This window comes from Molothrus ater, chromosome 1 (genome assembly GCF_012460135.2).
Source record: "Molothrus ater isolate BHLD 08-10-18 breed brown headed cowbird chromosome 1, BPBGC_Mater_1.1, whole genome shotgun sequence".
In the NCBI taxonomy this organism is placed as follows: Eukaryota; Metazoa; Chordata; class Aves; order Passeriformes; family Icteridae; genus Molothrus; species Molothrus ater.
In genome coordinates, this window is record NC_050478.2 from 130,955,989 (window position 1) to 131,244,346 (window position 288,358).

At 40.4% G+C, this 288,358-nt stretch overlaps 2 protein-coding genes across 2 annotated transcripts; both read right to left on the minus strand.

Annotated features, from left to right (window-relative positions):
- Positions 1-44,305: 44,305 nt before the first annotated feature.
- Positions 44,306-190,290, minus strand: CPQ (carboxypeptidase Q). Its single transcript, XM_036406488.1, has 8 exons — positions 190,232-190,290; positions 171,774-172,230; positions 159,865-160,072; positions 137,168-137,375; positions 97,142-97,253; positions 83,261-83,352; positions 72,076-72,277; positions 44,306-44,800 (listed from the first exon to the last, which is right to left on the minus strand). Exons 2-8 carry the CDS (start codon positions 172,198-172,200, stop codon positions 44,640-44,642), a joined length of 1,410 nt encoding a protein of 469 aa, XP_036262381.1. The 5' UTR covers positions 172,201-172,230; positions 190,232-190,290; the 3' UTR covers positions 44,306-44,639.
- Positions 190,291-200,482: 10,192 nt separating this feature from the next.
- Positions 200,483-261,457, minus strand: SDC2 (syndecan 2). Its single transcript, XM_036406311.2, has 5 exons — positions 261,139-261,457; positions 212,573-212,684; positions 204,853-204,986; positions 203,943-204,078; positions 200,483-202,719 (listed from the first exon to the last, which is right to left on the minus strand). Exons 1-5 carry the CDS (start codon positions 261,196-261,198, stop codon positions 202,556-202,558), a joined length of 606 nt encoding a protein of 201 aa, XP_036262204.1. The 5' UTR covers positions 261,199-261,457; the 3' UTR covers positions 200,483-202,555.
- Between the last annotated feature and the right edge of the window lie 26,901 nt (positions 261,458-288,358).

Sequence of the window (288,358 nt, forward strand, 5' to 3'; positions counted from 1 at the left end):
AAATAATTGCTCACAGTAGTTTCACTGTCTGAAGGCTTTGTTGCTTAGGCTTGCCTTTTTTTAAAATGAGGAGATCCTTGTCCAAAACAAAAAAAGTCCAAAGGTACAATTTCAATCTATTTTGGGTTCCTCCTTGCCTCCCCTGTCCTAGTTTTACCTTGCTGAAACTCTTCCTTTGGTTGGAGCAGTACAAGATTTTGGCTCAGAGAGCAAGTGGGAGCAGCTCCCAGTGTGGCTGCTGCTGATTCACCCTCCTGAATCATCGAGCAGTGGTGCTGCTCCTCTGGCTGTGGGAGCGATGCTGATGTGAGCATGGCTGCCTTCCCTTCAGTCTCCCTGCAGCGTGCATTGCTGGGGCAGGCACACCCTGGGTGACACGGGCTGCTCGGGGCCTGGGAAACGGCTGCACTTCCCAGCAGCCTGGCTCCAGAAGGGCACTCGCATCCTCCACCACCAGCATCCTCCCACCAGCTCGCCTGTGAAATAGCTGGGAAGTTACCAAACACATCCAAGAAAGCCAGACAGTGAGGAGTCAAGCTTCCCACCCTGTGCTGTCTTTATGTTGCTTGAGGTCAATTATTATAAACTATCAATTTTTCAGGAATGCTATTAATTTAACTGCTGTGTAAACTGAGTTTCTGTTTCTCAGCAATTATAATGCACAAGATCTCAAGCAGTAGTAATGCCTGAATTTTTGTCTCCTTTTTCTTTTTTCCCCCTCCCTTTCTTTCTAGAGTTAACAATTTCCAGCTGTGTATTCTTTGGATGTGTTTCCACACCAGCTTTTTCCATAATATAGAGCGGGCCCATTTCCAAATTCCAGATGTGCTATTTATTTACTCTGAAGCATCTGGGCCCCGACATGGTCTTGTCACTGCAACGTGGCAAACTTGGGAAAAATCAGAATGGCAGCCAGTTAACAAGCTGTACTACACTGGCAAGTGATGAGAACAGTTCAAAGGAGAGCGGAAGAGGGGGGCTGGTGGAGTGGAAATGAAAAAGGAGCAAATTTCATGTTTGGCTACACTGTGCTTTCTAAGGTTACAAATGACTAGTGGCACTCAAATTGGAAACTGGGGATTTTGCTCTTTTGTAAACAGAGCCCTGAAGACACTAAAGCTCAACAGAAGCCACCTAGGGTGGCAGTGAGATGTTAAACACCCTCTCCCCAGCCCCTGTGAAGAGCTTCAAGCTCAGGCATGATGCTGCAGGTCCTATGCAAGCTCATGCATCCTCTTAAAGATCTTTGAATAGACCACAGACTCTGGAATAAACTGAGAGAGGTATTTAACATTTCCCTCTGAATTTCCCTGCTCAGGAAGGGGCCAACAGAGAGATTTTCTGCACCTGAGAGAAATATAACCAATGCTATCCTTCTCTAACAATAAAATTCTGATTTTGTTCTAAATTTGGGCTAAGAGGGGAAATGTAAGCTTGCTTTGAAATGAAAACTGCAAGACTGCAGTGAAATAGATATACAGAGAGCTGAACCTGCAGCACCTTGGTTAGGACTGAGGTCTTTGGCTTCCCTTTGGCACAGTCTTCAAGAACTTATTTGGGGTTACTGAGCTTTCAGCCATTATGCATCCCAGGAGATACTGTTGCTGAAGCAAGTGTCAGCACTTTTTTTAAGAAATAAAGTGAAAGTTGCATTTGAAAGACTGAAGATTTCAAAGGCTGTTGAGGGCAGCAAGGGAGAACCACAAAGCATTGTGTTACCTAGTTTGAGTTTAATCATGCAAATGTTTGATCACCCAGACACAGAAAGATTTCTCTGCCTCTGTAGCTTGGCTGTCCTGTGTTCTGCCTATTGTTTACATTTCAGAACTAGTAGGTTATATATGATCCCCCTTTAAAACTGAGGCAGGAGACCAGGTAGAAAAGATGAAAAAAGTATTTAAAGAGTCTTGTATGGAAACAGAAGGGATAGATGCAGGAAAAAGGGTTGACAGCACTGTTTTCTCTAAGCTAACAGTGTTCATTCCTGCATGTTAGAAGAAGGCAACGTGTGACCCCTGTCACATGGCAAGACAAAATACCTCCCAGATCTGCTCTTCTCTCCATGGTCTATCACACTCTTTCAAGAGCATGTAAGTGAAGGAAGAGTATCTATACATCCTTCTTGCAACATAGAAATCAACCTCCCTCAGGGCATTCCCTTCCCTGTGTTTACCATTTGTTTAGGAAATAGGATTAAAAAAAAAAAATCAAATCCCAGGAACCAGAAGTAGTTCCATTAAGAGCTGCTAGAAAGTAGCTAAAAACTTAATAGGAAATGTTTTCATAATTTTATTCGGTGAGATTCTTCATCTTCAGATCTACCTTTTACAAAATTCTAGGGTAGCAATTTTGGTGCAAGTACATATGACAAAATTGCTGTCACTGAAAAGGTACAAATAGAAGAGAAGGCATAAGGCAAAGAAAGAAGACAAGGAATTGGGCCACTACTGGTTGTACATGTCCAAATGCAACATTAAGACACAGAAAATGTTGTCTGATTCCCCATGTTTGGGGATTTGAGCTTTGTTTTACTTTAAAAAATTCATTTGTCTGAATCAAAAACCTTTTAGCAAGTGCCTAACTCATAAGACAGAGAGGTAGAAATTCAGATACTTCTGCTAAGCAGAGCTGAAGGCTGGGCAGAGCAGTTCTCATTCCCTGGGAGCTTGCTCAGTATCAGGCAAGTCCTCTCTACTGAGCTGGGAACCAGTGTGCTGAGATTGTTGGCAAGGTGCAAAGAGAGGAAATGGTAGAGGCAGTAGAGGTGACAATCCATTTTTAGATTTTTCAAGAAAAAAAGGCATTTTCCTAGCCATGAGTAGCAGAGGGCATGGAGGGTTATGGTGTGTGGTTCCAGTCTCAGGTTCAGTCCGATTTTCTCCAAGCGTTGCTTTTTTCCATTATAAATACAAAGTTAAAAGTTTGCAACCAATATAACTGGCGGACTCAAGCATAAGTATCTGTCTTTATGGCACCTATGAGAAGGTGCCATATTCAGGCAATGACTCCTGCAGCGCTCCAACACCACCTGCCCATGTGCCACCTCCTGTAGGTCTCTGCTGCCCCCATCATGCAAATGTGGGGTCACTAACCCAAGTTGTGCCCCGTGGTGCCAGCCAGCCAGTGGCAGCGACTGCTGGTGCTCCCAACACCTCTCAGAACTGTTTACTCAGCAGCAAGATTAAAGCTCCCTGTCACCTCACTCCACTATGACTCTGATTTCCTGAGAACATAACATTACTGCAAAAATTAAACATGGTCTTTCCCTGAAAGCTTTGGGATGCTTTGCAGAACAGCTTATCAAGCTGCCTGCTCAATTCCCATGGGAAATGCAAGTACCACTTGTGGGATTGCTGTGCATGGCCTTTAACTGTTACAGGACATCAGCTGTTTGGGTGTCCTTTCACTCTGATGTATTGCTGCACACAGCACATCGAATTGTAAATAACAAGATACAATTATTGGTCTTTAAGTCTTGAGAACTGAGCAAGGCTCTGCAAAACTCATTTTGTTTTTGCCATTGGAAGGGCAATTCTGCATCCATGACCAGAGAATCACTAAACTGATTTTATTTAAAAGAAGAAAGATTCTCATGAGACCAGAGCTGACCTGAAGGTTTTGTAACCTAAACAATTAAGCACAACCACTACTGTTCACTACCAAGATGAGATTTATTATTGATGCAGATTGGGCAAATATTTTATGTTGTGAGTCGTCTCTATTTTGGACTGTCCACTGTCTTTCTGATACATCTGGTACACCGAAAATTCTGAAGTCTGCTTTCAAAACAAGGGATTTGATACAAAAGAGAAGTACAGTGTTTCTGGGGCAGTTTTCTCTGCAGGTATCTCATACCACCTCTGGGTTTATTAATTTTCATGCTCTTTAGAAAATAACCCAAACAATTTCTGTTCCCCTTTTGAAAGTGAAATGATAGGCCATTACCAAACACCCAAATACACAGTAAATGTTAATCTAATTTAGAGCTGCACATATATACTCTGCAGATTAGTAGTCCTACCATCATTCAAGGTTGTCACTACTGCAGCCAAAAGAGTAATGTCTCATTAAACCATGAGCATTTTGGCCATGGGATGGATTCAGCTCAGTGATGTAATACTGCAGGCACAGGCCATCATGAGATGCCCAGCAGTGGAAAATCTGCATGCAGAGGTGTTGGGTTTGAGCTGTTACCATGGTGGGTTGAAGGTGTCCATAATTCCTGTTCCTCCTGTTTCCCGAATGCCCCTTGCTCTCCAGGGAGCCTGTGTAATTGCTGTTCTTGTAGGACAACCAGTGCCAGTGAAAGAGGATGTCTTTAAAAGCTCCACCATGTTCCTGCCAACCCCAGGCTTCAAGGAAAAACCATTGCCTTTTCACACACCCTCTAGGATGTTAGGGCTGCCTGGTCTCTTAGGGAAAAATGTCCTCAGGGAGCCACCAACTGAGATGTGTGTTTCCAGCAAGGCAGGATGATCCAGAAGACCAGAGACTGCTCGCAGGGCTCCTTTTAGCTTGTTTGGTGTCTAAACACAAACCTATTTGAGGAAACCTGCCATTTCTTCTTGGGCAAGCAGAAGACCAATGCCTCTGTTGCAACAGTCTTAATTTTCCTTTCACTAGCCGTCCTGCAGCTGCCCCATACTCAGAAGCACCACTTCCCTTTCCTAAAGTAATGATATTTGTGCTGTTGAATTTTGTCTTTTTAAATTATGCCTGTTGGCCTTATGTCTACATCCTCTCTCCTCCTTCCAGAAACTGTAAAATCTGCATGCAGATTTTAGGCCATGTACATTTCCCATAAATCAGTGATCTTGTTATTTAAAAAAAAGATTGGGCAAGTTTCATTCTAGATTTTTAGAATGAATAAACTCATTAATTCTGATAAATTAGGATATTTTTCCTAAGCAAAAGTAGCTGCCACAATATACGTCATCTTCCTCTAAGTACTTTTCCTTTATTTTTTTTTCCAGAGTCTGTAGATATTAGAAACCAGACAGCTTGTTTTGACATATTATTGGGAGCCACATTTACCCTGGAGTAATTCAGCTTAAGCAGGGGGAATTACAGGATACTGAAACTGGTCCCAGCATGTTAGACAGTTAAAACATTTCTGGTGTTGCTGGGTTGTTATTTCTAGATGCCAGTGTATCTGCGTGGAATGGGCAATCCCAGGAGTGTGGCTGGCCTGAATGCCTTCAGGGTTTTTCCTGCTGCTCTGAGCTCATTAGTGGAAAAGGGAATTGAGGAAAAGTTTGTCAATCCCTTGACAAGAAAAAGCAGAGCAATAAGCCAGTCTAATTTACACTAATAAAAGTCTTGGTGTTCACAACCACTGATTACAGCTTCAGCTGGAGTGGAAAGATAATAAGAGGGTTCCTAGAATCTCTGCTGTGAATGAAGGCAAGTCACAAGACTGAGGTGTGCTCATGAAAGGCACAGGGTGACCTAAGGCATACAGAATTCATACTGAGGGTCTTTGGTTTTGCTGCAGCCTCCACATTCAGGGAAAGAAGTCTTAGAGCTGAAGCAGAGTTGCATATGTTTTGCATGAAAAGCACTAAAGATTTTCAATTCATGAGTTGTTAAAAACACTTTCAATATTTATTAGCTCTGGACATTGATGGCTTAAAATTGATCCCATTTGGTGGTCCCAAGTCTAAATAATGATGTTACTATGCCAGTCCTGCCTCTGTTATGTGAGTTGGATATTTTTTCCTGAATAAGATATAAAGTACTGGATTCCCAAGCAAGAGAAAAGTGTTTTTAATGTATTTGTAATTCAGACAAAACCAATTCCTCTTTCACAGTTAAAGGATCTTATATCATGTCTGTTGAAGATGAGAGTTTAATGTAAGTTGTAAGTTATGTCTGACAATTTCTCAGAAGAAAAACCAAAGCTATTTAGAAAACTGACATTCTCTTGGTGGAGATGTAAAGTGAAAAATGGCAAATAGAATATCTCTTTTTTCTTCAGAAAATTAAGAATTAATTCAAATCAGGGGAAAAACATTTTGACTATAGGGTTTCCTTTTTTTTTTTCTGAGCTGGAAGTACTTAATGTTGTAAATGTTTAAAATTCAGCGATTGTTTTCAAAAATTTATGAAGAAAATCTAAATGTTTTCACCTGAATTAACATCTTCTAGTGGAAAAAAATTAATAGATAATTTTAATAAGGAAACTTTCTATGCAAGAAATTTCAGACAGCTATAGGTGGAAGCCACAGCAGCTGCAAATAAGGGACATCTGGACTAATTTGTGAAACAGAACTTGGGCTGGGCTTGCATGGAGCACTCTCCTCCAGCTTTCCATCCTCTTTAACTCTCGTGTTCAGCAGCTCCGGTTTTGGCCATGCCAACCAACAGGCCCTCTCCTGGCCCTTGCCCAGCCATGCCTCAGGGGACAGTGCCAAGCACACTGACAGAACCCCCCTGCCATGGGCTGGAGGGGTAGAGCTCACTCACACTGTGAGCAGTGGCCCTTGGCCATGGGACTGCCAGGTGCATCCAGACAGCTCAACTCAGAAGGACAGGACAGCCTATGGAGCCCAGGGACTGCAGGGAGAGAAGAGACTATCAGACAAAACTGATTTTTTATATTGAAATTATACAAAACCAACCTGCAGGTTTCCTAGATTGACACCATTTAAGTGAGCTTATTGCCATCAGAATGTTTGAGGGCAAACCTCTAACACATTTCTTTCCTGCTGGAGATCCTCTGGAACACGGACAAACAGAGAGGAGCCAGGCTGTGCATTTGCCTTGCTGGATGTGGGGTGTGGGCAGGTTTATGGTGGTGTGTGCTCTGCCTGGGCCCAGCATGCAACTCTGGAGGGCTTTTTAGGACTTCTCTGACCAGTGCAGATGAGGATGGTAATGACAGCAAAAGTGAAAGCTGAGCCATAAGCCTTAGATATTGGCAAATATATTCCAAATAGAGGATAAATGTATTCTCCTCCCTTTGTCAGCAGCTGTGTCCCTTATTTAGGTGGGATTTTGCTTTATTGTAGTGCAGGAGTCATTAAAACAGCTGCTGGCCTGTGCAAAGAGCTGGGCCAAGGACAGGAGAGGGATGAGAGGCCAAAGGAATATGCAGCTGCTGGGGAAGCATGGGGTGGTGCGTGTGGTCGAGGAGACACACAGACATGGTCAGTCCCATGTGCCATTGCAAAGCCCTTTGCTCCTGCTGCAAAGGAAGGGGTCAAGGCAGTGGGCAAGGCATGAGGAGAGGGTCCCTCCTGGGGCTGTCCCTCTCCATGAGGAGAGGGTCCCTCCTGGGGCTGTCCCTCTCCCTCTTTCACACCATCCCCTTTAGCCCACCCCACCTCCCACTCGAGCAGGTAAAACCCAGCCCATCCGAGATTCTCACTCCATGTCCTGAGCAGCCACCCCCATTTCAGGGTGGGCCAGCAGGGTGTGTTTGCACATCCCTGGCAGCTCTGCACACTGCAGAGCAGTCTGCCACAGCTGCTGGGTGAGGAGCAGCGCACGGTTCTCTGCTCTCATTGATAGGGCTCTATCTGCAGGATGTTTCCTGGGGGGTTGAGAACCTCAGTCTGAAACATGAGGAGGCTATTTGTGGGGATGAACTTGAGAACAAAAAAACAGAAGCTGGTTCAATATTACACCAATTATGAAGGCACATTTGTGCCTTCAAAGATATAAAAGGAATTTTTAAGCTATAATTTATCCTAAGGAGAAGTATCAGTATATTGCTGCTCTTTGTCTTACTACATTTTCCTCATTAAACTACAAGTGTGCACAGGAAATAGGCCTTTTTTATAAGAGATAATAATGTTTGGTTGTTTAGAAAGTCAAGTAACTGCTTTTGGATTAAATCTCAAGCAGTTACCAGGGAAGATCTTCCTAAAGCATTGTTGCTAACTGTCCTGGTAAGAATGGAAGCTCCAGAGAAGCCCTGCCTTGGCCTATTCTGGCAACAATTTAAATTTAAAGTATCACTCTGGCTTGTAAGTTCTAATAATGGCAAATTATTTATGGCAGATCTACTTATAAAATATAAATATATATAAAATATATAATTTATATATATAAATATATATATAAATAAATCTAATAAATAAATATATAAATGAATTGTTTATTAGATAGACAAAAGATAACAGGTGAAATATCTTAATCAGAATTATATATCATATGTATAAAACTAAAGAATTATTAGTAGATTGCAGCATAACATAAACCAATGCACTGTATCAAGTGCTATACTAGAGCTAGCAAAAGAAATAGCTCTGATTAAGGCTTGAATGGAACTTACCACCAAAATGATGGTAATGTACACAAATTCCTTCACTTAACCCCTGGAAAATAACCATGAAGTAGCATCCTTACTCATGGGAGAAATTCCACACGTTTCCTGGAAAATGCATAGAAGATTTCTGCTTTGTGAAAGTTTGGTGTGGCTGTTATTGTTGGAAAGTGAGTAGATGTCAGTCAGAAATCCAGCTTATCTTGCCAGATCTCCCTTCAACAGTAAGGTGTTTACTGGCAGTTGGGAGATGCCATACCAGTGTTAACCCCGTGGCACCAAAATAATTCACCACAAGACAGCTTGTCCTGTTTGAGTTGTCTGACCAGTTAGCAAACAACAGATAAGCTCTTGGTGGGGGCTGAGGTGCCCTGCTACACTGACCTTGGTGCCAAAACAGATGAGTTGCTGGACACAAGCATGTCAAGTGAATGCAGGAGATGTGTGGAATTTTCTGCCAAAGGTATCTCTTACAGGCATTACCTCCCAAAGCTCACCCTTGGGGAGAGACCCACCATTGGCAGAAGCTCAAACAACTCAGGACTGATGTTCAATTCTACCTGTAAATGAAGGAAGTGGAAGCACATATATGAAGTGTCAATGTGCTGAGGATTGGCTGTGATGCCTGGCACAGTGGGAAGGATATTGTTTATTTTCACAGAATCACAGAATGTGCTGAGTTGGAAGGGACTCACAAGGATCATCAAGTCCAACTCCTGACCTTGCACAGGACCATTCCCAAGAGTCACACCATGTGCCTGAGAGCACTGTCCAAGCACTTCTTGAACTCTGTCGGGCTTGCTGCTGTGGCCACTTCCCTGGGGAGCCTGCTCCAGTGCCCAACCACCCTCTGGGTGAAGAATTTTTTCCTAGCTAAACCTCCCCAGACTTTCAGGCCATTCTATTGGGTTCTGTCACTGAGCACCACAGAGAAGAGATCAGTGTCTGCCCCTCCTCTTCCCCTCATGAGGACTTTGTAGACAGCAGTGAGGTCTCCCTCAGTCTCCTCTTCTCCAGGCTGAACAGACCAAGTGACCTCAGCCCTTGAGCTTCCCTCAAGGCCCTTCACCATCCTCATGGCCTTCCACTGGGCACTCTCTAACAGCTCTATGTCTTTCTTACATTGTGGTGCCCAAAACTGCCCCCAGCACTCCAGGTCAGGCAGAGCAGAGCAGGACAATCCCCTCCCTTGCCTGGCTGGCATTGCTCCAGTCTCCATGGCTCACACAAAAGTTCCTCTTCAACCACTACGAGGTTCTTGCTTAGAGTTCATTATCTGTAGAGAGTAACAAGAAAGAACAGACCGGCTAAGAAAAAGAATCAATCTTTCATTCAGGAGAAGCAGAGGAATAGAGCAAGCTATGTGTACAGGCATGTTTGTGATTCCTTAAATGTAATCATATTTGCTAAAACAAAAGGCAAACACTGTCATCTTTTCAGAAGAGTGTTCATATATCACCTGGCAACTGGACACTGATTTCTCCCCACACCTTGGAACTCATCACTAGCTGGCTTTTAGCTTTATCAACAGTTTTACCTGTTGCTAGGCAGAATTAATCCACTGCTGCTGAACCATGAACTTATATCAAGAATTGATTTGCCCTCCAACCTGAGTCCTGTAAATGATCTAATAACCTTCCTTTCCCCTGTCTCAAATTAAATAACAAGGAAAGTGTGTCTTTCTGTTTAAATTTTCATATTGTTCTGTATTGACTTAACACAGATAAGGCTCTCAGGTAAGTTTGGGGAAATCAGCTGAGCAAAGATGTGCAAATTGTTTTTCTGGGAGTAGATAAGTGGTGAAAGATTGAAGCCATAAAGTACCTGTACCACTGATTATTGCCCCTATCACTGCAGAATAAAAATCTAACCAAATAGCACAGGGGAGCATGTCAGACAGTATCTAACCACCTAGAAGGCACCAGCCTTTTAACCTGAGGAGCAGGGTGAAGTTTGCTGTGCAGCTATTAGTAATCCCACCAGCACAAGTGACACTGAAGGTAAAAGCTGGAGTTGTGAGCATGGTGTGAGGCTGTCACATCCCACATGGGAGAATATATCTACTCCTATCACTGCTAGATAACAGAGCCAGGCTGCCAGACCTTCAGCTAGTCCTTGCAGGCAGCTCTGAGAGGCAGGCAGGATGAAGTAGGCTGCTTGACACAGCAGTGCAGGCAGCGTATAACAATCCATCCACGCTGCTATTCAGGGCTGACAGAGTGCCATAGAGTGGTCAGACACAACAAGGGAGTGCCCTCTCCTGTGTGGCAGCTCCAGGATGGAATCTCAAAGGCATCACTTCCCTGGGATGTTCCTGGTGCAGGAGGAGGGCACCTCTCTGTGGGCTTCCCTCGCCTCTGAAGCTTCGCTCTGCTCGTGGGCAGGGAAAAGGAAGCAGAGTGCAGAGCAGGCTTCACACCAGCCTGAGGAAGTGCCACCTTGCTCCTGGGGCCTGACACTGTCTCCCCAAGTACTCCCTGAATTTTTATGGGTAGAGATGGACCCCACCATTACAGACAGCAACTGGAAGCCACTAACAGGTCTCACCAGGGTTTCAGCTTGGCTGACAGACTCCAGAGTGCCTAGCTGTTAAAAGGACAACCAGCAGACCACAAATTAGGGGCTATTTAGTCACTGTGAGTACATTTGTCCAAGTCCTGTCTATATTGCAGATCCTACTTCAATCTTACCATTATGTGGCAGAGTCACACAGAAAGCTACCTCTGTTAACCAGCTTAGAGATGGAATTTACAACCAAGGAATCCTGGCTCCCTGTCAGCTTTACCCATGACATTAGATAAAGTTGTTTCTCATAAGTAGGACAGACAAAAATCATGTCTATTCAGCTCCTTTCCAGTCTCAGAACCCTCAGATTCAGCTCTTAATCAAAAGACACATCACTTTTCTGAAACCTTGTTACAGCCTTCTGTACAGGTTGCTGTGGTGTTCACATCCCTTGTGAGGAGCACATTATTCCTCCTCCTGCTCAGCCACTGCATCCATCTGCTTTGTAAGCTGCTTTTCAACCTGGTCAGAACTCACCAATTCCTTTTAACAGATGCCAAGAACAACTTCTGGAGCTGAGAAGGATAACAAAAGATTTCCATTTCCCAGCACATGCAACTACCCTGTAATCACTGATCTGGGACATGAACATGGTTCCTGGAAACACCTCGGAGGTTTTGCAGCAAAGAGGTGAACTTGGGCAGGAGGATTATTCCAGCAGGGACACCCCTCCTTTGCAGGGACCCCTTGAGCACCTGCAGCCACTGAACATCACTCAGCTCTCTTGATGCATCCTTTCAAACTGTTCTCTGTCTCAGATAAATGTCAGTAAACACATATAATTTTTAAAAAATAAAGTAGGATCACAAAAAAGGGGCTTTTTTTTTTTTGCTGTGAACAATACACATTTGTTTTCATTACTTAGAGAAATATGTTACCATTTATCTATATTGCTGCAGTATTCTGTGTCATCACACAAATAAAGCAGAAATAAATAGGTAGTTAACTCAAGAGAAAGATCAAGATTTTATTTATGCAGCATTCTACACACAAGAAATAGCTTGCAATAATACAGAATTTGCTAATACACATCAGGAAAATTAAAGGAAGATTAGGTGTTTGGTAAGTATCAACATTTGGTAAGCCTAGATGTATTAGGCTATATTTCTGACACATAATCCTACTAAATGAAATTGATTTACATCACTAGATAAATCTGAACTCCATAAAGTTGCTATTTTTAACTTCTGTAATAAATTTTATTACCTTTTAGGATTTGGTTACTTCTCTACATTTTATTATGGATATTTGCTTTGCTGCAAATAGCATTTGGTGGCAAGGCTTATTACTAGGATTCTGTTTGCAAATGAATTCCAGTATTAGTGAAGCCCTGGGGGAAGTAAGGCATTTGGAACATTTGAGAAATAGGATATTTGGATCATTGAGAGAGGAGGACTTCTATCAGCTCCTTCTTTCAGTTTAGTGTATGATCAGTTAGTATGATGCTGAGGGATAGGGATGCTCTTTGTGTAACCAAAAGGCAGAGTATGGAGTTTACTTTCTAGATATAAAGACTGCAAAGTGCTTGCTTGGTCATTCAGCAGCCATGTATCATTGGACAATTTATGGTCACCAGTCTGCTTTAAATTAGAAATGGGTCCATCCTAGAAGTCCTTTTGGCTAGAAATTCCAGTTTGAATTTTGGAATTTCCAGGGCTTGTGTTTATCAGTACAGATGTTATTGTAGCAAGTTGTCTGAGATTAATGTCAGCAGACTGAGAAGTCACAGAAGTGTCCCTTCATGTGCCTCACAAATTTGTTCTGAACTCCTCTTTTCACCCATACCCCAAAAGCCAAGCGTCACTCAAGGGCCTCATAGTGAAGAGAAGTGCAAGTGATGAAGCACAAAGTTGTTTTTCTTGGCTGGTGGCATTGAGGTCTACAGAAGATGTACAGAACCAACACAGACACATAGCTGTACTAACCAGATGTTAGGAAGATTTGCAAGAAACTTAAGCCTGAAGTAAAGATGTCAGAGATGCTCAGATCATGTTTGGTGTCAGGGCCTGCTTCATTCTAAAGGGTACACATCTCATACAGACAGAAACTCAAAAGATTTTGCACCTGCCCAATAAGCTCAGCTGCAATGATGTATTTAACATCACCAGAGTCTCTATATTTACTGCAAGGGAGACCCTGAGGGTAATCTGAATTTTTAAACTAAAATTTTTTGTAAAGTTTTTCTGGTTAGATAATCATTTACACGTTGATTTGGCAGAAATCTTCACCAAGTAGAGTTGATCAATTTTGGTGCAGAAACAAGGCATGGAATTTTAAGTCACATCCAATTATCTTACAGGACAGTTAGAGATACTGACTTCCAGGCAGTGAGTTAAATATGTTCTTTTGCTATTCCCAGTTGAATAAAATAAAGCAGCAATATTTTAGAAACCAAAGCTATGCTTTAACAATATTTTGTATTTCTGGTACTGGTATCTGGTTGGATACCAGGACAGTACAGGTTTCCCTTGGACAGCCACATTTAGCCTTCACAAAATATATTACAAAAGTATTTAGAGTCAACAACCCATTATAATATAGGATGTTTCCCTTAAAACGTAAACCAGTGCTTTGTCTACATACATTGAATTCAATTTAATAGCTCCTTTTAAATATGTTTTTCACTTAAATCCCAGACTAGGAGTCGGTACAAATCTTAAATGATTTAATAACACTGCTGATCCACCTTCTCATTGACATATTTTGTTTACTTTAGTTCATTTGAATCAGAGAAAAACTGCTCTCTTCAAAACACAAAGAAAGACATTTTCAAATTTAGTGTCTATTTTTTAAAATCCTGTAACATCTATTACTGCATACACACAAGTCAAGATGTTTATAGTGGAGTGGCTCCCATGAATTTCTCCAGGTTTTCCATCCTCAGGACTCAAGTCTGCACTGAATTTTTTCCTTGTCAGTGAAATATGATGCTCTTCAGCCACTGTGCTCCTGGTACTATTTGAATTACTTCAGAATCTCCAATGCAATTAGCCCACAGGAATCAAAATGAAAAGACAAACAAAACGAGTTTTGCCTCCCCTGCTTTCTTGTAAGCAAACCTAGGATTAAATTAACTACAAATTTAAATTAATTTTAGAATTAAATTTCATTAATTACCTATTCTTGTAAAATGTTGTTTGCTTAGAGAAGATGCTTAGATATCAGTCGTAAGTGCCCTTTCTCCCTAAAGACAGCAGAAGAGAAGTTGTTTCCCAGTCAGACAAGGCTCATGGAAAAGGGGGCACTTTTTCGTGATATCTCATGCTGTAAAATTTAACTCTGCTCCAAAATTCACTACCCTTAAATTCCTCATTCAAGATGGAGATCTTGATACTAAAGTGTGCTGAGTTGACTTCTGCAAGTGTTTCTAAAATAAACTCTGAGCAGTGAGCTGAAGCTTTCTAGAGGTCAGGTGATTTTCTTCTCCACCACCACTGACTTTAACAAGATGTAGAACTTGGCCAAGACAGCTCACATGTACTGCAAGCTCTGCTGTTTCCATTAACCACAGCCCAATATCTTTGCAGAAAGGGCTGTGCTCTGATTTGTTTGACTTCCTGACCTGGGCCCACTGAAGAATCAGATGTCAGAGCTTAAAACCTGTTAATATATCTTGGTTTCAGAGCTTAAAAGCTGATAATCTGTAACTCAGGGTCTGAAAACACACTTATTAGCAGGAAAGAGAGGTCTGTAAAGATGACAAGATGAATGATGAAAGGAATTCTATCTATATGGGTCAGATGCTTTCACAAGCTCTCAAACTGCAAAGTTCTCACCTTGCTGAGGTGGGGCAGTGAGGGCTCTGCTTTCTTACCCCCTCAGAGTAAGACTCACACTTCAGACTGGTGCACAGCATTAAAAGGTGACTTTCTGCAGGAGCCTGTTGTCCCACCCCACAGCTGAACACCACTGTCTACTGCCCTACAGGGTGTCCTAGGTGAGCAAGCTCTTTCCAACTTGTTTCCACTGTTTCTGCAATTACAGTGGTTGAAGTTCTGGCAGACAGAGATACATTTTTCCCTTTTGCAGCAACATTGTGTAACTCAAGTTTCACGGAGACTGCTTTAAGGGTAGGACCCACACAGAAGAAAACCTCACAAATAGTGGGCAGCACGGAGAGAACATTCCCTCTGAGGCTGGAAGGGGCTGCTACAAAGCAGCCCTCGGTGTTACTCTTGGTAGATCATTTGATGAACCCTCCCACTTCTATTATGATGCTCAAGAGCCTGAATACAAAGTGGTTCTAGGCTTTCTTAGTGGTTATGCAGTTGTGTTAGGAAATTATTTTGCACAATGACATGCAAAAAATGACCTTAATTTTTTCATCATATGTCCACACTACAAAATGGATTTTGGCAGAAGGGATGTCTTTGGGATCCCAAAATGTCCTCTTCAGAATGGCTGCATCACAGGAACCTACACTCAGTGCTCAGGGGGCCCAGTTCCCAGGGTGGGTTGCTCACCCACATCTGGGGTGCCAGGGTATGGGAGAGGGCAGGATTGCACAGGGCTGGGGCACCCACACCTCTCTGAGCAGGGCAGGGGATCCTACTCCCCAACATGAGGAGGGGATGTGAGTGACCCCCACAGCCTGGGAGGGGGCTGTGTGTGGGGGGGTGCGTGTTTGCATCAGTTAGAGAAGGTAATTTAGAAATTTGTAGCAGCATGTTGCCACTTGTGGCTGGACTGTGGTTATCTGTTGTGGCTGATATTGATCCTGAATGTACTGTTCAAGATTGCTTGTTCATTACACATCATTAAAGAATCAATGCACCACTCCAACCCTGATTTGGCTTAAACTGTGTGAATTGATTGGGCTTTGCTACTATGTTTAGTCAGTGAGAGCAATAACAAGCTGAATTTTGTCAAATCCTCCTCAATTTGTCTGGATAACCTGACTGGTGAATCCTGAGAAGTTTCTCATGCCTCCATGGGACCATGAGGGAGAGCACCACCTTTTTCCTCCAGCCTCAATCCTCCCTGCATGTGCCATTGCAGCAGCACACCCTGAAGGCAGCGCTGCAGGTCTCAGTGCATAAACACTGTGATCCTCTGCACAGCCAAAATGTGGGCACTTCAGGCTGGGAGCACTTGGCTGATTGCTGTGACAGCAATTGCCCAAACACTGTTCTGCCAGAGTCACCTGGGATGACACCTTGTCCACTTCCTTAGCCTCCCTTGATTTTGTCTTTTTGGTTCCATTGTCCATTCTCTCCTGTCCAGTGGAGCAGGGCAGAGTGCCTGTCTGTGCCCCAGCAGAGCTGTGGCTGTGCCAGCAGCACTGTGTGTGCCCCAATAGCACTGTGTGTGCCCCAGCAGCTCTGTGTGTGTGTGTGTGTGTGTGTGTGTGTGTGTGTGTGTGCCCCAGCAGCACTCCCTGTACCCCAGCAGCACTCCCTGTGCCCCCACCATCAGTGCTGCAGACAGTTCATTTGTGGCAGGGGGTAGGAATATCATTCCCACTGAGTGGTGCCTGCAGGAGGGATGCAGAGGAGTTCTCACTACAGCATCAGCATCCTGCACTGATGATAAGTACCTGCAGTTGTTCTGCCCAGAAAAAGGGACTTTTTTTCCTATGTGCATTTATGCTTGGCAGCAACCATCTCACGGAGAAATGGGAAGCAGTTTAACTTTGATGGCTGATTTCAAGTTTTCCCACTCTACCCCATGAAAAGACAGTTGGCAGCATATGTTCTCAGAGACCACATTAGCACTGAATTCATTCAAATCTCTCCACATGGGCAGGAAAAGGGCTGGAGCTATTCTTACATTATTCATGACCAGCTTTGGCAACTCACTTGGTGTCAGCATTCACAGCTTCTGCTCTGTGGTACCTCCATTGTCCCACATCTCCCATGTTCAGGCTCAGCATTTCCAGCAGTAATAAAAGCATTTCAGGCTTCCAGTGCCATTATGAAAAGACAGGATGAAAAGCTTTAAGGCAGCCTGGACTCCAAAAGACAAAGAAAGCATCTCCTCCATCTTTTTCGTTTGCTGGTGATCCTGCACCTCTTTTCCAGAATGCAGCTCATCCTTTTGGCAGGATAGGATATACTCAAACTTTTTCTTCACTTTTTAAACTTTCTGTTGTGCCATTAAGCAGTAGCCTTTTAACTTCTCTTGGGCAGAGTCATGCAAGGAAAGAACTCAGGATAGGGGAGGGAATGGCAACCTGAGAGCCAGCAGCAGTGAGTGAAGGTGTGTGAATACCTATTTCAAAAGTCTTCCACTGTCCTCAGTTTGTCAGTAACTCATTGTTATCCCACATCATCCTTATTTACCCCCATCATGTATAATTCATGGATGTTACTCTTTCTGCTGACACATGTATGACAACTGAAAACTCCTCAGCTATGGAGGCATAATTCTACATCAATCCACCACCAGATAAATATGGAAATTATTTTAAAAATTATTTATTTAGGAATGTCTTCCTTCGGCTTTCTGATACCAGCTGTATCCCTTTGAGAATAATGTGCAGATTGACTTTTGCAGGCACATTTGTAGGCTGTCTGGAGGCTTTGGTTTCAGGTGAGATGTCCCTCTCTAGGAAAAAGGTGTTTCCTTCTCTCCTCCCCACCTTCCCTCTGCTGGCTCTGCTGCTATGTTCATCTTCAGAGAGGCTTTGTGAGGGCAATATTCTCACTTCTCTTTTAATATCTCCTGGTCTTGAGTGATGGAGAAATACCCATACAAAATTGTATGGTTAACATTGTCAATAGCCACAAAGTAGCTATAAAAGGCAGGTTCCCAGCATGGTGTGAGACTCCAACATAATTTTTTAGATTATTTTGAAAACATTTCCTTTTGTATCACAGAGTTTTTCTCCAAAGCACATGACTGAACTGAACTTCAGTGGCTTTTTCAGATCCCTGTTCACAAGTTTTCCTTGTACCACACTTGAGATGAAATAAAACAGCTGAAGCTCCTTTAAAGTTGCAAAATGTGCCGTCTGAGATTGTTGCCCTGGGGTTTAGAGTGGAAATAAGAAAAATGGAAAATATAATTTTCCCTAAATCCCCACAGTCCTTTGAGCATTTGACTCTAATCCTCCTTACTCATAAGAAGTTTATTATTTGCTTAATGTTCCTCTTGCGCCCCTGAAAATAACAGAATTAAGAGGAACAGGATGATTAGGAGTTGCCTATGGAAATAATAAAGTGCACTGACAGCTCATTCCCACCAGCACAGAGCTCAGGCCAGCTGCACAGGGAGCCCTGGGACAGGGATGCTGTAAATCCTGGAGCCCATATCCAGCCTTGCATCAAAGTTTGTAGTGCAGTGGTAGGGACAACTGTTGGAGACCTTGGCTCCAAATCAGACCTAATTCATACTCAACCTTCCTCATTGTGGCCAGGAGACTGCCAGGAGATCACCACTGCTCATTTTTGAGGAGGACCAAGAACACAAGGCCAGTGATCCCCAAACAGAGGCTTTAGGACCATTGTCTGTGAGGATCATTTTATTTCACTCACTGACTACTCTCCTCCAGTTTGTTCAATGGGTGTCTTAGCTCTTCATTGCAGTGAAGCTAGTGGTCTGTGAAGGCAGCTGAAAACACAAATTGCTTTCTTCTCTGTGGCCACCAATCCACCAGCAAGTGGAATCCAATTTTACATGTAGTGAATATACCAGGGGGAAAAGCAAGAGCTAATAGTCTTTCATTCCTAACTGCTGTAATGCTGTTCTCTTTTTCCATATCCACTCAGAGAGAAAATTCAATTAAAACATCCTTTCCAATTTAGAAAATGATTAACATGTTAATGATTTCTCAGTTTTACAGAAGGGCAACAAGGAGAGAGAAGAGCTTAGCAAATCCATCCATACTATGGCGATGAAGAGTGGGCACTGGGTTGTTTTGGAAAATCCCAGCCCTACACCAGAGCTGCTTCCAACAGAACAGTCTCTTCCACCACCAAAAGCACACCAAGCAGTGCTGGGATGGCAGGGAGGTCAGGAGGCAGATCCAGGTGAGGACAGACAAACATGGGGTAATTCTTACCAGCAGAGGGATAAAAAGAGCAAGCACAGTTATGTTAAACCCACAGTAATTCAGGGAACATTCTTTCACATTCAGGAGGACAGAGACTTAATGCTTCAAATCCAGAGTCTTTGTCCATGTTAGGGCTGGGCCACACTTTCTGGGAGTGTTTTTGTGACACTTTACAGGCACAGCAGGACTCCAGCCCATTGCTGGGAGTGATAGTCCAGTGTGGACAGAGTGGGAGACTCTTGTTTCAGAGTACACCAGCTGCATAAAAACAAGTAGGAACAAAAGCACAATCCCAAAGACAGGTTAGTGCACAGCTCCACAAAGTGCTCTGGGAGTGCCTGGTGGCTCCTCCATGGTGGCACCCTGTGAACCTGCAGAGTAAACAGGTGGCAGTGACAGGTGTCATCTCCTCCTGCACAATGGCTTTGCTCCTGCCACCTGTGGCACAAAAGGGCAGCAGTGACCTTGGGCACACCTCCATGGACAGGTACCCTGGTGGTCCCTCCAAAATATCAGGGTTTTTCACATGCTCAAAATACACAATGGCTAAGTAGATCATCAACTATCTCCTGATTTGGAAGATAAAGGGTTTTTAAAACTTACTTATTTACTCCTTGTTAAGTTTCCCCTTCAACATCAGTAGTGGCAGCTGTCTTTCAAAGGGTGAGCTGTCTTTTCAAAACCCTCTCCCTCACTAAATGCCCTTGCTTGCACAGAAAAATATTACAGATTTGGACATAGTGGGAGCTGGGTGTTTCCTTGCCAAATCTCAAATCTAATGTGCCATTTATGCCTTCTACAGGGAAATTTAGGAGAGTAAAGCTGGCAACAACAGCTGCTGATGATCTTCCCATACTTTGGAAGTGGGAGCAAATTGAGTGAGGGTCTGCCTGGTGAAATGCAAGAAAAAGAAAATAAGGAAGGAAAGAAAAAAGAGAGGAAGAGACAAAAGAAAAAAGGAAAAGAAAGAAAATTAAAAGAGAAGCTCCTGTAAAAAAAGTCAATGTGGAAAGCAAAGGCATTAGGACTCCTGCAGTGGCTAAGGATTGAGGATGTGCCTACATGATGCTGCTGATGATCATGGCAGCAGGCCACATATTCTTGAGCATTGTTTTTGCAAGAGCTGTGGGCAGAAAATCTGAGGGTCTTGGCTGAACTTGCCTGGGATTTCATTTTGTCTGGTCTTTCCCTAGATTTATACAAGACCATATTTGTGCAAACCTTGGCACTTCACACTGCAGACTGCTAGTGAAAATGGGTCAGTTTGGGGAGCATCAAATGTAAATTAAATGGATAATTTTCTCTTGCTCGGGACTTTCTATGAAAATGACCCACATATTTCTGATTGCAGTTTGCATAAACTGATGGCAGCTGACGGATTAGCCTAAAGCCAGATTCAGCAAACTAAGCAAGACTGTAACACTAAACCCTAACTGCTCTGTTAGGAGATGCTATAATCCAGGAGCTTTTCAAAAACCCCGAGCTCTCCTCCTTCACCCCACACCCCCTCCCAATCTGTAAGCTTTGTAAAATTGTCTAATTAGAGTATATTTTACAAGGACCTTTGGCAGCAGCATTGACTTGCAAGCTCGATTAATGTGACAGAGCATGACAATGGCTTCTCTCTGAAGTTTGCTGGACCCCACAGCTAGATCAGGGCTGCACACTTTATCTTAGGCAGATGCAGCTTCAGCACCAGCAAAACAGTTCAAAGAAGGGGGAGGTGACTCTGAAGCCACGGCTGTCTGAGTGTATTAATGGCTTGGCTGCCCCAGCACCCAAGCCTTCCTTCCATGGCTCCAAAGGCTCTGCTTGGCCTGGTTAAGGTTTTCCTGAAAGGCCTGACAAGTTTCAGATGGAGCTTTTTCTTTCGGTTGGACAAATTGCTCAGGAAACAAAGATGATTTTTTCAACCTGCTGGCCTGCCGGGGTGCTGCTGAGGCTGCCTCCCACGTGCTGGAAGCACACAGAGAGATACAACCCTTCCCCTGATGGGTGCACCCAGTGCTGCTCTGCAGATATGTTTGTTTTAGAGAGAAAATTAATTTTGAGCACAAGAGACTCAGAACTTGGAGATGCTTGGAGAATTTGGGAAAGGAGGCCAGTATTTGGAGTACTGCCTTGTAGAGAGCAAAACACTCAGATGTTGGGAAGACAGACAGCCCTGGCATACCAAGTCTTCCCTGGCTGTCCAAGATAACTTCCCTGCCCTTCAGAAACTTCCTGTGACTGGGAGATTTCTCCTCAAAAGGGCAGACACAGGAAGGAACAGCTGAAGAGGTCAATTTAACACCGTTTAATTGGAAACATGGAAAAGAGAGGTGGGCCTCCTCCCCAGCAGCAGAACACCCTCTTTCCCCTTTCTGTACTGAAGGTGCTTTTCAGTTAGGTAGTCCTTTGGCTGGCAAAATTTTGGAACAAGAAATGGCCATGCATGCCTGCCCCTGGCATTAATTCTGAACAACACATCTGCAGAGCATGGAGTAAAGTAGGAAAATAACTTCTGAATGTGTTGGGAGTTCCCCTGTATCCTTCCTTCAAGCCAGAATAGCTCCACTGTGGGATTTTGAAGACGCCTCAGTTACCCCAGAGAAGCAATGGCAGCCTGGCCATGTTCTCCAGGTGTTTGCTGAAACACCCAGGTGAAAACACACACCCAGGTGTGCTCTGAGGGGCTGGTCTGACTCAGGACCAGGTCCCTCTGGTGCTGTTCAAATGAGCTGAGGTACATAGATGGAAGAAGTGCTGGGCCAAGGCTCAGGGGTGGCCCAACCATGGAGCAGTAAAACAACAAGCAGGGCTGCTGCATTTAAAGATGGAGGTTGCTTCTTCTGGTTTAAATTGCAAATGAAAATGTAGATGTTAGGTTCCTTAGGAAGATGCTTATTCTTCAAATGCCAGTGAACTGGCTGTAGTTCTAGTGAGCTTTCTGAATAAGTAATGAGAATAGAATGAAAGGGAAGAGGTGTAGTTTAAAAAGAAGAATTTTCTGCCAGTAAAATGCATGTGACAAATGCAAGTAAAACACAACCGAAGGGGAAATCTCTCACTATGAAAAATTTTATATCAAAAGCAAATACAGATCATTTCACTGGAAGAGGAGAACAAATGTATTAGTCATAGTAGTGCTTTGTGAAATAACAGGTTTTATTGTTTATTCCAGGTAAAATCTTGAATCTGGAGTGAGAATTGACCTGGGCTCAGGCAGCTGTATTAAGAATTGCCCCTTCAGCTTAAAAAAGAAATACTCACATCAGGTTTCCTCTTCTGTCCCAACATAACCTGCTCTTTCCCTGGAAGGCCATGCTGGCTGACAGACTTCAGGATCGCTGGCACAACTCACTCAGGTTTTCCTGCCTGCAGCCAGTTCAGGGGCACATGAGGGTCTGGCATTTGTGTCAAGAGAGATAAAAGCTAGTTTGAATGATGTGAAATTGCAGGTGCTGCTCAGTCCTGCAACTCATAAGCTGAGCTGAATAATTTGACTGCCTTTCTCTGAGAACGGAGAGAAAAAGGGAACAAGAGGTAATTGTGGTGTCATCTACCACAGCAATGTCACACAGGACTTCACCCTAATTTAAATCAGCCTGATGTGAGGGACAGTGCTGTCTTGGATTCACTGAAGTGGGTGAATGTGGGAAACCTCTGCGAGATTTCTGTAGCACTCTGCTTCACACGGATGCTCTCCTTAGAACAAGACAAACCTTCCCCTTTCTCTGACGTATCATTCAGTACAATAACACTCCAAACAAAACCAGCAAAGCTCCCCTCCCAAAACAAATGCCTCTCCTCTCATAGAATGGTATTTCCAAAGGGCAAAATCTTTAAATAACAAAGACAGGCATCCTTCCCTTCCACCTCTTTCAGCAGCCAGCAAAGCAAAGGCAAAGTGAGCAAAGGGAGCTGCTGGCCCCCTGCTGCCCCGAGTGCTGCAGGAGCAGGAGATGCAGGGGTTCAGTGCTGGGTGGTACAGCCAGCAAGGCCACACACTGAACTCTGCAGATAAAGATTGAACAGCTGGGGGTTCAGGCAGCATCATCCACCTTGCACAGTAAAGGAGGCAGGGATCCAGGAAGAGGCAGCCTGTAGTTGTAATGTACATAAGATGCTGCAGATGTGGAAAGAGAGAAGCTGTGGGTCCCAGTACCATCTTCTGCCTTTCCTTGATTCAGATGTTTGTCTTTTGCCCTTAAAGTGCTCTGAATGTGACCTGATAATAAAAACATTCTCTCTGGCGTACCTTTGTCACTGCTAAAATAGAGCACAGCACTGCTAAAAGCCCCAGTTTCATCACTGCCACTTCACATTGATGTGCCACATTTTTCTTTCTGAGCTGTGGGACCACTCTGTCTTTCCAGAGCTTGTGCTGATTTCCAGACCTTATTCTATTGCATGGATCTCTGAGCTAATCCTGTCCTTACCTGCTCAACATGGAAAGTCTGGCCAGAGCTTTTGAGTGCCTTACTCCTTCATGAGCAAATGTTGCACTGAATGGCTTAAGCCATTTGCAAACTCCAGCTGTGGATGGGGTATGCTGGCACTAGGGCAAGCAAAGAGCAAAACTAACTAGGGATGGGGAAACCTTCAATCTACCCTTTTCCTTTCCTGCTAGCACTTCTGCCAATATCAGAAAGGAAATGGGCCAAAGCTTGATGATTTTTAATGTGAATGAGGCACTTTGATATTGCTGGAGAGGGAGATGATCAGACAAGCTCTGCTATTCTTAATTCTGGCAAACAACAAAGCTGTATGTTGTCGACCTCTGCCTCAGGCAAGGCCAGCTTAGATCGAGCAGGAAACTAAATGTTGATGTTTCAGAGATTTCTTAGCTCTGAGGTACTCTGACACACAGAGATATTTGTGCCACAGAATGAGGTTCAATGTGCTGCTGGCTATTTTCTCACACTGTGTGAACTCCCACAAGGGGTTCCTGTGAGTGCCTGCCTGAAAGCAGGCAGGGGGTGGCTGATGCCATAACTGTCCTGGAATGGTTGCATTGCTTTTTTATTGGATTAGTGTTAAAAGCCCAAATGTGAGCTTTCTGTGGGATGCTTCACTGAAATTAGATGTTTGAAGACATGTAAATGTATATATGCCAGGGCAGAAGCTAACTCAATCTGTCATTTTTGAGCAGGCAACAGTATCACTTTGTCACCTCTGCGTTGTGTGGAGTCACCATGGGAGCCCTGAGCTGGAGTTTGGGGTTGCCAGTGAGCACAGGTCTATTTAAAGTCACTTAGGACAGCAGCTGAACAAAGGAATAATATGAGTCTGACAAAAATCATGTGTGAAAATGTATTTATTCTGTCAGATTTCATGAGTGGTAGCTATTGCTCCATTCAAGCTGAATGATAGCATTCAGCTTTCACACTTACTCATCCTGACAGCTAACAAGATAAACATGTCAGCATGTGATTTGCCAAATATTTTCTTGTGGAACTCAAGCAGGAGTTGCCAACAGTGCTGGCTTTCGAGTGGAGGGACCAAGACATTTGAGTATACACACACATGCACCATGCACAGCCAGCAAAACCCAAGCCAGCCTGTGAGGGACAATTCTACCACAGCACCAATGCCCACTGTAGCTATGCCCAGCACAAAGCTCTCTCCTGACCCTATAGCAAATCTCCACAGTCCTTGTTTTGTGGCACAGGATAATGGCTGGGGTAAGATCAGATATTGATGCAAGTTCAACATTGCAGGGAGCTGGGCACTGTCCATCAGGCCTTGGCAGCAGTGGATGCAAAGGGCAGCACTGCCAACCCCCAAATGGGCTTTACCTTTCACTGCAGCGTAATTCTTCCTGGAGATTGAGCTTGTGACCTTTATCATAGTGAGTTTTATTTACAGATTGGAAAATGGCAGTGTGTCCTTTAAGATGAAAGGAATCAAAACACAAGGGAAAAAAAAAAAAGATTTTGCAGAGGCAAAAGATCTGACTGGAGAACTATTTAGAGAAGTCTTTATAAACAGACCCATTAGGCTGATATCTCACATTTTAGCCACAGCTTTTTGATGCCTTAAACTGGATAATGAAGGGATTTTTAGGCTTTGGACTCTCTGGTGTATCTGTTGTTTAATAACATCACATCTATTTATTTATTCATGCATTTCCAGCTAACTCCATTAGAAGTTTTCTCTGCCTTCTCTGTTTTATTTTCTTTCTCTGGCCTGTTACTCCTTACCATTTAAGGAGTAATCATTAACATTTTTTGTCTTGAAGATGCCCCAAAGCGTTTTGCAGCCTCCCGGCCTCACCCAGAGGTCTCTTCCCATCTAGGAAAGAGGATTAATTGCTATGTTGCTAATTATGGCCCCTTATATATGCTAATTATGTGGTCAGTAGGCATCATGTCACACCACAGAAATGAATCCAGGCTCAGCCAGAGGCAGGTGGCTGTCACAGAAAGGTCCCTGCCAGCCAACAATTATGCATTATACCAAAGAAGAACTAGGAGGATAAATTATTATTTACATAATCCTCAACTGTTCTCAAAGGTGCAAATCCCTTATAATCACTTCTGGTTGTAAATGACCAACCCACCTTTCAGGCAGCCCAACACAGCCACCATTTGTATTGTTCACAGAACAGTGAAGGTCCCTGGCATCCCACAGACATGAAATAAATGTAGTGTGGTTTTCTACCAGCAGTAAAGGCTTGAGCCTTATAGCTCTGCTTTGAGGTGTCTCCAGTGGAGAAAGGAGGGGCTGCACAGGAGAGGATGGAGCAGAAGTGAACACAGATCTGCTGGCCACCTGGCTGAGCTCCCCACCTGCATCTATCTCCAGTGCCTCACTCTTATTTCCCCATCAATATGTCAAGAAAACACGAGATATCTGGGTGCTAAAATAGGCAATGAAATAAAAATTTAATGTCAGTAAGGATTTCCTAGTTCCCAGTATTTTTGGCTTAGCTTGCTTCCAAAATTCTTCATCAGCATTTCAGTGCAAGATGCCTTTCAAAGGAGCTCACCCTCCGCAGAACTTTTAACAGTCCTAAGAAAACAGAGGGCTCTTGTTTCTCACTTGTACAGCTTCTCTCCAACCATGATGTGTCTCACCCATCCTTTCAAGAGTTCACCACCCTACCCCAAAGCCACATCCCACACCCTGGCCCAGCTTTGCTGTGGCTGTGCTTGAAGGGTGTCTCTGCAGTGCCCCAGGGGCCAAACCAAACCCATTGTCTTCACCATGCTCCTGAGGGTGTTGTGACAGACTCTGCCCTTTTGGCCTCCCCTTTGCCTGCTGCCTGCAGGAAAAGAGCCCCCTCCACCCTGACACAGGAGCCCCGGGGGATGCTTGCTCCAGAGGAGCAATATGTGAGCTGCCTCAGTGGAGTTACACCAGCTCTGCCAGGGCGCCCACCTAGTCTTGATTGTGATTCAACAGAAGACAGAATGCAGGCACATCCCAACAGCAGCCAGGTTTGCAGATGGACCATCCTTCTGGCATCTCTGACTCCTTTTGAGGTAAACTGGCCTTCCCATTCTTCTGATTAACTCACATGCTCATAAACTCCAGTGGTGACATACAACAAACAAAAAGAGCTGTCTCATCTCAAAACAAATTAATTACCTAATTAATTAGCACTAATTAAACTGGTCTTCAGTGCATGCTCAGAACAGGTGATCTCATCTCCAAATTCCATATTTGCTCTTCTCTGGTGGACAGAATGACCTCTGTGAGTGGCAGTATGTTTTGGACAATTGGCATGTCCTTGCTCTACAGGTCTCCTCTTCCAGACCTCTGGTGATTCAGCACTGGTGAAGCCCACATGCTGAGGAGAGAGAGGCATCTCCCATCTCCTCTTGGCCTGCTGCCAGCTGGAGAGGGTGAGAGCTGAAACCTCAGCAGTGTCTTTGGTCAGTCAATGGAAACTGAAGGCTTGAGTTTTGACATCATTTTGTACAGTGCAGACATTTGGGCAAACCTGCAGGAACATGAGTGCAAGTTCAGGCAGTGATGTGAGAGGGTGTGGATGGAGGCTGTCACCTGAGGCAGCTCTAAAATTGCCTTTAAGGTCCAGGTGGAGGCGAGTGCTGCTGAGCCCTGCTTGCACTCCATGGGCCAAGAGAGACTTGGAAAGGAGAGCACTGAGAAGGGTTTTTTTAGGGAGATTGGGGGTTTGGTGGTGCCCAGAAGGGGCAGTGTGGACACTGCATGGATCAGCTGGATATGGTCCAGCTCAGTCCTCTAGGCACAATCCCTGCTCATAAATTTCCTCCTTAGTTTTCTAGAACTTGGGTACAGGGCATGCACTTCCCAGAGCAGCTGTAGCTGCAGGCTTTGCCTCTGCTGGTGGCAGTGGTGGTGAGACAAGCCCTTGTGAGGCAAAGAGGTTGTGCCCAGCACCTTTGCACAGGATGGGAAGGTAGCCTGTGTCCCTTTCCTGTTTCACCTTTAGGGTAAATCAACACTCTGGCTTTTGATTTGATCCAATGGTATTTCTAAAGGAATCTGGACAGCCTTTCAAGTGGGTTGTTTTCCTGAGTTAAACTGCAAAGTGTTATAAACCCTCGTACCAGAAATATACCAGATATACCAGAAATGTGCAAGCTGTGATGGAGATCTATGGAAATACCATGCTGTGCACAAAGGGCACAGACTCCTGTAAAAATCCAGGAATTAGCTTGTGCCAGCATGGGCTTGGTACGACCTGAGGGTGCAGGTGTTGAGTCCCAGGACAGCTCAGTTGGGTGCATTCTCTGCCCCAGTGCCTGCCCAGGGAGGCAGTCCAAGGGAGAGAGGAGGAGAGGCTGGGCAGAGGGTTTGGGCAGTGGTTTGGGATATGTTTCACCCAGTTAAAATAGAAAGTGAATTGGATACTGAGGAAAGTTAACAGGAATAGCTTGAATTTTGTTACTGCTCAGGCACTGGAGAACCACGAGCTCCAGCTGCTCTGAGCTCAGATCCACCCCTCAGCTGAACATACCTGGTAATTACAGGCTGCAAACAAGCAGCACACAATGACAAACAGGGAAAAGTATAGCCTATCAGGAGTAACTCAAATCACCACTATAAATATGATTGAAATGTAGTTTAAAATTCTGAGATTTGCTGTAATTCTAAATGTACTGGTAATGTACTATATTATATTTTTAATTTTACTGTAACATAATTTAATACTAGGCCATTTTTCAATATTTCAAGACACTGTCCAAAGGGTGAGCTGAATAAAGGAAAAAAGTATAATGGAAAAATTCAAAGAAATGTAACATCTTAAAAGAAAATCCCACACACCAATATATATATATATATTAAAAAACAGTCTGAAAAGGAATTTGTGAGTTGTCTCCTGAATACATTAGCATAGATAATAGAGTTTTACCTTTCAACTTTCTATTCTGCTTCCTCATTGTTTGAAAAGTTAGTGAGGGGAATAAAAGAGAGTGGAATCTCAAAGACCAAAGATTTATGCTGTCATATTCAGTGTCAGAAGAAAGATGAGGTGAAAAAAGGAAAGAATAAACCCCATTTAAATGTCAAATGTGGAAATACATCAATGTTTGGTTTGGGGCATTCCTCTTCCCTTCCAAACATTAGAAGAAAATGAATTTTATTCACAAATCCTTCTTTGGGGAAAAAAAGGAAAATGATTCATGCAGAAAACTTCCACTAGGTCCAGTTGTAACATCTTTGCTATTTGAACTGGTATGTAATCAAACTGCATTCTTACATCCATTTATGGATATTTATGTTACACAGAGTATGCAGCTTTGAACTTATCCATTTACATATAAGAATATGAGCTGATATCAGGTTAATTAATTTTACATCATGCAGGGATATTTCACTAACAGGCCATTTCAAAAAAGGGAGTATCTTGACAGATGAAACTAGAACTGGACCTTGCTGAAATTACAAAGTGAAAAGGATTCATATGGGTGGAAAGTAACACAGCCTAGGAAGAGAAGATGATGAACCTCTAGAATGCATGAAAATAGAGCTATTTTGCAGAAAGTCATTCCACAGCAATTTCTCTTTATAGGCATGTACTGTGCAAGTCAGGAAGTACACAGTGTGAAGCTTGCACTGCAATTTATTTTCACTCATTTTCAAAACAGTGTTTATATCAATGCCATTTTAGATTCCTAGTCAGTATTTCTTGTGTGTTAATTAAAAAAAAAATTACAACTTCCAACAACAAACAGCTAGTGGATATTTAACTATAGTTTCTGCTCCAAAGCACAAGGCCTGATGTTAAGGCTAGGGTAAGGTCCCACTGAAGTCAATGAAATGTTTGTCCAAGTGACAAAGCCAGGCTGGCTCTGGAGGTCAGGTACATAAAATCTGCTCACTTACAGGTTTGGACACTTGCATTTGCACCTCCTGTTGGATCAGGGCTTGCCTGATAGAGCAAGCGCACAAAACACAGCCCCAGGGTGATAATTTGTTTTCTTGCTTTCACAATTTAGTACTGCTAGTTCTGGGTTTCCTGCATGGCATTTACATTCACATATATCCACAGACTTGCTGTTCCAGGGAAGAGAGTGACTCACAGGTTTCTACCTGAATTACAGGTTATTACAGTAATTAGGACCTGCAGTTTTACTCTAATTTTAAGTACAGCTGTGGGAAGGAGATGAAGGGATGAAAGTTCATTGTTTCAAATTGCTTTAACTTTCAGTGTATTTTGGTAGGAGTGTTATGAAGACATGACTGGGTTAATTCTGCCAATATTTTTAATACCTCCCCAATGGAATTAATATGTTAGAGCTGTGGAAAACAAACAAACAACCAAACAGACAATGTTGTCAAAAGTTGGAGAGGGTAAGTGGGGACAAAAACCTTTACCAGGTCAGTTGCTTGGCATTCCTGACTGTGGAGTAAGCCATAGCCAGTCAACCAAAAATATTCACTCTGTACACCAGATTCCAGCTAATTTCCAACATTTGACATTATTAACGCACGCAGGGTCCATTTACTAAATTATAATTCGTACTGTTTGTTCCTCCTTTGAAGAATCTGGCATTCACTTGGCAGTTGCTGCCTAGATATGGGTGCATGTATTTTGATAATCTCCAACAGGAACTGCCTGTATTTCCAACTGCTACACAGGCCAAGCAAATTTCTGCAGTATGTTCAGTTCTGCAGTACATTCAGTTCAGTTCTGCAGTTCTATTTCTTGAATGAATTAAAGCCTCAAAATTGTTCTCAAGTGTGTAGGCCATCCAAAAACTGAGACACATTTTGAAAAGACCTGGATTCTCGGAGATTGCATTAAGTAAAGCTTCTTTGCTTAGGACTTGTGTTGATAGCTGTCAATGCAATAATTCTTAGATGATGCAGGGAGATATGGGCCTCTCTTGGTGAAGAGCAGCTGGAGGGGTCTGCTCTGTTCTTTATCTGAAGTGCTGTAAAAGAAACTGAAAGAAATCAAAATACTGCAATTTTTGCAGCATCTATCACCCAGTACAAGAAGAATAAAAAAATCAAGGAATTCTTTTATTAAACACTGTGATCAGCTGTCATTTGCAGCCTGTTTTTTTTTTCACTGGCAGTGACTGATTGTCCTTTGAGCTGATGCTTTTATGTCCCTTGATAACTTTGATATGAGAAAAGCCAAACAGAAGGTAGAAGGGAAGTTCTCTTCTTCTTATTTGTATGTGAAAAACCATCCAACCATGGTGCTGGTCCAGCTGAACAGGACTGCTGCTGAAGGCTCTGCCATGCTCTGTAGCTGGTTCTGCTCACATGGGAAGCAACAAAGATAGAAAAGCTCTTAAAGCACAGCTCTATTTACCTGAAAACAGGAATCTGTAGCTGGGAGGACTAAATGAACAAGGTGAATAAACTCAGTTCCATCTCCCTGTTTAGACTCCTTTTCACAGCACTTGTCCCCACCAGTTTGCTTCCTCCAAGCACCCTCTGTCTGCTTGGTGCACTGCCTTTTACACTTGGAAAAAGGTCTGCTAGTTCAATCAAAACATCTGCTACATACTTTCAGCTACTTTTGTCCTAAACATTAAAAGAAGCATAACCTTATTTTTTATTTGCTAAAAAACACTGGGCCTTGACTTTAATTTAAAGGCAATTAGTAATTTCTCAGATTATGTGATCTGATATTTTTAGACTTCACAACTGCTCTTAAGCAACTGTAAGTCAGGAATGTGCCTCCAGACATATCCTTTATACATCTAATGACTTTTCTCATAGGATCAAAAACATTCTATTCTTTGTAATATTAATTTACAAGCAAAAACTGTGTTTTCCATTTAATATGTTTGATATAAAACCCCCACATATTACAACATCACCTTAAAATACACAGTGCTTTAATATACACTTTGTTAGCATTGGCTTAACAGAGCTAAATAGCTTTCCCTCTCTGTGGTTCTCAGTAATTGCCCCTTCTCCCAGCCTGGTATGAGCTGTGGAATACTTTCACACCCATATCTTTTTATTCCAGTGGCAAATAAGCTTTATTTCTTTTAATATCATAAGAGTTGTCCTTGAAGATCATTTGTAACTGCTTTCCTTTTAAAAAAACAAAACAGTAAACAAAGATTAACCTATGTGTTTCTACAGTATGTGTTTCTACTCACTTCCATCTCTCTGTGTACAAAATTGCAGAGGGTTGAGTCCTTGACCAGTGCTGGAGAAGAAAGGATGCCAAGGAATAATTTCCAGATTATGAAAGAGTAGATTGGAGTGGTCTCTCACGAGTGCACTTTACACTATTGCTTTACCAGCTGATCTGTCACAGTGTTGACACAGGTTATCTCAGGACTAGGGGAAGGACCCTCTGCTGTCACTGCAGCCCTCGTGCAGAGCCAGAGCAGCCACAGCAGGAGCAGCAGCAGCAGCAGCAGCAGTTTTCCTCCTGGAAGACAAGTTCCCTGGCCAGAAGCACAAAAAACCTTATTGAGCAGTCCTTGTGCCTTGGGGCAGTCTGCCCTCAGTGCAAATAACATTTGCACACTTTCTGTGGGCTCTTGGAGAGTTTCCACTTCCAGCAATCAAGTAGGAGAGGGGAAGTGCCAAACCCCTGCTTCACCATAGCTGTACCATCCAACAGGTCACTTGGATGCTGTTGAAGTCCTGCATGCCTGGACAACACACTTGGAAATGATCGCCTCTGAGAAATAATGTTGGAACAACTCTTCTTGCTTCGCAAACATGCCCAGGCCATGGGCATGTGCCACCAGTGGTCCTTTCTCAGTGCTACCAGGGACAGTTTTGAAACCCTTTTTGCTGTAGTATTGTTATTTCACCCTTATCAGATAAGGTTTGCTGATCAAACATGAGCACACCTGCCCATGAATGGGCAGCCAGTGCTCCAGACCATGAGCACAGCAGCAGCAGGGAACCTTAGGGGGCTTATCAGGAATAGAAAATCTCACACAAACTTAAAATTTGCAGTGCAAATAAGTGCAAAATCTTGGGCCAATCTAATTCACTTAGGTTTCAATTTCAGAGAAGTTAGTATACTTTTATACCAATTTCTGTGAATGTAGCTTTGAGTGTTTCACTGTTGGGGCAAGATCCTGTGTTCAGAAGATCTAATAGAGAGTGCATTTGAATTTTGTTGTAAGTGGAGCCAGACTACCTGTGTGCATTCAGGATCTATGTCTGAATTTATTACATTTCCAGGTTTATGCACTCTATAAAATACATTGTAGGGTCTTCTCTATAAAACATGAAGCTGTATTGAATGTAACTGACTTTGTGCATTAACATCTATTTCTTTACCTCTTTACCAGCTTTCCTAATCTCCTATGCCTTTACATGAAACCAGGGATCCACGTAGCAACAACCTACAGCCACTGAGGGACTTTATGGTTGTTCTACCATACCTTCTTCATGAAGCCAGAAGAAACAGCACACTTGTCTATAGGGAAGTCTCAAGGGACAGACTCTTCTCTGCTTTTAAAATTTTTTTCATATTTAATTTCTTATCCCAAGACACGGTCAGGATTAAAGGGATGCTTGCAGGCTGTCAGCATCCAAATCCAAAGGAATCAAGATGCTGGAGAAAAACCTACAAAACCCTCTGGAAAAGGAAACTTCAGGAGCTTTGCCAAGTGCTAGTGAAACCACCACCAGAACAAAGCACCACAAAGCTGCATAAATATGTCATGGTTTACATCAAACATTCAGAAGGCTTTACTGTAGGATGGGAATGGAGAGGAGTCTCTTGATATAAACAGCTTCAACCTTAGAGGCTGTCTGTGTTTAAAGGTAAATAAATAGCTGTTTGAAAGAGGAAAGAAAAGTATTTTGAAGTCTTAAAATACAGTTGTGTCTTCTTTGTTGTTGTTGTTGTGTTAAATCCTTGTTTGGTTTGAGGTCTTGTTGAGCTTTGGTAATCAGGTCTAGGAAACAGGGACAGGTTAGAAAGAAAGACTTTTAACAATACAATGAAAACAATCTGCAATGCATTCACAGGAGTGCTTGTCTTTGTGCCAGGCACAGCCCTTTAATTTCACATATTACAAAGGAAAGATAGTAGTGGGCTTTTCTCAAGACCAAATGAAGCAATCTTTCCCTCTGCAGCCAGTTAGGGAGAAAATGCAGCTTTTTGTGAAGAGCTGCCAATAATATAGTTACTTTGAGGGAATGATTTTGAATTTCTTGTGAAAACTCTTGGTTTTGAAGAAATTAGTGTGTTATAACATATTGATTTTCTTCACAGAAGTTTTGATCTTTTTCCCCAGACACAAAGTGATCACGATGTGAGTGCTTGAAATCTTTCAGGGATGCGAGTTTGCATTAGAGTACTTCTGATTTAATATCTTTCCATTGGCTTCCAGGAAACTGAAGTGTTGATTTAGAAGTTCTTTTTATTAACTGCCATTAAGAGACTTTCAGAGGACTTGATACATCGGAGCTCTCTGAGATTTTTTCTGTTTATTAAGGAAACCATTATTTAAAATGCAGACTGGCTGGCCATTTAAATTGACCTGAATTTATGGATGGTCACAACATTAAGGGGAAATTTGTTATAAGACATATCTTCAGGCAAATTCAGTGGTGAGAAAACATGCACCTCCCTTTTATCTCATGGAACTACACCTTCCTTTGTCAGGAAATGTCTCACTCTTCCTGTGCAAAACCTTTGCTTCAACTATGTACAAAAATGTACAATCATTTTCTTCTAAAGATTAAAGTGTAAAAAACAATTTTTGGTGAGATTCTATTTCTGTTGTTTACATTCATGCATTAGATAGCAACCTACAGCATTAGACAGCAGTGTTACACACATAAAGCCCTTTGTGGGGAAGGAAGGCAGGTTTTGCTGTTTCAGAACATCCTTTATAAAGGAAGGAACATGAATGCCCTTTGGCTTTTGGAAAGCTTCTCTGAATGTGATGTTGTGACATACCAAAGGCCAATAGCACAGCACAGTCACTGACAAGCCTTGCCTTCACTCTCCACACCACAGTTTTCCTTTTGCCTGCTATTCCCAGGCTGCTGCTGAGGCTCCACAGAGGCATCCACCTCAAAAGGCTGGAGAAGCAGCAAAACAGTTGAGTGTGCTTTCTTTGTTTCTTCAGTTAGGAATCCTCATATGTAATACAAACAATCAACATCTGTGGTTGCATGAACATAGTTTTCTCCTAGAAGACATATTCAAGGGAAGTTTTTTGGGCATGAAATTTGTGAAAACACATTGAATGCCAGTTTTATCACACTAGTAAGCTACAAGCTCCAAAGGAGTTTGTAGAGAAGATTCATTGCAAAGAAAACTTGCTCAGGGGACATCATCAGATGACAATTAATTTAAAACTTTAAATTAAGCCTTGATGAGACACAGCATTGACTTCATGAAACAATCCCTAGCAAAAGGAAAAAGTTGAAAAGCCCTGCTACAGCCATGATACATACTGAAGTTTCCAACCACAGCTTCACCCAAAAATTCTCTTGTATCAGGGACTGTTGATCCAAATTTCTCTTGAACCAAAATTCTAATATAAGTGCACTGAGATCAGCCAGTTTCACCTTCTTGGGTGATGAAAGATAATGAATAAGTTACACATTTTTTCCATCCAGCTGGCTCAGGTTTGCTCAAAGCTGCTTTCAACTTCCTGCCATGGGTATAGCCCACCTCTTGGTCCTGCAACAACATCTGAGACAACTGCAGAGTTTCCTGGATTATGATTTTCATATTTTTATTTGGATGTACTGACTACATTTTTATCTTCAGCTTCTCATTTGTTTTTTTCCAGTTACCATAATATTTAAGTGATTCAGGTACTTGGCACTACTTTACCTTCCCTTGGACATAATAAGAATTTCTCACCCTCCCATTTGCACTTCTTGCTATTTTAGCCTATGCATCCCATTTCCCTAGAGATGTTTAGTTTTCTTCCATTCTAAATACAAGAATTTATTTTTTGTTCCTGGAACAGCAGCATCTCAGACATACTGTATACAATTCTGTATACAGTTTCTACTTGTTTCTACTTTTTAAATCACTATTTTTGCTAACATTAGTGGCTGCAAAAAGAGGGAGTCCTCCCTGCTCTGATTTATTTCAGCTGTGTGGATTGTGAATATGTATATTACTAGGGACAGAAACTGAAACTGACTTTTAGAAAAAGGTATTTGGAAAAAAAATTTGGGGCAATAGGTATTTTAAAGAGAGTTTTGGTTTCAAAGTCGTTTCACTTAACGCCCAAAGAAGAACTGTTTTATATGACTAAGTTCTGTTGCAATTTCCTTTTCCAAAGAGATGCCGTTTAAACCATGTATCAAATCTAGAGCCAGAGTTGACAGATGAGAAAGTGAATAATTGATATATTGTGCAGTTTGAAGACCAAGTTATCAGTAAACTGTCTTCTTTAAGCCACTGGCATTACTTCAAATTTAATCCCTAATTTATACCCTGAGAAGTCTTCAGTGTTATTAATTGTATCCACTAAGCAAAATTGAGAGGACAGCACATGAATTTGTAATAAACTGAACATGGAGGGGAATCCTCAGACATTTCACTAGCTTCCAACTGTTTCATGAGGGATAACTCCTTACTACTTGTACTATAGGCTCAGTAAGCATCAGCTACAGAAGCAGAATCTCTGTGATTTGTGTAGATTTCTGTCCAGGATAATGAAGAGGGGTGGGACGTTTCCTGTTGAATTTTGTCTGAGTTGACAACAGTAGGGCATATTTCCTGTAACCATAAGAAAGTGAATTTGAATTAAGAATAAATTAGACACTTTATTAAAATTACTTTGCACTTATATTAACTCTTGCTCTTTGAGAAAAAAACTCAGCAAACTCAACACTTCCACAAGTTTGGAATATATTCCCTGTTTTCAGGCTCATGATATTACCATACAGGACAGTTTTTGTACTAATTTTTTCTAGTTTTTCCCCTTAATATTATTTTCTAGAAGTCTCTTCACAGAACTTTGAAGGGAAAGAACTGTAATTTCATGTACAGAGAGTTGTTTTTTAATAAACAGAAAATACCTCGAAACTCCAAGGTTTCATTGGTCTTGAGGTCAAAAATCCACCACATTTTGACGCCTTTTCTACTCCAAATTCAGCCACAGTGAAGATGGACCTCAACTATATTCATATTTCAGCCAAGCTGTAGTGTTATTCATCAGAAAAGTTAATTCACCTATGGAGCATAAATTAGAAAATGCCCAAATCTCAACTGTTTTCAGCTTGAGTGAATTGAAAAGACATCTCATTAGAACAAAACAGTGGCCCACACTTCTGGCTGCATCCAGGCTAGGAAATAGATGGTTTTTGGGGGTTTTCAGTGTGTAAAAAATTAAGTCTACACAGAAGGCATACCTTTAGGGTGTGCCAAGACCACCCAGCAAGCTGGTTACCACAGCAGAATTAGAACTTGGGAGTTCCTGGTTTATTGTCTAAAGTTAAAACCACTAAACTGAGCTTATTTAAAGGGGGAAAAAAAGTGGCCAGAAAGTAAACTTTTATAACATGGTAGTAAAGTTAGAGCTTGTTAGAATATTTGGATTAATAGCAATAGGATTTTTGTCAAAATCAGGATAACTTTGGGAAAAAGAAAATGTCTAATATAATTGCTTTCTCTGTTAAACTCTACGGAAAACCCCAACACTATATGCTCACATTTGCAAATATTTTTAAGAAATTCCTACTGAGTTGACCAATGCTTATCTGGAACTTCAATCTTTGTTTCTTGGTATTTTAAGCCAGTGTAAATCAAAGGACACCTGGGAACTCTTCCTATAGTTATTTTAAACTAAGCTGATGGGTTTTATTCCATAGAGGAATCTAAAAGTGTAAGTCACAAAACCCCAGGTATTAATTTTACTTTTGTAAGTTTATTACAATAAGGTAACAGCAGTCTTACAAAGGTTCAGTTTGTCACCAGAATGTTTCTGCAAATACCATAAGCCACTTACACTTCTGTTTTAAAGGATCACTCACTACTGTGTGAATAAACACTATGCAATAAACAATGTTGCTACATCTGTGATTTCCCTGAAGTTTGCCTAATTCTGATGTCTCATATAATCTTATGCCTCAAACTGATTTAGTAGCATTGTAGCAGCCACTCTAACTGTTGCAGAATCACAGAGCAATAATATTCTCCCCTTCCACCACTTCACAGATGAGGGAGGGAGGAATTAAATTTTTGTTGACACCTAATAGAGCACACACAGCAAATGTTTACTCAGCTCTTCTGCTTTGAAGATATTGTCAAGCACTCTGCTGACAGCCATTACTGTTCCTGCTTGTTTAGACACAGCTCTGAAAGGCAGAGATATGGAACATGAAAAGTATTAGACTTCAGTGATTCCACAGTGTGATGACAATGATGTGTATTACAAATCCATTTCAAATCCAAATCTAAAAGATATACAAGTACTGCAGCTTGGGAGGCAAAAAAGAGCTTGAGACCACAAGCTTTTCCTGAACTTTGAGAATTTGGAGAGAAAAAAAATGTACTCACCTCCAGATGGTCCCCAAGTATGAAAGCTGCTCATTCTAGTTCTATGGGAGCATGGATGCAAAGGTCCTCTGCATCCAGGGGATGAACAGAAAGATTCTCTATGACAATCCCACAGTCCTGGTATAGAAAAAGGTCAATCAAATCAAACACCTGGACTCTCATCAGCAATCTTCAGTTCTCCTTCCTCTAAGTGAAGCCTGGAGTGCTCAGACATCCCACAGAGCCACACGGGCTCAGGGGCTGGCTGAGCTGCCAACAGCTGGTTCACTCTTTGCTTGTCACACATGAAGATGTTGTGTCAAGAACAGCTGTGTCACACACTGCTTGCAGAACATTCCCAATAAATGCTTCTGGTCCTCACCCCATAAATTCAAACTTACATAGTTCTGGGAATATTGCACACCCAGTGTTATTAAACACACAAGGGATGGACATGCCCCTAACCAGAGGGTCTCTGGAGGGGCAGCCTCTACTGATGCCAGCAAGCACTCCTGGAATTTTGTTCAACAGGGAAGGCTGTGCACATCCTCTCTAATTCCTCCTATGAGTTCTAGCAAACACACTATGTGGAACACCTGAAATGAGATTTTACTGTATTGAAAGTAAAAGTTTATACTTCTTTCTATCACATCTGTTTCCTTCTAACAACTTGGAAATTAATCCTCTCTTCAAAAGTTAGTTCCTGTTGACAAATGTTGATCTTAGTTACATTTTTTGTAACTTAATAGGCTCTGGTTTAATACCTGTGGTACTTATACAGAGCCTACTGAATGACTTCATTTATTATCTTCTCATACCTATAAAGACATACTGTTTATGAAAGAAAAGAGTTCCAACAACTGCACATGCTGAAACATAAGTTCAGCTGTTTAACAAACTAAAGGCAGTTTTGCATTAACCCCCCCCATACTTCTATTGTTTTAGAAAGATCTAACAAGACCAATATTTTAAGTAATTTTATCAACTCCTTGTAGTTACCCTTAGCAAGACTATTGCTACATAGCCAGTGGCAGTCCTGCTTGTAGGGACAGCAATACCAAAGCTGAGCTGAATTCCCAATAGAGCTGCACCCTGTTTACATTGAGAAAAAGGAATATAGGAATTCACAGCTAGTGTGTGTTTGCATCTCAGCATTTCATGTTAAGTGTTCAGGCTACAATAAAAAGGCCTAAAATAGCTTCTACACAGGACTCAGCATTGGGAATCACTGCTGAAGACAATCAAGCATTTTCTTGTGGGTATTTATAGCTTTCTCTACTTCTACAATGAACAATTTTGAGGGGTAAAGCATTAACATTTAACTTTACGTGGTTAAATGTCTCACGACTCCCTTTCTAGCAATTTCTCTTGTTAAATTCACCTTCCTGATGAGCTAAAGCTCAATAATAGCCATAGAATTATCAGCATGACACTTTAATAAAAGCTATGAATATTTTGTTATCTGCTTTTGAACAACCTCTGCAATGAGATTAGTCTCTGCAATGAGATTTTTTAGATTTTGAACAATCTCTGCAATGAGATTTGTAGTCTCTGCAATGTGTCTCGTATTAAAATTTGTGAAACCTTTCTGTCCCAGTGACAGAAATTTAAAGCAAAATAAAAAAAATGGTGAAGTGTAAAAGAACTGTGAAATTTGCTTTTAAGTACCAGTAATTATATGAATTCTCTGCAGCTGTATTACTGACATAATATCTCTGGAAGAAGCAAAATATATAGACAATTTAGAATAAGCAAAATATTGCACAATCACACTCACAAAGCTGAAGCTGACATATTCCAGAGATTATATCTTGAGTCACAAAGAACCTCAGTGAAATCAGTTTTGAAGACTTTCCCGAGAGTTCAGTCCACATACATTGCCCATGATCAGTTGAAAGTGTCATTTTTGCACAAAATTTTACACTTCAGCTACAAAGTTTTCTCAGTAATATAAAAAGAAAGTAGCAACTCATTTATGGGCAGCACAGATTGGCTGAAGCAGAAACTAAACTATACTTAGCTTTAGGACTGACTGGTTGCGTGGCTGTTGGGAAATCATTTAACCTATTCCCTTTTCCCAAACTGCCCCAGTGTGTGGCCCCTGATTCTGTGAAATACTTATGTGTGTGATAGTTCAATGTAGTGAAATGATATATATATATAGATGGCATTTTGTGTGACCATTTTGCACACATAATTGTGCCACATCATTGCTGGATGCAAAGTACCATTAATTTAAAACTGATATGCCTGTTGTCCAAAGAAAGTCTATTTCAAAACAGCAGTATCTGAAGGAGGAAAATTTCTTTTTGTTTTTCATGTCAAATAGTAAATGCGAATAATGCAAGTATTGTGAATGCAAACTAATTACTAAAAGACACATTCTACAGGTGAATTCTCATGGAGCTGGAAGGTGTTTACTTCTTATTCCTCTCCTCCAACTGAACCTCACCTCTGCTGTGAACTTAGATTTTACTTGCAGCATGTCTTTAAACAATGTTGTTTAATGAGGCTACACCAAACACCAGCACCAAACACCAGTACCAGCATTTAGCAGTGGAACTGAGGGAGGTTTAGGTAGTGTTCCCCAACTCACACAGCAAAGCAGAGTAAAACATTGGTACTTGAAGCCACAGTTCCTGAGTCAATATAATCTTGCTCTTTTTGAGGCTTTTGTGGTCCCTCTTCCAGACCTTCCCTCTTTAGTTTTCATAAGCCTGATTTTCACACAGTTATGGACACAACCATGACTAGTGATAAAAAATTCACTGCATTAGTTACAAAGCTTTGTCTGCCAGCAGCAGAGGTCAGTGATACTGGCAAATGTTGTCCCTGATGGAGCTCTCTACCATGTGCTTATATGCTTATGTGCAATTGTGTCATCTCAATTGCATCTCACAGTTCCTGAGCCCTAAGACACAAAATACACAGATTTTTTCAGTCAGTTAGTCATCCCTATTATCTATGGCACAGTACAAGTGCTGAGAAATAAAGGGAAAGATAAAAAACCCTCCAGAAGACATAAACTTAACATAAACTACAGGAGGCTGACCTGTCCTGCAGTGAAATCAAACTGCAAGCTGGACACAGAGTTGGATGTGAGGCCATCATCAAGGCCCCTCCTCCAGGTGCAAACACGATTATCAAGAAGAGAGGCATCTGAAACCTCAATCAGGTGCTAGCACAATGTACTTATTAAACACTTGTAACTACAAATCACAGCCCCATAGCTGGCCATGCCTTTGTGCAAAACAGCTGGAGTTTCCAGAAATAGTGACCAGGAAAAAGTCCACAGTGTGTGTGTGTGGACAGTGCTTCCGTGTGTTTGCAGTAGACAGAAGACTACAAAAGGTGTAATTTCCTTTCTATTATACATATCTATCACATTATATCTATTTCTTTTTGTTATATATGATCAGTGTCTCCTAACATTTAGCAGAAAAAAAGAGAAAAACTTTTCTCTCTCAAAAAGTCTTGAGTTTTTCCATTCAAGAGCTGCAATGCATCATTAACTTCTATGCAGAAAACATTGTTCACTCCAACCAGCAATTAGTGGCAACATTTCTATCCTCTGCAGTGATGAGATTTTTATGCTAATCATTACACAGCAGTAAATTAATCATCTGGGCACATTTAGATGGTATGTATATTTCATGAGACAGATATAGATATCAAGATCAGTTTGATATTTACTTATGGTAAATGGAAGTGTCTCAAATCGCTATGGGGGAAGCATACTAACTAAATACACAGCCAAGGATGTTTGTAATGGAGCAGCAGAATCAGCACTGCTTCAACCCTCTCTTTGTTTTAAATTATTTTAAGGGAGCTAAAAGTCTTGTGAGATCACAGAGAATAGAATCATTCAAAGAGACAGTGAAATGTCACTATTGTCTTGGCACAATGAAGGACAAAAGCAAACCTACCCTACAATTCTTCTTTTATTACTGGCAAAATTAGTTACATTACATTATGCAGTATTGAAAACAGATTTTTCATCAGCATTTTTACTGTAGTCTAGTCAGGTAAATGAATTATGTATTGGCCTCATCCCTCTGTAACTATGTCTGAAAGCTTCAAGTTTGTAGCTGGAAGGATGACTAGCCAGGGGCCTCCCTTTTCAGCAGATGCAAGAGATTTTTAATACCTTGAGGAAAATTATTATTTGAAATTTAAATTTTTGACATATTTTTAAATACTAGTGCTGTTTTTTCAGCTCTCACCTCACAGATCTTTGCAGGCAAAACCCCAAATGTTTATTGGAGGGAAATGTCCCAATAAATGTCCCAAGGGGACCCATGGTCCCATTGACCTAGAACATTATGAAATTACTTATGATAAGCACAGATTTATGGCAGGTGACCCTCACAATAATAATAATATAAATAATGTCCTAAGCTACTACTTTCTCAATTAAAAGTTGAGAAAGATTCTCAAAGATTAATGGTATGTGAGTGGAGGGAAAAGTTATGTTGGCTTACCTGGATCACCTCAGAAATGCTCTTGAATTGAAAATTGACCAAGTGATCCATGTTTAATGGCCACTAATTGGAATAACATAATTGCTACACTGAGCAGTGGTAAAGATAAGCTATTGCACAGATGGTACAAAATCCCACTGGAAAGAAAAGAAATTTATTAGCATCTCCTTGTTTATGGAAAGTTTGGAGGGAGGTGCATCTGAACAGGCAGATTGCCAGGAGAATACTATGGACAAATAGATCTGAGAACTAAAAAACATCAGGGGAAAAAAAAGGAAAATCAGAGACAATGTCTTATTTTAATGAAATCTGGTTTCACAAGTTAAAAAAAAAATCTTTGTTTTTCAATCTCAGAAATCAAATACTTTCTTTTTATTATTTCTATAATAAAAGAAAGGCAGTTTTGATTTTTGACCATTTTTTTCCAAAACCAATGCTTCTCTCTAGAGCTGTGTATCTGAAGGTTACATTTTTTTCAAGGGCATCATGGTCTTAATTTTTACAGTCTATCGTACATAGTTGTGCTGCTTTTGGCCTGGGAATGGTTAATTTTTTCACTTAGGAGCTGACAAGCACATCTTGACATGTGCTGTGGTGCCATGTGCACACTTGTAGTGTTATTCTCCTCTGCAGAGGAGTATTCTTGACTCCGGAGATTTTCCGTTTGACTTGAGGCAATGGAGAAAAACACAAATAAACACCATTTCCAAGAGAGCACAGGTTAAAATTTGCAACAATATAGGTAACTTCACAAAACATCCTTCTGAATTCCTGATGTACAAAGCCTCATACCCTGAGGGAAAACAATATGGAACAACTATTCAGGAAACAGTCAGTCACGTTGTGTGAAGGACGAAAAGCTGGATTTGGAGACAGCTGAGGATCTGTCAGTGGTGAGCACCTCCAAGTATGCTCTTGTCAAGCAAAAAGAAACACAGGCATCATGCCTTGAAAGCAGAGGAAATCTTTGCTAACTCTATTTCAATATTATTTCTTTAGAAAGATAGAGTGGCATATCTCCAGGCAGCTTTTATGCTCTTGAAATGATTTGGAAGGAATATTGAATAGTTAATAAATTTGATGGAAAACAGCTATTATCACAGTAAACAGATACCATGATTATGAATTCTGTAAAAATGAATTGCTCACGATTCAGCTATTGCTCAACAGCCGAACTGATTAACAGCACTAGGACTGCCTGCTATTTGGTATAATGCTCCATGTTTGTAACAGTAGTTGTTTGGTGCTGACTACATTGCAGCAGTTATCCACACACTAAGTTTGCTTGTTGTGAAATTTAAAATCACAAACGAGGATCACGTCACAAGGAAATGAGTAGAAATCATACGCCTTAAAATATTCCCCCAGACCAGTTATACCTTCTCTACAGATATGCCTGAAACTCATCTGAATATTCATAGTCTCAGTAAGCAAGAAAAAACCCCAACCCCCAAACCAACAAAGTATATAAGAATCAAATTCCCAGGTTAATCCCCCCATCAAAGTAAATTGGTACCAGCATCCTCTAGCCCAGCTTCAGCATGGGAGACCATCCCTGCAAGCAAGGGGCAGCTAGGAATGGCTTCAGGATTCTGAGTCAAAATCTGCTCTTACATTTTGTTTGGATATCAGCTGGCAAGTACTGAAGGTCACAAATCACAGCAGTGTGTTGTTTTTGAAACATGGCATTTCACAGAAAAACTGCCACACAAAATTCTCTGCCTGTCACAATGGTGAGTCTTCCATGAGAAAGAAAAAGACACACGTGGCTTTCCATGAGGAGGTGCCCAAAAAACCACAGGAGAGCTGGGAATCCTCTGTTGGCTTTCTATCTCTGTGTCCTGGTTTATCTAAGTCTTTGGTGAACCTCTCATAAGACCTAAAAATGGACCTGAGTGAGGCTAATATACTATTTAAGCATTTTGATTATAATTTGACCATTCTACCATATATTACCAAAAAGACAAGATTGATTTGTCCTATAACCAGAAAACTTCTAGAAACTACAGTATTACCTTAAAACAGTGAAAAGAAAGAGCTGTTTGGTTAATAGTACATAATTCCAATGCATAGAATGAAAGACAGAAACAAAAGCAATAAACATGTACTCAAAATCAATACACTAGTCTGATGCAAAAAATTTATTTGGTATAATTTTCCTGCTGCACAAGATCACTGTGCATACAAATGGTTATATCATAGTCAAAGAGGTATCATATCTTCATCTGAAATATAAGAAGTACTTAAAGAAATACATTTAAGTGAAAATCACAAGTGGAAGAGATCAAAACAGCAAAAAAGCAGGAATGCAAAAAAAAGAATGTGTTTTGAGGAAAACAGATATAATAATAAAGCAGAAAACCAAGGGTAGCAAAATTTACTACAGCTGCAGTCCACATGCATTAGTGGACTTACAATCTTTACTGAAGAACAAAAATCTTCTTTCTTGCTGTTTTATTACCTTGGCAACATATCCTCCATGTCAGCAATTACATAGGAGACAACAGTCCAAACAGCAGCACAGAGATTCATCTGGTTTGGATCCTGAACTGTCATCGTGTCCCCTTGAGAATGATGAAACCAGAAGTATTTATTGATGTCATTGTGCAAGCTGGCACCTACAGAGAAAAATGGGCAAAGTTCCATTATAGGAATACAAATATTTAAAGAGGAATATAAACTTGAATCTGTTCCTTGGCTGTTAATGATTAAAGCCACATGCAACTGTATAAAACTCATAATACATTTGAAATAAAATAACTGTACAGAGCTGTGCCATGTGCAGTTTGTAGGTTTTAGGTTAATTGACTTGTGTGAGCATGAGGCAGCAAAAATTCACACTGGGGAAAAGCCAAGCTTCCCCTGGGAGTCTCGTTTCCTCAGCAACAGTATGCATCCATTTTCTTCTGAAACTAACAGAGTTCAAGCAGGAAAATCCCGACAGAAACTCCACAGCAGAACTTCCCCTCTTCTCCACTGATGAGTTACAACTGATTTATGAATCCTTTCCTTGCTGTTACTTGTGTTGGGGAACACTTTGGAATTAGCTTCTGCTTTTGAGCCCCAATACATCACAAGGATGTGCTGTTTCAGAACAAGTCTCCAGATAATCTGGGGTATCCCAGGTAGCCCAAGACTATGTTCCTCTCACAGTCAGGAGTCCTCATCAGCTGGGGCAGAGGAAGTTGAGTGAAATCACAATTCTTCCCATTCAGGAACAACTGATTCCCTCTGGGAGCACCTGGGCAGAGAAAGGACTACTTTTCTCCAAGCCAGGTGGGTTCAGGGAGCACAAAGAGTGCTTGCAAGGCATCACTCAAGGCAGACCAAAGCCAAGACGAGCTGGAGAAGCTATCACCTGACTAGGAGCTGCAGCAGAGATGCTGGCAGAGGATTATTACCCTGGCTATTCTCTGCTCCAGTACCCACTGACCCTCTCTAACCCCCCATTCCCTTGAATTTCCTTCTTTCCCAGTTCATTACCTCTGCCTCTCCTCCAATTTTGTCAGCCTCCTTCAGCTTTGTTGCAATGTCAACAACCATTCCACCATTAATAGAATTTCACATCAAATTTTAAGTAAATTTGGTATTTTCCCCCACCACACTCAGTCACTGCTTGCAATTCCTTTGCACTGATTCCTTTGTCCTGCTCCCTGACCAGGGCTAGGAGGTGCACAGATCCCAGGGAAGGACTCAGCACAAGACCCACTCCTTTCTTGGTCTACAAACCCAGAGAACTGTGTGAATTCACAAGTAAGAGCTATGGGCTCCAGGTAGAAACACAGACTGAGGATACTCCTTCCATACCAAGTAAGAAGGAAAAAAACCCAGGACTGTTTGACTATAAAGATGAAGTACATAAATTATTGATATATTTATTTACATGCAGTGGAAATCAGTATCAGATGAGGAACTCTTTGATAAACTCATGTGTGCTTGCAAGACTTACTGTTATGATTTTTCTTGGCTTTCCTGAGATGCCTGAAGCCTTTGAAGAGAATGAAAGCAAAATTTCCCACAGCATAACTGTACATTCCTGTAATACATATTTTTTGATCACCAAACAATCATTCAAAGAGCCCAGCTCTCCCTGTGGGTAACAGGCAGGTTTCTCTTGCTGTAATGGGGACTGACTTGGATGGCTCAGTTCACTGCTGTTTTAGAGAGAAGGAAAGTTAATGCATTTTAATTCCACCTAAGGTGAAGATCCCTTCACAAGAAGGATGATAAGCAGAAAGACCAAATGCTACAGCATAAGGTTATACAGTATTGTGATTGATTTTATTTTAAGAAGCTCTTCTTCATTTTAACTGACCTCTTTGTTCCTGACTTGAAGTATTGCAATCCAACACAAGTCACTGGGTAGGTTACAGGTGCTGAATTATGTTCTAATAATTTTAGCATTAAATTTATGTCAAGTCACAGTCACTTTTAAAATTTTCTTCTGAATCCTTTTAAATATATGCAATCATAAAAGGATTGAACAACGGTAAATTCTTTAACCAATGGACTTCTGCACTGCAGACACATTACAAGTTAAGCTGTTGAGGCAACCCCATTACTGTTTTTGAACACTTCTGTAAGACTCAAGGCAAAAATTGCCCAGATTTTTTCATAGAAATTTCACTAATCAGAGTAACTATGGATTTACAGAATAGCACTTTATTCCTGTGAGTGGAACAAAAACAAAAACCCTTTGCTTTGTCATGTTTAACTCTCTGAAACACTGGAAAAGATTTTTTTTTCTCTGAATTGATTTTATAAATCAGAAAATTACTGACTTTGACATCAAGCAATTACTGTGCAAGAAAATCAAAAGGTTCTCAAATTGGCCATGCAGTCTCTGTCATGTTGTGGGTTAGCATTGAAACCAGTGACCCGCTAACATCTTGAGAGACTAAGGAAAAACCCTAAGAAAATCGTTTTATCCTCTGTAATTGGAAACTAAAGTGAAAATCCATGTTCATGGCTTTGAGTACAAGAAGAGTTTACACCCGAGGGCTTCACACAAACCTCTGGACATGAAGCACTCTGGGGCACAGATATGACTGAAAGCAATTTTCATTGCAAGCAAGTCTCCTGCTTCAAACTTGAGACTCCTCCATGCTGATGGCAGCTGCCTGCAGACATTTCTGCTGCCAGAGGTCACCAGGCTCAGTGAGACACTGACAAGTGCCCTTTCACCAGTAAATGCATCCATGAGACCAGCCCCTGCAGATGACCATGAAGAGGGAAATTCTGCAGGGTCCTGTAGACTGCAGTCATGTTGGGTTACCTCAATAAAGTCCATAGGGACCTTCAGCCTCTTTTCTAAAAATCTAACAGAGGAAGCAATGCTGTGAGCACAAATTTTGTTGTTGTTGTTGTTGTTTTGTTGTTGTTGTTATGTAACATTTGTCTCAGGAACAACAGTCAATAACAAATGGGGGCTTATTTTTACCAAGTTAGGAGTAAAGTAGCAGAGAGGAAGAGCCATGGCTCACAGACCTATAAATTATTCACCTATGTCCATGCTAGCCACCTAGAAAGGATGCAAACAGCCTTGAAAGAGCCCATAAGTTTTACTTAAGTACTTAAAACCCCTCAGTTGGGTGGTGTTATGAAGGTGTATACCACATATCTAATTCTGATTTCCAGGTGGAACCAATACTTGAACAGAAAACCAAGAGATGGGCTAGGTGCTAAGCTGTCACATTTCATGCACTTTGCTCTTTTTCCTGCATTTGCAGAGCAGCCATAAAGAAAAAAAGGTGATGTCTGCCAAAGAACCCTCTTTAATTGTCCTTTTCCAGTCTGTTCACTTTTACAGCGATGCAAGTCACATGAGGAACACTGCTGACCAAAAATGAGATCAGTGAGAAAGTGCTTCTAGCTGGATATAATAGGTGCTGTGGCAAGAAAAGAGGGAATGTTGAAAACTGCTGTCAAAAATGCCATATGTATTACCTGAGTGCATCAAAAGTACTGGAAATTAAAAACTGAAGAAAAAAAAAATTTACAGCTTCAATAAAATAATACAAAGACAATTCATAGCACCATTAGAAGGTGACAGAAAACCCTCTTTAGCACAGTTTAGTTACCTAATTTAATGCATGTTACTGCATCAGCAGCTATCTAGTGTCACTGGTGATCCCCCAGGGCCAAACACTAGCACAAGTTGCCCAGAGAGGCTGTAGAGCTTCCATCCATTGAGATATTCAGAGCCTGACAGAATATGGTCCTCAGCAACCTGGTGCAGCTGACCCTGCTTAAGCAGGAGAGTTGGACTAGGTGAGCTCAAGGGGTGCCTGCCAAACTCAGCCATCCTGTGCCACTCTAATCCATGGTGCCTTGGGTCTTTCAGATATCTCTTAGAATTCACACAACATTAAAAAAAATTTCTTCAATTCAAGCTCACTCCTGTCTTGAACTCATTTTACAATTCTCTGCATAACCAGCTATGTCATACTTGTTTTGATGCACTGCATAAGGCAGGTAAAAGCAGCTACTTTGGTAATTCATACTGACCATGTATTTTTAGTAATCAGCTATGATTACTAAATGAACTTGATGAAAATATACACACATTGAGGAATTCTGAAAAACACTCTATCCCTTTCTAGCTTCTGATCTTAGCATGAAATGCCCAATGCAAGCACTCATTACCTTGAGTGATAAGGATATTATTTCCTTGCAATGTGTTCATATCAAACACCAATTCTTCACACATTAATAAACTGACAAAGGTCTTACTGCCAGCCTAAGAAGATGAGATGCTGCTATTGATGTAAAAGGATGCGTGAACCACAAAATGAATGATGGGCATGTCAATGATGACCACTGCTTCTTGTCACACTCTATAAGGCACTACTGCCTTCATAAGCACTGCTGTCACAAGTCAAAACTAGAATGAAACTCTATTGCCAGATATTTGAGCATTCAAATTACTGTCATTTGTGAAAAAAAAAAAAAGGACTGGAAAAGCAGATAATGATTATCAGAATGATTACAATGGCAGTTTTCATAAAACTGTGTTCCATAAAACACAGGATATCTTCAAGGGAGAAAGCATGCAAAGTATGCAGTAACTTCAGAGTAATTTAACATCTTAAAACATTTTGCATACCTCCTAACAGCAAAGTTAGAAATGCCTTAACAAGGCATAATTTGATCAATGTTTCCAAAAGTTTACAAACAGAAAGGGGTTATAACATGGGCTTTGCTTGCATCTTCCAAGTACCTGTTTGAGCTTCACCTTCGTGTCAAGACAAACCCACATGTTCTCAAAGGTATTGATTGCTTCTAGTAAGATGTCAAGATATCAGATGCCTGATCTGAAACCTTATTTTTATTTCTGCAGTGATTTCCCTGGCTATAAAAGACAGATTCTTTTTATTCCATCTATTAAATACTGATTTTGTTTCCTGCTTTTTCTTTAAGAAACAGGGAAAATGCTTTTACTTAATTTTCAAGTTTATTCTAATCTCAGACCTTTTTCGTGCCAATGACACTATTCAGGAATGTACTAAAAGTCTATAATGCCTTAAAAATAAGGCAAATCCATGATGAAATACACATCTTTTTCTTTTACATCAAGTACTCAAAAATAATGAGATAAGAGGCAAAGGGACATATCACAATCTCCTATGCAGTTAAAAACTGGTATGTACCAGGAAAGAATAAACACAGAAGTTAAGGGCATTCTATTCCTCACACACAGTAATAGAATCAATAGCCTCCCTTCTCATAGCTGGAGCATTTCTGTCTCACACATTTTGAAAGGTCAAAACTTCAGGGCAGAAGTAAGAAGACACATGGCTTTTCCTTCAAAGGAGATGTGCCAAAGACCTACAAAAGGAAAAACTGATGAAAGAAAGAAACAGGAACACAATTTCTTATTTTATTTTTGTTTTGTGCCTTTCTAAAGCCCAACAGGTCACAAATCTCAAGTGGCTAAGGAGTAAATCTGCTGCAATGGTAGCTGTGGCTGGAATGCTCCATAGGTACCTCAACATCTCTTTTGCAGCAAGCCCTGCAGAGTGCTTGACTGCTTGTTTTAGGTGTTGGACAGATGTTTTGTGTGCTGTCCCTGCCTAACCTCAGTCTGCAGAACCACTACTGTAATGAAAACCCAATTACTGTGGGCATCTCTTGCATGTATTTTGGTGGTCATATGAACCTCTTCCTTTGTGGGATAACCTGTAGCTGACAGCTGGCTTTAATGCCATTTATTTCATTATCCATTTTCCAAGTAAGCAGAGGCAATGGAGAATGCTAATGCTGTTTAGTGGGGCACTGACAGCATTAGTTTTCTTGCCACTTAGTCTCAAATGATGAAATTACAGGCTAAGTTGCTCAAGTTTCATGGCGACTGACACTGAAATAGTTTCCAGTACAGAGCTTATAAATGACATCAGAAGCCCTGCTGGTTCACCTCCTGAGTCACTCTCTCAAAAGTCTTTAAAATTCATGATTCAAACAACAAGACAGAGGGAAAGCTTTCAGGAGGTTGTTTCAGTGACTAATTAAATGAGACTATAGCATAAGGGAGACAATATGAAGTTTGCATTACTTCTTGTTTTGCTTAATGCATTTCAGAATGAGTCCTGTGGATACACTAAACGGACTAAATTACAGCTCAGGATTATCACAGTTACTTTTGCAATGCATTAACCTTTCACTTATTGCATCAGAAGACCAGTGACAGCAGGGGATCCAACCTAAACTTGCATGAAATGCTGTGAAATGAGGTGCCAGGGAAGGAAGCAGTTCTACTTCATAGAGCACAGGCTGACTAGAGTCTAAAATAATATCCTAAACAGCCCTTGACTGGGAAAAACTCCACAAAACCCCAGATAAACCTTCAACAGTAAAAAGCACTGGAAGTTCTTCCTCCATTCATCCAACCTCTGTCTTAAATTGTCAAGGTTCTTTTTTTAATAAAAAAGAGAAAAGGGTAAGTCTCCCTAGCTGGTGCTGCCTGAACATGACTCACTTGCAGGTTCACTCTCTGGGATGGATAGATCCTCCACAGGCCCACTCATCACTCATTTCTGAACCTGTTTACAGTTCTGCCCACAGCTCCCTGTGCCTGAGCATTTCCTGTGGGCTCAGAACAGTTGAGCTGTAGGAGCAGCACCCTCCATTTTTTCATTCAGGTTCCTACCACTGGTGGCTTAATAAAGTTTAATCGCACCTAACTCAGCTGCTTTTCCCCAAGCTGAATAATCCTCCTCTTGCAGAAACTATTCAGTATCTCTTCAGGCTTCTGGTGATTCTTCTTCTCCCTTTCCTAAGGGAAAGGGAGTTTCAGCCAATGTGTTTCACTGTTCCTGAGATGAGAAGCCCAGTACTGCCTGCAAACATCAGCACGTGAATGGACTTGTGATGTGACTACAGCATGATCTCCTCTCTGCTTTTTCTCCCTTCCTTCCTTCCTCAGCTGCACGAAACAGTGTTTTTTACCTTCCCTGGATATTGACTTGACAATTTCACACAATTATCCACAGTGATTGCCCAGATCATTCTTCTTGAAGATAACATGCATCCTGTTGCTCTGTATCCATAGTTCCTATACTGCATCACTCCGCATTTATTGACACAAAAATGTCACTTCTTGTTGTATTCTTTATATATTTTCTTTTATAAGATTACTGTCACATTCTCACAGTCAGCTTTAGTTGTGATATCAAATATTTGAAGCAAACTTTGCCAACTTGCTATCCTTGCTCTTCACTCCCTTTGCAGCTAACATGGAGTTTTGTGAACATCCAAAGTGACAAAAAAAAGGTGACTGGGCAGCCTAATAAACACTTTCTCCCTTAAGAAGACTGACAATTTATTTCTACCTTTTTAAAATCAGGGATTTACCACAAAGGAGGAAAGTACCTCTCACCTCACAGTACCTTCTTCCTCTATAGTCTTTGATCCAGGGGCTTTTGAAGACTCAGCTATACTTCAGTGACCAGATCCAGCTACAGAAATGGTTACAAACTCTTCTGAAAATGCCTTGCTAGACTGGTGAGGCATGACTTCCTTCTTCCAAGGCAACATGGACTCTTGAATTACTTTTGTATTTTGTGTTCTGGCTCTGTGACCACCCTAGCTAACTAAAACACAGATCCCTGTTTAGGGGATTCCCTACTTACAGCATATAAATTTAGAAGGATTCTGTACCTGTATTATATGCCTGTTTATGTTTGTAGATATTGTGTATATTTTAATATAATTTACTGAATTTGTGATTTCTTTAAAATTATGTATATAGCTACATATGTTCTGCAGAGACTACTTAAAAAGTTAAAAGTTGTAAAAGTGATTGTTGGATTTATAAATCCCTTATCTTTTCCTTTCTCTTTTAGACACTGTAAGTGGAATGAAAGTCATTGCAAAATCAGCAGTTTCTCTAATTTAGAATTCTTTTTCATGTGTTTGTTTATGTCTCAGCTCAGTAAAGCAGTTAAATATTGAGCATGGGATTTATTTTAATGCCATTAAGCTTTAAATGTCACACAAAAGGGTCAAGTGAATACTGGGACCCATTTGAACCATCTTTTCCTGACCAAATGCATTTCTGTGTTTCTGTACTCTCTGTATAACTGCACCATGTAGCTGACATTATAAGGTTGCTTAGAAACCCAAACTATTGAAGTGCTTTCTTCAATGTTCTCTGCTAGCCAAAGAGCTTCCTGCTAATACCCAGGGCTAGACCCTTGCTCCACCCTGCTCCAACAACTTCCAAAATCACTCCAGAAATGTTGTGGAAAGAGACACCCCCTAGACTGTTTAGAAGTCACATGTGGGGAGAGAGAAATATGAAAATGACCCATTTGTTAAGATTCTGAGTAGCATTTCTATTTGCAGTAATTGTCTGCATTAATTTGCATTTTCAATCCATTCAAGAAGCTTCCTTGTATTTTACAAGAAATAGAGCTATTTCCTAAGCCAAACTCACAAACCAGTTTAAAGCAAGCCTTTAGGCCTGCTTTTCTAGAGGATGCTGAAGACAGAGAGGAAACACACAGGTTCTCATTTGCTGTAGCCTTCCCTCCTCGAAACGATCACAGCTGGATGTTTAATCACAAAGTTCCTGCAGGAGCCCTCCCACCAAGTAGTCCACTACTGGAAATGCCAATGGTCATAGGACCCAACTAAGCAGAGCTCCCTTCTGCCCAGATGGTGGTGAAAGAGTCAGTTAATGAGCATTCTGGTGCTTAACTAGTTATGAAAAAAAATCCCAAACCACCAAACCAGTCACCCAATTAAAGTAAAACACATCCTAAACACACTTCAAGTCTGTTGTATTTTATATCACAGAAATCAAAACTGCATTTATTCAACCACACCCACAAGATGAGCATGGTTTTACTGTCTCTATTTTTGCATCCCACTGAGACTATCAAACTCCTCAAGTTCATGGTGGATTTTAGATGTAGGACCATTATACAAAGCTGAAAGAATATACTATGCCTACAACAATAAAATATTATTTAAAATATCTGTGTTTACTTGAGTAATTCATACCTGAGTTTTGAACCAGTAAGTTATTTCATAACACGTTAGATGCTCCAGATATTGTTGATGAATTATCTTTTGCATTTGATCTCCAAAACAGTGTATATTTAACTAGTTCATTAGTAACAGAAATGTTGAGAAGTTCTTGAAACAAAGTTCAAAGTTTATTGCAAGGTTCAGGACTATTCAAATGTGGGAATTTTCAGTCTTTAGGGTTGGGGTTCTGAGAGCCACAAAGCCTACAGGTGCAGGGACACTTTCTGGGGTTGCAAAAGGCATGTGAAATGGAGCATAGCACTGCACCAATACTGCTCCCTTCACACTTTTCTCAGCTGGCCCACCCATAGTGCAGAGCACCTCAGCTGCAAGCCACCACTGGGACTAGGGTTCAGAGAACCCCAAAACCTTTCTGCTCTAGTCTAAAATCTTGTTATCCAATGGGTGATGAACACAAAGTAGCAGGAATGAATATTTATTCAATTTTTTAAGCAACAGATTGCATATCTATGCCAGCAAAACTACAAAAGAAAACACACTTAAAAAAAAAGAAATATAAAAATAATTAAGGTACAGTGAAGACACCTGCTGCAACATTGTTCTTCCCAATCTCAGAATCTCTCCATTTTAATGTTCCATGAAATTACATGGGGCTTCATTAGGGAAAGAAAGGGGAAATTAAAGAATTTCTGTCCTTTAAAGTAAGGAAGTAGAGAAATTCCTCACACCTAATCTGACTTGGCAGTGTATCACCACTTGTACGTGGGCTCTGGCTAATCCACAGAGCAGAACTAATCCTAGAAGAAGACAAAGCAAATAAAGCAATGACCCTAACTAGCACAACTCTTCCAGCCTGTAAATTTGAGTTGCTGTGATAGCTATTGTGCCACAGACCAAACACACTTGTCATAATGCTAATATATTAAGAGAAAAAAAAAAGCACATAAGCTCAGGAAGAACACTAAGAGAAGCTGACAATTATTTCAAGTTGAAAGTTTCACCTGTTTGCTTTCACTGAAAGATCATCAGTCACTTCAGTAAGTGCAAATAGCATTTGCACAGGCTTATTGCATTCTATGCTTTACTATGCTGTTTTCTTATGAAGTTGGGCTTTACTTTGGTTTTGTTCAAATTAAACCTATAAGGTTGAATGCCTCATTTAAAACATGGAAAGCAAGGACTGACTGGTCAAAGTGTTTGGAAACAGAACAAGGCATTAGTGAGTCCAGCTGCCATGAGGGACAAGCTGCTGAGTACAGCTTTGAAAATCCTCCTCCAGAATCAATATGATTATTTCCATCACAATCATAATTTTGTAGAAAACAAGGACCATTGTATATTTTTCTCCATTTGTTAATAAAAACCTGCAAAAAGGCCTATTTAATATTATATACTTTTACAGAAATTTTTACTCCAAAAGACACCATGTTTTACATATAATCAACAAATGCAGATAATTTGATAACAGTAACCAAACTCTACATGCTAAAAAGAAAATACACCTCTATTAGTTTAAATGCTACCCACCATCCTTCTGATATATTGTGTCCATACTAAAACTAAAAGCAATATTACAGCTGTATAAATGGAAGTAATTTCAATTTGGATTTAGTTAAAGAAATCAAGCACAAGCACACTCTTCTAAACTTGTTTATGTTGCCACATTCAGATACCACCTACAGACTAATGCAAAGGGGCAAAAAGACCCAGTGATGATGATGGTTAGCAGCCCAAAGCAAGATTATTATCAAATTATTAGAATTATTTTAATTGAGAGAAGCTAGAATTCAATACATTCATTTAAAAACCCCCTTAATCTCTGCATTGCTATGCTTGCCTTCCACAGGAGAAAGACATGCTCCCCAAATGCAAGTTTTCATCACCAGAATACCATTAGACCATTAGTTCCTTTCAAATACATAAACTGAAGGCTCTTTTTACAGAGCAGATACATAAAAATAAATATTAACATCTATATACATATATATCTACCAAGCTACACATAATTAAAAACCTTTCAGGAGCCAAATGCACACTTGCAAAACAGAATGGCATGCTATAGATTCAAAGGACTGCAACAAATACTCAGTAAAACTGGGATTATAAGCCTTACCTAAAAATAAGCTGAATGAAAATTTTTTACACTCTGGCCAATATTTATTTTACATTGACATCCTCCCTTTACTTTTACATCCTCACTTTAAAACTAACAGGCATCTGATAGTAAAAAAAAAAAAAAAAAAGATGATTTTTCTTGCTTTAAGGCCCATCATTGCAAAATAATTGTGCATGCTTATTGGCTGAATAGTTTCCATTTCCCACTCCTAAAAGAGAAAGACAAAAAGAAGAAAAACTGGTAGGTCTCATTATTCCTGGGTAGTCTAACCTTAGCCTTAGCTATTATCAGATTCGTCAGAAAAGGCGAAGAAAAAGCACAACCTTTTTGGAAATGCAGCCACTGAAGTTAGAAAGCATTGAGTGAAGAAGAGAATATTTCCCCTGTCACATATTCATTTCAGGGTCAAAAAGCACACAAGTGAGATTTTAAAAAAGTAACTCATTCCAGGTAAGTACAGTCAAGCTGTTTCCAGGCTGACAGCCTGCCATTACATCCCACCACTGCCAGCAGGGCTCACTGCTGTGGCTCCAAAGGTGGCTCTAGGTTTGGAAAAATAGGGTGTAGTAGAGAAGACAACAATAACCACTTAATAATTAGATTCTTGTGCTGTGTATCGAGAGCCCAAGGCTTTTGTGGAATTAGATGAGGCACGCAGAGTGTCTTTACCACTGTCTATTTTAGTAAATGGAGTGGCCAAACATTCACTCCTTGAAACAGTAGAAGAGCAAGCACACTTTTCCCTATCTCAACGAATTTAAAACACAATGCAAATCAAAAGAAAAAGTAAATCATCTGAAAAAAAGCAGAAAAAGGAAAGGAATAATGCTATTCCTGATGGGGACATGTATTCAACACTTACAATTTTTTTTTTTTCTGCAAAAACGATGCTGTACACCTAAAACTGGGGGGAAGATGTTTTTGCTCAGGTAAATGTAATGAGGGCTGGAGCCAAGGGCCAAACCACAACTCACAGAGCTCAGGGAGGTGAAACCAAAATTGATCTAGCTGGGGAGGATTTACACAAGGCATGGGCAAAGCAGTGGTCCTACCCATTCCCACAGATGCAGGAGAGCTGGCTCAGCAGGCAGGAGCTCTTATACCTGTTAAATTATGACAGTGTTTCTTAGCTCTCTCTTAGCTCAGGCTCAGAAACCACAGGCAGAACCTTCCCTCTTGCTCTCTAATTAGAAACCTGAAGTCACTGCTTGGGCTAAGGGATAATGAAATTGTCATTGGGTTGAGTATACTGAGTGAAAAAGTTTTTAAACAGAGATAATGCTCTCAAAAGCAGAGGACTATGTCTCAAAAACATTATACCCTTAACAAATTTCCTGGCAGCTGTTTGTCTGACCGAAAGAGAGAAGCTGCATGGAAAAGATACAGAAAGCAAATGACATTTTTAACTGTGTGATGATCCCTTCTTCCCCTCAAGCATCCTGAAGTAAAAGACATAAATGCTGAGCACTTGGAGGCTTCAACAGCATCCAATACTTGTGCTTTTAATGATGACTGCACAAGAACATCTGCCCTAAAATCTAGCCGGCAGTGTTGGTGGACAAGAAAAGTACCCACAGTAATTAGGAACTCTAGGAAGAAGCAGGCAGACTAATTAAGTTTTCTCAATGCTTCCCATTTAGCATATCTTAGGGATTTAAAATTAAAGATGTGTATAATTTGGGCTGTTTTCAAGACTGAGATGTTTAAAACTCGTTGATTAGTTTTAGCTGCACAATGAAATCTGTCTCTTAGCTGAAGTCAGAAGGGCTAAAATTGTTCAGGCCAAGAAAACAAGCTGCTGCAGTAGGATGTTGAAGCCCTGAGAGGATCAGCCTGTGATCCTCACACTGCAACTCAGCAAGAGACTGAGAGCTGCCCTGTCCAACCCCATCTCTTTCACGTTTTTGGTGGTTCCAAGCTCAAGAGAAATGGTAGCTGGAGCACTAATACCAATTTCAAGGCTGGCAGTGGCAATTCTGTGCAAATATCTTAGGAACCTCCCAGTCCTTCTGCATGGCGAAAAAAACCCACCTCAAAAACAAATCAAGGTTTTGCCACAACAAGGGATTTTGGCTGTTAGTGATCATCTATTTCTGCAACCTTTGAAATTGACAGCAAAATGAGGGTCCAGCACTGACTGTGCGAGTGCACAGAGCACCCACAAGACTGCGCCTCTTTCTCCAGTGGCTGCTATGGATGCAAGGACCTGGTCAGGCTGCAAGATGCACCAACCAATGCCTGAGTGCAATAAAAATCACCATCACAACTGCCCAGCCTTCAGCAGTATTCTGTTGTAGCACACACAACAGCCCTTAATTCTGCTCTGCAATATAAATGAAAACACAACTGGTTAACAACTTTTATTATTTTTTAAAGTATGTTTCAAACCCATATAGCTTATTTCAGAGTCTCTGTAATTTGGAAATGAAGGGCTGCTGCTGCAATGTATTATCTGCCCATAGATTCAGTTAGCACTTTTAAAGCACAGAACAGAAATAATGCACAAGGAGTCAGTAACAGTAACTGATATCATTAACACTTCCTGCTTGTCTCTGGCTTAAATCTGAAAACCAACTAAAAGATGCTTTTGTTTAAGAGTAGTTATCCTAGAAAGCTGAAAGTCCAAGACCTTCCACAGCTCTATGCCTGTCACTTCACTTTCCCTCTTATCCTTTTCCTTTCCCATCTGCCATACACTACTACCCTTTCTGCTTGAGCCAAGCAGGAAGCTGCAGGTGCCTCTCTGCAGCATGAGAACATTGGATTTACATTATACAAAGGCTCAAATGAAAGACTTCATCATAACTAATTAATCTAACATTTTAACTAACTCACAGAACATTCCTGTATCTAAAAGGGTACTGACTGTAACATCTATTGTCAGCCTGGCTACCCAGATTACTCAACAGTGCTTAGTCTCTCAGCAGACTAGCACTACACAGAACAGAAAACCAGATGAACTGGGCAAAACCTCAAAGATTCAGTCAGCCTATTTCCCTCTCTCTGGTAGAAGCCAATGTTTACAGAAAAACTGGGAGGAAGGGGTCTCGTCCTTCAGCACACCTGTCCAGCCATCAACAGATTAAGGACTTTCTGATAGGAGCTTGCCTTCATATCTCTGTGGTGGACAGCCTTTGCCAGACCTTTCTCCCATGCAGTATTCCATCCTTGTTAAACATGTGTTTGATCTTGCTCTTCAAAACATCTTGTGATGCTGATATCTCCATTCAGCTATATCCTGTCCAGGGAAGTGTGTCTTAAAGCTGGTTACTGCTGATACTCTGATCCTCTGGTTACATTACAAAAGGTGAATAGTTACTCTCTATCATATAACAGTGCTGCTTACATATATCTCTCATATAGTTTTCTTTTTTTTTTTTCCCCAGAGATTATAATCATTTAGTTGGTGGATTTTACCTTAAATTAAATGGTCAATCTGATAAAACCTGGAACTAGCCTGGTTCCTGTCTGCATCAAAGTCCAGACAGCAGCTTGTACAAGATAAAGATGGGTTTCCTTTGATTAAACTAATAATTTGTAACCCGTATTATCTTGTTGCAGTGATACATGATGCAAAAACTGCAGCTTCCTGGAATCCATAGGAGAGGCAGACCATGAAAAGCAGAAGTAGGAAACACTGGGCTTTCCATTTTGTAGCAAATGACACAATTCTCCTTTTCTCTTTCCCAACTCAAATGAAAAAAAGGCACACAAAACTTTTCTCATAAAGTAAAATAAACAAGCAAAAACAAATACTCAAATCGTGTATTTTCTTGACTCAATACTTACATGAAATCAAATCTTAAAAAATTAATATTTATCATCACTCTATATTTTATCTAAATGCTTATTCTTAGTGAAATATTCACAATTCTGTTATTCTCTATTCTAATTTCATCAAAATAGATCTTGTTTATATAAATGAACACATCTCAGTATCTTTTTTCTGGAACAAAAAAGCTAATCTACTGAGAAAAACTACTTCTGAAATGCATTCTATCTATGAAGAAGCCCCAAAACACACACCTAGGATCAATGCCTTTAATGTCAGGCACCAAAGCACTGTGATCTCCAGATGTTACCAGAACACAGGATGGTCCAGAACCTTGGTGTACATAACAGCTCCCTTTGAACTAACTTTCTGATCCTATAAAATATGTATAAAAGTTCAAAGTTATGTTAATCACTAAGGACACCAGAAGTGAAAAAGGAAATTATGTATACTGCAAGGTATGAAAAATATACTCAGAGAGTAAAAAACTGAAGGATCTTTAGATTGGGACATCATATGGATCTGAGACTATTTTCTATTTTCATTATAGACCAATGCAATGGAGTAGAGTCTTCCTACACTATGAGATGGCACTAATCAGGGACATATGGCAAGGGCACTGAGAGCATGATGAGAATTTGTTAAGTGATGTTCACCAATGAGATACTTGAAAAGACAACGCAGGATAATGATCAAGAGGTGCAAGCATTAACTGCTTCGCCAAGGAAGGAAAAAATCAACTTCACATAAAAACCTGCTGCAAGTGGAAAGAAGTAACCATGTCTTTAGGTTCACAATGAAAAGAAATGAGAGTTAAAGCTCTAAAATTGTAGCAGGAATAGGGTAGATAGGAGAAAAACCTTAAGCACTTAGAATAGCACTGGGACAGGCCATCTGGTCTATAATGTTTCCATTATAGTAAGTCTTTAAGTTCAGTTTAAACAAATGTGAAAGAAATGACAGGGACATTGGCAAGAACATGCTGGAATCAAGAATATTTAGAGATTCTCTAGAAACCTCCTTGTCAGTTCTGTGGTCCTTTGAAATCTCATCTGTTTGTGTGGCTTTCTGAAATAGCTGCTGAACAGATTAGAGATCCTCTTTTTCTGGCAATTGGCTTGACCCATGGCTCCAGCCAAGTTTGGCCTGTGAGGCAGAAGGAAATTCAGGATCACTATTCCAAGTGAATCCTGCAAATAGCAAGTAGACACCAAATTTCTGGAGTAACCTTGTTCTATTTCATGAATAAGAGCTTTACATCAGAAAAATGTCCCACTCCTAAATACTTCACGTGAACTGCAATCCATATGTGCGTGAAAAACAGTGCTAGAAGTTATTCCTCGAGGAATTACGCATTTAAGGAATGTAAGGCAAAAAAAATCTTGAAAATCACTTCTGTGACTTCATCAGTGATAGCTTTGTTTTTTGTTTCTTCACATGTCTCTGATCAGAGATGGACAATTGAGCACTGTCCTTTCTCAGCCATCAACTCCCATCAACTCCTGTCGTGCTTTGGTTGTTGTTGCTATGGACTTGGATTTGGGGGGAAACAGGCAGGCAATCAAGACAACCCTTGTTTAGGTAAAACCACCTTGCTTTAGAATTCTTTATAATAACCTTTGTCCTCAGAGAATTTACGTTTTTCTGTCTCCTATCTCTAATTAACAACTCTAAGTTGTTTTCAGTATCTTTCATGAGGTGAGGTGCTTGTGCATATCCCCAAAGTAATTTGGGATAGCTTCAAAATGCCAATGCTCTAAACTCCCATGTCTTACTTGTAGGACTGGAGTATCTACCCATTGAGAAATCAAGCTGCTCAACTTCTTTCTCCTCCACAATGCCACATTAATGGTGTTCAACTGCTTCCAATTTTAAATCCATAATCATTTTCTAACACACGGATTGTCCCAACTGACAACAAGTGGATAACCAAGTCCACTGACAACAAACTTGTGCTCCTAGTAGGAGATGAGGTTGTACATTTTTAGGAGTCTGGAGAGCAGAGTCTGAAAATCCCTAGCTTTCTTTACTTCAGCTTTCTTTAAAAACAACAGCAACAACTACAAAAATTCTTCCATCTCAGAAGGTCACTGCTTGTGTTTAACATAATTGATAGAACTAAACAGTAAAAGGAAAAGTGCCTATCTTCCTTGCTTGATTTCCAAGGCCCCACATGGCAATTGAGACAGAGCTCTGTCATGGGCACTGAAAACAGCTGAGAGCTGTGAACAGTCTGGCCCTGATGTTTAAGTAAATCTTAATTAGGTTTTCTGCCTCTTTGGATGGGGAATTCCAATAAACTGCTTCTCCTGTTGAGATGCATGCTTTGTCCTTGCAGAGAGATTTGTTTATGTTTATGCCACTAAAATACATATATAGGAAGGTTATGCTTCCATCTAGGCTGCTCTTTTCTTGACACTCTACAACATTTGCTCAGGTGAAGCTCTTATGCTAAATAGCTGCAAGGTCTGATGAACCCAGCAGAAGATGAACCAGCTTAATCAGGAAGGTAATGATGACTCTTTCCTCTTTATTGCACCTTACAGACAGAAGGTAACTCACAAGCAGCGCTTGGGTAGCTGTTACCATTAGGGAAACTGAGGAATTATAAATTGTTCAGTGATTATGGCAGATGATGTCAGAGACAGAACAGTAACTCTGTATCTTCTCTCCTATGCAGCCCATGATCCTTTCTTGAAGATTTGCCAATACAAAATACAAATGCATATTCAGTTTCTTTCACACTTTAGTATTTTTCTGTGGTCTGAATTGACCATGGACTGAAATTGTTACATTAAAACACATATAATATCACTGGAAAGGGATTTATGGGAAAAATAAATTGGTATTCAATAAATTCTGCTCCTCAGAAATTCAATTACACTGTAGGCCCAGCCTGTAGAATGAGTTTTGAAGACAAACACTTAGAAAGGTTCCAATTCTGTGGTTTATAAATGTTAACAATGTCCTGGAAAGGCTGCCACTGGAATAATTTTGAACCTGCTCTTTTGAAGAAGATGCCTTTATAAATTATTTTTGAGCTTTGTACTCATTCAGTTTGGACTACTATCAAAAGCATTCTTCAAAGACCTCAGACATTTACACCTATAATGTCACCTGCAAATGAAAGTGTGTTGTGTTTGCTGCTTCAGGAAGGAACAAGTTTTCTGATTAATATCTAAGACTGTCACTAAAAAGTATTCAGATCCTGGATCAAAATCATACTTGGTTCAAATCTCCAGTGTGCTCTGCACAGTCAGCTGAGATGTTTCTACAGCCTCCTTTCTATGTAAAACTTATGGAACTTTGGTGAGAAAACTGCTGTTGAAGTGCTATATTATTTGCTATATTAGCTATAATAAGCAATGAAAGAATATCAAGAAAGTAATTTCTGTAGCTTAAAATTAAAAACTTTCAGATCTCCACATGGCAGCAGAATTGGAAAGACAGGGGAAGAGGTACTGCTCATGGTATAGGAAAATGAAGTTAGGGATTACTTAGCCAAATAGGGCAAATAAAAATCAATGTTGCTGGATGCATTGCTTGGGGGAGCTGGCCAATGCCACTGGGAAGTTGCTACCTATCATCTAGGAAAAGTTGTGGCTATTAGGGAAAGACCCCAATGATTGAAAAAAGGCAAATGTTATGCCTGTAGTAAAATCGAAAGCAGCAGGATCCAGAAGCTTGTCTAGAGGCAGCCACGAAGCTGAATGGAGGGATGGAGCACCTCTCCTACAAGGAAAGGCTGAAAGATTTGGATTGTTCAGCCTGGAAAAGAGGAATCGTTGGGGTGACATAATTGCGGCCTTCCAGTACCTGAAGGTAGCCTACAAGAAAGATGGAGTGGTACTTTCTACTAGAGCATGTAGTGACAGGAAAAGGGGGAACAGATTCAAACTGAAATAGAGTAAGTTTAGATTAGATGTTAGGAAGAAATTCTTTTTGCTCTGAGGGTTGTGAGGCACTGGCACAGGCTGCCCAGAGAAGTTGTGGATGCCCCATCCCTTGAAGTGTTCAAGGGCTCTGAGCACCCTGACCTAGTGAGAAGTGTCCCTGACCACGACACAAGGGTTGAAACTTAATGATCTTTAAGATCCCCTTCCACACAAACTATTCTATAATCCTGTGATGATTCTATGAACTATAAACTAGAAAAACTCAGTCCCCAGGAAAACTATGGACTGGAGGAGTGGAATAAAAGTGGGTGGAAAACAGCCTGGATGGCTGGGCCCAAAGGGTTGCCATCAACAGTTTGAGGTGGCTGGTTATGAGCAGTGTGATGTGCAAGGGTCCCTGCCAGGTCAGCACCTTTGCATCCTCAGCAATGATCCACATGACAGGGGTGGCCTGTGTCTTCCTAAAATCTGTGAAAGGAGCAGCTCTGTATGCTGGAAGGCAGAGTTGCTGCTCAGAGAGCTCAAAATCCAGAAGTGGCCTGACATGCACTTCAGAAAACTCATCAAAGACAAAACCAAACCTGTATTAACCCATGGCCACAGAACCGGTGAGAGGTGCACCAGCAGTTCTGCAGAACAGGAGCTGCTGTGCAAGAGGCACCATCAAAATCTTGTGGCAATGAGGTAAAGTAGGGGCCTCTTTGGAAATAGGGCAACCAACAGGTCCAAGGAAGTGACATTTTCTAAATATTACACTATTTGTGACTCCAGAGCAAGAAAGGTGTGAACAAACTGGCCAGAGGAGACATAATCACCCTGGCTGGCTGATCAGCTTGTTCTCATAATTCTTTATCAATCCAGTATAGCAATTACATCAGCTGTGTTCTGCTCTAGTTTTAAACTTGACTCCAAACCAACGGAAACTCTAAATAGTTGAGGATGAAGCAAGCCCTGAAGAATCCTATTAGAAACACTCATCATATGACTTCATATAGGAAAGTACTTGGAGAGCTGCAAGCCAGACCTTAATACATTCAACCTCTGTCCCTCCCAACAAGAGTAGTATACATGTGGTCTTCCTGGAATGCTACTGAATGCTTTATTTTTATTCAGCTTTTAATACTGATGGCATAATAATTTGTTTTCCAGGAATGAAATCTATGAATCCACAGATAATTCTACTGTTGTTACTAACAACCATTCTAAGTCATTATATGTTTGGTGAGAAATCTCACAACATTTCCATACCATCAATGTGTCTTATTTTTCATACAGTAAAATTTCTAAAGGTAAAAAAATAAATGAATTGTGGAGAGGATCTTATTTTACTTCCTCACTTTTTTCCATTGGCAAACATCTCCAAATTCCTTACAGAACTCTGACTAAACTATTTTTTTATTATTATGTTTTCTTTCTGTTTGCTTAATTATTTGCATAAGCTTCACCGAAGCCAAGGACATTTCTAGGAATAAGGCTTGACTAACTTGTACTTCCGAAATGCCTATTTAACATGTTAACGCCGAGCTCTGTGTGCTAATGTAGAACACTTGTTTTTTAGGATCAACAAATGGCAAATACTTCCATCTGAAAAAGAATATTCCCACCCACAGAAACAGAATTCAGCTTTCCTAAGCAGCAAACAATAGAGAATTAAGATGTCTCTCAGAGGCACAGCCAGAATAAAAACAACCACACCCCATATCCGAATGAGATCCTCGGTTGGATATTTTCAGTGTTTCTTTTCCGAGACAAAGTATATTCTGATACTAAAAAGGTGAGCTGGAGAAGCAAATTTATTGATGTTTTTTGAGATGTTTAGGAATTGCATATGCTTCTGGGAAGCACCTATTTATTAAAAGGGTCACTTATGCCAATCCATCTCATGTAGGTTTTTGAAGAGTAAGCATCTAAAAGGAAAGAAGCAGTGATCTAAAAGGAAAGAAGAAGTAAACTTAGTGATATTCAAAGGAAGAAGAGTGACAAAATAAGAGAAAGAAGTCCACCAGCCAAAAAGTGCAAGAACCATTACAATTTATGATTTTACTTTTAACACCCCAATTTAAACTTTCATTACTAGATTAATGAGCTTATATAATATTAGTACCGGGTTGAAAGCACTGGGACAGTTTTACTTCTAGGATCCTAAAAGCCAATCAGAATGTCAGTGTTTCAAACTAATTTATTGTAATATTAGTACAAGATTATTTTAAAGCTGTCTTGTCTAAGTTTATTAAAAAACTAATTTTAAGAGCCATGGAATACCAGCTACTTCACTCATGTACTGTAATTCTTTACTTGTGACCACCAAGAAAACTTTGCCAAATAAAATGCATCACAGATACTGAAAAGAATACCTACAAATAAAATAAGAAATTCAGCAATCTGTTTAGAAGTTTAGCAATGTATGATAGCATTTTGCAAATATTTTTGGTTTCACAGTTCAAATTTCCTCTGGGATCAGCAAGTTAATGATAGTTCTATTTTTGTAACTCTAATTAGGATTATCTAAATCTTGTACAAATGAAACACAAGAGTTTATGATATTAAAAAAGCTACTCTGAAATGGGTGAGGCTTAAATAAGAAAGAAGCATTTCATTATGAAAATGCTTGTAATATTTACTGGCAGATTCACAGGTATTTTAAGGTCAGCAAAAGCCATTACCATCACACCTTCTGAGTAACACATGGCAGAGAATTTCATCTTCTATCTACTGCATCAAGCCCATCCCTTCTGCTTGAATTACCCTGTACTTTTTGAAGGACACCTAAGTCTTTTTTTACACATCAAAATGACAGAGAATTCACCAAGTTTGCAATGTTCTTCTCGAGCTCACGAACGTTATTGGAAGAAGGGGTTTGCTTTCATCCACTTTGACTTTGTTTAGACTCAAATAGCCTGAATTGCTAATGGGAAATATAATACAAAAGCCCTCTTAAAACTACCAGGAAAATTTGCATTCAGGCAACATGGCTAATTGCCCAACTCCATCCCTCTCTCCAAAAGTATTATCCCAGATGCATTTTTGCATGGTTTGTGTCTAGTCTATGTGAAACAAAAATACCCTTGCAAATCTGATGCTTCCTGTTAATGATTAGAAGTAGACAATACTCCATTGTGCCAAAACAAGACTAAACCAAGCAGAGCAAAGGCAGAAGGAATTGTATGTAAAGTATTGTAAAATTTGTCTGGTAGTCTAAGAGCACAACTTATAAGAAAATGTCATAAGTTACAGACTATTCCTTTCATTAAATGATTATTCTCAAAGACTTTATTAAAAACAGAGAAGGTCATATGAAAGGCTAATATAACTGAGATACTATATTAAACTATGTGCCTTTTAAGGAATTGACCTTCATAAAAAGTTGCAACATATTAAATTTATTTAATTACTCCAGAGTAATTTTTAATTTCAAAAGCCCATTTTATTGGAACAATGATAAATTAGAGAATAGATGAATTATTTTACAGATTAATACACACAGTTCTTTCTGCAATCAAGATTTTAAATGGGTCTAATAGCCCTAGCACTAACAGTAGGTTCTTTAAGTGCCAAGCAATTATAATTGCTCTCTTAGCATACTGGTTTAATTTAATACCACCCAAGTTGCAAATGATTTGGCTTTTGCAATGGAACACATTCACCATGATGATAAATATGAATTTATGAATGATAAAATAAGATATTTAAAAGGAAAAGAGAGCCCTGGAAAAAGCAATACCATATTGCTAATTGTGAGACAACAGTTCTGGTATATCTCAGACTTACTGAGATCAAGACTGAGGCAAGACATGCATGTACACCATAAGTCCTTTAGCCCTCATTTGCACATGCAAACAGTAGTTTGTGTTGGCACTGTGCTCAACAGATGTCAAAGCAGTGGGAACTCAGCAAATATAAAAATGTAGTACCTATGGAGTACCTAAAATTAACTAGGTACTTTTAACAGTGCCCCTAAAGTTTAGTTCTGTGAGTAGTGTTCAGGAGTTTTGTCCAGCTTTTTGCTTTTTGCAAGTGAGGAGACATTTGCCTTGAGTTTGTCACTTTGTCAAATACCTGGAGCCCTACATGTGATTTCCTGTGCTAAAATCTCAAATTGCAAGTGACAGAAATGCTACCTAGACAAGTGAAGAAGTTTAATGCCTCCTGTTCAGGGATTTTTTCCCCCCCTTCTCTCATCTTGTAGGAAGGTTTTGTCAAGTGCAACGCCCCTTACTCCTGCAGCATCAAATCCAAGGCTTTTCAGCATTGGGTTATGAAGCCCTAGACTGTACATCTGATATTTCTTCTGGGTTTACTCTTTTGGAAATAAAGAGAAGCTTAAAACTGGATCCAAAGACCCTGCCCAAGCCTGTGGGCAGTACAAACCAGGTATTCTGACAGGTAGCATTTCAAGCATCACAGTGGAGAATCACTTCCAAACAGTGACACAGCCAAGAATGAACAGAGGTTATTCACTTATAATTTGGGAAAGAGAGTTTGCTCACTTCTTCATGTCCAGCTGGCAAGCTCAAGTCCAAGAGTTTTCCTGCTATGCTGCTTTCTCAGACATGTCCTTGGCTGACAGTGAGCAGAGGAGCAGGCTTGGCACCAGCACGGCAGCAGGCTTGCAGCTGAGTCTGGTGCTACAGGGATGATGGGGACAGGGGTAAGAGAGGGCAGCATGCTCCAGAAAAGGGGTAGATTTAACCTCTTGCATAATACAAAAGGAAATAATCCGAGTCAAAATCCGGTGTCTCAGGCCAAAATACAGCATATTTTAGATGAAGGTAATAAAAAAGCACTATGAACATGTAAAAATGAGAGAAATTATATATTATAGCCTTTGTTTGCCACATCTGAATGACTAATCGATTTGGTTAGCAATGAATTTTTGATTTCTGAAGAAACATTAAAATTAAATGGACTCCTGGTTTATTAATTTCTGGAAGAACAATTCTTCCTTTTATGCAGTGTAACGAAAAATCAAGTCACTGTGGAGACAGAGAAACACAAACAAACATCAAGGTTCAAAGAGAGAGTGTAAAAGGAGTTTCACCTTTAGGCCACTGGTTGATTTTTAAAAGAGGAATTGAAACATGCCTTTGGGGAGTTGTTTGATGTCCTGGGTCAGCTTGATCTCAAATACAGCTTAGTTCCTAACAGACAAGTGTTCCCATTGTAAGCACTGCAGCAACAGATAAACACCCTGACAAGCAGAAAGGAGCATCCTTGAACCAGTTTTCCTGGAAATAATGTGTCACAACAGCCACTTCTTTGCAAAAATACAAAAACACCTGTTTTCATCTCCCCAAACACCTAAAGCTGAACTAATGTTTACTGGATTCCATAATACAAATAAAACCACTTCATCCCCCCTTCTCAGATTCTTGCAGGGAAGGCTGATCCAGACCCAGGACTGTTACCTTAGGAACTGCTCTAAATTACATTCAAAGCATTTTGGTCATCATCAAGTATCTGTGACCATCAGATACTTCACTTTTCCAACAAGAATATCCCAGCACTGATTTAGCAGGGCTTGCTTAATAATTTTTTAACCCTTTCAGAGACTGAGGAAATCTGTTATGAAAAAGTATGCTAACAAACCAAATAAATAAAGCCAATCAACATATCTTCCCACTTATATCTGCAAATTCTAGCCAAACTTAATTGGTATTCAGTGTTGCAAAGGAACAGCTTTATGTGCCATTATCTGGATACATCTCTAATAAAAAAAAATTGAATTGAACCCTTTAAAAGAAAGATGAGGAAGATAATTGCATAATTTTTAAATAAGCAGTCTTAGAATCAATGGTCACATCAAACTCTAAAACCACATCTTAAAATACAACACCACAAACCCCCCGCCCCCCTTCCTCTGATTTATGCTTAATGAAAAGGCAAAACAAATGTTATACAAATATTTTCAGTAGCTGAAAACTGGCTATCAGTGCAAAACCACAACTACAGACATTCCTCACTGCTGGGCTGAACTGCTCTCAAAACAATCCAATGTAAAGGCCACTGACAAATATTTCTGACATTCTGCAGTCACAAAGAATTAGAGTGCTGTGTTTGGTGCAGATCACATTGCTTGTGCTTTAGAGGTATTATTTAGGCTTCAGTCTATGGTTTGCTAAGGACTCTGAACTCATGGCCTCTCTCATCCTAAAATCTCAGAATAATCACTGCTGTTTAGTAGCATTTCATTGCATGTCCATCAAAAATAAACATGCTCAAAATAGCAGATATTAAGAAGCTACAGTCTCTTTGCCTATCTCAGCTATGAACAGTTCTGAAAAACACATTTAGTGTTGCCCTCTGAGGATCTTTCAGACCAAAAGATGTAGGAGGAGAAAAATATTAAGAGCATCTAATAAGGTGAATCCTAGAATCTAGTTCACACTGAAAAGGGGAAAACGCAGAAGAAATTGTCAGAAACCATTCTTACTGTTCAAGAAGTACACCATATTTTCTCTCCCTGTTGCAGAAACAAAGCCACCAAGTATATTTTCAAGAAAATATTTAAATAAAATTGATGAAGTGTCAACACTTGACTGCTTGTTTAAATTGAACATAATTATAAAAGCTGTTACAGAGTGTTCAATTTGTTTCAATGTTATTATATATCATAAAAGCTCATTCAAGCAGGGAGAATAGTGTGGACAAAGCATGAAGATTAGAAGATGTCTTAGACTTCTCCCTGGAACAGCATGAAATATAATCTAAAGCAGCGAAAATTCTTTTACTGGAGCTAATTTCTTTTCACTGGAGCTTTATGAAGAAAAGAATCAGTGTTCCTTTATGCTGCAAGAACACTTTGCTATTTGCTTAACAGGAAGTTAAATGAACCAAAGCTACAGACAGAAAAAAAAAATCCACCATCAATTAATGTGACAAATTCTTAATAGGTAAACAAATCAGATTTATTTAAAAACTGAGGTCTTGGTTCTGGTGTATTTGTGTTTTCCCAAGGTTGAGCTTAGATTCCCAAATATTTTTCATAGTTTATGCTTTCTGAGGAGTACAGATGTCCACAGGAGAGGGCTTTTTCCTGCATTGCTCCTGCTGAGTAGCCCAAAGACTAATCAAGAGGACCATGGCAAGCTGTAGCTGCTTAAGCTCCAGGTGCACCACAGCTGATGAGAAGTGGTGTGCAAGAGCTCAATACCCACTGCCATCACAAGCACCACTCATATTATCAACTGAAAATAAAGCATTTGAATGTTAAATTTTTCTCTCCTCTTCCATAATCTGTCACATTCAGATGGGAAGCACAAGGCAAGTCCCCAAGGACCCCCTGGAATGATCCCAGCACCTTACCTAGAAAATACTTCTGATACCCTTGCATTTTCTAAACATAGGCTGAGTAGTGAGTCTTATATTGCACCTAAAACACAGATATGTTGGTCTGAAATTCTGGACCAGACATCTTTACACGGGCACGTTCAGGCTGTGGAGGATGATGCTTGGCCACAGCCTCTCAGTAGTGCTTACAGTCTCTCCAATCAACTCAGCACACCATTGTCACAGCTGCATGTCGTGGTACTGAACTAATTCCACTTCACCCAGAGAGTAGGACAGAAGCTGAATTCCTAACTGTTTAATAATATCCATCCATACTTCTTGCCCAGTATAGATATTTTGGTTTCAAAGTTAGACATCCATACATCTATCGAAAGCAGTCAACTTTATGGTATCTCTGTGCACCCTGAGTGTGAAGCAAGGGGTTCTGACCATAAATAAAATAATATATTCTGTGATTCACTCTCTTCCACAAGGTAAAAAACAGCAGTTAATTAAATATTAAAAGATTCTAAGTATATAGTAGCAAGTAGTAAAACTAGCATGAGAAATGTGCCTGCCTATTTCAGCCATAAAACACAGGAGAAAACCTTAAAATTTAAAACTGATCATAACTTTTTTAATACCACTGTTATGAAACTTTCCTTTCTACTATTATTCAAATGGAAATTCAGTCAGGCTGGCCTCTGGTTGGGATTCTTGTGCTCTGAAAGCCTCTGTGCTAGTGTGGGGGTCTCCTGCATGGAGGTGCTGCCAGTAGTGGATCTCTCTCACAGCTCACAAGATTCTTTGCCAAGAAGCTGCTCCTCATTTGGAGACAGATAAAATCCTCAAAATACACCCCTAAAATACCTCAAACTTTTCAGAATTCTACCCCTTTATCACACCCTAATGACTCGTAGCTTTTTAAATGTTACATCTTAAAAATATTGTTTCTCCAGCATATAAAACAGAGAGAAAAAGCCCTGAATTTCAAAGTAAAACTAATAATAATTTAAAAAATATTTTTTCTCTATTGGAGAGTTCCCTTCTGCCTTGGTTTACTATTTATAAACCACCAGTCTGGGATTAATTATTATAAATCCTTAAAGCCGAAAAGAAGATTTTAGGCATTTTATTCTACGTATAATCTATACCATTATTAAACTGCAGCTCAAATGCACTTTATGTCCTATTTCTGTTGGTCACCTTTTAACATTTATGCATTTTACCTATGGTAAATTTTACTCCCAGGGAGAAAGAATTTCTTAGTACTGTGAAAGGACAGGACCACCCATCTGGCGTGGCAGGGCTGAGTGGGAGCAGCGTCCCCTGCCAGGCTCCAGGGACACTCACCAGGCACCCCGTCCCTCATCCAGTAAGCGATGTCTGTTCCATCTGCAGGGTCGAATACATCCGTAACATTGATGGGCTGCAGCAGAGTCATGATCTCTTTCACAACGTCCCGGGCTTCAGCACTGCCAGAAAAACCCAGTCCAGATGGCTGGAAGGTGCCCTCATCAGACTCCATAACGATATCAAAGTTGGAGATATTTTCCTAAACACGTAGGAAAAGAAGGTATTATGCTGTGGTTGTTATTTTAGCTGGCATCATAAACTGGATTCTAGGTGTCATTGTGAGCATACCACAACAAATTTGTTTTCAGAAGCAGAGAAATGCTTCCTGTGAAAATGTGTATGCAAGCATAAATGAAGGGACCTATCTTTCTGTATGGAAATGGCTGAGACAGTTCAAATTATATTCTGAGGCACCAATATTCTGTAGGACCCACAACATGATTGGTCTGCTGTTCCCAAGTACTTTCTTTCAGACTTCTGAAATGCCACCTAGAAAGGTAAACCATCACCAACATATTGCAGTTTGCATTTGCAGCTCTCCCTTTCTTCTCAGAGTTGAGACTCTGAAATTCTGTTGCAGTGGAGAGGGTATAAAGTCCTTTGGCTTTAAAACTGGAGGCATCCAAAGCCTTCATAGACTGTGAGGAACAGTCTATTTAAAAGCCAGCTGCTGCCTGTTCAGAAACACATTATTTTCAATATAGCATATAGTCAATTCTGATATCGATTGGAGGATTGAAATGCCAAGGTTTTCACCCAGACCTGAAGGAATAATATCTATTTTAAGGAAAAATTGTGCTTCCAAGGTAAATACTCAGAAGAAACATGAAAGGTAAGATTTTGTGTACAAGTAGCATAATAACATTTGCTTTTAGTGTGTACTTGGAAGAATCTTTTAAGCTAAAAGAACAAATATTAGCAATTTATTTACTTACCATATTTGCTTAGATTGCTCAGTTACAAAGATCTAATTGGAATTAAATACATAATGATTTTACACAAATCAAGATCTCATTTAAAAATGGCATCTGGAGAGGCACATAACTTTTTAAAAGAGTTTATGGTCATGTCAGGCAGAAAAAAAGCTATACTTCATACCTCCTTGAATGTGACTAAGAGAACCTGCTGCAGGTTTTTTACCCAGATTTTATGGCTGCCATGGGTTATTTATTACAAGAAAATCATTACAAGGGATATGTGATAGCAGCAACTGACAGATCCATGTCACTTCCAGCATATATAAGCCTACAATTCAGTAAATAATTCTTTTACATATTTCTGTATTAAACCAAGATACGTACTACAGGTAGCTGTGAATAATTCACGTAAGTTTTCAGATGTTCTTTACAGAATTTGCAAAGAACTGTTTAACACTTTCCCAAAACATTTTTTCTTTTGAGTGAAACAATTCTAACAGAGCAGAGCTATTTACTTTTAACTTAGAAATATATCCAGTAGTTAAAAAATTTAATATAAAATCTTTGCATGATAAAGAAATTAGAGATGTTGTAATAGCTTAAGATAACCAATTTATCCATCCATTTAACTACTGGAAATCAAAGTGCAAATAACACATCTTGTCACCTCATTGGCAATCACCATTTTTAGACAGTGAAAAACATCTTCAGTTTGTGAAAGATTAAATGTAAATAATTAGGCTACATATGGTGTCTAGGCCTATCATCACAAGCTGTCCTGAGGTTATGAGCTTCAACATGAATCATGATTCACAGACTGTCTGAGTATAGTGGGAGAGAAGCAGGCCAAGAAAAGTACACTGCAGGCTAAATGGGACCAGTGATGCTCCAATGCCACAGATATAATAAAAAGAATGTCTCAAAATGTAAATCTTTATCATAGGTCCAAAGAGGAAGACTTAATAAAGACATTTTAGTGTGCCTCTGAATGGCCAATGAAATCTAACTTAAGTACAACGAGCCCTACATAAATATGATGCTGTGGAACTCAACTCTTTGGTTGAGTTTCCAAAGCAGGACTTCTGTCTGTTTTTAGAGCAGCTGAAATGAGGAAAGCAATAAGGCCAGGGGAAGGGCAGTGAAGTAAGGAGAAGAGTGAGCATGGGAACAACATGGACACCTAAAAGAAGCCTCTCTTATCACTCAAAACAACAGAATCCCTAAGTTCAAGAACTTCATAAACTGCTACCATTGCAGAATTGCTGTGCTCTTCAGTTGTGTTTCCTCACATAAATGTTTGCATGTGTTTCTAATATGAAACTGAGTAAACAAACCACCCACAATACATTACACCATATTGTTGTTCTGTAAGAAAGCTATTCAGTTCTGAGAATGTGCTGGAGAGACATGAAAACTGGACACCCTAGGGAGAGAAATGGACTTCACTGGGGAACAAAAAAGAAACAGGTCACAGCTACTTGAAATATCACGTGTCCTTGAGAAGGCTTGCTCCATATTTGCTCCACTAGAAGATAGGATTACTTATAAAACTACTCACCATCAAATTTGAAAGTTGCAGTCTTTAAAAAAGTTATATTGGTTTCCCTGTTCCCATTTTTGTACATCTACATTGGCATTTCTACTTACACAGAGAGAAACACATGCTGGAAAACATGCTTAAAATATATTGCTTAAAAATAGTGAAGATGCTTTGTCATCATTTGCCATCTATGATGCAGGAATAACTGCCACTAACAAAGTAAGGTGAGACCATACCTTCCCCTTCACTAATTCAAAGGAACAAAGAAACCAGAAAGATTTTAAAAAATAATTGCAGGCTCAGCTGCTTACTTCAGTCATTCTCCTAGTGAATGTACCATATACATAAGTATTTTAAACTCAGCAGGTATTTTTTACAGAAAGTAATTTCATCTGCTGCATCTTGACATTGTGCCACTTCTCTTGGTATGTACCAGAAAATTAAAACTTCTCTGTGTAACCTGCTGCCTAATTCTCTGAATATCAAAAGAGACTTTTATCCTTTGCCTTCTTATGACTCTGTTGCAGAGGAGGTCATCTGTCTTTATTATGTCATCTTTAGCTCTTCAATTGAATTTTTAAATGAAACATTACAATAAATACTCCATGGGAAAATTGGCTTTCTATAGCTTGCTATTCTCATTGAATACACAATTAGGCACAATCCTTACCAATACTTCTCCTATTTTAAGTTTTTTATTTTAATTCATTTTATTTCTGTTTTCTCTATAAACAATTTATTTTTTGTTTTTTCTAAGCAGAACTAAAAATAAAAGTACTTGTCATCTCTAAGGCAAAAACCTGATAACATGAAATCACAGAATCACAGAATGGACAAAGGTTGGAAGGGAGCACAGTGGATGGTCTGCTCCAACCTCCCTGCTCAAGCAGGGTCATCCCAGAGCACATGGCACAGCATTGTGTCCAGATGGTTCTCGAATATCTCCAGTGAAGGAGACTCCACAGCCTCTTGGTAATCTGTTCCACTACACCTGCACAAGTAAAGAAGTTCCTCCCCACACTCAGGTAGAGTTTCCTGTGCATCACTTTCTGTCCATTGCCTCTTGTCCTATTGCTTGGCACCACTGAGAAGAGATTGGCTCCATCTTCTTGACACCCTCCCTTGAGAGACTGATAGACATTTATGAGATCCTCTCTCAGCTGTCTTCTCACCTTATCTTTTTCACCCTCTCTGTGCTCCAGGAGCTCCACATCTCTCTTGTACTGTGGATCCCAGAACTGGATGCTGTGTTCCAGCTGTAGCCTCACAGGGTCTGCATAGAAGGGCAGGATCACTTCCCTCAACCTGCTGCCAGTGCTCATCCTAGAGCACCCCAGGATACCTTTGGCCTTCTTAGAGCACACTGCTAGCTCATGGACAGCTTGTTGTCTATCAGGTGACTCAGGTCCCTCTCCATGAAGCTGTTTTCCAGCAGGTTGGTTCCCAGCCTGTACTGGTACATGGGGTTATTCCTCCCCAGGTGCAGAACCTCTGTTGAGTTTCAGATGGTTTTTTCTGCCCATCTCTCCAGCCTGCCGAGGTCATTCTGAAGGGCTGCTCAGCCCTCTGGGGTATGGGCCGCTCCTCCCAGCTTTGTGCTGTTGGGGAACTTGCTGAGGAGGCCTCTGCCCCTTCACCCAAGCTATTGGTGAAAAGCTAAACAATACTGGGACCAGTACTGAACCTTGGGGGACACCACCAGTGACAGGCCTCCAACCAGACCCTGTGCCACTGATTACTGTCCCACCCTCTGGGGTCAGTCATTTAGCCTGTAATTACAGTAAACTCCTCCATTAAGAAAACAAACCCTTGTAATATACACAACTGGTACTTCTGTTGGTAGGAAACATCTTTCTTCTAGGCTAGCCACTGGCAATCCCAAGCAGGTATACCTTACAGTAGTTACTTATTCAGTCAAAATCCCAATTGTTAATTCTTACCAGATGTTAAACTAGACTGCAACATCTCATGACTAATCCATTGAGTCAGGGATGGCAATCCCTCTTACTCAGCTTAAGCAGGAACATACCTGAAAGTTTAATGCAGGGAACAGCTATCCTAAAAGCCTTCAGTACTTTGGGGGTGTTTAAAATAGAGTATTACTTGTCCAACAGCTCATTTACTGGTTTTCTTTTTTGTTCCACTGAGAAGAATCACCACTTTACAGGAAAAATACCAAAGTCTGTAAGGACAAAGCACTTGACTAATGGTTCATTTGTTCCAGTGATAAAAGACATCAGTTAATCTGACATTGTGTCTTCAGCTTTCTGTTATTGATTTACACTTAACTTTAAGAAACAACAACACTTGTATTCCAGTATTTGTCCCAGAGCAGTCAGGAAACAAGTACAGCATGGTAACCATGTTGTAGAACTCACAGGGAAGTGGTGGTCATCCCACTTGCAGTACTAAAAAAAGGTTTAAATCAGCATCCAGATTTTTTAGACTGGCTACTTAGACTACAGGAATGACAAGAAAAAACACTGGAAGCACCTAAGTACATGTGACAGCTAGAAAATAAAAAAAAAAGCAAAATAAATAACATCCTCTAAGTATTCAATAATATATAAACATGATGTAGTGTAATTTTGAGTTGCTGTTTAGTATGAAGATAATTCAATGAAGCAAAACAGAATAAATTGAAACTAGAGAAAAAACACCACAGCAGCTGTTAGGAAGCAGAGATGCACCAGCATCAAGGCATAATAAACACCAGCCACAAGTGTGATCGTATCATTTACACTCTTTTTGAATAAAGACAGGGAAAATTTGGAACACTGTGAGTTATTCATGTTTGTAAATTATCCCATCATTATATGGGAGAAAGCTGATGTAAAGCTGAAGATTTAGAAGCACAATTTTTCCTAGATTACAAGGTACGAAAAAGACTCATCCTTTTGTTACAAGATAAAATATTCTTCTGCCACATTTTATGGGAAAGCAGTACGTAAAAAAGTCTACAGGTTTAGGGGTTTGTTCTGTAGGACAGTTACAAGTTCTGACCTCTAAGAAGCCAATGACAAAAGTCCCAGTAACTTCATCAGCCCTTGAACAATTTGGTCGTGTACTTATTAGCACTTCACTCAGTAAAAACACGCTACTGCCATGTCTTGCCTTGTACAATAACACAACTGTTTCCTCTATAATGATTTGCCAGCACTCACAGAGATGACCATTCAGTATAGTAAGTTATTGTAAGTTCCCTGGGATGACAGACTAGAGAAAGCAGAGAGCTCTGAACATGGCAGCAGGCTAAGTAAGGTATACCTGAAATCTTGTCTTGGGAGATTTTTTTCCTTCGACAAATGGGCATATCAAAGATAAGTTCTCTTCTTGGAAAACGTTCCATAACTTTAGGCCTTTTAGTGCTCAAATGCAAAGGTATCAAAACAATGTCTATGGCTCTGAATGACCATCCCACCATTGTCCTTTTTTGACAGGATTTATGTTTTTACTAGAAAACAGGCAGCAATGCCAAAATTAAAATTGTGGTTTACATCTTTCAAACAAAGATGATGTTTACTCCTTCAGGAAGCTAACAAATATTTCTGCAACTTTCAACAAAAGATAAGTGAAAACAAATTTGCAGCACCTTAGAAATTATCACAGCACATATTTAATTTTCTACATCCTTCACAGCTGCAGGGAGTTTTGATAGAAGGAAGCCAACTTTCTTACAATTGAACATCGCAATGGACCAAGGACCTGTGGATGGGTGAATCTGCCTGAAGCATGCACTGGAAGCAGCAATCCTCAGAAGATTCTCTATCAGAATCTCTACCAGATTCAACTGGCAGCTCTGCTGAGAGAAAGACAAGAAAGATGCACAGAGGATAAAGACTGCAAGAAGCACACAGAAGATTTGCTTGAGAGAACGAGAAGAAAGGCACAGAAAAGTTTTTCTGTCACTAGACATGTGATCGAATTATCTACATGGAATGAAGACTAGATATCCAGGAGACAAGCTGTCATGACTGATTTGGGGTCTTCCATCCTTCAGGCAGTGTAAGGAATAAACTTGGGTTTGTGATTTAGCAAAATCTGTATTTCTCTGCAGCTTTCACAAGAAAGCTTATTCCGAAATACGAGGGAATTAGGAATTCCCATGCACCTAGAACTGGTGTAAAAGATAATTCTGTTACTATGCTATCTATACTCTGCTTAATACAATCAGCAGTGCTACTGCCTGTTGTGATACTGCAGAACACAATGTGATTACTTTCTTTCTGTAGTTTTGCAGATGGACATCTCAGTCTTTCTGCATTTCTTTCTCCTTGCAATGAAAGGAATCAACAGGACATCAGTGACCTAAAAAAGCAGCGTAATTTTATGTAATTTTTGATTATAGAGAGTATTGCTTGAGGAAAGTCAAAAGGCTAATGGTCAACACATTTTCCTGGCATAAAAGAATCCCCAATAAAGTCCTTTATGTGTTTGGTTCAAACCAGACACAAATTCATGTCTTACAGTTTCACCAGAATACTTGGTACCTCAGGATATAAAGTATTCTGAAAACTATGGTTTTAAGGAGACAATATTTTCTGGAGAAGAATCATTTCACTTGAAAGTGACAAGATTTTTTTTTTTTGATATTTGCTTCTTAGAGAAAGCAACTCATTAGCAAATCACAGTAGAAATCTTATGTGATCATCAACAAAGTGTACGTAAACTAGCATGAAATAAATGCCAGCATTTCAGAAAGTCCTGTTTTCATGCAGACACAGTTCCAGCAAAATATTAGATCTTGGTAATAAATACAAAAAAGAAACCATAGTAAACACTGGTGATTGATTTTTTTAAATATAGTTAAACCTTTACTAAAAAGTTAAAATACTGTATGGTATTTGCACCAGAAATTGAGGTAAGTACTGTAAATATCATTAATATAAGAATACCAACATGCAGAGATATTGAGAATGCCTTCTGTAATGGGGTTGAATTGAATTAATAACATATTAATGCCTCCAGTGATCACAACCAAGTTACAAAAGTAAATCTGAATGTGGCCTAGGATCTCTTAGTCTTCTCATTACGAAATACATTTGCTTTCCCAAAAGATTGTATGCAATACTTCTATTCCAAAATAAATATTATCAGTCATTCATAGTCCCTTAATTCAGCTGGGTAAATAACTGTAACCTTGTTTCATGGTACACAGACCTTTCACAGAATCTAGTCCAAAGCAATGAAAAGGATGACAGACACTTCATTACATATATTTCTTTCTCCTTTCACAAAGACAGCATAAGAGTAAACACACAAAAAACAACACACTTAACCCTGGCTGAGGGCACTCAGGTATCATTGGTAAAGGTTGTAGCAGAATCTGTACTGAAGAGTTGCATCATGAGAATGCAACTCTTCTAGAGTTTTTCAATTTGACTTGTATGAGAAAGTGGTGTTGCAATGTTTCATGATTCTGAAGCTATTTACTGTATTGTCTGTACAGAAGAGCCCTACTCAGCAACTGGGTCACACAACACTAAGCACTGGAAGAAGACTTCAGATGCAGTGTCAAACTCCAAGCCCTGCAGTCTGATTTGAACTTAGATACTTTAATTTCACTGCTCTTTATCAAGATAACGATCTTTAACGTTAAGGAAAATCAACTCTTTTTCTAGTCTGGGATTAAATCTAATTATTGGCTGAGAGCTAAAAGCAGTGAGCACTTCAACAGGTATCTCCTTTGGAAGCAAAGGTGCTGGTAATTCCCCCAAGAGGCTTCTAACTCATGGTCAAGACTGAGCAGGTGCTCTGTGACGTCCTGGTGGGTGGCAGGTACCCTTGCACTAATAGAAGCACTAAAACTGCTGGAATATACAGGGCTTTCAACTCTTGGAAATGGCTTAGAAAAATCATGCAAAGAAAACAATGGACGAGGACCATGTGATGCTCTCCAGAAAAATATTTGACAAACCAAAAGCATGGTTGTGTGGGTAATGGATGTGTCTGAGCTTCACCTGACTGCAGTTGGACAAATATGCTTTTCCTAAGCACATATTTACTGGATGCTATCAGAAACTGGAGACAGCACTACACTAGTCTAAAGCACTAGAGGTTTTGATCAACAAATATGGCTCTTACATTCTCATAAAGCTCTGTACAGCTAATCTACCCCATCACTAGCTTTAATAATCAGAAATTATAATACTGGGATCTAGAGAAAAACTTGAGTGTTATAAATAAGGCTATTGCGTGGGGATATGTGTTAATTATTGGCACCATAGTAAAACCACTATGATGCTATCTCAGTTATTCCTGCAGTAACTTATCGACTTTCTAGCAGTGACAACCTACAATGATGGATGAGGAAGAAGGACCTGAACTTAAATTGAAAGATATAATAAATAAGTGACAAAAAAAGAGCATCTGTACTTGTCCAGTACTATATTGTCTTCATTTCTCCTCCCTTGCCACATTTCCACTGGCATGAGGAGGTAATTTACTATGCCAAGGAAATCCATGTCTGTCTGTGCTGAATTACTGCATTCATATTTCTACTTGTTTGTATCGAACTAAACTCGTAAGTCCAGCTATGTAGATGAGTCATACAGGCTGTCTTTCATTTTACAAGGCATCTTTAAATACCACTCTTATTTAACTTGTACTCATTACCATCAGCAAGCAATGTGTGTGCCATACTATCTTAATTGCCAGAAATTTGAGCAAGTAAATCATTAAAAGGTTATTTTTCATGCTGAATTTAATGTACAGTATTAATCAACTTTATTTCATTATTATGAGTAATGTAACATCCTATAGTCAAATCGATTTATAATTATGCCAGATCACATGGCAGGGGGGAAACAAGAACAACAAACAACAGACGGATGTCATTTCTGCTTAAATTCTCCATGTAAATTACAAACTGTTAAGTCAGACAGGGCTTTCTTTGCAGAGCACAACATCCAGATGGAATCTCACCAGCAGAGCAAGAACTGAGACACATCTTTGTCTCAACATTCTAAAAGCAAAGTAACCAAATATCTTGCAAGCAACACCCAGCCTGCTTTATATTTCCCTGTTTGATCCTTAGGTCTGCTTTTTGGTATTATTTCTGAATAGAAATCTTTGAGACAACAGTGAAACAAAGCCATCTTGGCAAAAGATGAGACACACATGAGACAATTTCATGCACTGCTGACATCATCACCATAGGATGGACCTTATTGTCCAACATGGACAGCTACAGAGGTAAACCTTCAGATACATTTCTGATAAGTGGTGTGTACAGACCATCCTTCCAGCTCCTCCAGAATGCAGCTCTGTACATAAGAAGCATCTCTTTCATGTGCTACTTATTCCACAATATTTTATTCGAGTTTAATCCTGCTGAATATCAGAGTACCAGTGGTAAATCCAGAATCCTTAACATATACTGCACTGCAACCTGTCACCTCCCTGAAGCTGAGAAAGCAAGCTCTTGGGTATCTCTTCCAAAATAAATGACAGAGCTGAGTTATCCCTGTAATTTGGAGATACAAGGAGGTACAACATTATATATGGGTAGTTAAATACCTGGTTAAATAGTTATATCTGGTATATAATAGTTAAATATCTGGTTAAATATCTGGTAGTTAAATATCTAGTTAAACTTCTTGGCAATATGAAACTAGTTAGTGGGAAATATTTGATTGTTCATCAATTAGTCAGAAAACTCTAACTGCTCTAAACCTATCTCTGACAACTCTATTGCAGATGCAAGTTGATCTAATTTGGTTCATCATAATGAATTTGATTCAAAGTGAGGTTTCCATTTATTTGTTCTGATTTAGCATTTTTAGCATTAAAAAATGCTCTTAAGAATTGCTTGCAAGTCAGCTTTCATGCTGTTGTAGAAAAGGTAACTTCCTAGGCACATTTGCATTCACCTTGACTCTGCCTTGGATGTATTAGCCATTGTTGAGGGTTATACTACTTAATTAGGGAGAAGAATAAAGGATTACTTTAGAATAGTTATACAGGTATAAACTATTCTGTATATTCTATTAAGCAGGTATAATCATTCAAGCATAATTTTTCTGTGGACAAAACATCCAAACACACACATATTCCAAAGACTCATCACCAAAATAGTTTTGGCAACTGCTCTTTATCTCATGATGTATTTTGAAATGGAGCTGTTGGCAGGAGAGATAGATGTTATATTTTTATCCTCATAGCCATAAGTCATAGAGCTTGTGTGTTCTTTGCATCACCAGAAATCAACTTTTTAGGATGTTCCAGCTCCCACAAAACTTACAATTGGTAAGTACATTATAGACTACGCACTATCAAGATAAGGTAGAAAATACTTTTCTTTGTATTATTTTATGTTTTACATTGTAAAATATTATGGGAAAATGCAATGAAGCAGAAATACATAAGGCAAACAAAATTTATTTATATTGCAAACATATGTGCACCATTCATCATTCATTCTCAGAAGGTTAGGTATGTTTGAAAGCTGTGGCAGATATCATCATGAAATATCTGTTTCAGAACACTTTTCTGACAAAGTATCTTAGGTCAAGTGGAACATGTACATGTGTGGTTGCATGGCTTACTGTTAAATGTGAAATTAGGTTTACATTTCTGATTAAAACCAGAAAATATACTTTCAGGCAGAACTGGAATCACTGGTTTTGGTGAGATATTAAGCTGAACATCTTGACAAAAATATTAGTCAAGTCATAAGACTGGGGAGAAAAGCACTGTCAAGAAAATGGTGAAAAGACATATTTACCTTGTGTAACTGATAGTATTGCTTGGCACCGACTCCTCCTTGCTCTTCTCCTGTCCATAGCACCAAGCGCAGTGTCCTTTTTGGACGAAGTCCTAAAACACAGGTTTTAATATTGTTTTTAGTATTAAATACAGATATATTTTGAGCATTTTTTGCATTGGTCTCAGCCTCCATTGGATGAAAAGCCCGTATTTCCACAAACCAAACACCACCTATATCAAGTGTGGGTTTTTCTATGAAAGACTGGGGTGTGGGGAGAGAGCTCACATGAGGAAGAAGTGGGCAGTTGAGGTACTGCTGCCAGCTGCAGTAGCACAAAAGCACATTTCAGGGACATACTGAAAGTGTCTGAAAACCACACCAGAAAGTAACTACCTTGATAGATTTCTGAAACATGCTGCTGTCATTGGGGTGGTCTGCAATAAGTAATACATATCCGCTTGTAGCAGATCCAAATCAAATTTTCATGAAAACTACCATTGCTTTGTCATGGTTCATTTATTACAATTACAATTGAAAATGAGCTGCTGGATTTTTATGAGAAATTTTTATCAATTTCAAGAACTGAGGGGCTATGTAATATCATTTTGCTTTTTATCAATCAGAGAAATGAAAAGCAGTAATCTGTACTTTGGAATCTGAAAGAGTCAGCTGCTAAATGTATTCACGACTTTCTGAAACAAGGCGAACATGAAGCCATTTTCTATTTTGCTGTGGTAGCTCAATCAGAAAGATAAGTTCTCAGATATACTTTGAAGCCATGGTAGAACTGATCAGATAGAAGTTGTTTTCCTCTATTTATTTGGTTGTTTCTATTCATAAATTAATACATTGAGAGAAACTTGAGCGCATGGAAGAGCAAACAGATAAAGAAAACATTGTTCTCTGTGCAGTGGAATGCTAATTATGTTAGAGAAAAAAAATAAAGAAAAAACATGAGAAGATTATCACAAGTGATAAAGTACCACACACACTATCGTGCTGAAGAGAAATAATATCAGTATCACTGTCAAAACTTATTTCATTTCCTAACTGAAATGGATGAAGACTGCCAATAGACTTGACCTCCATTAATTTTTTTCTTTTGACACAATGAATATGATCTGCGCATTTCTTCTCGAAACTACATGCTAGCAATTCTCCAAACTGAAGGCAGAATATAGAAGGAATACCCCAAATCTGAACAAAAGAGCTTGCATTTTCCAATTTTTTATAAAGAAGTGCAAACAAGTTTAAAGGTGTATTTTCTGAATGTTGATCTGCTGACTGTAAACAGAAAGGCTGTCAAACTTCATTACTTTAAAGACAACTTTCTGCAGACCTCCCAGTAGATTCCCTGCTCTCCTAAATCACAATAGTAAAGGATTAGCTTCCTTTGCTTTTCAAATTAGTCACATGGGTTATGAGGCAATCTTAATATGATAAAATAGCTCCCAATTTGAAGTCAGAAAGATTTAAGCCCAAAATAACCCCAAATATGTCAGCAGCTTGGTTAGAAGAGGTGGCTGTGAAAAAGAAGTGCTGGTATAAAAGACAGAGGCCAGTGCTGTAGTATGGTTCCAGCAGCACTGCAGTTCAAGTGGAAAAAGGAGGTTTATTTGTCATATCACAAAATGCAAAGTGAAGTCCAATCTCCAGCCCACCACACCAAGCCTGTGAGTGTAGATTTGGTAGGAAATGCTCAAGACAGGGAAGCAGCATCTTCTGGCTCCTCCCAGGCAAAAATCAAGCTGCTTTAGTCTGCCACTGCTGCCCTAAGGGGGACTTGGGCCCGTGATCAGGGCATCCTCATGGTTGGCTCAGATGGGCTGTAACCTGAGCTCCTCCTCTCCAGGGGCTGGAGATGATCTCAACTCACTTGTGGAAAAGACGTTTGAGATTCTTATGGCTCCCCCCACCCCATCCCCAGCCCATCATTGCATCTGAAGCTGGGGAAATAAAAAAGCCCTGCTGAGTCCCAGTCTGGGATGTGGTGTATCAGCTCTTCCCATCTCACAGATTCCTGTCAGCAAATTCATTTGTGTGTTCTACTGAAATTAAATGGGCAACTTGAAAAAAATAAAAATACATAAGCTATGGAGGAGTTATTTTAAATACAAACAAAGTCTACAGAGGAAAATTTAATTTCCTTATTATCTTAATCTGAAAACGATAACTATTTATCTACCTGTTATTAAAAACAGAGCTAATCTGACCAAAGAACAGCAAACAAATTCAGTATCCAGAAGTAAAATTGCTGAGAATATTCTCAATGCATGTTTTTATTAGGAAAAAAAAAGAAGTACTGTATTCAATTTACAAAAGTTTTTCAAAGTAAGTTTAACTATTTTGGTTTGCTTCTTAAAAACTACTGGTTCCTCAGCAAGGTATCATCTTCACAAAATCAGAAGTCTTTCAGATTGCAGCCCAAATATATATTGAAAAGACAGGATAAAATAGCAATTGGGCTAGGAAACTGTTTTATGATGGGTGCAACATATTGAGGAGTGGGTAGGCAATTTTAAATGAAGGAAAACTGTTACACAAATAAAATTGTGCCTCTTTCCTTGTTATCTGAATAAATGACTTATTACATAGTATTAAAAATAAAGAGACTATCAGAAGAAAAAACATACAGACAAATTTCCAAATCTCCACAGTGTTTTAGAAAAACATATTATTTCTTTTTCTCCCTTCTACCTTGCCCTTAACTGAAATAAAATCATAGTTTACCACAAAAGAACATTTTGGTGATCAGCCTCTATATTCTTGTGGTTTATCTCAAGCATAAAAGATACTATGGGCATGTGGAATCATGAATGAAATAAAAACATCAATATGGTCAATCTGTGACTAAGGATACATCTGCAGCAAGCACAGCAGGACACCTGCTCTATTACACTCCCTCTGTGCTGGAGTGGCTGCTATCCTTTCCTTCTCCTTGGGTACCACAAACACTTCTGTCATACCAATGTGCAGCGCTTACTGACTCTATATTCTGTTTCTTTTAAATCATCATAGATTGCCCACATTCATAGATAACAGCAGCAAGACCTGAATTTTATGTCCTACGTGTCTTGCTCATGCTTGACAGAATTGAGACATTCCCACATAGCAAAACTGAAATGTAACATTTTGTACATGTAGAGACAAATCATAATGGCCTGTCACATGTAAAGGAAAAAAATAAACCCACTTTATTCTCAATATAGCCTACAAGTCAGGAAGGAAAACTTGAATCATCTTTCTAAAATCAAAATAGAGATCAGTACTATGAATGCAAAATTTCCTTCAGTAACTGTTCTCCTACTTTATAACCATAAATCCTCACTGATGGGGAGGATCACAAAGATAAAATATTTTCTAAGAAGACAGCATGTAGATTGCTAACAGGCTTCTTCAATGTCATTTTAAGACTGACCAGCTTACAAAATCATAAAAAGCATTCCACCTTTGTTATAACAGATATTTTCCCTGCAAATCAAGGCACTGGGATAACACACAAGCAAATCAAATAACTGTTCAGCTTTTATGGGGCACAAAAGCAAAATGCAAATGATCTGAGCAGATTAAGAGGTGTCAAGGTTTAACCTCAACTGGCAGCCAAGCCCCTCACAGCTGCTTGCTCATTCCCTCACCAATGGGATAAGGGAGAAAATCAGCAGGATAAAAGCTAAAAAAGTCATGTGTTGAGATAAAGACAATTTAATAAGGAAAGCAAAAGCTGTACACAGAAGCAAAGCAAAACAAGGAAGTAATGCATTCCTAAGACCCTGCATAAATGGCCTAGAAAAGCCTTGATCTGAGCATAAAGTAGAATAAATTGCACTGTCAATCAAGGGAGGTGATTCTGCCCTCTACTTCCCCTGGTGAGACCCCACCTGGAGTGCTGCATCCAGCCCTGAAGTCCTCAGCACAGGGAAGACATGGACATGTTTAAGTGGGTTCAGGGGAGGGTCACAAAGATGATCAGATGGATGGAACTTCTCTCCTATGAGTAAAGGTTGAGACTAGAGAGGGCTCCATGGAGACCTTGAGGAGCCTTCCAGTAACTGAAAGGAATCAACAAGAAATAGGGACAGACTTTTTAGCAGGGCCCATGACAATAAGGACAAGGAGCAAAGGTTTTAAACTAAAGGAGGGTAGATTCAGATTAGATCTAAGGAAATGCTTTTTACAGTGAGGGCAGTGAAACACGGTCACAGGTTGCCCAGAGAGATTGTAGATGTCCCATCCCTGGAAAAATTCAAGGTCAGATGCAACAGGCTCTGAGCAACCTGATCAAGTTGAAGCAGTTCCTGTTCATTATAGGGGTTTTGGACTAAATGACCTTTAATGATGTTTATCAACCCAAACTATTCTCTATGTTCTCTTACTCCCTAAGTCACTAATGTACTTACTTTAGGAGCCACTAGGGAGGTATATACAGATATATAATCCTTAAACATTGTCCTCTGCTGTGCTGAACATACATGGGCTATGGCCTTTTCTGCATTGTTACCCTGTGGCTTTTAATTTCTTTAAAAGGTATTTATACAAAAATATTTATACAAAAAACATCAAGATACATAATGATGTTGCTGACATTCTTTACACTCCCTACCTTTTTCAAGTTTGGAGATGATTAGACATAGGGATTAGACATTTACTGGGTGTCATTAGACGGGATATTTCTATCATGCATGCACTTCTCATAAAATGCAGAAAAGTGCCTGTGTATTCATTTATTTAAGAAGAAATTGGTTTTTTTAATTGAGTGACAAATAATGATTTCACAGAGAAAATCAAAGAATCATAGAATGGTTTGGGTTGGAAGGGACATTAGAGATCATTTAGTTCTAACGTCCCTGCCATGGGCAGGGACATTTCACTAGGTCAGGTTGCTCAGAGCTCCATCCAGCCTGGCCTTAAACACTTGCAGAGACAGGGCATTTGCAACTTCTCTGTGCAACCTGTGCCAGTGCCTCACCGCCCTCACCATTTCACCCAAGGAATTTGGATTCCTTCCAAACATCTAATCTAAACCTCCTCTCTAAGTTTGAAGCCATTGCACCTTGCCCTGTCACTACATGCTCTTCTAAATAGACTCTCCTCATCTTTCTTGTGCGCTTCCTTCAGGTACTGGAAGGCCACAATCAAGTCATCCCTAAGCCTTCTCTTCTCCAGGCTGAAAAATTGCAATTCCCTCAGCCTTTCCTCATAGGAGAGCTGCTCTGTCCTGGTAATCATCTTCATGGCCCTCCTCTGCACTCACGCCCGCAGGTCCACATCCTTCTTATCCTGGGGTCCTCAGAGCTGGATGCAGCACAGGTGGCGTCTCACAAGGGGAGACCAGAGAGGCAGAATCCCCTCTCTCACCCTGCTGGCCACGTTGTTTTGGATGCAGCCCAGGACATATTTGGCTTTCTAGGCTATAAGTGCACATTGCCAGGTCATGTCCACCCTCTCACCAATCAGTACCCTCATGTTCTTCTTCGTAGAGCTTCAAAGTTAAAAGCTTCCAAAAACAAGGCAAAGAACAGCTGAAAAAAACCCTTTTAGTACTATTTAAACCTTGATTATAACATATTTCTAATTCCCTAGTGAGGCTCAAATTAGACATGGGAAACAGCTTTCAGCTTCGGAAACTGTCTTTCTTTTCTTCTTAAACCAGTCTAATGCAGTGCAATCTCCTTGATTCTTGTCTGTTGATAGCTTCCTTTTGTGGCACTGAGGACAAAGCACTGCAAAAAATAGCACTGGGAAGCAAGAAAACCTCTGAGTGTCGAAAGTCTGGAGTAAGGAGAGATGAGGTCTGGAGCAGAAGAGATGAAGCATTGCAGGAAGAAGACAGAAAATGGTCAGGTCTGTGGCTGGGGAGGGAAAATCAAAGCGGAGTGATGAGCCAAGCTGGATGCTGCAGCTCAGCCTCACCTGGGGCTGTCAGCTTGCTCAGAAACATGTTTTGGGGCTTGAGAGGACACGACTGCCACTGGCACAGACTGTGAGCAGCTGTTTGGACAGGCCTTTCAAAGAGGGCACAGGGGCAAGGCAGTGCCCAAGGTGAGCCAGCCTAGGGAAAGAGTGGATTTGCAGAGCACCGGCAGCCTTAACAGCAGTGCAGCAAGACACTGAGATTACACAAGCAATTTTCTTTTTCTGTTTTTAGGGAGGCTGATGATCTTATGACAGAGGGGAAGATTAACAGAAGAGTGGAGAAGGGAAATGGGAGAGGTTTTAGATAGATTTATTTTTAAAAAGCAATGCAATATCCAAGAGGAAATGTCAAGGAAGGAGCTGGGTATCCAAGACTGGAGGGGAAATATGTGAATAGTTTGCAAGTCTAGTGACTAAAAATAACATGGATTAAGCCCTTTGACTGGGGGGGCGAGGGAGAGAAGAGGGAAGCTAAGCCCAGAGCCTGGTGCTTATGGGCTGCAAGTCAGGCAACAACAGTGCCAGAGAAAGAGTAACTCTGTGGACACCTTCCTGCCACCTGGCAGCACAGCTGAGGGTCACTTCAGATGGGAAGTACTGCCAAATGTGCTTGTCTGCACATGGGGTTTTAAACTAAGAACTGTTTTGTGTAGTGTCATGAACCCATTACAAATCATGTGTACCAAAAAAAAAGAGGGGAAAGAAAAAACGGAGAAGAAAAGGAAACACAAACTTGCCTGTGTAAAAAAGCCAAGTGCAGAGACAGCAGAGAACTCCCACCTCATGCCTTGCTCTGGTCCTGTAAACGTGTTCTCCGAGTCCCACAAAAGGAATAAGACACTGTCCACATTTAAAATACACTTTATTCCTCTTCAGGAACACGTTCTTCCTTAAGGGTATATGTGATCCCACAAAACTGTGGAGCAGAAAATGCAATGTGGGGCCCACTCCCACACTCTATGGGATTACAAATATCAGGCATGGTTTGATCTTAATGAGAGGTGGTCTGAATTCTGCCTCTGCTGTCCCACTCTTTGGATTAGAAAACAAATCTGTTAGGCTATTCTGAGAGCTGATGAGTCAGAAAATGAAACAGGCACACTTCTGTCTCCATACTGAAAATTTATACCTTAAAAAAAATGACAGTAAGGACAAGATGCCCCTTACTTCATTTGGGAAGGATTTCAGCACTTCACCATGTCAACCATGTTAGAGACTTGAAAAACAAAACCAATAACACACAACAGCTAGCACTGTCAGGTTTTAAAAGATTTTTCAGATAATCAACCTACAATTTTTTCTTTAATTTTCTGGGTAAATTAAATCTTGCAGAGAAGCAGCAGTCCACAAGACAAAGAGCAAAATTGCTATGGAGGGCTGTATATCTAAATTTACCATCAGATTAGCAACTGTTTTATGTTTGTAGTCACCACTGTACTATGTCAACACTGGTATGAAAATTGAAGATTTAAGTACTTGCTAAATATGCACTCAACCAAATGTTAAAATGAAGGAATAAATGTATTTGTAGTGTAACAGCATATGCAGATATTTCATACCAAGAAGATTTAATAGAATTGAAAACGTGAAGGTCAGAATAAAACACTCAGCCTTGGGAAAGTGAAAAGAATGTAAGAACAAGAAGTTAATATCAGGCATATTTGATTAAAGAGAAAACTCCAGAAACTGTAAAAGCAGTCATTTAGGAACTGTAAAAGTAGTCATTTAATTATGTTTCACAGCATATCTCATAGACAGCAAATTACACCACTACAAGAAATTCAGAAAAATGTTTAACAAAATATTTTGCAAGCATGTTAAAATTGCATTTATTTGACTTCAATTAAGCTAACAGAAAAGGAATTACTCTGGTGATCATGTTTTTAATAAAACATATCTTTAGTCCTCATATATTAGCCAGTGAATTTGGACTGGAGAAATGTAGCTCCATACAAAGACTACAGTGAACTGTACAAAAATCTGTCTAATGGTTTTCCAGTTATATTAGTCATGGGTGTAATTCAGATGAGAGTTACAATTTCAATTTTAAATAAGTTTTAAGGGGGGAAAACTGTCTAATCAACTCCTTATGAGTAATAATAACTCAATTAGTACCTTAAAATTCTTACATGCATTGTTTTAAAAACATTTCTGTAGTTTTCTGTGTCTTTTTACTATAAAGCAGTAATTTGGTCATGCCAGATCCATGTCTACATCTACAGGAAAGCTGATTTATGAAGCCTCAGTTAGCTTAATGCTGGCAAATAGACAAAGAAGAGAAATGGCCCCTATCATCTATCACCATCCATTTCCCCCTTTTTCATGTTTCATCATCGTCTAGGAATGCAGGAAAGCTGTGTAAAAGGTGTGATGACTGGGATTAGACTTTGTCAACAATCATTCTTCCTTCATCAAGCTACTCTAGCAGCTATCTAGCTCTATCACCATCCTACCCTGGCTGTGAAACAGGAAAATGTTCCCTGTTCATCCACTTGACTGCTGGTATTCACTGGCTCTGGCAGCTCCCCATAGCAAGTGTTTTTTTACATGGAAGAACAGGACTCTCAGAAGCACAGTCCAAGCAGAGATTTCCTGGTCTGAGGCAGTAGGCAGACATGACTGAACATGAGCTCAGTGCACAGCACAACAGCACGAGCAGGGAACTGTCCACTCTGCATCACAACCCACCACTGTGGTGGTCTTTGGAGTGCAGCCTTTCCTGGAGTCTGCACTGACTGCTTCAGTGGAAGCAGGGGTTCAGATAGCATTCACTGGCAACTCCTTACACTGGCTGCAGTTCAAGCAATTGAAGAGAAAAAGGAAAAGTTTGTCATTTGACAAATTCACAGCTCAGCCATTGACTGCTGAAGATGTACCCAGATTGAGCAGTAGCTCATGGACAGGTATGCACCTCTGGGGTTGGCAGGGCACCAAGAGTTGGCTAGCAATGAAGCAAGAGAGACACAAACACAGCCAGGAAAAGGTAGAAAACACATTTCTTGAACAAGGAAAGAGAGCCTGTGGGTAAATGTTGCTGAAAGAAACCTGGGATGTGAACAAAGAACCTGTTGACTGTTTGATTCCTCCTGTGCTAGCAGAGATGGGACTCTGAAAACAAACTAGACTGTAGTGTCAAGTAACACACCCCATCAATTTCTATTCTCAACAGGAAAAAAATTGATTCCAGATGTTTTAATTAAAAAAAGACATAACAATTATAATTTCTGAAGTTTTTCAGAAGAAAGCACTGAAATTCATCTACCAAAATCAACTGGATTTCTGGTTCCCTACTGCTGTTAGGAGACTTAAAATACTATGTTTGGAAATATGACACTGCCATACAACAACATTCTGAAGATCTTTCTCTATTATTGTTATTATTCAGTTCCTTCAAGCTTCCTTTAGGGATGAAAAGCCGACATTTTCAGCCCTAGAATGTGAGGTGCCTTTGGCAGGGCTGGAGGAGAGCAGAACACCTGCAGCCTCAGCTGGGAAATGCCCCTCAGCTAAGCAGTGTGGGAGCACAGCTGGATTAGGAGCAAAGAGGCAGCACTAACTAAAGCTCTGAATCCACTGGACACATACGAGCTGCTTCTTGCTCAAATACCCCTGTACACAAGTGACTCCTGAGCAAGAAGAGCTGTAGGCTTGAAATGGTGGGAAAGGAGGACAAATATCTCCTCCACAGAAACTGACAACCAACATCCAAAGCAGGATCAAGTCCTGCAAACTGTCCAACCAACAACAAAATATGGCAGCAAAATAAATTTTGTGTGATTTTATGGTGATGTTCTATGTGTAGCTGCTTTTTTAGTCTTTTATCTCACCTTGTGTGAGAGAGGGACGTGAGAAGCTGTATTTCAAACAACACCAGAGCACTAACTGGACCAACATGAAAATGATGAGGCAAATGGCATTGGCCAGCTCCAGAGATTCTCTTCCTTGCACAGAAACTAACAAACTAACAAAAGTTTAGAATTATAAATGGGACCTGAAAACAAGTTGGGTTTGAGATTTCTAGGCTGTAATTAGCAGCACAGCTGTTGTTCTGTAAATTTAGGAAAATGCAATTTACTTGAGTGCTGTCTCTCCTACAGCTTCCAAAGGCCCTCTTCACACTGCATTACAGCTCATCCAACACCCCATGGATTCCCTCAGCTTAATGATGTGAACCTGTTGGCCTTTCCTCTCTAAAACACCTCCAGTGTCTTCCCATCATCTCTTAATTACCCCAAATAACGCTCTCAATATTGTCATGGAGATATTTGCAATTTATCACACAGACTTTGCAGACAGATTAAAAGGAAAGAGACTGGTGATTACCACAATGCTACATGTATTCTGGTAACCAGGTGTTTGCCATCTTTAAGAAAAATAAAAGTGCCTTCTTCCTGCCTCTTCTCAGATGGGCAAGTGCATAAATGCACTTGCCCATCTCTCCTCAGTCATCTATTTGAAGAGTACATCATAACTTCCTTTTCTAAATATTTCTAAGCCTCCATCAAAATTAGTTAAAATAGATCAAAAGATTAAAGCCTGCAGAGAGCTGGGCAGGGCAGCTGCTGCCAGACATCAAAGAAGACAAACTGCACATTGCACAAGTTTACTGCCATGGACACTCTGCCTGCAAGTGTAGAAGGGTAATTTCTTACGCATCAGAAATCCTCAGCTAATCACAACAGCCTTGGCTTCCCTGAAGGAAAGGGAGTTTAGCAATTCAGACCAGATCACAAACTGCCTCAGTGACTCTAAAAACGTCTTTATTCCCAGTGAAAGGAATAAGGAGTAATAACCAACTGAAATGTTCGTGTTTCTTCACATGAACAACTTCTGTGGAAACATTTCCAGTTCTTCCTTTTTTAAGCAGATCAGCCATGAAGCAGCTTGCCACAGATCATGCCTATCCATGGCATATGTAAGCTTCAAGAATTCAATTCACGCTTTTCTTTCCTTTGTGCTTCATTACACTTCATTATTAATGGTGAGAAAAGACCCCTTTGAGCACCAATAGTCAGTATGACCATTACTTAGTGATTTTTTCTGAGATTAGCTACCAGCAAAGCAAGCAGCCATGAGAGTTTAGTTGATACAGAGAACTTGATATGGATGCACTAGGAAAAATGCTTCTTTTTACTCTGGTCAGGAGATGTCTACAGCCAGCATGGCACCAACAGGTGCACAAGCTGGTACTGAACTTTAACTATACCCTGCTGAGGGGGATGTTTTGAGAGTGAAATTGCAGCTGCACAGAAAACATAGCAAGATTCACCTTGTTGAAATGTAGACATCTAGAAGTTGAAATTTGCTCTGAATTTTCTGCCTGTGCTTCCTCCCTGAAGATGGATGAGAGGGAATGGAGGGAATGACACCACCAGCAGGTACCCCCTTCCCAACATCCCACTGTGGAAGTTGAGCAGAGAGATATTACAGCTATTAGAAGTAAAGTATTCAGACAGACTGAAACTTTCCACTTGTTAGCTCTTTTACTTTCCAGAGCTAACTGAATGGTTATAACTTTAAACAGTGTTCAAAAACTACAGCAGATCACAATTGGCCCTATGCTTTTAAGGTACTACTCTTCTGAAATGTATACATGGGATTTTATATCAATAAAATACTTTCATTCCACTCTCTGCTAATATAATGCAAAACAGTTTCAGTTCAGTCTGACTTTCATGTAGTTGCCTTTTCCTCAAAAAGAAACAACATTCATGTGAAGCCAAAATGGAAATGGAAAAAAAAAATGCTACCAAATATTTGAAGACTATGTAAAACTACTCCAGATTGCACTGGACTGGAACATGTCCTTGTAGGGAGTGTGTAACTATTATGGTGTCTGAAAAGCTAGAAAACCCAAAAGTAAAACAAAACTAAAAGAAAAAAATATACCAATATAGCACAAAAATTGCCACCTCAATTAAAAATAAAAAAAAGCTAACACTGAAGATTCAGGAAATATGAGGAAGTATAAAGGTCAATACATTAAGTAACTGATTTACTTAAAAATAAAAGCAAGAACTATTAAAAGATTTACTTGAGGTAAGAAAACAAACTGTATTGCTTAAAATAAAATCTTACTATCCAATACCATAATTTTAATGATTTTTTCAAGTAATTTCATGTATTTGGTCTTAAGCCAATAGCTATTAAATGGTTTTGGGAGGAGGCTATGTTGAAAGTATGGAAGTGCATTTAAACTATAATATTCTTCAAGTGTTACATGAAATTTTCAGAATCTAAATTAAGAGGCATAATTTGTGTCTTGTCCATAAGTCATGTCCAAGGGTCACAGTGATATATCGTGATGAAATGTTATTAGACCATCACTGAAAACCCTGCTTTAATAGTGCAATAGTATTTTGCTTTCATTAACCCAAAGGACCATGGCAGAAGTACTGGTGTTATTTCTTGCTGCACAATATACATTAATATTCTAGAAATCGTATTTCGGAATGTTCATTTCAGCTTGAGGATCGTATCACCACAGCTGTAATATCAGTTATACTCTGGTAAATGCTGACACAGTTTTATGGCTACACAATGCACCATGGCTTTAAGACTCCCAGGACACAGTAAAAAATTTCTACACATGCACAGAGTCAACTGAGTTGACTTATCTTCATTTCAAATGTATTTGGTGAACTAGTGTGAGACTAAATTTATCAGCGTCCAAACAATTATCAAGCAAAGTCTCCACAGTGCAAAACACAATGCTCATTCAAAACACAATCTATGGAATTTATTTTAAATAAAAGTCATTAATTTGTTTCTCACACAATCTTCACTTTTTTTTATTTTGCTGTCCTCCTTTTTTTTTTCTTTTTTTGGTCAGATTTTAAATACAAAAGATATTAAATCTGCATTAACCAATCTACTATGGAGGCCAGTTTGTGAAAGGCCCCTTGGTTACCTACAGCTATGAAGACCAGAAGCTCTCTCCAGCCTTGTGTTCCTGCAGAACACGGGCACAACAAGAAGGGCAGAACACAACAGCTGCCCAGAACAGAGGGCATCAGCAAAGGCTCCAGCATTTCCCAGCTGAGAGAACAGCATTTCACCACAGGTTGCACAGCAAACACACAGGCTGCTACCAGAGGAAATCAAATATTTAAACAGAAGAAAGTGATGCATTTCAGTCATGCGTGAAGGGAAACCCAGTGAATAAAAATTATACAATGCCACCATGAACTTGCCCTTAAGAAACACACAACAGTTTAATTTGAATGGAATAGAGTACCCAACACAGCAGAATAACTTTCTTGTCCTTGAAGGTGGAAGAAATACAGCCAATTTTTCCAAGCATCATTGAAAAAATAATTAAAAAACACTGAAAGAAGAAGTACACTTGGATTCTTTGTAGAAGAATCCTATTTAGTTTGCTTTTAAAAGACCAAAAAAATTTAAACGGGCACACTTTGTTTTGGTTACAGATTGATAATCCAGTCATTCCAAAGCTGGGAAATTGAGAGATCAGAGGTTCAAACAATGCAAAATAAAGGAATAGGAACTCACAGGGATGTCTGATGTTCACAACTGCAGTATGCAAGCAGCTAATCACATGACAGAGCTTGTCCACAAAGAGCTCTTCAAGAAAGACTGAGACTGTTGAAGTGCATTAACTCCTTCCACTGGGAAGCAGGGAAAGATAGTTTATTGTTTAAAAGCTGCCAGGGCAGGAGCAGCAGCTGAATTTAGTTTCTAATGAATACGTTGGGCATTCCTCTTGACCACAGGTTACATTTGTGGAAAAAGGGAATAAGGAAGAAAAATGGATTCCATCTGATGAAGGAGGAAAAGTTGTTGGATATCAACTCAACAATCTAAAAAGTCTGTTTTGAACTAGTTTTTTTATACTAGTTTTAGTATAGTGACAAAATTAATATTTGTGCTCAGAGACATAGATAAAATAGAAAATCCAGTTTAGACATCATACAAAATGTCCTGGAAATGTAATGCATTAAAAATATTTTAAAATTAAAGATTTACCCAGATCCTTAATGAGTGATAGTGCTTCCCATGATATAAATGCTCCACCACCATCATCCATAGCTCCCTGCCCAACGTCCCAGCTGTCCAGATGTCCACTGACCAATACAACCTGTAAAAGTAGTTATGAGAAGACATGAAAACACTGAACCAGAAAATTCTGCTTAGCATTTAAGCATTTTAATGATCTTGTCACAAAGTTGGCATTTTCGTTTAGAACAGGAGGAAAGAAATATTTCAAATAAAATTAAACATTATTCTCTAGTTGCTGAATATTAATCTGGGATTCTACTACTTTAAACCACTATCTAAGGAAAAAACTAGATAAGCTGTGAGAAATGTTTAAATGAAAGGTTTTATCTCGTACATTACGAAAGTGCATACTTTCCAGTGATGCAGGACTACTACACTGCTGAATGGTGAAATTTTATTTCATATTCCATCTGTTTAAGCCCTTAGGCATGAAATTTGATTAATCCTATTTTTGGGTGCATAAGGAAAAAATATGAACTTAGACTGAAGCATTCCCAGAGGTTTTTGTTTTATTATATATCTATGGTACTTGTCACAGAGGACCTCTAATTTATTAACAGATCCCCTATGTGCTACAACAATGACAAGATATTTTATAGTTCATTAGTCATGAGGGTATTTTAAAACATGGTAGCCAAGTCCCAGACGGGTTTTCTGCAAAGAATGTTTTGCGACTACAGTAGAGAATAGTAGTATGGGCATCTCCAGAAACATCTACTTGCAGATCTGCACCCTTCAAATGTTGACAAGTAGCATCAGACAAATACCACAAGTGTGACAGTTCCCCAGCTGGGCCTTGAGCTGAAGGGCTGATGGATCTATGATTACAATGCAAAGTCAAGGAGGGACTAAAACTCTGAGCCAAGCAGGCAGTGTGGTAAAATGGTACAACAGCACAAAACCAAGAGCAGGATATGTTCCTGCTATAACAACTCAGCAATAAGGGAAAACTGGAGCATCCATCTGTGTTCTGTGTTCAGAACTGGCCATACACAAAGGGATGCTTCCCACTGTCTGGTTAGCTGTTGTTGAGCAAGTCTCAGAGTTGTGGGATCCAAAAAAATGTAAAAAATATTAATTCTTTCTTCCACCTTCTTCTCCCTAAGGGATGAGGATCTCCTGGCATATTATCTCATCTACCATTCATCACTGGACAACTAGTCTAGCACTGTAAATGAGAACATAATGCATTTTCCTGTTGTAACTCCTGGAGGGCAAGAGTCTATGCTGTATGCAGTAACATTGCAAGGAAGTAACTTGGAGCCCAAACGTGAAAATCTCTACTTCCTTCTTCATGTGAGATAAATCTATGTATGTTTTCACTGGTTATTAAAATTAATGAACTATCATGGCAAGGTAAAAAGTATCAGGTACTCATCATACATCAGTGTTTTTTCATCTAACCAAGCACAAACTCAGGTAACATAACTGAAATACACATAGTATTAAACAAAAGTCATGAAAAGGTCATAATCATACCCATTGAACTACCATGGGTCCAACCAGAATGCACCGATCCCCTTTAAATTTAGAAAATAGACTGTGAGATCTTTATAAATGTGTGTGTTACAAGAAACAGAACAGTCATGCCTTAGAAGCAGAAAAAGCTTTTGATTAAAGTCTGAAGAACAGCTTACTCTTTCCTTCTCGTGTGTCAACTCCCTTTTCTGGTTATCCAGCCTTAACATGTGTTTGCTTTCCAGCACAGACTCATTTTCTTGGTAGAAAATAGACATGCTGCAATCTTTATTCCAAAATGTCCCTACCTTCAAAAGTGCTTAAACTTGGATGGATGGCCCCTCTGTAAAAGCCTCAGAATTTCTCAGGGGTATTCCTGTGATTTTGTGATTTAATGCCATGACCCTCAAAGGGCCAACACAAAAGATTGCAAACAGCACATTTTCCAGGGACACTGCCCTGGAATAGAAATAACTAATAGCAACATAGCTTGAAACCAGACCATCTGAGAAAAGCAATACCAGCTTTGGAGGTAGAAATCTTCCTGAAATGAGAGCAGAGAAGAGAAATTCTCACTGTGACTGTTCTTTTTGCTTTCTTCTAAGGGAGGACTGTGCACATCTTCACACTTGCTGGTAGTGAGGGCAATGCATGAAGGAATTCTGCTCTATGTTCTGTTCATTCCTGAGCATGCAGCCCCACTGCAACCTGCCTATGCAGGGGAGAGCTCAAACACCACCACACTTTGCAGCCAACTGATGCAGATTCAATGCAGTGCACTCAATAAGGAATCCACAAATAATAATTTTTTTTTTAAAGAACAGAAAAGGCTCTGAGTGAAAACACAATTGTCTGTGGTATAAAGGACGTCTATCCACAGCTTCAAAACCACCATGTGGTTTCTTTGTTCTTAAAGCAAAAATTGGTTTTAAGAAAATAACTATTTTGTCTCCTGGGAAACAGAGCCTCAAGATTAGGTGAATTATTTAGAACAAGTTTGTAAACTCAATGAGAAACAGCCAAGATTACAATAGGATGCCTTTTCTTTAGCAGTGAAAGAACACATCACTAACGCTGTTCCCGGGAGCAATCTCAACAGTGTCTGAGAGGGAATTACTCCTTATTTCTGTGGAACAACACATTTGGCAACAGCAGGAAATTCTGAATCAGAAGAAGGTGGTGTAATCTCATTTGGGGTTACAGACTCCAATTGTAAAGCTTCCTCACCAACTCCAGAACATTACACCAAAACAGATCAAGGTTCAAGTGGATTGAGAAAGTCAGTTAATTTTATGGATGAACTTCAACTTAAATTTACTGAAGCTGTTGCCAAGAGCAATTACATAAATACAACCATTGTACCTCTATGTGAAAGTTTCTTCAAAATGGTTGTTTTTTTCAAACTATGATGTTTTTGTAGCAGCTGCTGAAATGAAAGTTTCACTGATCATGCTGATAGCCAGAGACATTCTTAAAATAAGACACAGTTATAAAATAACAAAACCTGCTGTGTTTATCTTGGTCTTTAAGTAGATGGAATGTGTCTCAGCAATGAATGGAAATATTTCTGAAATTCAGTCTAAACCACTATATTCTTTAAAGTAATACTATAAAATAATAGCATTATAATACTCTGTATGTGTGGGCTAATAACAAAGGCAGTTAAAGCTATCAAGGACATTTGATTATTGCATTTTCCACATTGCTTTCAAAGCTGTTAAGTGATTCTCAGCTCCAAATCTACACAGACACTAATAATTTATATAAAACAACCCTGTAGAAATGCCAGAAGAACACAAGCATGGCAAAGCAAGCCTTGTAGGTATCTGTAAGTATAAGTATTTGTTTTAAATAGAAATTTGTTGTGCAGAAAAACCACAAGCAACTGTACAGGACAGTACAAATACAGCAATACATATTTGCCAAATTGATTAAAAATAAATTTGGAGCAAGACAGCTTGCATGCAACATGACAATTTAAGATTAATCTTTCTTAGTTTATTTCCTTCTGCATCAGCATGATGATTTCTACAGGCTCTTTTAGTAGGTCATGTGCAGCATTTCAATCAAGCCTATTGAAATATTTTGAAAAAAAAAAATATTCTAAACACAAGAAAATTAAGAAGAGGAACCACACATTCACATACATGTGCATATGTCATCCTTTTCTAAGCAGGATGGTTTATGCCACTAAAAAATAATCTCCCATCCTATATGTAGTCACACAGGCCAATTGCATTTGTCATGCAACAACTTCATAAAATGCAGGTGAACCACCTTCTGCTTGATTAAAAAGAATTTTAAGAAATGTCTATCCCAGTTCTAGTTAAAGCAAAGGCTTCTTTCTATGCAACCATAGAGATCATAAATATAAAACATTAGGAAAGAATTACAAGCAGCATTTTCAATCACTTAATTTAATCTAGAATAACATTTGTATTAAGTTTTGAAAACCACCATGCAGAGGTATTTCATGTCCCTGAGAGAGATGTGTATCAGGTAATGCAAGAGTAATGGAAGAGTAATGATTCTTCATCTTTGCCCTTCATGGATGAAGAAGACTTCCATGGGTTCACAGAATAGGATCTTTATTGAATGAATCTGCCCATCAAAACATTTCTTGTAGAAAAGCATAGCAATAACTTTCAATATTCAAAACACTGAAAAGTACTTTTCTTTACATCTTCCTTCAGCAGACACTGAAGATAAGGAGCACCTTAACTTGCAAGAGGACAGCAAACTTAAACAAGCATCACATGTACAAAGAATCACATAACCACAGAATCATGGAATCACAGAACCAGTAAGTTTGGAAAAGACCTTTGAGATCATCAAGTCCAACCTATGACCAAATTCCACCATGTCAACTAGACTATGGCACTAAATGCCACATCCAGTCTTTTCTTAGGCACCTCCAGGGACAGTGACTCCACCACCTCCCTGGAGAAGCCCATTTCAATGTCCAATCACTCCTTCTGTGAAGAAATTCTTCCTAACGTCCAACTTAAATATCCCCCTGTGCAGCTTAAGACTGTGCTATCTTGTTGTTGCTGGTTGCCTGGAAGAAGAGACGAAACCTTACCTGCCTACACCCTCCTTTTAGGCAGTTGCAGAGAATAAAGTCTCCCTTGAGCCTCCCTTTCTTCAGGCTAAACAATCCCAGGTTGCTCAGCCACTTGTCATGGGACTTGTGCTCTAGCCCCTTCACCAGCCTTGTTGCTCTTCTCTGGACATGCTCCAGCACCTCAACATCCTTCCTAAATTGACGGGTCCAGAACTGAACACAGCACTCAAGGTGGGGCCTCACCAGTGCCCAGTACAGGGGAAGAACGACTTCCCTGGTCCTGCTGGCCACACTATTCCTGACACAGGCCAGGATGCCCTTGGCTGCCTTGGCCACCTGGGCACACACTGGCTCATGTTCAGCCTGTCAATCAGCACCCCCAGGTCCCTTCCTGCCTGGCCCCTGTCCAGGCACTCCATCCCCAGCCAGTAGTTCTGCATGGGGTATGACCAAGAGCTAAACAGGATATTAGAACCAGATCAAGCAGCTTTAGTCACAATCCAAACCCCATGCATCTCTATGCCAAAACACCAAGCTTAAACAGTGAAGTCCTCTAGACTGTAACTCGGGTTCTTTTCAACTCTTCATGTACATTTTCAGTTAAATAATGCTAGAAGTTAGTTGTTTCCTCAGGCAACAAAGGTTTACAGTGTTCCCATCCAGTTCACAATTACCTGGAAACCTATTCAAATTTTTGTGGTTTGCTTTCTCCAGTTTGCTTCCAAGTAGGTCCATCTGAAATTCTAAGTACCAAAACAAGGTCTTACATTATTTAACTGGATATTTTCCGTGCATGAACCCTCTGCCAGTGCAGGGGTATTTCTGCAATACTTACCTTAAACGTATAAGCAGCATATAAAGTTGATTTGTGTTTCGACCAAAATCAGAGGAAAACAGAAGTTAGATAAGAATTAGCACCCCAAATTTAATCCAATTTAAAAATTGCCTATAATTTCTCTCTTTCCCCACATATTCATTACTCATTTTTATTCTCACAAACATTCTCTCACTTAACAATTTCCTATTCTCTCTAGTCCAAATAAAATTTATGGCACTAAATAAACCATGACTAAAAAACTCTTAATCCCAGCTTCTCTAGACAGAAGAACCCAGCACCAAATTCAGGCCTGTGCTCCTAAGCATAAGGGAATACATTTTTAGTAATTTACACATTTGGATAGCATTACAGCTATGAACAGCCAGATGGCTTCAGTTTATAAGGACTGTGTTAACAGCATGAGAATAAAGGAAAAAAGAAAGGCAGCATATCATGTACCTAAGTAGTAGGCATATAAAACAGCTGGCAGGACTAAATTTAAGCCCATCATGCTTAACTTGCTTTCAAAACTATGACTAGATAAAGTCTTCATATACACAGATTTACAAATATAAAGTAGTAAATATGGCATGGCAATTTTAGGATGTATTAGTATTATCCACAGTAGTAGCTTCCAAATATATTTGGGAAAATGGCAACACCAAGCAATAGCATTTCTGCTCCTTACCCACATAGCAAAGCTGGCACCAGTATTCACAGCATCCTTCCTTAAAGCACTTCTTAATCTGTAGACTATATTTCCTTTCCCCCTTCTTATGGGGGCTTTTTTTGCCCTGACTCATTCTCTTCCTACTCCATCTCAAACCTTTCTCTCTTCAAGTCACACAGCAAAACAAATGCAACTCTTCCTACTTGATATTTTGTGTCCAGGCAGAACTTCATTCCTGTATGCAAACCAACATTCCTCAAGTTTTAAAATATTTATAATAGTTATTTAATTTGTATCATGCAGCAAGATTCTGTAAAGCAGTCTCTTGGCTTTTCCACCAAAGGCCTTCGAAACCTAAACAATCTGAATTTGTAATCCTGTGTGCAGCAGCACCACACTGACTGCAGCAAACACATCGCACATCATCTTCCATTCTGGAATCCAACCCAGCTCTTCCAAGAGCAGGATAAATACTTGACCAAAACTTCTCAAGCACTGCATTATAAAGATAACCATTTAAACAGTTCTTGCTGGGACACTGTGTTTTGTATACACTATCATAATTCAAGCTCAGCATTTCAACATTTGAGGAAGACAGGATGACAAAGCTGAGTGCCCATCAGCAACACAGAGTACTGAGTAATGTAACATAGTACATATGGCATGGGATTAGAGCTAAACTAACATGCAAGGTAAGTTATACACAGAATGCACAGATTTTAATATAAACTCTCCTGTATTTTAAGATGTGTGGGGCATTGCTACCAGAAGAAAAATACTTTGTCCAGTAATGCTTAAACACAAGCCTACTCTACTGATGTGTAATTTTATCAACTTCAACAGCTAAATTCAAGCATGGAGGTGTATCAGAGATATTCAGTTGTAAAAAAACTTATTTGATTAAAACTCTTTATGACAGTCTACTCTGGCCATTCCCCAAATATTTGTTTTAGGCTACAAAGATTTGTGTGTGTTTGTACTTGCTTTTAAGAAAACACTAACTGCCCCCAGTTAAACTGCAGTTAGATTAAATCATGCCCTACATGTAAATCAGGAACATCATCACATTTAGTGGATTTCATTTTGTATATATAAGGATATTTCTTCAAATTAGTTTTAGCTTTGGTGTCCAAATAATATGACTTCACTGTACAGCTCCTTTTATTAGATTTTACACACATTAGGAATGGTTTTTAAATAATCAGTCTAGCTGTCTCAACTAATTTACAGCCCTAAAGATATAGTGAAGTTCAGAAGGAAAAAAAAAAAGATTAAAACAACAACTGTCTTTTCTACTTAATATGCAGTGTATTAAGTCTTAACTTCCAGGCTTCTGATTAAATGACAGATCTGCACATGAAACAGAAGTGACTCAGTCACACAAGAATCCAACCCTATTATTGCTAAAAATCTGATTAACCTTCAAAGAGCCCCTGTGTCACAACATACAGTAAACTCTATAAAGCTGAATCTCTACTTTGTAGAAGTGATTGAAACTAAAGTGTTCTTGGAAAGTACTGCAATCAAACCTCCCTGTTTAAAGTGAATCTCAAAACCACTGAGTAGTTAATAACTAGTAGTAGTAAATGAGCTGGTATCATTTATAGCATGTATGACAGTGAAGGAGAGAATTAGTCTGAAAAGAAATTATTACTGATAAGGGAACTGTAGTAAAGGTAACAAGACATAGAAACTATATGAGCATTCAAAAGATAACCAAGTATTGAAATGACTACCATTTTCAGATTAAATGTTGGATTTTAAGACTTAGAATTTCCACATATAAGTCCTCCAGCATTTTTTATTTCCTATTCCTGAGCTGTGACATTTCAGAAATTGTACCACTCTTCATAATACTCTATTTTGAAAATAAGGATATAAAATTACATATTTCAACCCACTTCTAGAGGTTTTAAGAGGAAAAATTGTAGCAGTAACTACTTCTAAACAAAATCAGGTATCACTGAAATTTCATTTACCCTCGCATAAAGAAGATGTTGTATCTGCTTTTTGATAGTTCAAAGATCAGCAAAGAATCTCTGCAATACCCCTGCAGGAAAGCTAAAATGGCATCTGAGTTGATGTGAAGAGAGAAGCTCTCTTTTTTCTACACTTATCAAAGGAAGACTTCCCATACAATATATAGTAGATAATTTGTATAATCTAGAGTATATATTTATATATTTTTCACTTCGGGGATATAAAGGATTCGACATTATTACAGATCTAGCAATGTCCCCAAATGTTCTATCTCTGAAATTCCTTTTTTCAGATATCAAAACAAATCTCAGCTAAAATAAACACTAACATCCAATACTACTTCTTTTGCTGAAGCATTTACAAAGCCTACTTGTACACAGTGATACTAGGCATTACTAGCAAGCTTCCCTTTTTAAAACTGGTAAAAACAGTAGATTTTTCTCCAAAACAAATTACAAATATTCTTTCCTCTCAAGAACACTAGAGGACCCCTAATAAGTCAGAACCTTGCCTCACTAGCGCTGCTGTAGAGCATTGTGATGACCTAAAATGCCCTGAAAGCCATCCTGAGTAGCTACCCCTCAATTGTCCTCAATAAAATAGACTTTACAGATCCCCCAAGAAGAACGCTGATGGAAGCAAGTCAAAACAACCCTTACATGGCTGTAGGAACAGCAGAGCACTGTAAGAGAGGAGGCTTAAAAACTAACACTTATGTCCCTGTGCAGACAGCAGGCATTGTAAAAACTTGAGGTTGGAAGGGACTTCTGATTGTGCATTGATTTCCATATCCTGCTCACAGCAGAATCAACTGGTATCTGATCAGTTAGAGTTTTGTCCAGTCAAGTTCTGAAACTTCTCACATTAAAAATGCTATAACTTCTCTGGAAAAACTGTTTCAGTGTTTACCCTTAGGAAAATATTTTTTCTAATACCCATTATAACACAAGCCTTTTTAAAAAATGTGCCCTGCTGGGCTATCACTGCAGCATTCAAAAGTCAAACTGGATTTTGAACACAGTCAGCTGACAAGCATGCCTTGTGAGCCACACCTCCAGATGCTTTTATTATTCATCACCACAAACTGAACACAACAAAATTTTTGCATCTTATTACCCTGTGGTCCCTCTCCATTACACATACTAAAAAGAGTGCTAATAATGTAATCCATTCTCCCAGAATTGTCCCACTTCTACAATGACCTATCAGAGCTAGTGATGACACTTGTCCTTGTTTCTTTCTAGTGGATAGTGGCTCCAGGCCTTTCTCCTGTGATAGCTAAGACTTCTTTCTCTCACAGTTCACAGGCCGGTGTTCACAGCCTGTGACAGAGGCTTTTCTGATCTTTCCCTCTTACTCCACAAATCCTCACAAAGGTTAGGCTCTTGCCATTTCCTCCATGCCCAAAGGATTTCATTGTCTAGTATGTTCAAACACTCAATTAGTCTTTCATTTGATTACTATAACCCTTTTTTATTTTTATGGCTTATCCGACATTCCTGGCACCTGCACAAGTTTTCTTAGAATTTTGCTGAGATTATCTTCTTATTAGTTACAGGGTTTTTTTCTAAGATTCTCATTATTCATTACTGATTTTTTTCATCTGCATGTCATATTTTCTCTTTCCAATACATGTTGCTTCTAAACTGTACAATAAATGTCTCAATGCAGCACTAACTTCAGGCATTCCCGGAACTGCAGGAACCCACCATGAAATAAATCCAAAGGGAGATGGTCTGTTAGACCTGGTAATTACAAACAAGGAAGAACTGATTGGGAATGCAGTGAAGGTCTGCAGTAAATATAAGATGGTGGGGCTCAGTATCCTGAGAAGAAGGAGTAAGGCAGGATGGCAGGATGTGAGCTCTGGTCTAGGGGAAAGTAGCGTTTAGCCTGTTCAAGGACCTGTTTGTAAGAATCCTATGGGAAACAGAGCTGGAGAGAAAAAAGAGTCCAGGAGAGCTGGCTGTGTTTCAAGGATCATGCTGGGGACCAGCTGGAAAGCAGCTTGGCAGAGGAAGGAGCTCAGGGTCCTGGTGGACAGCTAATTGATCATGAGCCAGCAGTGTGCCTGTGCCATAAACAGGCCAATGGAACCCAAGCTGCATCAGGCAGAGTGCTGCTGGCAGGTTAAGGAGGGTGATCCTTCCCCACCACTCAGCACTGGAGAGACACATCTTGACACATTTTTAAGACACATCTGTGTGCTGTGTCCGGATTGGAGCTTCCCAGAACAAGAATGACATGACTACACTGGACCACAGACGTGATGGACGTGTCACTGAAACTGCACGAAAAACAAAAACTCTCCAACAACATCTTTTCAGTGTTAGAGAATTAAGGCATTACTTTACTCTGGCCAGGATGTTGTTCTGACCAGGATGTGCAATAGAAATAACTTCATCCACATATGCCTGGGTTGTGCAGTGAAAATCATTCCATCACACATGGTTCTTTACTAGATTTTTCACACATACAAACCCAAAGCAATTCTTTAGTTCAATGTTCATTGGTCCCAAATGACACAATTCTTAATATTTGGGTTCCTATTGATCCCTTCACCTTTGATGATAATTTGGTTCTCATTCTTTGACTCTTTTATTAATTTTTCCCAGACCAAGTGTCTCCAACACACCAGGGGATGATGTTTAAGGGTAATCTTTGTTAATGGTCACTTGTTTCTTGTGCATCTTCTGGCAACTCCCAGTCCATTGAGGTGTTAAGCTCACCAGGCCTCACTCAGGGAAGAGAGTCTTTTGAAAAGAAACTTCAATACCCTTCTCCCTGTGCAAAGAAGAACAAAGCCCTGACTAAAGTTAGTTTAAAAAAATTTTAAAATTGGATAATTTCCAACAAAGGCAACAAAGAGCTGGGATTGGAGAAGAAAAGGCTTCAGGATCTCATTAAGGTGTATAAATTCTTGGTGGAAGATGTAAACAAGGGAGGGAGACTCTTGTCAGTAGTGCCCACTTACAGAACAGGAGGCACCATGCAGAAACTGAAATAGAAGAAATTCCAATTAAAAATAAAAAAAAAAGCTTTTTTGCTACAAGGGCTGAAGAACATTGAAACTTCTTTCCAGAGAGTCTCTGGGGTCTCTGTCCTTGAAGATATTCAAGACCCAAGCCCTACACAACCAAGCTCTAGTTGACATGGCTTTGAGTACAGGGTCAGGCTATGTGATCTCCTGAGGTCACCTTTTGTAATTATGACACTGATTCCAGAAAGACTAATTCACATTTTCTTCTGGATCTATATATAATCCCCATTTCTTTTGCTCAGAAAATTTCATTAGAGATACAAAAAGCAGAACACAACTTGGAAATCAGTTCTACCAAAGCCCAGTATGTCCTTCAAGATCCAGATGGATAAAGTAAAACTGTAATCTTCAATATAGTATTTCACTAGCACAAGATAAAAGACTTCTTTTCTACTTAGGGTAGTCAAAATCATGGTAAAAATTAAAGTTGCTATGAAATCCATTTTATTAAATAATTTGCAATTCATTTCTAAAAGTTTTATGAACTGATGAATGAGTCCACAGAAACAGAACATTACTTGGCTTGCAACATGAAATATCTTACACTGACCATAAAAATAGTTACTTTTATATTGTATGAAACATGTCTTCAAAGTATCGACATAACTTTCAAATTACAAGTCTTCTTTCACCAGTGGTAGTCCTTTCAGTTTCTTTTTGTTGCTGATCATTAAAACAGCACTTCTACTGAGGCTTAATTGTGGACTTAAAAAATAATTCTTTCTCATTTCTACATTCATATTAGTTCATTATATTGTATTGATCTCTTTGTCAGTAAAATGGGACTAAGCAACTGTTTATTATGTAGCAATAGAGTGAATATTAACATTTATTCTTCCATTTATGACAGCTTCCATGGAAAATACTAACAAATAGAGACTTGAAACCCCTGTCTTATCTAGAAATTATTGGAACTCTATGTCTTCACACAAGCAAGAGTTCAGTCCACAATTTCTAGTACCTACCAAAGTCACATTCACAAAGACACAGCTAAGTACTTGCAAGTAACACTGGCAGATTTCCCTACTCAATTCCATTCATGTATCTCAAAAAACCAGAGTTTTGATACAAAGCAATAGCACACCCTACATGTTTATCTGTCCCTAATTTCTTTGTTTATATACTCTTGTGAAACTTAAAGTATGTTTGACACAAGTTTTCACCAAGATAGAGAAGAGGCTGATTTTCAAACTCAAACAATGTCTGCAAAAGACCAGATGAGACAACTGTTGTCAGGATGATTTCCAGGGTGGAATTTTTGCTCTAAGTTAAAAGAGCTTTGCTTTATTGGAAGCAGTAACCCAGAGGCTCTGGAATGCATTTAGAGTGCAGGGGACTTTGGTAAACCTGGTGCAAAGTACAGATGTGGCAAAGCAGGAAAAAAAAAAGACAATATGCACTCCAAGATGTTTGGCCTACTCCAAGGCTGAAAGACAGTTCAAGTGCATGAGTTGCCTGGGCTCTGTATGTCTGCTGCCTGTTACCATCTTTTAAAGCATGCACAGATGCATCCAGAGAAGGGCAACAGAGCTGCTGAAGGGTCTGGAGCACAAGTCTTATGAGGAGCAGCTGGGAGAACCAGGGTAGTCCAGCCTGGAGAAAAGGCAGCTCAAGGGGAAACATTATGGCTCTCTACAACTACCTGAAAGGAGGCTGTAGCCAGGTGGAGGTTGGCCTCCTCTCCCAAGCACTAGTAATAGGACAAGAAAAACAGCCTCACCTCGTGTCAGGGGAGATTCAGATTGGACAGTAAGAAAATTTCATTCACCAAAAGGGTTGTCAAGTACTGAAACAGGCTGCCCAGGGAACTGGTGGAATCAGCATCCATGGAGGTATTTAAAGGAATGTAGATGTGATGCCTAGGGACATGGTTCAGTGGTGGACTTGGCAGTACCAGGTTAACAGTTGGACTCCAAGATCTCAAAAGTTTTTCCAACCTAAATGATTCTATGACTTGATAATTCTATGCCAGACACAAACCAATGCTTTCCCAACACAGAATAGAAAGCAGATGGATAACTCAGAGCCTTGCAGAAATGTGAAAAACAAGTCAACTGCATTAAGAGAAAGGGAGGAGATACAAAGGTTCCTTGTCCTGCTCTTTTCCAAATCACAGTGTGATTACCACAGATGGGGGACCATAAAATGGAAGTTATCTCACTTGGAATTCGTTCAGCATATGTGAAACATTTGAGTATTCCTTAGAAGGAATATGTGGAGTGATTACAGCATTTCCCCAAAAAGTGGGAAAGCTGTCCTCAAGGTCACACTCTGGAATCAAACTGAGCTGTGCTTTGTACATGGAATCCACCTCCCTCCTATCGGGTGCCTAAGGAATGGCTACAGGTTGGTATCATCTCTGCATTTTCAGAGGCACAAATTTCTTCATGTTCTCCATAGCATGAGAAACCTTTTGAGCTTGTGATTTTTTTCCCCATGTCCAGCTACAGAGAGGAAATGAAAGAAAGAACATCTGAAACGCCAGCTAGATCCAGGTTATACAGATAGGTTTGTGTGATGTGGGTTTCTGTCTACTTGGACTTAACATCAAATTTATGTCCCTAGGCCACATAAAATCTCTCAGTACTAACTAATACTCCTGTCACTTCACCTTAGACTTAAATCCCTGACCTTCACATGAAAGGTTGTGTCTCATTGCCAATGTCACCTCCCTCTAATTTCTCTTCCTATGGCTGCAAGCTGAAATAACTTATTTACCTAACTATCCCTGGACTCCCTAATTTTACATATGACAGGGGAATGTGTGCTTACAGAAAATATGACATCTACATAGCACTGGCTAACCAGATGGCAAGCACCACAAACTACTATTAGACATTAGTCTCTCCTCTAAGATAAATATTGAAAAGACCCTACATTCAGTCAGCCTCCACAACCCTGACATTGAATGCAACAAAATAGATTTTTAATGAAACTTTGTGTCATACTAAAATTATTACTGCTGTTCTATTTGTACTTCATATCTCCTTGTGTTGGAATGAATTTAATTTTCCCTTCAGGCACTGTTCTTAGACACTTCTATTCTAATTTTATTAGGTTTTGTGTCTCTAACTTTCAAAATTAAACACAATGGTTATCACAGTAGTACACAAAACTGATTATATGTCCTGAATTAATAAGCTTGAAAGGCATGTTTAGTTAAGATTTTATCAGGGCTGTACCTGCTTAAATATTTTAATAGGTGAATGTTAAAAGAAACTTATTCTATCCTTTACATAAACTTCTGGCAAGATTGCACAGAGAGAAATAGAGACACAAAGAACAAGTTTCTCCTAATGCATCCACTCCAGTTCTTGTTATCAGACATAACTGCATGAAAAATTAGTATTTTTAATTATTTGAGTGCATTCAGCAATGTTCATTCCCATATATTAGTGTTAATAACACAGCAATTTCAGAATAACTGAGAGGAATCTGTAGCTATTTTTGAACTTTTCTCCTCCCACTGATGTCTTACACACTTTACTATTCCCTTTCCAAGCCATTCTTGGAAGCTTCATACCTGTTGAAACAAAAACATATGCTTGAATGTTGGCCAACATTTCTTATGTCCATCATGTTCTTCTCAAGAGACTGAAGTCTTCAGGCAGACATTTTTTAACCATGTAAAACAGGGACAGACCAAAGGGAATGTGAGTCACCAGTTTGTTCAAAGGGGAGGACATTTGAATTATGGCTTTTAAAAATTGTTGATTCCAAGGTAAGGTCAGAACAGCAATGAAACTTAAGCATTTATTTAACTGATCTTCTAGAATAAGTAAAAGCGTTCACCTGGATTTTGCATTCTACAAATGAAACAAAATGCAAATTAACTAGTTCTATTACTAGGAATGAAAAAAGACAAAATGACTCTGCTAGGAGGTGATACTCCTGCCATAGTGAAATATGTGTCAAACATCCTCTTGAAAAAAGCTACTCCAAAAAACAAGTCCTCTGCAATGCCCATATCCCCAAAACACATGAGTTGCATGATCATTTTCTGAAACTACCTACATTCATAAAACTCAGACTGTAGTTGCAGATCTTGCTCAAGTAATTCACTTTTACTCTTCCCAGCTGCAGGACATTCAATACAAATCTATCTAATTACATCATTGTAATTGTAGCAGAGCCACACATAAGGAAGATAGACAGAGAACTGAAATATTTCCATGACTTTGCCTACAGACTTTGTAACCAACCTTACCCTTCCTATTCTACAACTGATTCAGTTATTCTACATGGTCCAATAAACATGCTTTTTAAAAAAAGCTAACTAATATTTAATTTCTTTATAAACATACAAGGAAAGAAGTTAGTAGAGACAGTAAAGAAGTCAAATGAGGTAAAGAGAAAGCTGCAGATAAAAAGATTCCAGGATTCTGTAGAAAGGGTTGACTCCAATTCAGGTATATCAAGAGAACATGACTTGTTGCCAGTATCATCAAAACAGCATAGGTTTGAGGTGAAGAGGTTGATAGAAACTGCTCCCTGGGAACAGATATTGGCTGGTGTTGTTGCAACATATTCTTTGTTCTGTGCATATCACCAGTGAAAGTATAAATGAGTACACACATGAACATCTACAAAAAAGGTGTGCTAGATCACCACTGAGCAACAGCAGATTCTTGTACTAAGGACAAAATATCCTCAAATTGTCTCAAGGAAACACTGAGAAATAAAACAGGATGGAAAACCAGGCTATAAATATGTTACAGAAAAACTTTTAAGTGTTTATGAGAGACCTGAGTTTCCTCTGGAAAGAACAACAAAGCACAATAAAAGCTCAAGGTACACTGAACAACAACTGTACTGGCAAAAGTTGGGTATTAAACACATTAGACTTTTCATGTAATGACAAAAGTTGCACTAGAGAATCCCAAAGAGTTTCCATCACCAGGTTATCTTGGCAACACCACACACCATCCTTACCATAGCTGTCCTTACAGCATCTGGAGACTTTCATTTGCTAGCCTCCAGACTATCTTGATCATCAGTTGCACCTGTAGGTACACACTGATTTCCAAAAGCCCAAGTACCTGGTTGTAACTAAAATTTCCCTCCCATCTTCCCCATTCCAAATTTTTAAACTTCAGGGAGGAATCTGGAACCCAGCACAGCTGACAGGTGTGAAGAGTCGTCTTCTTCGGTGGATTACTTTGGCTACCAAGCAAATCAAAAGAGAGAGCATTTATCTCCTAAAGATACTCCTTTCCTCTCCCACTACCCATCTCAGGCTGAATCAGAGTAACTTTGTCTGAAAGACAGGAAAATGAATAATCAAATAAAGGACAGAAGGGAGAGGGTAACTTAAATTGGCAACCAGAGAGAGTAGAAATGCAGAACTTGTATCACATTGCTGGAAAAATATTCCATCATTCAATTTCAGCCTTTTCTCCTGCCTCTCCAATATTCAGCTTGAATCTCCTTTCAGTTTATTCAACCAAAGAGCCTATTTATTGACAACTTGACCACCATGAAAGATACAGAGAAGAAAACCAGAAAACACTTCATAAAGCACTGTTCATATTTAGAACTTCATAACAGGCCATACATCTTCAGGTATGGCATATGTGCATTCTAACCAGAAAATGTAACATTTCAATTGTCCTCAAATGTCCTACAAGTTATTAAATTTTTAGTTTTCAGAATCTTAGATCATGAAAGACTCAAATCAACAACAACTTATATATAAAATGAGATGCACATGTTTTTCAATATGATAAAGTGCATGCAGATACAAAATACAATAGAGTGTTACAAGATGAAAGTTCATTTCACATGACATTTGTAGCAAATTTCTTTTCTGAAGTAACATTTTGGAACCTGGAGTTATACAAAAACCAGAGAACCACATTTTTCCTATACTTGAGCGGAAATATTGATTGTGGTATTATCTAGGCTGGTAATAGTAAATGTGACAAAGTAAAATGAAGAACTCAGTCTCAATGATTCTGCATTTTGTTTTTGCAGTGGTTGCCTTCCCCCTAAATCCAGGACACTATAAACAACTTTTCATAAAAACACAATTTACTAGATGTTAAATCATATTTCTTGACTCCAGACTACTATTATAAACCTTAAAGGCATTTCCTTCATGGCAAACATAGCAAGAAAACCGTTTTTCCAAAGGTCTCAATAGAAGGGACATTACTAAGTGTATTACTATCACATCAGGAGTATTTAACAGTGACCATGTTGAAATTCTAGTGAACATATGCCTGTATTTTGTTTAGAGATGGAAGCAGAAGACCTTTTCAACACAAATGTTTTTAATCCAGGAAACATATGATGGAAGAGACATTTAAAGAAATTAATATGTGAGCCAATTCTCCCTTCCATGTACTCTGCAGGGTCTGGATTATATTCTGAGGGATGGGGGGAGTGGTTATGTGTGGTTTTGCTGGGGTTTTTTTGTTTGGTTGGGGGGGTTGTTTGTTTTGTTTGCTTTGGTTTGGTTTTAGGTTGTTTTTTTCAAAACCTACACACAAGGACTATTTAATTTCACTTAGTTTCTCAGAATTAATCCCAAAACCTCAACAACTTCCATGGTGTTTCTTGACATGTCCAGCACTCCTATATTTTCCCTTATATAGGATGCTATGACAGCGTAAAATCGCTTGCTGATTAAATAGCACTCTTTGCATGTTACACTAGTTTGGTGCAGTATGCAGTTTGACCTTTTCCCAAAAAGCTCTTCCCTCTCAAAATGCAGATGCTTACCACAACAGACTGCAAGTTTTGCCAGAGAAACATCAGTCTCTACAGAGAATAATTTTAAGCAACTTTCTGTAGGTAGGAAGTCAATAAACAAAGAACATGTTCTGACATTTGGGGTTTTTTTCTGCAAGGGTCACATTCTATTAATGGGGTAGCAATTTTTTTTTTTAATTGTTGTTCATATATACTTACTTTTAAAAAGTTACTATTTTCAGTGTCAGGGGCTTTGGCAGTGCATCCATTATAAATGAAAGTACTAGTTAGCTTTATTAGTTGGAACATGTTAAACACAGGCACAAAGAAACCATTGTGTATGCCTGGTGCAAGTTCTTCCTCTCCCAGTGCTTGTTGTAAGTATACATCTAACACTGAGCACTAGCCACACACCTAAATTGTGTGATGGATGGCATGTTAAATAACATGCCCTGCAGGGAAAAAAAAAAAAAAAAAGGCAAATTTTGACAGCTTTTTAAAAATAAACAAATAAAAGCATAAAGGCAGCAGAGGACAATGCTAACAGATTGCAAGAATAAAATCTGAGCAAAAGATGTAAATCTCAAGCATTTTTCTTTTGAGTAGCATGGCTGAAGGTGGGAGCCCCTTAAATTTTATGAAAGGAAAAGTATAACACAACTAATGTACATTCATATCAACAGTGCAGGAAAGCAGAGAAGGAGACAGTTTTTCTACTCATGGCTTTTACAGAAGGAAGATACAAGGAAACTCTGACCCTGTGTGAAAGCCTTTGAAGCTGTGTATAAGCCTTCTCTACAGCAGCCAAGAAACAATTTGTTGGATTTTGTCTAAACACTTACAGCTAATGCACTTTAAATATAGTTTTGATTAGTCTGGCTGCATCCTTCTGAAACAAGCAATGTTTACAGTATATATTATTTCTTTTGGTTTATAGAATGTGTTCCATGCATTAACTTCCCATGCAAATAGCCAGCAATTAGGACCAATGTCTAGCAAATGTCCTCAAATTTTCAGTACCCTCATGATGTAACACTTCTTAGACAGCTGAAAGTCAATTAATCTCTCTTTTCCATGAGAGGCTTAGATGTGAATATAACCAGATCTGCCTTGATCCCCAAGTTGGACAAAGTGTCTTTAAAAGAATTTTCTTGTAGCTTTCACATAATTCAGCAAAATGCACCATTTTGGATAAGTCACTGTTAACATCACCCTAAAGACAGAATACCTTGTCCTGTTAGATTTTACTACACCATAAAGCACCTGAAGGAGCCCTAAAAGCAGGTCCCTAAAATACAGATTGGGAAAAGATGGATTATTTCAGAAGGTGGAAGTCATCATCTCCAGAGAACTGCTGTAAATAGTCCAGGCTAGTTTCAATTTCCATCAAAACAGAAGTGATCAAAGGATTGGATGAGCAAGAGAAAAACATACTAAACTACACATTTTGAATACCAAAGCAGCATCAAAGATGTACAAGGCTGCAAATGCAAGGCCAAGAAGTTCAGCCAGTTCCAAAGTGTCTTACAAAGACAACTGTAATGACTCTGCTCCCAACAGCTGTGTAACTTCTGCCACTGCCACCTTTGGCTCATTCACTATCTGCTACATAAATGGGCAATTATCAAATGAAAATCATCACTCTTTCACATGCTGTATATGCAGATATTTTAGAACTAGTTTGTTTCTCTTTCATGCTTTTCTCCCAAAATTTCCAGGCCATGGAAACAATCATACACTAAATAAATGAAAACATCTCTTACTAACTCTGACATGCTTCTGTCATGTTCACTAACTGGAGATAAACCAAAACCACTGGCTGTAAGAAAAAGAGAAAAATCAGCTTTGAGAACAAGCAACAGTTCCCAACATCAAGCCTGATTTATTAATGATAGCCCACAATTCTGTTTGGACTGGGCATGTCTCAAGGCCTCTCCAGTAACAAGACAGCTGAGCAAAGGTAATTTCTTCATACATTGGAATTTGTTCTGCCTTTAAAGTAGAATTTAATTTAATAAGCTAGTGGAACTAACAAAAACAGACTAAAATCTAGAGGTAGAAGAGATGGAATATGACAGCAAACTTTTCTCTTTGTCAGTATTTTGCAGCATTTGAAACATTTAAACATAAACCAAACTAACTCAGGGAGTTAAGTGATCAGCCATTCTGTATACAGCTAAATGTCATGTTCAGGAATCTTTTCATGATATTCCATCTAATATTCCCTGCTTAGGTTATCCCTAGCAGTTATTCTTATGTGCAGTCACTTTTCTTCCTCTCCCACCAACCCACTTACAGAAACAATTATTCTATAACCATTTTTTCCTGTCATTCCCTATCCTGTACTTACATTTTGTGTTCTTTCCATTGAATTCCTTTAAAGGGATAAATACTATTCCTTTGCAGGACTGAAAATTGGAAGCTAAAGATGGGCTTCCAGATGAAGTCCCATCTAAGATACAAAAATGGCAACAAATCCTTGCAATTTCATTATGTGGTGGTGTGTTAGCTCAAGTCAATTCAACGTCAGAAAACTTCTGTATTAGTCTGAGAAAAGAAGTGATAGAAAAGCACTACCTGTTCTTGAAAATATTAGTAATAGAAATGGCCAAAAAATTACTACATTTGGAGAATTTAAATCTATATGCAACCATCAAGAACAAAGTATCTGAAGAGGAGAGTTTGTGAGCACATGAGAAAGCCAGCTGGCAGACACCTCTAGGACCCAGAGCAGCCTGCAAGGAATGCTGGCTTTGAGAATAGACTTCCAATTCACAAGAGCTGAATAGTTAGAGATTGTCAAATATATCATCTGACATTTCTCATTTCTCTCTCTCTGTCAGGATTTAAACAACTTGGGTCTTCTGTCTCTTACTATCCTGTGAAGTCATTCTTGTTTTAATTCCCAGTGCACATACCATGATTCACACCTCCCTCCATCCTATTCATTACCTCCCCTTTGTAACCTCCTTTTTTCTGACTATCCTAATTCCACAGTTAAACATGACAGAGTAAAGGATTTCTCTTTCTACTGCCCAACCATGTCACTCCCCATGCCTCAAAATCCTCTTAGTGAGTTTAATCCCTCAGCTTCCCCCACTTTGTCAAACAGCTTTCTGTACTTGCTCTGAACTTCTGGAAGTTTTATTTTAAAATCTCTTTTAAAAACTTCTAAACTTTTTACAAGGCAGTATTTTAATTGCTCCCAATGTGTCATCCACTTCTTGAATCCCTAGTTTCAGTGGTAAAATCTTTGGTAGGGTAACTACCCTATTATTGTATTTAAGTGTTCTGAGAAGCTGGAATATTATGGACACAACTACAGCTATCTGCATACAGCAAAATTAGGAGGGCAGTCATATTCTCTGTTCTAGATGAGAACAAAGCTCAGTCTCCTTTTCTTATTATTGGACTGTAAATTTGGCAAGTATCAAATATTCCCACAGGGAGTAACTTCATAACTGTATCTGGATTTCAAGATTGAGAAAACACACCCTAGACTTTTCAGTGCCCGTGAAATTCTACCCTGCTACCAGCACAAACGGTACCTTTTCAGCAACATGGACTAAAGTCAAAGCAATAAACCCATTTAATGCATTTCTCTAGAACATCTAATCAGCTTCAGACTACCAGTCCTCATCGCAAGGTGCTCAGTGACCTGTACCTAAAAACTGACAAGGATGACAAAATGCTGCAGGCAGCGCTGTGTCACAGCTGCAGCTCCTGTGGCAGAGGAAGGAACAGAACAGTCAAGGTCACAGGTGGTGTCACCACCAACATTCAGTGTGGCGAAACACACTGTATTGGTTAAAATGCAACTAACTTCTGACTCCTTAAATAAGATTAAATTTGCACAAGTCAACAGGATCACTTTCAGAAAAAATGCTTCCTCCAAAAAAAATGAGTCCAAGTGCCTGATCCAGCAAATGCAAAGAGGTTTTGGTCATCGCATTTGATTTTGAAGTAGCAATGAGTATAAATCTCTTCTGTTATTTGCTGCTGTAACTAACACACTATAAACATTTATCATAATGAACAGGCATATAAAGTGGCAGTGTCACCTATAAACTCTGTTCAAAGCATTTTGTGTTCCAATAAAAATTTGCATAAGCTAAAAAAAATTCACTGCCAAGTGAATCTCCAAAAGACACAGTTTTGAATGAGAGAGAGAACACAGTAATTTCACATAGATACATTTATATCTAGTGTGGAGAGTCAGAGCTGGCATCCATCACATCTTTAACTTGCAGATTCTTCTGATCCTCTCCTTCAGGCCTGCTGTTAGATAAATATCAAATTTTCAAGTGTTCTCTCAAGAACATTTTACCCCATTTAACATAGCTATGTTAAGCGTTTAAGCCTACTCTGAATCCTGCAGGACTCAAAGTATTAATATTTTCCAGCTATAAACACTGTAATTTAGCTAAATGCTGTTCCTTAATATTGCTTAGGTCTGTTTCCATTTCATCACATGTACAACTGATCTGATATTAATGCTAAAATTATAAAGACATCTATCTGCTTTATCTCCTGAAATCTCTTTAGCAAAGATTATACAGTGGCAGTTCCTCATAAATTTCACTTGCCATTATATAGCCTATTTAACTAGTTCAATTGAATGTTTCTTAAGTTCATAATAAAAGAATTAATGACTTGTAGCTCAACAAGCTACAAATGAGAATTCTGAGCTAGTAGCATTCACTGTATCAATCTAATTTTAACAACTTTAATGATGTTGAACAATAGTTCATTCCTATTATCTTCCCTTAAGTCTCCTTACGGAGCTTTACAAACACAACCTGCTAAAAAATTGTTGGAGATGAGGTGAAGTTTCCTCAGTGTTTATTTGTAAGGATTTTTGCTAATAATTCTGAAGTAAAGTTATATTCCTTCACAGTTCCTTTCAAATGCTGAGAAAACTGAAAAACAGGATAAGGGTTTTTTTCCCCTAAAATGATTGTGCTTTGCCCACTTTATATCATGGCATCTACATTTCTGTCACTTTGTTTTAATTCTTTATAAACAATTTGTAGAAGCAGAGCAGTTCCCATGATCAGATTTTTAGATATAAGTATGATCTTTTGCCCCCTGCTTAAGCCCTTTATTATACAAACTGTAATCTTCTCACCCAATTTTTAAAGCATGATTATTGTTCATTATAAGACTTAACAGAAAAAAGCCAGTATGGTTCAGATGATAAAGTTTCTGCATGGAGGGCACAGTCAAAGTTAAACCAGATTCTTCTGCTTGTTTTTTGCTTATAAAAATATCGCACTTAATTAAGGGGCTTTTAAAAAATTTCTGACTGAGCAGATTATTGGCAAAAACAAATCAGGCACCAGTCAAAACAAATAATCCCTTTGATTTACTCCTCTGTCGACTCTAACTGGTTGAGTGTAACTCATTCTTGAAAGAATTTTGCTGCCCAGATCCCACACTGTGAGTGGCTTTCAGCCCTGTTAACAAAGTGAAGTGGTCTCTGGTTTTCACTGGGAGGCTCAGTGATGTGGAGAACGCTGGCAGGGCTACAAAGGCTCAGCAGAATGGAGGCAGTCTAAACAGATACGGCTGTTTGGTTTCTGTGCCGGAACTGCTGAACACAGAAGTAAACTGTGTGAACTGTGAACCCTGTTTGCTCGCTCCAAGTACTACCAAAAGCACAGCTCATGATAAAGTCTGCTTTCTACTGACAAAAACATGCTCAAAAACCCCTTTAAAAAACAAGCCTGTATAAGTGTTAAGTATTCTGTACATACAAAAGAGCTTAGCTGAGATGGCTGAAAGCCTAGAGGAAACCTGATGAGCACAAAGGACACAAACCAAGTTAGGAAAATCAAACACAGAATGCCTCATGTTCTTCCTGGAAAATATGGCAGAACTGATATTCTAGCCTAGGAACACTTAGTAAGAATCCTGAAACACTTGACCTACACCCTTGTCAGAGAAACTTTACACTTTAGATCAGGAAGGAAAAATAAATAAGGATCAAATTATGCTTTAAAACCAGTGGGATGTTCCAGGTGCAGGACTGCCATGTTGCTTCCTCAGCATCTACCTCAGTTTTTTCACCTTCATGGAAATACTCTCAATACCATGGACTTCTAGGAAACAGAACTGGGGCAGACTGGGTATAACTACAGTGGTGCCACTGGGTCTTGAGCAGCTCCACTTGACTTCACTCTCCCCACTGCTCAGCTTCACAGGGTGCAGGTTCCACTTCACTAAGTTGACCCTACAGACTTGCTGTCACAGCACAACAGGGTAGGCAGGAGCATACTACAACCATTCCAATACTAAATCCTCATTGAAAAAGAAAGAAGGGGATGTTTTTCTCCAGCACAATCACTTGTGGCATCTTAATAAATATAGTACTCCACAATGCTTGAATTCTGTGTGGTATCTGTATGTGTCCCCCTTCTAACCCACAGTAAAATGATTTATTCCAATAAAAAAGGGGGCATTAGCTAGTCAAGTACTGAAAGCACTGTTCCAAATATTTAATTTCTCTGTAAAAACCTTTTTTTGTTGTTGCATGATTTTTTACTTATTTAGATACAGCTAAAGTGATTCACTACAGGATACTAAATCAATCATTCATTAATCATTCAATCTAGTCTAGGAATTGCTGGAGAAAATGCACTAAATAAAAGTCACAAACTCTTTTATCCTTGAGCAATTTTCCTTGGATAGACAGCGATCCATTTACAGTATGTAGAAATTAGCTAGTGAAAGGATTATTACAATTTCTTTTATCTTCAGAAGAGTTATGGTTTCTGAGTGCAGCATCACTGGGAAGCTCTTTCACATACACTTTCAAACAAGACAATAAATCAAATTTACCAAATCTACTATCAGTTACAGGATTTTCATTCTTGTAAGACACAGCAAAAAGCTGAAAACAGCGTCACATGTTTCAAAAGACATGTCTATACAGTTAAGTACTGAGATTATGTTCAATTAATGCAGAATTATGCTGAAAAGTACACTGCATGGGTGACCACTGAGACAGCAAATGGAGCAAAAATATGGCTAAGAAAGAGCAAGTGAACCTGCTGGATTTGGTCATTGCCCTTTATCCTTCACACAGCTTCTTGAATAAATAGCTGTATAAGCATTAATCAAAATGGAGATCCTAGGTATAATTTCAGATATTATATATAGTTTTAAAAAAATCTCTACAAAGAAACTCAGTTGGATTACAATTCCAAGGAAAAGTGAGTTGCTCTTACGTTATTGTTTTGTAAGTATGTGTTCTGGTCCATTCCCAGCTTTGACAACATTCAGTAAATATCTTCGTGATTAGATTGCCAAGAACAATGTAACTCCATACCCAAGTATGTCAGATATATATTATTTGTGCACTGTCACACCCAGAAACAAAGCATCTTACACAGCATAAATTTCTTCCAAAGTTTTCGAAGTCTTCTAGGAATAAGCAGGTTTTAGTGGATAAAAATATTCATATTGCAGTGCAGAACATTTATTTCCAGCCAAAGATTTTTCCCAAAGTATGCAAGTCAGGCTGTACAACAAAACTTTCAGCAAAAAAGGAGGATTCATCATATGCTACTTTTTTAAAAAATAAATTTAGAAGACATTTTCCTTGGTATCTAAGATCCCCCTCATGATTGTGCCAACACATTCCCATGAATGTAAAAATAGAAATCTCTGAGTCCTCCTTTTCCTGAGACTAAGTAAAGAAATAACTTCATTCACTCATATGACTGATTGGTTGGGACAAGAATGATACCAGCAGAAGGGAAAGTTAAAATCCTAATAAATGGATATAAGGTCAGATTTTTTTTTTCTTGGGAGAATCCACTTCATCAACTATATTCATTTCTTCTGGTAGTTGTCTCCTATTGGCAGACAATCTGACTGTAGAGATTTTGACCAGTAAATTTAAAAATGGACAGTGAAGTCATGTAGAGCACTAAAGTAGTAATATCAGATCTTGACTCTGTTCAGCAGAAAACTACTGAAGTCAGCAGTACACTGAGATGGGAGCTTAGCACACAGGCTGCTCCTATTTGGTATTTGCTGAATCTTTGAAAAGCTGTTTAACTTCCAGCAAAAGAAAGAGAGAAAGAAAAAAAAATATACAGATCAGCATGAGTCATGGATCTGGCCTACTTTATCTTTGAGCAAACTAAGCTTAAGCCAGTGTTTACTAGCATCATGAATATTTGGGCATCTGCAAGGACTATGAAATCCAAGAGAATCCCCAGGCAAAGAAATTACTTCATCCAAGAACACAACTTGCATTCTTGGACTGGGAACTTGGGTTTCTCTTTCTTGACAGGTCCTGTGTGTGAACCGAGGGCTGCTCTGGGCTGTTTCCCACCATGGACATACACTTCTCTACATGAGGAAGATCAAATGCCAGACTTCACCCCAGTGCAGTTGTGATGGGTTGACACAGTAGTCATATGCTGTTTGTCCTAAATCTATTTCAAGCAGACAAAACTATGCATGGGAATGTCTTCTAAAAAGTTTTGTTTATTTTTTTTCTGGAGAAACAGTGTTTACAGTTGGACATGGTGCTGTACCTCTAGAGCAGAGAAAGTGAGGCCAAAGAGGGTTGCCTTCCTCTGGAACAAAAGGTCAGTGAATGCCTTATTTCCTGAGCAATTTATTTCTACAGGCTTGGACCAACTTTTAGAAACAACATCTCCTACAACAGCTTTGTCAGAAGGTGGCCCTGACAAAGGGCAAGAAAAGAATACCTACTGACTGTAAAGTTTTCATTCTGTGTTTTTAGGTAGTATAGGCCCATAAAATTCAAGAGCAGTAAAGAATGATCATTACCTTAAATATAACAAAAAAAAATTTACCAATATAAGGTACATATCTTCAGCAGAAGACAGAAGTACCAGCTTTGTGGGTTTCTCAGCATGTCTTTTTGTCCCACTAGAACTCTCCTCTGTCAAGTTCACTTTCATCTATCTGTTCTTCATTTGTGAACTGATCTCATCTAAGCACCAGACCAATGCAATCTTGGTCCTATTACAGCTGAAATCCATGGTAAGGAAAAAGAAAATGTAGACTTGTCTCATTGTCATGTTATTGGTGCCTGAGTTTATGTTTTCTTAACAGCTCATCCCACAATTCTCTGAGGTTGCTGAAAAGTAGGAAGAGAGAACTGAACAACAGGAGTTTCATCACCACTCATGGGGACTGCTGGAGGAAGGACTAGAAGCATTTTGACAGAGAAGTGGGGAAGCCATGAATGTTCTCTTTTTTAACCATTAACTTTGAAACACAGGCATCTTATCTTCTGACCTGGACACTGACCATGCCAACTCTAGAAGGCTAAATTCCACCAGACAAACTTACAGCAGCCTTTGAGTAGTACCTCCGTGGTTTTCTTTGTGAATTAGAGCTTCAGACAGAATAGTATTTAGCACATTCAGTTTCTCTGGAGTTACTTTAATGCATAAATACCCAAAAGCAGAAACTTTTTTCTTAATACTTCTTTCTCCCGTTTCCTTTCAAGGCATAAATTGGAAGTGGGTAGGAGAAGCAATCCTTTGTAGGTTACCTTGAACTCAGAGAGCAGTTACTTAACATTTGTAATCAAAATAAATGTGCCTCACTCGAAATGCTAGCAGTGTATGGGTTACATCAAGTGGTCAACTGAAGGCAAAAAATCTCTTCAGCAACACCCAGTGAAAGCTCTCAACCTCCAGCTGCCTTTCCCCAGGACCCAGCCTTGCAAAGTTAGCACTTCCCCCAGGCCAAACCAGCTGGGGGAGTTGGGGAAGACACATTCACCACACATGCAGGCACTCAGCAGAGGAACAGCAAAGCAGGCACACAATTAAAGCATCACAAAAATAAATAAGAATGACAGCAAGAAACACAATGGGTATTTCAGCACACCTCTTCATTCAAAAATCTGCTCCTGGCCCACAAAATGACCCCATTCATGGCTGAGCTGAGCCAAAGCACCACAAGGGTCACAGTCTGGTGACCTGCACAACACTTCCTTCCCCTTCCCAAAACTGCAGCTGACCACCAGCTGACTCGTTTGGTCGACCACCAATAAGGTTTCCATCATTTGGTACTCTGCAGGGCACAGTGTGAGAATCTGGCTGTAGCACACAGCTAAACAATTCCTGCATTTTATTTCAAACAAATGGGAGAAGGACAACAGACAGTCCACACCACTTCAAAAAGGGACTGCAGTAAACCAGATGGTGAGGATTACATCTTGGGGATGGCTGCTGGTTTATGATGACAGGATGTGAGGCAAAGAGAGGTAGAAATCTGGCACCCCACCAACACAATGCAGTGCAATATCTGCTGTGTAGGAAGTGTTTCAGCAGTAAAGGTTGCAACTCCAGGTCCAAGACTGAAGCAGGAGATATATCATGATATCTTGAATTCACATTTGCTTCGGATTTGTAAATTTGTGATAGTTGAATTACCTACAAAGTGGTTTCATTATTCACAATTAAATATTTTGTGTCATTTATTATGCATGTGAAAAAAGTGATGTAGAATTATTTCATTCTTTTGTTCACAGTTTGAGTCAATTTTGCTATTTATGCTACCATTTCTCCCTTTTTTCTATTCAAAAAGCATTAAAACAAGGAGTGAAAAGATCCTTTTTCCAAGGTTCAAAGAAAATTGTGATAAACATTTTTATATATCACATTTTAAAATATTGATCTTCTGTATGGATAAACACATTCAATCAATTCCAATTTCAACTGCAGAACAAAATCATTAAGCATGCATGTTTGTTAAACCTGTGGCAGAAATAATTTTATTTTCTTCTAGACGCAAAGGTTTAATTAAACTTGAGACACTGGAGAGAAAATGAAGAGAGCTCTGAAAAATGGCAGTTCTTCACTGGACTGTCTATAGAACTTTAGATAAATGGAGGTTTCTTAATTACTAATTCAGTAGGTCAGTTTTAGAGCAATTGCACATTATGCTAATTGTTTCAGAAAAATAACTTCTGTGAATTATCATCCAACAAAGTTTCTATCTGCACTTGGTTCATCAATGAAAAAGGAGACAAAGATGTCTTTTATTCTACACCACAAGAGATGGATGGTTTGAGTTACATGATAGAAAAGACACAACATTATCAGAGTCAGTACAGTCATATCCCAAGTCAGTGCTGCATCCATAAAGCAACATGCTGTATTTATTGGACACAGTGCAGATAATCCTTTGATCTCTGGTTCTGCTTGTTTCAACAGCCCAGTTTTAAATTGGTATTAGCAATTATGATTCACATTACAATCAAATATGTGGTTTCAGATAAGGGAAGAGAAAAAAAATCAGTTCTCTGCTTCAAAGATTCAACAATAGATTATAAGGTGCTCAAAGAAGCAAAATGAAGTTATTGAAACCATGCTAGTATCTTTTTGTACCACCCTGAGAGAAGAAATCCTTATCTATTCCTAAAAAATATACATTTAAATGCAAATGCAATTATAGACAAAGAAGATCTGTTCAAACCACTAAAACTGTTTTTATAGCAATTTATACAGTTTCTATGCCACTAGATTTTAACAGCTAAAATTACTGCAAGTTAGCTGCTCGTTCTTCAACATTTTAGTGGCTTTCAGAGATCATCTTAATTAAATGCCTTAAGAGATCTCAGTTAAGCAGGGGAAGGTTTGGTTGGAATTTTCTTTTTGTTTCACCTTTAAACGTATACAGCCTTTCCCAATTAAAGAAAAGCTTCTTATTAGAAACCAAAGATGAGTGGTCTCTGTCCTTTTCAACACAAACTTAGACTCCTTTACCCTTTACCAACATTGAATTTAATAGCAAATGATTATTGACAGACATGCAAATTCTGTATTTTCCTAACTATGTATTACTGTCTGGATCTAAAATAACTAAGATTTTTGCTTTGTGATGTTGCAGAATCCTATGCTGAAAGGTCACTAAAAGATTTTTAAATGGGCTACACAGATCATTAAAAAACAAAGCCATCTCTTTCATGCAGAGACTTTTGACACAAACAGCAGCAATTACAGCATACCCGACCAGATGCTCTCTTAGGAACTTAGGCACTCCTGAAAGATTGTCTAGATGCCTCCACTTGTCCCTGTACAAACATGTTCTTCAAGTGTCACTCTTCAATTCTCCACATTGTGAATGCATCTAAAATATGCTTTCTTACAGGGCAGGGCAGACCTTCCAAGGAAAAGCTGGATATAAGCTCATTGTACAATTTGTGCCATGCCTGCTAAGCTGTAAGTACTTTAGAACTGCTTTCAGTGAATAGGGCCAAGGTATGAGGCACCTTGCCAGGGGCACATTGTACATTACATTTCTGCTTCCTAAAGATAAACAGATCCCATTTCATTCTGATGAGTATGAGTGATTCCTATGAATTTGCCAGAACTATTCTGAATTGCTGTTTTCTTCTTCAGAGTACTTAGTACTTTCATGTTTCTGACCCTGGCAACACCTGTAATCACATTCCCTCACCATGGTCCAGTCACTACCAGATTCAGAAGGTCACAATGAAGTGTGACTGTGAACTTAGCTCAAATTGTTCTTAATTCACTGAAAACCCTGTTAGAGATTAAAGAAAATTGAAGTAATTTGAGTCCTAACCATTGCTGACTTGGAGCATTCTGAAAGCATTCTCAAGCATTCTGAAAGGCTTGCTGGGGATTTTGAAGGAGCAACAAGGGCTGTTATGTTGATCCCTAGCAGGACATTGTGTGCATAACAAAGTCCAGAGACAAAAGAATAGAAAGTTTTTGTATTTTCATACAATCTGGAATATTATCTTTACTAATTTTGTTGAAATTTAACCAGTCTATCAAAGACATCTTATTTATATTTCTTTATACTTAGCTGTATCTCTTTCCTGAAACTAATAATTTAAATTAGTCTAGGCAATTTTAACTTAAACTGCCAAATTAATCAATGAAAAAGTAAATGTATTGTACTTAGTGGACAAGGGTGCAATCCAATTATTTTGTTGAACTTATTTGAAGGCTGGAAAGTCTAATCAGTGAGAAAGAACATCAGACTTGGGCTTGCTATAAATAGGGTTATTAACTGTAGCCTATTTATATGCACAGCTGCAGTCTTCCAGGAGGACCCGCAGAACCACTTGCAGAACGTGTTAAGAGACGGTCAAACAAAGTATCATCTGAATGTTAATTCCAGCTAAGTGAACAGATCCCTGGAGCACTTGAACATATAAACTAAGGTCAGTGGACTTCAGGCAGAAGTGGAGAATATAAACCCATGACTTCAGGTTCACAATGCCAAGAAACAAAGTCATACAAGCAGAAGAGACCACGAGCTGTATTATCTGCTTGTAAGATAAGACAGAAAGAAACATTCTTGACAACAGTTAAAGATACTGTTTCTCCTTTCCTTCACAAAGAATAATGTGACCTCAGGTCCTCTTCCTGATTATTTGAAAGGTGAAAGAAGAGGATGGAGGACATCACATTTCAGACCTGAGTAATTTTCTCTTGGCAAGAAGCTGGATGATTGAGATTTCACATTTGGAATGGTAGAATATGCTCTACTCTTCTGAGCAGCATGCCACAGAGGGCAGTGCCCTAAAACTATCTTATGTATATATATACACACATCTTACAGCAACAAATTCCTTTAAATTATATTTCATTAAATAACTTCTCACACAAGCAGCATATTAAACTTGGCACACAAAGAGGATGAGAAAAATCTTTGTCCAGCTGACACCACTGAAAGTAAAAACGAAGCACAATGATCATTAGGCCAGGTACACGATTAAAAAAATAAAGCCCAGAATTACGGAAGTAGTGTGACAACATTAATATAATTCCTCATATTAAAATATTTAAAATACACAGATAATTCCATCTCTATTTCCTTATATGCACTCTAGGGGAAAAAAAAGCCCACTGATGTGGTGCAATTTCTAATGCAATATAGTTTTCAGACTATTTCATCTTACATCATGATATTATTCCATTCACCCTCTACATGATAATAGCTGATTGAATGAGTTGGGACACAGGTGTTTTTTCTGAATAATTTATACCAGAAAACTGTAAACTGTTTTTGAGACTAATATTTCACAATGATGGTTGTAAATTCAAACACTGGGAAAGAATTCAGATATCAAGGAATTATGTAACTAACAGAAGAATACGCATTTCAGTATATTTTTGTTCAAATCTGTAAATTAGTCTATGGGATAAATGACAAATGTGAAAAGCCAATGCAGACTGTGAGGAACATGCTTTTCAGTACGTATAAAGAAGCAAATCTATAAAACCTGTAGTACAGAATATATTTTCAGTTAAAGACCCTGTAACATCCTTTTATCCTTTGCGACTTCAGTAAAAAATAATGGGATCTCAGTTCTAACCACATAAATCAGTTTACATTTGTGACAAATACTATTGAAAAGAGGCAAGAGGATTTTTGTCCAAAGTTCCATTTACCTGTTACAATGAATTAGAATTATATTTGTGCACAATGAAATTCTAGATAACTTACATATTATATCATGACATATTGGTATAAGTACTGACAATAATTGAGAAACTTTATGAACAAAATTTATTCTTTGATTTAAGATCTATGCCTGCCAGACACAAGATCTTTAACATTTTAATAACAAGTATTTTGGACAGACTTTACTGGTATTATGTGTTTTACAGGGTATTTTGCTTTGCCAAACCATAGCAAATATGTTTGTACCATTTTCAACAAAGCCAGAGTAGCCAAGTTCAAGACCTTCAAGGTCTTGGAAGCCTGGGGGCCTTCTTCTAGACCAAAGTATAAACTACATGACAATAGAAAAAGAATTGTAAAGAATTTTAAAAAGCTTTTAAAAAGAAAAAGAACAAATGATAGTAATATTTTTATAACGTACTTCGTTAGTAAACCAAGGTTTTGAGAACAATTCCATCCAATGTGGTCCATTAAAGACCACACCAACTGTATAAGCTTATTGTTTACACTACCCCTCCCCACTCCCAGATCTCACGAAGCAGCAATGGGAGGTCTAAAACCCTACAAGTCTAACCACAATTCAGGAGCTGGTTCCATGTTTCACCAGCTCTCTCTGTCCACCAAAACTATGACTTCTGCTACATACTCCAGTACATCCTTGAGTAACCATCTCAGTTGCTGCAATCACACGGTTCTCAGAGTAACAACTCTGCTGTCAGTATCTCAATGTGATTAGCAGACCAAGTTCTTTCTCCCTTGCACCTCAGTCCCAACCTGACCATTTTTCATTTCACTTCTTTTAGTATTTCTCTGTCCATTCCATCAACAATGTTAGCTCTGTCCACTAGGTAAAAATCTCACAGTCAGATCTTCCACCTTGGTCCTGCATGTGGGAATCTCTGAATCTGTGTTGAAAAGCCCTCAATATCCAGCCCACATACTTTTAGACAAGCAGTTTTCCATTAAACTTGCATGGAAAATATGTACTTTTTTAACATGACATTCATGAAAAGACAAGGTCTTGGTAGTCCTCCTCTGTTGTACAAGGTTAAGCATATAGTCTGCAGCTAACAAATACAAACATACAAGTACAGGTATTTGAAAACCCCTGTAGAGAACAATTGTTTTGAGACTAACCCTTGACACTTGGCACTAGTTTTTCTGGCACCTACTTATCCATAATGAAAAGAAAAATATTGTTTCTTTTCTCCTTTCTCCTCAGTATTGTGGTGTTTCTTACTTCACACCTCAGGCAAGTTTTACATCTGCCAAACGCAGGACTACCCTTTAGACATTCTTTCATATCAGAATGCAAGAAAGACAGTGTAATTTTAGAAGATATTTGCAACGTGGAGGAAAAGAGCTTTCACAACCATTTGTAAATCCTGTGTGTATTTGTAAATTATTACTGAAATAAAATCCCACAGTAATTCTTTAAACTGCTGTGTGGGAGTAGACAAAAAAGAATGGTTGGAAAGAAAAAATATTATAGCGTATCTGTTTATACTCACACCATCAAAAGGACTACAAGACTGCATGCTCTCATTAATTTGCTGGCCAACAGAACAAGCACTTTAAATGTTACTTTTTAATTTCTAGTGACAGAATTTAGTTGGTTACAGTTTAGGATGTAAAGGATTTAAAACACAACCAAACACTCTGAAGAGTAGTGCCCAGAGCAAAGGTCCAGCAAGTAGCTTTGGGCAGAAACCAGTCTAGATTCAAATAAAGGAAGGAGCTTGGGTGGGCAGCCAGCTGTCATGTACAGGTGATATCTATGGCCACGCTCAGGTGGAAGGCAGGAAGCTCACTGGCTAGACTTACATCAGGAGAATAAAAATAAAACATATATAGAAGGGTGACAGTGCCATTCAATTCTTCCAAACTCCACTTGACTCCAGTGAAGAAGGCTACCTACACGTCCTCATCCCTTGTCACTGTCACCCTGGTGCTGCAGTGACCCAGGACACTGCAGCTGTATGCCAGTGAGTTGAGACTCTAAGAAGGTGCTGCTCCTTGTGGAGCAGGCACTGGTGGTCACTAAAGCTAATACATTTTTCTTCATATTGAAATGGTTTATATGCAGTGAGAGCAACTGTGCCTCAGCTGGAAAGAGGAAAACCCTTTCCAAGAGTCGCTGGTTTGCCCAGACCCAGTGGAGAACATCCCTTAGTCCTCTTCTGGTATCACCAAGCTGGGACACAGAGCAGCTTTGGGTGCCTTCAGGATCAGCAGAGACTGCATCCCCCCCACTCTCACCTGCCCACATATGGACATGGTCTGGTTATTTGGAAAAGACATGAAGTTCATAAAGGTCACAATACACTGGTGACCCTTCAAGAATTCCTTCCAGAAAAATTGTATCAGGAAAATAATTTTTGAAATTTTTTGAGTTGTTTTGAATCTTTCTTCCACACATAAACATTTACTTCCACCAATATTTCAGACACCCAGCTCTAAGTAGTACAATGTTTTTCAACTGATGCCACTAAACAACAGCAACCCTATATATACAAATGAAATTTAAGTTGTAGCTACTGCATACCAGATACTGAAGTTTCTAAAAACATGATTACATTAGGGTGCAATGGCCATTTAATCAGGAGGGGAACTACTGCCACGTTTTCCCTAGCAGAATTAAATGCTTTCAGTCAGCTCTTGGGTTTTAAATAGGCGATTCAGGTTTTAGAATATTTGCCATGCTTTACACCACAAAATCCAGCATACCCTTTAGTTTTAAAATCTGATAGGCCTTCTGGTAGTTAAAATAACTAAGTAAACAAACAAAGAAAGAAGTAAAATAATCACGTTACAAATAAAAAATTCCTCCCTATCAGTCTCATATTAATTTGACCATTTTCATCATGACAAGACCTCTGTTTTAGAACAAATGGGAGCAATATTGCCACTCCCACTGCCACAGGATAAAAGACAGCCTCCAATTAATAGTACAGAAAGCTAGTTACTAATAAAACAAACACACCCAGAGGTACTACTTATTTCAGCAAATATCAAAAAAAGTACTTCAAAGAAAATACATTTCCTAATATTGCCAATGTTCTTTCTTCACCCTTTCTCTTGTTTCTTTTTTACCATTTCTTTTTCTACTTCTCTTGCCCATCAGTTCACTGTCATGAAGTAATGGGCTGGCACTCAAAACTTTCAAAACCAAATCTCCATAATAATCTTCTAATTCTTTCAAATTCACTTAAATTGTAGCAGCAACAGGGATCAGCTTACAGTCACAGGAGAAAGGTTCACAGAATTGTATTTAGAAACCATTCAACATTTTGGAATGAATAGCAAAACAATCCACATGGAGAAAATGTGATAATGGAGCCATAACATGATGGCATCAGGCTCTTAAAATATTTCTCCTCAAAGCTCTATTGTATGCATGATTTACTTTGAGCATAGGGATATCTGGAAGCCACATCAAAGACCTAATGGATAGACATTTTGTTAACATATGTAGAACTGATGCCAGGCCATAAAACAACACTGCACTGAGTATTACACATCTTCAGAAAAGTCTGGTTGTTTTTGTTGACTTTTTTTTCTTGAGGTTGGGGTGGATTTTTGGTCTACAAATTATTTCTTCCGTTATGTGCATGAATGCCTAACAGGCTCAGAAGCCTGTTACAATTTTTATGTTCTCTTGTTCCCTGGATCTTTGCCCAGTATCACAAAATCTGAGACAGGGCTGATCTTTGAAACTGGGAAAGGAAGAAGAATGAAAAAATAAGCAAGCATCTATATCCTTTGCAGAACAGGTTCTGTTACATCAATCACGGACTGGTAAAGAACCTCACAATCCATGCTACTACGCTAGCATATCTGTTTCTCAGGTCATCCCTAGGACTGCTACTTTCAAAGTGCTGATCAAACTTGGCTTTAAGCTACAGTGCATTCTTCAATGGTCTTTAATGTTCTTGGTGTTCAAAATGGAGACAATTTTCAAATTGTACAAACTGCAGATATGACATTCCATAAAGCCAGGAGGCCAAAAAACTTTGTAGAGTAAATTCCTGGAACAGCTCTCCGGGATTCTGAAAAGGCCACTTATAAGCTCCTCTGTTTCTGAAATATTTATCCTGGATCACAGAATAATGAGCAGCAAATTTATGTACTTTGTAGGGCACTTAGGAAACAGTTTTTCCATCACTTAGTAACTGTAAGATAAGTAAAACAGCACTGCACACGAAGAAACACAGAGTACGAAAAGACACTGAAAGTCAAGATTGCAGAAGAGTTATAACTTTATCCATTTTGATACCTTTTCAGTTAATCACATATTTTGTGGTTCCATGTTTGGCACATTAGGTACATTGAAGCCAGATTAACAACAAACAGCTGCTATTTATAGCATTTCCCCAGAGATGGGAATGGTTGCTGCTGTGCTTTAAGACCAATCATGTTACATCTGTATTAAAATGAGAAGACAAACATGTTTTACTGCCAACTCTGCCAGAATTTCAAATGAAAACCACATTAGTTAACTTGTGAATTTCTCAGTCAGTCAGTCAGTCTCCAGTGTCAGCTTACATAGTTTAAATAAAACATCTCACCAGCACACAACACAACACAAAAGGATGCTAGCAGCATGGGCCTAGGTGCAAAAGAATTCTCAAATACTCCTCCAAAATAAAAGTCAGGAATGGACTGCAAATGTCTCTAACCTGCAATAGCCTGGACCTCAGCAGGTTCTACTACCACACCTTTGTCATTTCACAAACTCTTTGGCTCAGTTGTCAGCAGTCATACCAGCTTAAATATGTTAAGTGCCTACAACCCACAGGTTTCTTACTCTCACTGCTGTCCTAAGCACCGTGAGAACGGGATCTCAAGCTCAGAAAGGTTGCCAGGACATCAAGTCATAACATGCTTGGTCCCACTGTTTCCTATTTGTTTATATGAAGAAAAGGTGAATCTTGAATTCATTATCTTATAGGCACAGGCTCACCTCCTTTAGGCACCTACAGGTTAATCAGGCCTCAGCAGGCACTAAACAAGGACCTCAACTCCCCTGAGGATGGTGGATGTCTCTGCTCTGACCATGCATGATCCCACCCGCTCTGACACAGGAAGAGTCTTGTCTGGGGTGAATAGTCCTCTCCTAACTTAGAGGGAATAATACAATTATGAACAGAACAGAGACATTGGTGAGACACTGAACTTTATTGACAGAATTACAAAATCCATTTCCTTTTTCTGCTCAGAGGCTTTCTACACCACCTGAAAACTTAGTCCTGCAAAGTTGCAGCTTGCAGTAGATTTCACCGTACATTTTTGCTAGCTGGAACAATTGCTTACGGCCTACTGACCAGCCAAACAGAAAGCATAAAGCAGGAAGGAAACCTGAAGTATCAGTGGGTTAATTTTTCAAAAGTATTTGCACATTGGGTACAAAGATGCCTCGAAAGGACACAGGGCATGTGCGCTCATGTCACATCATCACCCCTGAAGATGAATGTACCCCTGAGAGCTTGATGCTTCACAAAGCAGTAGTCACACTTCTTTTACTGCTTTAGGCTACTTGGAAATGCAAATGTGTTGAAGTTAAGCATAAGTACCTAAACTAAGGTTTGCAACTCAAACAATTCTGAGTATCCATTTTGATGATTTCAACATTTCTTGTGGCAGGAATGACTTTCAGAAAGCTAAGTCCAAAATACAGGAAAATTTTAGGAAATATATCAAAAATATGTCAACTACTATTTTTCTGGTTTCCTTGACATTTTTCTAGTTTTACCCCCCAATCCCCAATTGCTATTTGCAAGAATCCACATAAAGCACTTGGAGAAATGATTTTAAAAGGAGGAACAGAACTGGATATGCTGCAAAAGTGGTCAGATTAAACAAAAAAAAAACCAAACAAAACACACACACACAAAAAAACCCCAAAAAACCCCAAAAGCAAAACAAAAAAGAACTCCCCAAAAAACTCTAAAGAGGTATGGAAAAAAAGAATTTTCTCCTTTAATGTATTTTAATAATAATAAATATTGTTTGTAGCATAAATTTGTCAAACACATTATTTCAGTTCATAGTGATTATTTTTAATAAATATGCTAAAATCTCATGGAAGGAGTCAATTAATTATTTATAAATCAAGCAGTATATTTAATTCTGGTCAATATATAGATGAACACAAGTATACCTAAATGTGTAGTTATAACTTGAGCTGAATCACTTTTCACTAGACTTCACACACTTTCTTCAGTGTCCTATAGCAACCCTCATTTTCAACTACATTTCAGGGGTTTAAGTCATATTTGCTGCAATACCTGTGACCAGCTATGCTTCAGAGGTTTTTACCTAATTTTAAACTGTTTTGCTTAATACCTTTGTAATTGCAATACCACCCACTGTTAATTTCTCACCCAGAGTTAGAGATCCAGATTTGGGTTTGTTTCAATTCAAAACTTAAACTGAAATTCTGGCCCGTGGAAATGACACCTTTCGGTTCCCCCGGATTCAAACTGCATTTTGAAACACTTTGGCATAGAGGGCATTGTAAGACTTTGGATCTGCCATGTATTTTATTGCCTAAATAGCGAGATGGTTCCCATTTTTACCAGAGTAACGCAATGGAATGAGCATGGTGAAGGACCCATTAAGGCTCTAACAGGGACTGAGTACTAAAAACCCTAAACATTCACTAGTTTTATTTTTCTGTTTCTTGGTTACATTTTCAAAGTGTGTCCATTACTACTCCCATTATCATCAGCAGGGGGCTTGTAAATAAGCCTTTACCCAGTGTTTAAGAAAAATGAGCTTGTCAGTAGACGTAGTGGAGAGATCCCAATCCACTTCAATACTTAAAGAAACAGAGCAGGACAGCAAAGAGAAAATCATGTCCAGGCAAGCACCTTAACATATCTTTGAAGTCTACATTTGAACAATTCATAACCTGAATTGAAACGCCAAATTTTGAAATATACCAAACATAATTCAGGAAAGATAGCCAATTCACTGGTTAGAAACATTGTTTAAAATGCAGATGACAAAAAATTAAATTAAATGAACCGTAATTAGAAAGTTGGAACATTTAACTTGTAAATATGTGTTTCATGAAGCTAGACTAACAGGTGATGTTATGTAAACCAATCAACCATCAGGGTAGTTACTCTTTCCCTTCCCAGTGACCAAGCTGCTGAAATTGAAGACTCATGCTAACATTGAGAATCTCTGACACCAAAAGCCAGAGCTACTGAACTGTCATCTCAGAGAAGATAAAATCTCTTAAAAATATAAAATCTCTTGCCTGGTTTAAAGGTCAGTGATAGTCATTTTTCTTCTCCATTGAAGCCATAAAAGTACAGTGCTTAACAAAGCATTGTGGCTCAGTAGGTACTCTAACAGCAATTTCTAGTGCTGCTGTAATTGAGGTTTCATCAACATTTTCACAATAAAACATACTGCCAGAAAAGTAATTCCCTGTTGTAAGCTGACACAGAAGACCTTGTACCAGGCACAAATCCTTCAGCACCAAGAGATTGGTTTGTATGATTTTTAGCTAAGAAGTTGGAAGAAAAGAGAGAAGCAAGAAAGTCTTACAAATGGAAGACAACAATGTAGAATTATGAAATGTTCAAACAGAAGTTGTAGTGCAGACAGTTTATTCCAACCATATATACCTCCTAAACATAGCCAGGAAACCTGTTACTTGTAAAAGACTGAAAAGTTAAAAAGTCTAAAATATAGAAGAGCGTGTGAATAAAAGTTACTTGTTTTAGGGATTTCTCCAAAAGGGCCGGTTTGGTTTTTGATTGTTTCTTCCATATTTTTAAAGAAAAAATGAGGGAGTTTTGTATATTTTCACCCACCTGCTCTGGGTACTTGCTTCCAACTATCTCTGCCACAGTGTTAAAGGAGAGAGAGTCTGGATAAGTCTTAGCTCCCATCCTCAGGTGCACAACAATCCTGGTGCCGCGGAGAGACATTCGTGACATCATTTCAGCATCTTCCACAGTGATGCAAGCAGTGGGAATCTGGGGTACATCAGGCTGGTAACTCTGCCCCCCAGTATGTGGACTATTAAAAAAAAAGCAACAAAACACAATGTTAACAACTTTGCTCTGCAATTTTTTTAGCATTACTGTAGAATTATTAAAAAGAATGACCATCATGACCATCCCTGCCATACTCTCAAAAGAGATATAGCTACAATTCTTAATAAAACTTTTGACAAAATACATCAAATGTTTTTACACTAATCAGAATATCTGTTACTATTAAATATGTCTAGAATCTATTCATTGTCAGCTCTGTTTAGGTCATTGCCATGCTTTGATATCACACTCCATTCACTGCTTTACCAGAAAGAAAAGCAATGAAAAGTATAAATAAACAGGTTACCATAAGTGCATTTTTTTTTCCTGTGGCAAGTAACGAAATTAAAATTCACTATTAAATTTTGATGCTATTTTCCATATAACAGAACTGCAGAACAGATGAGGTTGGCAGGAACTTCTGGAGATCATCTGGACCAACCTCCCCACTTCAGCGGGCCACCCAAAACCAGTTGCCCAGAACCACACACAATGTGTGAAAATCTTCACCTGTGAGCCTTCTCACAGCAGCAGATACACTTTTTTATACACTTAAACAAACAATAAAAATTTTAAATTGCGTTACTTTTAAGTCTTCTAAAATGGAATAAAAACCCCTATATAATTCCTGGAAGAGATATATTAAGGAGGAAAGGAGAAACCTACTTTGTGAGGTTATAGATTAAGTAAAATGGGAGAGATTATTCAATTATATTTACTGAGAAGAATAATCCCTTCTCAACAATAACAAGTCATATTGCAATCAATAACATAATCTGTAGAGTAGGTATGTATAAACATTTATTTCACATGGAAATAATAAAAACGAGTTACAGAGGTCTTACAGGAGCTTCCTCAGAGTATAGACAGATCAGTCTATTAAGTGACAACAGTTCAGGAAATTATTGCTCCTGGTTGTTTACAGCTGAACCTCAATCAAAGGCCAGTGTCTCTTCCCATCAGCTTTGCAGGTCAGGTGACCCACAGCTCACCTTTGAAATAACATTTAGCCTGAAACTCTGCATTTCCTGCTCCATATGATACTCCCTGAGTGGGATAAACCCATGTAGACTTGTAAGTTCAGACCTTTTCTTCCTTTTTTTTCTTTCTCTTTGTCGGATTAAAAAAAAGGGCACCCCTCATTCCCCACTTTTAAACTGCGATAACTTGCTGCATATGTTTAATATTTCTTTGAGTGTTTGGGGATAAATCCAGCATGTTAACCAAAAGACTTTCCAAACAATGTAAAATAAACAGACTGCAAAAAAAGAAAAAGAGAGATGATGGTTTCATGTACTAATATTAAAAAAGCCCAAACCCTACATTCAACAACTGAGCAGAAACTGTTTGTTTCTGGTAATTTTAAATGAATGTTTTTGCCTGTGTCTTCTGGCAGGTTTATGTCTTAGTACTAACATGGTGTATAAGCTGAATTGCAGTAATTCAAGTTTTATCACTGATTTCAAGGTCCTTGTTATTTCTCAGATGCTCAACAAAAGAAACTGTATTTGTTTAAACTGTATTTGTTTCTCCAATTTAAGCAGCAAGCACATTTATTGCAGATGCTCCATCCTGATGTTCTACCACAATTGTAGATAAGGCTGCTGACAACACACACAGTTGTCAGTGCTTACACACCTCAAGTAAAGGAACATTTGCAGGTACAAAATTTACCCAGCTAGCCCAAAAATAAACCTTGAAGTTACCCAGAAGTGCCATTTGTATGCTCAAACTACCACTCTGCCAAGATTACAAAGTAAACCCTATTACCCAAATTAAACCATATTGGCATGGGCTGGCAGAGCCAGCAACAGCTCAGATGACACCAGGATCTGATAGGAATGGATGACTGCCCAAATTATTTCTACAAAAAGGGAAATGGACCCTAAGCATGACTGGTACAAAGACACAAAGCAATACCACAGTACTGTAGATTCCTAATGCTGCAAGATTAATTCACATAGAAAACATTTGTGGCAGACACTAAGCATCCTGGGATGCACCTGATTAAAGTTTACATGCATGCAAAACATGCCATGTTTTAAGGATATCATCTACAGAATAAATTGCTTAATAAAATGCCAAAGAGTACATCAAAAAACATGTAAACAGTGCAAATTAAGTACCCTTTATGTAGAGATAATCAAGAACTGGAAAGGCTACTGACCATATGGCAAGACCTGAGCAAGAACTGACAAAATAGAAATTACTAGCAGACTCTGTGTAACAGATGGAGAGAAGCATTTCTCAGTTTGGCTCAAAACAGGGCAAACAGGACATAGTTTGGGGAAATCAGGAGAAAGAATTTTTTTTGGTGGGGGGAGAGGAAGCAGAGGGGATGACAAGAAAGGGATTTTTTTCATTGATTCTGAACAAACATTATTTTGGGACTATTATGTCAAAAGAAGAAGGGTCTTATTTAAAAAAAAATTAATTAAACTCTCTTGCATTTACCATTCCTTGCACCTTGAAAAGGAAATGAAAGGAAAGCATCACATAACAGCAGCTGTAGAGATCACAAAGAGCCCTGACTGAATCAGCATTCAAATTAAAAGCATTGGTACCTAGAGGCAAGCAAGGTGCACCTCTGGAATTTCCCACTAACACCTGGCAGTGATGTTAGCATCTGCTTCAAACACACACTCTCTGAAAAATGCTGTTATCCCACAAACCCTAAATTAATTCTGCAAAACTTGAAGGGTAGTTAGGTTATTTAATATATGATACCCCAGTTCAATACCATAATATGGTGTTCAGAAGAGATGGTAAGTAGTTCTCTCATTATTTTTATTTACTTAACAAAAGTATCCGTTTTGATTTTAGATCTACTGAATCACCTCACATCCATATTTAATGGAAAGCATATTAATGTTACTACAAATTCACAGTCATTTGGTCCTGACATTCTTGATCAACAGCTGACAAAATTCAGATAAAAAAGTGGTCGAGTTTTGCTTTTGATAAACCCCTAAATTTCACATCTTGGAAAGTATTTAAGAGAAGTGTCATGGTATGAACAAAAGCAGAGAAAAGGCTCAAAAAAAACCCCCACATTTTCTCTGTGGTACATGTCAAATGGCTAGTAAGAAACAGATGTGGCTTGTGTCTTACACAAAAGTGTAAAGGGAGACTAAAAAATTCAAAAAGCAGCTAGATAGTTTCTTTTCTGAGTAAAACAATCAAATGTGGAGAAACTAAAAAATGTGGATTAAAAGATGTGCTGCTGGTGTCAGGTCAGTTCTAACTCTTCTTACTGTGGTAGCTGACCTAGCGTGCTCCATTACCTTGTTCCTGCACTTCCAACCCTTATCTCTAAGATAAGCTAAAATGCCCAGGGAAAAGTAAACTGTGTAAGAACCAGTGCTTCAAGCTAAACTGGATGCTCTGATAGAAAACAGATCTCAAGTTGAAGCCTTGGAAAATGATAGCAATCCCCTAAGAGAAGAAGTAAGCATGACATTACAAGAACTCTAACATGGCTAAAAGGAAAACAGAAAAAACCAACCAATTAAAACTTGATTATGCAAAAGCTTAGAAAGATTTATTTCAGCCAAAATGTGTATGCACATACCCCCAGTGCACTATTCTTCACATCAACCTAGACAAGCAATCTTGAGTTGGGAAATGCAATATCAATGTTGTCTAAGAATTGCCAGTGTTGTCTAAGTTTGCTCATTCAAACACATTGCAAGACTCTAATTACATATGTGACCACCTATTTTCTACAGGACCCATGTAAAATTCTCTGTATGAACCACATGTAAACTAAAAATTCATATCAGATCAGCTAGTTTGTTAATATTGACTTAAATCATAACATACATTCCTGAGTAGAGCTATGACTACTTTAATCACTAGCTACACCCACGGCAAGATCAGAGCCTTAACTCGGAAACAGGCTCACGTCTTCCACACACTTTGCTGTTGTTTTTTCACTTGTATATTCTACACAGCACAGAAAATTCCCTCATCACATACAAAGCTTTGCACTTTAAAGGGGGTGATGCAAGATACTGCAGCAAAACAGGAGGAAAACTACTCAATTTGCTCTCACAGTTATCTATGGAGAGTAGCTATTCATGAGTGCCTCACTCCTGCAACTTCCTCTGCATCACAAGCAGCATGGCACAGCCTGAACTCCACACAAGTAAACCCCCTTTTCCAGCACCACAAACTCCTTACAAAAGAAAAGTTGCCCTTGTGTACACTCCAACTGTGCATGTTCTTCCAAGATTCTCACCAATCTCTGGATAGAGAGGCCAACTGTAGTTGCAATTAGTCAAAACGTCAAAAGTATTGTTAATTTTCTCAGAAGAATTAGGTCTATAAGAATAAAATCAAGACTATTCCCCATTTACAACCACTTGGCAAAACATAAAAGAAATAAATTCAGCCTAATTTTGTGTTTCTGTCATCATTTGTCCCAAGACTCACATGCTTTGTTTGCTTCTTAGATTGTCTTGGTGGCATTTGATTTGTTGGTTCACAGTAAGTTGAAAAGATATCAAGATTGTCAAATTCAAAACCAAAAAGGAATATGCACAGAAAATGTTACGAAACTGCAGAGAAAAATACTGTACAAATATGGAATTAAATAGTATAAATAAATAATGCAGTGTAATGGAGCCTTACCAAGGAAAGTTACTTTGAAGAAGAACACAGCATTATTCTGTTACCACATGGACTCCAATTAAATTAACATTTTGAAAACTGCATTTAGTGGCTGCTGGGCACTCAATAAAATTAGGCTTTATCAAACAAGCATAATAGCTTTGCCACTATAACATATGTCTTAGGTTACAGAATATAACTTACACATACATGTTTGTATTTCCCTCTAATATTCAGTAACACAAGCCCCAAGAGAATTCTTCAATAAGTACAGAATCTTTTAAAAATAGCATGGATTAGATATGGTTTGCCAAACAAGAAGCAGAAAGCAACTCTGAATAGTAAAATGATCAAATGAAGTTCAATGCATTCTACCCTGGGACTATCCAACTGCTGGGAATGAAAAACAGCTTTCCAAGAATCTGTCGAAAATGAAAGCTCTTCAACTGAAAAAGAAACTTGCTGGATCTTACAGACATGAAGATGACTCTCCAGCAGCTGACATCTTGAGGGAACTATTTAAGTCATACACCTGTTTGGCCTCCTTCTGCTCAGTACAAATCACCAAGCTCTGTCCTTCTGTGTTTACATCCCTGTGAGAAAGCAGCTGCCTGCTGTGTGCTACAATAGGTACATTAGGAGCAGGCTCCTGGAGTGAACACCACTGGCAACCCAAACTGCCAGCAGCTGCAAGGATTCTGGCTTCATAGGCTATGTTTGTATTTTTTTTTTGTTGAATTCCTAGCTTCTCAGCCTTGAGCACAAGTCTTATTTATATCTTTAATGACCTCCTCAACCACGAAGGACCAATGTGCACAGAGAACAAATTCAAAAAAACCTCACTGAGAACAGATGTTATACTTTACACCTACAGGAAGGATATAAGTAAATCCAAACAAACAAACAAACAAAAAAGAAATCAAAACTCAAAACAACAACCCCCCTCATTTTCTTTATTTGGAAAGCAGCAAATCAGACAAAGAAGCATCACAAGACTAGCAATACAAAAGCAAACTAAGAGCAAGAATACTGACCTGCTTTCCATACCGTCTCTATTTAATGACGTTTTTCATTGTTATAAATACCTCTTATATCAAAATTATCAAGCACAAATAGGTGTGAAGAGGCATTAGAGCTTTCAGGGGACCGTATCAGTCCTTCCAAGTCTCTGATTCATTAGAGATAGGAAGTAGCAGAGAGGGTCAACACAGGCATATCCATACACACCAGAAACACGAGTCAGTCCTGGCCCTGAGCTGAATACACCATGGGGCAGCACAGGAAGCTCCCTCCTCCTTTCAAAGGATGGGCATGGGAAAGGGTAACATGCAGCCAACACTCAGCTGAATAAAAGGGTGGGGATAGAGGATATTTGTCTTACCACCATAAAACTTCTCCTTTTAATCAGCTGACCTCTGAGGTAAACAGAGGGGAGCAAGGTCTGAAAGGAGGCAGAAGAAAGTCTCAGATTCACAGAACAGGATATGGATGGTGCTTTTCTTCTTTCTTCCTTCTCTGAGCAGCCCACCATTCATGTTCTTTGGACACTGCCCTCCATAAAAACCAAACCAATCTTAAACTCATATGCATTTAGGAACATCTCCCTTTGACAAGCTGTGGCAATGCAAACAAAGCCTCAGGGAGATACACTTTTAAAGTGTAAAAAATAAGACAACTATCAACAGGAATACAAAGGTAGTCAAGAAAAAAACATAAGATAGAAATGGCAGTGACAGAGGGTAAATGTTTCTCAAGGCAGCAGGAGACAAAACATCTTAGTACAAAAGGCAACTATGTGGATGGACTAAAGAGGAGAACTTTTAAAAATAAAAAACTCAACAGTAGAATAACATAGTTATTATTATCTCAGATAGCATGGAATTAAATCCCAAAAGTAAAATAGAAGAAAATAGTTACCTTTTCTGTTTGTGAGTAAAAGCTTTTCCACTGAAACACTTTCATTAACCTCAACAGAAGGGGGTGGGACAACAGGGGAGAAGACTTTAAAACCTAACTGGATATGAAAAGAAAGTGAAGGGACAGACTGGATTCAATTTTAGGGAATGAGTAAAAAAAAGCCACTGCAAGACACTTGTCCTGGTGAGCCATAATATTTTCTGAAGAAAAGTGAAACTCTGAAAAATCTTCACTACATAAATGCTTTTTTCACTCCCACACTTCTAATTGCTATAGAATACTAAACACCTTTTTGATGTTCTATTAAACAATCCAATACTTTTACCATTCAAATAAAAAAGAGAATAAAAAATATGTTTTAATAATAAGAAATAGTAAAAATAACACACAGAGGGTACCCCTCATTTTTTCTCTCAACTGAGAAATTTTAGTAGTGTCACTTGAAAGGGATTGCTTTAACTACACCTGATCATTACATTTGCCTGTTATCTAGTTCACACATTATACAGTTCCATTTATGCAATGTAAAATGCACTAGAAATGCCTAAGTCATAAGTAAACGTTATCTAATAGTGTATTACACTTATTTGATAAACTCGTTCTCCAATAAATGGTATATTTTTATTTCCAAAATTCAGGCAAGTCTTGCCTGTCACTTCAAGCTTACAGACACCCTGAATTTTTCATCTTTGAGCCTGAACACTGTAAGCAGAAAAGTTCTTTTTAGAAACAGAGTGTATTTTTAAAATTCACTAAAGTATTTTAACTCCAGTGAACTACAACTAAATATTAAGCAGCCCCACAAAATGTCATGCCTAACATGAGTGTTCTTTACCCAGCTGTACTTTTTAATCATGGCAGATTCTTCCAAAAGCTTCATAATCTACGTCAGATGATATAAAAGTTGTCCCAATAGGTATGTGTTTCCTCTTAACAGATGCTTTCCTGGCAATCAGCTGTGTCTGGGAAATGAGGAGTGTCAGGCTTAAAAAAAAAAAAATCCAGTACAAACAACGGTTGAGAGAATGAATAAGTTTTGGGGATCTTGGCGTGCTACAGGTTTCTTTGGGAGCATGCAGGAAGAACACCTGGCACACAGCAGTTTTCAAAAGGAAATTAATGTAGGGGTTTTCTGAGAAAGTAGCTCAGACTGAGAATTGAAGTAAGTTTCCTTCCTCAGAAGGAAAAGAGAAATTGCTGACAAAATGCAACACTTTCTCACTGTTTTTTTTTTTTGCTATGAAGTTTTTTGTGCTCTGCAACATACACCATATAGTCATTTTGTTTTGCATGATGTTTGATAGTTTTTCCTTTTCCCATTTAATCCTAGAGATAGCAATTCCTTCATCATCTTCTGAATGGAAAAGAATTCCACTTTTGCAATTTATGTGTTTCTTTAATATCTAATAAAGAGTGCCTATGAGAGTCTGTGCTGGAAGAGAGACTATCTGGAACAATATAATTTTCTCTTGTTTTCATTAGTTGAGCAGCATTTCCATGTTGCTCAGGAAAATGTTGTAAAAAAGGTAGCAGGCTGGAGGCTGGTACAATAATGATTATTGCTTTTACAGCCTGTACATAAATTAAAATATCCAAATGATTTTGGACCAGAACCAAGAGATACAGGCACACAGCCAGTCAGATCAGATGAACTGTTAAGGTGACACAGGTTTAGGGACATGATGAGATTCCAGACTACCTGAAAAGTGACAGCAGTGAGAATGCCAGAGCTCTCCAAGTCCACCCCTGGTAGGTCCAGGAGAAGAAGAGAGCCACAGAGGACCACAGGCTTCCCCACTTCCTCCTTATCCATGTGTCCAGGGTCTCACTCGTGCTCAGGCAGCCTGCTGAGGAGAGGCATGCAGCAAGGCACCTGCACTCAGCCCCGTGTGCACCCCACAGCCTTAGGGCTCAGTACAGGAAAACACTGAAGATCACTCAGTGCAACACTGAAAGGACAGTAACAGAATAAAAATTGGGAATTTTCTTCCCAATGTTCAGGTACTAAGTAGTTATTATTCCCCCACCCCACAAGGCACACTATACAAGAAAATTAGCTTCCTGATTGTCAATGATTGTTAACACTGAGACCATGTATGTCTCAGTGTATTTATATTCATGAATAATATAAACAGGAAATCTTGAAAAAAACTATACCTACATAGAAAGAAGTGCATGATATAATTTTTAGAAGCAGAACTGTGTTTTACAAGCTAATATACACTGGCTGAATTACCTTGCAGCTGTCAAGCTAAAATTTCTTCCTCTAAAATACTCCATACTACACTTCTGTGTAGAGTGTAGTGGGGCTACTTAAATTATTTGCTGAAAATTGTACTTGTTTCAAATCTAACTTTAGATAAATCTAACTTTATAGACATAAACAGGTACCGAATTCTACAGAACAAACCCAAATATTGCAATTCATAACTATTTATCAAATAGTTTAAAACAATTGTTCTTTAAGTGCAGCACAAAGATCACCTGCAGTTTGCAGAGCCTTTGTACACCCAGCTCTCAAAGTAAGCTTTTAGAAATTTCATGAAGATAGGTTTCACTGGCCTGCAGGTGAATCTTGTGACGTAGCCCATACTATTAATAGTAATCAATATTAATATTGTTTAATACCAAAATTAACAAAATTCCTGTTTTAAGGGGACAGTGCTTGATCCCTGACCTAACCACAGAACTCTTCACCTGCAATGAACACTTGATGGCTGATGCGACCCAGGATACATCACAAATCACAGGGCAGCACTTTTTGCTGCCTTCTCCTTGGAAGTTTCTGATTTGTCAAACATTTGGGGGAAATAGACCTGACTAGGACCATCTTTATGAAACCATGACAGTTGGACTGTCCAGCTCACAAGTTCTGCACCCTGTTAACTTTTGTAATGGCCTGAAAAATTCATGTGGAGGTGGAAATAATAGTGCATTTGTGGCTAAAATTTCTGCTCCAAACATATTTGGACTAAAACTAAACAAAACTAAAAGCTTCAGATACCTTTTGTGGGAGATCCCAGAGGACTGAATGGAATTCTCCTTTTCTTTCTCAAGAAACTTCTTGACAAACATCACCTACAAGTCTAATGCTTTCCAATGGTGTTCTCCAATTCCTTGTCATCTTATTGCAATTGCCTGGATTCTGGCATCTTTTCACTAACTGTTAAGCTAGTCCATTAAGTAAAATCAAAATAGCGAAGGAATAAAAAATACCACTCTATATGGGAAGAGTTAAAGGAATCCATCACTGATTGTCACTCAGAAGTACAAAGAATGACTGAAACCTAATTTTAGACACTGAAAAACAGTTACATTTCTAAAAACATAAGCTGCAGCTGCACTTGTTATTCCAAGTAGCTCTGCTAAAGTTTTCTCATGGGTCTGTCTATTCACGTGGCATTTCTGGCAAGACTGAAATGGTAGCATTCTCTCAGACACTGCAGCACACCATTTCTGTTCTCCTAGAGTGTCAGCATTATAGACTAAGTAAAATAAGAGGGAGAAAAAAATCCCCATAGTTTTGTGGAGTTACAGCCTTGGATGGTCTCTCAGATGAACTTGACTGCCCAGGACTCTGGCTGCATGTGGGCAGTGCTGGGTCCCTTCTCAAGAGCTTTGAGCTTGAGCACAAACATACAGGCCTCTAATGCCCCTTATGGAGATAGAGAGCATGTACTCAAGTTGCCTGGTCCCTTCACATAATTTCTGGCATTCCAATGTCCCCCCAACAGCAACTGCAACCTTCTCAAAATCCCAGACTGGGAGCCCTGAAAGTTTTTCTTTCTTTCTACAGAGACTGCAGATAGAGATACTTGGAAGGAGACACAAACTGTCCTCAAAGAAGGATCACAAACTGCTCCCTGAAGAGGTGCATGCAATACACGGATTACAGAAGAACAACTAAAACCTCCTTACATCTCTGCTGGCAATTCACTCTTTCCAAAACTCAGATTTTTGGCAAAATCACATTTGAATCCCAGAACCTGATTTCTAAAGTTCATGTCGTTCTTGATGATATAAAAATGTTATGAAGAAAAAGCCTGTTACTTTTTTAAAATTTCAACTCCTTTGTGCTCTTTTCAGTGGGTTTAATTCTCTCATGGTGAGTTAATACTGAATTGAACTGAAATCCTTTGAAATACAGTCAACAAATTATTTTTAAATATTCAGATTTGAAAATATGATTTTCCTATGTAATGAACTTGTATTCTCTGCTATTCATCTCCTGCCAGAGCCTTCCCACAGATCTGATTCTCAATCTAGCAGAATTCAACAATCAACCTAATAAAAACCCCCATGGTTATATAACGGATTATTTATCAGCAGCAGTCACCCACTGTTATGTGGTAATACAACAGTTACTTGGTATTGGCACGTGCAAATTGTTGCAGAATCTCCTACTGACTACTTAAATACAATTTAGAAGAGTTGACTTTTAATGTTGTCCTCTTTACAGTAAACAATGTGCAAATGCTATCCTAAAGTAATATTCAAGAACTATTAATAGTGCTTGTAAACAGAGAAAGAGAGATAGCACTGAGACCTTCTCAACACACCACAGGGGCACAAGGCAGAGTGATGAATGGAACTTTAGAACCCCTGGGTTTAATTGATTCACTTGATTACTCTCCCTTGTCTGACAAAAGTATCCTTTTGTTCTTCAATGCACAAATGCCTAGAATCAATCTGGATTTTTCAGAGCTAAACAGTACATAGTTTCAATATTTCTTGTTGAGGTGTTTTTGTGTGCTTCACAGTCACAAGCAAATTAATGTGAAGAAATCCAAATAGAAGTATGTCAGAAATGATGTGGTTCCTTTCTTTTCTTTATTCTTAGAAGAAAAGTTCTTATTTTACATTCACAATGGATTAAAAAGCCACAAAGTGCAGTCAAAGCTTAATCCTGCTTAATAATAATAATAATAATGAACAGAAGCAGATAAAAGTCAGCCCCTCTCTGTTTCACAGGGTATTTGCAGTATTCACATTAGACAGCCAAGGCAGAAGTACTGTGGATAGTGACCAGGAAAGAAAGGCAAGGTGAAACAGTTTAGTAGAAGTCACAGACTACTCACCTAACCAGCTAAAGGAAACAATCTACAAATACCAAACAAAAGTCAGATTTAAAAAGCAAAGTTGGAAGATAATAAAGTTACAGTTTTAGGTTTGTACCATCATCCTAAATAAAGAAACAAAAAGAAAGAAAGTATCAGATGCCTGAAGGAGTGGACAACAGGCAAGTAATCAAAGCTGGCATCACTGGCAGAGCAGAGACAGGAGCTGGCACCTCTCATTTAATAAACCAGAAGGATTTTCACCATTTAGCTATAACCTGGAGGCAATACAAAAGCATTAGTATTTGATGCAACAAGATGGACACAATAAGAGAAACGCGGGTGACTGATTGGATTTGAAGGGGAAAACCAATCACAGAAAAAGGATTAAAGTAATTGAAATGGTTACACTTTTGAGGCACAAGACATTGCTTCTACAGGGATGAACCCACTATTACTGTTGGCCATCAACACCAGCCTACATCTAGAAAACAATTCTAAAGGACAGATGTGGAACAATTGGCTCTGACCTCCTAAAAACATAAGTCAAAATTTGTGTGCCATAAACAAGGGGTTTCATCACACAAATACGTCTAGCTAATCATACTTAAATGTCTGACATACACAGTAGTAAAGATAACAGCAGAGTGAGACCATCCTATAAGAAGACAGCATCTAATAAAAGAACATAGAAATACCCTACCACATGGATAAGCCACAAGTAAGAATGTGGGAAGCAGAAGAAACAGCAGAAAGTAGAGGCCACCTGCCCTCTGGAAAACAGTGTAAGCATTCATGTAAAGAGAAATCACAGTATGTTGGAATAAACCATACACATTTGATCATATGTTTAAGCAAACAAGGCAAAACAAAATGAGGAATTAGCTTTTCCAAATCTTCTGCATGCCTGGGGTGTTGACCAGAGAGATTAACTGTGTTAACAGTTGACTAGCAATCAAATGTATTTTAAAATTGGCACCTATATTTGGTTACTTGTTTGTTTTACATAAGTAAAAAGCTATATATCAAAATAAATTTTATGTTGTATACATGCATTTAAATCCAGCCAAAGTCCCTGCAAAAACCTCTGCTCACTTTTGGAAATCAGCAGTAAACCTTAAAAAGAGTAGAAGAGTACTTCAGGAGCTTTAGAGCAGATACAACATGTTTCCTAAATAAAACTTCAATATATATAAGCTGAAATGGTTTTGCAATATGTAGATAAATTTTAGTAACATAATTAAATTAAGAAAAATGCCAAACAGATTCAGAAAAAGTATCTTGAATAATATAGGAAGCAGAAACAATACTCAGTGAGAAACAGGAACTGTAAAACCATGAAAATAATGGAAAAAGACATGAAAAAATAAAACTGGATAGGCAAGTGAAACTATATAATAGACCTCTGTACAAGCTGTTTCAGCATTCTCTGGACTAAAATTTAAAAAGTGAGGTGCTGTGTATTCTTGGAAGTAATCCTAGAATACATGAAGAAACAGAGGCTTTACTCTTTCTTTTCCTCTTTTTTTTTTTTTTTTTTTTTTTTTTTTTTTTTAATGAAAAAAAGAGAATATTAGGCTAGGACACCACAAACACCCAAATTCTGTAACATTCTGGCACAAACATTCTGGGACTATTTAATCTTTTCCAGTTGTCCAGGGCCAAATCCTCATGTGCTCTGGATATGAACACTCCAGATAAAGTCCACAGTTACTGCACTTTTGCAGAAGAAACACAGAGAATTACAGGAAAACAAAATAACAGTCCACATACTTCTCAGATCTTATCAGCAGCTGAAAAGAAATACACAGATTGAGGAACACATTCACTGGCACTGTATTAGCTGGATACCTCTCTGTGATTATTATCTGCCTTTGTGTTGTCAGGTTTTCCCTCAATCCTCCACAAATACAATCATCACAGACTAGTGAGACACTTGTTGGTGTAATCAAGAAAACCGAATATTGTGAGGACTTTAAAACAAACCTGAAGTTGATAGGTCAAGACATTATAATCATGTCAGAGGGTTCTGAACTTACTAACAGGTTTTCATAGGCACCACAACTCATATAGACTCAGAAGAGGTTGGCAGCACTGAAGAAAGATGGAGCTGATTAGGGAGAAACAGGAAATCATGGGAAATTGCTGAAGATCCTGGTGCTCAACCCACAACAAGCACAGCTGTAACTCCTTATAGCCCAGTACATGAAAGCCAAAACTTGGAAGTTTTATACACTGAACATCTTTATATACATGAACCAGTAATGCAAAGGTAGAATAAAACTTTATAACTTCAGAATACTACCAAACCTAATCAGTGGGTGCTCACGGTACTCAAACAAGATCAGAGTTAACTGTGATATGGGTGGGCATCCAGCTCCCAATTAATGTATGACTCATTAATGTTAGGAAAGTCTAGAAGACAAGGAAAAAAAACAATGGAATACTACATTGCTAAAGGTTTGCCTTGGGAAGTCATTGGTGGGGCAGCCAGGATTTCAATAGAGCCGTTATCCTCAGAGCATCTTTCTAGAGAACAGACTCTATCAAAAGAGATTTTACTAGCTCTTACCTCTAGCAAGTTACAGGATACTGCTTGTACGACTAAATGGATGAAACTCTTTACAATTCCTGAACAGGAGGAGTCAAAATTAGGAGGAGGCAGTGAAAACTCTCATGAGTCTCATCACCATTTCAGTGACTTTGTAAGACAACAAATATGCCAGGTGTATGAAATTACACAGAGATTGCAGATGTCACATCAGGCCCCATCTACTGGAAACACAACCAAAACCCAGTAATGCAGTTCAAAGCAAAAAAGAGGAAAAAAGTTTGGTAAAAGCCAAAGAGAGATTGGGACTGAAGAAACATCTACAGATTTCTCACTATTATGAAGTTACTTGAAATTAGATTCCTAATTGCTGTGCAAATAGCAAGAACACATTGCATAACACAATAATGTCCTAAAACATAGGCTCTGTTTCTTCTAACGACTTCTTCCAAGTCTCTTTTTGGCAGCTAGGCTTTGCCCAAAAGTGAGCACAAAGGCTGCACTGCAGAATTCAGTCTGGAATGTTGGTCTGAAGGGAACATAGGAAGCAAAGTAAAAATTAACAAATTGTCAGTCAACAAAATTTACAGGCATCCTAGAGGGAATGCCTCTAAGTGCAGAGCAAATCCCACAGCACACCACCAATTCATATCTCTAAGGGCAGCAAGACAACATGCACAGTGCTATAAAACATAACTAGAATCTTCCCACGAGCTCCCCAGACACTTATAAAACATTGGCTGCTCTTGGGTTTTTTTGGTTTTTTTTTTTTTTTTGTTAGACCCCAAATAAGGGTTTTATCTTTGCTTCCTGCTCCCTTAGTAGAACTGGAGGCAATACTGCTGTATCCCATTGCCACATGATATTGCTTTAGGACAGTCTGCCATTGAGATGTTTCTAATGATCAATTCTTGTTCCTAGTCTAATCCAGTAAGTGAAAAGTGATCACAAATAACCAATGGCACTTCCTGATTTCTTCACTCATGCTACATCACTACTGTTGCCACCACACTGCTTCCTGCTGCCCTTAGGCTTTGAGCATTCCCCAAGCCTGTGCAAAGCTTGGGGAATGGGAAGATGCTGCCTACTCAGCATGCCACTGCTTCCCCTCTATGGACAGCAGAACAGGTCACGAGAAAGATTCCTCAGATGGCAGCAAAAAGTTGGGTATACTGGTTTTCATAGAGGAAGAAAGGGCAGAACAGGAGGGAAAGGAGCCTTCAGGTCTCAGGACACAACAGGAAGATACACTTTCAAAGACAGAACATTCATTTTAAGGGCCAGATGCATCTCTTTGCAATTAAAACAAGACCAAAACCAAACAACTAAACCAACCCACCAAACAAAAGCCAACCAAAAAGCAAAATAAACACTAGTAAAAGTACTGTATCATCGCAGAATTCAGAAAACATGTCAGGGCAAGAGGAGGAGCTGAATCTGTCACTACTGATTTGAATAAGCCCTTACTTTTCTTGGACATGGAGTTTTAGGGGAAGGAAGATGATCTCCTCAGCAAGCAATTTGCATGTCTGGAACCAAAGGCAGCAGACCAAGCACTGGAAGAGGTGATGTGGTAAAAAGTCTCTGTGAAAGCACCTGAGAGCTAAAAAATGCCACTAATGCACACACATCATCAGCAAGATTGAGAAGGGCATGACCTGCCTAACAAGCCATAAGGAATACAATGGAAAACAAATTATATACAAAAAGGTATCCATGACTATACATGATAGGAGAAAATAAATGAAATGAGATTACAGAAAGGGGAAATTAAGATAATGGAAATGCAATGGAAAAGAAATGGTTTTCAAATTCACAGACATCCCATGAGATGATGTACTAGCCTTGTGCCATATGTAATGACATGGATCATCAATGCAACCTCAGTCATAAATTTTGAGTTGCACCATGCCATTAATGACTTCAGCTTTCATGCAGACAAAGTTTTTGATTAGAGTTACTGGAGCTTCACAAGCTGGTGGTGTGTCCTGGCCACCTGTAGACTGAAGAAGGAAGAAAAAGTGAAGGAAATCACTTACTTCAGGTAAGTATAAGATGCTGATAATTTAGTCCAAAAAGAAGAGAACTTGACCAAATATGTGTCCGTGTTAAGAATCTCTAGATTTTGTCAAAGTACTACTTGATCTATTTTGGCCTTGTAATATGTTCCCTGTTGAAACTGCATTTTGGAGAGATTGCTCTGCAGCATCTAAAAAACCATAATAATAGGGCTCTTGGCATTTATCCTAAGGATTCTTGGGAACTTCCTTTTTGAGTTCTCAGAAAAGCACTCAATTTTCCTTCTTTCTTGAGCTCTTAAAGGAGTTATTATTACAAGATACAGTGTAATGACATTATCTAATCTGTGGTTCTTGAAGAACAGAAGGATTTACTGAGAGTTTTAGATTCTTAAGAGTACATTCACTGCAGAATAAATACTGGACCAATAGCTAAAGGACACCTTTTTATTTACAAAATGTACAGCTAGACTTATGGCTAGCTTATTACAGTCATACAATTTCAGGAGCCTTACAGCTAAACACTTCACTTTCCCTATCTTCTTTCACTTTGATTATTTAATGAACAGAACAACTGCTGTGAAAAAGCAAGCCTATGTTAGCAGAAAATAATTTTGTCATCACCATTTCTTCAGTAACACTGCCTGTTGTAGCATGGGACTGGTCATCCACATTACTGCTCACTTCAACCATACCTTGTAAACTGAGTATTTTCACTGTAAAAAAACATCCACTATGACCTGAGAACACCCATCGGTTTGTTTTACACTACAGTAAGGGTATGTATCATTAATCTAAGTACAGTTAAGTTATTAAAGCAGAAAAAAAAAGTAAGTACCCAGTTTTCTACAAAAGGTCAAATATTATAGATACTGCTGAATTACTACAATAATGCATGTTATTTGAGAAGGTTCATTAAAAATAGTTCTGTTACCCTTAACTCCTAATACCCACGTTTAAATATTTCACCACCAAATTGCCAGTGCTTCAGAAAAGTTGTTACTGGCAAAAGGAGCCTACAAAAAAGATGGAGAGATGGAGAGAAACTTTTTACAAGGGTCTGTAGTGATAGGAAAAGGGGGAATGGCTTCAAACTGAGAGAAAAAATGGGTGCTAATATCTTCACAAAAGAGGGAGGGATGGGTGTCAATGTGTCAATGGATGGGAGTCTTCCCTAACAATAGCAGAAATAGGATGTTAATGTCTTCAGGAATGACCAGGTCTGAAAGAACCAACCAGAATGGCTGTGGCAATATTTAGGGCAAATGGGTGTTAATGTCTTTGAAATGGGTTTTAATATATCTACAAAAATCAAGCCACCAAGTTTGTTACAGAACCCAGACAATTAACTTTAGGGTAATAGGAGAAACGAGTCCACACAAATCTACTGCAGAGCCCAGACGGTCTGAACTTCTGATGGATCTGCAAAATCCAGACATCCTTCCAAACTTTAGGGGAAAATGGCAATACATCTGTTTGGGGGAATGTGTGGTAGGCAGTTTGGGAAGGCTGTACCTTCATCAGCGTGGAAAGGAAGAGGGCAAGATGTGGTCAAGAGTTTAGGATAAAAGGAGGCTGCATCCTCTAAAACCTCCAGAGAGACCCTATGGGGGAATGGCCTAGTTGACTCTCTCCCTTTATTAGAATAAAGTTGCACGACTCCTCTGTCTCCTTTATGGACACTGGCATTTCACAGCATAGCTTTTCTGCAAAAAATTTTAAAAGAAAACGTTTAGATTAGATGTTAGGAACTTCACTGTGATGGTGCTGAGGCACTGAAAGAGGTTGCCCAGAAAAGCTGTGGATGCCTCATGCCTGGCAGTGTTCAAGGCCAGGTTGGATGTGGCTTTGGGCAGCTTGGTCTAGTGGAGAGTGTCCCTTACACAAATTAACTATTAATTACCTTCTATTAGTAACTATTAGTTACCTTCTCCTACATATTAAAAAACCCCCACTCTTACATGCTACCAATAAAGAGAAGAGAAAAGAAGAGAAATAAGAAAATCAAGAGAATCATTTAACACAAGAGGCAGACAATGCCATGAGACATAACTGTGGCACATTGTAACATTGCAATACCATGTAACTAATGCCATCTCTTCATGGGTCAAGATGGATGCTAATTTTATTTCCTATTTGCTTAGCAAAGCTGTTCAAAATGAATGAATCAACTCCTTGAAACTCAACAGCAAATACTTGTCACCAGTGAGTGTCATGAGTCCTTGTACAAACACATCAATAAGTTTTCCTGAGTATAATGACACTCATCCCTTCCTGCCCTTATTAAGAATTGGGATGCTTGAGTTGTCAGGTGTCTCATTGCTCCACAGTTATACTACCACATCTTAAAGAAAAATAAACTGTCCCCAGGTCAAAGATTCCCTTCACACTTTTTGCCTTGACAAACTGGCAGCCACTTGCCATTTCTGGGACAAGAAACGTCAAGTTACCAGCAAAAAGTGATTTAATTCATGTTGGGATTTCACCAATTCCACCTTGTAAGTAAGCTTTAATAATGAGCCCTAATAAGCCTAGGATGCTAATGACAGTACCTAGTTTTAACCTATCAATATTACTCATATTGCAAGATCACCTAGAAATCACACCACAAAGTTGGCTTACATTGTTCCAGCAAATTGAGTAACTAAATAACAATAAGCAATAATAACAATAAGTTGAAAAGGGTTGAAAAATTTGAAAACCAAGCAAACAATCAAGGAAAGAAATGAAACATAAAAACCCATCTACCAAACTCGATATAGTTTAGGAAAAATTGTGAAATTACATCTTTCATTTACCTTAAACTGGGGTAGTGCAGTGTGAGAAGGAGGATACTTTCTTCTAAGATGTTTCCAGGATTTTTTGGAAAGCTCCACAATCCCATTATCATTTATTTGTATTATCAAAGAACATGTAAACACACAGGCCAAAGAAATAAAGGCTCTGGTTAACAATGCAGCAGCATACAAATTGCAAGAATGCAAGACTTACTTTCACAATATTTAGAAACCTTTTATTATCTTTTACCTTTCATCTTTCACCTTTCTAACACACTACTCCCTGCAGCAAGGCAGTATTTTCCACCATTCAATTAAAAAGGCCAGTCACTTGAACAAAGAGTGCCCCAGACACTGACAGATAAGAAGCACCACATCCAGCACATAGTCCACCCAGCACAGCACACTGCTAGGACAAACAAGGAGACACTCCACTGATGATTAGAAGAAAACACAGGAGAGTGCATAGAGATAAGAAAATCCATCCTGCCTACAGCAGTACCTACTTGTTAAAAATAAGAGAAACAGATCTAGTCAACACTGAGTAACTGAAGGGAGGGACTGGACCTGAGTACCTTCTGTATTATAGGAAAAAATACATTAACCAGTCCATTCCATTTAAAAACAAACAAACAACCAAACCCTAAGTGAAGGTAAATGAAGAGAGTACAGAAAGTGCACCATAAAAAATGCTTCATGGCAGCATCTACATTTGAAATTAGTTTTGGGAATGTCACCTCTGCTCCCAGTATCAATTAAGGATTCAATACTTCTAAATAAATATGCATTTGGGATCTACTTCCATTCAATTTTCAAATAGCTGTAATGCCAGTTCCTTCAGCCTCCACCTTTGTTCCTTACCTCTAATCTTTTCATTCCATACTAAATGCACTTCCATAAATAATGTAGCAAACAGAAGATACAGTAACTTTCAACTGAACAATTCTGCATAGCCCCACAACTACAGCCAGGACACAGATCATCATCTGGTTTTCAGAAAATCAACACATTGCAATATTCTTTGATGATACCAGCTAAGGCTATTTCAAAACCATAGTTTTTTTTTTTTTTGTAAAACCATAGTTTTTTCTGAAACACATTCTATTATTATTATTATTATTATTATTATTATTATTATTATTATTATTATTATTATCATATTGTTCATTATTATGAGCTTTATTAGAAAATTCCAAGTATTAGAAAATACATTGTAAACATCACATTTGCTGGACACCAAGAAATACACTAGTAATAGTTTGGATAGTATCTGAATTCAATTTCTTCACATTTCAGAAAGCATTTTAAAAGGTAATTTTGACTTTAGGGGAATGTGGAGCATTTTCATGGTTCAACCCCACCTGGCAACTAAGTACCATGCAGCTGCTTGCTCATTATTTCCCTAAGTGTGATGGGAAGAAGACTCAGAAAAAGAAATACAAAAACTCATGGGTTGAGCACTGCTAAGAACAGTTAAACAGTTCAGAAAAATCAGAGTGAAATATTGTAATAAAAATATAATTTTAATGACAACCCCCCCCCCCCAATAACAGCAAATAAGTAAATCCAAGAAGAAGAAGTGATGCCCGATGCAATTGCTCACCATCCTCTGACTGATGCCCAGCCTGCTCCCAAGAAGGGGTTGGCTCCTTCCAGCCAAGCTCCCCTCCTCCCTCCCCCGCCAGTTTTCATACTGAACACAACATCCTATGGTAAGGAATATCCCTTTGGTCAGTGTAGGTCAGTTGTCCTGGCTGTGCTCCCTCCCAACTTCTTGTGCAGCTCCTCATTCACAGAGCATGAGACACTGGAAATCCTTGACTTAGGGTAAGCACTGCTTAGCAACAACCAAAACATCAATGTGTTATCAATGTTATTCTAATGCTGAATCCAAACCAGAGCACTGGATCAGCTGCTAGGAAGAAAATGAACTCTATCCCAGCTGAAACCAGGACAAGCATATAAAAATGCTACCAAGCAAGTACAGGGGCAGCAGCGTTATTCTCTGCATGTGTTCCAATACAGTTAGTTGGCTTTACTGACTTTTCTGACTCTCTGAAGCATTACAAATGGAGAAGCTTGCACACTTTTCATATTGCTGACGTGTGACCACTCATGTTCTCTCTGAAGAAGTGGATTCATGCATGCCTCCAAATGCCCCCACAAATCACCTCTCAGCCCCAGCCTCAAAAAAGACCCAAAGCTATATCATGCTTTTCACATACCAGCCCAGACTTCTGCAGAAAGAAAACCTAGGAGCAGAGATCAAAAAGAAGCCTGGTTACCTAAACAGAACACAAGTCCAGGTTATGTTGTGGCACACATTCAGGGACAGGTTAGCTACTGCCAATGACTCCTCTGTGGGTAAAGAGTTACCTGGCAGGCAACTAGGGGGAGGAATAAAGGATCTGTATTGCTCTAAACATGTACTTGCCAAAGAAAGAATGCTACAAAATATAGCACCTCTTGTATAAACTGTGTATCTTTCATATTTTCTTATGTAAATGATTTTATTAACAGAGCTCTACAGTTTAAGCACTCAAGCTTTGTGTGTGGCATCACTTGTGCACTGCCAGTCCTGCTCAGGCTGCAGCTCAGGATGGTGGGCAGGTGGATGAGCCTCTCCTGATCCAGTCCTCAGTCCTGCTCTGCTGCCTGGGCCTGCCTGACCAGAACTCCCATCACAGCCAGCAGGCTCCTACACAAAGATCACTGCAGGCATTAAGGTCACCAATAACAGTGTAAGATTTTACAAATACTATGTTAAAGGACAGTGTGCATCTGTCAGCATTCCACTGTATGGCTGAGCCCTTCTCCTTTTCCTCTCTACTCCTCAACTAGTCTTTTTCACAATAAATAAGCATTTTAAGTGTAAGCTTTCAGACTTGGAAAAAACTCCCAGATCAAAAAGGAATTCTGTTACCAATCAGAAAACGAAAATATATAATTTCAGTAACATAACACTACAGCGTTAAACAAATGATGTACTAAGAAATTGAAAAATATTTACATTTTTGAAAAATTCATTATTTCCACATACCTTACTTAAAAAGCAGTGTGAGAATTACAAACCCTGCTGCTAAAGAGTTCTAAATAATTATGTTCAAAGCAGACTACTCCTTTATCTGGTACAAGTCAGCCTTATGCTAGGAAAATTAACAATACATTGAAAACTGTACATGTACATTCTAGTCAAACACACAGAAAGACCAATTCATATCATCACTGACAGCCTGTTGTCACCAAAGACATTTGGTTTTGGTTCTTCTCAGAATATTTATGGCAGCCTTGAGAATGCAGAAAGTTCTTTAAAACAAATATTATACAAAACTTGGATCAAGAACAAAAAAAAATGAAAACATTCTGAAAGAATGACAAAGCACAGGGGAAAAGAACTATTGTGAAGGCAACAGTTTCAAAACCAAACACCCACTCACAACTGGCATGGTTTAAGTCACAGAGAACAAAAATTCCTGCCCAGAAATGACATGTCAGCTAACATTGAAATGTGAGTTGCAGGAAGAAAAGAAAAAATGCTTACCTGTGAATAGAAAAAGAAGCAATAGACCTAATGAGGGATGCCACTGCTCCAACTTTAGCAGCTTCCACTGCTCCCTGTAACCTGTATTGCACAGTTTCACCATAACTGATGAAAGGTTGGTTGTAGACGACAATCTTCCCCTTGGCCTCCTGAGCTCGTTTGCGCAGTTCATCAAATGAGGCTACCACTATGACTTCTGCTGTAATTCCTGAAAGAAAGTATTACAGTGGTTTTAGCAATGCTTTCCTATAGCTCTCCTATGACCACTTCTAACAGACAGAAAAGCATGGACTGTGCAGAACTCAGGAAATCAGCATTAGGTTTTATTCCTGAGGAAGGAAGACGATGTGAACTGCTTCATCAGGGATCAGTACTAAACAGATGCAATAGAACCCTGTAAACTGTGCTATCAGGCTGGAATTAAAACATAACTTGAAGGGCAAGAAGGATACGTGGGGGGAATTTGCTCTCTGCTTAGGCTTTAATGTCTTACTGTAATCATTTGTAGTACCAAAACATTTGCAAAAGCTGCCTATGGGATTAATTTAAAAAAGATAGTAATCTTTTCATGGAAATGTTTTGATATGTTGCTAAACAACTTAGCTTAACATAAGACAGCTGGAAGCCCATCTTTTTAGACTGTAACTCCTATAAAATTCTTTAATCCATAAATTAAATTAAATTAAAGCTCTGCAGTGTCAACAAATTTTGCAATGTGCTTAATAAAAATAATAACAATATCATCTTCATATTTAAATCAGGAGAATATAACAGTTCTATTGGATCTCCTTTGGGGAGTTTTTCTAGGAATCTACACTTCCCAGTTCATGATACAGAAAACACAGGCAGGCTCCTGTGCAGGACAATTCACAAACATTTAGATCCCACCCTGATCTTTGTTTTCAATAGTTGGAATAGCTTTTAAATTGCTCTATTATCTTACTTGAAAAAACAAAGAATGTTACAGATAAGCCAGAGAATCCTTCTAACTTTTAAGGACATTAATTGAGGAACTATATTTCACAGCATTTGAGAAGTAATTCATTAAAATGACCACAATGCTGAAAATTCAATTTTGTTGATTGGTTACAGAGATAAGTAGAGACTGCTTAACAACACGGGCTGGTACTTTGCTTCTAAATATAGAAGAAGTAATGGATGTCTGAAATTTTTGTGTTCTACATTTCACCCAATAGTCACAAAATACATAAATGGAAACTGAAACTAATAACAAATCCTCTAGCAAGGATTTGTCAGAATGAAGTGAAATTATCATGTTTTTAAGAACAAAATTATTCTCCTTTTTTTTCCCGTGGGTTGGTTGTTGGTTTTTTGTGTGTGAAATAAGAATTATTTAGAGGATTTCAAAGACTTGTATTTAAAACCACAATGAACAAGAAAAACTCTTAGAAAAATAGGAAGGTAATGTCTCCCAGCATCAGTGTGCCCGGACTCACGGCTTCTTTAAAATGAAATTACACTGCAAAACCTTAAAGAAACCATTCCAGAAGTTTGGTTTCATTAGAATGTACCACTAAGAGTAGGACAGACTGCTACAACAAAAGTGAGTTTCAGCTACAAAAATAGCCTAGTGTGAGAGGGATCAAAATTTTAACTATTCAGATTCTTACCTTAACCTGGCAATGTTTTAGAAAGGCAAACCAAAGAATCACCTTCACATATTACTAGCTGCTGTTGGCAGGCAGCTGAGCATACTAGCAGACTCCAACTGCTTGTAATTAATGGCAGGTTCAGCCACCTAGCTAAGGAACCTCCCAGCAACAGGATAATTTTGGGTAGGAAACCATGCAACTGGAAATAAAGCCAGGTTCTGCAAAATTTCATTTTCCACGAGAGAAGTCGGATTGATACTGCAATCTCTATTTCATTTTATCTCTCCCCAGTGCTCCACTTGGATCGTGCAGCAGGCACTGGAAGGACACATGTCTTGGTGACTGTCAAGGGAAGCAAGGAGTGTAACTCTTCTGGGCATTACTGCATACATGAACAAACACCAAAGCTTTTTAAGAAAGCTAAACACAGCTAGTAAGTATGATTCCTAAGAAATAGGAATCATAATAATTCCTAAGAATTAGGAATTATATAATTCCTAATTATAATTCCTAAGAAATACGATGGTGAAATAGATTTATGGCCCTTCCTAGATGACAGGCATCAGGAGTTTGTACAGTGAGAATTACTGGAAATTTGTGCTAAGGGAAAGCTAAAGGAAAGAACACAGAACTGCAAATTCCAGCTCAGTATCTCTACCCTCAAATGCCCCCAAAGAAGCTAAATAAAGCCATCCTTTGATAAAATGAAAAAAACAAACGTTCTTTCTGCAAGTTTTACTTAATGGCAGCATGGTATACATAGAACATGAATTACACTACTTTCCATAACAACGTAAAACTTCACTCTTGTGTAGCTTCTGACTAATTCAATTACTCATTTGCATTTTAGTGCCATTTTATACCATTTCAGATTCTTTGACTGAAGTTACAAGAGCAATGTTTATCTTAAACAAAGATGTGGACATACATACACAAATCACTCTTAAACCTTTGTGCAAAAGGAGAAATAAAAAACAAAAATCCCAACAGTTTACCTGTTTAAGGAGAATGAGTTATTTCCTTTAGAAATTAGAAATGTCTCACCTTACTGAGCCTTTAAGCAAATTAATAGAAATCTACCCTAACATCTCCTACCAATTCAGTGCCTCATGGCTCTGCTTCCCATGTTAAAAGATACTGTCTCTTACACTTATCAGTACTTTATTGGCTGTGTGTAATTGAACAGAATTCTTCAGAAACCCCATGTAAGGAGGGAGACAGATTGCCTGCTTACTTAAGCAAGATATAAAGATTATAAAACACACATTCCAAGAGATGAATACAGAGTATTTGGGGAATTAACAAAGTAAAGGGCATGAATCATAGAAAGCAGAATTTCAAACATGACCAACTTGGCTAAGTGTGTAAAGCTGAAGACTATTCATTTGATCTCATCACATGAAACATATTGTTGGGTTGGGTGAGTGAACAATAAATCTAGGTAGTACTATGGGTTTCCTCTCATTTCTCATATTAAACAGAAAATTGTATGCTTTTCTTTCTGAGAATTAAGGTATAGGAAGGGTACTAATGGCGGCAATTTTCACTTATCAACAAAATTTTATTTTACAAAGTCCTCTGTACACTGAAATGTGTGTTTCTATCTCAAAACTTGAATATGTCACAACTTTGAGGATCACACTGCCAGTTGAAATAATAGTATGGTATGCATTAGCAATCTAAAATCTGTCACAGGCAGGATGAACACAAGACTGATTGTGTATATATAAAAAATATATATACATATATATTTTTATATATGTATATATATATTTATATATACACATGCATACACACATATATATAAAAGCACCCATAAATCAGCTGTGTGTAATACTGCTATATAGAAGAAGTCTGATTCCTGGCATCAACAGTTCTGTCTGGAGAGTCACCTCCTCACAGCTGTTTACCTGCCAGCAGTGACGGAGCAGATTAGTTCAAAGGGGATTCCTCACAAGATAACTTCTCCCCAAGATGAACTGCAGCTAATACTTAAGTCATTTCAGTATCTAGAGATGTGCATCTGTCTGTGTTAGTAACAGGTTTCAGTGAAGAGAAAGAAAAAAAGGAAAAAGAAAAACCCTATGATCAGATTTTTAGAAACTGGTGGATCTTCATTAAAACATCAATGAAATTTCATACAGAATATATTTTTACTTATCCCAGAAACACTTCATCCACAACACAAAGAAATTCAATCAAGTTAGTTATAATCTATTATTATATTAAAAGGATTTATATTTAGTAAATCCAGAAAGAAATATTATTTGCATACTGTTTAATCTTATTAGATACCAATTTCCTCATTACTTAACTATGGCCTTACTCTCTTCTTTTTTTCCCCCATTCTTATTTTTGTCATTCAGGTAATAGAATCAGTACCTTAGAGATCCAGTTACAAAGCCAAATGCAGTCATCATTAATTTGACAATAAATTCTTTTCAATAGCAGCAAGCAAACGACTCATTCCTACAGACCTCCAAAACTTCATTTACTTCACACTAAAGTAAGAATTATGATTTCTTCTACAAATCACAATATGGAACAGTGATGCTATTGACCCAAATGCACTGAAGTTACCGGTGTCAAATAAATAAGCTGATAGGCAAGGCAATTTTTGCTGAAAACAACTAAAATACAGTAATTCTAAGCCTAGACAAGACAAATCTAGATAAGAAGTATCAACACAAAAAGTCAACAACACATCTAATTGTTCTGACAACAGTGGAAACTTTGAAACTGGAGGAGATGTATCTGAAACATGTCCTGGCCTCTGTAGTCATGAGAGCAAGAAGGAGACAGGTTGTTATCTCCCTGTTCATCAGAACCAGGCATCAGGATATCAGGACAGGAAATCAAGACAGCTCTTCATGGTAGAGCAGGGGCAACAACACACCACAGCCACAGTGCCTGACCCCCATGTGGTGGCTGCAGCCCTGCCTCACACACCAGCCACTCTCATGCCTCATCTCCTGCAGCATCCCAGATTTCTCTGTTTCTACTTCAGCTCTCCCCACAAAGCTAATTTAGCCCAGAGCTGCTTCATCAGGTACACTGTATTCTATGCTGATCCTGAACACATGCAAGCAGCAGCCCCAAGCTTTTCTTACCCATTCTTACCTTTCTTCCCATTGTCCTTCAGACTTGATCATCTCTCCAGATTAAAAGTAACATGCCCCTACTTCTTTCAGACACAGCCTACAAGCACTGATTGGTGCCCATTTGCAAGGTAGCTTTCACAGAGCCTAGAATTTTTTTGCATGGGTCATATGATACAAAGGTAGGTAGGTAGGTAGGTATGTCTGGAGATAAGGCAGTTGGTGGGACAGGTCAAAGGAAAGAAGGTCATGGGGAGTGGAGGGGAAATGCAAATATATGCTTCAAAGCTAAGTAAGATTAGGGATCTGGCATTAAATCCTTTTTTAAGTTCAACATCCTCTAAAATCAGCTCAGAAAACATTTTCCTCCTCAACTTCTAACATACCACTTTTAAAAACATGTTGCTTTCTAAAACTCTCCAGGAATTCATTCAACTTTCCTGCAATGCTCCACAAACTTCAACTAGATTTTAGAAAAACCAACCCAAATTCTTTGTCTGTAATGACCTCATCCAATTAAGGCTTTGTGTCAGGCTGAAGCAAATGAAAGATTAATATCATCACTTCTTTTTTTTTCTCACTCAAAAATTATTATCATGTATTGAAAATCTGAAATATTCTAACACCTAGAAACACATTTGCTCTGTCCACACATATAAATATGTACTAATATAATAATTATAATATGAAGAAAATACTAAATATTTTAAGGGAACTGTGAAATGAAGAAGAGGGTTTTATCAGGAAAAAGAATTTCATAAAATATGAACACTACTTCTAGAAAATGTGACTGTCCTACTCTGTGGAACAGCAAAGAGAAATACTTCATGAAAATAAAATTGCATAGGACAGTTATAAAAAAGGATATGAGGCTATTCAGCTCTGATGCTTTGTACAGAGACTAAACATATTGTACCATTCCTTAAGAACATAGAGAAAAATATACACTATATAATAGTTAGGTTTTTTTACAAATATGACTTAAAAGTACTGGATCTCTTTTGAACAGTTTGGTTTCAATGACATGTAGCTTACTGTGCAGCACAAATCCTAGGAGAAAATGGGTTTGTCCCAATCCCCAGCACAAAGCCTTGGATACCAAAAGAGTGGGGTGACAGGTTAGGTGCTCCCAGGAGCAGCCCTACACAGAGCACAGGCTGTGCAATGTGTAGGGAGAATCAGACACCCAAAACTAAGATCCACAAAAATCAGTTTCTGAAGACACAGGTGCTCAAGGCAGGAAGAGCTGAGGACAACCATTTTCTCCTCAGTGAGCCAAAGGTGCCAGTCACTGCTGGCTATCCCTTGGGATGAAGGTAATGTGGCAATCCAGCTGTGTCTGCATACCCCACACATGCAGAAAATCATACTCAAATCCTGCCTTCAATAGCTTCAGCCTGGCCTTAACACCCTTGAGGTAACCACCCTCAACTCAGTGACACTGCAAAAAGACAAGACCAGAAAATTCACTTGTTTACCATTGGCAATCCACACAGTTCACCTGAACATTGGTTAAAGTAGCAACTGGAACCCATGTTCTCCCCAGACAGCATGTCCATCTCAAAGCCATGCAGATACTTCTACCCTCTAAATCTTTGAAATGCTACTGCACTAACTTCTAGTCCAGTTGCTGGGCCACTGAACACCACAGTGTCTGATGTCCTTCACAAAAGTCACCTTCTACATTCCATGAAAAACAGAAGCATAATTACCACAGTACAAGCAGTGCTACTCTAAGTAATAATAAACAATTCAGGTATGCAATAGTGAGGCTCATGGTCTCAAGATGTCAATCAATAGCTCCTCACACATGAAAGAAGAGGAATCCAGTGAAGACAGGAGGGCTTTGCTGTGCACTGTGCTCTCATGCCTATGACTCTCTCCAACCCCTGTTCTCAGCACTGAATCCCTCATCAAAGGGGTACTCAAGTCCCTCCAGAAGCATCTCTTCCAGGAGATCAGAGGTCATCCAAAATGCTGGCAACTTAAGGGTAAATCCTCTGATACACATTAAAAATAACTTTTTTATTGGCCTTTTGTTTATCTAGCTGAATTCCCTAATCCACTTCACCACTGAGATAAAGAAGAGGATGGTCAACACTGGGGACAAAATGCATCAATGAGGACAGGAGCTAGACCACCTCTTTCAACAGCATTCCTGATTTAATAAAATGGTGGACTGACAGCAACAGCCCACACCAACAACTTCAAGACAACATGCATTATCCCCATTTTATACACAACAGGCTGGAATTGCTTTCATATTATGTAATTGCAAAGCTCCTATCACCTATAAGAGCACAGCTGGAGCAAATGTTGACAGTTAAACAAAAAAAAATCCCCATAACTTGAACACAAAAAATAGGAAAAAGTCTGCAAATGGATCATTTTCATATTTATATTATTTCAGTTTTGCTGCAACCAACAGTATATAAAAAACAGACATTTCAGGGCATGCTTCTCTGAAGCTGGTTCTGCTTGTCAGTATTTCTTTAAAATTAAAGGGCATGGTCACCCATCAGGGTAAAAAAAAGTGCATTTTAAAACACATGCAAAAAAATGAACTCTTTGATACTTTATGGTCAAACATCTGCTAAACTACCACTTTCCTTCAATTACAAGATTCTCAAAACAATAATTATATTTGGGGGATATAATCAGTACCACCAGAAATCAACAGTCTCTCTCTCTGTATATATATATCTCTATGTTTTGCCAATGTTGAAACACTGAAAATGAGACAAGGCCATTGACTAAATATGGTAAATCTCCAGTTTTCCAGCTCCCAAAACCAAGCACTTTCTATCATTCAATCCTGTTTGCTACCTAGGAATCCATTTCTTCAAGGTGATGACTATTTTCAGCCCCTGCTGATTTCTGGAAATCCAGGTCACTCTCTTTTATGTTTCTTCTCTCCCTGTCACCAAAGCGGGCAGTGAAGTGACTCCCTCCTCGTAAAGAGATCAAAGGAAGTGAAAACTTTCTCTTTGACCCAACACCTTCATATCTTGGAATACACTTGGAGAGGGAGAATGTTGGAGGTTTTTCCTCTTCAATAGAAAAATCTAACCTTTTCTGTACTCTCCTTTTTTGCTGTGTAAATCAGATGGAATCTGGGAACTTGACATCTTGGCATATTTCCCAGTCATGAAGAAGAAAGTAGGATTTTATCCACAAGATCACAAGGTACTGAAAAGCCTCCTGCACATCATCCAACTGTTCTGTATCTGAGCCAAAGTGGGCAAATCTCATAAAATCAAGTAAATGAGAAAAGCTCTGTGCACATCCCAACAGGGTTTCAATGCCATAGGCATGAGTTAGAAGACCTGCAGGAAGAGACACTCCTGGTATCCTGGAGTCAATGGACTGGCTTGGACTTCATAGCTAAAAATACTGCTACTATTTAGGGCTTCTTGTTCCTGCCCTGAAGGATTGCAGATTTTTTCTACACTTGCATGGTGTATGCTGAAATGGAAAGTAACCAACCTCAGCATGTGCTCTAGCCATTGGGTTCTTAGAAAACACTGGTTTGAATTACCATGGACAGAAGGGAAATTAAACCCTGCATTTCCAACATCCAAAGCCAAGTGTCCTGGTTTAGGGCAAATTTGGGGGGAAACCTCTGAATGACGTCCCTCTAGAAAGCAAATTCAAGTGGCCCCTCACCCAACTGGTTCAGGAAAATATTTCCTTGGAGAAAAGTGGAAGATACTGTTTATTTAACAAGCAAATTATTTACAAGCATAAAAAATGAATAATATTAAACAATAAAACCTCTCACTGTTCTGAAGAGATGGCAAATTGAGAAAAGTCCTTGTCATGGGGTGTAACTCAGCTTGCTCAGTCTCTTATCAGTCCCTCCTGCACTGGAGAATGCTGTGTCACAGCCACTGATGGGCCGCAGGTGTGAGCTCCCGATGTTTTTCTGGGTTTTCAGTCCAGAGCAGGTTTGAACAGTTTCAAGAAAAAGAAAAAACACAGTCCATGGAACTTCTCTGCCTCAGCTAGCTAAAAAAAAACTAACTAAAAAGCAAAGAAGAGCTCTCTCAGGTTGTCTGTCTGTGCTGCACACAACACAGTCCAGGAGCAGGAACGCAGAGGAGTGAGTGCAGTTTCTGAAAACAAACTGTGCACTTCTTTTCCCCCTTCTTCACTCTCAGAACCAGTCTTAAAGGTGCAGAACTCAATATCCAGCACAAACAGAACAGACAACTGGGGATACAGCATCATAAAGCACCCCCAAGGACACCAGGTTTCTAATTGCCCTTAGGCTATTGCTATGGTAATGAAGAGCCCTCCTGAGCACCTGCTTGGGGTGCTGAGCTTCAGGAGGGGCTCTGAGAGAACCAAAGGCCACCAAGTCCAGCACCAAGTTTTAAGCTTCTGCCAATGTCTCCTATTTTCTTAGCTTCTTGGGCCACAAGCCTGGGGCCAAATCATGGGAAGAGAGGAATACAGGACATAGCTGAAAAGATGAAAAAGCAAGAAATGGTCTCCTGTACCTCCTGCTGGGATGGGAGAGTCAGCCCCTCTAATTTTAACCCCATTCCGAGACCTTAAAAGACAAGAAGTCCAACTCTGTCTCTAACAGGCATCAGTAGTGTCAAGGAAGGGATGTGTTTGGGGTGTACTGAGACAGTGGTTTGGAAACTGAGGCATCTGAAACATATCCTGACAGGAACACTGACTTAAAACAAGCAGTAACTATCAAGCTAACAGCAAACAACTTCAGGAATCATCTGCACATTCCAGATGCGGAATTCTTAGAGGCAAAGAATCACCATAGAGCCAATATCTGAAGGACAGCCTTCAGCCTTTAAAACATCCCTCTGCCAAAGCTCAGCACACCAGCAGATCTCCCAGGTTTGATCCCATGTAACAACAGTACTGTAACAACAGGATAACTGGCATCAGGCATCTCATACTGAGTTGCATTATTTTGATTACAGGAAGAGTCATACCCCCACAATTTCATGCCTAGAACAAGATGTAACAGAACTGCTGATAATCCCTCAGTGAGGGAAATTGTTCAACTATTTCTGATGCCATTTAGGGCAGCCTTCTATTCCTTTTTATTAGGAATAAGGCACTGTGACAATCCTCAGAAGTGATAATGCAGTGGTTTTAATAATAATAAACACATTTTTTTATTCCATGCTTGGTATGAGTGAGAGTTTTAGGACAGGCACTTTTCCCAACAGCATGCCTTCCATTCTCTTGCCTGCAGAGGCTGGTGATGAGCAGCTCTTATGAGACATTTCCATCAGCCAGGAGAATGGTCCAGTGATCAGAACAAGAGCCAAGTGCTCACCAGGGACCAGCTACCCCACACAACCTTCCCAAGCACAAAAAACCTGTCACAGTTTGCACAGTCTGCACAGCGAGATGAGACCAGCAGAAATCAGAACAGGCACAAATGGTAGGAGAGTCAGAAGGTAAGTAATTTAATCAAAATTATTCCATGAAGTGTGAGAAATGACCCAGTCTTTTGTGAGAGATCTCATTGCCATAAAGTCTTCTAGTACCAACACATATACTTCTTCAGAAACATGGCAGATCTCAGAGGAAAGTGAAATTATGAGGAAGAATAATGTGGGGGTTTTGAACCAGCACTGGATAATACAATCATATCTTTCATGATACAGGATCTTTACAGATGAAAGAGAAGGACATAATTAGCCTGAGTATTTTTAACATGTTAATTCAGTATATCACTAAAAAAAAAGGCAAACCTAGGAGTAAAACCAGGCAAGTGCAAATAACTACACAAGTAAGAAAGAGAAGTGAAAAACAGACTTTTCAGGATGTGAAGATGTTTGCCAAAATTAAATTGCAGGTTCTCTTTTCAGGTTCAGCAACACTTGCTAAACACCAAAAAAGACCTTTTAATTTTAGCTTACTTTTTAGGAAGCTTGGAATAAGACTGGAAAGAATACAAAATAAGTTGTAGGCTTAAAATTTCCTCTAAATTTTCTCCTATCAAAGCACTAAACCTTGCACATATCATGGGACAAACAGATAGCGATGGTTCTAGTTGCTTTGCATTTTAGGCATGTGTTTACCTCAATATAACAGAACCATCTCAGATAAAATTCACAGCAGCAGTTTTGCAAACCAAGTATAACTCATTCCAAGCATATCTTAAATTACCCAGTTTTATTTGTTGTATTTTGACAAGCTATAGATTTTTTTCTAAACCTAACAGTTTTATGTGTTGTTTCATTTCAAACAGAAAGCTCTCTATCACAAAAATTTACAATTCATAAAAAAATTATGAGTATTATGTTACCTTTTATTTCCTAAACTAAATTTATTTTCTTATAAAGGAATACAAATGCTTTTGAAGTGGTCTAGGAATAAGTATACTGTTTTTTATGGAGAGCAGTCACAGAAGAAGGTTCTCATCTGGCCTTTAAATAACAATCCTCAAAGCCTCACATCAATAAGTACAAATGGAGAATCTTATAAATCATTTTGTTTGTAGGCAATCTAATATTTTGGGGTTTAAAAGACCAGAATCTTGTTAAGTGCAGCTAATGGTTATTCGTGCTCCTGAGTAACATATCACACATGATCATCTAAAAGGCAGCACACAGTTCAGTGACAGGAAAGGGACAAAGTGAGCATGTAAACAATGTGAACAGTAACTTAGAAGCTGAGCATGAGACAGGAGAAGGGAAGGGAAGGGGAAGGGGAAGGGGAAGGGACACAGATACCAACTGCTATGTTTAGTGAGGGGTTTGAACTCTCCAAGCTCACCTCCTTTTTCTGCTGCCTTGTTTTTCACTGGAGTGAAGGGCTGAGCCTGGCAAAATAGGGCACATGAAGAGAAGGAAAAATCATGTGTCAACTTGACACCCCATGGAGAACTTCTTTCCTACCAACCACAATGGAGGACCAGAATCTTTGCAAATGATGTTCAGCAGTGTTAAAAAAAACGGTATAAATTTAAAGGAAAGTTCTTTCTTCCAGGAATCAACTCTGATGTTACAAGTCTGTTCAACCAGACTCTATTAAGATAAACTGCACCAGTCACAACCATGCCATATAGAAAAGTCCTAGGAAAACAGCACCTTGTTTTGCAGAACTATTATAGCAAGAAGAAAACCACAGTTTGACCACTGAGAGAAGTTATCAGGGGTACAATACAGTTTGTGTTAAAAAGCAAGTCACATGTAATTCTAAAAAGAAGTGTTACCTTCTGGAGGAGTTGCAATACTGTTCCCAAGTCCCAAAATAGCAATGCTATGATTCCTTGGTTCCAGCATCACTGCAAACTCTTCTCCTCTTTCCCAGTGTGGTACTTTCACAGGCTCTAGATGCACATTTTCCAGCCCATCTTTCTGCAGGGCACTGAACATATATTTGATGGCTGCCTCTAAGTTTTTTGAACCACTGAGTCTAGGTCCTATGGTGTCAGCAAAAACTGCTAATCTTTCATAGGATCTGTTCTGAGCCTTTCCATGAACAGCAAGATCAATAATAGCCTTAGCAATATCAGTATAGCCAGCTATCTCATTTTTAATGTCTTCAAATGACTTCAGGGAACTTCCATCTCTTCTCAAAGATTTCCCAGCATACTGGTGTAATAAATTAATGAGAAATATTAAGAATAAGTGCTTCATTTTTTCTCTTTCTTCTTTTCCACAGATGGCCTGTTGGAGAGGAAAAATTAAAAAAAAAGAAAGTTAAAAAAACCATACACCTATCAGCAATACTTTTAGTTATTTGGATTGGCAGACAGAAATGAAATGAAAAGAAATTAGTTTATCATGAAAATGCTTTGATCAGAACTAGCAGAAAAGTAAACTCAACTTGAAGACAGAGTTATTGAAAGCAAATAAAAAAGATATTTAGACCACTGGACACAAACTTTGTGCTCTTTAGAAATATCCTTGGAATGCTGCATCTCTTTAAATAAACACATTCTTCAAAGCATCAAAACCCAGGGCTGCTCCCATGCAGGAGGAGTTTTGCATCTCCTTTCTGTTAGGAGCAGGACTTTTCAGAAGTGTCAAATCAAATGTCTTTACACAAAACATCCAGACAAAAACTTTTCTTATACCATTCATGAATAAAAGTTCTTCCTGATCTCCATCTTCATAATGAGAAAAGTACTTTCTATTGTACTAGAAAGATTTAAGCTTTAGATCCGATGCCTCCAGTGACCTGGTTTTAGCTAGGATAGAGATCATTTTCTGCTTAGTAAGTGATCCAGTGCTCTGGTTTGGATTCAGCATTAGAATAACATTGATAACACATTGATGTTTTGGTTGTTGCTAAGTAGTGCTTACTCTAAATCAAGGACTTTCCAGTGTCTCATGCTCTGTGAATGAGAAGCTGCACAAGAAGCTGGGAGGGAGCACAGCCAGGACAACTGACCTACACTGACAAAAGGGAAATTCCATACCAAGTTGAGTACACAAACTGGGGGAGTTGACTGGAAGGGCCTGATCACTTCTCAGGGAAAGGCTGGGCATTGGTCAGCAGGTGGTAAGCAATTGGATTGTGCATCACTTGTTTTTCTTGGGCTTTTTAATTTTTTATTATCATCATCATTATTATTATAACACTTTACTTCTTTTCATCTACTAAACTGTTCTTACCTGAACCCATGAGTTTTTTTTACCTGTATTGGTTTGGCATGGCCTGGTTTTTGGCAGCAGGAGGGCCACAAAGATGTCTCCTGTGGGAAGCTGCTGGAAGCTTCCCACCATGTCTGGCAGAGCCAATGGTTGATGGCTCAGAAGATGGACATGCTGCTGGCCAAAACTGGGCCAATGAGAGAGGCTGGTAACACCTCTGTGATGACATTCTTGAGAAGAAAATCCAAACAAAGTCACAGGTTTTTTGCTCCTAATCAGAGAAGGAGGTGAGAACATGTGAGGGAAACAACATGGCAACACCAAGGTCAGTGGAGAAGGAGGGGAGGAGCTGCTCCAGGGACCGGAGCCGATTCCACTGCAGGCCATGGTGAGGACCAAGGTGAAGCAGTTGTGCCCCTGCAGCCCATGGGGATCCATGGGGGATGCAGAGATCCACCCACAGCCCCGGGGGATCCATGGGGATGCAGAGATCCACCCACAGCCCATGGGGATCCATGGGGGATGCAGAGATCCACCCACAGCCCCTGGGGATCCATGGGGGATGCAGAGATCCACCCACAGCCCATGGGGATCCATGGGGGATGCAGAGATCCACCCACAGCCCCTGGGGATCCATGGGGGATGCAGAGATCCACCCACAGCCCCGGGGGATCCATGGGGGATGCAGAGATCCACCCACAGCCCATGGGGATCCATGGGGGATGCAGAGATCCACCCACAGCCCCTGGGGATCCATGGGGGATGCAGAGTTCCACCCACAGCCCATGGGGATCCACGGGGGATGCAGAGATCCACCCACAGCCCATGGGGATCCATGGGGGATGCAGAGATCCACCCACAGCCCCTGGGGATCCACGGGGGATGCAGAGTTCCACCCACAGCCCCTGGGGATCCATGGGGGATGCAGAGATCCACCCACAGCCCATGGGGATCCATGGGGGATGCAGAGATCCACCCACAGCCCCTGGGGAGGTGCCCATGCCGGAGCGGGGGGATGCCTGGAGAAGGCGGTGATCCAGTGGATGATCTGGTGGAGAGAGCAGGCCCCTGCTCCAGGCTGGAGCAGCCTGTTCATGGAGGACTGCACCCCATGGAAAGAGACCCACACCACAGCAGTTTTGGGAGGACTGTGTGCCTGTGGGAGGGACTCACGGTGCAGCAGGTGTGGTTTGGCTGCTGCTCATGGGAGTGCACCCACACTGGATAAGTTCACAGAGAGCTGTCTCCTGTGGGAGGGACCCCACGGCCCCACAGGGGACAGACTCCTCTCCCAGAGCAGCAGAAGAAAATCTCAGTGATGAACTGACCAAAACCCCCATGCCTTGTGCTGTCTGTGGGAAGGGGCAACCTAAGCATTTATGAGAGCTTCTGATCAGCTCCCAAAAAGGGGGGATAATACATTAGGCATGCACCCATAAGATGCCATCTGAAACACTGGCTGTGCAATGCAGAAATAAAACACAGAAAGAGTCAAAATACTAACCACATTTCCAGGATCAATAAACCACCAGAATTCATAAACAAATAAACTAAAACACCCCAATGCCCACAAAAAAACCACTCACGCAATCATTTTGGAGTCACCAAGCCTAGATCAGATGACAACCAACACAAACTGCCAGCCTTCCATAGACCTTTATGGGTCTTTTCATAAACAGCAATTTAAACAATAGCTTTAGCAATAGAGGAATACTAAGGTATTCTCCTTAACTATTCAAATGTCCCCTAAGCTTGAGATCAAGGAAGAAATAAGTTATTCACAGTGAAGCATCATTTTTTGCAAAATGACAAAAAATCATTATTGATTTCATCTGTGAACAATAAATCTATCACAGAGATTTCTCTGAGACAGACAGGGCAAAGGTCCTCCACAATCAGGAGCAGAAGACTTGGGTTATGTCAGGACACTGCCTGAGAACTGCAAAATGCCTTTTATAGTCTGAGTTACTGTTTATTTGTGGTTATACTACACAGAGAGTATTGGTGTATTTTTATTGCTATGCTCTGCACTTTCTTCATGTACTTTCCCTTAGCCAGTTAATTACATGCTCTTAGACATCCTCCTCTAGAGACATCAGTCATTTTCTCAGGATGACCATGCTTGTTCCCTGATTTTTGTGAAGTTCATCATGCATAAAGAAGCCAGCATAAAAAATGGGTAAGTGCTGACTGAAGTAACACAATTCTGTAGACTTAGTTTCAAAAACTTAATGTCTGGGGGTCTGTTTGTTTAAGAGTTTGCCAAATCTACCAGAAAAAGCAGACACACTTAGCTGTTACACAGAAGACACAGAGGGATTATCTAAATAGCACTGGCCACCTCAAAGAGCCCCCAGCTACCAACTTCATGCATTTTTTTCCAATGGGCAGATGCGACTGCAGTTATCACATTTCCCTTAAATAAGAAATGTTTTCTTTATTCTTCCTAGCCTCATTCAAAACCAGCAGCATCCACACTCCAAAGACTGCCCCAGAGGACCTGCATTTAGGAGATATACTTCTTCCAGGAATTTCCCACTCAACACTGAGAACAGATAGGTTTCCACAACTTTAGTGGATGTAACACTTCTGTGTTGCACAGCATTTCACTGCCTCCAATGCATTGTAAGAGGAACATAATTCAAACCCTGGTCAAGAACAAAAAAAAAGGAATGTAATTTATTGTGCTTTCCTTGAATACTCCAGCATAATCTGTTCAAAAGCAGCTATCTGAAATATTTCCCTGCTGGGTAAAATAACATCATACTCAGACTGCAATAGAGAATCATTCCACTGCTAGTCCAGGGAAAGAATCACACATCTGTTTTCCCAGTCTCTGCAACTTTATCACCCCAGTGAATCATCTAACAAAGGAGATTACTTATTTTTCCACATCTAACTAGTTAAGACTCAGCAAATGAACCTCACAATGCAAGCCAAATTAATAAAAAATAACAGGGCAATCAAAATTGTTCAATGTGTTTTATTGTCCATGAAGCAGAAAGAGAGCATCCAGCCATAGCAGTACCTGGATCCATACAGAAAGAAGGGAATGCTCTGAATATAGTTCACAGGAAGAGAGATTTTTCTCTGCAAAATACTAGCAGAACATTTAAAAGGGAAAGTCTGGAGTGACGAAGACCAAGTTAAGTAGCACTTAAACAAACTGTACATATATAAATCCATGGGGCCTCATGGGTTGCACCCACAAATATTGAGAGCTGATATCATTGTGAGGCCACTCTTGTTACCTTGCTCCTATCTTTGAGAAGGGCAAGAAATAAAATGAGCTACAATAAGAACTACAGACCAGACAGCCTCACATCAAGCTCTGGCAAGCTGACAGGAGAAAAATCCTGAAAATTACTTCCACACATATGAAGGACAAGAAGGTGACTCAGAATAGTTAGCATGGATTTACAAAGGGGAAATTGCATAATGAAAGTGATGCCCATCTAGGACAGAATTGCTGGCTTGGTAGATGAGAACAGAGCAGTGGATTTGTTTCCCTTTTACATTAGTAAGGCAGTTGACAGTCTCCCTAAAAGTCTCAGGGAAGCTGATGAAGTATAGGCTGGATGAGCAGTGAGGTGGATTCAACTGAACAACCAAGCTCAGAGGATTCTGAGTGACATCTAGCTGGCAGATGGTAGCTAGTGGTGATCCCTAAAAGTCCATACCTGGTCCAGAACTCTTATAAATCTCCATTAATAATCGGGATGCTTTGACAGAGTGTGGCTTCCAATGATGGGAAGATGGGAGGAGTGGCTGTGTAGATGGTTGTGTGAAGAGGCAGGCAGGCAGGAACCTTATAAATTCAACAAGTCCTGCATCTGGGGAAGACTAACCCCCATGCACTAAGGCAGGCTGGGGATACCCAGCTGGAAAGGAGTTGGCAGAGAATGAGTCAGCAAAACCTCATGTTGGCAAAGACCAGCAGCCTGATGGGCTGCACATCTGCTGCCGGCAGACAGAGGGATGTGATCTTTCCCTCTAGTCAGCATTAGAGAAGCCAGACCTGGATTATTTCTTCATTCCTGGGCTTCCCAGCGTGAGAAATGATGAGAGAGATGTGGACATGCTGAAGAGTGCAACAAAGATGATTAAGGGACTGGAGTATCCAGTATCCCTATTAGGAGAGGTTGAGAAAGCTTTAACTGTTCAGTCTAGAGAAGAAAATATTATTTTCTTCTCCAGAAGGAGAGGAGGGATTAATCAGTGGATAGAAATACCTGATGGGAGGGAACAAAGAAGGCAGCGCCAGGCTCTTTCCAGTGGTGCCCACCAACAGAACAAGAGTCAATGGAAACAAACTGAAATATATGAAATTCCACCGAAGGCACCTTTTTTCTTTTTTTCCTTTTTTTTTTTAAAGTGAGGGTAGTCAAACACTGGAAGAGGTTGCCCAGAGAGGTTGTGAAGTGTCAATACAGGGACATATTCCAAACCTGTCTAGGCATGGAATGTCATGGTTGTCTAGGGCCTGGACAACCAGCTTCAGCTGACCCTGCTTAAAAAGGCACTTTGGACTAGAGCTCAAAAGATATCTTTCAAACTAGATGTGTAATTTGGAAAATGAAAGGAGACCAGAGACACAAGCTGAAAGGGTTTTAAAAAATCAAGGGAGAAAGGTTCTAAGTATGTAGAAGAAAAAGATAATCTGAAGGCAGAAAATAAGTCTTTTCCAGCTCAAATTAGTATGAAAGAATGAAATGTACAAAACAATACAATGCAGGTAGTGCAGAGGGTGTCAGAAGATACATTTATTAGTAGTTACTTTAAGGATACTTCCACTTATTGTGTGGCCAACTTGTCTGTACCTAACTGCTGTCTTTGATGCTAAAGTGCAAGCTCATTGAGATTTTAATCTTTCAATGGTGCCCTTATATAAAAGAAGGGCACATCCAAACTTTAATCAGGCTAACTGGCATTTCCACCATTAAAAACATTACAATATAAATTACTTAAATGTTACAGATGGAAAAGAATAAAAGAAGAGAAAAAAAGACTCTCTCAGATGAGAGATTGATTACTATCTGATTGATTACTGTCTACAGCAATCAGATAACAGAAAGTGGAGCAGAGGGCATAAAAATAGGATAAACAAAGCTAGAGCACTGCTTCTTCTCCAGAGTGGCAAGGTTTTCCCAAAATCCTAGTTGAAAATACAGACAAAAGGACACAGTTCACAGAAGTCATGGTTATGGGAAATGAGGAATGAAAACAATAAATTGAGGCTATTAACCACTTAATTGCTAGGCATCTGCTATATCTGCAGAGTATCTATCAGTTTCCTAACCACCATTTGATTTTCCTTCAGGGACTGGAGGAAATCTTGAAATCACACAGTGGTTTTGATGACATGAGAATAGACTGAAAAGCCCCAGGGTAACAAACTAACATGCTGCAGAGTGATGTCTGATACGTTTAATAGCACTGGAAAAAAGGTTTGTTGTGACAGCTGTGGAGTAGGATGACTGGGAGGCTAGGTGAACTTGCAAAACGAGGCGGAGATTTCTGCCTAAAAATAAAGTCATAGAGTTCTTCCATCACTTATAAAGATAAGGAGGAGGGGTGGATGGGAGGTGAGGGAAATACAAGCTTTATGATCTTGAAGAGTGAACCAGAAAAGCAGACATTCCTCAAAGACTGCTTTTTCAGAATTGTCATAATTCCTCATCTGGGAACATTTAATCAGTTAGAAAATCTTGGGCTGGGGAACACACGCAGTTGTAACTATCATTTACATTACAAAGCCCTTAAAATTAGCCTTTTGAATCATAAAACTAAGGTAAAGAAGAGTACAACACAACAAGGATATAAGGTTTTGGATAATGTTATTACTTGGACCAAAAAGTCTAAAATACTGAAGGAAACACCTGAGCTGTTTTACTTTTATCAACTTCAGAAGAACTATTTTGATTTTCTGCAACTGAAATCCGTGACCTATGACCATATAGGCTCTAGTAGTGATACTGACTTATGCAGACATAATAGGAAGTGAAAAGTAAAGATTAAGACTGAGAAAATCCAAACATTCCAAGAGACACTGCAGCCACAGTTCCCCATTTGGCAGAAGTTCATACCCTACTTATAGTCAGTATGGCGGAAGTACTACAGCTTAACACAGAAAGGCAGCAGCAAAAGGAGCCACTCTTCCCTCTTTCTTCACCTCCAAGCCTCAGAATAGTAACAGGCTACCTTGATATATTCTTATTCCATAGCTGCTGCTGAAATGGATGGCAATAATCCTGAAGAATCACACCATAATCCATGTGCTGGATACTGTATCCAGCATACTGTATCCAAATTCTGTATCAGCAAAACCACAGAAATGATCAGCCAGCTACTTCTCTAAGTGGTGTGGTCCAGACAAAAATTAAGTTAAGAATAACAAAAAAACCCCACAAGCACTGAACAATGCCTCAGCCACACAACAGCTGATATTATTCTTCTTAATAAGCATGGAAAATATAGTTCTCACAAGGGAGTACATTATCTTTTCAGAGGCAAAAGATAGGAATTCAGTGGGATTTTTAAATGAGAATTGAAGAGAAATACTTAATGAATGGAAGGCAGTTAGGAAACAATGACACCAAAATACAGTGTTGTTCATATTACATTAAATGCCAAAATGTATAGCTAAAGCCAACTGATAATGTTGAAAGACAACTGAGGGGAGGAGAAGGGAATGATTTTGGACAAATAAATCAATACATACAAGAATAGGGCTACAATTATCTGGTATTTTTATGCGCAACTTCATTCAAATCCACTATTGCCCTAGTGTAAAAAGCAAGACAGGTATCTTGTACCATTTCACAAAATTCCTAAACTATCGAAACACAAACTCTTCAGAATTGCATATTTTTGTGTCAGCCTTTCCTACAGGTGAAAAGGGCTCCCCTTTTAAGAAGCAACATAACCACAGAAATCTTCTCTCACAACCTCTTCAGTACTTATGCTTAAGCTTCTTGCACCCAAAATTCTAAACTAAGTTTCTTTTGGAAAACATGTTCAACAAGACATCTTCCATCCTGTATTAAGTTAAATCATTCCTACAAATCAGATGTTAAATATTTTTCTTCTGAGTTTTTATTGAAAAACTAGCAGACTGCATCCAGCCAAATGATGAAACCTATCTCCCTACCAGGAGGAAGCCTATGACAGAAGGTATGAGCCATGAGCAAATGCTCAATCCACACCTCTGGATAGCAAGAGCTGCTAAAATTGATGGACAGACATTGCAACAGGAGCAAACCAAGTTCTGTTAGCAGCAGTCAGTACAGGGCTGTTACTGACAAAGGCTGGTCTGCCATCCCTGTGAAAGCCAAAAGGAATCCCACTGCCATGCATCTGGCACTTGCAGGTACTTCCCGATGTGCCTCCAAGCAGCGTTCCAGCAGAAGGCTGTTCAGTCCTACAGAACACGTGTGTGCTCTAGATTTTGGCCAGAAAATCTAAATACTTTCAGTTTCTCCTTCCAACAATTAAATCTCAGTTTTAAAGACAACTACAGATTTAAGGGTCAGGACATTTGCCAGAATGAATCACCAAATTAAGCAACCTTTGTTACTAATTACATAATGTGTAACAGGAGTGCAACAGACCAACTTTTCTACTGAATTTTAACAAAAACTGCACCAGATGTTTGCAGCTACATATATATTATATACCACCTCAGAATTAGAAACTTTTAAGTTAAATTCTTAACATTTTCATATATGACAAGAATAATATGCCTCTACAACCACACATCTACAAAGCACTTTTTGCTTTGCATATGGAACAAAATATTTCATTTTAAGTCAGTGGATTCAGACAAAGGTTATGTACATTAAACACCTTAAAGAAAAAGACCAAAAAAGGGCAATACCAACATTTTCAAAAGTATCCAACCATTTTAGCACCTTTACTTAATACATCTACAGTCCCAGTGTACAAACTATAAGTAGCACATTAATTCCAAATTATGTCAATAATCATTCAGCAATGCTGAATATAAGATATCTAAGAATATTAATAAACAAAATTTCTAGATTAAAATAACGGCAATTGTTGAGTATTTCATTTGTCATGTTTTTTTTCATACAGTCTTTCTCTAGTCACAAGAAAAGTTAAGTTCCTCATACTGCTACAGTAAAAAGCAATAAAATGGTTTTGTGAAGCTGAGAAGTCTGGTCAACATATTGCTAGATTTGTTAGGAACTTTTATTTTATTCTTTCCCCTCCTTATTGTAGGATACACCCACTGAATCTTCCCTTTCCAAAACAACAAAAATTTGTAAATGCAACTGTACAAAAAAGTGAAGGATCAGGGATTTCTCATTACAATTGACAGAAAATTACCTTTATGATGCACATATTTCTTTACTTATATTAAGGGCGGGAAAAGATATTAATTTCTATGAGATATATTATGAAGTATGTCATTTATGATTTCATCATGTTCACTAGAGAATAATACGGGTACTCAAATATCACCCTGTATTCCAACATATCAGCATTAGAAACAAGTGGCTACAGTTCAGTGGCAATGTACAATCGGGGCCACCATCCAATTGCAGAATGCAATGAAATGTGAAAAAAAAAAAAAAGAAAGAGAAAAAAAATCTTAAAAAGCTTAAATGTAACAGACTGCTAGCAAGATAAATACACTTTATTTAAAGAGCTTGAGAGAAATCTGGGTTTTGGCCAATTTTGAGAAATAAATTAGCAAAATCAGACCTCTTTCTGATGTGGAAGAAAGCTCCAGCACCACTTTTTCATCAAAGCTACTCTCCAGTGCAGCACACATTTGATCATCAAGCACTACACTTACCATTCATAAGGCAGATCTGACTCTGTATAAGGCAAATCTGACTCTGTATTTAACTTCTAATTACCTTTTACTACCATTTAAAAGACAAAAATTATCAAACCATTTTGCTATTGCAGGATAAAAAAGCCAACTAGGACAACAGACATATATCACTATTAATTTATTTTTAATTTTTTAAAAAAATTTATTTTGAGCAATGTTCCACACAGCCCTGTTAGCAGGGTACCCCGTGCTACTCACTGCACAGACACGCTGACAGAAACATGCGTTACAACTACAGACAAAAAGAACCAGCAGCTGGAAAAGGAGGGACCCAGAAGTGACACCTCCAAGTGCTTCAGCTGCCACAGAAAAGACATTAGCATAACCCCTCAGCCCCTTTCTTCTGACACTACCAAGAGCAGACAACCAAAAGCTTGCTGCACTGAAGCAAATGGTCACATTACAAAATGTCAACCAGCTATCAAAGTGAAAAAAGAAAAAACAAACAAACAACAAACCACCAACAAAAAGCCCAAGCAATTCCCAAAACATACCATAGAGTAAACACACTAATTATATAGAGAGGACAGTGACAAAATGTGATCAACCTTCTCTACAAATGTTAAGACATCTCCCTGACTTTACATTTGATTCTGATACTGCACCTATACTGCAACAATAATACTCAGAGATTAGATTATGTCAAGAAATTACGGGAGGAAACAAAACAGACAGGAGTTTTTTCCTAGATCTTAAATACTTCTGCACAGTTCAGATTGCATAAGGCAAAGTGAACACACAGGTGCCAGCTCCCAAACTCCAAAGTACCTGCCTCTGAGAAAACCAACCCATCAGCACTGACAAGAACACACCAGGCTCAGGTAAGTGACTGCACCTGAGCTCAGGAAGCACACAGGGACTTCAGCCAAACAGAGTCCAGAGAGCCCACAGCTTCACTTCCATACTCCCACTGCTCCTCCTATCCTTCTGCTACTCCAGGTGACAGCCACAAACTCCTCCTGGCTTTGCTGGACAAGTTATGCCTGGTACACAACAAAAAGTGAAACTACTTTGACACTCTTTATTTAATATTTATATACAGTTCTACCAAAATTAGCAGAGAGCTCAGAGAATTAAGACATCTCTGGCTTTAGTTATTCCTCCAAAATAGCCTTCTGCAAGCACAAGCTTTGGGAATGTGGCCTTAAACTGCTTCTAGTCACAAGGCCAACCATTGAGGAGAGAAAAGCTTGAAGAAACAAAGCACTTGGAGCAGTCTACTTTGATTTAGCTATAAATGTTGGTTTTCAAACCCACACAATTGCTCAATCATAACTACATCAAATTCAGAGGGCTTTATCCACAGCATGAAAAAAGCAACTATCAAACATTTGGGACTCTGACTGTTACTAGTGTGAGTTAAAAATGAAGCCTCTGCATCCTTCAGTAAATCCAGATGTTGCAAATGTCAGTCTCTTGATTAATTAAAAGCAATTCCAAGTTAAAATGGAACCGGTACTGGAGGATCATGCACACTTGGTTTCGATTTTATCGAAAAAACACAGCACATACATCAGCTTGCAAGCAGAGGCAATTGGTGAAAATAGAGTTCACATGAAGTTACTAATGCTCCTTCATTCAAAAGCATCTTTGACTCCCTCATAAAGTGCTGATCCTTTCAGGATGATGATTTCACCACGTGTGACTACACTTATGTTTGGGTTCTGCTCCTCTATGACAACTTCCCAGTTATTCCCTGCAACAGATCTGATGGCAACAGTAACCCTGTCATACCTGTTGAGCACAAAGTACTTCAATATAAACACCTGGAGAGCAAGCAAGGTCAGCAAGAAGCCTACATTTCTCAAGTTTACCATCCTATTTAATTCGTAGATTAAGGCCTTTTTTACAGCAGTTACGTTTTGCTTTCAGAAGAGCAGTTGAGTTTACACAGACAGTTACCCACAGCTGCAGTGATCCTTGCAGCAAACAGCCCAGTTGTTATTACATCACAGCTGAAAATGTTTTCCAGGGAAAATAGCTGACTTTCATCCTTCCTATGTCACTGGTCTGTAGGGACAGGCAATGTAAGACAGCATGTTTTTGATCATTTTGGGAGGTAACATTAACTAATTTTTATTCATCCAGTATGCATCTGTTTGTTTTTTTTTTTTTATTTAGAGTTCACATACTGATAAACTCCCAACAGTTATTTAAGATTCTTCAAAGGAACTTTGCTATGCTCCCATTCCTGTCTTCAACTGCTCTTGCCCTGGATTTTCAGAAAGTCACTACAGAGTGATAGAATGGTTTGGATTGAAAGACATGTTCAAGGTCAGCCCAAGCCCCCTGCAACAAGCAGGGTCAGCTTCAACTAGATCAGGCTGCTCAGAGCCCAACCCAACCTGACCTTGACTGTCCCCAGGAATGGGGCATCTACCACCTCTCTGGACAACCTGTGCTAGAGTTCCTTCACCCTCAGTATAAAAAATGTTTCCTTTATTTCTAGTGAAACTCTACTCTTTTAGTTTAAAACCATTACCCCTTGTTCTATCACAAGATGCCCTATTAAAAAGTCTCTCTCAATATTTCTTATAAGCTTCTTTCATTGCCAGATTTGCTTGAACAGTCTCTGTACAACTACCAAAGAGCCCAGTACAATCCATCTGTATTGGATACATTGCATTTGGCTATGACAGGTCTTCTAACAACTGTAGAGTACACCAGAGAACACTGCAAACAAAATATATCTGCTGACTTGGGTGGCATTGGTTGCTGGAGAGAAACACCATCTGCCCTCATTCAGTTCCTCTCTGAAGCCACAGAGACATTACTGCTCACTACCACTCTTTCTGCAAGATTTCTCTTCAGCTGTAAGACCCAAGTCCAAAATGAAGCACGAATCACAGACTCTACCTGCTGGAGCAATGTATATTAAAATGAGTGTTTGTGTATTTTACCAGCCTGGACTGAGTGGGATACAGATTTGGATTTGGATTTTGAAGTACATCTAGATCCCAGCTACAATCATTCTGCCCTTCAAACTGACATTCACTTACACCAGAACCTTGTCCATCTCACTAGCAGCTGAGAACCAATCCATAAATAGCAATTTTGCTTTGTTTGCAGAAATTAATAATGAGCATTAGTACTGGGAGGTTACTGCCAAAGAGAAAATGAAGATGTACCCCTCAAGGGAAGGCTGCACTGCAGAAGTCCCTGTGCTCTGAGCAGCACACAGCTCTGCTCTTTCACTGCCACTGGGTGAGAATGGCTGACCAAAGGCCACTTGGGTAGCTGGGGTGGAAAACTCTGCAAGCTGCTGCAGGTAAAATGCACAAGGGCAGTAACCCAGAGCCTGCATAGAATTTTCCACGCCTATTCCTGAGACTTTCTTCAACTGAAAACCCTCTAGAGATTCCTAACTCAACGGCTATTTCAAGACAACCAAACTGAACAATTAAAACCAAGTTGACTTGGTTTTCCTTCTTGAGTATCTCACAATGCATTGCTGAGGCAGAAATTGTCTGCTCTGTGTATTTTTCAACAGCACTGAACAGATTACCTGAGATTAGTATTGCACTTGTCTGCCTTACCTAGCTGTCATAGGAGAAAATATTAATAGCCCACTGCAGTAATATACAGAATCATTCTTAAAGATTGATCATATGGTCAATCTCAAAGAAATTAGTAGCTTACAATTCTTTCTGCTTCCAAAACAATAAAGATTTTCATTAAACTGAAACTCCAAGAACTGTTTCATAGTCTGCCACAAAAGAGGACTTGTGTTTTGTACAGGAGAACATGACCAGAGAGAGAACAAGATCAGCCTTGTGATTCAAAACAGTATAAACAAACAGAATCAGAAAAACTAATCTCAAAACGTGTGCAGAGTAGAAGGGGAAACCATTTAAGACAAATCAAATTTAAGTTCTGGTCAGCAAATTTTACAGCTAAAATAGTGGATGCTTTCCCAATGGAGACTATTGGCTCAGATCATATCAGACCTCCAGAAAGAACATTTCTTTCTCAAATTACTATTGGCACATGCATAATATTATATAAGCCCCTTTTTGTGGGGCTACTTGAAACATAAAATTCCTTTGGACTCACTTGCTTTAAGTAAATTCATAGTCAAGTGCCTCCTCTGTGAAAAAAAAAACCTCACAAAAAATTAAAGGCACGGTGTATCAATGTACATGTAGCAGATGAAAGCTAGAAAAATTCAGGGAGGACAGAAGAGTGGTCTCATTCCCTTTCATACAGTATATTCAAACAGGAGATGTAATTTCACTACATTTAAGTAAAAGATCAGTCACTTTAACCAGCAACTTGAGAAAAAGAAAGAAAGAAGAAAGCCCAAACACATAGACAACAACAGATTTAAACCCAGAACTGTTTTCTTATATCAGTACTAAAACAGGCTTTAAAAGGGTGACAACAATTCTCAGTTGGACAAGATGATGAGTCTGTGGGGTCAGAAATCAGGTTTGGGCAAATCTGTTGTTTATAACTCCTATGATGCAAGGAATGTCTATGATAGGTGACCTGAGATTAACCTCCTCTTACTATAACATAATGATCATCGATTTAAAATTTATCTTAGATAGAGAATTGAGATAAATTTGACTGATATATTTTCTTTTTTAAAACAGCATTAGTATTCTCTTAGGTTGTAAGATCACAAGTCTTTTGCATACCTCTGACTGCAGTGTGTAGTACAATAAAACACTTTGCCAAAATACATAAATTCTCAGAGATGTATTTTAATCTACATGTCTATTCATTAGACACTTCTATCAAGTCTCTCTTGGCAGCAACAGCACCAAAGGGATTTCTACGTTTTTCTCCCATCCACTGTGGAGAAAATTCATAGAAGAGGCCTATGTTAGTTAGACCTAAAGAGTCTGATAAAATGTTACTATTATTAATACCAGTACAGAAAAAAAGGAAAGAATCCAAATGAGCCAGGCGTCTGAATAATAAAAAAAATAGGTAGGTAGGTAGGTAGGTAGGTAGGTAGGTAGGTAGACAGATAGATAGACAGCTTAAAAGCAAACCTCCCACCATTGGTCCATTCTCTCTATCTCAATATCAGAAATCAAGTCTCTTGTAAGACCAAGGTACCCAGATTACCATTTTTTAAAAAAGGCTAACATTCTTTACAGGCTAACAAGGTTAACATTTTTCTCAAGCTCACATACAATTTTCTCTTGCACTGTAAAACCAAAACAAAAAAGACCAAAGCATTCTTCAAAGATTTTAGCAAAAATACTGACTTAATTGAATAATTGGCATTTAAGAGATTACAAATCTGAGCTAAAACTTCACTATTGCCATCACAGTGAAAATGTAAGTGACTTGGGGTCAGCTGAAGAAAGAATTTACATTTATTTCAGTACTTTGAGATTACTGCAGACATTTGGTAACAAAAAAGTGAAAGATTACTGCAATGCAGTTTTTGACAGATAATATTTCCTGTCGAGACAGAACAGAAAGAACTGTAGAGCTTCAAGATTGTAATTGTTTTGTACATTTCTACCCACAAAGTGCTTCTTTAGGCAAAATATTTCACCCCTGCAGCTGCTACCTCTTAGATGTACTGCCACCCTTCATCTTCATCTTCCACAATTGGGAAGAAAGGAAGAAATGACAAGGCAAAGTTTTCAACCTTAAAACAAGAAAGTTTTATACAATATAACAGGAATAGATAAAAGAATCCCATGTGCATGATGAGTTTCTGCAATTATATCAAGATATTATAAGTTGCTTCCTTTCTCAAATCAGCATTAAAGACACACAGGCATTTGCAAAATCGTGTTGTAAAGCAAATACAGATTTATATGAGCTTTTGCTAACAGATGTCTCCCAACAGGGGTCAATGACAGGTTGTTCTTCCCCAGCCCAGATTTGCAATCTGTTCTTATCTGATTCAGCATCTTATTGTTTTGCTGTTCAAAAGAATTATATGTATTTTAAACACCAAGAAACAAGATCAGGTAAGACAAAGGCTTTGTATGAATGTCTAAAGCTGTGGTTGCTTTGATCCAAGTTTATCTGCACAGCCTTCATCTTAAAGACAGAAGTTGGAGTAAAGTAAAACTAATGGTAAGGGACAATAGATTGATGCTATTCAACGTAGAGTGGATATGTATAAGGGAATTAGACAAAATTTACAAGGAAAGAAGGGATGTAAGAACTCTCATGCATATGGCAGGCTTTGTGGAGCTTGTTTGAGGAAATAAGGGTTTGAGATTTTATTAAAAACAATAATCCAACAGAAGGAACAACAGACAGGACTGGAAAGTGATTTTCAGAACTGACAGGTAAGCATGAGAAAGACTTCTAATAAAAGCTTTCATCCCTGCAAAAAATTAACCAGAACAAAATCAAGGCCAGCTTTTGTCACCCTAACTTAAATCTTAAGAATTTTCACAGGCTAAAATAGAGAGATACATTACAGATAGATGAAGATACAAGCAGTTATTCCATTTCCACACAGGAAGTCTGCTCTACAGCCAAGCCAAATATTGCTTTGTAAGAAGAAATGCTCACATGCTCCCCTTTAATCAAGAGATTACAACACTCCTACAACAGTTCTAGAGAACTATCTCCACAATTAGTAAAAACTAGTAAAACAAAAAATTAGTAAAAACTAATCTAATTTTGAACAGGGCAAAAACAACAGACAGGCAAAATTTTGAAATTAAGGCTCAATAACAAGACATTAGGATTTTAGGTGCCATTGTGCATGGCACTGTCTAAGCAGGCACTTTTGGTGCTCATGCAGCACTTAGGAAAGTCAGGTCCTCGAAATATTGCAGTTTGGAGGAAAAAACAAGTAATTAATACACAAACTGAATTCTTATGCTTGTATCTTGAATTTGTTCTTTTGTAGTTTCGAGCACATGTACAACTCGGCAGATATAACCACTACATTCAAAAGGTTCCTTTGCATCTAATGCTTCCTTAGTCAAATCTAGTTCAGCTCACAGAACTTGTATCTTTTTCATGTTTCTTAATATGTTTTTTTAATATTTTAATCTATTATTTTCACAATATTTATATATTTTTTAGCTTTCGGTCAATGACTGCTGTCAACCTTGCTCACTTCAGGATCATGGCAGAGCATCATGCTTTGCCTAACACTGACAATGCATCCCCCAAGCACTGTGTGACTGCCAACATTGAGTACATATTTGTTTTTAAATTAAGAGGAACAAGTGGGTGAGCAAGGATTTTGTTTTACAGAATCACAAAATCAATTAGGCTGGAAAAGATCTGAGATCTTTGAGTACAATCTCTGACCAAACATCACATCAACTAGACCCTGGCACAAAGTGCCACGTCCAGTCTTTCCTTAAACACCTCCGGGGATGGTGATTCCATCACTTCCTGGGCAGTCCATTCTAATGTTTAATCACTCTTTCTGTGACATTCCTCCAAATGTCCAGCTTAAAACTCCTCTGACACAGTTTAGGCTATGTTCACTTGTCCTGTCGCTTGTTACATGGGAAAAAAGACTGACCCCCATGTGGCTACAATCTCCTCTCAGGTAGTAATTGTAGAGAATGATAAGGTCCCCCTGAGCCTTCTTTTCTCCAGGTAAACACCTCCAGCCCCCTCAGCTGCTCCTCACGGGACTTGTGCTCCAGACCCTTCCCCAGCTCCATTGCCCTTCTCTGGACACGCTCCAGCCCCTCAATGTCTTTCTCGTACTGAGGGGCCCAGAAGTGGATGCAGTGCTTGATGTGCCCCAACCAGAGTCCCGGGGGACAATCCCTGCCCTGCTCCTGCTGGCCACACTTGCTGATACAGGCCAGGATGCCATTGGCATCCTTGGCCCGCTGGGCTCACTGCTGGCTCACGTTCAGCCAGCTGTCGACAAGCACCTCCAGATCTTTTTCTGCTGTGTCACCAATGGATCGTCCACGCTCCTGAAGTAAGACCATGCTGGGGTCAGCCACCCCTGCAGCAAAAGGCAAACAGCAGCAGGGGTGAGGTGCCGAGCCCCGCTGCCAGGCCCAGCGGGCGAAGGCCCCATTGCGGGGTGGGGAAAGGCAGCACACGCTGCACGGCTCGAACGCAAGACAAGGAGCCGGGGCTGAGCCCGGCCGGGCCTGGGAATGGCGGCGAGATGCCCCTCCTCCGGAGCAGAAGCCTCCCGAAAAAGCGCTGCAGCCCGGGGGAACGCCTAGTGCGGCGGCGGAGGAGGAGGAGGAGGAGGAAAAGGAGGAGGATGAGGCAGCGGGCAGAGCAAACACGCACCTTCCCCGTGCAGATCGGGCGGCGGCGCCGGCACAGCGCTGACCCCCGGGCGGCTGCGGACGGGGAAGGCGGAGCCGCCGCGGGCTGGGAGGGCCCGGCCGCCGCCCAGGAGCCGCCGGTGCCCCTGGCCCTGGCGCCTCGCAGCCCGCCCCGAGGTCAGGCGGGCCCCGCCCGGCCCGGCCGCTGCCGCCCAGCCCCGGGGGCCTGAAAACCATCATCCATCACCAGCGGGCTTTCCAGGGGACTGAGAGCTTCCGTGCGAGGGGCTGTGAGGATGGTGAGGCGTTGGACGAAGCTGCCTCCCAAAGAAGTTGCGGATGCCCCATCCCTGGAAATATTCAACGCCAGGTGGGATGTGGTGCTGGGCAACGTGATCTGCTGGAAGGTATCCTTACCCATGGCAGGAGATTGGAATGAGACAGTTTTTAAGATCTCTTCCAACCCAAACTATTCTGTGATGCTGTGATGATTCTATGATTGTACTTTTATAGGGAACGTGTGATATTGGTGCAAGGGCACATGGAAAATGGATGAAGCATGAGGAGCCTTTCCTCATGCTGGCTGCACAGTGGCAGCATCCTTCTGAGTATTTGAGAGCATGGCAGTTCTTGCTTGTGTAGTTCATTGATGTTTTCCAGCTGTCTGAGAGCCCTTCCCGCTGCCTTCACGCTCCTGGGAACTGAGGCAGGGCCACTGCTCCTCAGCTGGTGGCCGCCTGCAGAAGTAACATTGCACTCATTTAAATAAAGGTGTGTTTATAAAACACTTAGGTAAATGAGTGCAATTTCTTCTGTAGATAAGATCTTAAAATACAAACACGGGTCTTAATCTGCAAACACTTGAATTAAAGCTCTCATTTTATTCTGTTTAAGTCAATGGCACTACCCAGGTGCTTAGAGGTAAGGGTTTTTAGGATCAAAGCCCTTGGTGCATTTCCAAAAAACTGCTGTAGTAGGAAGACATTGAAGAATTTCCCTCTAATATTCACCACCGTATTCCAATATTAATGAACTTTCTGCCTCAGTGAAATGACTGTTACACTAATGAGCTTCATGGGTGTGTACCTTGAGGAGGGGTTTGAAACACATTATTATAAGATAATGGCTGATCCTGCCAACCTGACTCCACCTCTGTATTTGAGGTGACTCATTTGTATTTTTTCACTTGTATTTTTCAGTACAGCCTCTGAACAGTATGTTTTTGCAGCTGGAACTTTGTCCTCTGCAATACAGATCAGGGAGCACGCTCGTGGGATGAAACGACATATTTCTCAAACTGCCACAGTCCTTAAGAGTCCTATTCCATTGAGGGTAACAAAACAACTGCTTCAACAAAAATATTACACAAGGAAAAGGCTGTCAGATATTTTCCTGTCTGGCTCCTTCTTTGCTGCACATTCTGGATATTCTTTACATATAGTACCCTATAAACTGTAACTATCCATCTAGTACTGTACCTCTGGAATGAGATTATACAGTGATTAATGTGATAAATATGTCACTGAAAGTCATGCAAGAAAATATTCTATCCTCAAAGTTTGACTGTTACACCCACAACACCTTGAACTTAACTGCCGATGTACAGCCTTCCTTTTCACTTTCAGCAAGAGAACATAGGACATGTCTTCATGAACAAGCTCATGTAAAACTGTATTTGCAGTATAGAAAGTATATAAATCGATTCATGAGAGTGATTTCTTTTCATTTGCTCCCCTAGCAATTAAATCACTTCACCCAACTGGTTTCCCATTATTTTTTCCTAATTAGCTTCCTTTGTTAATCCTTCTATACCAAGAAGTTGAGAGTCAGGCCATCTTTTTTTCCTCCTTCATCAAATAGTCAGAAGGATAGAGATATCTTGGTGTAGCTGTCATTAATCCCAGGTCAGAGGGCAGAGAACTCAGTGCTTTAGTCTTCTGCTGTCCTTGCCAGAGGAGTGACAAAGGCAACTTAAGAGGTATAACAGCAAAACCTAGAGCTCCACCCCTCTTCAGCCAGCAACATGCACAAAATCTGTTTACAGGTTTGAAACACATCAATACTCATTTAGCCTCAGGAAAGGTATTTCCCTTACACCCACCTCTTACGTGATTTTCTCTATTTTGCATTATTCACTAAATACATGGATTTGTTTACAACCTCAGGACTTTCAGATTGCTTGGTTTTCCCTACTCGGGACTGTAATTGTAAATCTGGGAGAGTCTGGAGCTGAGGAGTCTTGTGATCAGTTTCACAAACTTTATAGGCTACTATGCTGGGCAAAATCCCAGCCCCACCATCCAGAAATCATCTTTCTCATGCATCTTGCATACTCTTGAACTCATAAAGGCTATCAGGTGCTTGAAGGGTTCTGTATGGATGCATCTTTACAAGACTGCTGTGATTATACTGGTAGAAACAGTGTCAGAGTCAAGAACTTACTGTTAAAGATAGGGATTGGATATATATGACTGTCAATAATAATCAGAATCATCTGATTGTAAAGTTGGTGCTTCAAGGAATAAGCTGGTACCTAGCTCCTGGAAAAGGGAATTCAACCTAAAATGAGGACACATGAGACTACTTACTGTTGGATTTTTTTCACCTCCTATTATACAACATATGAAGCAACTGGTGGAGTGTGCTGTTAGGCACAAAACACTGACTGCCTGAGAGGCTCCTGAATCTCTTCTGATGGAAATTTCTTGGTACAAGGTTTCTCCCTGCAAAGAAGGGGGAGTGACATGATGCTACTTTGCTGTGCTTTGGTTTTCCACTCCATTTAGACTGTATGGCTTTTGGAGCAAGAACTGCCTTGGTTGACTTTATTGAAGTCTCTAAAATGTGACTGTATTAAAATAATAAGAAGAAATCACAAGCATATTCACATATTAATTATTATGCAAAGTAGGGAGGGGGAGGGAAGAAAGTATGAGATTCCTTTGAAAAGCTGCCAGCACAGGACCAAATACAAAAGGTGTTTGAAGTGGGAGCACACTGTACCAGACTGAAGAATTACCAATACACCAGTTACCCTTGTTTAGGGGTATGCTCTCAATTATCATTTTATGACATTTATTTACTTTAGCATAGCATTTTTTATTTTTTGGCTCAGTCTCCCAAAAGTCTCATCTAAGTTCACAGTGGATTTTAGTATCACTACAAGATGTTTTCTTCATTTAAAGTTTTTTTCTGTTGCTTTGCACTGTAGGCAGGTAAAAATGGATTGCTAATTAATGCAAACTTCAGCTTTTATTTCCTCTTCTTTTTTTTTTTCAGTTAAAGGAGTTGAAAATAATTACTCGTAAGTTTCAAAGAATAATTTTTCTTCAGTTCTTTGTAGAAGGAAGTACTTAAGCTTGATCATGACTTATATGTCTCCATTTATGCAGCCTAGCAGCAAATAAATATATCCTAGTAAAGCACAGAACAGGGGAAAAAAGCAGAGACATTGTGAAAGAAAAATAGTAAGCACCTCAAACATGTATTTTTCTACACAGGTCTGTTTGCTTTTCTGCTGTTGTGTCAGAAACTTGCTTATTTCAGGTATCAAGATCAGATCATCAGGTGAGAACATCTGCCAGCAGTGGGTTGGTAGGGGGTCCTTGCATGGGACACATCGTAGCTGCAGCCTGGCCAGTGCAATGCAGGTTCCCAGTCAGAAGTCAGCCTTAGTTGCCTCAAGTTTCTCTGCATTGCTGATATAAGCCAACAAAAGTTGATATAAGCCAGCAAAATGAGCCTTCTCCTGCCAAAGTGAAGTCTCCTCTCTGAATAACACCAGCCAAAATATCCAGCAGCAAAATGCCACTGTACTCATGCTCCTGGCAACTGCAAGCACTTCTGCTGTTACAGCCTCTTGTAGGGAGGGCACACAGCATCTCCAAAAAGCCATGGTGAACACACATGCTCCAGGGACATGAAAATGTCTGCAGCTCATGACCCCACAAAAGTTCTGGCAAGCAAAACTTGCTACTAAAGACACAGTCTGGCAGGGTGATTTCTCCTGCAGACTACTACATGTTTTCTTACAGGGGCAATGGGTTTGCCATATCACAGACAGGATTTGGGTAAAAATTGGTAGAACATGTTCCCTGTCAAATCTCCTAATAAACTGTGTGACTTGTGCTGCCATGGAGGGAAAAGAGCATGGGCACCTGATATAAAACCAGACAAACCAGACATGCAAGGACCCCAGTTCATTCCTGCGGATTTTCACTTTTCAGGTAGCAATGGGTCCAGCAATATACAAAGGTATTTGCATGTCTTGACATCAATTATCACATATTTGCATTGAAAATACATTAAATACTGCCCTAAAGAGCTTTCCTTACAATGCAGCAATTAAATTATAGTTTCTCTCAAGAACTCTCTTCCCTAGAGCTAGGTACCTTCATTCTTCTCAGTATTTTAGTGAGTATAAAACCCAGGTTCAAATTACTCAAAATCCAAATTTGACTTATTCCAGCCATATTTGTCCCAGACAAGTTTAAATTTATGGATAGTTTTAAAAATGCATATAAAATACATGCTTTATTTCTGGACTTGGCCTGAATTGAACTGTACTGAACAGACCCCCATGCCCATCACTGGAGGTATTTAAGGCCAGGATGGGGCTCTGAGAAACCTGGTCTAGTGTAAGGGGTCCCTGCCCAGGGTAGGGGTGTTGGAACTAGATAATCTTAAAGGTCCCTTCTAACCCAAACCACCCCATGATTCTATGAACACATTACATGAGTATTCATATTAGTGTTCACACAGGATGTGTTCACATCAGTGTTCATACAGGATGTGAACATAAAACCTCCATCTAACAGGCAGATGGGAGGCTGAGTGGAAGTGTGATTTCTATCAGTAAGCTTCAGCCAGCCATTTTATTGGGAAGGGAAATGTTCTTGGAGTGGCAGATACTAGACAGATGCACAGAAACTCAGTGCTAAAATAGCTTGTTATCATCTGAACAGGCCCAAAAGTGAGGCTGCTATGTTTTGTGATAGGTTTTGAGCACAGACACAACTCAATGTATGGATTCATGCCTTGAGACCTAACTTCACCAATATCTCATTCTAGGTTTAACTTCAAGACTCTGAACAGGCTGTTAAAGTCACACATTAATCATTTAAACTTAAAAAAAATGTGACTCTGCAAGAGAGTTAATGTGTTACTTCCAAGACTAACTAAAATTTTGGAGTCCTGATCCTCTATGGTATATATTTAGAAGGTGGTGTGATTTCTATTCAAATTTGCAAAGTCTGTCTGATCATGGTCTGAAAGTTTTGATAAATGCTGAAAAGTGCAAATTTTATAAACTGAGAGATTGTCTAAAATAACATCTTGCTTCTTTAAGAACAGGTACAGCATTTCTTAGAAGAGTCAGAGGTGAACAAGTCTATGCAATTTCAGAATCTGCATTAAAAGTCCCATTAGGAAAGGCTGAAGTAAAATTCTGCTTGGCTTTTAGTGGCTGAAAGTGTGTGATAAAAAGCACAGACTGGATGAGAAAAAGTTATGATTTCTATTGCTAGAGCTTTTACAAAAATCAAACCATGAACTGGGAGAAGTCACATGGCTGGGCACCTGTAACCAATTTTTGAGATGATAAAAGAAAACTTTAGACACTTTGACAGCTCTTCTGCGGGTATAATTTTTTTCAGGTTTTTTTTTTTTTTTTAAAAAACCACTTAGAAGCTGAAAAAGAGGAAAGCTTCTACTTCTCCTGCATATGATAAAAAGAGAAGACAGATTGAGAGTTGCTGGTTCTAAAGTACTAACATTGTGATTGGGATTACTCAATTCGGTAACTAGCAGAAATGCTCCTGTGTAATAAAGAAATTACAATAACTGCACAATTTGCTTTATAGTCAAAACAGTTTTGCTTATCTTTGTTCTGATGGGCCTAATGTATTTTATTTTATAAGAAGTGCTAATTTCATGCATTCATAATGAATTCTCAATTTACATTGAAAAGCAAGTTGAAACAAATAAAAGCTATAAACGGAATTAGCTGGTAAATAAATATTTACTATTTTAACATAACAGAATGGAGAAACTAAAATATAAAGAAATGGAAGTTAAGCTTTGTAATGGTGTAAGTATGAAAATAGGCTGTACTACTGCAGAGTAAAATTTAGTGTAAAGATTAAATAAACTGTGAGTTAACAAGCCATCTTGTTTACCAGCCAATAAAAATAAATTTTCTTTCGGAAAATATCTGAGCAAATGCAAAACAGGGTGAAAGCTGATTATTTAAAGGCAAGTTTCTAGCTGCTGCTTTGGTTGTAGTCAATAATTTAAGCTTACAGTGATTCTCAGGGAAGCTTTTCCTGCAGGATGGAGCTCAGATCATGAAGACTCACTAGAACTGCTCCTGGAGTCTTGGCTCACCAGCACAGAAGTGGCAGAGCCGCCAGCCTGGCAGTGAGGCAATACAGCAAGGCAGGGTCCTTCATTCAGGCTTTTTTGGTCTGAGCAGGAGTGAGCCATTCCCTCTGCCATCTGAGGCTTTTCCCAAGTCAGCAGTAACTCATCTGGCACTGTGGGCTGGTCCAGAAGAAAGCACATGCTCTGCTTCTGTTCCTTTCATAAGAGACTCTTGTGTTTGCTCTGTGGTATTGAAAATTATAGGGATGAATGATGAAAACTGCACTTTGGGCTGTTTTACATTCTTTCAGTACCATTTAGTGTGATGGTTTTTGACTTCTCCCTGCTGCTATACTTAGAAAGGGGAGTAGGAAGGAGATGAGTGTTAGTATTATGGGTTATGACACAAAAACATCAAAAAGAAAGTCTGTTCTCATTTCTCTTTGGTATCCTTTGGGGACCTGCAATGTTTAGAAAAAGCTCCTATTCCACCACAGGAACTTAGGAAAATGGGTACCAAACTTTGTTTACTCTACAGGACTACATATGGCCATACAAGGTGGGTGGGTAACTAGGACACAGAGCTTTTTCCTCCACTGAGCTTAGTTTCCCACCACTAGATAAACTTCAAGTAGGTTGCCTGGTGGAATTATTGTTCCTTATACGTCAGCGCTTGGATTAAACACAGAAAAATATCAGAAGCTTCCTCTGCTTTCATCAAATAAAAATCCATGGGAAAAAAATCTGCATAATGCCCCAGAAGAAATCTAAATTAATTAAAGTCACCCCCTACAGAGAACTTGTTTATTTTCAACAAACTATTACAGGTTTTGCAATATTTTTCTGGAAGTTTTTCACAAACATTCCTACTTCCTCTCATTCCAGGCCAGGGCAGAACTGCCAGGATGGAGGAATTCTTTGGAGCTGACCTTTAGTCATGAGAGACAGAGGCACTCAGCCTCAGTAAAACTACAGCATTTTAGAAATCTATTACATCTACAGATTTAAAGCTGCAATTTGAATTAAAAAAACTAAAGAGTTGTGCAAGCTGTGCCACCAAAAGACGTATCAAGAGTCCGATGTAGTCAAAGTATGACATCTTCCAAGCATGGGAAAGAAATGGAAAGTTGCTTCAATAGGCACAGCATGTCTCAACTGCAAAGCCCCTGTTACACATCTCATCCCTTTCTTCCCACCTCCCACGGACAAGACAACCCAGAGCCTTCCATGTGCAGCGCAACACCCCAGCCACAGCCTCCTGTCAGCCTGCCAGCACCTTGTGCAGGCAGCAGGATATGAGCAGGGTCAACCCTGCAGGTCCTTCACCTGCTTTGCTGTAGCCAGAATTCCAGGGTAGAGCCACCAGCAGAAGCTGTGATGGGCAACATCCCTGCTGTGCTGGGAAGCTGTGTGCATCCAGGAGCGTCTGTCGGGGTGTGATACCAGCACCTGCTCGCTCTCCTGCCTACAGATTCTCTCTGGGAAGGACAATTTCAGTGCAGTGGTAACAATTCAAGAAAACAAAATGCCTTATAACTTTCAGTGGAAAACAAGGGCTGTCAGGACAGTTTCTCTTCCTGCCTTCTTTCCACTCACCCCCAATTAATGTCTGCAGTTCTAAAGGAGCCCTGTCCCCTCCCCCTCATTCCTACTATAAAGTAAACTCAGATACTGCAAGTACACAGAGGGATTTTCAGATTTCCACCCACGTAAGCAGCTTCTTGGCACATCTGATGTACATGTGCAATTGGTTCACAGGGGCCAGGGCAGGCACCCACATCTCCATTTCTAGCTCTACTGAGCTTAAATTTTATCATTTATTTGATTTCAAAGCAAAAAATACACAACTTACTTTACTTCACAGAAGAAGAAACCTCAGCAAAGCATCTTTTTTCCCTGGCAGGGTTGGGTTACTGATCCCCCACTCCCACCCACGCAGCTGAACCCAGTGCCTGGTCAGTCTGAGAGCTGTGAGGAAATCAAATGCACATGTCAGCATCCCCCTCTCCTGCTCCAGCCATGAACCATCCCAGAACCAGAAGACATGCCAGGGAGTGGTGTACTAGCTGTGACTTTTCTCAGATGAATTGTACAGCAAAGTTGTGTTTGCTCAGCCTGATGGAAGTTTTGGAAAGGCAATACTCGAAAGGTTCCCAGCACAGAGCTTTCACACCAAAGTTCAAAGCTCTGGGATACACAGACAAGAGCTTAAGTGTAACAAAATTAATATTAATGCTCATTAAAAGTGGACAAGTATTTCCTTAAAGGAAAGTATGCCAATCTGATTAAGCAAGTGCTAATTAACAAATAAAACTGATCGAAAGTCTAAAAAAATTTGCTACATTATTTCCACCTATAAGAATAATGGTTTCCACACAGAGCTTTCCTCTTTGGATTCCTCCTCCCTTGCTTACTTAAGCAAAATACATAAATACCCAGCATAATATATAATCTGCCTCACTCCAATAGCTTTTATTTAATATTTATCTGGGTACTTGTTTCCTTACAAAAGCTTCCTGTATTCCATATGTTGCTGAAGAATAGTATCTGTCATTTAAGACTGCACTTCACCATCATTTCCATACATAGCTTTAAGTAAAAAAAACCCAGAACAACTAGTCAAAGCTACAAATATGCTTCTCTCTTGTTAGGAGATGCAAGAGAACAATTTTTATTTTAATTTATCCTATTTCAGTGAAGTGCAAAGCTCAAAGTGAAGAAAAACTAGCTATGCAGCTTGTAAACAAGAGCTACAATTCACTCATAAAGCTGGCAAGCAGAGGAACCATGTACCCACTTCTGAAGTTATTTTGCCATGAATAAAGCAAAGGCGAGAGCCTTCTGTCACATAAGCTTTACAATAGTTCTATTTGCCTTCTTTTACTAAGAATCTAAGAGGAAGTAATAATTTATAACCCAGGGTAAATCAAAGCAAAATGACACTTTGATAAACACTAGAGCTTATCAATCACAAGGAGACACTGTATCAGATTGCTGAGGAATTCCAGAGCTGCTAGAGTGGCTCTGGCAGAGCAGAGCCAAGGGTCTCTAGGAAAAGCCATCGCTAGCTGAGGGCAGGTGGCGCAGCACCACAGCCTGGCACCCAGACTGCCAGCTGCCCAGCAACATCCACCAGCAGCCAGAGTATTGCTAGAAACACATCCAGGAAGCAGAGAACAAAAGGGAAAGGAAACCAAAGACCAACTCGTGCTAGGAAGCCTCAGCATAAGAGACACACATTGGATTGCCAATTTCTTCTGAACAGCATTGCTGGGAGTGCAGTGTCTGCATCAGACTGATGAAAACTGAAGTTATGTTTATAACTAAGATGATAACTGTTAGAATTTTTCCCTAATAGTATGGTTTGGCACTGAAAACAGAAAAGCAAAGAGATCATGAGATGATAAATCCTATTAACACACCTACTGCATGTTCAAAAGTTTCAGGTATTTGTTAGGGAGGGTGGGAAGACTGCAGCATTTCAGTTCCACATACACAGCTGAAGCATTAAACCTCTTCTGCATATAACAGAGTGTATAATGAATGTGCAGGAAAAAAAAGGTGAATGGTGAAATAAAGCTTAAAATTGACCTTTGCTTCTGCTTGTAAACAGATGCAGGAGGAACCAGACAAGCATAATATTTGGTAGTCTGCATAATTACAACAGATGTCTATGTTGGATAAAGTGGCCTGTACAGTAGATATAGAGACAGTCTAATATACATAAATAAAATCAAAACAGCTACTTATTATCAATTTGCTTATGAACAAGGAGAAGACAGCTTATCTGGTGTTTAATATTTATAGCTATACTTACAGCAATATTCATTGCACCCTTGAAAGAAATTCAGATCTACTACCTTAAGCAAAGTGAGCTTCAAAAAACTGGATGTCAGACTATACAAATAAAGTATTAGTTTAGGCATAGTAGACTTTATTTTGGCACTTTAACAAATGCTTTATTTTACAGCAGTGGCACAGCATTTGCCAGAAATTTTCTTTTCTTGGCACAGTTATTTCAAGCAGTTATTTTACTAATTGAAGTTCACTAAATATTGCACAAGATATACCTGTTAAATTCTTACCCTGTTTTTACTTGCTGAACTTGTATGGCTTTGAAAAACTTGCCAGTTAAGTATAAGTAAAAAGCAATATATTAAATATTTTAGCACAGGATAGCATTCGTTGGTTCCTAAATGACCACTGAACTTGGGACAGCAACAAATAAAAGTTGCACAACTCTTATCTGAAGAGCTACCAGATCTTATTTACAATACATTGCCATTTCTGAAAAGCGCTTCAGCTTGACATCCTGAACACCTGTATTTTGGGAATCTCAAAAATAAAAAACCAGGAGGTCAGCAGAGCAGAAGACGAAGCCATTTGTCTGTTACAAAGCATAATATAAGGAGGCAGACTGTCGTCTTCTCCCTGTGTCCCTCTATCCAGCACCTATCTAAGGTCTAAGCAACAGACACTTCTCTCTTCTACTCAGAATATTTCTTTCTTCTCTTATGAAGACATTCCACTTGTCTCAACTCTTCTGCTGGAGTCTGAGCAGAACAAACCAAAATTCTTCAAAGGGACAGGGAAAAAACAAAAGCAAGCAACAAATCAAAAACAAATACACACAGTAAATGAACTGGGGTACTCCTTTGAATTTTACAGTAGGGAAAAAAACATTTGCAGGAAGAACAGGCCTGTGTCAACACTGCCATTAAACACAATGCAAAAGTCAAATGTCTCACAGCTAATACACCAGATGCAAGACTTAAACATCCCACTTCTCTCTGTCACCTTAGCAGTAAATCTGGTGTGAGGATCACCCTCATCAACAGACTTTCTTTTTTGGTCTGGATTTTTAAGATCTACTAGATGTACTCTGTGACATTAAAACATGAGCAAACAGACATAAAATGAAAAACATACAAAAGTATATCACAATAGAATTCTCAGTATTAGGCCACATGATTTATTCAGTAGTGTTTATGTTCCCAAATTACAATTATGTCTATCCATGTAAGACTACAAAAGTTACCATTAGAATTGTCTGTGCTTATAAAATACCAACATTTTCTTTTACTGTTATATACTCATTAACACCAGTCTGCAACGAGTCACATATAATCATAGGCACTTCAAAGGCTTTAAAGACGTTTACAACGTAAATGCATTTTTAAAGAACAAAAATTTAAACCTCTACTTGTACCTTCAAATTGCAAATAATTAACAAATACAGTGGCCATAGAAATCTGCAGCAACTTCTCAAAATACTGTTAGAGTCTTTGGGTTTGCTTAGGTTCGTCAGTAGCTTACTACAAATCTTCCTTACAGGAGATTTGTTTAGTAAGAATATGACTATACAGTTTGTAGTAATAATCCAATTTTACACATTAATTGCTGTTACAAATCTCACTGAAGCTACAGGTAAGCTGAGAAACAATGCAAAGTGTAAAATTGATATTCTGACACTTAAATTTATACAAAGTGGAGGTTGAAGTTTACATAGCTGAAAAATTACATTTACACTAAAAGTTACTGTTATCTGAATTATCTGAAGACAAATTGCACCATGACAACTACAAAAAGGCATTTTTTGGAAACAGATAAATTAATGAAATAAAAACTAACTTGTAAGATCAATCTGAGACATGCTGACCAAAATTAAACAACTTTCATTGAACCATAGGATAAAACAATAATTTTCATTATTTTATATTTATGCATAAAGTTTTAAAAATCATTCAGTGAACATCAATGGTTTTATAAAATAATGCTTTGCCACTGTTATTCACAGAACACTGCAAATGTTAAGTTTTAATTTTACATTTTTAAACGAATATGTGAAAAGTTTTAAATACAATGGGGTTTTATCATAAAGGTGCCATAACGGCTCTTTAATGAAAAAAAAACTTCATTATTCTATGCAAAAGCTTTATTTAAAAAAGTTCAGTGATCTCATAAATAGAGACACTAAATAGGAATTTTATGCATAAAACTCCTTAGTTGGTGCCTTTTGATAGGCAGCACAGGATGGTTTACGTTCACCAAGGTCGTAACTGCCTTCATCCTTCTTTCTCATGCGATACACCAGCAGCAGGATAAGGAAGATTGCAAAAAGAAAACCAATAACTCCGCCAGCAATAACAGCTGTAATCAAAGAAACAGAGATTCACAATATGCCAGTAAAACAAGCTTAGCACCATACTTCTTTTTCATCTCACACAGTAAGTTTGCTATTATTTTCAAATTGCAGGAAAGGGCTCCCATTATGCAACTGTCTTCATTATTAGTATCCTGAAATATACTGTCAGAAAGCTTGTTTGCATTCATGAAGGCAATCATTTAAAATTACATTCCACTTACAAGTCAGAGATCCAACAACCCAGTTTTAAAAAAGTTATTAAAGTTTTTTCAAAACCTCAACTAAGACCACCACTAGTACTGCCAGAGCATAAAGCTGTCTTTCAAACTCATTTTTCAACAGTTACATTTTCAACATTAAAATATTTTGTTACCCTAGCTAAGAAATGGGCTTTTACTTTTCTCTGTCAGTTTTCACTCTGACTCTATGCTGAAATAAGCTTCCTATTGATCAATAATAGAAGAGAACACTTCACGCATTTGTGGGTGTGTGAGAAGTATCAACTCCCAACCGACTTCAAGAGGAAACCCATGTGCCTCCACTCATGTGGATTTAAGGTTATTTTGCATTTTGATTCTCATAGGAAGATGTGGCCCAAAACTATGTGATTTTCATGGCTCCCAGCTCCCTTTCCAAATACATGGGGGGGAAGTAACCTGTAAACACTGTCCTTAGGCCAAAAAAAATCTCACAGGTAATGAAAACATTAGTGACCAGCTTGTGCCTCCCTGGGTTATGCATAGAAATATATTCTATTTAACTGAAGGGATTTCTGTACCCTAATGGATTGTGCCTATCCATCCCCTTCTTCCATCCACCCATGCCTGCCATGAGCTCCTCCCAAGTAATGTTCATCTGCACGACATCAACCAGACAGCAATGTGCTCTTGGGAGGTGAGAAATACATTTCTTCATTACAAGCATGGATCAAATTCCAACTCCTTTTCTCAGATGTGAAAGCTCCAGATACTCAGCTGGCAGTGTTCAACTTGTGGGCATCATATCAATTAGCAACAGACTTCACTATTAAGTATTTCCCCAAGATGCCAAATTTATTCTCATCAAATCAACCAATGGCTACCCACTATGAATGTGCTTAGTACTAATGTGTTTAATGGTATGAATCTGCCAAGAAGACTCAAATATTGAGCTTGCATTATTTGATACAGATCCTCTCTGTTTTCCATTTTATTTCTCATGAGATAGACCTTGGCAAACTCTGCCTCACCTGCCAGAACTTCTGTTCTCTGGAAGAGGTTTTCTGAGTGCTTCTGAGTGAGCACGTCCGTGTCATCCCCTGGCTCATCGCTCTTTTTCTTGCCATCCACCTCCGGCCTTTCCTCTTTATCAATTTCTTCAGGTGACTGTGGCACAAAAAAGAAAACTGAGCATTGCTTACAGAGAGGGCAGACCACAAGCTGGCACAGTCACTGCCTGCTGTGGGCAGTCACGTAGCTGTGGCTTCATGCACATACTGCACAATACCAACACAACACATAGGAAGCTTTTAGAGCACAGAAAGCTGGTCTAGACATTGTAACTGGATCTATTTGTCGTCATCATGTCAGAATGAAAAACACTGCCCATAAGTTTAAAACCTCCAAAAGTACATTTAGCAAACAGCTCTTAATATTGCCTGTGTTTATCAGAATAACAGCCTCTGAAAGAAATAACAACTCTGAAATTAACAAATCAGAAATGTTATATGCAGAACACCTTTGAGAGTAACTTAGACAGTATCATCTATGGTGGTAGAAGGAAATACTAAAATACTTAATGGAACCTGCAGAGTGTTCAAACTACAGCCAAACCATACAGCATTCTCTTTTGAGAAGGAAAGTTTCACAAAGAATTTTTAAGTAATTCTTTGAGAAATATAAAAAAACATACAGCACTGACTCAAAGGTATCATGATACATTATTTGGCATCTCTCTTTTCTTTCATGTGAAATCCAGATGTTGCCATACAGACTTTCTAGTAGGAATGAAAACAAACAGCTCTGTATCATTTAGCAGGCTGTAGTAGTAAGTGAAGTTTAGGGGTGCTTTTTAATCCATATAAATAGAAGACTTAACATCAAACCATCAGAAATGTACAGTGGAATCATTTTAAACGGTCTTGCTCTCCAGCCACGCACCTTTGTTTGTGCAGGCACCTTGGTCTGCATTTTCACTGTGGTGGTCTCAGCCCTGGATGCATCACTAGTTGTTGGTAACTTTGGAACTGTTCTGGATGTTGTTACCACTGCGCTATCCTCATCTTCCTCAGCACCTGGAGACAAAATGTAACACTTCATTGACCTGTGAAATTCTTTCAGACCAATTACATTTTTTGTTATGACACCACCAAGGTAGAGATGGTTGCACAGCCCACCCTAGGCAAGGGCCTAGATGACAATGCCTACTAAGATAAAGATGTGTGTGCAAACCCAAACTGCCAAGGGGAAACTTGCCCTAAGTGATCCCCTGAAAAAGGGAGTGCATCAGCTGGTATAAGTAGCAACCAGGAAATTACCATGACACTTTTCAAACAGAAGAACCCTTCCTGAAAATGGGTATGAAAAAGCTTTAACACTTGCAATAGGGGCAGAAAGTGTGGAGTGAAAGCAGCAGCCATCAGGCTTGTGTGACATGGGCAGACCCCAGTGCCAGGGGTTCTGATGAGGTCCCACAGCATCAGGGGCTCTGCTGGAGCTTGGCAGTGCCGGCCCCCACCCTGTGGTTACCATCAGCAGCTACCTCCAGCTTCCCCAGAGCCACCATGAGCTCCCCCAGAACCCACACCCTGGGGTGCAGAGTCTCCTCCTGGGCATGGCAGGAGGTGTTGGTGGGGCCTCAGGCTCATATGGGGGTACCCAAGTCTCCAACAGCAAGGGTGTGTGGACAGAGGATCCTGTACACTCAGACAGGGGGAGCTTCCATGCCCATGGCCTGTGAGAGGGGTGGCTGTGTGCACGTGACACACAGAGGATCAGTTACAGAAAGTGATTTAGAAATTTGTAGTTGCTTGTTACCATTTGATAAATGGCAGGTATTGTGGTTGTCTGTTGCACTGTTGATACTAAGCCTAAAAGTACAGTTAAGCGATTGCTAGTTAATTACATACCATAAATAAATCAATACACTTCTTTATCTTTACTTAAACCATATGAACTGAACTGTTTTTACCTGTCACATACTGTTTCAACAGAATTTCTCTTCTACAGCACATCTGTTGAATTCTAAAAAACTAAGCAGTTTTATCTACAGGAAGATTACTACTACTTTATGTTTCAGTCACTAGGAATTCACATGGTTTTAAACTCCACATAATTCAGAAGCTCTTTTATTTTGAATTGAGTAAGAGGACAAAAAACTCTCTAAAGATTACCTTAAATTTAATTTCCTCCACATTCAAAGCTGTGCTGGAGTATGAAGGCTCCTTTAGAATAAGGTAATGGACATGTCTAATAAATATCCTTTAGTGATAGTGAAAGGAAGAAGACACAGGAAAGAGACTAAATTATTAGCAAGGCCTGAAAGAGAAAAAAAGAATTGGCCCATTCTTGGACCACTCCTTAGGAATCTCAATGTGTTCTGCTCGTTACAGGCACCGGTTGCCCAAGTAACCCCTGGGTAATAAATCTAGCAAATGTGCATAAGAATAGTTCCTAACAAATAAAATGTCCTACAACAGAATAGTATGACTCACTCATTCCAAACTGATTTTTTAATTTGTTTTTTTAAAGAAAGAAGACAGGCTGAAAATTTGAGCACAATAATGATGTTTTGAAGTCATGATCAAGAATTACATACATCTGGCATTTAAAGGAGAGGCATTAACAAGACAACATCTAAAACAATCTCTGAATGGTAGAAAAGAAAATTTAGAATCACTAAAAAAAAGATACTGGCACAGAATAGTACAGGGAAAAAAACTTTCAGAGATAGCAAAATTACAACACAACTTCTAGAATGAGACCTCACAACAAGAATCAGGTATTTTCCTGAAATGCAACTCAAAGATCAAAAAATCAACATCCTACTTCAAAACAGAGGTGTGGAAAGGCATCCAACAGGAAAATTTTTCTGGCTCTGATTCAAGAGTTTTCTTTGAGAAATAATGGCTCACTGGATAGCTCAACCTACTTTATCTTCTGAAGTTCCTCCATATTACACAAAGCTTTCACAGGCAAGGAAATTAAAATTGATTATCAGATTAGAGATCTGATAAAACACATCTCCAGAGTACAGAAATGTATTTTCTTCTTTTTATGAAATGAAAAGTACTACTTAATCACAACTGCTCCTCCAAATCCTTAAATGCCACCTTTGCTGCAGGCAATAGTTGTGTCTGCCAGACATAATGGAGAGCATTACAGCCTGAACTTCTTTGGCTAAGGAGGGTGCAGATCCACGTTCTCTCAACAAATGGGCAACTAATCTAATCCCTGGACTAGTCACTAGATTTGCACCACAGGTACCCAGCTCTTCTTCCATGCAGCCTCAGGGGAATTCTGACAATCCCCAAAAAGTTGAAGCAACTATCATTTAGGCTTGATTTGGGTACCAGCTAAGACACATCCCCCATGGTTCCTGCTTTCTAGTTAGCTTTATCTAAACAGGTCTCTGCTTGGCATGGAATAGATCTAAACAAGGAAGACACTTCCCTTGCTGAACTGACAGTAGTATTTTTAGAATTACCTGTAAATAGGACTGAGAGACCAAAAAAAACCACTCACTAGTCCTCTCCAGAATATAGCAACAGCATTTCACACAGTATCGTGTTCCCTAAAAAGCACAAAAAAGAGCATCACCAAATCCAAGTAAGATTGGAAAGAAAAAGCCTACAGTGTCATGAGTGTGACTTCCAAGCAGGTTGTCAAGCGGAATACTGTGAAATGGTTGGAGTATAAGAACTTACTTCTTCCTCTGGAAAATATCACTGTTACTATAGCTGGTTTCTGGATTTGGTCAGCTCGGATTTTGGTCCTTCACTTCCTCGAGTCCCTCTTATTGAGGGCACCACAAAAACCCTGCAGTAATTAAACCCAAAACCATCTTTGTTGTTAAAGATGAAAGCTCTCTACCATCACACACCCTCTTTTATCCACTGTAACTTCTTCAGGATGTCCAACTGCTGTCTTCATAGTGGCCAAAATAGCTCTAAACTGTGCTGTAGTATTGGAAATACCTAATCTAACCCTCAGTGACATGTCTATTAGCCACCCTTGGATGACAGGAATGGGAATACTTTTTAACACTCTTAGTGCTTGAGGAAACTTGTCAGGAAATCAAGATTGTGCCACCTTCAATTACTGCACAGAAGTAGAAATTACTGATAGATAGTAGTATTTTTTGTAGAAAAAAGCCCACAGTAGTTAGCACTCTGACTTGCAAAGCAGGCAGTGATTAACACCTCCTATCAAAAAATCAAATCATTTCATCTTATCTTTTGGCATCCTCTTTGTCTGCTGCACACATCACACTTTGGGAGTACCACCACCACAAGCAAATCTGTGATAAGGTGGGCACACACATAACCACCATCTCTTTCACGCTTTCCATCTCTGTCAGCAATGTGACACACACCAAAATTACATATTTTCAGCTGACTTATCTCACCTCCATTCACTGAACAGTCCCCAAAGCAACCCTTAATCAACATAGTGTTAGGCACCCAGAGATGACACTGTGAACATAACTCTGTGCCCTGCTAGGGAACTGCAGCTGAAATAAATTGAGACAGCGCAAGGATGTCACATCTCTGATAGCTCTCACACAAAGAAGAAAAAAACAAGAAATCAACAAAACTTGGAGGATTAAAAGGAATAGTCCTAACTATACTGAAGTATAAGATTCTGTCCATCACATCAAAAATACACTTTCAAACTATCACAGTAGATTTCTATGTCAGAAGACCTGGAGAGCCAGGCACTCAATATCATGAAGCATGCTTGGGGCTGGTTTAGAAGGTGGACAGAAGAAGTTCTTGCTCTAAGACAATCTGAAAGGCACTTATGAGTGGGACTGAAGCAAATGGAAGATGAATCCTTGCTGTGTTGCCTGCACCACGGCAGGGAAGCACACCAGGAGAGGTGTGCCTGCTGGGCATGCTGCCATAGGGCACCCAGTGCCAGCCCTGGACCCGTGCTGGCGCCCGGCAGAGCGCCCGTGCCCCGCAGCTTCCCCAGCACCATGACCATGACTCATGGAGCCCCAGCCACCCCCAGCCACATCACCCCTGTCCCCAAGCCCCACACCCTGCTCCCACAGGACTCCCGAACTGCCTGCTGGCCTTGGAGTGCAGCGTCAGCTTCCCTCCCGGTCAAGAGCCAAAGCAGATCTGTTCTTGTGTTTCTTGAAAAAGCTCCACCCCACCACAAATTTCTCCCAGAAGAGTCCCCAGTCACAATGTCAGAATACACACAGTTCATCCTGAGCCAATGTTCTCAACTCAAGCTGCTATTGACTGAGAAATGTTAGGTTGGGGAAGAGAAGAAGGGGAAGGAAAAGTTTGCTTGATTTTCTGATATATATTACCATGAGTAATTTTAGAGAAGACACAAGAACAAGACAGAAGGTTTTTCAAAGAACTTGCAGATAAATCTGACAGAGGTGGTACCTTTCCTTCACGTAATGGGTATGGGTAGTCCTGCTGCTTAGCAGCTACTTTCATTCATCTCCAAGACCAAGGCTCTATTAAAATCTATTATGCCAGATGAAAAAGTAGTAGTAGTTATAAAAGCATTTCAAGTTGTAGATAGGCTGGAAAACTTTCTACTTTTTATTATTATGTTACACAAAACACCAGTGCAAAAAAGAGTGATGATAGATTGAAGCATCTCCTCAGAAACAGAGACTACAAGAAGGAAACAACAGACTAATTAAATCACTATGGATATTCTACTGTTGATATAGGAGAATCAGAAGGCAGGCATGGCTTCTCTGGAAACTGCTGACCCATGGATTCAGGTTCAACACTTGGGCAAATGCACAACAGTAGCTGAAAGTACACAAAAAAAAAAAAAGAAAAAAGAAGAGGCTATGGGAAGGGAAAGAAAAGAAAAATCAGAACACCATCACCTTTGCTACTCCTTACAAAAAGCCCTCAGCCAATTTCTAGTTTGAAATGTGTCATGCCTACAGTGACATTTGTCCATGTTAATGCTGTTTGAAGACCTGCAAGGGCATTAATGGTGGTGCTGACAATTCCTGTTTATCTCCATAGGCCTGGTTGGCAGCTAACAATTTTCACAGCAAAGAAAGGAGTCAGCAATGTTGTCATCTTGGATCTGTTTGCTTGGACTATGCTTGCTACATAGCAAGAAAACCACTCTTGAGTGGGAAGGCTCTTCCTGCTAGGAACATTACATTACATCACTGAGTATCAAGTAAAAGAGAGACTGAACATAAAATGAGAAACATTGATCAATGGTACATCTGCAGGACACTTTCTACAGAAAACAGAGAGCAGTGAGTATAGCTGGAGTAGGGTGCAAAGGATGCTACTTTGCTTCCCTGATCTAAAGACTTTTTGCTCAGTTCAAAAATATTAAATCTGGGTATACTGTCACATGAGCGCTTTGCAGGGGCATCCAGCTTGTCTCAGTCTTTCCTGTTTTCTTGTAGGAAAGAAACAGAGCCTGCCAGAGACAGCAGCAGCACTCCAACTTCCACCCATGGCTCAAAGCTGAGCACAGGAAAAGAATGAAGAAAGACAAGGTGTTACTGTTGGTCAAGTCTAGAGGTAGTTTCTGTCTTTTTGGCTTCACTTTTACCACAGATCCTTGGAAAGGATCTTGGGAGATCATCCAGTCCAACCCCTCTGCCAAGGCCGGGTAACCCATAGCAAACTACAAAGGAATGTGTCCATGTGGGATTTGAATGTCTCCAAGGAGGGATACTCTATAACCTCCCTAGGCAGCTTGTGCCACTGCTCTGCTTCCCTCAGTGTCAAGAAGTTCTTCCTCCTGTTGAGGTGTTCTAGTTTACGGCCATTGCTCCTTGTCCTGTCACTGGGCACCACTGAAAAGAGTCTGGCACTGTCATCTTGGCATCTTCCTTTGAGGTATAAGGAGGGATATCATCAACACCTACAGTTGATGAGATCCCTTCTCAGGCCCAGCCCCCCCAGTCTCTCCTCAGGTGCTCCAGACCCCTCATCATCTTTGTGCCCCTCAACTGACCCTCTCCAGTAGCTCCTTGTTTTTCCTGTACTGAGGAGCCCAGAACTGGACAGAGCTCTCCAGATGTGGCCTTGCTAGGGCTGAGCAGAGGGGCAGGATCACCTCCCTCGATCTGCTGGCCACTGTTCCTGATGCACCCCAGGATACCATTGGCACTCCTGGCCACAGGGACACTGCTGGCTCATGGTCAGCTTGTCACCCACCAAAACTCCCTGGTCCTTCTCTGCAAAGCTGAGTCAACCCCCAGCCTGTGCTGGTACTTGGAGTTATTATTCCTCCTCAGGTGCAGGATCCTACACTTCCTTTGTTGAATCCTGGGTTAGTAAGATCTGAAGCCAGTCCTTGTGTAGTCTTTTTCACTTCAAAAGCAGGTCTGAATTTTGAATCTTCCATATTAGAAACAGCCAGACACCACAGAGGGATGGAAAAAAACTACACTAGACCATTCCTCATACAACTATTTATTGTCAACCTATTTCCTTTTCCGAAGCTTACAAAGTCACCAGCATCTGAAGACGTGACAGAATGGGATGCTGACTGAAAGCACATTTTTCTGGAGATCAGAATAGCCCTCAGACAGTCCTGGGGACTGAATGAAATCACTGATTCACTAATATATTCTTTTCAAATTAAATATTGAATTTCTCCTCAAACAGGTCTACATCAAGGAGGTCCAATTAAGCCTCTGATCACCCTGGGATGTCAAATCACCCCAACAGAAGACTCCCAAAACACAGGACATCATCCAGGCATGGATGATGGGCCTGGATTTGCCTGGCAACACAATCAGATGTCTGCAGAAAAAAAACCCAAAAATCCATCCGAAAAATCTCATGTGTGCCTTACAGGTAACACAGACAAGGCACCAGAAGAAGGGTTCATCCTTTGAAGGTATACAAATTATACATAAGCATCAAGACATAGTTAAAAAAAAGTAGGATAACAAACACACTGGGAAAATAAACGGGATTTCCACAAAAGCTCAGCAAATACAACAATAAGGAAATGTCTTTTCCAGAACTACCATAAAATCCTGCATTTAGCTTTTAACATTTGGAGTCTCCAAGCAAGTCTAGAAGATACTCCTCAAAGAGACTTTCAAAGAGAAATTATTAAGGAGGTTTCACTGACACTTTTTTTTGAAAAAAATTGAGCTAGCTACATGTCTCTAATGAGTGTTTAAGTCTGAGAACTCAGGATGTTGTATTTAAGAATTTCTTTATTCATTATATGGATGTAATTTCCTCAGAGAAAATTCAGAGTTTTGGCAGTATCTAGATTTCTAAATGTAAAAGACAACAACAAAAGGAATGGACATGTTTACATGAACCTGACTGCATATAAGAGAAAACAAGAACGCTGCTGCTATGTTTTCTTACAGAGTGCTAAATTAGTACTATGTCATGGGAGAACTAAGCCTTCTCTAATCCTTATTTCTAAACTCCAGGGAGATCTACACAGAAATCAGAGGGAATGGAGAGAGCCAGCAGAGAGAAAATAACGCAGTGAAATGATGCAACTCAGGAGTAAGAGAAAAAAGCAGAAAGTTAATACTTAAAACCCAGCCCACAGGGGTGCCCAGTGCTCTGTAAATAGCAAAGCACTCACAACATTCACCACGAGTATTTCCCTCAAATAATTGCATTACTTCTTACACTTTTAAAAATCAATTTGTGACATGTTGTCTCACCTGAACCTGACCCAGAAGAATAATCATCATCATCAATTGGATAGACGCCTGATGCTTCTTCAACAGAGCTGTTGTCAAGGTATAAATCTTTATCAGAGGTCAAATCTGCTCTCTGGAAAACAGATAAGAGGGAATGGTTAAAAAGATACCAGTTCTCCAGCGCAGCAGTTTCTTCATCTTCAGTTCTATTTTCTAAGTTGATGGTGGCACACTGAAGTTTGTACTTTCAGTTTATGCCACGCATTCATCTAAGTTGTTAAAGAAATTTGTAAAAATTACAGCAGTGCAAAAAAAAAAAAAAAATCCAAGGCTGCACAATGCAAACCACACTTCATCTCATTATATGCATGAATGAATAAATAGGATTTGCAAATATACTCTGCAGAGCTTCTGTAACAAGAAGCAAATCCCAGGACTGAAGCCTTCTTTCAGGATCTCAAATATACAAATCTATAGCCTGTCACATGAATTCTGTTCATTTGATCTCAGATGAGAAGGAACAAAAGCATGTATGAAAAACTATCTCAGAGTTTAATCAAGCCAAACCTCACTAAACTCTCTAGCAGTAGTTAGAATGAATGACTATAAATGTTTCTAAGACAGTGCTATTGATTAAGGATTATGACATTTCCAGCCAGATCAAACAGCATCATGCTCCAATTCCTAAATGAACATATCTCTCCTAAAATTTAACTGCATCTTCAACAGGCTAAAAATCAGGTTTCTTGTGACTATCACCACATTTCGACATCTGCAGATATTTCCCCACTAAATATAGATTCTTTTAAAATGAGCTCAAAATAGAGCAAGGTATCAGCCACCTTTTAAAATGACAATTCAGGCTTAGAAAGACTAAGAATTGTCTGCCTCCACCTCAGCCTGTGCTTTCTTAACAGAGAATAAACTTTCTTGGGAGAGCCAGGTATCCTGGATGGCTGAGAAGGTACCTGCCCCTATTACTCCTATTACTTTAACCAGCACTTCAGTCAACGCGTTTGTCATGAATTTTGAAGAAAATATGACAGTTATAAATGGAATTTCAAGTAAAAAAACCCCTAAATAACAAAATGCTATACCAAAATTCATATATTCAGTATCTCATATAAGCAATCAATTCTGCTGCTCTGAGTCCCAACGTTTTCCAATTTACTTATTACTGCATGGCATTGACTGCCCCTTTCATTCCACCCACATTCACTGTAACTTTCCTAAAGGAGTACCAAACTGTGAATGGGGTAACTCCTGTATGCAAAGACTCATATCTGACTTTACAAGGTAACTTCTTCCTCAGAGGTCTAAAATTATTGTTAAAGACATCTGTGATTTCTTTTTACGATTTTCTTCTGGCAACAGATTCATGTTTAAAGCTTCTTTATGGCAGAACACTGCTCTTCAGTTTGATCTACAATAAAAAACTCATCTTTATGAAAAGCAGAAAGGCCATGCTGATCATTAGTGTATTTCAGAGTAAAAGATCTTTGCATGGGGGATACTTAACACTTCTCTGAACAGCTCTGAACCTAAACAGTATTACCCCTGTAGATCTCCTCTACAGAGGAAAAGAAAACCCACTTGATTCTTGGTCAAAGTCTACTCCTCCTATGGCCACTCTTAGGTAGGGGATATATAGGAGGGGGGGAAAGTGCCCTGTTACGAAGATAAGCTTACAAAAACCCGCTCTGATTCTGCTGCTGTTAGTTCACATGGTCTGCCTGGAACTGCCTGCAGTCCAAAGCAGAAATTCAAGATGATGTCTGGTCACTGTCAAACAATTTAATTCCTTTAAAAGATGTCTCCAAGGGAAGTCATGAAGTACTTAGTAGGTGTATAGGTGGTATTGTAATCAAGACACAGCTGAGGCTGCTTCCGTATAGGAAAACAACTCCCTGTCACAGGACAAATATCCTGCTCTTGATCCAGCTGCCACAATGGACCAAGCCACTTGACCCTATTTTGCTTTCAGACACAATCATGGTACAAAACAGATCACTCCTCAATATCAGGCAGGAAAAAACAAAACTTTTTTAAAAGGACATGCAGGTGCTTGGCTGTGAGTATAGAAAAGGCATACAATATTCAAACAGTATCAGAGGCAGTGAATGTTACCCAATGCTAAGTTGGGAAGAAAAAAAAAGAATATCTACATGCAGGAATTTCCCAGCAATGGAAGTTGCTTTTGGTAAGAGGTGAGAAACAGCCTGAGTTTACAAAAGTAAGGTAGTCTTCATGAGAACAGAAGCATCACACAACCATGCCCAGGATTTTAATCTTCAGTAAAAATATGAACTTATCAATAAATTTATTCCCTAGACCATTTCCAACTTCTGTCTGTACCAGAAGCAAACTGTATCAGGAGGACTCAAAAAATAAACACCAACTCCTCCTTCCCCACTCAAAACAACCAACCTGCTTTCTTGCTCTTTCCAGCCTCAGAGAACACAGAAAAGACAGAAATGACTCGTGACAGTTCTTCTAACAACTCAGTTTCTGTAAGACAGATGAGCAGCTAACCCAACCCAGCCCAAGCTGCAAGTGCCTGGTCAGCCAGGCTCCCCACCATCATATTCACTCCCTTTCTTTCAATGAATTATGTCTCTTTGGCTGCCAAGAGCTTTCATTTCTCACTATGCTGAGATGTTCTCAGGATTTAAACCAGCTGAACACAGAGGAACAGAAATGGAAGAGAACTCTGGGCAGCTTTCAGCAGGAATTTGAGTATCTGTTGTATTTTATTCTGAGGATACAAAGAATGCAGTGTGAAAAATTATTTAATATCTAGTACTGTGGATGGCACAACTCCATCAGAATGAGCAAACTATTGCCCACAGTCTTACAGAACCAGCACAATATTTACTACAGGGAGAAATATATGGTACAGTGAATTGCAAGTGCTTTCAGATCAGCCATCAAGCTCCACTTGAGGAAGATGCTTTGCAGCCTCTCTGACCAGAGCCCCTTGCCTCAGTTCAGCCTGTTTCAGTACAAATTATTCTTGTCTGGTGGAACTCAGGCAGGATGCAAGCATACTCTCAAATCAAAGGCAAAGGAAGCATATTCTAGCTTAAAAATCTACAAGCATCTGCACAGATAAATGCATTAACTGCACTGTCTTTGCAAGCTGGCTAGTAGACTTGGGGCAGAAGCACCCCCTCTACACCCACAGCTTTCACCTTTTATCCCAGTTGCTCAGAAACACACAGATGCCTTAGGCCACTTGGAATGAAAACTGCCTTAAGGCTTAGAATAAAAGAAAAGCCTGACAGTTAACAAAAAACCCACAGCCATTAAAAGAATTCAGTGAAGATTAAGCATAGAAAAATGAGAGAAAAATAGTGAAAATAAAAGAATACCTTATGGTGTTTAAGTCAGTACCAAACGCTGAAGCCATGCTTTACAATTTGACATTAAGATATGTTGAAATAAACTTGATTTAGTATTTGCTCTAGAAATGTTTTCTCACTTGTCAGCTGGGAATCCATGGGGGTCCATGGACTACTTCCAGGATGTTCACAAAAGACAAGTTGGAAAAACAAATCTGTTGTCAGTAGGCTTGGACACAGAAAGGTCTGTACTAGCATTTCAATATTCTTGGGAGGAAAATTTTTAAAAGTTAGCAAATTCTCGTTCCATAAAACTATTTTCAGGTATTATGAAGACCAAATATTTCAGTGACTATTTCCTGTGGCTAACAATTGAAATGAGAGCACTCATGTCACTTTTATGTAACAGCCTTATTTTCAGACCTATTAAAACAGCAGAACACCAGGCAAGGATGTCTCTGCTATCAGCCCTTTAATCTGGCCCTGAAGCCACAAAACTGCTTGTTACCTTTTGACAGACATTGCATTCTCGTCTATCATTGTTATCCCACTTACATTTTTATTCCAAGAATATAATACTGCAAAATCCTGTGACCTATATACTTCACATGCTACATGCCAATGATCACAGATTCCTGCCTGGTTATTGGCTACCTTGGCATAAATCTAAATCTCATGGAAGTAGCGTAGATTAGCACCCATTTAGTACTAGATAAAATAGATTTCCATACCAATAATATGTTGAATTTGAAATCTCAATGTCTTTATGTTACTTTATTTTACATTTACAGTAATTTTTGATTCAATAAACTGGGATCATGCAGGACATATTAATAAAAAAACCAAACCCCAAACCCCTCATTTTGACACTGAGAGAGGAAACAAAGCAAAACCCCCTTTTCTTGTCTCATAATCTCATAAAAGATATAAATCATCCATCAAAATTACAATGACAAAAAATTTAAAACAATTATCAGACAACAGGAGGTTTGGGAATAGATAGCATATTTTGTTTGAAAAAATACAAAGTGCCTTGTCATAGCCATTCCCTTTTGCAGTGCTGCTGTTACTGTCAATCCTCCCATTCCATGAGGGTGGTTTAGGAGTAAGACATTAAAGACTTTCACGCCAGATGGATGAAGCCAAGAAAGCTGGTGTGAGCTGCAATGAAGGAGTAATGTCTACCATGGCTGTCATGGCTGCTCAAACTCAAGACACTGGAGCAACGAGTAGATGACACGTGGAAGGAAACACTTTATTATTTACAACTCAAGTTTTTGTTCTCTGTCTTTGGGTATATGCATGGGACAGAGAATTTGAGGTTTGCAGCTGTGTTACTAATGATACTTTGCCTCCCTTTTTCCCCAGATGGAATTCTTTTAGATGTAACCCATTTAGTACATGGAGAACCAGAGACTAATATTTTAAAAGTGATGTTGTATTACAAATTTCTAAGCCAGAAGTCTCTGAAAACTTGCAAGCATTACAGCTGTTGATTAGGCAGAGTTCTTCCATGTAAGAAAGAGAAAGAAAACAGATTTTCTCTTGTATTAACACACAGTGCAGTTTCATATATGCCTGTATAAAAGCATGCTCAGCTGGTGAGTCTGAGTTCACTGAAGTGTTGTACACTACATGTTTGGAAAGCTAACTATATGAATGCATTCATCTAAAGCCTGAGAGTCATTGCAGAGGTTCCCACTGAAGGCTGGAGAAAAGGCACCTGTGTGAAGAAGCTCTATTTTCCTCTAGGCTTCCTGCAAAAGGAACTATCATCCGCCATGCAACAGGATTTAGTCCTAACAGACCTCAGCACTGCTGACCTTGCAGCTAGCAGGTGTATTCCTATCATTGTCTGCCAATTGTTTGCTTTCCTTCATCACACTAGGAAAGGTGAAACTGTCCCATCAAGAGTTTGTTAACCTTGTCCAGGAATGAGAGGCATGATTTAAAAAAAAAAAGTACAAAACTTCAAAATCAGATTTCCACCTCAAAACATCATGTTTTCCCAGAGAAGCATGCCAACCAGACCAGCATCCACTTTCCACTTCTCATTGTGTTACTGGTTCTCAGAGATCAGCCTCTCCTGGCTCCCTCAGTCTGCAATTTCCTATGCTGCCCACATGTATCCAGCTACAAACATGTAATTTCGATGAAGGATTTTATGTTTCAAGGTACATTTACCACTAACTGTTTTCGTAGAGATGTCTGCCTTTCCTTGCACTGATATGTCCTATGGTTGGCCACAGTAGAAAAGGAGAGAAGTAAACCCCATTTCCTTCCAAGGTGAAGGAGTTAGCCACAGTAGAAAAGGAGAGAAGAAACCCCATTTCCTTCCACTGTCGACTTTTAAGGACTCACAGGACAAAATCTTCCCAGCAAACCCCACCTGAGGTGCACTGTGCCAACCACAGTGGAGCCTTCAGCGGAAGTGCTGGTGGGATGTATGGTTGTGGGATTTTCTGAGAAGATACTAATAATTGGTGACATCCTTACACAAGGTGCTTAAGAGCACAATACTCTAAGGACTCCCAACTTTCTTCCTTGGAGGAACCATCCTGATTGCACAATGCTGATATTAGTGGAACAGGTACTGGCTGCAGGAGACCTGCCCTGCACCACAGTCTGGGTCATTGTGATCACAGCCAAAATATTCTTTCCATAACGACAGGCCCCAGACTGAATTTTCCAAGTTTGAGAGCAAGGATTTTATACAAAAGACAATATCTGTATTCATTTCCTCAAAATCATTCTGACAGTTACTATCTCCCAATTTTACCTCAAAATGGCTTTAAATCCTTGACAATCCTTGTGCCTATGTGAAACCTTGCAATGGCAACTGCCTGGATTTGCAAAAGCCAGCCCCTCCTCCACTGCTGCCTTTGGCCAATTAAATAGCAAGCCTTGACTGCCCTGACTCATTCTGGAGAGGTCGTTTCCACAGGTATTTTTAAAATCTTAGAGGACATTTGCTGTCCTTCCTCAGCTAAGAGTGGAAGAGCAGACTGGCTTCGTATGGGTGTCCCTACCAGGGTAGCGTTTACCTCTGGCGTTGGTGCCCGCAGTGGCACTGTCATCCTGGACGGTGCACAGCAGAGCCACTGCTATGGCTGGAGCACCTGCCAGGAAGATTACTCACGCTCCTTGTACCTCATGTATAACTTCCTGATCCTGCACAAAACTATAGCCTTAGGCCTCCAATCTCTCACGACAGATAAAGAAAGGGTTTGACCATTCATGGCTGTTGAGGAAAGGCAGAAAGCCCAAAATAAACACAAGTACTGCAAACTGCTTCTACTACTGCTAGTGCACAACAACACAGAAGTCTACCAGAAGAGCTGATTTACAGAGATTGCCTCATGTCAGAGCCAAGAGTCTAAATATACTGGCTTTTAGGATGTACACAATCTGTTACGCCAGACTAATTACCAAAACAGAGGCGTGTTTGACAGGGATGGCATTAATAAAACAACTCTTGCTGGTGTCAGGAATTTCAGCAGTCTATGTCATGGCTCACACTGAAAAAAACCACACCACATCCAAGGAGACACCAACAGGCCACCACCAATCAGCAACTGTTCACTTACGGTCATGCACCGAAGAAATTACAGTGCTGCAGTTGATATGTTTGGGTTCACACTCTTCAGGAAGCCACAGAAACTCATGTGCCTGTTTTCTACCAGTCATCTGTGCCTTTAGAAATATTCCCTAATGTGCAATTACATGCCGTATGGCACACTGTGTGGTAACAGAACTTAAAATGGCAACAGGAAATCTTGTTTAACCTTCAATGTTTTTCTTCCCATTATATAGACTCACGAATCTGTGCAGTGTGTCTTTGGCCTGCTTACAGATTTGGAGCTGAAGCCTGTCCTATCTTGAGGAGAAAGATAAATATTCTCTGAAGTTCTGGACTGTTTGTGATGAATTCCAAAGGGAAAAGCCTCTCTTTCCATTTCTTTTCATAGCATCTGATTTCCAGCTGTGTATCATTTATCTACTAGATGCACAACGAGACCAAACTTTAGTCCTTACCCAGAAATTGTCTTGCCCATGGTGGGACAGATGTTGCTGTATGAAGATGCAGAAGGGAGATGAGCAAGAATAGCAGCAAGAGCTTTCTGTCATTACTGGAGTACCAACAGCGTGATGATCTGTGATGAAGGACACATCAAACTTCCTCCATGGTCTACACATCAGTTGCCCTACAGCCTGCCTAGGCTATTAAATTAGGCTCAAGCTCATGAGTAGTGTTAAAGGACTCCTAGCTGAATGAGACCATAGTTACACCACTCCAAAGATATATTCATCATCTACCCTGAGAAAGCTACCCGTATCTTCATTTAGTTATAATAACTTTCTGCAAAAATCAGCCTTCACCTCCATGGATCTTTGCCACCACTACAGTAAACTGAAGAGCAGTTCTGCACAGGTTACAGGTTAGGACCAACAGACCTTCCTAATTCCATGACCACATAAAACTTACTCCAACTTCAAAATGGTTACTTAAAAATTACAGAGGGGCCCGCCAAATCTGATGTCAACTGAGTCAAACAGTACTGCTGTGCTGTTTATGTGAACCCCCAGCTTGATGTTCTCTAATTTCACACCACATGGTCTTTTCTTGTATGTGAAACCCAGAAATGAACACTGCAGTAGTCTCCTTCACCTTGAAAACCTCAAGACTGCTTAACAGTCAATTAGAGTACACATGAATTCTGTTTCCCTGTGTAGAAGAAATTTAGTATCAAAGTTTCTCTGGGTATCCCCAAATTACAAGATTCAAAGCCCTTCCAAGCTTTCATGCCAAGCCATCAATCAGTGAAAAGAAAAGTTCAACTTTGCCTCTGACATAGGCACAATGCAACAGGGAAACTATTTTAAAGGGGCTACAGCTGGATCAGCTTCCAAAGTGCTACTCCAGACTGAAATATTAAAGGGCAATATACCGGCGAAACAGCATCAGAAGCCAGCAATGCGCATCACAGATTGATTAATCTTAATTAGCACAGCAATTTTCTGCACATTTTCCAAGAAGCATCCATTGGTTTCCCTAAAAATAGGATCAAAATCACCATGCAAATTGTTGTCACAGCTCAAAATGCTAATCAGTTTTTTTAAGGACATGTCAGCCCATGTGCAGACAGGTTAAATTTAAGGCACAGCTAAGACTGAGAAGTTAAATGCAGTCCTTTGACAATGGTGAATGCAGAGGTCAGCCTGTCTTTGAATCACCAGTCACAAGTCTGACAGTAACAGCAGAAGCAGGTAGCTTTTGGTGTAGAGGTCATAACTGCAAGTACCTGCCCCAGTCAGTCTTTTAAGGCTAATGCATACTGGCTCTTCCACACACACCTCCTCTCTCCTTTCATGCTTTACTGATCCTTTTTGCTAATCAATCAGAACAACTAACACTTACATTTTCCTCCCTCCCCTTGAGAGTGTGGATGAATGATTAAAGCTGCCAGGGTAACTCTTTGGCATGCATGCCAATAACTCTCCACCTAATAGCCTTTCCTCTGCCTCACTGCCCTGGCCCACTGGTGATTACTGCAATCCCTTGAAGTGGTCAAATTGCAGGGCAGACCCATGGAAACCTATTTGGAGTTGTTCTAGTTCATACCAAAGAATAATGTTTTTAATACAGATTGTTCTTTTTAAGCTCTACAAAAGCAGCTGTAATCAATCGTAGTGGGAGCACTGCAAACCTCCATCAGGTTTCAGAAGCCCCATATCGATTCCTTTCCAGTCCACAGATTTCAGCAAAATAACCCCACGTGAGGAACTGAGAGTCAACTAACACATAATCACTTAAATTAAGATCTCTTTGCCATTGGTAGCAAGAATTAGCAATAAACTGTCTCAATCAGTTACATTCCTTCTGCATAAATAGGACAGTTACATATAAAACAACTATATTATTATGGTTACATTAATCAGCAGTTAAATACTGCTAGCAAATATTATGCACAGCAACTGAAGTTTGTCAGAGATGAGGAAGAATCAGATTTCACAGTTCAAGGAGCAATTCCAGTTCTGTAATGCATAATCTGTTATTCAACAGGGCCTTACTCATTGAACAACAAGCTCTGTGACTACCTCAGTGGACACTCCTGTTTGTCACCTGCAGCCACCAGCACTTCTGGTGACATCCCACCAAAGCTGCCCACAAGCAGAAAAATGACTACTGATAGATCTACTGCTTGATCTTTCTAAAATTATGTGCAGTTGTAGCAATTAGCTGCAGGAACTTACCTCCCTCCCACAAACACATTCAACTTATTTCAGAATGTTAACTCCACTAAAGTCAGAGAAATCCTGGATTCTCTAGAACAGAGAGGAATGCTAGTGGTAGCACATTTATATCTCAGGCTCACCAGATTCTTAAGTTAAGGTAACTAGAGCTCAAATAAGTTGTAAGTATGCCTACCTGGAACACCTTTGTACCAGGTCTCTCAGTTTCACTGCAACAGAATATGTAGACTGGGCACTCAACACAAGAACAATTAATCACTCTTTAAACATATATACAAAAACCACCCAAATCATCATCTTGATACAACTTCAGGTGCTAGTAGAGAAGATAATCTGCTCAAAAGTGGTACTGTATAATGATGCAAAATGCAAACTGAACTGCAGATCAATGTAAATTTTGTATTAGCCAGAACATGCTGGATATGCTGACTTTTTTCTCCAGTCCAGGAAAACAATCACTTTATTTATTCAGGTAACTACTTCCAGCTTCTTTGGTGGTGTCTGGAAGCACAGAGGTAGAGGATTAGCCTGTCCTAGGTCAAAAGCACTGGTAAATTCAAAACTTGGTTAAATTAGGGCAGTCTCTGCTGCCAGATGGATAAATGGTAACACTGCTACTCCTTCCACTGGTATAGGCTTCTCAGACACCAACAGCAAATACAGACAGCGTTGAGACACCAGGTACATCCATGTGAGATATCTCTTTGTACTCCAGATCCCCAAACAGAAAGACAACAAAGATGATTTGATTGCTATTTCCTGGTGTCAACTCATCTTGCTGGTTTCCAAGATTAAATTGTTGGATTCAGCACTCTGATCCCATCTTACTTAACTGAATTTTTGCTACAAAGGCTTGGTTTTCATATCCTCTTTGACGCCTACAAAGATAAGAAATGAGTTTACTTCACATGGGATATAACATCATTCTAATAACTTCCACTATAAAAGCAGCTGAGTGAAATCAGAGATGGGGTGGCTTGTACAAGCTATGTGGCTTCAGAAGCAGTCTTCTGTCTGGTATGGTGCCCTTCAGGCATGATTCCCCTCCTTCCACCACCAGGGAGAAGGAACTGGTGCAGCACTGACACAAGTCCACCTGGCTCCCCAGCCAAAGGCAGCAGACAGGTTGTGCTGGGGGGGACACAGCATCCTGCCAGCAAGGCCAGACAAATTGCTAGCCAGCTGGGGCTGAGGCAAGAAAGGAAGGATTGTCTCTCCTACCCTCCCTCTGTCTTTGACTTCCCTCCTGGCTCCCTGGGGCTTGTAGTGCAGCATCAGACTGGACAAGAGAACCATGGGGACAGTTTCTTCTGAAGACATACACAGTCCAGAGCTGTGTTCAGAAACTAGATGGATATACTGAGCAGAACCATTAAAAGAGAATTTCAACTGTATAGTTAGGAATGTCTCCCTACACAGTTGCCCATACCACCTGCACAGCAAGACAAAGCAAGGCAGAGCCTTGGTGAGGCAGTCTGCTGGGAGGCTCCATACTGCACTTCCACACTGTAACAATTAATAAGCATTCTTATTCCTGAGAGGAACCAGCAAACATGTCTGCTTTTAAAAACCCCCACAAATGTATAAGGACATGGAGAGCATCAAGCTGAAACTGCACTGTAGAAGGCACATTAAAATAAAAGGGCTACTCCACAAGCAGTGGAAGGGCTGACACCCGATTTCCAACAGGTTCCCCTTTCCTCTTTCTTTCTCTTATGCTACTGCCTCCCTATGAATTGTGCACATGGCAGAACATGGACTAAAAAAACCTGAAGATATAGGAATTTCTCAAAACTAAAGATTCCTGGAATTTCATAAGGGACAATTTCAAACAGCACACAATTGTTTTGGTTTAAAGCATGGTTAAGAAAGATGTTCATTTAACTGAAGTTTTATTTATAACAATCTCTCAGAGTTCTCATAAGCAACTACTTTTAATAGAACTGAAATAAGCTTCATATTGATTACCTTCAGCCAATGTTTTAAAAATAATGCTATATAAAATGAGCACCAAAAGAATTAATACATTTGTAATGAAGGTAAGGATAAATTACACTGTATTTGACAAATTGACTTCCCTTGATTCAATGGAAAGCAAGCCAAGTAAGTTGTTTGACAGGATTTTAAACAGTCATAGATCTGACTGAAGAGTAAAATACAACAAAGACTCTTTAACGGTATTAAGTATCTTCTAACAAAGAAGAATTCTATCTTTCTTTCTAGCATTCATACTTTAAATCAGAGTTCTGCTGGAGGGAACAAAGATTTCTGTATTTCTATAGCCCAATCTCAAATCTTCATATATCTGTCCTAGCACCATCAATACAAGGTTAGCACCACTCTACAATCTTTACTGCCTTATCAACAGTCTACAGCTTTTAAAAATCTATATGCCTACAAAACCTCCGGGAGCTGTTACACATTGAGGATTTCACAGCATTATTGACCTGGGCAGCCTCTTTATCCTCAGTAAGTTATTTTAAGCAACTTTCTGCCAGCAAGCAAGTCTCTTTGTTAGGCTTTGTCTGTAGGATTGCTAAAGCACTGCTTACAATACAGCACAAAACAGGGAGCAACTAAGCAGAAACCAGAATGAGGTCTGCCAAATTCTCTTTTTATTTCTTTTTTTCCTCCACTTTCCTGTTATGCTTCTAATACCCTACAGATCACTGCCCTGCTGCCAGGGATTCTTCCATGCACCTGAGCCACATCCTAAAGCCACATCCAACAGACAAGACAGACTGAATCCATGTGGGACCATACTCTCTAAATTGCACACTTTCTTTTGCCTTGTTTGTGTGTGTGTGTGTGTATATATATATATATATATATATATATATATATATACACATACAGTGGAGAAACAGAACCTGGCAAGTGCATTTACCTCCCGAGTAAGAAAATACATCAGCTGGCTGGGGGGGTGAGGAAGAGAACAATAAAGAGAGGTAAATTTCTCATACTTGGAGCTCAAACCCTGAACACTCTGGTCAATTCTTAAATCTCTTTTCAGATAAAGGTCTCCAGCCTGAGGATCAGATTTCTTCGGCATGGTAGGAAAAGCAAATCTCAACCTGATACATATCAACATACATCAAAAAGCAATCTCATGGTCCTCTGCAGGCTTGTGCCTGGAGGTATCCACAGAGAAGGCCAGTGGCTAGCATAGCACTCTTCCTTGGATGTAACTTATGAATAGCCACAGCTGAAACATCCATTATGAATAGCCACAGCTGAAACATCCATGCTGTTTCTACTTTTCTACCAACAAAAATATTTACTTGGAGATTCTGTTTGACGGAGCAGCTCTTGCTTGTACTTCTACTCTGAAGCCTTGCATCTTGAAAGCTTGTGTGCCCCGTGACCCATACTATCCCTTGGTGTCATCAGAACTACTAGGACCTAGGTTGTTTTAATCCAAGGGCACATCATAAAATCTACTAAACTGACAGCCCACACAGGCACAGAGAAGATTTAGATTTGATACCAATTTCTGTATCACACTTGATGATAGACTCCCAGCTGAGAACCAAGATACACTGTGGAAGCTGCCCAGGGAGAAAAATAAAAGAAAGAGATTTGAACTTTAATCCACAAAGTCTTTGCTAGTGGTTTTTTGTTTCTGGGTATTAGATCAACCTTCCTATTTCCTTGTTAAACCTTGTGGAGAGAATGGAAAGAATGGATGTTTTATAAGTTATAAATTCTATAATGCTTTCAAGTCCTATAAAAACAGCTTTTAGCCAATGTCCTATGGAAGTAACTAATTCAGCACTGGCATCTTTCTGCTACTTAACATGGTTAAAGGTTGGCAAAAATAGCAGACAAAACAAGTAAGTAACCTGTCAATCCTGTGTTATTCCAGATAAAGTGCAGATGTATTCCAATTATCTGCACCTTATTTCCAACAGTTCTTCTTCAAAAATACAGCACATAATCTGCTCCATATAGCTGTCAATCAAATGGACAAACTCCCTTCAGTTTTCATTACAGATATGTCTAAAGCAATTACACTTTGCAAGGATATTCCAAGATTAATAACAAAACTTTAATTCAAATCACACATTTTTCTCTGCAAGCAATAAAAAAGGTAGCTACATTGATGGCATTAGAAAGCTTCTTAGTTCTGCTTCTGTTTGCTTCAAGAAAAGGGTCACTCAGCACTTAGAAATGGAGCAAAGAAAAAGGGGTTTCATCAGTCTAAGTGTTATGGATGTCAGCTGCTTAACAGACCTGACCTTGCACAAGCCTGCTCACCTCCCTGGATTCTATGAGCTTAAAAAAAATCCAGGGACAAAGAGGGAAGGTGTAAAAACTCTGCTTAGGGAGACCATACAGCAAGACATTCAGACCACTCCAAGACAATGCAGAATAGTTTAGCAACGTTAGTAGCACAAACTTGCATGTGTACATCTAAGAATACAGAGGTCAAGAACTGCATTCCAAATGACAGCAATCAACACGAAACAACCTTTAAACAGAAGCATCTATACAGCTAGAAGTATAGAATGCTCATGTAATGTTATTTTAGTAGAAAACGTACAGGACTCATCAAGAATAAACCTCTCTTCAAAGGGCAGGGCAAGAAGTGTGTAAATCAGGTTTCCTCATAAACATACAAGAGCAAATTAGATCAAGAAGTTGTCGATAAATACAATTCTTCAAACAACACAAATGGAAGCAGCTTTTTATGGCAAGTTGAGGAAGAAGAACATAAGGAGGCAATTGCAACATGTTATATCATGGAAGGCAGCATTTGATTATTGGCTTTGACAAGACAGAAAAGATCAGAAAAACACTTCCCTACGTCTTTCTCAGGGACAACAAATGAAGAAGGGCAGATGATGACCACAGCATTTGAGAACTGAGAAGGTGAAGATCATTTCTGCTGAAAATTAAAGTCATGTCACTTCATTCTACTTCATAATGGCGTTATAAACAAGGACCACTAGGCAGAGGAACAGAATACCTACTGTCATTTGATAAAGGAGAGCCATCAACCCATTTCATTTAAGAAACATGATTCTGTACTGGACACATCCCACATAAAGTAATGATACTTGTCCAGTGAAATATGTAACTGCACTTCGCTTGCAGAAAAAATTGTCTTATCAAGATATGCTGACACCTCCTGAGTTTGCTGTGCTGAAACTGCTCACCTCACAGCCTGACAGAGCACAGCCCCCTCTGGAGACCAAAGCCCCAGCCCAGCTCCTGACAGGGACTGTCCTTCCTCCCCTAATTACATGTGCACACACACAGGCCCACACAGCAATCCCCTGGGAAGCCTCTAATGGGCTGGGAGAGCCGATTAGTACTGGCTTACAGCTCAGATGTGTGCAACTGAAAGGCTTAACAAGCCTCCATTTCATTCTTTTTAAGTTAGTTTGAAGGGGGGAAAATGAATGGTTATGAAGAACATCACCAAAAAAGTGACATAAAACACAGCGCAAAGCAGTGGGATAATGCCTCAGGTCTCACTTTCTGGAATGAGGTCCGTGTCAGAAGCTTTCATGCCTCCCAAAAAGGCAGAACTTGCTCTTTATTTTCTCCCCAAACACCATGTCCTTCATGAGGTGGTTTACAATTTTTAAAAGAAAGACTAAGCCACATTCTGCAGGTCTAATATTATCAAAATCTGCTTTGGAGGTCATTCCCTTTCCTATGGCAGACCATGGGGCAGAAAGGAGAGGAAAAGGTACATCCCACCTGACCCCTGCCCACAGTGCCAGCAGCTACTGGCCACACCACAGTAACACCACTGCTTCTCACGTGCCACTGAATGGCAGCATTCAGTTTGCTGCCACTGAATTCAGGCAGGCAGCAAACAGCACTGGGAGCCAAAGGTGTCCCTTTGGGCAAGCTGCAGCCTGCTTTTACAGAAAATTTCAGCAGCATTTTCTTCATTACTTTCCCAGCAGGGCCAGTTTGAAGTGGCACAACATTTGCATTCAGAGAGAAAAAAAACCTCATTTTGTCATCAGAAAGCTGTGGACGGATTTCAGCAAGCTATCTTCAGGCACATGCCCACTGGACACTCATTGGTCCCCACTTGCTTTGTGGCAGCTCCAACGCAAGCCCAGCAAGGCACTGGCCAGCCACCGGGAGTTGCTTTTTTGAAACCCCATTTTGTGAGGATGGGAGAGGGCTGTGTTGTTCCCCTCTCTGTGTTCATTACTCTTGGTCCCACATTTCAGAGGTAACACAAAATGGAAAGCAGCTGGGTTGGGAGCAGCCAAAAGCAGTCCTTTGGCACTCGCTGAAAAAAAGGATGAAAGTGGCACTTAAAAGATCCCACCACAAAACCTCAATACATACAGACCACATAGAGAGGGAGGGTGTTGTGGTTTGACAGGAAGTAGGTTTTCTGGGATATGCTGTGGTCACCAACAGGTGTTCAGATTTTAATATTGGCACCTGCTGTGGCCACTGGGGACAATGGGTACGCCTCTGAGAACACAGGGGTTAAAAAGCAGAGCACTCCCGTGGAAGTTTCGGCGGGGAAAGGGTTCAGATCTCTCCCCCGTGTCCAGCTTCTGCTGCTGGGCAGGGAGGGGCAGCCATGCAGCCAGGTGAGGTAGGCCTGGGCTTTGGACAGAGATGGGAGGTGAAGAGGCCCAGGCATGGAAGGGTGGGAGAAGCACCAGGAGGTATCGGGCAGCCCCCCCAGGAGAGAGAGAGCACATCCTGTGCCTGTGGTGACTGCTACCTTGGAACTTGATAACATGTGCCAGCAGCACAGCTGAGAAGGAGAAGAAGGGAGGGGGGGATGCAGCAAGAAGGTGTCCAGCCTGCTTGTAGGAGCTTTTAACCCTTTTTTGGTCAATGAAAACTTTGCAGAACATTAACCTTTCCTAGAAGAGAGATAGAGATGAAATGGAAGAAGGAAATGTGCAAGTGTGAAGGTTTGGGCAAGTAAAAGATGTCGGAAGAGTAGAGAAGAATCTTGGGTGGGAAGAGATGATGGAGTGGTTTTACCTGGACTCTTCTTGTTATAGCCATGGACAGAACCATGTTTCCTGTGACACAGAGACTGCATCCAGGGGGAGACAATGGCTCAGAGCCAAGAGGGTTCAGTGTTGATACCCCTTGGCCCCAGGGCGTGAAATTTGGGGGGGGACAGGTGTCCCAAAGGTGAGACTGCGCTCTTTTTGGTACAGGACAAAGCACCCTTAAAAAGATGACCATAGAAGCAGCTCTGGTCCATGTGCAGTGGTGAGAGCATTGGGCATGGAAGGAAGAGGTCACGATGACAATGATCTCCAGGGCGGTGCCACGAGTGACATGGAAACACACGAGGTTTCAACTGTGTTTCCAGGGGAAGCCCATGGCACAAGAGGGACTCCTCACTCATCATGAACTGAGAATTGATTGTCTGAAGGGTGGTGATGGACCGAGAGTTGGTGATTTGGGCGATACATGTATTGGAAATTTGGTGGGGGGAGGAGGAAATGTTTTTGGAAAGTTTTCATTTTCCCTGTGTGTTTTCTGTTAATTAGAGTTGTAGTTTAGTTAATAAAGTTTTTTTTTTTTCTTTATTTCTAAGTGGGGGCCTGCTTGGCTTATTCCTGGTCACATCTCACAGCAGTAACCAGGGAGAATGTATTTTCATGGGGACACTGGCATTGTGCCAGTGTCAAACCGTGACAGAGGGCTGTAACAGTACTGCTTTTTTTTGGTCTGTTCTCTTTTAAAATCAATACATGAGATTTAAATAAAGGTATAATTTAGAATAACTCACCCCATTGCTCTATCTTACAATATCTTAGGAAACTAACTTAATATCCACTATTGATGCATAAGCAAGATATACAGTATCCTATATATCTTGGGATATGCCATTATCAGTTTATAATCAGCCCTATCATCTATAAATTTAAGTCCATGTCACTGAAAGAGTCGCTAAAAGGAGCGAGCTTCTCCCTGACTTTCAAGCCTCCTCCACCGAATCACACAGCTGAAGGTTCCATTTTGTTGGAGAAGGCTGTCATTCATGACATTATGCAGCACTGAAGGAGCCAAACAGATTAAATGGACATCTGCATTTCCAATCTGCTATAAAAGTGGTTTAATACCAAGCAGTGTTTAAACAGTATAACTGTCTGCAATTTCTGCTCTATAATCTGTGGGTAATCAATCTCTCAATGCTGAGCTTCCATTACTGCTTCTCTGCAAGTAGATGGAAAAATTTCCAGGGCACATACTTCTTATTTATACCCCAGCATAAAGAGGAATTAAACACAGATTCAGCCTGCATTCACAGTGATCCTGGCACACGTCAAGTCTCAGGCTTGTATTTTCAAAGCAAAGCACAGAAAGTACCGTGAAACATCCAGTTATGGCAGCTATTTGGCATTTTACATCCCCTCTGAATGCACCATTGCAATAAATACCCTGAGGACTTGCCAAAACAAAACAAAGTAACCCATCAGAGCCCTCATCCTCCTACTCTGTGAAACTTCAGCACCTCAGAAGAGAGGTGCTCAGAGAAAGGACAGGATGCAGCTGTGGTCCCATGACATCAATGGAGTCTGGCTGCTTCCAGCTTGGGAAGCCATCCCAAACAACAGCATCAAACTCAACATCTTTCTCAGACTTGTTGCTTGATGCTGTAGTGACTGTGGGATTAAGACTGTGGTGGTGGGGATTCAAAGGCTTACTTTTAACAATGCAATCTGTGTTGACAAATTTTGCTTATCATGTATAAGTGTCCCTTGCTCTGGGGAGCTACACAGACACTATGCAGAAAAGCTCTGCAGATTAGCAGCCGACCTCCCTGCTCAAGAAAACTGAAGGTGTTTCCATTTAAGCAGGGGAAAACCAAAAAGGAGACATGGGCACTCTGACCCAGGTTGGAGCGAGGCCAGAGCTAAAGACAGGTAGTTCCCAGGGCCTCAGTGTACCTTGTGACAGGGTCACACCTGGATTACACTGCTGCCTCAGCTGGACATGAGCAGGCCAGGCCAGCCCTCTTATGCAAGAGATGGCTTCCAGAGTGGATTAATGCTCAGCCTTTCCACCTTCCTTAATTCTGTTGTGCTCAGGTTGTTGCAGAGTTCTCTTTGACGTGGTAAATAAAGCGTGACTAAGATCACCACCTGCTCACCCCTCTGATCCCAAAAAGGTGACACCTTCACCCTGCCCCAATGCCAGGCTTCATGTGACAGAGACCCTTGCTTTTACTGAAGTGGTCATACAGGTTGTCCCACAAACACACTAGGTTACAACACTCAGTTCAGCGTGGCAAAAGTGAAACAGTTCTCCCTAACAGGGATATCAGGGGTTGAATTCACATGTCACAGCTGACAACTACTTCAAAAGCACCCCCTGCCCTATGTATTTATTCATCAATAAATTCTGAGTGTTTAGCAAGTGCCCAACATGGTGGACTGGACCAGGGGCTCAGAAGATGGGCACTGCTCCTCACTCAGCTCTGCTGTTGCCTGCAGTCAACAAACCTCAATGGTGTCTCCTACATGGGATGGGGGTTTCAGCCAGCCTCACAGGAAGTTCCACAGCCTGAAACATAACATAAGCCTTGGATGAAACCTAAGGTATTTTTCCAGTGTAATCTGCATCTACTCCTACTCACTGTGTCCCTCTGCTTGGCACAGGGAGACAAAGGATCAAAGCAAGTCCTTGAAGAGTCACATACACATGCCTTTCCCTCTCAACACCCATGTACAATTAGGTTTAATCACTACAGATAGAGTTCACTTGAAATTTTGAATCCACTGGCCTCGTGCTGGTTTATCCAGTTCAGAGCTTTGGCACTCTGAGATGAGACTGAGGAGGTGGAGAGACAAAGTCACTCTGTACTTCAAGCACCTAATTTTACATCTATGCAGAGCAGCTAAATTTAGGACCAAAAGGTCCTTCTACACATCAATGGTGAGAGGCATACTCCAGCAGGGTGCTCACATTCCTGATTTTATGTTTGAATTCAGACTCCTCAGCTAACAGTTGAACAGTCTTTCCAAGACATGGTAAGCAAGGGAATCAAACTCTGACTGAAACAGCATGTATGACATCAGGTTCCAGTAGGTCTAAGTGAGTTTTGGAATAATGGTAGAGAGGCACATTACAAAACCAGCATATTATCTGCATCTTCCAAGGGAAAAATTACTGTGACAGCAGCACATTTACAAGACTCTGAAAAAACCTCAGTATCTCAGAGCTGCCATGAGATGTGCTGAAGAAAAACCCAAACCCCATGACTTGGGGCTCCAGACACATACTTGTGCAGCTGATGGTTTCAGTAAGAGACCTCTGTTCATTTGCAATGACACAGTATAACCCAGCCAAGTAGGCGACTTGTCCCTGGGCTGGAACAGCAAGTACTCATTTCTCTGGACAGTTTATAGGGAAGGGGAAAAATAGCAACCACAGCATAATTCCTGACTGCAGAGCTCTTTCAGCTAGAAGCAGCTGTATTTCTCTGGCCATGTACAACACCAGCTATTCCAGCTATACAAGCACCTGGATGTCACTGTCATGAAACTAAATTGTGCAGACTTGGCTGTATAGAAAACCAATTCTGCTGGATAATTAGCACAGCATTATGTGCCAAAAAAACTTCTTCCAGGTAAACTTTTTACCTTTCCCACTGCTTCTTACAGTCACTTGTTGATGGATATGAAAATTATGTTGTTCCACACTTGCAGAACTATAACTCTCCCCTAGTTCTTAATTTTACCCTGTACAGTCATGAAATCAATAGTAACACAGATCCCTTCTAAATGCCATCCAGCATGTAGAGGAGAAAGCACGCTGAAAATAATGCTTTAGTAACAAGATTTTTCATGTGCCACTTGGAGGAAAGGAAACCAAAGGAGTAGCTGCTTTGTGATACAGTCACTGAAATCTTCAAGACACACAACTATTCAGACTTGTGCTATCCCACAAGGATGCAATGGTTTGTAAAACCTGCAGACTGTGTATTTTACTGTACTGTCTCATGCACAATGAGAATGAAGTATAATCTACTAAGGCTTAAAATTAAACATCCTGTATCTATCATGCCATGGGACAGAAACAAGTCAAACCAGTTCAAAATTCACAGTTGTCTTCTATGTAAAAGAGCCTTGTATACCTATCAGTTACAGCATAGCAGAAAAGTTGACCTAAAGCCAACCTCTAAAAGGGAGTTGTGACAGTGTTAAAAAGTGCTTGAAGTTTCTTGTAATTGTGCATGCCTATTCTACCTGCAGACAATAAGAACTTACTCCCTCAGTGTAAGACAGCATTCCTGTGCCACCTTCTTCACTTTCTACCTAGGCTATTGATAAATGCCCACACACTACAAAAACCCCCTAAGGATACCTGCATATAATGCATTTACAAACAATGGTGTCCTGGTCAGCACAGATGAAATTACCTTACAGCAGCTTAGAAAACCTTCCAAAGGGGACAAACTGTCCTAATGTAATAGGAGGCTGTGGGAACAAACAAGGTGAGAACAAAACAAGACAATTATACAAAAGCAACTTCCCAACAAAGGTCTGAGAGGCAATTACAGGATATTGGTGTGCTTCCTGGTCCCAAGGAGAAGTACCATTGCTGTTCATCACCAACAGGGAAAAAGGAAAGAGAAAAAGCACAAACAAGCACAGAGAATTTAAAATCCATTCCTAGAGAGCCCAAATTGCCCACAGGGCCAGGCTTGAAGTGTGGCATTCAGCTTCAGAGACACCTACTTTTAGGCAGTATTTGTATTGAGCTCCATGCCCAAAATCCTATTTTAATCACTGGAAATCTTGTAGCTGTGGCCAGGGGAGTCCTGTTGAGCTTCCTAAAAACAGGCACCTAGCACAGTTTGAGATGCCTCAGGCACACTGCCCTGTTCCCAGTTCCTGCTTCAGATGGACAAGTGCCTCCTGCAGGTCCCATCACACCTTCCAGGATAGACCATGCAAACCTCCCAGTGCCAGAAGCTATCTCAAGTGTCACAAAAAGGTTAAGATTATTTGTCTTCTGTGTCCTGTGCTGGGAGGGCTGGGTTAGCAGGCAGGAGGAGGAGGAGGCTGTCTCTGAACTGGGGACTGGTCCGTAGCATACGAGACAGAAGACCCTGAATGAAGTTGTGCAGATGTCTGAAACACTTCTGGAATGCTCAGCTTTGCAACATAAACAAAGTTCAGCTTATCACCGTTCAGGGGCAGGACCCCTGCACTGTAAGGCAAGCTTTGGAGAGCCAAATCCCCACCTGCTCCTCACAGCAGCAGACATCAGCCTAAACTTCTGCATCCCATGTATGCAAGATGATTACACAGGATACAAGACCTATGCTCAGATTTTTTTTTCCCTATCATGGTGGTTTTTTTAACTAAAAATGTGAGGCACAGAAAGTTTCCAAACCTTCAAAGCTAATTGAAGTAACTTTTTGCTTCAAGAAGTGAAAAGAACACTAATGTCTTTTTAACACAAATCTATTAGACAATTTCTTTAACAAGTAGAAAACCAAGAAACCAAATCTTCTCCTTCCTCCCCACAACTTTGATTTGCTTAAACTGGTTATCCTTGCTTCTGTGAGAATCTGCAAGAGAACCCTGAGAATCTGCAATAGCTCCTGCACCAGTGAAGGGACATGTCTGAGCTCTCCCAGTAGAGCTTTTCTAGAGATCACTAAGGTCCCTTCATCCCCTGCTGCCTCCAACACATCTGTGTCAGAGGCTGTGGGAGTGCAGGCTGCTGCATCAGCCACAGCTTCTTGCAGAAGGAACAATCCTCCTCCCCTTTGCCATAATGAAAAATATGTTAGGAGGGACTTGAAGCTGCAATCCCAAACTGGATCTTGTATAAAATGAGCAGCTGAAGACAGCACAGTGAACCATTACCAGTTGTCTGTATTAAAACACAGGTAGATCTTCTACTTCCAGAGTTTCCCATTGTACAGATCATCAGCCATACTTACCCAGATATCAGCAAAAAATCTTGGTGAATATCTCATTCTTTCTTCAAGGCCAGAAAGACAGGTCTGGGCAGAATTTGCCCAGACTGTTACTGATCTTTCTGTCTCGGCTGGATTAAGCCAGAAACTGGCCAGACAGGGGAGTCGATAGTAGCTCTCCCTTCCTCATCAAGGTGGTGATGAAAGCTCCAAATAAGACTTCCAAAATAAATCCTACTACGACATTTTTAGGGTGTAGGCACACCCCAAAACCACAGAAACCAACAAGAGGGCTTTTGTTCTCTTGACTGAAGTCCAAGCATTTCAGAGCACTCCACTAAAGACCAACCAGAAAGGCTACCTATTTCCTTCCTTCCCAGGCTCTCAGAAACACTAGCAATGGTATTTTTCTTCAACCATAAATCAGGCTGTCTACTAACACACTGCAGCATGGTATGTAGAATTTAATTTGTACAGGCAGTCAAAAAAAAAAAAAAAGAAAAGAAAAGAAAAAATACTGAGGTATACCATACCTCATTCAGTTCTATTAAAAAACAGGCATTTTGCTTTATTGCAATTATTCCAAAGGGGATAAAAAGACAATTTTAGATTAAAAAAAAAAAAACAAACCCAAAACCTGTATACACATATACGCACAAAAGAAACACATTCAAAACCCCGTTCACAAAGTCCAGTCACCACCAGAAAAGGAAAAGTCTCAGATTTTAATTCCTTTATAAGCTTGAATTCTGTGATTAAATTAAACATATGAGCAATTAACTTTTGTGCAAGTATCATATAAGCTTTACTGCATATATGATTAGGAAGCCTGGACAGCTTCCTACAGAAGAGCCATTCCCACAGGAGCTTTTAATTTCTTTTCAATACAAGTACTTCTTGTGATGAACAAAAAACAATACACAAACTCCTCACAGCAGCCTGAGGATCACAGCACAGCCTGAGGCACAGGGGAAGGAACAGAGGAATTTTTTTAATCTTTATTTAGAAATTTAGAAAACTTGCTATACTCATAAATTTCTTTGATTTTTCCCATAAAGTGTGGTTGCTGCAGTAACAGTCCCAGGTATGTAAGCAAGCTGCTTGCTCTATGTTCTGTCCTTTATAGGCAGAAAACACAGTCCAAGTTTAAACTTGCTCAATGAACTCTATCACCTGGGCCTAAATTTTTTCCTGTGTAAAGCAAGACATCATCTAAATGTTTCTACTGTTTTCAAATACACAGGCAAGATTTGCTTGCTTGTGTCTTCCTGATATTGCCTTGAACCAGCAACATTAATCAAATGTCTCTTACTTAAGGGAAGGAATAAGCATTATTTTCAAAACTGATCCAGCATAAGTACTACACATAAATTTAGACTTAGTTATTTGGGGTAACTTTCTTAAATGGCAAACTCTTACAGCGGTTTCTGGCAACAGGAAAAAAAAACACCTTCATTTTGTTGGAGCTACTGAGTGAGAGATGTCCCCTCTTCAGCACCTGTAATGAAACTCTCTGTGCTGGTTTTGGCTGGGACAGAACTTGTTTTCTTCACAGTGGTTAGGAGGGGACTGTGTTTTGAGCTCGTGCTGAACACAGGTTGACAATACAGCTATAAAGTTTTAACAATCTCATTTCTGTTATTGCTGAGCAGGGCTTAAACACAGAGCCAAGGCCTTTTCTGCTTCTTGTCCTGCCACAGTGTCAGGGGCCTGGGGTTATATGGGAGAGGACACAGCCAGGACAGGTGACCCAAAATGACCAAAGAGCTATTCCACAACATGACATCAGACTCAGTAAATGAAGTGGGGAGAAGAAGGAAAAGGGAAATGTTTGCAATGATGGCGTTTGTCTTCCCAAGTCACCGTCACGCCTGATGGGGCCCTGCTCTCCTGGGGATGGCTGTCCATGGGAAGCAGTGAATTAATTCCCTGTTGAGCTTTGCTTGTGTGCACAGCTTTTACTTTCCTATTAAACTGTCCTCATTCCAAGCCATGAGTTTTCCAGCTTTTACCCTTCAGCTTCTCTTCTCTCCCTGATCTCACTTGGTGGTTGGTTGCTGGATGGGGTTAAACCATGACACCCCATCTTGTGTGTGCTGAATCCAAAGCACAGATAATATTACTGCCCTTGGAGAGGCAGCCTTAAATTATGGGAACTTGTTCCAGACAACCAGTGACAAGAGAAAAGGAAGGAAAGTTCAGGCATTAGCAAATTCTTCTAAGGTTATAGGTTGTGGAAGTACCAAAGCCAAACCTGAGGGATTTTTTTTCCTTCAGAAATAATTAAATCACATTAGAAAAAAAAAATAGAGCAGAGGTAGCATACAAACCTATCTTTTATATCAGACACTAATGGAAAAGGATACAAAACCAAATAAGTTTAGGAAAACATTAACCTTAATTATACTGTGAAAATCCATAGCTGGTAAAACAACCATCCACATCTAATACCTACTTATTATGTGCCTTAAGTAAAACTGAGTACCTAGCTCAAGAGAACTCCCGCTTAAAAATTAAACATAAATAAACTGAAGCACAATAAGCCTCCACATTTTAAAGGCAGTGCTATTAAAAACAGTCATGAAACAACAGTTGTACTACAGCATCTCATCTAAGATTATGTTTAGAAAGAGATGCCATTAGAGGAAGAAATTTATTAGAAGAGAATGCAGCAATTCCTGCCAAGCTGTTTGATAGGAACCAGGCACCTATATAACCTAATCTGAACAACTTCCCGTTACCAATACCACTTCCTAAAAGGAAGGCATTAAGGTTGAAGGGCTCTCACAGCAGCTACCACAATTCACTACACAAAGCAAAGCAATCTAACAGAATTCCTTTTCTAAAAAGTAAAATGGTCATCCTGAGATGTCTTTCCAAATCAGAATTATTTAATGCTTCTTAACAGAGAAGGACTTGTAGCATACTATAGAATTTGCAAGTAATTTAGTTGTTTACATTTTACAGGCACTCAAATGGGACTTGTTATCCAGCCCTCCTCCTTCTACCTTAGCTCTTGGTCATGCTGAAGGCAACAGTGCTGTCACTTATGGTTTAGATAAAGAGACCTCAGTGCTCACTCAGTGCTGTGGAGAGAAATACTCTTGACACAGCGTGGATCTGTATTTTTATCTCTTTGCAATCTCATTGAAGACTACAGCTCTCTTTTACCCAGTTGAAGTATCAAGTTCTAGCAAGGAGGCTGTAACACTGAGCTCTCAGTACTCACCTCTCTTGAAACTCAGATTACCAGGAAAAAAATGCTCCCCTCTTATTAGCCTTTTATAATGAAATACCTATTCATAGATTCCCGAAATACCTGCAATTCTTTTCATTCACTAGGAAGAAACTCATATAAAGCTTAATGAATTGCAGAAACATTATACACTAACAAAGGCAAGATGCTTCAAGAAACAGGAGGAATGCTCATTCAGCATTGCACAGCACCAAAAAAATTATAGAAAGAAGCAATGTTAAAAAAGGTATATTTTATAAAAAGTTCCCACAAAATATATGTGGGGGAAATACAAACAGAAAACTGATTTATAAGTGATTTATGCATACACTTTCTAAAATTGAGTAGTTTGAATTATTGGAAGAGAATTAAAAATAGGAGACAATGGTAAAATATTGTTGTCTCCATATAAACCTGTAATAAACCATAAATTATACCTTCCTAGTGAAGTTCTTCAAAAGGCCAGTAAAGCAGAGTGAGGTGACATGATAACAGAAATCCCACACTACAGATTACACTGGACTCTCAAACTTACAGAACACTTTTTTTTTGAGGTGTATTCCCATGGCATAATTGAGAGGAGAGAGGTCCAAAGCTGAAGCTTCACCTGGAAAAGGCGAGGTGGAAAAACTTCCTCTGCCTATTTTGCTTTTCTCAGCATTATTCCAGCAGGTGCCACAAACTCTGAAGGACAAATAGAGGTCATAACATCAGCTGTCACCAGCTAAGTCACCACACCAATACAATTTGGAAACCTGCTTACCCAAGAGTCACACCAGAAGCATGGCTACTGGAATTCCTCAAATAAAGCAGATCTGCCAAAACCAAAAATCATTTTGCCATGTAGCCTACACCAGTTAATTCTGCTTCACAGATCCCAGCCTCCCTGCATTGCTGGCGAGACAGACTCGGGAGCAGCCCAGCCCTCCATTGCCAAGGACAGACCCACCCATAGGAGCAGCAGGCATGGCAGTGAGAAAAACTGAGAGACAAGGAAGGAAGGAAAGGATATACTAGGGCAGGTGAAATAAAGGGGTAATTCGTCAGTATAGCTTCTCTTCAATAGAGTACCTCAAATTTTACAGTAGCAAAACCAACCCAGTAGCAAAGATGAATCACACAGTGACTGCAGAAAGGCAGCGTTTCATCACTAATACACCCCAAGAGGATAAATCATGGTGAAAGTCTTATTACATGAAAATTCAGCCACCTGGGAATTCAAACAGTTAGCAGCCAGATCTTTTTTTAATCACATTCATCTGTCATCAGGCCTAACAGCAGAGAGGGAAGGATTTGACAAAGCCAAATCCTCTGAAACTGAGCAGAACAGACTGCTTAAGTTCAGAACTAGAAGTGAGGCTTCAGAGGTATACCCTTACTGCACTCACTATATGTGTGTGTGTGTGTGTGTGTGTGTGTGTGTGTGTGTGTGTGTGTGTGTGTGTGCCTCCAAATCCTGCCAGCTCCCCAGGCCAGGGGCAAAACATCCAGCTCCAGAGGAACACGTACGTGAGCACAGCTTCAAGCTTGACTTCAATAAACTAGAACTCATCTGTGCCAGATCTACATGGGACAAAGCACCCAAGCTCCTCTGGTAAGAAACAGGAGAACCAGAAACATCAACAACTTTCAGGGACAGTGAGCATGTAAAAGCAGAATTAGGGTCTCAGTCCTGTGTCACATATGACACAGATTTGGAGGACCCACTCTGCAACGCTGCTGAGGTTCATGTGCAAAGTACCTACAGCTGGTGTGAGCTGGCCTGCTCAGTGCTAGACCAAAGTCTTCAGCTGCAGATTCCCAGATGCCACAGTGAGATTCCAGCCCTTGCAAATATGCACTGATCTTGCCCTGAAGTATCCTTAAGCAAGAGCACGGCAGTGGCAACCCAAAAGCCTGGGCTTCAGCCAGGCCTGTGCAGCAGTACCAGAGTCAGGGGAGACCCCACGGGTTTATCCCTACATTGCTCAGTAATTTGAGTTTGGGGCCGGGGTGAGGATCTGCAAAGCGAGAAGAGCAGAGAATTGCCAGTTACCAAGTAAGAAAAGCATGACTGCTCTACAAATACTTAGCTAGGAGAGCTTGGAATGGAAAGCATTACTTAACTGAAACGGGAACATGACACATGTTTTAATTCAGTCACACACAGGAATGGTGAGTTAACAGAGTTACACAGGCAATCACTGGTTTCCTTCATGTGAAGCACAGAAGAAACATCCTTTCTTCCAATGAAGATTTGTTAAAACTCACAAACTTCTGTAATTTTGATTTCCCCTTCAAGAGCTGACCAAAGTAAATGAGCCACTTGTACAGCACTTTCTTCTGGAGTTACTCATCTTTTCCACTGAGATAATTCCATGTTTGTATGCAGTGATCTGTATCCCCCATCTCAGTTGCATTCCTAACTTTTACTGCCAAACACAGCACATCAACTGCCTTCAGTATACAGAATTTACTTTTGATAGGAAGCAACACTTCCTAGGACAAACTTGCAAGCAGCCAGCTGCCTGTTCTCTGCATTTTTCAGCTCCTCCTGCTCAGCCTGCTCCTCTCAAAACAACACTTTGTGACTTCGCCTTACTTCCATCTTTTCACTGACACAACACTGAATAAAGGAACCAGCACAGTGTTAGTCTAAGTGTTCACACCACTCCATATTTATACTGAATTTTGTATCATTTTCTCTTCCCTCCAGAGCACTAAAATTGCTTGTATTATTTTTTAAGTTCATAAATAAAATAGGCAGCAGACAATAGCACACTCTGGCCTGTCTTGGATCAATCCAAAACTGTGAAAACACTTTGTGGAGCAATAGAGGCAACAAACCCTCCAAGGAACATATCTGGTCAGTTTTGGCCCTGTACCTTGCTATCACTTCTGGATTTTGCACCTGTGACTCTGAACTTGGACCTTTATCAGATGCCTGCACTCATGTCTCACTTTATGCACAACAAGGAGTCCCACCAGGGACCCCATCTGGGCTTGCTCAATGTGCTTAACTTACAGCATGTGCTTAAGTCATGGATTGCATCTGATTTTCTTAAATTTTTAATTCATGCTGAAATAAACTGCTCTGAAAATAAAAGTTCTCTTTATTTTTTTCTTTTATTTACTCATTTACAACTCCAAAATACTTTAGGACACCATACAAATAAGTACTTGCACTTAAAACCCGTAAGATCTTTTCATTTAGCATCATCAACAACTGATCAGTCCTAAAAATGAGATACATGCAAGAGAAACAAAAGAATAACATCTGAGATCCATCTAACCTGAACATCACCACCAGCCTCTCCAGACAGTACCTACTGCACACACCCAACATGAGGCCCAGCAGGACCCCAGCTGTCACAACATGAACGCCATCATAGTGACACAAATTTTATTTAAAGGTCAACAATCATCAGAAGCTGAAGAGATACAAGTGAGGTGATGGATCAACTATATTTAGTGTTATGCAACCAAAAGACTTTTTTCAGCAGAATCTAGTCATAAGCAGAGACTGGGATTTTCCTAAATCCCAGCAAAATAAAGAGCATCATCCAGCAGAGCAAAGCTTGTGCACTAATAGATGTAGAGTCCTGCACAAGGAATCACTGCCATTTCAGCCTCTCTCCCTTGATGACTGAAATCCTCAAGCATCCTAATTTATCTTGGCTTCTGTTACTGATGCCCCATGGCCAAGCCACTGCCTCTGGGCCCACAGGCAGCACTTATCCCACATGGCCATCACATGCCAATGGCAGGGCCACCCAGACCCGCTAGCGTGGGACGAGGAAAGGCTCAGGGACCATGGGGCACTGGGAGGCTCCCAGCCACATGCCCAGCTCACCTGCTCAGCTCACCTGCTCCCCTGCAAGAACACAGCTGGCAGCAGAACCATGAGCCTCCAAGCCACCCCAGCCCTCCTCCTCAAGGGGCCTTGAGGCATGATTCCCAGGGGAAGCTGGTGGCAGGGCTCAGGGAAGAGAGCTGTCCACCCCACTGTGGGCACTAAGGATGCACTTGGGAAATTAGGATGGTCACCATTCTCTGAATGCCCTTTTGCCAGGTCAAGCATCAACTTAATTTAGGGGTTAATTTCATTAAGCCATAAGCGTGAAACAGTCAATACTTGTTTGCATCTATCAAAGTTATCAATGGATACCGAGCATGACCAAAGCACCTTCCTTTCACATACACATGAAGTTCTGCTAAATCTACATCCTGTGTGCACACAGAGATATAGCTACAGAAAATAGCTTGGGAGAAAAGTGAAGAGAGCTGTGAGCATGTAAGGAACTTTTGTTTAAGAATCACTTTGGTGAAGTCTATTTAAAATAAATCTCTTTTGAAAGGCATTGTAATGAAGTTCTGCGTGCTTGTCACCATGCACTTTTACAGGACCTACTTCAAAGCATTTCCTTTCTTTGCTGAGATGCCACCTAAACTTCTATCTTTTTCTGTCACGCCATATTTATTTTTGTTGCTCAATGTTTATTCCTCTATAAATCAAAGCAGTCGAGAAATAGATGTGCATGTATTTATTATCAAAACAAGTAACAGGTCAGCTATCTTTGTCATGCTTTCACTCTAAGAAAAACAACACCGTTCCACACGCTGCTTCCTACCTGAGGTTATTCCATCCTTCAGCATCTCTAAGAAAAAAAAGCTCTAGTTTTTTCTTTGGTTTTTTTTTTCTTTTTCCCCTCTGGAATAAGATTTCCAATTCCTACAACACAAACTTCACTGAAGTCAATGGCATTTGCTCAGGTACAACCAACAGTAAAAGCAATACTAAGTATCCCAATGGAAATTAGTAAATGCGCCAGTAAATTTTGCTCAGAATTAGAGAAGGTGAAAGATGCTATTAACATGAGCTACTTTATGCTGCACTGCTCTAATATTCAACACTGAGCACCATCCCAATTCTTCAGTAATTAGACTAACACTGATGTGGTGGAGGGGGAGAAACAAATACTGGTTTGTGGGAAAGAGGGAAGGAAGGAAGGAAAAAAGTCATCATATAGCAGTATATAGCTTAGAAAACTGTTTTTTCCTATACAGATTCAGAACATAATCATGTTTTACAAAGCCCAAACCAATACATTTTCATCCAGGATACCAGAAAGTTGAGTTTATTAATTTCTACAACTCTTCTCTCTACATTCAACCAAGACATCATCAGGTTAGGTTTCCATAACTTAACTGTCTGCAAGGCTGGCCTATAATTCCCCAAAAGCAGAGTCCCTGACCGCCCAGGTGACCCTGCCAGGCTGCCCATTTCATCCATAGGGCACCTTTCTCACTGTGCACAAGACAGAAGAGTCTGGGAACAGGCCCACAAACACAGGTACCACAGCCTCAGTGCTGCTGTTCACCCACAGCATGCTCAAGAAGGAGCCACTGAGCTTGCTGCATTGCATGAATGCCTGCAAGCTACCAGATGAATTATGCATTTCGGATAGCACCGGTTTCTATTTCTGTGGTGCTGAGATGGCCATGTGCAGCTGGAGGTCTGGACTCTATTTTTTTCTGAGCAGAAGACTTAAAATACTTCAAGTTTGCTGCCTGAGGGTAGAAAGCAGCTTATGCTATAAAACAAGAACCTTCTCACATTGTTATGAGAGGTTCTAATTTAATGTAACTGGGGTACAATTTTAAGCAGGTGGTTTGGTTTAAATATTAACTCTGGTGGTACATAAGGCTTTATTCAAAGGGCAAGTTCAGCTGCAAAGTGACATTCACAGTTTACAAACCAAGTGCAACGCAGCAGAGAACTGCCTTGTAATTAGGCGTGGTTATTGAGTAAGAAATTATATAGATTTATTAGAAGGTTGATTGGGATAATAATATGTTTTATATTTAGAATTAGGCCCTTGAAAGTTACTTTTAATCCTCAATGTTTCATATGCTGTGGTTTCTTTTAAAAAAAAAATAAAACCTCACAGGGAACACACTGACTGAAAAGGAAATTAATAAAATAAGAAGCATTGACTTTTTTATATGGTAAAAGTATATGATTAAATTCATGTCCATAATCCAGGCAGATCATGCTGATGCGTGGAAATCCCTGAACTGCTGTGCAACAAGAACTGCACATTTGAAAAGTAAAGTCCCTACCTTGTTTTGACTCCTCAAGGCAGGTCTGCAGCAAACTGCCACTTAATGCATAAGCAAAATACCACTTACCAATCATTTCTTTTCAAAAGACCCAGCAACACATCCCAAGCAGTTGCTGAGGCTAGATTGCTACGCCTTTGCTGATCATGGTAAAATCAGTTCAAATTTTGGGGCTGATCTTATCTTTTGCTTTGTTTGTACCTACTCTGTTTTTTTTTTAAGAAACAAGCCAATACAATTCTGGGCAATTCCAGAGGAGGGCAGGAAGAGAGATGCCTTCCCAGCTGAAGCTGCCTCCTGGAGAACCTCATTCATCAGGCATGAATGACTGATATTATCAGCTAATAAATATTTATTAGATAAGAGCTAAGTAAGTTTTAATATCTCATTTAAAATATTAGCTAATTTTCACCATGTAAGTAAGAATTTATAACCATAAGCACTGTAACACATGCACTTCAACTTGGTTAATTCATATGTTGAAAGCCCTGAATAACATAGATTTTCAAAGATAAAACTGATGAGATACAGGTAGTGTACTTCCTACATGAGCATAAGAAAGTAGTAACTGATTTGCTGTTGCTGCAGAAGGAGCTAGAAATTCCTTAGATTATGCTTAAGTATTGCCATGACAGCCATATCAGTTCAGATGTTAAATACCACAAGGGGTATTTGTGGTTTTTTCCACCCAAGCAGTCAGCTCCAACTTGCCAGTCTGTCCCATTTCTTCTCCTAGTGAAGGTGGTCCTCTGTTTTCACAAGAGCTACACAAGAACATCCCCACTTCCCTGGGTCATCCTCTGAAGTCCCACAAACAATTCAACCATCACCATCTCTCTCATCTCTCACATAACTTGTAACACCATCATGCTTCCCTGATGAAGGAAGGGTTTGGAGGTGGTGAGCAGCTCAGGGCCTGATGAGAAGTCAGCTCTTTCACCTTCTGGCACAGGTAGTGGGAATGACAATGCCATGTACCCACTCACTTTCCATCAGTGCTTCACTTGGCTCCTGGACAGAGTAGAGTGAGGAAATGACTGCAGTCACATCCTCCATGCAACAAAAGTAAACAAGAAAAAAAAAACAAAAAACTAAACAAACAAAAACAAAAAAAAACCCACAAAAAACCAACAGGAACAAAAGTGGAAGAAATCAAAAGTTACAGTACACAGATTGCCTTCAAAGCTTTCCCTTCTTTTCAGGGAAAGCTGCCTCTCTCCTATCTACTGTTGCAGCCACTGTCAAAACATGCATAATCTTCTGGAATGGCATTAATTAACAGTTGTGAGCAGTCACAGAACAGTTTTCAGCATGTAAAGTCACACCATGGCTCTTATCTTTCCTTGTGTCTCTCCACCTGACTTTCTCAGTGCCCTCTGTACACACAAGAGCTCAGCAGCAGTAACACAGCATTACACCATCTCCTCTACAAAATCTTCAGCAGAGTTTGACACTTTTTATTAATTGAGGGAAGATGTCTCCACATTGGAAATACAGACACCCAAGCCAGCTCTGTTAGCAGGAGTCAGCTGTGAGGTAGAAGTGAACAGAAGCTGATACCTTTTTCTCACAGAAAGTTCTGAGATTACCTTCACTGGAGTTCCATGCTACTTCACTCCTAACTTATTCTAATTTTACTAGAAATCCAGTGTATTTATTTACTGTGCATCAATCCAGCCATTATCATTGAATTAAAAAGTAATTTGAAATTAATGAAATATGGAGGAAATATACTTGGATTTGATATCTGTGGTATTTCCAAGACTGCCTGGAATTGCAATCACAGTGAGGAGGGTATGACATAGTAACTACATATTTACTTGTTTGACCATGATGCTGCCAAGAGACACACTGTCCTTTTGGAAAATGTCATCCATTTCACAACTTTCCCAAAAATACCCTTACTTATGCTTTTTTGAACACCCTAGCATACAACCACAAGCATCAAAAATACAAGAAAACTAAGAGTCACATACTGCCAAGTTTCTTAATCACAGGCTTCTTCTCCCAGCATTAGAAAAAAATTAATCCTGCTCTGCTTGGCATGCCAGTGTATTATTTTAAATAAGTAGAAGGGCTGAGAGAAAGTCCCCCTTCATTTCCCAAATCCCGAGAGAAAATGGAGGAGTTATTTCCAGAGCATGTACTCAATGACCATCCAGTGAAGCCTATTCATTTTGGTCAGTCGTCATAAGTCCTGCACCACACCTAAGGAACACACTGCCTTCTTCTGATGCATCTTACACTGCTTGGAGAGGATTAAAAATAATTATGGAAAAAGAAAAAAAAAAAAAAACCAGCCTTAAAAATCTTATTAAAACAATTCTAATTTTCTTGGTTTGTTCCTCCTCCATTGGAAGATGTCTCCTCATGCAGTAAGTCAGCCTTACAGTTTCAGATTCTGCTTGGATTTTAAAGCAAAAAAATCTCAAGAATTTGGACAATATGGACATATGGGGGTCTTTGCTGCACAAGTAGGGACTTGGCACACCCCAGCCACCTTCCTGCAAAAGTTAAAATAGTTCCCCAGGAAAGCCTGGATGCATCTCCCAGTCTTCTGCTGATGGGGAATTTGCTATTGGGGTGCCTTGTGCTCCAGATCTTGTATGAGCAAAAGTTATGAGGCACCAAACTTGTTTGTCAGATTTTCATGCTCTCTCACTACTGAGCAGTTTCTCCACTTCAAAATGAGTATCTTCCAAGAGTCTCTGCAGAGCACAGGCTTTGTTCAAGTTAGGTGTGACTGAGAAAAGATAAAAGGATAAACTGGGTGCTTTGAAACAGCCGAGGAGCTGAAACCCAGAAAACATTAAGTTCATGCTCTGCCAATAACTTAACTCTCATCTCTTTTCTTTGCCCTGACCGGAGTATCAGCACTGCTCAGCGCATACTCTCAACTCTGGGAACATTTCATGTAATTGACCACAAATGAAGTAACACAGACGTGCTTTTCCCTAAGCTGGAGGCTCTTTGGCCAGGGGAAGGTGGGTTTTCAGTCACACTGGCAGTGCAGAGGACCAGGAGGGCTGCATGGAGGGAGCAAGGAAGGAGTCTCCTGCAAACTCTGCAGCTGGAGGCTGCCCAGCTTCCCTCCTGTTACAGCCAGCTATTAAAATATACTCAGTGAAACTCCTAGTGCACTTTTTCAGACCTGTGTGAGTCAAGTTTGACTCAGATGATTTTCTCAGAGTTCTTTACTCTTCTCCTTGCCTTTCCTAACCCAAGAGGGGATGTGGCAGTTCGATGTTACAGCTAATACTATGCTTTCTGTAGAGTGCAGTTCAGCAATTGTAAAATTATTCTTAGCTTTACCCCCTGCAATTTTTAAGTCTCTTACTCCTGCTGTCTCTACAGATTCAGGCTTCCCACTTCAACATCCCTTCTTGTCATGCAGACCCTTCCTCAGGTGCCAGAGAAAGGGTCCCTATGCCTCAAAGGAAACCTCAGTTTACAGCCCTCTGACTGCTCTTGGAATAAGCCTCTGGCAGGCCAAACATCAATTCTTTCTGAAGGGGTGAATATTAAGAAAAGGCTTTTTACCAGATGATTATTCTCAGAACTTTACTCGAAGTGCCACGATAAAGCCCAGGACCAGCATATTCTAATAGTCTTATTTATCCCATTCCTTCACATAAACATCTTCCCTACACAGGCCTGCCCTTCATTACTGGAAATAAACTGCACCCAAACCTCAGCAACGTATTTTTGTGGGGTTTTTTTTCCTGGCTAAGACACCCACATGAGTTTTTCTTTAAAATAAAACAAACTGGGATTATTCAAAGGGAGGTAAAAAAAGAGTTCGGAGAGGACTCTCATAGCCTGCTCCTCAAACAAGGCTTCTCCTGTACAGCACATCAAGGCTATTTCAAGAAGCACCTCCCATTTTTCACCCCTGAGTACGTCAAAGTGTGTCAGCTTAAGAAGCCAAAGAAAGAAATGGTTACTTAAGGCCAAGTGCAAATACCTTGAAGAGGTGGGAGGGAGACAGGGTTGGGTTAACAGGTTGCTCACCGCAGGGTATGGAGAGGTGTGCATCCACACAGCAGCTGCTGAGCCACAGATAATCCCAGCCCTCCCTGTGCCAGGCTCAGCATCTCCAGAGGGAGCACAAGCACCCGGGGAGAAACCACTTCCCTCCCTGCACTGCAGGCCTTGAGTATGGTCATTAGCTCACACACACGTTTGCACTCTTGGGGTAGCAACACTCAACATTTTCCCCTCTGGTATCCATGGAGAGAGATTAGCACTCCTGTATTTCATTAGCCAGGAGTGCTAAGTAATCCACCAACTTGTGGAAGGAGTAAAAACACTGAGGTTAATGTATTTGGTGAGGCTCTGTTGAATGGTTGGGGTATTTTGTTTCAGTATAGCATAAGGAAAGCAGCTGTCACCTTGATTATAGCGCCCTCGGTAATCTGACACTTCAGCTAGCCCCAACTTCAGACAGCTCCCCCTCCATCTGAGCGAACACAGTTACTGATCACTTAAACAGACAAATGGTCATTTGCACAAAATAAGTTTTGAAGTGAGGCCTGTAGATCAGAGGAGGAGCAATTTGCACTCATCATTCCCATCCTTCCGCAGTCAGAAGGGAGAACACGGAAGTTTTCCAAGAAAATCCAAAGAACAGAGAGAAATGCCAAGCTGTAACATTTGGCTCCACACACTCACTTTCCAAAAAGCAAAGGCAGTGAGGGATGCAGTGCTCAAATGATCCATGTCTGCTTAAACGCTTGGTTTGCGTGCTCCAGGGCTGTCGAATGGACACAGCTGATGAGTCAAAGATGGAATTAGCATGCCTGATACAGCAACTCTTTTCCAGCCCAAACCAGTCACCTCCAGGCTTCTCCTTTAATTAAGGTCTGGCCAAGACATGTCAGCAGTTCAGCATCCCCTTCCTGCCAACAGCTCTGCCAATACTTTGGTCACTCACAACCAACTCCTCCCCACTCCCTCTTTTTCATTGCTGTGAGCTGAGTGAGCAGAAGGATACCTGAGAGTGGGCAAAGGCCCAGAGTCAGCCCAGATTTTCATCTACCTTTTCTTCTGCTCTTGGATCTTGTACTTGCAACATGAGACTGAAGAGCCCTGCCAATGCTAACAGTTACCTTTTGTGCCTGATAGCACAAAAGCAGCAGGAGGGAAAGAAAAAAATCAGTCTAATGAGGTTGGAAGCACAAGAGATTGCAAAGAAAAAGCGCAAATAAATAACTTAAGGTATAAATTACAATTAAGTGCACTACAGTTACCATGCACTGTGCAGTATTGTTCAGAAATATCACCAGCACATATTAAAACACCCCACACTGAACAAAAAGCAATACTTCTGGTAGGAAACTGGTAGTCTTACACCACCACCGTGGTGATAATGGCATGAGAAATTGCACAAGTGACAGACAGAATTTAAAAGCCTTCAGTTTGTGTTGCTCTGTTAGTTTTTATCTTCTCACAGAAACAGTCTACACCAATACAGACAATAACACAGAGCACTGCCCATCCCTGCAGTACACTCTATTTTGTCACTGTTGAAAAATAAATTTGTTTTCTCCCTATTTTCTTTTGAAGACAAAAGTCCATTAAGACATGTCTTCCATCTGCTTTGATTTACTCAGAGGAAAGTCAAAGCACTTATGCTTTATGCTTTAACTGATAAATTTACATAGCTACACGGACAATGCCTTATAATTTCATTATTTATTTCCCTTGAAAAGAAAGCAAAACGTTTATTTATAAGCTGCTTTACATTTTAGAGGTTTTCACTAAAATAGAAGTTCAGCATAATACAAAGCCTTTACTCACAGGTATAGAGCCAGCACTGAACTTCAATTAACCACAAAAAATAAAAAATTAATCCAGCAAATAAAAAGAAGTCTTAAGGAAGGCTAACTGACAACTGCAAAACAGAGGAGGACATGTCTCTGATAAACTGAATATCTTTTCTGTTAAGCTGAGCACTATATTTACCACCTGGCCTGCAAGGGCTGCTTTTATTCAAAAGCTCTGCAGTACAATATATGCACATGTAGAGGATGAAGACTTTATCATTGAAACCTTCTGCAAGAAATTAGGGGAATGAGAAAGACTCACACACTTCTGCAGCAAAATTAGGTCAGGACGCCTTTGAACAGCTCCATTTGAAGGCTGTGCCAGACTTCAGATCAAATACTTTTTAGTGCATTAGGCCCAACGGCTTAAGAGATGAACTTCTATACTGCTGATAATTATTACTGGTATTATGCACTGCTGCTTCCCTCTCCACCTGTGGATAATTATAAATAGCCTAGATTTTCCAGTCCCTGACATATGCCACTTGGTTAACAGCACTTCCAAAACCTATCCTTTATAACCACAGGTCACACATTCCAAATATGACAACCACGTAACTCCACAGAGATTGCTAAATCATGACTTGCCCCACACATGCTCTTATCTAAATGCTTCCTGAATATAGAGAGATGGCTAAATGGCATTAGCATCACAGTAATTAATGATGTGAAGCTGGAAAGTGCCAAGCTGGTGATTCAAATGCAAACCTGCCTCTGCCCTCCTGTGCCTAGGTACAGCCTTGGACTGTGCAACCAGGGAACATCACTGCCAATGGCTCCATCACTTCCTGATGGGGCTGGTGCTCTCCTCCATGCCAGCTCTTGCTCCTGATGGCCTTCAGGGCTATCTGCAAATAAAACAGTCCAGCAGCCAAGCAGGGAGGGAAAAGGCCACAGAAATGTCCCCAGATATATAAAGCAGTTAATTATACACCTCTTCCCTGCTCAGCTTCACTGTTCACACCCTGAGGAATAGGCAGTAGAGCCCACCAGATCCATATTCAGTCATGTTTGTGGAAATTTTAATTAAAAAAAAAAATCAATCTATAAATAACCTGCAACAATGCCTAGACATTAAAACTATTTCATCGCGTCATTCAGAATTTTAAGTCTTTGAAAATTCAGACTTTTCCTCAGGTTTTTTAAGCTCTTAAAATTCACAGCTGAATTCACTCTAGCAAGCTTGGTCCTTGGGAGGGTTGTTAAGATACACCAAAACATCCTACTCAGTTTCCTACTGCTCCTTGTTTTGCTCCCCTGTTAGGTGACACTACTAATTGTACAGCTGCTACAGCTAGCTGCCAGAGACTGCTCTAAGGAGGTTTTCCAGTTAGATTAGCTGAATTGAATAATGAGAGAGAGAGAGAGACAGATTAGCTTTTTCTGTGCATCTCTAGGAAGCCATAGAGAAATCCCCAAAAATACTCTTGCTAATCCTCCCTTAGGACCCTCCATCTCTGATCACAAATACAGAAATGCCATGTGAGCAACTTTACTATGTGGAAACTATGCCAGCTCCGAGTGTCTCTGCAGCAACAACCTTCATGACAAAGGATCCTACCTACTTTTTTAAAGAATGACAGGGTCTGCCAGAAGTTCTTCTCAGTCCTCATCAGTTTCTCAAGTCAAATACATTTACCCATGTAATCCAGAGGAGGCAAGCCTCAGCTGTTCAGGTGAAACAACAAGAAATGGCAAAAAAGAATCACAGAGACTCCTACCTGTACATTACAGAACCCACATTTCTTTCTCTAAAGTAAGGGGATTTTTTGTCATAACCTAAAGCTCCCAAATTCTTTCAGTGCAGATAGAGGAGGTCAGAGGAAAAAACTCAAAAATTAAATACTGACTGGCACATGAAGTCAGTACCATCATAAAATATTCAGAAACGCAGAAGACTTCGTTAACCCACAGATAACATTAATGGTTCTCAAAAAAAGTGTCAGAAAATCTACATCACTATTAAGCTTATGTCACCAGGCAGAAGACCAATTCAAGGTGTCCACCAGAAGAGACCAACATCAAAATGCCAAGTCACCAGCTTTTGGTTAAATAGGAGAGAGACGGTCAAGCTTTTCAAGCTGTGAATTATCGTAAGAACAAAAACAAAAGAAAAGAAAGCTATTTTCCCTTTTCTAATGCCCTACAGTTGTGAAACAGACAAGAAGTGGCATTTTCATGGCAGCAATACTATTAAGAGTATAATTAATTTTGAATCAATTGCTCTGTGTTACCAGGAGCTCAGAAGTTCCCTCCATCAGGGAGAGTCAATGTCACGGGGACACAATGTCATGGACTGCCTCTCCACCACAGCAGAAAGGCTTTTTATTACTGAGCCTGAGCCCCACCAAAGGCAGAGATCCCCCTTGCAGACACAGCCCTTGCTCCTCAACAGGGCATGGCTGGCTGGGCTAAACAGCACCAGAGAAAAACATCTGCAATAGGCAGTGTGAGTGTAGACAATGAGCCAACTCCCCTTCAAGGCCCTGCCTTCTCCGGCACCTGCAGACTTAAAGGAGGTTAAGTCTGTTTTTACCAGGTGGCCAGGGAACCTACTTTCCTCTCCCTCAAACACTGCACGGTGACCATCAAGCAATATTGAGATATCAAAACATTATCTAAACACCAATCATGAGTCTTCATTATTTAAGGCTGTGAAATAATGTATCTCTTTATAGTCAGTTACCAGACTTGTTCCTTCTTCCAACACCTTTCATAGCACTCCTCTCCTCTGCAAACCAACAGATGCTCTGTGATGCAGGAAGGACCACAGCTCCTACCAGAAGAGCAAAAACCATCTCATGGTTTGCCAGAGGGCTTGGTCACTGCCAAACTCCCTGAAAATTTCTGGAGACATCTGTCATGCTTCCATGCAGCAGACAGGTATGTCCACTGAAATATTTTGGTCAAAAGCCATAAAAAGGCAAATTCAATTGCAACACAGACAATTTCTGCTGAGCCAGGAGTCCATTCAGGTCACAGCAGCTCTGGTGGGACCTCCCAGCCTGGTCAGGTCGCATACAGACCTATGCTAACCACTGTTCCTGGTTTTTCTTCTTAAACCCAAATTTTTCCATCTCATTCACATTTTGCAGTGATGACCATGCCGGTCCCCTTACCAGGGCTTTGAGGGCAGAGAAAAGGCTGTGCTGGAGAATCAAACCAAAAGCACCAATGGGAGCTACTGAGGATCAAATCAGACACATGGGGGAAAATTTATGAAACTGCTGTATTAAATTACAAGTGAAGAAACAAGAAAAAAAAAAAGAAAATAACACCTTTTTGTTTAAGGCTTTTCTTCCTAGTAAGTAAAGGCAGAGAGGTTGCCCCTTCCACACTAATTCAGGCCAAGAAAATTATTAACACAATTTTGAGAGAAATTTTGTTCTGTTTATTTAACTGGGAAGCATGTTCTCTGGGGCATTTCTTGTCCTGACACTTGAAAGACACACACACACAACAGAATAAAAAAAAATAAAAAGTATGTAAAATAGAGCTCCACATAGAATAAAGTTCTATATAAAACACATAAACACACAAAGTTTCAAAGACCTTTCAAGCTAGAACTGCAACAGCTGGAGAGAGGTCAGTGCTGAATGCTCTTTGGAAGACAGTCTCTGTGAACACATAATTTCAAAAGTACCCCAAGAGGTTTCACTTCATGACATTTTAGATATCATATTGGAAAAAAAAAATCAGCCTTCATGGATGAGTAATAATCAAAGAGCACATGTCTGGAAAATCATAAGCAGCTTCACCAAAGACAGGAATTTAGAATATACACATGGCACTTTAATAACTTTTTCTGTCTATCTCCAGGACTAGCCATTTTTCTTGTTCTACAATGGAGAAGGAGATTTGAGAGTTGCAGATGCTACATATGCTTAAGCTACCAATTATTCTAAAACATTAATCTTCTAACTTTGGGCACTGCCTCAGCAGTTCCTGAGAACTTTACACGTTCCCTCAATGACATTTACACAAGCCCGTAACGAACACAACCAAATTCCACACACGCTGTTCATGGACGCTCCTTCTCCTTGCTGGAAAAACTTTCCTTTGTGCTTGCACTGCCACCACCAGCAAGTACCAAGTGCCTCTGAGCTCCCAAATGGGAGAAGATTCAGTCCCCAGACAGGACAGGACCTAAAGGTTTTGCAATCTGCCTTCCACAAAAATCATCAGAATCTTGCTTCTCAGCAGCATTATCATATGCACATCCTTGCTGTAGGAATTATTATTATTATTATTATTTATAGGGCTAAGGTATATCTATTTTTATTTATACAATGTCACAAATTTATATTCAACAGAAGCTCAATTTCTGGCTGTCCCAAAGATGGTGTGTTTCCATTGCTGTGAACTGCCTTCACCTTTCTGCTTTGCTTCCCTTGCAGGCTTTCATTTTGAATTATAAGAACAGCATTAATGTCACACCTCAGTGAATACATGCTAGAACATGGAACCACACTTGAAAAGGATTTGAATGGAAAGGCTTTGTGGATGCTTTCCCCTGGTAAACAGTTTAAGTGACATCCTGATTCTGGAATCTCCAGAGTGAGCACAAATAAACAACCTGGAAAAGGAAGAATCTGTCTCCTGGACATCGCTCATTTCCGCAGCCTGCAACACACACAATGTATTCAAATCCATTTCTAGCCTTCCCCTGCAGACCCCAGTCCAAAAAGCAAACAGGACTCAGCTCTTAAAGCCAAACGATACCAAGTGGGTGGGGTTTGGCTGTGCCCTTCAGGTACTGTGTCCAGCCAGCTACTTCTGCAGATACTGAACAATCAACACAGCTGGAATTAATACAGCTCAGCCCAGAGAAAGAGGAAAGCTTGCTTCTACTTGTAGAATTAATGGAAAGACATATGAGAAGAGATCCTGTTGAAGGTGGGAGAGGGAAGACCTGGTTAGGTTATTCATTCATGTGGCAGCAAGTATGATGCATTTTTTTGTTTTCTATTGAAGCATCCTTAGTCTTGAGGCTACACTGGTCATGCACCCAACTGCTCCCTGGGAAGTACTTCACCTCCCAGGCTATATTACTTTAGCAGCACTCTTTCCTACAGCTCTGTGAGAATCAGTCCTCTCAGTCCACACAGACAGTCACACCTCTGAAATACACTTCAGATAACAGAGATGGGTCACCTCACACCAATCTCAAAGGTGACAAGTGACTTCCATTAGTGTGGAAGCACCTCTAGAGAAAATTATGCATTATTACGGTTAATCAAATGGGAACAAAAGATGTCTGACAACATAATATTTAAATACAGACAATATATTCTGGTTGTTAATCACAATGCTGGCTTCTGAACATTTTGATTCTCTGCCTGTGTATACCACAGGCTATGTGACCTTCTGTAAGTCCCTTTGTCTCCTTACTATTAATAAAAGTACAATGTATTTATCTTCATCCTCACAACTCAAACACAGCCAAACAGGTTTTTATTTGAACTTCCCCAAATCAATTCACCTTGGGAACAAAACAATTTAGCTTAGAAGGGAGATTTCTGAAGAAGTTGTTTATATATAAACTAAAAATAGTGATTTAAGATGGAGCAGACCAGCTCAGGGTTTAGTTAAGCACAGTTTATATATACTACACTCTAATAGCCTATCTATGGACAAGGCCAATTTCTGCAGATTCATCACCACCCCATTAGTCATTATTTCACTTTAAATGAAACTGCTGCTTGAGACATCAACAAAAATAATTTGCTCAGCGCAAATGCACTTGTTGCAAATGGCTGTTAAATGCTGCATTTTCTCCCACTGCAATCAGTATTCCAGTACTTCTGAGGATTACACATATTCTGTTTTTCTGCCTAAATATCTAGTATGCTTTTGAAAGCATCCCCCAGGGCTGAGCTAATCAAGAAAACAACACACATACAGAGAACTGTCATTATTAGAGGGTCAAACACCAATGCAGTCTGTACTCCAGAGCTTGGAAATTATACTTCAATGTGAGCAGGAGAAATAATGTTCCCAAATCACTGAATAGTGTCATGTAACCTATGAATAAATTACTAGTCCTGAAAAGATTATAGACAGCAATTTATTACCATCTTGTAAGCTTGAAGTGAAGATAACCTAAACAACAGGCTGTTCACAGAACAGCCTCCAGTAATTCTCTCATGCTTCCTACAACACTGACTGCAAAGTGACTTGAATGTGGACCAAATCACTTGCTTATGACTTGTGCATCCTCTCTCAAATGCAGCAGCACAGAGGGCATCTTTATGATTCAGATTCAAGTAGGGTCTTATATGAGGCTTCAAATAAGCTTGCTAATCTCAAATACAACATTTATGTTAAAAATCATAGTCTGTCAAATCTATTCAGAAGACAAAAGAGCACTTCTCCATAACTAGACAAGAGCTCTTTGTTCAGCCATTGAGCCTTACTGAAGCCTGCAATTCTTTGCCATAAGCAAGATGGTTAAATTGCTCAATGGCAAAAGTCAATTTGGTGAGAAAATGTAATTAATAAATGCCATCTATATGCCTCTGCTTGACATTTTATAAAGACAACTTGCCACAAAGAGCAGTGCAAATGGAGAACTCTGCAAACAACTGGCTCCTCTGCAGGCTCTTCTCCAAGCTCAGGAAGCCCTGCCAAAATGCCACGTTCCCCACCAAGGATGGCAGGTAGCTCTCCACCATCCACCCCACCCTCCCAGAGGCATTAGATCACGGCTGTGTGTTTGACATGTGACTTCTCATGCCTTGCACCTCTAATAGCCAAGAAATTAGGTCTTTATCTTGTCATCCTGAGATTACACTTAATTTAGGACTACAGAAATTTAGATCCACCAAATCTCCAAGCAAAATCCAGACTTACTCCAATACTCCAAAGTCCACCATCTTTATTCCATTAGCTGCAGTAACTGTCTCAAACCTACCACAGAGGTGTTATCTGCCCAAGAACCACAATCCCAGCACCCAACTTCAAACCCTAAGATATTTGTCCTGACTTGTTCCTGAAGATGATTCTCTCATCTACTTCTTCGATAAGGATCTAGGAAAAAATGCAGAGAAAACATCTCTGCACTTCAGGCCTCAATACTAAGCCAGTTCCAATGCAGACCTCAGGGCTAAGATACTAAAAAGAGGAACTTCAGTGTTTGATCTGGGGTCAAGATTCATCTGTTCTTTAATTTTTAAATGATAATCTAACCTGAGAGAGAAACCCATTTCCAGAAAGTAACTCCTGAGAACATCCATCTAAGGGGTGGCTGTAATACCCAAGACTGGTGGCAAACCCCAGAGCTCCCTAGAATTTCCAGTGCATGGCAGTGCAGGCAGCTGTTTGATGGCAGAACCCAGAAGTTCAGTCAGAGCAAGGGAAGCAAACAAGGCAGATTCCAGGTGTTGCCAAACCACAAAAAGCAATGGATGAACATTTATTAATTCTATAGTGAGAAGAAAAGGTACATGTGAATTGGAGGTGGGTAGAAATAAATGAAGACAGAAAAGACTTCCTCTCTTCTTTGGAACTTATTTGACAAAGCAAATTTAATGCACATGAGAGACACACACAGCATATAAATCTAAATACCAGCTATCTCTTCAGCCCTTCTTGTCCTCTAATTACTGTCTCTGAAGTCTGCCTTTTTCAAAAAAAACATTCCTCCTCTCTAGCACACTATCAATTTTCCAAATTCCAAAACCAAAGTAACCATTAGTAACAAATGTAGGGAAATTACAGCATCATGGTTCTCAAATACTAAATACTTCTGAAAAAATATACCAAATATCACTCTTGGGTCATCGTTCAATGATTATATTTATGCTAACAACTCAGCAGTCAGATGCTTACACAAGAAACCGAAAGAATACTCAGGTGATGCCAAGATGCTCTGTTTCACTGACAGTCCCAAATCCAGCCCCACAGGCATGTACTGATGATGTGAAGCAGTCTCCAGACTCCAGAAGCTTCCTGGGGAGAGATGGACTCAACCTGCTGTGAGGAGAGCAGCACCATAACACTGCAGTATGCAGTACAACCTGCTAGCCAGCAAAGTTTCTCAGTGTGCACTTGCGCATGCAGAGAGGATGCGACTGTCACACAAGCTCTGGAAAACCATTTGTCCCACTGCTGCAAACCAGAACGAAACGGAAAGGTTTATCAGCCTCTTCCGAATGGGAGCTGACAACTACAGCTGGATACTTGGCACTGCTCTCTGGTGCTATTAAAATCAGCAAAAGCTGGCTCCCAGCATCATCAGGACTGGGCTCAGGGGCTCCACCTTTTAAAAGGTGCATCAGGCCTCTCACTCAGTTTTCCTTTTCTTTCCAACAGTTTCACGTCACTGTCTTTCCCTCTCTTATAAGCAAACCAAGAAACTTTTAAGGTAGCTAGAAAGTACATTTTTTGCCATTCAGTCAAGCCTGGGTGAATACCCCATGTCCTTCCAGACCCATACAGGTTACCAGAACCCACTGTAATCTGATGTCTCACTTCACACTGCGCTGATGGCAGCAGAGCACTCCGCAAGCCCCAGCTGCAATCCACCAGCTTTGGTGTGGCTAACACTTGCCACCGTGTGCAGGCTGGCATTAACAGGTTGGGCTCCCTCTCTCCCTCTCCATCACAGCTCTGTCCCGAAGCAGCTGCTCCCCCGGGGAGCTGGCCTGGCACGGCACGGCACGGCACAGCTGCGGTGCGACAGCCCACACCACGGCACACAAAGCACGCACCCAGCACCACAAACCACTCCCGGCGTCGTTCCGTGGCAGGTCTCACTTCCAGGGCATTCTTAACACCACAGTGCTAACATCTCCTTGGCCCACCCCAGTAAAAGTGTTGGGTGGTTATGCAGACCAAACACAGGGAACCCATTGCTTTAAGAAACAGAATCTGCTGCAGCTTCCCGCTCCTCTGCTCAGAATTATTATGGATAATTTACTTCATCAGAAACAAGATTTTTACAGTACGGTTTTGCCTAGATAATGATAAATAGTAGAATTTAAAAACATGAAGAAATTTAGAGCTAAATCCATTTGACAGTGGCATGGAGAGCTGGGAGGGTTTTTTAAGCATCCGTATAGAATTCTTCTTACGACAAGGACAGACTTCTGCAGAGAACACAGATTTGGCATCTGTCTTTTTCCAGAGACTGGTCTACAAAATCCTATCTTAAGGGACCATGAAGCTGCTGCCAGGTACAGTTAAAGGAAAAAGAAGGGAGGTGAAAGAAAAGGAGAAGGACCAACCTCCTTTTACTTTTTCAGCCCCTCCACGACTTTCTGGCAGCAGTAAGGGCGCTGCAGCAGAGCCAGGCAGGCTCCCCCCACCTCGCTCTCCCCCCTGCCCCCTGAACCACACCGCACGGGATATGCCCCAACAACCACCTCACACTGCCACAGTGTGTTCATCCTAAGGCAAAAACCCATCAAACTTAATACTCTGCTAATTACTGTGGCAGTTTAATAGCTACTCCACCATCAGAGAACTTCGTACTAACAGCATTTCTATAAAATTAAAGGATATTGTAGCTCATTAGCCAAGGGTGTTTCTGCAGCACAGTTATACTTAGCGGAAACAAAGGTCAGTGTTCTCCCCAACCCTTTTTAAATCAGTCTTTAAGAAAATGTTTTGCAATTGTACCCTTAGAAATCCCTAACGATGAGGCAGATTTTATGAAGGCTGTGACTTGGCTAATTTATACAACAGCTAGAGAACTTCAAAAGTTAACCCAAGCTAGTGACGTTATTTAGTTCAGTGAAGCGGCTCTTTTTAATTGGATTAAATTGTTATGTTTTTTTTTTAAATTTCATATTGAAACCTCAATTTATTATTTCCTAATATTTGCCCAAACACTGCATCAGTGTCATTTGCATACCCTTTTCCTCAAGACAATCTCAGATCCACAGAAAAGACGGAAACCGGCGGAAAAGACCAAAACCCTCTGGCCGGTCCTCGCCGGCTCCTGCCACGAAAGGGTGGGAGGCTCGCCGGAGAGAGGCTTTCCCAGAGGTACAAATCCCGGCAACAAAGCTAATTGCATTAAGTAGAGGGCCCAGTTAGCGAATACACTCGTGGCACGGAAAAAGTGTAAACAGCAGCATTATCCCGAGCACCTCGCGGCGAGCCCCTGAGGAAGGGCCGGCCGGGTGCGCAGCAGGCTCGGGCTCCGCGGAGCCGGGACCGGGGCTGGCCGGGAGGCGCGCAAGGCGTTCTGTCTGAGGGCTCTGGGAGCTCCTGAGCCGCGCAGCCTGGGGTACTTGCTGCCTTTTTTCTCTTTTTAGCCACGAGCCGTGAGGAGTGGATTTTGCAAGGGACGCTCCCACCTCACCGCCCGCGAAGCCGGGGGAGGCGGCGATGTCCTCGGGCGGCCGCTCGGACACGGGGCGGCCCGGCGGCTCCCGGCGCTGCTCCGGGACGGGGCACAAGCCCCCGCTCCCGGACCCAGCCCCGCGCCGCGGCCCCTCGGGCGCCCCACGGCCGCCGGGCAGCCGCCCCTCCTCCGGAGAGGCAGGGAGAGAGGCACCGGGGGGGCTCCAGGGCCGGCTGGCGGCTGGGTCGTCGCGGCAAACTTCGGCCGAGGTTCGCTGGAGGGCGGCAGGGTGCTCCGCTGCGGCAGGGTGGTCCTCTCGGCTTCGTGGGGGTGTTTAGGGTTTTGTTGTTTTCGGGGGTTTGGTTTTTCTTTTTTTTTTTTTTTTTTGGGGGGGGGGGGAGGTGTGTGTCTCGCTTTCTTTTCCTGGCGGATGGGACGGAATGGTGCCTGCCGTTTGCAGCCCGCTCAACTATCAACAGATGCCCCCCGAGCCAGCCCAGTGCCCGCGGACGGCGATGCCACGGGCCAAGGCTCAGGCTGCGCGCCCCGCACTCCGCTGGCAGAACCAAGGCGGCCGCCCTCGTCCCGTCCCGTCCCGTCCCCTCCCGCGGGGCTGCCGCCGCCCTCTCCCCTCTGCCCCGGCACTCACCGGCTGCCCGGAGGCGCAGGCCACGAAGCTGACGGTGAGCGCCAGCCACACGCCCCGCATTATTCCCGCGGAGCCGGCGCGGCGGCCGCCGGGGGCCGGTCACAAAGGAGAAACCGGGGGCCGGCGGCGCTCGGCAGCGCCCGAGGGGCGCGGGGCAGGGCCGGTGGCGCCCCGGATCCGGCCCGCCGCGCTCCTGCCGCGGGGCTCCGCGCTGCGCTCCGGCGCTGCCCGGCGGGCCCGGTGCTCGCGGCGCTGGGGCGCGCGGGCTGCAGGCTGCGCGCTGCCGGCTCCGCCGCCCTCCCTCCGCCCCGAGTGCGCGGCGGCGGCGCCGCGGCTCCCAGTTAAACCCCGCAGAAATTCCTGCAGGATTACAACACAGATTGGCAGCTCCCCCAGCCAGTGGAAAGAAGCAGCGCGCAGCCACCGCCGACTCTCGCCCCTCGCAAATTCAAGCAACTTTCCCCCCCTCCCTCCTCCTCCTCCTCCTCCTCCGCCCTCGTCTCCCCTCTCTCGTCCTCCCCCCCAGTGGAAAACATGAGCAGCGCCACGGACCGACTGGACCGACTGAGAGAAGGCTGGCCCCGTATAAAACCGGGGACGTGGAAAGGCTCCCCCTTCGCAAGAGAAATCCGGCCGCGTGTTGTTAGCGCTGTGCCGCCGGGGCTCGCTCCGCTGCTCCGCGCCACCCTCCCCGGTTAGCCTCGGTGGCAGCTTCTAGTGTCAGAAAAACAGCAAAATGGAGGGGTCAAAAATCACGGGAAGCGGGGCTATCCCGAACATGCCAGCTCATTGTGAATACCCACTTAGCTTTTGCCTCAGGATTCACTTTTTAGAGTTTTTTTAGTACAAGAAGACTAGAAAGTTTTAAGAGTGAGGGGCGGTAAAGTAAGAGAGGGCTGCGATTTGTAGCTAGTTACATGGATCCAGAAGCTGTCTTCAAAATAAATATTGCAGGAATTGACAGCACCAAGAATGTGTGCTCCAGAAGCCAAAACAAGAAGTCTTGCTACAACTAGTCCATGGTATTTCTCAACTGGGGAAAATGGGGCTTTTGCATAGCTTAGGAGCCTCAGTCCGATCCACCTTCCATGTGCCAGGATGTTTCCACCACTGAACATGTACATACATGAGATCAGTCATTGGACATGGGAAAGGAGCAATAACCAGGAAAGCAAAATATCTCAGTCTCACTTGCAAACTACAACTGGTGATTCAAGTCAGAAGGTAGCAAACAGCATTTTATAGCCTGAATCAAATGGTCTCTTTTGTTTGAGCAAAATCTCTCTCTCTCAGAGGACCCAGGTCCCAGGGAGGGCAAGAAAAGCCCAGGGAGAAACCCTGGGGAGATGTTTTTCCCAGGCAGATGTTTTTCCATGCCCTTCACTTTGCTTACCCTGTGCTCTGTGAAGGACTTTGGCCAACGGGTTGTGTTGAGATCCCAACCGCCTCCAGTTCCCAATCTGGTTGCCTTCCTATCAAAACAGGCATGCCATGTAAGAAAATAAAATAATCTGGCACAAGCAGTCTCTCACCCCACTCATCACTTTCCCAGCCTCTCCCAGACAAACACATCCCTGGCGATCCCTGCACAGTGTGGGCACAGTGGCTGGGTCTATGCTGGGACAAGGCAGGACCCTTCTCCTCAGAGAGGGGGCTGGCCATGCCTGGTTTGCTCTTACTGTGTGCAGCCCACTCCCAGGAACGTGATACCTCTCAGCAGTTACCACACTTGCTATTTCTAGATCCACCTTCTGGACATGCCATGTCATTGATTTTTAGGCTGCATTCCCCACTGTAATCCTACCAGATTTTCAGTGGTCTGCTCCTTGTTGGTGTCACACACACAGATTGTTTAATATATTTCTTATATTAAACAGATTGTTTAATATAATCTTTCTCCTTCAAAGTATGTTGCAAATACTTAAAACCTAATTCTGTGTATCCTCTTCTTTTGTAGGCAGCCAGATTTCAATTCAACTAAGCAACAATTTCAGCACTGTTTGATGTGGGTGAGTGAAGTACAGTGAAGAAAAGGGAGTAAAACTCCGTTTGGGCAAAATCTGTAGGACCTCACATAGATGTGGGGTCTTACAGGCAGCCCAGTCTGCAGGGAGGGAAGAGATGAAGAGGTTGATACTTGCCCCCAGTCAAGGGGGAAATAGAAAAAGCATTCCTTAACAGCAGGAAAACAGAACACCCCATTAGAAACAAAAAACATGAAAGAGCAAATGTGAAGACAAAGTTGCTGCATACAGGAAGCATCCTAAGGGTCATCAGACACCAAGGGGCAGGTGATTTACTACATTAGAGTATTTTTTTTAGCATTATTGAGCATTTTTTTAGTGTTCTTTAACAGGCATGTCTTTTAACTTACAAACCAAGCTTAGCTTTACTTCAATGTTACAATGCATGATTATCAGGGTTTTACATACTTGGCAGAATATATCACAGATCAAAATATCATGTGCAAGAAACAAAGAGAAGGCCTTTCTCAGGCAAATATGATGGGAACAAATGGGCTCCTCATGGACCACCAGTATTCTTATGGGCAGTGCCCTTGAAGGATCTGGGGCTAAGACCTGCAAAACCTCCAAATCCTTAAGCCTCTGGGGGGACGATGTCTGATGCCAAACATGAAGATAGACACAACACATTAATGCTAGAAGGATCAGAGCTAAAGACCAGAAGCCAGACAGATGATTTGAAAAGTTAGAAGTGAGCATGAGAATTAAAAAATAGAAAACAATTAACCCTTGTAGTTCACAGAAATAACAAAATATTATCCTGTATCCCACTTACTCCCTGCCCACTCTCCTGAGTCTTCCATCTGAGAAGAGTATAAGAGTATTTCCACATGTGGTCCCATGGAGAAGCAGCTGCAGGCCTGGGCATTTCTACACAGACTGTCAGGCAGTGTTCCCCGTGTTGCCTTTGTATCACCCTGGGTACCCCCAGCCCTGCAGGGCACAGGCCACCCTGTCACCACACTCACATTGAGTCCAACCAGGCAGGAGTGGGATTCAGGTGAGATTAAGGGACAAACTTCACCAAAGGCCATTTTTTTTTTTTTTCAAAATATGTTATATGCTGGAAGGATGCAAGAAGACCTCAAGTGTAGCGTGTGCTGTGTGGTTATCAACTACAGAAGACCCAAATGTCCACCAAATTTAGAAATTCAGTTTTGGGTCACTCCTAAGGGGAGTGTTACTGGAACTTTAGGGAAGAGTCATGATTAGAAATACAGAGGAACTGTTCTGAAAGCAAGTTGGGAAATCTTGGGAACAAGTTTCCAGCCTATGGCTGCCGAGGCACCATTGAGGATGAATGTGCATCACAATTTTTTTGAGTGCTTCCTAAGCATTTATTTTTTCATGGCCAATCCTGCAGGTGACTTACACAACCAGCAGGGCTAAGGAAAGGGATCTACATGGGGAGGAGAGTTCCTAATCATGCCATTTCTTTTTATTTATATTATTCTATGTAATACAAGTTGTGGTTGAGAATATGCTTGACCCAAAGCACAGCCCTGGGCCTCACACTGCAGTGAGTGACAAGGTGGTGTTGACCGGAGCTGTTTGTTATGTAAATGACTGATTTGTTGTATTTGTTGTATTTGACCGGTTGCATTTGTGCCCAGGATGGGAAAGACTTGGCATCACATTCAAAGATCATAAGAGGGGTCAAATTTTCTCAAATAACTTATTCAAAGAAAGACAGAACCTGTGAAAAGGAAAAATACAGCTGACATTAAATCTGTTTGAAGCCACACTGACAATGACCTGAAAAAACTTGGTAAGATGTGTTGGTAGGACAGTTCAAAGAGATTTATTACCACATCGCCAAACTCCCAAATTTTATCCTTCTAATTTAAGAACAATAGAACTGCTCATCTCTTCTATAGAAACATTTCTAAGTAATATTATTCAATGTAATATTTTTAAGTGCAGTTATGTTCATTTCTGTAGTATAATCTGAATTCAGGGATGTGGTAGAATGGGACTGTTACTATGGGGCCATTGAACCACAGGAGAGGTGCCAGCAATTTTTGGTAACACATCTGAATGATTCTTTTCTGCATCAGTTCTTAACAGTGTAATTACATGAACATGCATCCTTCCTCAACAGGCTCTTGTTCTAAAGGGTAGTTCTTCTGAGCAGCCCCAGAATACCTTAGGACATGCTTGCTTCTCTTTGATCCAGAGGCCTCTTTTGCTCTGCAGTTTCTGAATCATAGACATATGCAGGTTATTTAATTTTTATTGTATCTATAGTTTTACTTTGGTTAGATATGAAGTTCAAAACATGTCTGCACAAAACCAGGCATCCCTGATAGCTGAAACAACAGCGCAGCAGGAGCTAAGGGCATTGCTGAGCAACCAGTGCTTGTTGTGTCTGCTGTGGCACCTCTGGGGCTGCACAGCTGGACTGTATGGGGTTTATAGTGATAGGCTTTATATGAATGCAGCAGAAAGCCTGAGCATGCCTGCAACAGCTGACAACAGAAACATGCAGCTGACAAAACTTTATTTTGTTAATTTTTCATAGACAAGTATAGCGGTAGGGAGACGTAATAAGAAAATAAAAGGCTGGCATTAAACGCAGAGCACAAGCAGCAGCCTCCTACGAGATGGTGGGTTGGGTGAAACAGTCCAGAAGTAGCCTGCAAATGGGGCTGGTTTGTGTTTGTCACTCTGCAACAGAAGGAGTGACTATCTGTGCCAAGAGACAGAGACATGCACCTGGGCTGGGGGCTTTGCTGCAATGAGGGGATGCAGGGGGGTGTGCAGGGCAGCAGGGGGATCTGGAGTCATCTGTGCTCATTGAGAATGGTGTCAGCCAGCTTTCCAGGAGAGCTACTTTCAGAAAGCCCCTGACCTCTACCTAGAGGGGAACATCTGAACCAGTCATTAATCCAGATTCAAAGATGGCCTTTACACCTGGCATTGAAGTCCAGCTTTGGCAGCACTCCTGGAGTAGGGCTCATTCCCTGCCATTCAGCAACTCGCTGAATCTTTTAAATGTAAAATACATGCCCCAAGTGTCTTGCTGATTTAAGAATCTCTTTTCCAGTGTAGGTGCCTACCAAAAACCATAAGTAAAGTGAATGACACAATGCTGACAGCTGGAGCTACCAAAAATTATAAAACTTGACCAAAACCCACTTCTGTCCTGGGTACAGAAGCTTTGTCTTTGGACGTTAACTGCAGTAAGAAACTCAGTGTTACTTTGTGCTGGCCTCCTGAACAGGGTAAAATTTACCAATTTACCATTCTGACAATTCTAGCCAAGGCTATTGAGCTTTTTTTTTTTTCTTTAATTAGGACAAAATGTACCTTTAAAATAGAAGTAGTATTTCTTTGTAAGTTCTATTTAGAGCCATGGCTAAATATTTGCCTGAGACTTTTGCGTACCTGAAAGTGTCTCATATGTGATGATCTCTGCAAATGAAATGCGTTGTTGATTTAGTTTATTATCCCAGAAGATGATATCATAGTTAAGGTTTGTATGCAGTACATCAGAAGAAAAATACAGAAGGGTTGAATTGAAATAGATTTTAATACTGCAAGGTATACTGCTCAAGTTAATGAAAGTCAGACATACATTTGGCTGCTGTTGCTAACTGAATAATACAAGTAATTACAGAAGCATCTATTCAATTTCTGATGAACATGAGTAATTTCCATTATCTTAAAATGTGTAGGAGTTATGAATTAGAGGTGCAGTGATTGCCCAACACTTTTTCATTATTATATCTTGTTGTCAGTTGCTTATACATTTGCCAAAGTTTAATGCAGCAAGCTGAAATTTCCTATACTGGATAGCAACCTCCAGCTGACTTCATTTGTTTAATTTTATTTTTGTTTTGTAAGTTTTATCAAGGATGCTGCATCTGGTTCCAAGAGCAAGGTTAGGACAAAGTATGTTATTTTGTCTATAGTAATACAAACTCCCTCCAAAATTTCCCTAAGAAGATGTTTTACCTCCATGCATGGAAGGAAAGCACAAAAATTTGGCAAAAGAAGTCAACCAAACACCAGAAATTTTCTTTTCAACACATTTGGGAAATTATTCCCAGCTTTGGACCATGTCTAAGCATTACTGTCTTTGCAGTTTGTACATGCTCAGTAGAGACTTGTTAAATTCTGACATCTAAAAATCCCATCTAGGCCAAACATGTTCCAGCTCAGAGCCATAGAAATCTTTCTGTGCTTGGTCTCCAAATAAAAGAGTTCCCCTTGGCACTTGCGAGACAAGGTCTGCTCTGTGTGCCTGTGCAGCAAGGGGAAAGAGAGGGGAATTTGATTTACTCATGGAAGAATAAAAAGAGGTTCAGTGGTTGTAAGAGGTGGAGACTGAAGAAGAAGAGGGGGGATATAGGGGGTGATATGGGAAGGGAGAAGGACAGGAGTGTGGGTAGAAGGAGACATTGGCACAGAGGGGCAAATGTCAGGACATCAGGCCCATGGTTGGTGATACCCTTGGGGGCAGCAAGGGAGGAAAGCAGGACCATGCAGTGTCTGGGGTGGTGGGAGGAGAAGGGGGAGGGTACTTCCATCATTGAATTACTGCGTTCTCCTCCAGACCTGGAAATCACACTGCCAGACGTAAGGCACCATCTTCCTTTGCTGTCAGCAGAGAGCAAAGGGAAGATGTCTGTCAGCCCCAACGCTCTGCATTGGCTGATCAGTATAAATAATAGGCTTTTTAGTGAGAGATAATGTTGTCAGTAATATCCATGCAGCAGCAAGAGCCATGCTGTACTTTTTTGCAGACATTAAAAGCTATGGAGACAATGACACAGATGACTATAATTAAAGATGGTATCAAAAAGCATTAGTTGCAAGGACAACCTTAATTTTGATTTTTCTTAACTTCAAACACCTTGTTTTGTAGCTTAAATAGTTTTACAGCAAAAATTTTCTTCATATTGTTCTCAATATATAATGCCCAACGTGTTCCACTTAACTAATTTCTGTTGTCTGGCTCTGGAAATCTGTACCCATATGAGTAATGCTTGCACACATGAAAAAAATCACCAGAATTAGCTGACACCACTTATCACCTCCTAATTTACGAGAGTAAACAGATCCTGAAGTACTTGCCCATTTAATTCACTGAACATGCTAAAGTTAGTCCAGATTTGTGTGTAATTAATGAAAGTATTTTAAAACAGTATCTGCTACCTCTTGCCTGCTCCTGCTTTGTTGTTCAGATATAAATATATTTTAAATAAACATATATTCCAACAGCAAGAGAGCATCTGTCTATGTCAAGCCTTATCACAGCTATCTGGGTTTTTTGCATTTCTGTTTCTCTCTCTGTTGGTGTTGCTTTTACCTTCTCAGGATGGAACTGGATCCAGAGCCAAAAGAATGAAATAAAGATGTGTCCAGGTTGTGCATGTTTCAGCATATTTATTCCAACTTCAGGATATACATCCTGTGAGCATCAAAACAAATTAGTCTACAGTACAAGGAGAGTCTATGGTCTGGCTGTTTTCAAGAGAAAATGCAGCTGGACTTTTCGTGCTAGGGGAAAAGCTTCATTTTCCTGCAGCAAGCTTTTATTTTTTGAGTCTAATTGCAAACTCCTCAGGTGTGTAGAAAAAGCTGTTTATTAGAGGTGAAATGAAATAATAACCAGTGTCCCTCAGAGCTTGTAGAACAGTCTCCAGGGAAGTCTGGCACCCAGGTGAGAAGAACCACCACCTACTGCCATGAGATGGAGTGGTGTGGGGCTTCCCCTGGCTGGAGTATCCCTCATTTCAGGGTTCTTAAATCAAAGGGTAGTTAGTGCACACATTCTTAATAATGACCAGCTTTCTAAGATAGTAAAATGGCAATTATGCAGGGCTGCAAGCAAAGGACAGATTCTGAATGAGAGAAAATGAGTTCAAAGCATGTGATTAAATAGTGGTAGGCTTAAGGTCTTAATTCTCATCTCCTGCTATGTGAAGCAGGAGTAACTCATTTGTAGTCAGTGAAGCTACAGAGATGTAAAACAGCATTGGGGGAGAATCAGGCCATTGTTCTCTGCAAAACTCACTGATAAGATATTAATTACTAAAGAGAAAATGCCATCAAAGTATTTGAAATGCTTTGCAGAATTCAGGAGACAAACTCATTAAATGCTATGTCATACAGGGAATAAGTTCCAAATTTGTGAATGTGGAGAAGGCAAATGCTGCACTACAGATAAATGAAAGATCATCTTGAAAGACTTCATCAGAAGACCCCTTGCTTTTGGAGCAGGACCAACCCCACACATTACATCCAGAGCCATGAAACAATTCCAGATAAAATAAATCACCCTGAACCTTGGTCCATCTCACATACTGAATGCCAGCCAACTGCAGTTGTTTAAGGTTTGTAGAAGTTCACTGGACTCTGTTTCCTGCCCAGCCTGTCTCCCCTTCCTCCCCTCCACTCATAGCTCTCATCTTAGGTCAAGCAAGTCTTGGAAGCAGAAAAATTAAACACCATGTGCGGTCTTCCTAACTGAACACCCAGTTAAGGCACAAGAAATCTCTGGGGAAAATCCCACCTCCAGATATATGATAAAATCTATGGTAACATTTTCATTTGATCTCTCCAAGGGCAAGATTTTATGCTCAGCCTCAGGATAGTCCCCAGATTGTTTTTCAGACCCTAATTGCTGAGATAGAGTGACCAAGGATTTGAAGATCCTGATGTCTTTTTGAACAAAAGCCCTGAGCAGTTAACCCTCGATTAAATCCACCATGCAAGAGATTAAGCATATTAGTATACAAGAAGGAGCAGCAGAGGAGTTATGAAATGACCATGTCACAGGGCACAGTGCTGTGAGCCTCAGCCACCACACGTGCTGTGTCCTGCTGGCAGACCCTGGATGCTGAGGTTCTCAGTCCAACCACAGGGTTGTCTTGAAGGCACATTTTCCCCCCAGTCTGTTTGCTCCAGGCATTGGCAAAAACCCTGTGGCAAGATGCTGGGAGTGAGACTTCTCAGGGCTGAGTTCCACATCCAGCTGTGTGATGCAGCAGGTGAAACAGGACAAGATGTACTTGTCACATGAGACAGGGGCAAGGTAAAGATGCCATGGTAATATGTCCCGAATATATGACCTGTGTGCAACACTGCCCTGGGATCTGATGGGGTGATTACATTCTTGTCATGAGATCTGTGTGGAGGACAGAGCCCTTTGAATGTCCCTTATATCCAGCTCTTTCTTGTCACTATTGTTCAAACCCAGCCACTCAAAGCAGAAGGTTCACACTCTGCCATTGGCGTCATTATGTACTGATCACACTCTGGGACTGGTGGCAGGAGCTCAAAAGAATTATTCACAGTCCCTCGAGCTGCCAAAGAGGCTGTCCACTGCAGGAGTGGTTCTCTGGCTCACAGGAAGATGTGTCTGCCAGGACAGCAATGTCCTCAGCTGAGGGACATGTCTGCCAGGACAGCAGTGTCCTCAGCTGCAGGACTTGCCTTGTCATTGCCATCCAGTCCTGGGCACCTGCAGTTCAAATTTCTGGGTGACAAGAAGCATAACAGGTATATAGCCATTGTCAAAGTGGTCATGAGAACACAGTTTCACTCCTCAAAAGAGAGATAGATAACTTGTGCATCAGCCAGAGGCTGCTCTGATGATGTCTCTCAGTGAATGGTGCCGCTGCCTCACTGACATAATTTCCATCTTGAGTGGCACAGTGGAACTGTCACCTTTCCCTTGCACCCTGAGATGGATGCTCTCCCACTATCAGATAGTTCAGACTAATCCTTGGGTTTCCATGGTTTGGAGCAGTGCAGCTGTCAATCCTGTAGTATAATTCCAGGCAATAGTGAAGATGCTGAAGGAGATCCAGTCTGACCCAGTGGGTGTAACACAGAGGCTCACTAGCAGAGTCCCTGGAGGTGCAAAGTCTTAGACACAAGACAGAGACTGACCTTGAGAGCGTCCAGCTGCACAGTTTGAGGAGGGTAGAGGTTTTGGTTGTCCTGTTGCAATGGTAATGGTAGCTGTGAGCACCCTGGTGCCAAACAGTGTTGCTCACTGAGGCAGCATGTGGCCAGGCTGGCTGACTGCAGGTGTTTGAGACTGTGGTGGGAAAGGAAATGAGTGCCACTGGTACAGCACGAGGTCCTTCAATGAAGGTAGCCACTGTCTAGGTGGAGCATGGCTGACTGGCCCCTTTTGTCTGTGATTTCCTGAGGCAGCAAAACCATGTGGGCCTGGATCAGGGTAGAACCCAGAGAAGGTGTGAGCCAGAGACACCCCCTAGTGCTTCTGGGAAGGACCAGAAGTTGACATTTATCAAAGGTCAGGAAAAGGCTTAGATGCAGCCACAATGGGCTTAATTTAACGAGTGGATGAATTGCAAGCACTGCCTGGAGCAGCCAATCATCACACCAACATGCAGCTCCAAGGCTAGCAGGAGAGTGTCCTTATTCAACAACAGGTCACAGATTGAGGAGACATAGGAGAAAGAGTGTCTTTTTTTGGGAGTAATATATTTTCAATCCAAATCTACGTGGAACCTATTTTAATAGTAAATTTATACTAAATTGAGGAAAATTTTAGAGATATCCTTTTTCATTCTCACAAAGGAATCTTTTCAAAACAGGCTAAAAAGTAGATTAATAGTATGGAATAAAAAAGAATTAAACCAGCAAACATCAAAGTCATGGTTGTGCTGCTGCAGTGTCTCATCACTGGGCAATAGGTTGCTGGAGCTGTGTCCGTTCCAGTGTTTTGTTAAAACACTGCATTGGGAACAGTAATTAAACAGATTCTGATGATGGTTTTCAACACATGCCAGCTGGCTCCCAGCCAGTGTTGAAGCAGAAACATTGTGGAAACTCATGGTCAATGATGACTTTGATCTTTGAAGGGCTTTGTAGTGGTGGAAGGAAATGGGAGGATAGGAGGGAGGGAGAAGGATGCAAGCAGTAGGGAGAAAAAAGACCAATGTGCATTGGAGTGGGAATTATCACCTTGACAAAGGCAGTGGGTGCTTTCTTCTTTCCCCTCTTTCTTTACATGGGGTAGTAGGCACAGTCATAAACTTTATGGTAAAGATTCATGTTTGTGAATGGCAACCCATATGAGCAACAGAAGTCCCTTGAATATTCCCACATGTTTCTTTGGGATTGCTCTGTGAGTGCCTTCCTCTGCACACTGGCTTGCAGTGGCAGGCTCTGCCTGCATGTTGATTTGCAGTGGACACTGCATAGGGTTGGAATCCTTCAGGACAGGATCCAGAACAAAGATGAAGAAGAGCTCTTCTGCAGCCAAGAAAATCACAAACACACATGCTATTCAAATTATCTGCTTAGACATTGCCTGAAATGCTACAACAGCTACAGCTCTTTAGGCACAAGAAAGATCCTTGCTTCCATCCCACAAGGTTCACTTTACAAGGTTTAGATGTTTCATGAATGGAGAACAGGGATAATGGACAGCCTCATCTGGGATGAACAGCACATAGGGATGTTCCTATTTCAACCAACCAGTTAGTTAAAATATGGTATGACTTTCCCATGTTAACAGCAATAGGCATGAAGAAGGAGAATAATTTTGTCCTTTCAAAGCCTTAGAGACTTACTTACAAAGGTAGAGGATGTTGCTGATTTTCAGGTGTAATGCCAGCTGTGACTTGGTCAGAAATGAGCCCGTGTTCCCAGCCTGTGCTGGAGGGCTCTGAATACTGGTGAGGTCGCTCTAAAGTAAGCCTCACTTCTGAGATCACAGATGCTTTCACTCTATTTTTCTTAGGAAATTCTTTACAGAAGTAGGATTTGCTTGACAGGAACTTACAGAACTATTTACGGAAGTAGGATTTGCTTGTCCTTCTGCAGAACCCCAGGAAAGCTGAAAAAACTTGCAAATATCTTCACATTGAAGAAAAATAATATCTATTTGCCTTCCAAAATCTTCACTAATATTACATGGTGACACTTATTATTTTTCTTTCTTTCTTGTTTTCTGTAGTGAACAACATTTTAAATTCATGAAATCCTAACTCAGGAAGGACACATTTAGCAGCCGCAGGGTTTTGGTGCAACTCCTAAGAATTTCAAAGAATAAAAGTCCTTAATGAGTCCTCCTGTGCTTTTGCACACACAAAAGATGCTGTCAGTGAGAATAACCTTTATTTTAGTTCAAGGGCTCTAGCAGATAACTGAGTTAAGTAACTAACCTTGCATCAGCTGAGCTCCTAAAGACGTCAGTAATCATTTCACTCCTCACCTGCTTTAATTGCAAGGTGAGACAACTAAGCATGAACTCTGGTGGGAGCATTTTAAGCTAAAGCATTTCCTCCAGAACTGAATGACAGTAGTTCAGTTTTGTATCTGAGTCATAAGAAAACAATAAGCTGAAAAAGATAACCCTATTGTTTACAGGATAGTGTCTGGCCCCACTGCGAGGAGACCTTGAACTGGAAGGAAAGTACAAACAATCTGAGAATCATTCTTGCCTTCTATATCAACCAGGTCCTCTGTGCAGACATATTTAATTGACTTATAAATTACTAATAGCAAAGGAATTTATGTAAACCAGTTATAAAACAATGTAAAGGTGCAAGATGTATCTCATCCTCTTAATGAAAAACCTATTAATTAATGTATTTTTTGTGTTAATACAATACATATTGCAAACTTCTTCATGTAGTATATCTTGAACACTGACTGCAAAAACAACCATGGCATTGAATGTCCCAGCAATATGCAGAAGTACAAATGCCATTCCCAGAAAAAGTATTCTGGTAATTACATCCACCGTGGATTCTTAGGTAAGATATTTTTCTGTGTCCTTCTCCAATGTGCCTCACATAACTTGAGCATCTTTGCTTTCTGAATTTGTTTGTATGCTGAGGCAGGCTTGCAGAGATGTGAAAAAGGAGGGCAGCAGGAATTCAGACGTGCTTCCTCAACAAATGGAGCGTGTACCCACTTGGTCTCCCTGTTGGTTTGCAGGAAAGAGACCTGTAATCATTGCAGAGCCAACTAAAATGCTCAGCCTCTTGGTAATTATGTCAGTGCTATGAAAAAATCTTTGTTTAAAAAACTGGGAATAAAGAACAACTCTAGCTGCTGCAGTAGTAAGGACTGAAGGAGGTCAGCAGCCACTGCTGGAGAAGCAGCCTCTTCCTGCAGGACTCCCAGCTCCTCTCACTCCCAGGCCAGCAGCCATGGGTGCTGCCATGCCCCTGGCATAGGACAAAATCCCTGAAATTTGCCCACCCTGCAAGGAGCCAGGCCTGCAGCACAAGCAAAGGAGAAATTCTTTTCAGAGGCTGCATGGGTGCCTCTGCCTGTCCCTGGATGCTGCTCCCAGCACTGGGAGGAGCTGCAGAGCTGCACTGCAGCTGGAGCATTTGCCACCTGCATTTTTAATTGGATTTTTCCCAGGTGAGTAGACATTTATCCATCCATGGCTGATTTTCTACAGCAGGATGTGGTTTTGCTAAGTGAAGGTGGTAAAGCAGAGAGTCTTGGTTGGAAGCAAGACCTTGTTTAGTGCAAGTGCAAAAGGGAAACAAGGCCAAGGAAATAAACTTCTCCAGCACTGCCAGTGAAGCCATTCTCACACCAGCCAGCCCTGGGGATGCGTGGCAGGAGGGGCAGGTGCCTGGGGAAGTACAGGCACAGTTGTGCTGTCCACGGGCACCTGAGACCAAGTGTCACTGTGGGAAGGTGTCCATGGCCCAGGCAGGGAGTGACAGCCACATGTGGCGTTAAATTGTCTTCTTGCACGACCTCAGCACCAGGCTGGGAGCTCTGCCCTCAGGCCTCTGCTCTGCCAGGAGCACCTTCCATGAGGCTGAACGTTCAGGTAGCTCAGCTGCAGGTGGAAGGAGAAGGATGGGGAACACTTCTCCACTGCCCAGGAAAAAACAGGGACAGTGCACTGAAGGCTGAGAGGCTGTCATGTAGCAGGAGCAATGTGTCTACAGCTTTGTGTTTTGTTGGCAGTCACAGTATGAATGGCTAGGAAGTCACATCTGCATCTCAGTGGAGAGCTAGACAAAGCCCAGTAAGAGTAGCATTTCTTGATGAGCCTTCCTTAATTAATTATTATTTTCAAAAATACTTGATGAAACTAGAATCACCGTTTTCCTTGGTAAACCAGGTTGCTGCTACCCTTATTCTTCTGGACTGCTGCTCTGTCCATGTGAGAGGTGAAAGGGGATTCCTAAGAGATCTTTAGTCATAGTTTAAACAGACCTTGCTGTTTCAGTGGAGTGTGATGGCTCACAAAAAGTTACTCCTCCCTTAATGAGCCCCTGGGGATCCAGTTGTGTATTTTTTCAAGATCTGTGATGCACATATGTATCTATATGGCATCCTCCCAAATCCTTTCAAAGATAAAATGTGAGATGAACATCTGGTTTGCACTATTACAGTCCTTATTAAACACTAATTTCTTCTTCAGAAAAGCACCATCTGCCACAGCTCAAGCCCTTGTTTTCTAACATGGATTTTTCTTCAGAAGTACACAATGAAATAAATCTTCACCAGTTATAGTCCCCAGAAATTTCCTGAGATGAAAAAGCACAGTGACAGTAGTAGACTCCAAGAGCTGATTTGTTTCAAAAGTCCTACATTCTTATTTAGCTTGGTAAGAAGGCGTGTTATCAAGCATACTAGTTCCACTTCACTTTATGAAGAGTACACTTAAATGTTTTGATAAATCCCTTGCTGAAGGATTTGATACTTTTTCAGCAGCTTAGAGCACTGCGTCTTCAAGCCTTAATAGTCAAGGTGCAGTTTTAGCAAAATCTCTCTTGTTTCTCACAAAATTTCTGGAGAAGAGAGACAGCTTGTTATAGGTATTAGAAAGTTAATTTTCATGCCTGTTCAGTTTGTCTTTATGACCTCTGTTCTTCTGCCTAGCAGAACCAAAAAACCAGGAGAGGAAAACACCTCTGAGCCATCCATCATCTGCTGCCTCGTTCAGAGGCAACAGGATTCCCTGCATTTCCTGTGGTTCTGCATCTCTCATGACATTGGAAGATTCACCTCACTCTGCTCAGGAGCTTGAGTGCCTAAAAGGATTATAGTCTCCTGGGCTCTTAGGCCCTTATTCTTGCCCATTACTAAAGCAAATCTAAATAAATGCTATTAAGAAGCTAAATTCAATTTGCTGTCTCCTGGTGTTCTGGTATCTCACCCATGAGAAGCTATGTGCAAAAATCACTGTGCCCATGGGCACCCTCACAGGGCTTTGTGAAGTGCTGACTGGGCAGCAATGGGGCATGACTCCAACCTCTGCAGGCAGGCCTGCCTGGAGAAGATGAAGCTGAATGAGCACATTTAGCTTGATTTCAACCCTGCTCAGGTACTGGCAGCTGAAGAGATTTGCACAGAAAGAGCTACTGCCAGGATCAATGTTGGATTTTGATAGGAAAGGAAGAAGACCAGGGTGGACTCAGTCCCTCCACCTGTAGATGGCTGAGGATCTGACTTGATTAGGACAGGCAAGCCCCTGCAGGGAGTTTTTCTCCAAACATGATACTGTGAGTCCTTTCTCTCTGAAGAGACCCCAAACCTGCTGAATGGCTGGTGTCAATGGCAGGCTAGAATGTGGCTGAACTCCACAAATGCCTCACAAGGATGCTTTTCCTCATGTCAACATCCAATAGCAGCATCCTGCACCCCCAGCTCTCTGTGATGACAACATGCTTGCAAAACTTGTGTTTGTGAGTTCTTGCTGCATTTTGCTGCCTCTGTAATTCACAGGTGTTTGCATGGTCCATGGTGCAGCACAGTATGAGCCCAGCCATGGAGACTGGGCCTCCTGCTCTGCTCTGCAGCCTCCTCTGCTGAGCTGCCTGCCCTGCCTGCCCTCCTCTCCCAGGAGTACTGGAGTTTATGGTCACGGCAGCAACAAAAAGGAATTAAGAAAACTAAACTCATCATGATACAGCTTCATGGTGAAATTGTTAAAGTTTACATATTACATAAGCCCCATTTTTCTAGTCTCAACCTGCTGTTTGAAGATTATTAGAAAGCTGTACCAAGTAGTGACAACGCAAGAGATGAGGGGTGTGCCTTTTTAATAAAAATCTGAAATTGATCTTAAATTTGCTGCTGATAAATGTGCTTCAAGAAAAACCCTTGGGAGGTATGAACAGTGTAGGGATTTTCACCAGTTATAACCTGTTGGGTAGAGGTTCACATCTGTGTCAGCTTGACAGTAAATTTTACAAAAGTGAGGGATTAACAGATTAGGTAGAAACTGATTATAAAGAGTGGGTGAGCATCATGTGGAGTCAGAAATGCCTGCTCACACCATGGTGAACATGAGGAAGGCACAAGTGCTGGCATGCTGACTTAAGGGAAACTGGACATTTTCCTGCAGATCTGTATCTGATCCAAAATCTGTACACCTGAGGGGACGGAAATGTTCAGCCTCCCATGAAAATTGACACCAGCAAGAAGGGTTCAAGGAAGACCTGGGCATGGCCACAGCTATTTCAGGGAAGAATGACCTTTTCTTAGTGGTTTATGGATTTCAGTGTTAATCCAGCTCAAATAGTCCTCACTTGCCCTCTGGTACCAGAACCAGACCCTGAGGAAAGGTTCAAGAGAGCAGCTGAACCACTGCACCTCTCCTGTTGGACACTCCTCTGCCTGTGGTGCTGCCCCTCAGACACCACACTGGTGCAGAGCAATTTCAGAAGCTCTGTAGTTATCTCAGCAAGAAATGGGGCTAAAATCACAGTGGGTTCAGTGCATTGCTATCTTCTTGAGCTGTGCCTACTGCATAAAAATCCTCCTGTTTTTCCTCCAGTGATGCATCTTTGCCAAACAGCTGGGGGTCTCAGTATATCTGCTACTAAAACTGAAACACAGGCAAGTTGTAAAATTTGATTCAGAATCACAGGAAATCCTGTTCTTGAGAGTGGGACTGGCAGAACAGCCCAGGGCTGGCAGGCTTCTGCTCTGCCCATCACCCAGCTGGGTTCTTTGGAGGAAGGGGCGGTCAGAGGTGGAGGTCACTTCTGTGTCGCCCTCCAGGTCAAGGATCAATCCTGTGGCATTACTTAGAAAACAGAAGAGTGAATGTGTAACCTCAGCAATGTCACCAAAATTCCTTTTGACCATTAAACAAAATAAAAGAGCCATCCAGACCCACTGGATTTGCCGTGCCTGAGAATTACCTATGCAACATTGCTGTATGGTTGCTACCAGCTGATGGATATCCACTGCAGTTTTACATACCCCAAGTGTGAAAAATTCAATACAAACTCAAATTCCTCAGGACTTACTTCACATCGATTTTCATTTTAAATGGCTCATGCAGACAGGCAGACTTTGAATGAGAAGCAGATGTCCAGATCCAGTACCTATTGTCAAGCATATGCATAGGATGATGAGATGCAATGCAACAAACTCTAAACATGTGACCTGAGTTGGTTGTGTGAGCCACTTCCATGCACTGAGCTGAGTTTACAGGAACTTGCTGCACTGAATGATTCCAGCAGGGTATGAGGAGTTTCATCCCGTGCCTGAGGGAGGTTTGATGACTCTGTACTGCATGCTGCAATCCTCAATCAAAACGTTTCACTATGTTCAGTTCCCCGAATGGGAACATCTGGCAATTTACAGCAGAACGTCTTGTAGCATTTAATGCCTGAGTATCTCTTTCCTACAACCTATTTTCATTTTACTGAACAGAGTCCCAATTTCCTGAATTTTTAAACAGTCTTGCTAACATAATCAAATTACCCTGATTCCTCAGCAACGATTTCTAAAACTCATAAAAGCGCTGTTCTGGCTTTGCAGTGAATCCCTATTACATGTAGAAGATTTTGTAAACACTTTAAATAGAATGCTTTTAATTCAATCACACAAGTAAACAGTGTTTGGTTTTGACTATTCAATGTATTTGAGCCACAAGCATTTTTTCAAATGAGTGGCTATGGGAGTTTGTAATGCAATACAAAGCAAACACTGAGAATATAAAATCACACTTGTTCAAACAGGATTAGAGAGTTTATTCTAGCAGAGTTTCCAAGGATTTCAAAGAGAAAGTAGCAATTTTTTTTTTTGCTTAGAAAGGTGGAAACTATGTGATGCCTGGTCAGTGACTGTACTTGGTAGAATCCCAGCGACACCGTGCAGTGGTTCTTGCTGGGTAGCAGGGCAGGGATGCCATTCATTTTTTACAGTTCCCAGCCCTTTGCATCTCTCTCCAGTTCTGCCTTTGCTCAGCAATTGCTTTCATTGTATTTCGTTTACATGAACTGGAAGCCAGAAAAGAACTAAAAGCCTATTTCTGGCACGCATGCAGCAGCTGCTGAAAATAGGAACTGCTCCACGTGTCTTCATGTATGCTTTTTGCAGGCCCTGTGTAAGACGTGGTGGTAAGGAAGGGAGGAGTTTCCTTGGCCTGGGGTATGGGTACAGTGCCTCAGCCCTTGCTTGGGCAATAGCTCTTGCTCCCCTGCCCACACCACTGTTCCTCTCCCTGCATCCCTCCTCTCTCTCCATTCCTCTCTGTGTGTCCTGCAAAGGTCTCCAGGTACCTTTTGCCGGCATTTCCCAGTAAAACATCCTACACAGTGCTGGAAACATCCAGAGGCATGGAGTGGGCACCATCCCTCCTCCACTTTCAGCTGTGTTGGACTGCATGGTGTCTGGCCATCCCCTCTCCCACAGCCTTCCTCCCCAAGGCAGCAGCACATCAGGGTGATATCAGAGCTTCATAGGAAATGACTGCAAAAACCTCGCCCCGTCCAAAATATTAGGCAGCACAGAGAGGTCTCTGCAGACTCCCCTAGATGTATTTCCTAGGTACTGCATTCCAGTTTTCCATGATAGTAAAGTATGTTATGGGATTGTGTGAATCCTTTGTCCTGGATGGTGGTTAGCAGGTCAGCTTGTGAGCCCCCACCCATTTCTGCAGAGGCTCTTGTTATTTGTAAGCAGACATTGAACTGCTTGAATACATGATTTGTAGAATATGGGTTGTGCACAAACACAACCACACGAATTTTTTAATTTTTTTTTTTTGTTTAGCTACTCACTCTTCAGGACTCGTTTAATGCAATTGGCAATGTAGGTGACACAGTGTCATTTCTGATCCTGGATTAGATGGCTGAAGTACTGTAAAGAGAAGCGGGGAGAACAGCGGACAGAGAACAATGCCATTCTGCTGCAAAGACACATTTCTTCTACAGCTCATCATCAGCTTCTATGGAATTTTTGTAGGCATGAACAGTGGTACAAATACCATCAAAATGTCAGTAAGAAAATTCCACTGTACTCAGGGCATTAAAACAACATACTAAAAATGTAGATTGCTCTTACCAACTGACCTCATGTGTCTGCATACACACCCACATTTGTACAGGGGCTCGTGTGGATGCAAAACCAGAAAAACAATATTAACTTTGTGCAAATACCATGTGTACAAACAGTTTGTAGGCATTTACTGTAAAAATATACAATTTTGCAATCCTTCTGCAAAGTTTGAGGAAATGTTTAGTGTTACCCATTATTGTGCAGAATCTGTTAATGCTGCTTTGATTTAGTACTCCGTTAGCAGTCCAAAATCCTTGTCAAAAAAGGTTAGAGAGATGAATTTTTAGTGTCAATTTCCTCAAAGTTGATGTTCAGAATCAAATAATATTTAGCCACTGCAGTGGTACCTAATTATTTCTGCTTTTGTTCAGGACACCGGAGTGCTCTAGAGAGCCAGGGTAATATGAGTGAAAATTTATGAGTCGTTACAGTGAACAGAAGCTCTGATATAAGATAAAACCAGCTATTCCCCGTGGGTATTTCCAAAAAAGGGTGATAGTCATCCCAGACATTTTGGGTCTGTGCAGCACTGCCCTGTGCTGTGCCCCTCTCACTGCTCCACAACTCTTCATGCTAGGGCTGAGTAGCTCCAGTGCTCTAAGATTTCGAGACTTTGGAAAAGCAAAGCTTGGAAGTCCATCCTTCCTGCAAGTCCTCCCTACATCAGCAGATTCCAGAGCTAACAAAAAGTGCAGGTTAGGGCTCCTTTTCACCTCATACATGATCTAATGCTCACTTCCATTTGACCAAAGTAGTAAGAATTGGCTTAAAATAGGGAAAGTGAATGCCTTCAGTGGAATATTTAGATTCTGAAGAGTTATCAAATATATTTGTCACATGGGTGGGAGAATTTCCCCATACAGCTTGCAAGATGATATTGCAAAAAGACTACTTATAAGAGTAATATTAGGCAATAGTCATATTTTTAGCAACATTATAAATAATTTAGCATCTGGAAATAAGGAGAGAGAGTCACTCCCAAGTGATTCACACTGTAGAATCTGCTTTGTAGGCCAGAGTTTGGGATGTGCTCTGCTCTCAGTAGCTATTTCTGCAATAGACTCCAGTGTGATACCATGAATCATTCAGCACCAGTGTTTAGTGCTTTCTCAACAGCCTGTACCCATGTCAGACCTTTCTTAGAACCCAACCACAATGGCAAACCTTACAAAGTAGGGTCTTCAGACATGAGACTGTCTCAACCTAGAAGATAACCTTGTCAACAAATCTAATGCTGAAGAATTCCTTAACTTTTTTCTCAGCTATACGTGTGACATTCCTTTGACAGTGGGGGGGACATGAGAAAGTCTATGGCCCTAGACAATGGTAATGGAGTGAGTTAAATGGTAACATTCCTCCTGCTGGAAGACCTCTTGCACTTTTTCAGTCTCTCTTTCTTGGTTATTTTTATTTTGATAAGTGAAACATAAATTAACAAAAGAATTGCTGAGGATTTTGGAAACAAATTTCAAAACTTTATAACCAGCTGATATAGTTGGCTGTTTACAAAATACTGAAGCAATGAGATTATCATTGCATTTGTTGAGAAAGGGAGGGCTAGGGTATTTAGAGAATTTATTTTTCCCTGACCCAAACCATGCTCACAGCACATTACACCTCTTGCATCTAGGTATTGATCTTTGGGTTTTTTTTCTAGATTAAAGCCCTGGTAGGGTAGGATTGTACGATATCAAGATCACATGAAATAAATTAAACCCTCCTTTTCCACAGCTGGATGCTACAGCATCCATGGGGCCCACTGTTGGGGCCTCCAGTCAAGGCCAGCAATTTACTGACACAACAAATCAGATGGGGACACTGGCAGTTAGGCACAATATGAAACTTTCAATTCCTGCCTTTTATCATTTAATCTCATCACCTTGTCATGGAGGCAGCATTTTATTGGTAAGCTTTGGAAGTCAGTAAATAACATTGTGTGGAAAAGTGGTGTGAATTAAGTGCTCATAATTGTGAGCACTCTGAGATTTCAAATACCTCTGCAGATGGTAGAAGCAGGAGATGGGCACTAGGATGTATACATTTTTAAAAATTTATTTTGGTTTGTGTTTGGGTTTTGTTTAAACTGCTGCAGGTTGTGTATTTCATTTGCAATTAAAATACGAAAGACGAGCGGCCCCAGGAACAGTCATTTCCAATTGTGGCCGTGAAAGACAAGAATGTTGAAATTTCAGTAAATGTTATTCACAGCCTCTTACTTATCAAAAGAACCATGCTATTTAGAGGTAACTAATGGATAAAATATGAACAAAGATTAAACTACAAAGGCTAAAAGGATTATTTAGAGCATTGCCATTATGCAAAATCCTGACATTAATATTTAGACACTCATGAACACTTACATAACTGCAGCTTATTTTTAATGGTCTTCTATCTTGCTTTGACAACAGGCTGACAAAATGTAATTTAGGACTATAAGCTGTGAGCCCCACATGGAGAAGAAAAGCCTGTAATTCACATCGTGCCCAGGCTTTTAAGACTTAAGAGACGATAGCAATTGTATGGCAGAGTGCAGCTTGCAGGGCAATAGCCATTTACGTGCCATTTGAGCACCTCAGGCTATACGAAGCGCTGCAGAGTACATCATTAAAAAAATAGGATGAAAAGAAGCCAGTTTAGTTACAAGTGAGCTGACATGAAGGCAAATTAATTCATAAGGTAAGAAGAAGAAAGGAAGTCCTGGTTCTGTCAGTGCGGCCACATACCCACTGACTTGGGCACATCTGTGACTTCCCTTTGTGTTGTTGATTCATCACGGCAGATTTTCTGTCCTTCCCTCGGTATAAAACTGCAGGAAGGGGATAAAGCATCAGATCAGTATTTCCCAGGCAAATAGAAAGTCAAGCAGAGCCAATTTAAAAAAAAAAAAAACAAACCATGGTTTGTGTGTACTAGGAAATCAAGGTTATTAGTTAACATTTGTTTTTTCCTCATCCAGCCTGAAGTTAATAATTATTAAGCCTGTTTTGAGAAAGACAGGGCCAGGGCTTGACCCCTGTTAAGCATGGATGTCACCAGTAATTAGCCAGGGCTGCCCTTGATGTGCTCCCTGGGAACTCAGTGTGGGTGACAGACTGTGGAGGTGCTGCTGCAGCACCTGAGTGGCTGATCTGCCCCTGGTTTGTGTTGCTGCAGCTGTTTTTCACTTGGAGGAATCTGCTAGTGGTTCCCTGAGAAAGACCCTCAAACCCCCCCCATGCGTGACTGTGCTCTGAAGTTTGAAGGTGGAGCACTGCTCCTGCTGTCCACACTCAGGGCACAGGGACACTGAGGCCAGGTGGCTCTGCAGAGAGAGGAGCCCCAGCCACCTGGGGGTGAGGGCTGATGATGCCTTGGAATGGCTACCTAGAACAGAGGCTACACAGAGTTAGAGAATAAAGTAGGTATTTATTGAAGGCCTTCAATAGGCCTTATTAAAGGCCTTGGGCAGTGCAAAAGCCTTGCAGAGACACTACACCCAAAATGGACAATGGTCATGAGTTTTTCAGACAGATGTAAGTTTGGTCTTTTTGCATATCAGGGGTTAATTGTCCAATTGCAGCTTCAGGTAATGAAGTAATATTCCCCAGTTTGCTCCTCTCCACTTTTGTTTATACTTTTCAGGCCTGAGGCTGTGAGGGTGACCTTGGTTCTCAGGCCTGGAAGGATTGTTTTGTTTGACCAAAGCATGAAGAGAGCTTACTAACATTCTATATGGAGTTCAGAGTTGTACACTAATGCAGTACAGGATCTGAAAAATATAGAAGCAAAAAACTTGAGGCATCAGAGATGATGCTGCTGTGCTGGGGCATGTCTCAGGGTGGTTGGCAGGGTGGCTTCTCCTTGGTTAGACCTCTCAGGGGCCAGTGGCCTCTGAGGAGTTGAGCAGGAGTCCCATCTCTTCTTGTCGTGGTATGTCCTGTTTATCCCCAGTTTTATGGCTGCATGATTTGGCTTTGAATTTATATGTGTAAAAATAAGTATTTATATTCCCACCCTAACAAAGGTTGGCTTCACTCAGAGATTGCAAGCAAGAGAGAGTGAGTTTAAAAGTAAGATGAAGACAGAAGATCACACTTAAATGTACAGTCACCATATCTGTCATCAGTCAAGGTCTGTTGCTGCACTACATTTCCAACCTCCTCCTCAACTAAACTGCCAGTGGAGACTCATGGTGGCTTGTTGGTCTGGATCTTGGACACTCTGGGTGAGACCTCAGACATTGTTCCTCTCCTTCTCCTCCCAGAGCTCATCAGGGAACTGAGCAAGACTCTGGTTCAGTGCCAGGCTCTCCTTGGCCAAGCCCTGGAGCCTGGGCTGCAGACCCCCACCGGCAGTGGCCAGCACTTTCCACTCCGCATCCTTTTTTATGGCTAATGAGCTCTCAGCTGGGCTGTTTGCTTTATGTCAGCTTTGCAATAACCGGTTTCATCAACACCTTCATCCACTCTGGCTGGCTACAGATGGAGGGAACTAACAGGCAAGGTTCTTACCCCTCTGTGTGACCTCCAGGCCCGCCCACCTGGTGCTTTCCAGACCACCACAGGTGTCCTGAACCTAGCTGAGACCTGGCTCTTCCTTTTGATGATGGAGCCTTTCTTAGGATAACAGCCCTCTAGAAGGTGCTTTGTGGCCTCACAGCTTTCCCAAATCACTGAGATGGTATAGTCCATCTCCATAGGTAAAAGAAGCCATGCTAAAGAGGTGTTGGTCTCAGTGTCCATGCAGATTGTGGGAGGGATTTGGGACAATCTTGGTGGATTAGTCTGGGAGAAGGATGGGCACTCATGCGTTCTGCTGAGGCTGCTGGAGAACACCCTTACCCTGAAGATATACTTGAGATTTCCACAGGATTGTATCACTTGGGTCATCCTATATATTGTTTAAGGATCGTTCAGGCAGTCAGCCCAAGGTGTGATCTTGAGACATGATGTGATCATAGGAGTGCCTCCCTCTGCTCCTGCTGCCAGCAGGTAACATGGGCATCTCCTGAAGGACTGACCCTCCCAGATCAAACACTGCTGCAGAGACAGAGGCTGATGGCTCTTTGTGGTGTTAATGCAAAGTGTGGTGGTGTAACTTCATGAGTCTCAACATGCCACTGTGTTAGTGTATAAAAATGACTGTGAGAAAAAGTCACTTCAGATCTGACAGTTGTAATTTCTTTCTTCACTCCTTGCTATAAAGATAATCTTCCTCTCCCATGTTTTTCTGATCACCTTTACTGAGAGGACTTGTGTCTTGAAGACATTTGTAATAGGGAGCTGGAAGCCTCCTGTTTAATGTGTGACAGGCAAAGGAAATCACTCAATGCAGAATTAACTTGACAGAGGCCAGGCTGACCTGGTCCTGAGCTGGAGCAGGCACCATCATAGCTCTGTTGGAAAAGAGGCATCAGGCAGAAAATCTGGGGAGCATGAACTGGGATTGCACACAGAAGCAGCACCAAATGGTACAAGCTGGGAAAAGCCACATTGCCCTACATGGAGCCATGTGAAACAAAAGGGACACTACAGGTTCTCCACCCATTAAGGATATTGTGGAGAGCATGTCACAAGCCTGGAGGGTGTCTGCCATGTCCCCACCTGTTGTTGTTCTATTATTTCTCTAGAGTCCCATAATGATATCAGACTTCTAAAGTCCATACCTCTTTGGTGTATTCTCATGGCTTCAGATCTTCACTGACTCCTTCTGCTACATGCTATTCTCCCTCAGGTCAGAGCCCCTCCAAGACTCTCCCTGACTGGCTAACCCGCCCTCTTTTATCCCAGTCATCTTCATTGGTCACAGCTGCAGCCCAATTATATATTGCATCGCAGCTGCAGCCCATCAAGGGCAACTAGGACCTCTGGGCCTCTATACAGATATTCAAATACATTTCCTCTACTATACCCACCTAAAGGGCTGCTGCTTTAGAGCAACAGAGAATGATTAAACAGGGTGAACAAACCATCAAGTAGAAAGAAGACTAACATCTCCTCCACAGAAAGTGGAGAAAGTGACTGGGGGTGCCTGCTCAGGCTATATGAAGATGTCACCTTGGGTGTGCAAAGTTTCAACTTCTCCAGACTGCAGGAGAGGGGAGAAATGCTCCTGAGACAGCCACTCTGCCTGAGAAGGCTCCAGAGACAGCTGTGGCTGCTGGTGATCTTATGCCTGAGAGCATGAAGTGAGGTGACATTACAGAACTGAGCTAAGGAACTCCCTCCACAGTGACACCAGGTAAACCTCAGAGACATGAGACTGGGCAAGCTGCTGCCTGCCTTTGCACCAGGAGCCTAAATCCCACCAGAAGCTCTGATTCTGGGAAGGACAAGGCAAGAAAGTCTTGAGCCTTCTCTGACATCTTGGGCGAATATGGCAAATTCTAAGGTTTTTTTAATACGTGCTGGGATTTCTGTTGTGCTAATAAAGTCAGTGACCTTTTGGTTAGGCTGGGAAGGGCAAGGGAGAGCTTGGTGACAACCCTACAAGAGGCCCACCAGAGCCAGTCACTGTTTTGTACAGCAGCTCATGTTAGCCCTGGTTAAGTGGTTTTGGCTCAGACTCAGCAGAAGCACATCTATGATGATTCTGTTGCTAAAAGAGGTTTCTTAGCAGCACATCTATAACCTGCTTGTATTTTTATGTGTGTAAATACATAAGTGTATCACTCCAGTTCTGGATAAACTATGCAAAAGCCATAGGTAGAGTAGCTGTTAGCCCAAGCACTTCAGCAGAGTTGGAAAAGGGTACAAGAGATGACAGATAACAAGAGATGCTGGGGACTGCACTCATTTTGCCTGCACTCTTAGGAAGCTGGTTGTTGGTGCTGTCTGTGAAGTTTATGTCAGTGGCATATTCTCAACACAAAGTAGTCCATTAAATATCAGATCACAAATCAATGATGTGCAAATGCTGTGTGCCACAGAGAGACTTCTGCTCATTTCCTGTGTGAAACTGTTTATTTATTTTCTTCAAAACCTGCAGACTGGAAATTCAGGTTTCTAAATTGAATGTAATTCATCCATCACAGCAGGATAGCCATCATATTCCCCACAAAACCATCTGTAGTAATAAAGATACTGACATAAAACCCAGGCCTCACAATGAAAAGTCCACTTCATTTTTAAACCTTCTTATTTGCAATAGTGATATCCTTCACTTCCCTCTTGCTTACTGGTACTGAGAGCCCAGATGTTTCTGCCACGCTGGTTTCATATTCTCTTTGGAATATGAAAAATATTTGCTACCAGTGATACATTGTTATTAACCTGCCAAAGAAGGACTCCTTCCATGATTCTATAGCTGCTGCTTTCTTCTGTCAATCTGAGTTTTTAACTTCTCTGTTTATGATGGATTGGGCAGCAGAGGAAGGGAACTATTTTGGGGTGCTGCAGAGACAGGTGTTTAAAGGATGTTTAAAGGCTGTGGAGGGTTGATTTGCTGGAGGGTAGGAGGGCCAAGGCTGGGCTTAGGCCATTGTGTGAGGTTCCACAAGGTGAAGTGATGAGTCCTGCACTTGTGTCACAAGAACTCTGGGGACAGAGTGGCTGGAAGGTGGCCGTTGGAAAGGACCTGGAGGTGCTGGTTAACAGTGGCTGGAGTGAGCCAGAGGTGGATGAGAAGGCCAGTGGCATCCTGGCCGTGTCAGAAACAGTGTGGCCAGCAGGACCAGGGCAGGGATTGTCCCCCTGTACTGGACACTGGTGAGGCCACAACTTGAATTAGTTCAGTGTTCAGTTTTGGGCCCTCACTACACACAAGACTGGTGTCCAGAAAAGGGCAATGGAGCTGGTAAAGGGTCTGGACAAGTCCTGTGAGGAGTGGCTGAGGGAGCTGGGCTTGTTTGGCCTGGAAAAAAGGAGGCTCAGGGGTGACCTTTTCACTCTCTACAACTGCCTGAAAGGAGTTTGTAGTGAGGAGAGGGTCAGTCTCCTTTTTCAAGTAAT

What these genes read in the sequence shown, in the direction of transcription:
- CPQ (XM_036406488.1), bottom strand. Translation starts at nt 172,200, where the DNA reads ATGAAGCACTTATTCTTAATATTTCTCATTAATTTATTACACCAGTAT. An exon ending in AATACTATCAGTTACACAAG is followed by an intron (nt 72,278 to 83,260) that starts GTAAATATGTCT and finishes CTACGTGTTTAG; the next exon opens with GAAAATATCTCCAACTTTGA. An exon ending in GATGAGGGACGGGGTGCCTG is followed by an intron (nt 44,801 to 72,075) that starts GTGAGTGTCCCT and finishes TTTTCTCTGTAG; the next exon opens with GTGCCAGCTTGCACAATGAC.
- SDC2 (XM_036406311.2), bottom strand. Translation starts at nt 261,198, where the DNA reads ATGCGGGGCGTGTGGCTGGCGCTCACCGTCAGCTTCGTGGCCTGCGCC. An exon ending in CCTGCGCCTCCGGGCAGCCG is followed by an intron (nt 212,685 to 261,138) that starts GTGAGTGCCGGG and finishes TCTGTTTTCCAG; the next exon opens with AGAGCAGATTTGACCTCTGA. An exon ending in AGGTGCCTGCACAAACAAAG is followed by an intron (nt 204,079 to 204,852) that starts GTGCGTGGCTGG and finishes TTTGTGCCACAG; the next exon opens with TCACCTGAAGAAATTGATAA.